The sequence below is a fragment of the Ictalurus furcatus genome, chromosome 13 (genome assembly GCF_023375685.1).
Source record: "Ictalurus furcatus strain D&B chromosome 13, Billie_1.0, whole genome shotgun sequence".
In the NCBI taxonomy this organism is placed as follows: Eukaryota; Metazoa; Chordata; class Actinopteri; order Siluriformes; family Ictaluridae; genus Ictalurus; species Ictalurus furcatus.
In genome coordinates this window covers 21,037,365-21,325,722 of record NC_071267.1, presented here as the reverse complement: position 1 = coordinate 21,325,722, position 288,358 = coordinate 21,037,365, and the positions used below count along the sequence as shown (strand labels likewise).

General features: G+C 38.4%; 7 protein-coding genes across 11 annotated transcripts; 5 read left to right on the top strand and 2 right to left on the bottom strand.

Moving 5' to 3' along the window:
* Positions 1–80,693: 80,693 nt before the first annotated feature.
* Positions 80,694–107,725, top strand: ppp2r2d (protein phosphatase 2, regulatory subunit B, delta). Of its 2 annotated transcripts, none has more exons than XM_053639467.1 (10): positions 80,694–80,896; positions 81,200–81,274; positions 97,496–97,593; positions 97,911–98,076; positions 98,284–98,396; positions 99,030–99,207; positions 99,383–99,547; positions 103,701–103,870; positions 105,210–105,301; positions 105,446–107,725. In XM_053639467.1, exons 1-10 carry the CDS (start codon positions 80,890–80,892, stop codon positions 105,723–105,725), a joined length of 1,344 nt encoding a protein of 447 aa, XP_053495442.1. In that variant the 5' UTR covers positions 80,694–80,889; the 3' UTR covers positions 105,726–107,725. The 2 variants fall into 2 exon arrangements, with proteins under 2 accessions (XP_053495442.1, XP_053495441.1); XM_053639466.1 differs by lacking the exons at positions 80,694–80,896; positions 81,200–81,274 and adding an exon at positions 90,354–90,487 and having other exon boundaries at positions 105,446–105,728; positions 106,152–107,725.
* A 103-nt stretch (positions 107,726–107,828) lies between these two features.
* bnip3 (BCL2 interacting protein 3) lies at positions 107,829–117,720 on the bottom strand. The gene is made up of 6 exons (XM_053639468.1): positions 117,357–117,720; positions 114,808–114,976; positions 114,554–114,632; positions 114,238–114,344; positions 112,898–113,047; positions 107,829–110,245 (listed from the first exon to the last, which is right to left on the bottom strand). The coding sequence occupies exons 1-6, from the start codon at positions 117,397–117,399 to the stop codon at positions 110,200–110,202; spliced, it is 594 nt and encodes a 197-aa protein (XP_053495443.1). The 5' UTR covers positions 117,400–117,720; the 3' UTR covers positions 107,829–110,199.
* A 3,428-nt stretch (positions 117,721–121,148) lies between these two features.
* Positions 121,149–182,084, top strand: jakmip3 (Janus kinase and microtubule interacting protein 3). 3 transcript variants are annotated; one of them, XM_053639650.1, is made up of 24 exons: positions 121,149–122,032; positions 139,314–139,552; positions 145,568–145,810; positions 146,482–146,724; positions 155,750–155,950; positions 159,576–159,695; positions 160,512–160,658; positions 163,091–163,222; positions 163,503–163,538; positions 168,077–168,139; positions 168,623–168,745; positions 168,831–168,959; positions 169,145–169,228; positions 171,715–171,777; positions 172,935–173,033; positions 173,196–173,294; positions 175,128–175,181; positions 175,317–175,382; positions 175,465–175,533; positions 177,561–177,638; positions 178,643–178,849; positions 179,898–179,963; positions 180,154–180,195; positions 181,800–182,084. In XM_053639650.1, the coding sequence occupies exons 2-24, from the start codon at positions 139,418–139,420 to the stop codon at positions 181,833–181,835; spliced, it is 2,535 nt and encodes an 844-aa protein (XP_053495625.1). In that variant the 5' UTR covers positions 121,149–122,032; positions 139,314–139,417; the 3' UTR covers positions 181,836–182,084. The 3 variants fall into 3 exon arrangements, with proteins under 3 accessions (XP_053495625.1, XP_053495627.1, XP_053495626.1); XM_053639652.1 differs by lacking the exon at positions 155,750–155,950 and having other exon boundaries at positions 159,582–159,695; positions 180,123–180,195; XM_053639651.1 differs by lacking the exon at positions 155,750–155,950 and having other exon boundaries at positions 159,582–159,695; positions 175,128–175,187.
* Positions 182,085–188,258: 6,174 nt separating this feature from the next.
* Positions 188,259–200,737, top strand: dpysl4 (dihydropyrimidinase like 4). Its single transcript, XM_053640176.1, has 14 exons — positions 188,259–188,692; positions 189,819–189,907; positions 191,162–191,346; positions 192,194–192,358; positions 193,389–193,450; positions 193,579–193,659; positions 193,764–193,832; positions 194,914–195,034; positions 195,638–195,794; positions 196,816–196,957; positions 197,294–197,464; positions 197,610–197,789; positions 198,028–198,199; positions 199,412–200,737. Exons 1-14 carry the CDS (start codon positions 188,654–188,656, stop codon positions 199,501–199,503), a joined length of 1,725 nt encoding a protein of 574 aa, XP_053496151.1. The 5' UTR covers positions 188,259–188,653; the 3' UTR covers positions 199,504–200,737.
* A 2,043-nt stretch (positions 200,738–202,780) lies between these two features.
* Positions 202,781–209,244, bottom strand: LOC128617151 (zinc-binding protein A33). Its single transcript, XM_053640175.1, has 6 exons — positions 208,259–209,244; positions 208,061–208,156; positions 206,007–206,237; positions 205,555–205,577; positions 205,345–205,469; positions 202,781–204,782 (listed from the first exon to the last, which is right to left on the bottom strand). Exons 1-6 carry the CDS (start codon positions 208,694–208,696, stop codon positions 204,247–204,249), a joined length of 1,449 nt encoding a protein of 482 aa, XP_053496150.1. The 5' UTR covers positions 208,697–209,244; the 3' UTR covers positions 202,781–204,246.
* Positions 209,245–211,345: 2,101 nt separating this feature from the next.
* chmp6b (charged multivesicular body protein 6b) lies at positions 211,346–221,360 on the top strand. The gene is made up of 8 exons (XM_053639269.1): positions 211,346–211,566; positions 213,969–214,078; positions 215,749–215,836; positions 217,007–217,093; positions 217,321–217,386; positions 217,527–217,607; positions 217,703–217,766; positions 219,975–221,360. Exons 1-8 carry the CDS (start codon positions 211,504–211,506, stop codon positions 220,028–220,030), a joined length of 615 nt encoding a protein of 204 aa, XP_053495244.1. The 5' UTR covers positions 211,346–211,503; the 3' UTR covers positions 220,031–221,360.
* A 729-nt stretch (positions 221,361–222,089) lies between these two features.
* baiap2b (BAR/IMD domain containing adaptor protein 2b) lies at positions 222,090–285,827 on the top strand. 2 transcript variants are annotated; one of them, XM_053639268.1, is made up of 15 exons: positions 222,090–224,441; positions 238,686–238,761; positions 241,704–241,790; positions 256,665–256,726; positions 258,753–258,824; positions 261,117–261,257; positions 267,761–267,913; positions 273,415–273,645; positions 275,138–275,336; positions 276,087–276,288; positions 277,036–277,104; positions 277,375–277,537; positions 278,752–278,789; positions 284,875–284,917; positions 285,449–285,827. In XM_053639268.1, exons 1-14 carry the CDS (start codon positions 224,370–224,372, stop codon positions 284,900–284,902), a joined length of 1,593 nt encoding a protein of 530 aa, XP_053495243.1. In that variant the 5' UTR covers positions 222,090–224,369; the 3' UTR covers positions 284,903–284,917; positions 285,449–285,827. The 2 variants fall into 2 exon arrangements, with proteins under 2 accessions (XP_053495243.1, XP_053495242.1); XM_053639267.1 differs by lacking the exons at positions 284,875–284,917; positions 285,449–285,827 and adding an exon at positions 281,157–283,256.
* The last annotated feature ends 2,531 nt before the right edge of the window (positions 285,828–288,358 follow it).

Sequence of the window (288,358 nt, the reverse complement as noted above, 5' to 3'; positions counted from 1 at the left end):
AGGTGGTACATTAATTGTAATTAAGGTGTTGTCATTGCCATAAATGATGCCATGCTAAATAGGAAGTGTGAATAATTCTGTATTGGTTTGAATGATGGGCTTCAAACTTCAAGTGGTTACTTAATAGCAAGTCCTGATTACATCCATTTGACTTTTGTGCTTTTAGTTATAGCACCACCTATACAGAAAAGTAGGTGCACTGCACTAAGATATAGTAGTATGAGGTTAGTTTGATTTACCTGAAATTTGTCTTCATCAATGCGTGGACATTGTGTGTGATTTTCCTGCATGGATGCTCAATAATTTTGCACGGTTCAGTTGGCTTCATACAGAAATGGCATGACATACACATGAAGCCAAATAGAGTTGAAAAGGGAGGTAAGATAGTTGCTTAAAGTGAAAGGGCACAATGGTATAGTTTGTAAAACCACTTGTGGTGAGATATTTTTGTAAAGGTGTGGATGAGGGTAGTAGGCACATTTTCTATGTTACAGGATGTAATGGCAAACTGGAACTAAACTTTCTGTTGTTTTAGAGGAAGAGTCTTACATTAACTTGTTTACTGAATAAACATTGGTTATCATGCTCATTTGGGAAGCATGGAATGTAATAATGGTGGTGTCTATGTTAAAAGAAGTGTAATGCATGCAAACATTGGTCTTTATCAGATTTGTTGAACATTTATTTAACAAAAAGTAGAGAGAATAGTGAATATGTAATTAAAGAGGTAATTGATTTGTAAATCAATGTTGCTATGGTGGTTGCCTAAGGTAATAGCAAACACAAAGCATTGCTTGGTTCTTTGTGTTTGCTGTCAGGAGGATGTGTGATGAGGATTTTGTGCTCTTAGTTATAGCGCCACCTATATGAAAAACTAGGTGCACTGCACTTTGTAGTAACTTGTAGTTACAAAAGTCACTCCTGGTCTAACACAGTCACTTTACTGGAGTATGGATAAAAATTATTGACATTTCATTTAATGTGATATTAATACACCAAACCTTGTTTCGTCACCTACAATAATGTATCTAAAGTATTCCATTTAGTTGGCCCTAAGATCAGCTATTGTGTGACCATGTGTGTGTCAACAAGTGTCTCTGGGTGTTTTTACTGTCATGCACACCAATAAAAAGTCATGTGTATTAATGTGCATTCAGCTTGCTTGTTAGGCTGTATTAGATCAAAATTAGTCACATCAGAACAAATTACTGGCATAGCTCTGATGCCATTAATACATTTCTGTAATGCAGTCTTGCCTGCCAAAATATTTAATTCCTCTAGCTTTACTAATATAATAACAAATCTATGAGCAAAAACCTCAGTGTTAATTCTACAATAGCCATTTAAGTCAAAAGATCACCATGAAACTAAGGCACTACTTTCTTCTTCACTGGGGCCTGATGTCAGTCTTCACCATTACAATTTGTCCCCACACCATTCATATCATGTCTCCACCTCTGCCCGTTGTGTGGTTTAACCCGGTTGAACATGCATGCCAGTGTGAGGACCCTTCGTCCCCCTCTGACAGAGGGACTTCTCGTTAGTATTGTTTTTGTTAGTTTTTTTTATTAGGGGTCATGCCCTGAAGGAGCGAAGATGCCTATTGCTTTCTTTAGTTTTATTAGGGCCTGAGCACCATTGGCACGAGGCCCTATTGGATCTGCTCTGTTTATTATTAATATTGTTATTATTATTAGGGCGCGAGCACCGCTGGTACGAGGCCCTATTGGATCTACTCTGTTTATTATTAGTAGTAGTATTAGTATTAGTCTTAGTATTAGTATTCTTTTCTGAAATTAATAACATTTTAGAGGGCCTAAACATACCCGAAAACTCACGAAACATTGCAGACGCATCAGGACTGGTGAAAATTTACATCTGATAGAGGTTCCAGAATTGAATGCGGCAAAATGGCTCGATAGCGCCACCTACAAAATTTCAACGGTGTGCACCTCGTGCTACTTTTCACCTACATATGAAATTGCTGTGTTTTTTCCATTTCCAGGCCTCGTACTTTAACAAACTCCTCCTAGAGATTTCATCAGATCAGCAACAAATTTGGTCAGTCTCATCTAAATGTCTTGATAAAGGTAAATTGCGAAGCTTTTGAATTTTTGCTGCATGGTGTGGGCGTGGAAGCCTCACAAATTTCACAATGTTTCGCCGTGAAAAAGGAAGTTGTTATAACTCAAACACACAATGTCCAATCTGGTCCAAACGTCACATGTTTCATAAATGTCCGGGCCTGAAGACATATACATGCCAATAATCAATTGTAGTCATAGCACCACCTACTGGCAACAACCATTTCCAGGCCACATACTTTTACAAACTCCTCCCAGAGATTTAAGCAGATCAACATCATATTATGTCAGACTAAACTAAAGGCCTTGGCGATGTGAAATTGCAAAGCTTTTGAGTTTTTGCTGCACAGCGTGGGTGTGGCCGTCTCACAAAATTTGATGCCATGAAACAGGAAGTTGTTATAAGTCAAACATACAATGTCCAAACTGCTCCAAACTTCACAATCTCCACCAAACTTCGTTTGATGCGAATCCTGGCCTGAAAACATTTACATGCCAATATTCAGTTATAGTCATAGCGCCACTTACTTCCAACAGGAAATTACATGTTTTACATCGTGATACACTCCTAACAACATATAAGTGCTAAAAAAAATGCAACAGCGTTCCCCTGGCAGAGCAGCCGTAATGTGCTCCCGGGTGTAAGGGCCCATTTATTGCTGCTTGCAACTTTAATCAGTTTTGTTTCTTGGCAGGTGAGAAAGATCAGAAAAAATATATAAAGTGGGGCCAAGATTTATCTGGTTTAAAGTAAATTCTGATTAGAACCCACTTGCAGCCTTGAGTTTCCTTTGAGAAGTTACTGAAAGCTATGATTGAAACGTTATGCATAACTGAAGAGCTTGGAAATTGAATCACTCCAGATTGCAGCATGTGGATACACCAAAATATTTCAAGAAATTGTTGCAATCTCTAAATTTGTATTGACTGAACTGAATTAACTAAGAGAATGAACAGAAAATGTACATTATGAGGGGAAAATGGGGGAAATAAAAGTACATACATGGCATTAAGTTGGTTCTAATGCTGACAATGCTCCAAACTAAATTACTTATCAAGGCGAAAGGTTTGAACTCAAGAAAATATTTTTTTTCATTGATTGTTATCAGATGAGAGGCTAAATTTCTGAAGAGAACTGTAGCTGATTTACATTTCGACCATCTGAGCTGTGATTATCTTTTCAGGCTACTGTCATCATAGCTACAGTTGAGCTATCAACTTAACATGTCCTAACACTTCTTAGCTAGCTAGCCACTAACTTATCCTGTACTACTGTATTTTAATTAATTTAGTTTAATTTAATTTAAATTTTCAAATCAACAGGTTAAAGCAAGAAAGAGGACAAATTAACAAAATCCAGTTCATTCATTACTTACCAGTGTTTTTGGGTCAATGTGTTATGTCAGTTACCTAATTTAGGCAAAAAGGTTTATTTATCGGATAATTATCAGACTAGTGAGTGTGCTTATTCTTGCATATCTATTTTAAAAATCATGTTAGCCCCTGGTAGACCAGGTTTCTACCACCTTTATATCCGGAAATAGCCCTGACCATGAAGCTTAAGACCTATATGACACACTTTAAAATCCACTAAGATTCCAAGAATACTCTGCATCAAACCCATTATATCAGTGTACAGACCTGAAGAGAAAATTGCTCTTTTCAAGGCTTGTCATCGTCATGAACTTAACCTACTGTGAAACAGGCAGACATTGGCAGGGGAGCAGAAATGCCTGCTTAGACATGCCAACCGCGGTTTGCTTTCCCAGACAAAAGACATAGCATTCATCTACAGAGAGGTTGGCTTCAAGTTTAGAATAGAGGATGATAGAGCAGAAACTTCTCTCAGAACAAAAAGGGTGCACTTTTGGGCCCACATGCGGAGAAAGTAGCATGGAAATATCTTCAGAATACATCAGGTGAGCTACAACAGGGATAATAAATTCATTTTATACAGTTTTTGTTTGTTTTTAGATTGTGTGTATATGTGTATACTTGTCTAAAGATATCCATGAGTGTTTGTCTATCTTTCATGATATCTGTCCATCAAATTGCTGTCTCTCTCTCTCTCTCTCTCTCTCTCTCTCTCTCTCATTCAGCATTTTCATCTTTTCTTTCAAACCTCTTCAATTAAAGTCCCTTACGTCAATCCATTTGGTTACATCATTAATAACTGGATGTAAATTGACCGTATAATTTGTTTGTTATACAAATAGCCAGTGTGCACATTTGTCTCATTTTCCTCAATGAGCTTCACACATGCAGATGTTTGATTAGTTTCCAAATGTAAGCCTTACATAAACACTCTCAAGATATATATACTGAAAGCAATCATTCCAGGAAAAAGTAATGGCTTTCATAAGCATGCAGGTAGCTGTATGCACACATACACAGATTGAGAACATACCATAAATTCCGATCCTTTTTATGCATGACACTAAAGGAACCTGGATTTGTTTATATCTATTTTTATCTACTTATCATTGAGCCAATTTTGATATTCCGGGTGATTATCCATTGACCCCACAAGCTTTTTACATTCCCAGTGATGACGTTAGTAGGCATTTTCCATGTAGCTACACATATTGTCAATGTTATACTTTGTAGGGATACAATTACTGGTGTGCACGATGAGTGGTGTTTTCTGAGATGATACCCTGCACTCCACCGTTAAACTGGATGTGATTTGCATGTTTGTAGCCATTCTGTTTACTTACCCATTTTCCTCTTCTCCTCTCATACCCTCTGATCTATAAGCTGCTTTCATCTACAACATTGGTACTGGTACTGGTAGCATTTTGCATTTCACTCTATTTTCAGTAACTCTTCAAAATGGTTGTGTTTGAAATTCCCTGGATGGGTGTGAAAAGCCTGTGTTCAAAATTACTTATTTTGCCCATTTCAGTGCTTCATTTAGAACTAACCAATGCTGAAAAGGCTTCTTCGCCTCATTTATTGCACACACTGCAGTCATGTGATGTAGGACTTGGCACTTTGGGGTTAGTATGTCTAATAAACATGCAACTCAGAACATACAGTGTACTATATTAAGTGCAACTGATGTGTTTCTACCTCGGTTTCTCACACACGAGGGAATTAATTATGCACACAAAGGAAATACTTATCTCTTTTCTGTACACAATATACACTCACTCACTGTAATAGGTACTATCACTCACTTTAATAGAAACATCTGTACTCCTGCTTATACATACAATTATCCAATTAGCCAATCATGTGCCAGGTGCACAATGCATAAAATCAAGGAGATACAGGTCAAGAGCTTCAGTTGATGTTCACATCCAACATCAGAATGAAGAACATATGTGATCTCAGCGACTGTGGCATGGTTGTTTGAGCCAGATGGTCTGGTTTGAGTATTTCAGAAGCTGCTGATCTCCTGGGATTTTCACACACTAGAGTTTACACAGAATGGTGCAAAAAAAAAAAAAAAAACATCCAGTGAGCAGCAGTTCTACGAATGGAAACACTTTGATGAGAGAGGTCAGAGGAGAATGGCCAGACTGGTTTGAGCTGACAGGAAGTCTACAGTACCTCAATAACCACTCATTACCATGAGGATAAGAAAAATATCTCAATCTTGTTATAATAGTTGGACCGTGAGGGCTGTCAGATAGTTAGGTATGTTTATGGAAAATCCGCAAGTTTGAACTGATATGAAATAAAATTCTTTGACTCGATCTGTCAGAATGACTGACTGAAATGAATGATTTCAAAAGAAGGGAGAAAATACAACATGAGTCTACAATAGAAAGAGGTGGCAGATTAATACGTATGCAGGCTCACAGATGAAAATGCTTTCAAATTGAAAAGAAGTTATAGTTCTGAGGTATATTTCTGTCCCTGTTTGTGTCTAAATTAGTCTGGATTTTATTTATGATTATTCCTTTTTTTATTATTATTAATATACAGAATTATCACAGCTTCCTACTTCTGGTTTTGTGTTTGCATCTTATGCTGTAAAAGACTGTAGTTAGGACACATCTGAAGATTATAAAATTTGTAATGGTTTAATGTAATATATACAATTAACTATACAACCACAATGCACACTACTTCAACAAATGAATTACACCTACAACTAATGCATAATACTTCCATAATAAATATAACACTGAATAGTGATTCATTTCAGAATTTTGCTGGCCAAATTTTATATGCAAATAAAAACTGGAGCTTTTTATATGCAAATAAAAACTGCTGTTTAACATAAACATTTAAAGCCAACAGGCCCTTTTTATTGCTGAATTTAGTACATAAAACTATGTGTAATACTTTTGTATATTTGTGTTTTCAGGTTGCTTGGGAATTTGTATGGGGCTTAAGAAAGTGGACAAAGAAAGACTACATTCATTAACATGAATGAGTCCGATTCATTCATTCTTTCATTCATCTATCCATCCATCCATCCATCCATCCATACATACATACATCCATAGTCAGCGTAATGGTGGTTTAAATTAGCTTTCCATGTTGTTTACATTTAAATTTTGGGAAATACAATCTACTAAATTACTTTGAAAACATTACAGGCTGATATAAACAAAAATAATAATTCCACAAGTGGGGCTAAGAGACAGTCAGGGACACATCACTATTTACAAAATAAAGAGCTAAGCCTTTTCCAACTTCTGGTTTAAATCCAAATACAGATACAAATATGAATATTCGAATCATTATACAGCTACAGATTCAGGTACAAATAAAGATAAACTTTTAAATAGGAATTAGTGAATAAGGGCACACATTCAGACAGTGCTAGAAGACATTTTGATTGGCCTTAAATTGTTACGACCTGGTCTAAGTCGGGCCGCAACATACAATAAAATAAAAAAGAAAAGGGTTGGCGAGACCAAGATTGCGTTTACTTTGTTTTATTCTCCAAACGGAGCACTTTATATATAAATATATATATGTATATAAAAAGTGGTTTCACTCTTCAGAGGCCGGCCAGGCCAAAATAATAAACAAAAATACCCTCTAACCTTACCAAAAGAAAACTAACTAAACTACAAGAAAAGAAAAGAAAAATACACCGTCTTCCCTCACTCCCTAGCTAACCCAAAACCAGGAGCAAAGAAGAATCAACACAAATGGCGCCGACTTCCTACTAACCACTCTTAACCGTGCACTATTTACAAAGGTGACTATTAGTGTGCTAATTAACAAAATAATATATACATATATACACAAGAGTATCACACGAATCGTAACGGGGCAGAGCACAAACAAAGTCAAATCAGGCATGAGGTCATACACAGGCGAAAAACACTTCTCTCTCTATACACAAACACAATGGCAATGATCTACCCTGGGACGGCGACTGACGAGGCTTAAATACACTTCCGGAAACGTGCAGGCAACCAATCCTGTCGCACAAGGCTGGAGCAGGCGTGGACAAGACGTGATCATCCACTAGCAAGCCGGAACGTGACGCATGCAGTAGGTGGGGCCTAGAGAAGGGGGAGGAGACAAAAGAAACCCATCCCTCCACTGACATAGACACACAAATGGCACATAGAGCAAACAGAAAAACATTAAATAACGTGCATTATACAGCTACAGATTCAGGTACAAATAAAGATAAACTTTTAAATAGGAATTAGTGAATAAGGGCACACATTCAGACAGTGCTAGAAGACATTTTGAATGGCCTTAAATGCATTTCAAACACTCTCAAATATATATGAACTAATCAGTTTGAACAAACTAATTCAATATCGCCAGCCTTTTTATTACCAGCTGCACCTGTTTCTCTTTAAAGACTCATTAGCCTGTGTATTTACGCTCCCATTTCCAGTTGTTTTTATATCTTTTTTTTTTCTTGTGGACAAATTTACCATCTGCTCTCTGTACCCCTTGGAAGGATTTTATGATGAACCATGTTCTCGCATGCTTCTCAGAAAGGAGTCATTGATCATTTTGCGGGTAACTGCTGTAGGCCCAATTTCTCAGATGGAACTAAGTATAGATAATAAAGAGTTATAATGATTAATCTTGTCAGTGAATGTATTTAATATAAGATTTGGTGGGAAACAAGATTCAATGGTAATCGGTTTACATCAAAATAAACAAAAAACATTCTTACTTGATAACACTATGCAATTTTGGCCATGCATATATTACTGATATTGAATGGGTTTGTTTTTTTAAATACATATTTATGTCAGTAACACATTACATCATATTATTAGACTATACAATTTACCAGGCACATTCACAGATATTCTCATTAATCCTATTCTAGAAATACACTATATTTTAGATAGATAGATAGATAGATAGATAGATAGATAGACAATGCACTTGCAGCCAATTTGCTTTATTTTATTACATTTTACTTTTTGTTTTGGTTCATTTTCTACTATTTTATACTATTTTAGTCAGTCTGAAAAACCAGATACTGAATTCTCAATATATTTTTTGGTGACAGATTTGGAAATTATCTGACTGAGATTAAGCATCTTGGTGGCCAATAATGCATGCAAATCTAACTATTTTTCTGGGATAAGCCTGGGCCAATAGTGCCAAAATCGATCTTACACAGTGGCTAAGCTACTTCCAAGGCCCATGCCTGTACTTTTTTTCTATTTTACACCAAAAGTCATTTGAACAGTATGTGGGCCTAAGCACAAGGGCTCAAATATCACCCCTGTCTGGACTTTGTCTGTGCAGGTGTCTGCAACTTACCTCTTGAAAATTCTATTTTGCTAAAACAAATGATGAAAATTTAAAACAGGTCTACAGGTACAGCTGAGGCTCTTAAATCCTTTCTCATGCTGTAGTAAAATGAAAATGTAATTTGCTGTATTTAATTGATTACGCTCATGGTGATAACATTCTTAGGTAAGTATAAAATATAATGATCTCATTTTTGCAGAAGATACTTCCTTACAGGCATTGATTGCAAAGTTAATCACTTAATACCAAAATTACACACTCACATTACCCAAACTAAAAGCATGAACGCACTTACTGCTTATTGAGGACTTAATTTGTATCTTAAGGGTACTCTGGAGGTGATGTATAATGAACAACAAATTATTTTTAAGTGTGCTGTACTAACTAAGAAGTATCTAGGTGATCTAGATCTAGGGTATCTGTGGTTCTCAAACCAAGCCTTGCAGACCACTATCAATCTATCTATCTATCGATCTCAGAAAAATCTGAATTATACTGCAATTGAAGAAAACTTCTCATACAGCTTACAGGTCTAAAGAGCATTTGATGCAGCATTATTACAGCAGTGTGTTAAACAGGTTTCAGCAACACTATAGCCCCACTATGTTTTCCTGTACATGTTGCCTGACTCACATCACATTGGCGACAGGGGTGTGAACTGGAAATCTGTAATACTGGCCTGACGTGTTTTCACGCTTCCAGATTTACTGATGGAATGTCTCTCACCTCCTTCCTCTGAGATATAAGACACTTGCGAAGAATGTCACACAAATTTACTGTTCTTTGGAAACACACAACGCAACATTATTCTGTGTGTGATTTGAGGACATGCGCTGTTTTTGATTTCAGCAGGAGTGACAGGCAGGTCCAAGATTTAAAAGGAAACAGTAGGAAGTTGTGTATAATAAGGTTTGCAGCTTTATTTTGATTATATTAAACGGCAAGATAGGATGACTGAAGAATGGTTAATAATCCTGTGATGGATGGATCATCCATTTTCTGGTGTCACCATCATGGCTCTTTCCACTTACTACCTACTAGTCATCATGTTGGCTCATTCCATGATATTCCCCACACCTATTCCCTGCCTCTTATCTGATAAGGACTAAAAATGAATTATATCCACACACCCTGTATTTGAGGTGTGCAGCATTTTTCACTGCCTTACTGGCTTTCTGGGCTTTGTTAACCCTTTTCACGGATGCACTTTCCGGTATAGATTGGTATTTAAACAAAGCAAGTGTACATGCATGTCAGAATAAAAAATTCTTGAAGATTGACTGGGAGAAAACATCATTGAGAAAGAGAACATGTTGACAATTACTCATCCTACTTACATTTTGAGGCTGATGGTTTACCCAGCACAGTTAACAAAATAGCATGCTATTGGAAATGGAATGATTTTGAGATAAAGGAGCTGTTAGTGATTTATGTCAAGGACAAGAGTTTTCATCAAATGAAAAAATTAACAGCAGAGAAGAACATGCTGTCTTTTATAAACAAATCATCAGTAACTCTGAGAAACTGCAGGAATATCGCTTGAGTAGAGCGAAGAGGTGAGACGTAAATGTCATCAAATCCATTGCATGTGGTATGGTATATGTCATGGCCTTTCGTTATGGACTTCTCAGAAAATGTGCACACATCCTTTCTGAAAGCAGTTGAAATAACATGCGAAGCATATTCTCTAATATGTCAAAGATGTTGAATGCTAAAATACTTATCGTTTCCACTGTAGTCTGAATTGTTTAACTCAGCAATGACCTTTGCTGGTTTCTATGGTTTATTTAGTTTAGCTACAAAGCTAAACTAAATATACTACAAAGCTACAAAGCTATAAAACCTATTCGGTTTTATACCAAAGCACTAATATGTAATATGGAAGCACAAGCATAATATGTTATTATTTTTGTAGTAGCAACCTACACAGTGATTTGAATGGTGGAAGCACCACATAAACAGATGACATTAAACGTGTGTAACTTTAGGATTGTTTTAACTAAGGATTAATTTAGGATTGTAGATAACTTTAGGAAAGAGTCTCCAGTGTGAGCATTTGTAACAGGTAAAGCTGTAAAGGATTGTTCACACCAGAACGTTTTTCGCAGTACGTTAAACAGTCCGTTTTTGGTAGAGCGGGTTGTCCGCTAATCGTAGGGTTGGCGGTTCGATTCCCGGCCCACATGACTCCACATGCCGAAGTGTCCTTGGGCAAGACACTGAACCCCAGGTTGCTCCCGATGGCAAGTTAGCGCCTTGCATGGCAGCTCTGCTACCATTGGTGTGTGAGTGTGTGTGTGAATGGATGAATGAGACAGTGTAAAGCGCTTTGGATAAAAGCGCTATATAAGTGCAAATTGAAAGCAAATATACCCTGGTACACAACATGGCACTGCACAACTTTCTGTTTCTGACACCAGCATATCACAGAGAAGAAAAAGAAAGCCAGAATTTACATCTTTGCAAAAAGCCGTTCACACACTTTTTCCGAACTGGTTAACTGAGACTAATACATAATATCTATAAGCAGCAGCACTCACTACAGCAACTGATATAATACTTTTGATCTAACATGTTCTACCAAAATGTAAGGTATTTGGCCACTACAACAGATACTTCTTTAAAGATAAATCCTTAAACTTCTAATTTTAAACAATCTACTCTATTTAAATAAGTAATGATTTGAATTAATTCAAAGTCACAGCAATAAAATTCACATACCTATGGGAAGACCCAGATTTTTTTTGGGGGGGGAGGGGCTTGGGTATAAGGCAGCTATTGTTGTGCCCAAAAATGTTAATGTTCCTGCAAACTGATGAAGTGTTCACTATGAAGTCTTTTTTTTTTTTTTTTTTTTGTGGTCAGTATGATAATACATGTCTCAGTAATGGGACACTTAGCTGTTTGAATAAATAAGCCAAGAATACTTATATGCATATATATGCCAGGTGGAAAATAAATACAATGGATTATCAATCAGCGGATTAATATTTGTATATTTGCAGAGAAGAGACAAAGAAACAAACAATGCTATTTAGTGTAGAAAATGTGGTCAAGTGTAGCATCATATATGCTTGCATTTCAGTGTCATCACAAAAATAGCCACAACATCATAAATGAGTCATGAAGTTCTCATCTGCTACTCATTCATTAAAGTTACATGCAATTATATATATACTGTATGTGTGTGTGTGTGTATATATATATATATATATATATATATATATATATATATATATATATTTGCCACAGCAACTCCCTCTTATCAACATTCTTGTAGTCGCTGTGGTGTTTATCATAAAGCTCTTGGTGTTCAGACACCAAAGACACCAGCAGCTCAACAATCATCTTGCTACTTGCTTGCATCTTCTTCTTTGGCTTCTTTTTTTGGCTTCTTCTTCTTCGTCGGCAAGACAGTTTTGTACTTGAGTGGCATCAAGTCGTACTTTTATGTAACTTCAGCAGCTCTGGGCACATGAACAAAAGCACGAATCTCATTGCTCGGTCAGTTTTTGACGCAACGCTTCAAAAAAAGTGAACCCCTCGACGTTAAAAAAAATTGCTGCTTTGACGCCATGCGTTTTATGCTCGAGTGTGAACACTCTCGTTGACAGCCATTGGGGCGTTAAACGGACCATTTTTCACGCTGAGAAAAACATCCCGGTGTGAACCGGCCTTAACTTTAAGTTTTCAAACACAGTATAGAGAATAATATGACGAGCTGTATTTTTATGCCTGAATGCTGGAGGCATTATGTTTTTGGCTTGTCCAGCCAATATTCTAGTTAGCACAATATCTCAAGAATGAAGAAGTGGTTGAATGTTTGTAGGATTTGTGAACTGATTATATTTTGGTATCGATCCAAACAGAGTCAAGGTTGCAGCAAGGTCAAATCATTGAAATAGTTTTTCTTCATAGCTTATGCAGGTTATCATACAGGTATGGCTATTTAAGATTTTTGCCACTGGTCCATCCATGTGTCCGTCCATACATCTGTCTTATTATGTTTGTAAAATATTTACAATGATATTTATATGGAATGTGTTTGGTGTCAGCTTGTAACAATCTTTATTTTTGTATTAATTAATTTGTGTTTGCTTTGAACTTATGTGCACTCATATATTTCTTGTTCAATTGTGAGCCTGGCAGAATGATTAGGATGGTGATTACTTCAAGGCCTTTAAAACACATGGCTCCTTGTTTTAATAACATCTTCCCAAGGAAACCCAAAGACAGATACGAATGGTTCTGGTTTAAACCACTTCATCATCTCGGTTATCCTCTTGCTCATGTGTAATGGACAGATGATGATTTTATGAGCATTGATAATGTTATTTTAGTCTGTACCAATCATTTAATAATGAATAATATATGATACTTTATCTTAGCCAATGAATTTATTCTATTTAGTATTATATAATTCGAATGGCACCCTGTCCAGGGTGTACCCCTCCTTGTGCCCGATGCTCCCTGGGATAGGCTCCAGGTTCCCCCGTAACCCTGAAAAGGAGTAAGCAGTTGAAGATGGATGGATGGATGGATGCATTATATAATTCCATGTAACTAACAAATGAACTACTGGTCTTTACTGCTCTGCTTTCTTTTCTTTCTCTTATATTCTCTGTAAATACTTCTAACTTGTAACTTCTTCAGAATAAATCTTTTGTGGAATGTTGTTGCAAGCTTTTCTTCTGTCTTTAACCCTTAAATGCATACATTTCCCTAATCATTATTATATATTCGGGTCATTAGTGGCCCGGAGTATATGTTTAATGCGGATGGATCTCTAATCTGCGACAATAGTATAAAACTGTCCTAATATTTTATTAACAATTACAAAATAATCAAACACAGCATATTTCATTATATTCTGACATTTTATTTTCATACATATATACACAATTAAAAGACATACTTATGATTCACGTGGTAAAATTGTGAAAGTATTGTAGCATTTTCATTCCATCGTTTGAGTCACCCTAACAAAATGAAAATCATTACAATATTTAATATTTTCATAATTTAAGTCATTTTATAATGAATAAGTTTCATAGCTAAAAACAATACTATCAAGTAATATTATGATAGGCAAATAGGCACCTTCTGTGCTTCCCCCGGTAAATTCAGCATCTGGCTCATATTTGGGATCTAGATCATTCGATACATTACTCTCAGTAGGCTTCTATTGTGTTTATAATTTTTAAAAAATCAATATTTTTTTGCTAACAGCTTCATCATCAGATCCACCGTCAAAAGGACGCTAATAATTGATTAGAAACTTGTTCTGTAGTAAATTGCCGAGTCATGTCAAGTTCTGTAACGTTTTCTTTTATGTCTGGGGTCATTATGATTGACACATTTCATCATCATTGTTTACCAAACATTCCCACCTTGAGAAATAAAAGTGAATTGCACTTATTGAGCTGTGAGAGATTCAATATTGTTGTACAGAAAAAATATACTTATACTATTACATACCTCGGTTCAATAGCAATCCTATAAACGTTTTACAATAAATGAATTATAAAACAGATATTATTTGATAATTGTATGTTTTTCTTGTTATATTGTTGTTGATAAATAGATTGAGGAATACTAAGAAGGTGGAGGTCTAATGTGAAAAAAATAAAGAGGGGGAGGGTACTGGATTACGTCCTGGGTTGCTAACGTCCCAAGGCATTTTTTAAAGGATTGAATATCTTTGATTTTTATTTGAAGACAGTGTATGCCTCATCAGTTTTTACATCATCATCATACTCGGTAGATGATTTGAGTCGATTTTTGCAATTGATCTAAACAAAGTCACAGCAAGGTCAAATGTTTGAAAGTTTTTCTTCAATAGCTTCCTTCCTGTTTGAAGAATATTTTAAGGGCATACAAATTACTAACAAGAAGGACTTGACTTGTTAGTGGTGGAGGCATCACAACTTGTTTGTCTTATGAATGTCACAAGAGAGAAAAAAGACAGGCTGGTGAGGGAACGACTGTTTATAGCTGCTATAACATTAGTGATAACAGGAACTAACTTGTTTCATGGACGTACCACAACTCAACTCGACTCAACCTTTATTTATACAGCAAATTCATAACAACAGAAGTTAAACCAACATGCTTTACAATACACATTTCAATCACACCATACTATGCATAATATACCCAATACTAATAAATACCTGAGAATGTATATCCAATTAAAATTTATTCAAATGCTAATGAATAAAAATGTGTCTTTAAAGCAGATTTAAAAACACAGAGCATTAAATGTAACTAGAAATGTATTAAAGTATGCCATTCTTTAATTAATTGAAAATAAATTGTAATCACTGGCAAATTACTCTGGTATGAGAGGAATAAAACACAGTGCTATTATTTGAAAATAATCAACTGTGGTGTGGTAAAAAAAAATAAGTCTGATTTCCATGAGGTCACATCACAACACCCTGTCCTTAATTATTTTCCCATAACAGTATGCCACATGTTTTATTCTTTACAGTCTGTTATTTGTTATTTTGTTTGTTTGTTTTTCTATAGAGCATATTGAGGGAAACCTTTGAGCTCTTTCTTTTCGCCTCATGCTCAGAAAAGGAGAGCGAGCCTTGTTGGCTTATTGTGGAAGAACTAGAGTGAGCAGAGCAGGAAATAGAACAAGAACAGCTACCATTTAACAAAAGTCTGTTGTCATCTCATCTCTGTGTGTGCACCCTCTCTCTCTCTCTCTCTCTCTCCCCCCACCTTTTGCTGTAATCCCATTCTACTCAATCCACAGTGTTATTGGCTTTCTGTTTGTGGCTGGCACTTTAAGACACTCAGAAGGAGACAGTAGGATTCTTGTGCAAAGTGGATCTGCTAACAGTAGGTCTAAAGCAGCACAACAAATTCTGTTTCTATTCAGCTGTGAAATAGGATATTGGATGCGTTGGCAAGCAAGAGCATGAGTGATCATGTAAAAGACAAATATTTTAATATTGGTATTATCTTTTATGCCATATGTGTTTATTTAGGAAGGTGTTTTCCATATTAACCCTTCATATGCTTGTGTACAACTACAACTTTTGTGTAATGGATCCTGTATATCTAATATATAATATCTAATATCTAATATAAGTCACACACCAGAATACTGATCATCACCATGCACTCAATTTTCACACACCACTTCAGTCAGCTCCACAATTTTAAGATGTTTGTTCAGTGTTCTCTTGTTTGGCCTTATGCATGGATTATGGTTCTGATTTTTGGTATTTAAACTCTGCAGTCTGTTTTACTTTTATTCCTCCTCCTGTTTTTGACCCTTAGATTGACTACACCATTTGGGACCTGTCAAATGGTAGCTTAAGCCCTCAGGTCCTTCTCCTTTTCTGCACTTTGGGGATGTCATCAGGGTGCAGACATGTGGTGCACCAGTAATGAGAAGTGTGAAGTTGAGCAATCTGAACAGTCCTTAAGAATTCATAAAATTCCAGTTGTGTCCTGTGTAGTGCTTACATGATGGCTCAGCATTCAATGATGCCTGCAATGAGATTTAAAATTGCACCATTATTACTCACTCAAATGCTTGTGCTGATTATAAAAGTTTGATTCCTTTTCAGAGATTAATGAAAAAGTTAATCATCATCATCATAATCATCACTCCCACCAAAAACCAAATTGCATATGGTCACACTGACAAATTTAAAATGATTGTGAAATCAGATGAGTTCCATGTAAAATGATGTGATGATGAAGATGATGTGTAGAATATCAATATTAATCAGGTTACTGATCACACTCAGTTTAATATTTTTTATAAGATTTGTTTCACATAAGCTATAACTGTAAAGCTGCTTGATGACAGCTAACAGATAACACAAGACACTTTACGACTTTAGGATCTTTAGCATGTTGCTGCATCCACCTTGCCTTGCTTTAAAAATTAAATAAATAAATTGAATATGTTGAATAATTTTTATCGCAACTGTATTGCCACAAATGAAACTGAAATGAAAAGAAAAAGAAATGAAAATTAAAATATGTGACTCAGGACTCATCTTGTAATTAAAAATGTACAATGATGGTGACTTGAAGATTAAAGATTAGTTCAGTTAAAATAAAAAGAATGTTGGTTTGGGATTTAATAATAAAAAAAAAGTATTGCTTATTCAAAAGATATTTGATCAGATGGCAACTGAAGTCTGAAATGAAATGGAAAATATGAAAGCAATATTCCAAAAAAACCCAATTCCAAAAAAAGTTGGGACACTGTGTAAAATGTATATATAAACAGAATGCAATGATTTGCAAATCTCATAAACCCATATGTTATTCACAATAAAACATAAACATATCAAATGTTTAAACTGAGTAAATGTACCATTTTAAGAAAAAAAAAAACAAGGTAATTTTGAATTTGATGGTCGCAACACATCTCAAAAAAGTTGGAACGGGGAAACAAAAGGCTGGAAAATGAAGTGTTACTGAAAGGAAACAGCTGGAGGAACATTTTGGAACTAATTAGCTTAATTGGCAGCAGGTCAGTAACATGACTGGGTATAAAAAGAGTATCTTAGAGAGGCAGAGTCTTTCAGAAGTAAATATGGGATGGAATCTGGATGGAAGCATATGTTGCTCTAAAATCTGTATATACCTTTCAGCACTGATGGTGCCTTTCCAGATGTGCAAGCTGCCCATTCCATAGGCACTAATGCACCACCATACCATCAGAGACGTAGGGTTTTGAACTGAGCGCTGAGAAAATGCCAGATGGTTCCTCTCCTCTTTAGTCATCTTTAGTTTAGAGGACGCGGCATCCATGGTTTCCGAAAAGAATTTCAAATATCATTTGAAATTTCGAAGATTATTCTGAAATTGTTCCACAAATTTGAAGAAGTGGTTTTTCGCAGATTGGTGAACCTCTGCCCATCTTTACTTCTGAAAGACTCTGCCTCTCTAAGATTTTTATACCCAATCATGTTACTGACCTGTTGCCAGTTAACCTCAGGCTGTTTCTTTTCAGTAACACTTACTTTTCCAACCTTTAGTTGCCTCAGTCCCAATTTTTTTGAGCCATCAAATTCAAAATTACCTTTTTTTTATCTTAAAGTGGTGCATTTACTCAGTTTAACCATTTGATATGTTTTCTATGTTCTACTGTAAATAACATATGGGTTTATGCGATTAGCAAATCATTCCATTCTATTTTTATTTACATTTCATTTACATTTTACACAGTATCCCAACTTTTTTGGAATTGGGGTTGTAGTTGAAAGCAGTATTAATTTTTCAGCACACACACACACACACACACACACACACATGCACGCAGTCATTCACACATGCACACACACACACACATGCACGCAGGCATTCACACATGCACACACAGCATCTTGTTTGGCTTTCATTCGCTTTGTCTCTGCTGCTCTCACAGCACACAGCTCTAATGAAAATGTCATGCCATTATAAACAAGCGTTTTATTCCACACCAAACATTCACCCTTTCCTGTTGTTTCTGTCACAGCTTCTATACTTCACTATTGCTGCTGTCTCTTCTAGAAACTATCTAGAACATTGGTCCAGCATTTCCATTGTCTGAATTATACCCTCTGTTATATGTAGTGAAATTGTAGGTATCACTGGATGACAGGAATGTTGTCTGAAAAGAAAATTACCACCATTATCCTTGACTGCACTTTAGAAGAAACAAACAACGCAAATCTGTCACCGGAAAAAACACTCTCCCTTTAGAAAGCTTTCTGAATTAAGCCACTTTCACCACAAAGGTCACTGCACTTAAATTCATTATCATATGGATTTATCATGTATGTATGTATGTGTGTGTGGGGGGGTATGGTGGCTTAGTGGTTAGCATGTTTGCCTCGTACCTCCCGGGTTGGGGACTTGATTCCCACCTCTTCCCAGAGTACTCTGGTTTCCTCTCTCAGTCCAAAGCCTTGTAGGCTGACTAGCATCTCTAAAATTGTCTGCAGTGTGTGATCCTCCAGGGTGTCTCCCGCCCTGTGCCCCGAGTCCCCTGGGATAGGCTTCAGTCTCCCTGCAGCCCTGTGTAGGATACAGAAAATGGATGGATGTGTGTATGAAAGCGAGCCAGGGAGAAATAGAGTAATTCTTTATTTGACTTAACTCAGAAGTGTGAAGTCATGGATGCCTCCATTAAAGTGTGTTGTGTTAGCCAGTTAACATTAAAGATCATGAGTGTATGATGTATTTACTTTCCCAAAACATGGAACTGTATTTTCATTTTTCTAGTTCAGAAGATACAAGTTTCAAACTTATTGTGTGTGTGTGTGTGTGTGTGTCAGTGAGAGAGAGAGAGGATAGCTGATTACAACTTTGGAGTGGATAGTGCAGACTGTTTGTTTGTGTGTTAGGAGAGAGAATTACAGAACATCTCTCTGTGTGTGTGTGTATGTGTGTGTGTGTGTGTGTGTGTGTGTGTGTAGAGAGAGAGAGAGAGAACAGAAGTGGATGGAATCTTATCTAAATGGAATCTGATTATTTATATCTTCTGGGCTGTTATGTTCTTGTGCTGGCTGATATAAAACATCTGCACAGAGAAGTGAGATGAAGCACTAAAATGAAGCAGCTGTTCTCTGTTTATGCCCAAGATAAGACTCCTTGTCAAATGAGGGACATAGTACAGTCAAACCTCATCTCATTAAAAAATCATGCAAATTCTACATTTAACCTTCATACAATAAACTTTTCATAGAAACAGAGTGTTTCACGAGATCATGCTGATACAGGATGCAATCAAGTAGAGAAAAGATGTCATAAACCGAAGTGTTTTTAAAGTTCCACCAAGTTCATTATATGCAGAATGTGTTAAAGAATTCATTCAGTATATCGCTCGCTGCTCCACCTTTCTGTTTCTGCATCCCAAATTAAATGTCAGGATTTCTCTCCTCAGCACAGGTTTCCATAGAGCAGGTGAAAATCGCTTGCCTCTCTTGTGTGGTAACCAAGCCAAATGTACAAGTTATTTGTAATCCACTGAAATAACAGTGTTTCCATAGATAATTTAAAACCATGAAGTTCTGCCACCCATTTAATGTATTATTTTGGTGATAGCAAAACGTAAAACATGAATTGAATCAGAATGAAAAATGAGTCACAGCTGGCTAAACATCTATTTTGGGTCTAATGTCAATAAAGGAGCATTTTTCTTAACAACCCATTGTCAATGGTAACCCAGCATTGGCAAGGTGGATTTAAAGGTGGCTGAAAATCGGTCAGTCATGGTGGCCAAACATTTGCCCAACAGACAAAAATCACCCAATGTTGGCCCAATGTCAGCGACTGCCTTGTCATTTTGTCCGCTGGGACAACATTGGACCAAAAGCTCCATCAGACTATCTGAGATAATTATTAGATTTGATAAGGGATATATACATACAGTATATACTGTGTATAGAATCGAGTACACTTACATTAGCTCACGATGTTGAGAAAAATTAGCCACATTTATAGACTCATTTCAATCTAGTAAGCTAGTTCATAACTTAAAAAGTTGATACTTTTTTTTAACTTTGTCTCAAGTACAGTACTGTGGAAAAGTCTTAGGCACCGTATTTTTTGAGTATAAACTTTGTTATAGATTTTTATTTTATGACTTCTACATTATCAAGTCAGTATAACAAACATTTTAGATTCACAAACATTAGTTTTCCAGCACAAAATTAAATGTTAAAGAAAAATGTTTGTATGTCAGTAAAGAAAGCAGTATGTTACATAAGAGACCACTTTTCAGTCAAAAAAAAAAAAAAAAAAACACAATGAAGGCTGCTGTGTTTTCTGCAAAAATAAAAAGCAGTCAAAGTCTCCAGAAGAACTGTGGCGGGTTCAAAATGCTCAGTAAAACTTACAGCTAATTTCCTTATAAAATTGCACAAAGTGTACCTGAGACCACTATCTTATTTTTAAGCAAAGGATTATTTATTGACTTTGTTTAATGTATTACTGTTTACTGCTCTTTATACAATTTTTTAAATGTTGAAATATTTAATGTTTTAAACATTAAACGTTTTAAATCTTTAAGACTTTTTCACAGTACTGTACATGTGCAGTGGATTCTCTGGGTTGAGAGAAAATGAAAGATCCATCATGACAGTGTTTTGAGTTAGCGTTTCTGTAGTATGTGTATGAAAGGAGTTGCTCATCAGAGCACTGCAGTAATAGTGTTAATCCAAAAGTGGAGCTTTGGCATGCAGTAATAAGGTGGAGGAGTTCTTTTCCCTCTGGAGCTCTTTTTCCACTCTTCATCTGCACTCTCCTTACAATGAGCGTTGATTTTTGAGGGTTTTGTGCATTGATTTACATAAAACACTGTTCTCTGCTTTGGCTGAATGTTTTCACACTTATTGAGGTCAGAGTGTGAGTCTGAGGCAGACTGGGGAAAATGGACCTTTGGGAGGAGTAGATAGCGTAAACCTCGCTCTTAAATGCTTTGCGGTAAACAGACTTAATGCAGGACTGTACTGTATAGTGAATGGAGTTGCTGGCTTCTGAATATCTATAATGCAGTCAATTAGAGTCTGTGCAACTGTGCCTTGATTCAGGGTTGCCAGGTCTGTCTGACAAAAACAACCCAGAATTTATTCTGACACCAAAACTCAAAATGTGTCCCTTATAGATATTACCTTATAAAGTGCACTATAGGGTTCAACATCATGACTTTTGTCCCATGTACTGAATTATTTAAAAGTAACATAATACAATAATCTGTTGCACCAAGCACCTTATGAATGGGAATAAGAGTCAGGCTGAACTTCACACAACTTCACATAAATAAGTAATCTAGTGTGTGTACCTCGCTGCTCAAATAGCCCAATTCTGCAGGAAAAATACTGACCTGGCAACATTTTCATGGTCACAGAGTGAAAAACCCTTTCATGAAATAAAACAGTCTGTATTTGTCTTACTATTTATCAGCAATTCTGAGAAATCTCCTTCACCAACCTAATAAGCAACAGTCAAATACTGACATGGTCTCCTTGCAAAGGATGAGAGGCAAAGATAAGTGTTTCCCCTTTTTTAATTGAATAAATCACTTACCATTGTTTGTTTATACGTATTTATGCAAAACCTTATGGTGATCAGGTTCAAGAATAACTATCTGAGAGTGCTGTATGAGCTACGCAAAGCTAATATTTCCCCTAGTAAAGCTCAGACTAATATCAGATGCTAACTACGATGTACCATTGAACGAATCCACTATCAAAAGGCGAGCAAAATCTTCTCCTTTTCATATGGAAATGAGACACACTAAAAAAGAAACAAAAAAATAGGTGCTAGCAGCACATTGACTTGCAAAACACAACAGTGGGATCCCGGACATGGTGTTAGATGATTCTTTTCCTTGCACATTTTCAAGAGGGGTGTGACACACAGCTGCAATCTTCACTTTTTCAGCTGCATGCTTTCAGGTAGCATTAGCATAGAAGCACTTCCTGGAAGCTACTAAGCCCTTGTCAACACAACCCTGAATGTAAGGAATATTAAGAGCCATCCTCTCTGAAAACAGGCATTCACAAGGTTAACAAAATCTATTTAGAATGCATTCAAAGTGAAATATATGACTCCAGGGATGCTCACAGAAACTAAAGGCTTAATAGGATTTATGAGAAAGTTAATTTAATGCAGGAAGACGTGCTACAGTTTACAAGAAGGAAAGTAATTTTTCCGGCTCAGTATAGAAAGACACAGTTAATGTAACCACCAGAAGACCTTAGGGAAATATATCTGGGAAATATGAACTGAACGCTATCATTGTTCCATTTTACATAAGCCCTATCTGACATTACGAGCTGGGAGATTAGTGTCATCAAAACCTGTAGACAGAAAAATAATATCAATGCAGTATCCTTTTTTTTAATTTTCAAGATGAGTAGAATAAGGATGTAAAATTGGACGCTGCCAAAATGGCCACTATTGCTTGAATAAAGGTTTTTAATACGATTTATTTGTATATGTAAAGTGCAGTGCCCTCCACTAATACTGGCACCCTTGGTGAATATGAGCAAAGAAGGCCATCTTTATTGTTTAACTGTTTGATTTTTTGTTTAAAAAAAATCACAAATACTATGCTCTCATGGATATCAATCAACTGAAAACAAAACACAGGTTTATAAAAAAAAAAATCTTTGTGATAGATAGATAGATAGATAGATCATTTTAAATGTCCTCAAAGAGGAAATTTGTTTCTACCATGGGTGCATAGAAAACATAAACATAACAACACCATGCATATTAACCATCAAAACAATCACAGATATAGAGGGGAGAAGGGAACGACACCAAAAAAACAACAACAACAACAACAACAACAAAAAACACATCAGGATCATACAACAAATGCCTGCGCATAAGATGGCATCACAATAGCTGATTACATATGTGTTTAATGCTCGTATAGCCATAGGAACAAAACTCCTAATATAGCTGGCCTTTCTGCACATGGTGCAGATATATATATGTGTGCAGCAATTAATAGTTTGAAGCAATCATGACTAGCTTGATTACTCTCTCTTCAAAGTGCCCTTCAGAGCGTGATTTATCCAATTTGGAATGCAGATTCTGTCACCATGAGAAAGAAAGAATCATGCTGTATATTTTGAGCTATTTGAGTTGCCGTAGTTTGCTGTAGTAATGATGGGTAAGGGTGGGTAAGTTAGTCTTCCAGTGAGCACCAGTGGTAACAAAACCCCATGTATAGATGCAATTTAACTTGGTAAACATGGACATTATATGCATATGGTAGCTAATACTTGGGCGGGGGGGGGGGGGGGGATGGGACATGAAAAGGACATGGAAACATTTGTACTTCTTGAAAATGGACAGCAAGCAAGCCCCTGACAGCTGTGTAACACCGCAGCTTCCCTTTGGATTAATTTATTGCTTTTCAAATTAAATAACACAGAGATTATCACAAGGTAAGACTTGGCTCTGTTGTTATTGTTTGTTGTTTATTTATATAACAGCACTTTTCCAATTAATGATGAACAAGTGCCTTCAGATGCGTCACGTGTGTATGCAATAATGCTGGCTTGGTGTGTTTAGAGATGAATTGTTGTGATATTTGCTGCTGCAGCACATACTGATAGGGAATGAATGAATGATGAATGAACAGAAAAATGTGGTGTTTGATGCTGTCATGTGGGGCAGTAAAGAGAGAACGTAATCGGAACTGCCAAACCAAAATAACATGTTTTTCACGAGTCTCTGTCTTCAAGTCCAAGTCAAGTCTTGTGTCAGTTGTTCACGAGTCCAAGTCAAGTTGCAAGTAAGTTTTTTTGCAACTTAAGTGCGACTCGAGTCCAAGTCGCAGACTCGAGTGTCCATCTCTGAATATAAGAGAATACTCAGAGTTGTTATCTTGGTGTCATGTAATGGAGCTTTATTAAAGAAAGTGGTTACTTTCTTTAATAAAGACAGGCAGACAAATCCAAATTGTGAAACACTAGCCTGGTCAGACAGACAACGGGTCAGGCAATCGGCAAACGGGCATGAAACAGGCAAGGCAAAGCACAAAATGAGAAACAAGATCAAAAACCATGAACCAAAACACGAGAAACAATGTACAAAGGATTGGGATGGTGGTAACACTCAATACTTCGCGCCGAACAAAGACACATGAGGGGTTTAAATACTAAACGAAATCAAGGGTGAAACACAAAACAGCTGAGAACTATGCTGGCACATTAGGGAAATGACCAATAACAATACAGGGGCAGACAGAGGACATAAACCATAACAAAATACAAGTGTCAAAAGTAAACAAAAGTTCCTCAGACAAGAACATAGCTTGGGACGCCGCCTCGTCGACCCTAAACAGGAACATGGCTTGGGAGACCGTCTCATCAGCCTCAGACAGGAACACGGCTTGGGAGGCCGTCTCGTCGACCTCAGACAGGAACTTGACGTGGGAGATAGCCTTGTTGACCTTCGACGGGTGTTATGAAGATGGACCACCTCGTGGGTCTCATGCTGGAGCACTGCACAGTAAAATCACCAGTGTTGATTTAACACCCACAGTGTTGAATTCACACCCTACAGTGTTTATATAAGTCCATTGGACTCATATAAACACTCTGGGTGTTAATTCAACACTGGGGATTTTACTGTGTGGGGAGGAGGCAGCTTCGTTGATCTCTGGCAGGAACTCTGCAGGTGAGACTGCCTCTTGGGTCTCAGGCTGGACCTCTGGTACCAAGGTCACCATGTTGACCTCCGGCTGGAGCTCTGCAGGTGATACCACCTTGTGGTTATCAGGCTGGTGCTCTGGAGAGGAGGTCGCCACATTGACCTCCAGCTGGAGCTCTGCAGGTGAGACCACCTCGTGGATCTCAGGTTGGAGCTCTGGAGATGAGATCACTACGTTGACTTCTGGCTGGAGCTCAGCAGGTGAGACCACCTCGTTGGTCTCAGGCTGAAGCTGTGGAGAGGAGGTCTCTGCGTTGACCTTGGGCAGGAGCTCTGCAGGGGAGACCACCTTGTGGGTCTCAAGCTGGAGCTCTGCTCTTGCTCGCTTGTGGAGCCATTTGTGGGTACACCAGCTGCTTTTGAAACATTCCTGGGATTAGAAATATGATCCTTGGATCCTGAGTTTACTGCACGTTGGACAGTGTAGGTTGGCTTCTTTACTGCAGTTCTTGGACTTACAGGTCAGTGTTACCTCCGTCGCCACCCCTTCAACCTGGGGCTGAGCTGTGGAGGTGACCATCTGAGAGGGTTCATCCATTAGGCTGGGCCTTCCTAACATTTTCTCCAGGTCAGGTCTAAACCCTGGACATCCAAACACTTGAACTAAAAGTTTTACCAACTGGGTTACTTGGCTAAGCTCGCTGGCCCTCCAGTAATCAGGAACTCAGCCCAACTGCAGGCTCAGCCAGTGAGCTGGGACAGCATGAATCCCAGCCACTACTCTTCTGTGGGCTTGGGGTTTTTCAGACTTGTAAAATAAAACTGGCATTGTAGTAGATAACATTCGAGATATACCTCAAAGCCATCGAAGGAAACTGTAACACCCAGGGGGAACCATTGGGAAAACAAACGGAATCAGGCTGGTACACAGATCCCGGCATGATGCTCTCCTCACTCTCCTGCTGCTTCCATGTTGCGCGAAGTATTCTGTCACGTAATGGAGGTTAGGATAGATGCAAGTGCAGATAAGAGCTTTATTAAAAAAAGGCAGGCAGACAAATCCAAAATGTGAAACACTAGCCTGGTCAAACAGGCAAAGGGTCAGGCAATCAGCAAACGGGCATGAAACAGGCAATGTAAAGCACGAAACGAGAAACAAGATCAAAAACCATGAACCGAAACACAAGGAGCAATGTACAAAGGCTTGGTAAGGTGGTAACACACAATACTTCATACCAAACAAAGAGACACAAGGGGTTTAAACACTAAATGAAATCAAGGGTGAAACACTAAACAGCTGAGTACCATGTTGACACATAAGAGAAACAACCAATAACAATACCGAGGTGGAGACAGGACATAAACCATGACAAAACAAGCATGTCCAAAGTAAACAAGGTCAATGTCACTGAAAAACCCGGAAGCATGCACTCACACTTTGATCTCGCGCTTTGGGTTTCAGAGCATGCTGCGTGCTTGGCACTTGGTACACTTACACAAGTGTACACTTGGTACACTTGGCAAAGAGAGGTAGCACAAAGAATTGACTGAAAGGGTGCAAATAATTGTTGCACACCTATATTCAACAAATATTTGTAAAAGAAATAAATCAGTGTTTTGTTTTCATTTGTTTAATATTCATGAGACCACAGTATTTTCGTGAATTATTTTAACAAAAGATCAAAAGGTTAAACAATAACGACAATTTTTCACAGCCTTCTTTGCTCATATTTTCCAAGTGTGCCATTATTAGTGAGAAGCACTGTAGATCCAACTGTGAAATAAGAACTCCCCTAGTAAAAAAATAATAATAAATAAATAAATAAATAAATAAATACATACATAAATAAATAATTTGTTATTCCTGTTGGTTTTGTTCTCTATATATAAATATGAAGACCGGTCTTGCCAGGCTACCGTGAAAGAATGAACTCAGAAGGACAGGAGGACATAGAAAGCATCATTGCGAGAACTGAGATGTGCTGTAAGCTTCCTGTTGTGCAATGGACCATCTCTTTAGTGCTCCATAAGTAATATGTTCCAGTTGGTTAATAGATATACTGTTAACTGGCTGATTAACCAAATGTTATTTAAGCATGATTGAATGTAGTAAGCGCTTGTTTGCAACTGCGATCTCATGTTAACTAAAAACTAAGCTAACGAGTGTACTGTTACCTCAGGATGGAAGCTAGCGTAGGTTAATTAAAATACTTCTGAGGGATAAATTCAACTTTTCACCAACCTTATATATATATAGCAACCCAAATATATCAAAATCATTCTTTTTAGATGCATATTTTGATTAAAATGAGATCATTGTCATTAAAACTACCGGCATGGATCAGGCTTCCGTCATCCGCTGATGCATCCTCGATATCAAGAACACATCCGGGTAATTTCATGTGTCCCTGGTACGTGTGTTCTTGAGGATTAGAATTTAACTTTGGTGGTGGATAATGACTTAGAACGAGTTTACATGGATGCAAGACCGCATAAGAATGCTTATTGAGAAGCGGGCAATATTTATGTTAATAATGTTGCATTATGGGGGGCATGGTGGCTTAGTATTTAGCATGCTTGCCTTGCACCTCCTGGGAATGTGGGTTCATATTCCACCTCCTCCCTATGTCTGTGTAGTTTGCATGTTCTCCCCATGCTTCTGGGGTTTCCTCCAGGTTCCCCCGTTTCCTCCCCCATTCCAAAGACATGCATTATAGGCTATTTTCCAAATTGTCCACTCTGTTAATGTGTGTGTGATTGTGCCCTGCGATGGGTTGGCACCCCATCCAGGGTGTTCCCAGCCTTGTACCTCGAGTTCCCTGGGATAGGCTCCAGGCTCCAGGCTCCAGGCTCCCTTGCGACCCTGTGTAGGATAATAAGTATGGAAAATGAATGGATGAATGTTGCATTATAATGTTAATATGTCGATAATGTATTACAGTAATACTTCTGTAAATGTGATAAAAAGTGATACACTTTTATCCTCAACATAGTGGTTTTATTTATTTCGATTTAAGAGCTTATATTCTTAGTACAGATTTGTGGGTTTTATAAGAGTAAAGCTGTTTTAGCATTGTGTTTGTAAGATTTATCTCTTTCCATTCTCCTCTTCTTTATCTCTTTACCTTAACATAATGAATGGTGAACTTTTATGCTGCTAAATGAGCAAATTCACACACACACACACACACACACACACACACAAGATGCAGTTTCTGTATCTCCATATGCCTCATGACAAGACATTAACTGGTCCATTGCGATGGATGTCCTCTGTGTATATGGGAGATACATAATGTGCATCATGTTTGGAATAGTAATCAACTTCTTTGTGTGAACCGTTTAAATTTTGAGGAGATTTACAGTTTTATGTCCTTGGAGTCAGGTCAGCTTATTCTTACTTTATTCTTAGCTCATTTTGTCAAATAAACAAATATTTACAGAGATGTATGTATATGTCTGTATATATATATATATATATATATATATATATATATATATATATATATATATATATATATATATATATATATTACACATACTTCAGAGAAAGTATTTGTTGTGTGTCAAAACAGTATTTTTTTTTTTCTTAAAATGTTTTATTAAAAGTGAAAGTAGCTACTCAAGTTCTAAATTAGATAGATAGATAGAGTAGTGTCAGGTATTTTCGGGGGGGGGGGGGGGGCGACAATGTAACGTTTTTTGCGTATTTTTTGTTTTTTACTTTGCCATGTGTTTATGTTTCTGTCCTGTCACCACCCCTGTTTTGTGATTGGTTGTCTTTGACATCAGCTCTTCCATGTTACCCCTTCTGATTACTTTATTTATTTATACCCTTGTGTTTCTTTTTTTGTCACGAAGTATTGAGCTTCAGTGTTTGCCGTCTAAGCCGTAACAAACCTTTTTGATCTTTTTTCTTGATTCATGGTTTTTGACCCTGCTTTTGCCCTCGTATTTCGGGTTTTGCGTAGTTTTGCCTGTTTGTTGATAGCTTGACCCAAGCCTTTTCTGGATTTCTCTGCCTGTCTTTCTTGAATAAACATTTAAACTGCACTTGCCATACATGACAAGTAGGTATTAACATGTAAATTAAAAGTCACAATTTATATTGCACTCTTCTTTATTTGTCATGAAAATATATCATGTAGAAAATATAAGCTATAATATATAAATAATGTTCACATACCTACACGTTGGCATAAATATATAGTACAAAGGAAAGTAACGTGCAAAAGCAAAAGCTTAATTAAAGTATGTGATACACCTCAGAAGTGTAGAGAGAGGGTGTTTACTTCTATTTTTCTTCTTTCTGAACAATAATGCATGAAGGATTTTAAGTACCAATTAAATATACCAAGTAAACAGTTTTTCATTGCAGGTTTTTACTGCTAATCAGTCCCTTCAGCATAGATCAAGCTCTTTTCCCTCTCATATGGCCTGCTCATATCAAAGTGCTCTTGTATTGAATGACCTTTACTTCCCCCTCTAATTATCAGTTCAAGCATATTATTTATAGAGCCAGTGAATCACACTGTCTTTTTTTATAAGTAAAAAAAAATAATGAAATCCATGAGAGCAAAAATACTCTGCTCTCATGGATATCAAACAATAGCAAACACAGGTTTATCCAAAAACAAAATAGATCTATTAAACATAGGTGTGCAACAATTAATGGCACTCCTATGAATTCATATGAGAAAAATATTTTAAGTACATTCACATTGATATTTTACAATTTTTTAGTACACCTGGGTGACTAGGAACAGGAAATTGTTCAACCATGACTTCCTGTTTCACAGGGGTATAAATATGAGGTAACATGCCAAATTCCCTTAGTCATTCATAACAATGGGTAAGACCAAGGAATGTAGCTGTGATGTGCGGCAAAAGGTTGTTGAGCCTCACAAAATGGAAAATGGCTATAAGAAAATAGCACAAGCATTGAAAATGCCCATTTCCACCATCAGGGCAATAATTAATTAGTTCCAGTCGACTGGAAATGTTATGAATCAACCTGGAATTGGATGCGCATCTATACTGGGGTCAGAAAGTCTCCAAAACTACAACCCGAAGTCAGCTACAATCACCACAAGTTGTTTGGAATGGTTTCTAGAAAAAAGCCTCTACTCTCATCCAAAAACAAACTCAAGCATCTTCAGTTTGCCAGACTCTACTGGAACTTCAAATGGGATCGTGTTCTATGGTCAGATGAAACCAAAATAGAGCTTTTTGGCAATAAACAACAGAGGTGGTTTTGGTGCACACACAGAGAGGTAGCCATATGGAAAAGTACCTCATGCCCACAGTTAAATATGGTGCTGGCTATTTAATGTTTTGGGGCTGTTTTCCTGCCAGAGGACCTGGTCATTTTGTTAGGATACATGGAATCACTGACTATCAAATATCAACAGATATTAAATGAAAACCTGACTGCCTCTGCCAGAAAACTTAAAATGGGCCATGGGCAGATCTTACAGCAGGACAATGACCTGAAACATACATAAAAATCAAAATGGTTACTGACCACCACAAAATCAAGGTCCTGCCTTGGCCATCCCAGTCTGCTGACTTAGCCCATAGAAAACCTGTAGGGTGAACTGAAGTGGAGACTCCACCAATGAGGACCTCGAAATTTGAATGATCTGGAGAGATTCTGTATGGAGGAATGGTGTCCGATCCCTTGCCATGTATTCTCCAACCTCATCAGGCATTATAGGAGAAGACTCAGAGCTGTTATCTTGGCAAAGGGAGGTAGCACAAACTATTGAAAAAAAGGGGTCCAATAATTGTTGTAAACCTATATTTAACAAAGCTTTTCTTTTGTGTTTTGTTTGCAGTTGTTTGATATCCGTCACGATTTAGTGGCGGAGACAGATGCAGTTTAGATTTTTAATTGAAAATACAAACAAATGCAAAACAGGAACTATAGAACTTGTGGCTAAAAACTAAAGCAAAGAATTAACAATAAACAAACACCATAATCCCAATGACAAAAATGACGGCAGAAAAAGACAATCGCAAGACAAGGAGTGTAGTGCAAACTGTGGCTAATATACACATAAGTGTTCATTAACAGGAATGTGATTCAGGTGCAGGTGGTCATGTGACGATGATGCAGTGAGGTGCAGTATTTTTGTGAATTTATTTAACAAACGAATTCATTTGTGTATATGCATATATATGTGTGTGTGTGTGTATATATATATATATATATATATATATATATATATATATATATATATATATATATATATGTATGTATTAGTGGGGGAAAATAAGTATTTCATGGGTCAACATTTATTGCAGTAAATATGATTCCAATGAGGTTATTCACATGAAAATTTCACCAGACATCTGTATTAACTCAAGAAATTCGCAAATATAAAGAATTCACAACATTAAAGTCCATGAATAAAGTTATGTGGAATAAAGTGGAATGACACAGGAAAAAAGTGAACCAGCTAAACTCCGTAAGTAGTTAGAAAGTAATTATACCTCCTATCTGTGCAAATTAATATCAGCTGGGTTAGTAAATTGATGGTCTATAAAAAAGCTTTTCGTTACCAAGGTGTCACACAAGAAACAGCTCATGATGGGTAAACGTATTTCAAAACTTCTGAATCTTCCAGTAAGCACCATTGGGGCCATTATCTGCAAGTGGAAGCAACATCACTCCGTCATCAACCGGCCACACAGAGGAGCTCCTAGCAAGATTTCTAACCAGCGAGTCAGAAGAAAAGTCAGAAGAGGGACCACTCAGAAAGAGCTCCAGAAACACTTGGAGGCAGCAGGTACCATCATCACGGAGAAAACAATAGGCAAAGCATTCCACTGCCATGACCTCTATGCACGCTCACCCCGCAAGACTTCATTACTAAAGATAAGGCATGCCAAAGCTTGTTTAAAGTTTGATACAACTCATTTGGACAAGCCTATGAAATTCTGGAAGAGTGTAGTCTGGTCAGATGAGAGCAAAATTGACCTTTTTGGCTGTCATACTACACACCATGTTTGGAGAAGAAATGGCGCTGTACATCACCCTAAAAACATCATGTGGAATCATCATGGTGTGGGGCTGTTTTACATCACATGGTTCTGGCAGACTTCATATAATTGAAGGAACGATAAATTTTACCAGAAGATTCTTCAGAGAATCTGCTGCCATCCACCAGTTTGATGAAGATGAGACGTGGGTGGACCTTCCAGCATGACAACACAAAGCATACAACAAAGGAAACTCTCAATTGGTTTCAGAGAAAAAAAATCAAGGTGTTAGAATGGCCCAGTCACCTGACTTGAATCCAATTGAACATTTGCGGAAAGAGCTAAAGATCAAGATTCACAAGAGGGCCCCCCGCAATCTTCAAGATTTAAAGACAATATGTTTAGAAGAATGGGCCAAAATAACACCTGAATACTGCTTAATTTCTTCATACAGGAAGCGTCTTAAAGCTGTCATTACAAACAAAGGCTTCTCCACTAAGTACTAAATACATTTCAGTTACCATCTTCTATACTTTTTTCCTGTGTCATTCCCCTTTATTACACATAACTTAATTTATGGTCTTGATTTTAATGTTTGGATTTCTTTAAATGTGTGAATTTTTTGAGGTAATACCAAAGTCCGCTGAAAATTTCGTGTGAATAACCTCATTGGAAATATATTTACTGAAAAAAAAATGTTGATGCTTTCAATACGTATTTCCCCCACTGTAAATATGTTAGTGCATATACATATATTGTCTAGTCATTGTGTAAGTTATATAGGGTTGCATGACCTCTTTTCTTAACTGAGCCATAGTGTTCCTCTGAGTCAATGCAGCTGTCCAAACATATTACTTATAGAGCATTCCAGCTGCACATATCCCCTAAAAAGAAAGAAGTAGGGAAGGAAAAACACCCATTATTTCCCTTTTCCACGTATATGTATGCAAGAAAACCTTTCCTTTCCAACACTAAAAGCTTAAATGTATTGCTTTGGCTAAGAGGATAATTTCTGTCTGTAATCATTAGTGGCTGCTTGATTCTCTCTGCAAGCTTTTCTTTTAATCTTAAGCATTGTATTTTTTTATGTAGGTCAATTTCAGAACACATCACTTCCACCAATTGTGGAACAACAAAAATTTTGCAGTCCATCACAAAACTCCTATAGCTAATCAAAAACATTATATAGTTTCATTCCATTTCCTGGATGTACAGTGAAATACCCAGGGCAAAATCTCACAGCAGTCAGCACAGCAAAACGCTGGGCCTCTAGCATGTGATTATGCTCAACAGTGAGGTTCTTAAAGCGCAGAAACTTTATATTTTAATGTCTAATTTTCTTAGTAAATCTCCTGCTCTCTTTAGAATAAAAATTTAATTAAAGCTTATCTTGGGGATTATTTGAACAGCAGTGTGCTTTCTTCCATTTGGTTGTAGCTTATGGAGTAAAACAAATGCAAGAGAAAACCGAAGCCATTGCACAAGAAGCGAAACATGTTTAGCTGAATACATTTCTACCTGGGAAGACAGTGACCTACAGGCACAGTTTTAAAATGCATCTTGATACTGCAGATTGAAGCATCAAAACAGCAGCACACACAAACCTAAATAAATTCCAAGAGACATTTTCTGTTTCAAGAAGCAGGATTTGAGACTTCATTGCACACATTTAACGAGCAACAGTCACTCGTATGATGTTCTTTCATATATATCTAAAGCACATACATGTATATAGTATATGATCTTTTTAAAGCACATGCAGTTTGAACAGAATATAAATGCCACTTGCATCCTTCCTGTTCATTAAAACAAAAACATACATTCAGATAGAGTTCAGAATTGTTTTATAACTCCTAGGGGGGAAGTGCTTTACTGTCACAGTTAGAAATAAATAGTTTCTATATAAGGAATAAAACACAACAGGACATGCTGTTATACAAAAATAATCAAAGATTTGGTGGTGTGATGCAGTCCAATGCGAAGCAGAGTTACTGATTCGATTTGGTTTGATTTATTGTCACATCACAGTTTATACAGGATAAAAATTTATAATAGGCGAGTGAAAAGCTTATGTTGCAGAGTTCCAACAACAAAGCAGTTAGCTGAAGTAAGATACAAAATAAAATATAGAGGTACAAGGAATATTGTGCACATAATAAAAAAAGTAAATAAATAGTAGAACTGTATATTGAACTGCACAGTATGTTATAAGAACATGGCACAAAATGAATGAGACACATTCCATGATAAGACACAAACTAATCAAGGATGAAACAGAGAACAGGTGAGTACAATCTGTATAAACACCAATCCCGAGACACAAATCAATACAAAGGAACATGACACTGTAAACAAAGAAACTCATGGAGGGAGAATCAACACAAAACATGAACAGCATACGTCACACTTGGAGGCGAAGGGCATGCAGAAATTTGTGGAATTTGTGACAATAGTAATACATGTATAGTAGCAATTTCACTTTCTGCATCAGAACGTTACAACTACACCCTCTGGCTGTTACAAAGCACTGACACTGGAGACTCCTTCAAACAAAAACATAATGACTGGCATCTCAAATTTAAACTGAGACATATCAGGTGACATTGAGGGGCTCTACATTTGCTCCACACAGACTCTCAACTAGTGTCTGACAAGGCCCATTACCATCCATGATGAGATGTCTGCCAAATATGCTGCCGAACTCAGTACTACTTGAATCCACTTCTGTTTTCCCTCTATACTCGATCTCATGGTGAGGTCATATACTCACATGGGTTTTCATACCACTGCTCAACTCATCCTCTTCTTCCCTCCTTCAGAGACTCTTGTTTCCGCTCAGTTTTCAGCATGTCCGCCGGACATTTCATCATGAATCAGCTCAAACTTAATACCAGCAAAACTGAACTGCTGTTCATCCCAGGTGAGTCATCTCCATATCAGTATCTTGTGATCTTCTTGGACAACTCTCAGATCTTACCTTCAGTCACTGCATGCAGCGTTGGGGTAACCATGAAAAATTAACTGTCCTTTTTCTATCACACTGCTAATCTGACACATTCATGTTGATTTTTCCTTTACAACATAAGAAGGATTCATCCATTTCTATCCACACGAACCACTCAGGTGCTTGTTCAGTCCTGTGTCATTTTGACACTGGACCAATGCAACTCCCTCCTGGCAGGTCTGTGTCTGAGCGCCATTCATCCTCTGAAACTGATCCAGAATTCAGCTGCACAGCTTGTTTTAAAGTTTGCCTACAAAGCTAAAAATTAACCAGCACCCACCTACCTTAAAACGCTTATTACACCCCGCACTGCACCACACTCCCTTCGATCCTCTAGCACTGCTTGACTGGTGCCATCATTTCTCACGGTACAGGGAATGCATACATCAAGACTTATCTCTGTTCTGGCACCTAAGTGGTGAAATAAACTTCTCCTGGATGTCCAAATACCTGATTCACTGGAAGTCTTCAATGACATCTAAAGATCTACCTCTCCCTGAAGGATTTAAATTAGCACTTTAATTTTAAAAAAAAATTGTGTTGTCTGTGTTGTGTAGTGACCAAGTGAACCAGTATCAGGATATATTTATTGATAGAGACGTCAAAGCACTTCTGTAAGTTGCTCTGGATAAGGGTGTCAGCCTAATGCCATGAATGTAAACGCAAATTTCACCACGAAGTACGGTGTGGAGGGTCTACCATACAAGTTCTTTTATAAGATGATTCTATAGAAACAGTAACATATTAAAATAGGAGGTCCATTGCTGTCAGAGCTGCTGTTATAGACATCAATCAGCACCTTCTGAACAATCAGCGCTGTGGTATAAAGTATCTTTTCTCATTAGTGACACAGTAAGTTTACTGATAGCACACTGATATTGAATATACCATCATTTAAACCCATAGATTACTGTATAAAGTGTAAAACATTTTCACCAGAATGTGTAGTGTTGTGGGCTCAGTGGTCAGTTACTGACTACCATAAACTTGAAAAATGCCCCATGGCAACAGAGCTATCCTTCACTTAATTGGCCCCTTTGTAGGACACACACCATCAGTAGCTGATGAACCTGGCTGACAGGAGATGGGGGTCCTGATTGCATCATCAATCACCCAGCCTGCATTTTTTGTGCTGAAACACTCTTTAGGCAGACAATGAAAAGTGTTGCATTAGCAGGAAGGACCATGGTAATGGGATTCATGGAGTGTGATGTACTCTACCAATCTAGTGGCAGGGCTAGTGTGCTAATCTAGTGTGCTTTTCCTACACACACAGCATGGAAATTGGAATACACTGAATGTGAATAGGTATACATTTAATGTAAATAATGTGACAGAAATAAAGAAATGAAATAGAGAGACTTAAAAAGGCCTGTCAAATAGTTATACTATGCAGGTAGGATGAAAGTACACTATATGTGCTTGTTGAAAATCCCATTCCAAACTTGGTCCTTCTTTGTGACTATAACAGCTTTGATTCTATAGGTAAGGCTCTGCATTAGATTTTGAAGTGTGGCTGTGGGGATTTGTGCATCCTGGGTCCTTGAGCGCAGTGGGCATTCCAGTTCATCCCAAAGGTGTTCAGTGGAGTTGAGGTCAGAGATCTGTGCCAGCCACTCAAGTTCTTCAACACCAACCTTGGCAATCCATGAGTGCTTCTCAGTACTCAAATTGATGCTTCTTCATTTCCTCGCTCCTCTGTCCTCCAGTCTGTGACCTGGAAATCGATCGATGTCAACCATCTTGAAGGACGTACCTATTCTCTATTTGCACCGTGAGGAGTTGAGGAATGAGGAGTGAGGAAGCTTCCAGAGGAGTTAGGAGCGAAGGATACACAGGTGTATCTTATGCTGAAGTGTTTCCTGTCGAAAAATCTGACACACGTATAAATTCCCCATCTCCTATACATTTGGCACAATCTCAAACAAAAAGTCCTTTGATGATGTGATGAAATTTTGTGTTAAATATACTTTTAAAAATAATATGCTTATGATGAGAATTGTAATTAATTGATCCTTGCATGTTTGGATATGCAAAGCTGCACAAAAGATGTGATAAATTATGTGTCGTTCATTAATTCATTGTGGAATAACCTAGACATTTCACATATTATCAGTGCATTTTGTTTTATTAAGAATGTTGTTATTAACCGAGCTCCAACAACATAACGGCAGATCCCCGAAGTACGGAGAGGTCGTCCAGCTGAGCACAGTCATCATTAACTGACGTCGCTTTGACGTCGCTTGAGAGAGCAAGGATATTCCACTCGACTTACTTTGATTCCCTTCTCCTCGTATATCATCTTTGCGTCCTAAGGGGGTGGAGCTAAGATGTAAGGAAAGGAAGCGAGGGAAACGAAATGAGGAGCACAAATAAGAAATGAGAAGCACCCCTTGTCTTTATGGAGCTCACTTTGTGTACAGGGGCATTGTCATGCTGGAACATGTTTGAGCTACTGTAGGTCCAGAGAAGGGAACACTTAAAGTTACAGCATACAAAGATATTCTAGATATTTGTGCACTTTCAACATTGTTGCAAAAGTTTGGAAGGCTCAAATACAGCGAGGTCCAAACTTCTGAAACAACAAATGAAAATGCTCCTATTTTGCCTTGTTTTCTAATTTAATACTTCACCTTTCATTGTAAATAATATTTCTGATCACAACTTGAGTGAATCTTTGAAATATTTACATGAATCTCAAAGTTTCTTAGTATTTGGAACGTCCCCTTTTTACTTTATTGACAGTGTGCACACAAACTGGCACAGATTCCACAGATTTGTGCAAAATCTTATGATCCATTTTAGATCAAATCCATCAGCATGTCATCTGAACACATGCTTCAGTAGAAGAGATTTGGCATGAAAATCTGACCTTTTGGACAAAGCAGTTATCATGGTCAATATCACAAATATAATGCATACCTACATTTAAATAGGGACCTAGAAATATGAAATATTCAAGATATTGAACATGTACTTTCTTTATTTTCAAAATTAAAAATTTCAGAAATATACCATCTGTTTATCGCCCAGATTTTCAGTGGATGCCACTGCATGGGTGTGACAGTTTGGAAGCAAAATCACTATCTTTACTAATGGTACCTGTCTTTAAAAAAAGTTACTCTCTGTTCATGCACATATTAAACATTATCAAAGAAATTAGATTTGAGTGTTATTTAAATATATTAAAAAGTACTTTATAAGGCTTAATGTGACCACTAATGGGTTAAATTGTTTGTGCAGACATGGTGACAATATTATGAATAATGTCAGACATCTAAGAGGCAAAACAGATCTTTAGAAATGGCTTCCTCTTTATAAAGTCAGCAAAGAGCACTGAGAGTGTTCTTTGCCTTCCAGCAAGGTCATTTTATAAAAATCATTGAGCTGAGCTCCTGAGTCAGCCTCTGTTATTGAACTCTTGAGCTCTTTTTTTTAAGCATTTAACAGGCCATCACACTGAAAGGAATGTTGTGTCTGGACTAATGCTATCAGTAAGTGGACTTTCACTCCTTGGTTGAACAAGTAAATAAGACCATGTTAATTCATTGTGAGGAGAAATGTAGTGCACAATGAAGTGGCCTTTGAACTTTTTTTCTTCTAATTTCTTTAATATAGGTTATACTGCTTCAGCAGGCAGCAATATTATCTTTTGTTCTGTTTAGTATGCAACAGAACATCATCATATCTTCCTTTCGTGTATTCCAGAGACTGTGGGAGTTATATGGTTAGCAACATGCCTTTTCTTTTTCAATTATAATTTGTACTTGTATATTTTTATTAATATTTGCAACCCAAAATGCCAAAAGACAGTTATTTATCATTTGTGAAAGGAGTCTCCAGTGTCAGCACTTGCAGGAAGAGGTAAAGCTGTGGTTTTTTATTTAATTAACTTCAAGAGAGAGAAAAAAGAGAGTCTGGTGAGGGAATGACTGTTTATAGCTGCTATAATGTCAGTGATATCAGGAACATGTTTCATGAGTATTTCACTATGTTAAAAGTAACTATAAATGGTTAAAATAATTGAAAAATTGCTGTTTTATAAGAGGAATAAAACACTTCTGGACATACCGTTATAAACGATAATTAGCTTTGCAGTGTGACATATCACACCACACTTCTCTCTCCTGCTCACATCATTTAAACAACCTCTAAAACGATAGATGTTAGAAACAAAGTCTCATCTCATAAAACATTCTATCCCCAGATGCTTGTTTTAGCTGTGGAAGAAAGCGCTACAGTTCTCTGCTGGTGTTCTTGCTCAGGACTGAGTGTGAATCAACATATTGTTCTTCTCTGGAGATCAATTTATTCATACAGGCAGTACATTCTTCCACACCTTTTGCAATAATATGGAAAGATCCCACAGTCATAAATATAGTCTGAGTTATACCATCAAATCAACCCGATCTCATGTAAAATGTAAAATCTAAAAAGAATAAAGCATCTTGTTGAAGGTCATAGGACTGAAATCATCAGAAAAGCTACAGCCACCAATCTCTCCTCTCTCTAGCTTTAACCATCTGTATCTTTTTATAAGTTTTTATAAGTTGTTTTTGTGAATTCTTGAAAATTGTTTTTTTATGAAGGCATTATACACTGGAACTGGAATGTTTGATGTTTATGGTGATTCTCAGCTGACTACAGCATCTACAGAAGACAATACTGAAAGTGTGGAATTGTTCTAATCTACCATTAATTGATACAAAGATTTCCAACTAATTGAGAATTATGACCTGAAAATGTTGTAAAGTACATTATGGGTGATCACATCAGACATTTGAAGTTTAGATAAATACTATGCCTGAAGTTTTCTCCATCGATATGAAACTACATTTACCCACTCATCACTACATGTTTTTGACATTTACTCACACCCACTGCCTGTCCATCTCCTCTCAGTTATCTAACCGTCAATCTTCTAGCAACTTAAGACGTTATTTCAGTAAAACTGTTTTGTTTCTTACCTTGTTGCCTTTAACCAGAATTGAGTTTTGCTGCCAGTAATATACCTATTCGACATGAAGATATTTTAACAAAACATCTTTTTTAATGGAAATATTGGAAGTTTTATTTAGGCTCCTTACTAACCTTGCCTTGACTGTCTGTCTGCAAAGATCATGCTTGGTAAGGAGACAGCTTTATATACACGATGGAAAATGCAATCCGTCTGCCTAAAGATGTCTAAAACTTTGCTAATTAAGTGTGAACTTCTCACACATTGATGTTAGGCCTTGATCAGAATTTTTTTATAGTCACATGCCATAGCAAAATGGACCTAAGCCTAATCAGTAAAACAATAGTGCTTACACACTCTGCACAGATGACAGCAGACAAATCTTTAAAATGTTTAAATGAAGTAAAAGAAAAAGACATCAGTAACAAGAAATTTAGCCAGTGGAACAGAACAGAACTGACAGAATTAATTTGTGATTAATTGCTCACCAGTGTACGCATGAACAGTGATCAGTCAAGTGAAAAGATGACGAAGAGGCGTGTTTTCAAATGCCATGAGTGACTTTCTGTTCCAGGGTCTGCTCACCCCTGTGTTACCTCCTTTTAGATATGCTGTCATAGATAGACCTGCGAGAGACTGTACATTGCTTTAAAACCCTATAAAACCACTATATGACAAGGGCATACCTAATCATCTGTTCTCTCACTGATACACATGCCCTCCTGCTGCCTGATGTGATGCTGATGCCTGATCCTGACATACTTCTACTGCTGTGGTTCGTCTCAGCCTCTGAACTTGCCTGATTCATCTTGATGCTCTACTTCTGCTTGGGGCTTTTGCACTTGTGACTCACTTTCTACTGTTGTGGAAGGCCCCACATGGATACAATAAAATCTCACGATTTCTTCAGTGGATAATCTCACCTGGATACTGTACATTTGTAAATAAGTACTGCTGCTGTTATAAAGAATGTCCTGTTTGTCTTTAAAGTAGAAACGTAATGATTTATATTCTCATTATTGGGTGTCACCCAGAAGAGGATGGGTTCCCTTTTGAGCCTGGTACCTCTTAAGGTTTCTATACAGTTAAAGATTGGAAAAAACATTTCCTGGTCTTTTTCTAGTTTTTCTAACTCATCTGCCACAAGAGCGTGGTTGTATTTAAGTTCCCGCTTTAACCAGTCACCATACTCCAAGGCGTTTTTCCATCTGCAGAACTGTTGCGCATGCGATGTTTGTTGTTTTTGCACCATTCTGACTAAACTCTAGAAACTGTTGTGTATGTGAATCTCAGGAGATCAACAGCTTCTGAAATATGCAAACCAGCCTGTCTAGCACAAACATGTTGTCAGGTTAAAATGTTACAGTCACTGAAATCACATTCTTAACTCCTGTGTGTGTGTGTGTGTGTGTGTGTGTGTGTGTGTGTGTGTGTGTGTGTGTAGGGATATTACTTAAAAAAATTTGGAGATCCACCGATACAAAATATCTCAGCCGATACCGATAACCGATTATTCAGAGTAATATCGGCCAATACCGATAACCGATACAGATACTGCTGCCTTTTATGCCTACTTTTAAATTAATAATAATTAATTCCACAATTCTGAAGGAAATGCAAATAAAATCTTTATTCACTCCATTTCAACAAGTTGTTTCACAGTAACTGGTCTCATAAACAGAAAACACATTACTCACATTAACATTAACAAATGAACTAAATTCTGAAGATTAAAGTAAGATTTCTTAACTTATTGAATGTTATTAATTCATATTAACATTGACTGAATTCTAAAAAACCACCTGTTAGGGTCACATTTACGAACCACAAACAAAAGCATTTCTACTTCATCATTAAACATCAAACTGGTAATATATAGGCCAAATATAAACCTTTTTTGATGATATTAACTCATATTAACATATTAACTGCATATGAAATATACTATTCTACAAATATATTTTTCTGTGCAATATATACTACTTTTTTGTCACTCAAATTTAACTAAATCTTTCAACAGTGTACTGGCACTTTAATTCAGCACAAGCAGCACGGTAGCAGTGCACCACTGGTGTGGGGGGTGGGGGGTATTAGACTCGACGCCACTTCACTGCTGCTCACTTCCGGTGTAAAATTTTAGCAGTGCAGAGCTTACAGAGATTACAAACTGCAGTTTTGTCATCATTCCACACAAGACACATCTTTACACACAGCATGAAATCGATGTGTTTTCCTGCCCCCTTTTTATTGACAGGATATAATCGGCCCTGATCATCGGATGTTTTTAAACTATCGGCTGATACCCGAAAGCAGGAAAAATAGCCTTGGTGCATCTCTACATTTTTTCATTAATCAGATGCTTTTATCCAAATGACTTAGAAATTAGGAAATACGAGCAAAGTGATATATCAAGCAGAGAACAATACAAATAGTGCTACCATACAAGAGTTTTAATTGAGTTCAAGATGAGAAAAATGCAGAGGTGTAAAGAATTTAGGGGTTAGTTAAATGTTCATGGGAGAGGTGGGTTTTGATGCGAGCGGCTACATGAAGCCAGTGGAAGGAGATGAGGAGGAGTGTGGCATGGGTCCTTTTTGGATAGTTGAAAACAAGGCATGCTGCTGCATTCTAAATCATCTTGAGGGGTTTGATTGAGCTGGCTGGGAGCCCTGGGAGTCCAGTTGAGATAGCAAGAGCTTGGACTGGTAGCTGTGTGGCCTGATCAGTGAGATAGGGTGTATTAATCTTGATGTTATACAGAATGAACCTACAGGACCGTGCAGTTGTTGAAATGTGGTTTTTAAAGTTCAAGTGGTCATCTAAAATCACCCTTAAGGATTCTGGCTGTCCTGTATATATTGTAAACTTTTTAATTTTTTTAGATAAATCATAAAATATTTAAATAAAGTCTTCAAGCATCACATTTCTTGGATACACAGACTTTAATTTAATAGCACTAAGATAGCTATTACAGCATTAATAGAATAGAATATTCCTCCACTCGACTGTGACTCATTTTCCATTAAACATAATGGACTCGCCTTCTATTACCGACATCCTGCAGTATAGCACCCTGATTGAGTTACACTTATTTTGGGGAACATCTAAACACCTAACCCTGTTAATCTGAATCAGGCCACCAGACAAAGTAATTCTCCCTGAACTCAGCCAGCTTAACCGGGGCTTTCACAGTCTGTTTACCTCTTCGTTAGAGCTATCTGTGCTCAGTGTAGTGGAGACACTGCTGTCAAATACAGATGATACTCAGTATCTGTGCAGTAACATGGAACAAGACAAAACACACACACTGTTTACACACACACGCACTTTTTTCTGTTACTTTAAAGGTTTTTTCTTTCTCTCTCTGAGAGCCCTAAGATAGCTTTATAGTGCAATTAGAATAAGAGGCTAAAAGTCTACCATTAGTGTGTTTTTCTTCCCTACCTGCACTTTTTTTTTAAACAAAAACAAAGATTCCCCAACAGAAAGGTATGCATCCTGCTGTTTCTTCAGGGATACCAGGATGTCTCACTTTGTCTCAGTGCAGTATGGTGTTGTAATTGTTCAATGCTGGAAATATGAAGAGGGACCAAACATAGTTTATACAACAGTCAAAAATGTATTTTCCACACTAAATGAAACATCTGGGTTACGCATGTAACCCTGTTCCCTGAGAAGGGAACGCGACGTTGCGTTTAGCATAACACTATGGGAGCACCTCTCGCACGTGACCGGCATCTGAAGCTTGTGTAAAATCATGCCTATTTATTTATAGGCCTGCCATGATCAGGTGACGTGGCAATTAAGCACGTCGCATGATATAAATATGGCACCTGTGAACCGCGCCATCAGCCTCTATTATCTGAAGCGAAGACGCAATTTACAGGCCTGCCCTGGTATGACAAAGCTACGCAACGTCTCGTTCCCTCCTCAGGGAACAGGGTTACATGCATTACCCAGACGTTCCCTTTCAAAGGGAACTTCGACGTTGCGTTTAGCATAACACTATGGGAATGAGAATACCCACTCCGTCATACCGAGTGTACAGCCTGTTCAAAAAGACCCAAGCCCGAGGGTCACTGCAAAACACTCGAGCCCGGGGTGGAATGAATATCTAGGCTGTAATAATGAATGAATGTGGCGTAAGTGTGGCGTAGACCACCCTGCAGCAGCACACACATCCTGTAAGGATACCCCTTTGGACAAAGCCTTCGCGGAGGCGACCGCCCTAGTGGAATGAGCCCTTATGCCCAGAGGTGTGGCGAGATCACACACCTCATAAGCAATAGATATTGCTTCCACTATCCAATTAGAGAAGCGCTGCTTTGACACAGCATCACCTCTACTATCGCCGCCAAAGCAGACCAGCAGCTGCTCTAACTTACGCCACTGGCCAGAGCAGTGGACATAAGTACAGAGAGCCCTTACTGGACACAGCAGGTGCATTCTCTCTTGTTCCGGTGTGGGTAATGGAGGAGGGCAGAAAGCCTGCAACACCACAGGGTGGGCAGCCGATGTAGGCACCTTAGGAATATAATCCGGCATAGGATACAGGAAGGCCTTGGCTAATCCAGGGGCAAAGTCAAGGCAGGAAGGGGCAACAGAGAGAGCTTGTAGATCTCCTAATCCTACTCCTACTCATACTGAGAGATGTCAAGGCCAGCAGAAGAGCTACCTTTTGAGTCAGAAACTTCTCAGAGGCTGACTCTAAGGGCTTAAATGGGGTCCCTGACAGACCTTCCAGGACCACAGAAAGGTCCCAGGAAGGTATGCGCAGTCTGCAGATGGGCCTCAGCCGCCTGACACCACACATGAACCTTGAAGTTAGAGGATGTTGCCCCACAGAGGCTCCATCAACAGGAGCATGGCTGTCCGAAATGGCAGCCACGTAAACCCTGATTGTAGAAGGAGCCCACCCCACTGGGAAACGTTCTTGTAAGAACTCCAGGACTGTAGCTATTGCACAGTTCACTGGGTCTAGCTGACGTTCCTCACACCACAAGACAAAAAGCTGCCACTTGAGTGCATACAATTTCCTTGTGGATGGTCCTCTAGCATTTAACATGGTCTCTACAGTCTCAGTTGTGAGACCAGAATCTATGAGCTGGTGCCCCTCAGGGGCCAGACCCACAGTTTCCATAGTTCTGGCCGAGGGTGATAAATCAGCCCTCCAGCTTGAGACAGTAAATCCACTCTAAGGGCTCAAATGGGGCACCTGACAAACCTTCCAGGACCACAGAAGGTCCCAGGAAGGTATGTGCGGCCTGCAGATGGGCCTCAGCCACCTGACACCATGCATAAACCTCGAAGTTAGAGGATGTTGCCCCACAGAGGCTCCATCAACAGGGGTGTGGCTGGCCGAAATGGCGACAAACTTTCCTTCTGCCCAGAGAAGAATTAGTTGTGCCTGCCTGAACAGGGGGCTCGGACATAATCCTCCCTGGTGGTCAATATATGAGACCACTCATGTGTTGTCTGTAAACACATGGTGACCTCTCAATTGAGGAAGAAGGAATTTCAGCACTAGAAATATGGCCCACATTTCTAGGCAATTCATATGCCACTCCAGATGAGGGTCACACCAGAGACCGTGAGCTGGACAGCTGTCTAAGACCACACTCCAGCCCGTGAGGGAGGTATCTGTCATTACCGTCTTGCGCTAAGGAGACACCCCTAGAGTGTGACCCAAGGCTAGAAACCAGGGAGACTCAAATTCTCAGAGCACGTAGGCATCGCTGCGTGACACTGATTATTCTCCGAGGTTTCGTCCTTGGACAAAACCCCCAACTTCTCAGCCACCACTGACCGGTCTCCTGTGCAATAGGCCCATAAGCACTAATAGTCTGCCAAGATTCAGCTTTATCTTGCACAGTGTTGATAGGATTGACCCTACGCATGTTGGGGATAGAAACGCCCTCATCGTAGTAGAATCCTTATAACCCCTAGAAAAGTTGTCCACTGCACTGGGGAAAGCATACTTTTCTGATGTTCAACCTGAGCCCCAAGCTCTTCATGAGGGCGAGAACAACATCTCGATGTTGAACCGCCAGTTCCCGGGATCGTGCTAAAATTAACCAGTCATCCAGGTAGTTTAGTACACAGATGCCCTGGAGTCACAATGGAGCCAGAGTGACATCCATGCACTTTGTGAAGGTGCGAGGGGATAAAGCTAGCGATATTTCTATGTGGAAATATGCACCTTTTAGATCTATCGTCACAAACCAGTCCTCAAACTGAATCTGTGGAACGATAAGTTTGGCTGTCAGCATCTTGAACCTGTATGTTCGAAGAGTACAGTTCAGATGACGCAGATCTAAAATTGGCCGCATTCTCCTATTTTTTGTGGACCAGGAAATAACGGCTGTAAAAACCTCCCTCCCTCAGGGAATGGGGTACATGTTCTTTGTCCAAGAGGGATCTTACTTCCTGCACTAACGTCGGGCTCTGGTCTGTGCTGACTACTGTGGTGAGCACACCTCTGAACCGGGGGGTCGAGCTATAAACTGGACCTGGTAACCCTTTTCTACGGTAGACAGAACCCATGGAGACACATTTGGCAGTAGTTTCCATGCTGCCAGATGGTCTTTTAGTGACGTTAACTATTCAACATTCTATTGGAGGGAAAGCATCAGATTTTCGTTGCCCTGTGACAGCTCGCTGACCAGAGAACACTGAAAACTTGGGGACCGCCTTGGCTAGGGGAGGCCCTACAGTAGCACTGGGGGCTAACTGCCCTAACGAACTCATGTCCCCTGACACGTCCCTCCATGGCCCCTCAGGACCGCTCTTCTTTGCCTGCTTGGCCTTTATGACCATTCTCAGATCAGGCCTAGTAGCAGGCCGTGACTGTGGCCACCTGGTTCCCCTGGTTGTCTGTGGGGGTTGGCGGGCTGCCATACTCACCTTCTGGGACTCCTTCGCACTAGTGCTGGCCCAGGCTCCACTCATGGATGCCCGGGTGAGCTCGAGACAACAGGGAAGGAACTGGCTGCCATATGTCGAGCTCACTCAGCAGGTCTGCTTGGTAGGCCTGCAACACTGTCATTGTCTGCAGTGACCCACAAGCAAGACTACTAATGCATAGGCCTTGCCCACCAATGCCACGGTGGCCTTACACGGTGGCTTGGATGGCAAAGCCGGCCCCCCTAATTACCTGCCATCAATGGAGAGAGGTAGCTCGCAAGTGCCTCCTCCACCTTCAGCATAGGTAAATAGCCATGCTGTTCATTCCCCACAATGGCCGAATAATCCAACATCGTGGGGTTATAAATACGGCTTATGCATGGTTTTCCCCAGAAGCCTGGTATTTTGTCATGTACTTCTGGAAGAAAGGGAAGTTTCTGCAGTGTGAGGGATTTACTTTCACTGGCGAGAAAAAGGCTCATCCAGCCTTAGTAATCACTTCAAGCAGCTCTTTATATGCTGCTCTCAGTTTTTAGCACATCCTTCTGGCTCCTCGGAGTCAGAGAGGAATTATTACTATTATTTTTGTTTGTGTGTGTGTGTGTTTTCCCCTTTTGGCTTTCCATACCGGAAGGAGGAGTCGCGACGCGAGCTCCAAAATCCAACGGAGAGCCGAACCCAGAAGACAGAGCAAGAGATAGCGCAGCGCTCGTCTCTGGCTCCTCTTCCGGATCCATAATAGAGCCCCCAAAGCTGAGACGGCTAGCTGCCTCAGCAGCAGCCGGCCCAGATTCGCGAGGCTCTGAAACCCAACTCGCTTCAGCTTCTGAGAAGAGCGCGAGCCGAGCTGTTTAATGTAGGCATTACCATGTGCAGCCTCTCGAGGCTGCCATCGCATGCTACATCCTTAGACACTTCACACAGAAAGTGTGCACTATTCCCCGTGATGAAACGGGAGCAAGCCGTAACACACTTGAATTCTCTCACTCATATTTTTCTCTCTCGCTCATTCCTTTTTTCTTCTCTTTTTTTTTTAAAGGGATAGAAAAGTTCTGAGATTTTAAGAAAAGATAGTGAGGAAATGAAGCATCTTTTTGTTTCTTTACACAAACAACTGACATGCAGTCTTTCGCTGAAGATAATAAAGGCTGATGGCGCGGTTCACAGGTGCCATATTTATATCACGCGACGCGCTTAATTGCCACGTCACCTGATCATGGCAGGCCTATAAATAGGCATGATTTTACACAAACTTCAGATGCTGGTCACGCGCGAGCGGCGCTCCCATAGTGTTATGATAAACACAACGTTGAAGTTCCTTTTGAAAGGGAACACCAATTTCAGTGGATACCATAACATAATCATTACTGGCCTGCAGCTGTGCCAGGTTTCAACAGCAGGTTGATGTTTTCTCTCGTATACTGGTATGGATACCAACATGAAAAGGACATTTGAAATCTAAAGTTAATTATTATGGATTGGCTATACTGACAGGAATGATCATAACTATTAATATACTACATGGTTTTTACAGAAACATTTGTTATTATTTTGGTGTGTTTCAGTCCCCCTAACTAAATCACGTTGTGAGTAATAACACAAGACAACAATGGTGGTTTGATGCTGTAACTATAGTTGATCTTTTATATATATATATATATATATATATATATATATATATATATATATATATATATATATATATAACAGTATGCTTCAAAGTGTTTTATTCCTCCAATCTCAAATACCCACTCTTTGCAATCATGCTAAACAGAAAAGCATCTCTAACCATGAGGCAAATGGGCTAAAACAGCAGAAGCTCATATCAGGTTTCACTCTTGTCAGCCAAGAACAGGAATCTGAGGTTACAGTGGGCACTGGCTCACCAAAACTGGACAGATGAAGACCAGACAAGGGTTGTAAATTGTGGTTATTTGTGTTACTGCTAGCTCGAAGCAGTCTGGCCAATGTCCTCTGACCTGTCTTATCAACAACAGAATCTGTTTTTCATGCCATTCTGTATGAACTATAGAGGCTGTGACTGTGTGTGAATATCACACAAGATCAGAAATACTGAAATACTTAAACCAGCCATTTTAGCACCAACAACTATGCCTTGGTCAAAGTCACTGGGAGTATTTTTCCCCATTCTGATGTTTGATATGAACATTAACTGAAGATCTTGGACAGTATCTGCCTAATTTCACTGCTGCCATGTGATTGGCTGATTGTATAATTAGACACAACTTTCAGTGAAGTTTTGGTTTATGGAGAAAAAACACAGAAAGAGGAAGATAGAAAATGTGTCAGAGAGTGAGAGAGAGTGAGAGAGAAAGAGACAGCACAAAAAACAGAGGGTCTGAATGATTCTGTATTGTATTGTATAGGGAGTTTCAGCATAAGCTCTGTGCTGAAGAGATATCCAGCCTCAATTTTATCCTAACTTTCTCTGTCCAAGTCTCGTCTCCCTAACCAGATTTCTGGTACTTTCCTTCACTAAAAATAGCCCAGAACTGTCCATTTTTACAGGAAGTCTGTCCAAAAGAGTCTGTCTGCATGTGTTTAATTAATAAATAATTAGTCATTTATCTTTCACTTTATAGTACTTTATTTTATTTTTTACCTTTTTTTAATACAGTGACCATTTTCATTTGTGTGTGCCATGTCAGTTTCTTGAAACACCAGATGGTGCAGTTGGACACATCATTAGTGAAGAACCCAGGGTCATAGGGTGTTTCATGTTTTAGATCACCAGACACCCTCACCTGGGCGACCCAGCCAGGGGTGATCAATCCCTGACTTGTGTCCAAGTGACGTGTTACACCATGGATCACCCTTCTTCATTAATGTGTTTTACAGCTTTTCTACAGCTTCATTGATGTACTTGATGGCAACCCTCTGATGCCAAGGGGACTGAGTGTTCGAACCTTTTTTTTTTTTCAGAAAAAAATTATTTTGTGTGCTTGATGTCTGCAGAAAATGAGAAAATATTTAGATTTTGGCAGTAAGTTGATCAATACACAAGGAATCAAGTAGTCAAATAGAAAGAAAACTTTAGATTTCTTTCAATTCATTTGGGACAAGTAGGGAAGTTCTTCATTTCATTTCATGTTCAAGTTGCAAGCAATTTAAATAATTCAACTATTTTCCTAGACAAAGAGTGCAGCATATTAAGAAGCTTTAAATTGCTTGCTTCGATTCAAGACTGTGTACATTAAGAAATAATATACAGTGCTGTGGAAAAGTATTTGCCTGATTTCTTCTATTTTTATGTATATCTCACACTAAATTGTTTCAGAAATTAAAAGAAATTCTAATATAGAACAAAGGCAACCTGAGTAAACACAAAATATAGTTTTTAAATGATAATGTTATTTATTGAAGCAAAAAAGTTGTTCAATACCAACTGGGCCTGTGTGAAAATGCATTTTCCCCTGTAGTTACTAATTCCCCAAATCTATGAAACTGCATTCTTAATGGGGTTCAGCTGGACTAGACAAAACCAGGCCTGATTACTGCAAACCCTGTTCAATCAAATCAACACTTAAATAGAACTTTTTCAACAGCATGAAGTTGGTTAAAAGGTCTTACCCAGTAACACACTATGCCAAAATTGAAAGAAATTACAGAAATGATGAAGAAGGTAATTGAAATACATCAGTCTGAGAAGGGTTACAAAGCTATTACAAAGGCTGTGGGACTCCAAAGGACAACAATGAGAGCCATTATTTCTAAATGGAAAAACTTGGCACAGTAGTGAACCTTCTCAGAAGTGGCAGACCTTCCAAAACTCCTCACATTTAATGTTTAATGTACATTTAATGTTGTGGAATTTCAGCAATACAAATTAACTCCTATTATTGTTTATGTTGTAGTAGCTATAAACACTTGTTCCTTCACCAGTTTCTCATTTTTCTCTCTTTTTGAATATAATAAAACAAACAGAAATGCAGCTTGTCATGTTACCAAGAAACAGGACAGTACAAAGATCTCCTGAGAAAGACTTTACTGTGATGGAACTCTTACTAATTGTTGACACAGGAGTGTTGACACTGGATACTGTAACAGCAATTAGACATTTTTCTTTGTTAAATAATAAGTTTTCAATACATTTATTATTCATTGTAGATTATGTGGAGTATCTGCCATACAAGTCCATATGAATTAGTCTAGAGAAACAATAATGTATTAGAACAAATTTGAACAAGACAAGTGAAGACCCTGTTATATAAGTTTTATAATACAGGGTTCAAGTGGGTTACCAATAGTTCTTGGTACTGGATTCACTAGAACTCTGGTATGAATTTTTCAAAGCACTTGACAATGATGTGTTCAACTAGACAGAGCCATATGCCAGTGAGGGTGAAATAGAGTCTTTGATCTGTGAGGAACGTTACAGAAGAGCAACAGGGCTGACGTTCACATGTCCGTTGCGTACATTTCCTCTGATCCTCCCGTCCTGTCAGACCTCCCTCCCTACATCCGCCCCAAAGAACTGAAACTCTGGAGAGAGGTGAAGTAAGGGAGCAGCTGTTGCTTTTCAGACAGAGCTGATAGACAGGAAGAGGAAATGTGTGACTCTTCCACCTGCAGCTGTAGAACGTCTATGGCCATATGCTGAGGGTTTGAGAGATATAGACAAGGTCGGCTATGAAGGTGGACTTTGATGTTAGAACTAGGGTTGCAATGATCACTTGCTGATAAGTGTTTATTACATAAACAGCCATTTGAACAAGACGCTTTAAGATAGAAAGGGGTAGGAAGTGAGAATGCGAATCTATGAAAGAGAAACAATAATTGGATTCCAAAGTAATTAACCCAAAACATTAGTAACTTTTCATTAAAATTTTTACACACTTGCAAATTATAAGAATATGCTGGGCCCTCATATTCTAAATGATAAATTCTTCAATTATACCTTGCTTTTTATTCCATTATAACCTGGTTTGATTAACCAGCAGACCAAATAGCCAAATGAAAATGAACCTCAGACCAGAACCACACGGATGAAAGGCTAATTTTGAAGAAGGAACATTATTCCACAATTCATTCCACCTCACTGCTCCTGCAGCAATATGAATATTTTAAGATGCTTTATTCAGACCAACAGCAAAGAAGGAGTGTAGCAATTGCTATAAAGGGCTACACCCATTTACTGCTCAACTCCACCAGCTAACAGCATTTATAAACTTGAATCTTTTCATTATTTTTCAGTATTTTTTGTGGATATACAATGTGTGCTTAGGTTAAAAAGTGTTCATCAGATGTATTTTTGATATTTAAGGGTTCCTAACTTCCTAAAAGGTTTCTATTAGGGACCTTTTGCAATAGGAAAACACTTTTTAGGATGTCCTAAGAGAGGGATAACCAAAGAACCTGTAAAAACTGTAGATATCATCTTCTTATAAGAGTTTAGAAAAGGAAATAACAGGATATCTTTTGTTGAATCCAAATACTTTTAGTGGATCAGCTGGAAGAGGAATGGAAAAAAGAACCTTGGTGTATTGAACTTATTAGGCCAATGTTTTTGCTAAGGGTTGCCAAATATATCATATGAGCTCAGTTACTGTACAATTTAATATGAACTTAGTTACTCTGGCATTTAACATGGACCCAGTTGTGGCAGGAGCTTTGTTCCATCTTTGCTTTTCTGACGTTATGGGCTTCAGTGGTGGTGTGATTGAGTGTAATCATAACTCGACTCTTAGTCCAATTCTTATACTTCATATTATTGTCAACAAGGGAGAAACATTAGCCACAAAGAAACTGTTTGAGTGAGACTTTATGTTTCTCTGCAAATTTACCATTTACTTCTGCTGCATTACTTCTTCCTTTTCACACTCCAAATCATGATTCATAAATGCTTTACTGTATTCTTATCTTGTATGAATATTATCATATGAGACATCTGTGACCATTCTAAAGTGTACATCTTAATAACCATTGACTATAAAAGCATACAGGTTAAAAAACTTCCATACAACTTAATAACAAAGGATGATGGGCTCCTAATAGGGTTGTATAGACAGAATGGACTTCAGGCAGCGTTTTAATTAGCAAAGCTTTTTCATGCCCATAGGCAAACACAAGTAGAGCCCTAGAGCTCTATAGCATCTACCTCCGCCTGTGCTGTGGACCTTCTCAAGTATTCACAGACAAAGGAAAGGAAATTAAATCTTAAATTCGATGGAAAAGGCTAGGTCTGGCCTCATCAGGGGATGAACTCTTCTCTACAGAGAGTGTTTTGGGGCACTTAATTGATGAGGGAAAATATTAAGCGTGTTCACACAATCATCTTTTCTCACCTTTTATCAATAGCCCCTCTCTGTGAACAGAGATGCGACGCTCTTGCTGGTTTATCATGTCAGTCCATATATACCCATGTGACAGTAATAACGGTGAATAAAGGAATATGGAGTCATGGTTCCAGAAAGGAATTGGATCATGGTTCCTTCCTCAGAGACATAAGGTTGTGCTATGACACTTTAACAAAAGTAAACTTGAACACAACAACAGTGCAAGGTTAATTCACATTTTCAGCTGGTGGAGAGAGAGAGAAAGAGAGAGAGAGAGAGAGAGAGAGAGAGAGAGAGAGAGAAGCAGCGAAAAAAAGAGATAGGCAGGTATAGCAAACAAAGAAATGCGTCTTAGAGAACAAGCATATCTACATGCCGCAGCTCTGTGCTCTGCATCCGCTTTCATTCAGACTGGGAACAACAGAAATGAGAACAGAAGAAGAGAAGGGTGAACAAGGTGCGGGAACTTTCTCTTAGGACTGGGACCTGTGGGAATGTTTCATTCTTCATTTTTTCAATTTCTTTTCAATCTCTCTCTCTCTCTCTCTCTCTCTCTCTCTCTCTCTCAGACAGAGAGACTCTGTTTCTCTCAACCATGAATTATTTAATAAACTAAAGACAAAACTGAACTGAGTTCACTGAATCACCTTAAGTATTAACCGTTTAAATTCTCATAACTGCATACATGTCTTATTAGTTTCACTGCAGTTACTGAATAATACACTTTAAGTTGAATAACTGAACAACAAGCTGGGATTCTATACACTTTATAAATCTAAAAAAATCTTTCCTTTATTCCTTTCCAATAATATACTTCATGTATATTATAACTCAGATTTACTTTACTAATTTGGTATATCTATTACTTATGAGAAACAGTATTGAAGTAGCAATTGCAATTTTTTTAAAAAAATGCATGGTCACTCATGTTTGGAGACAAACCTCGTGAATATGAATTATGTCATGAAAAATTTGCAGGGGGCATGGTGGCTTAGTGGTTAGCACGTTTGCCTCGCACCTCTGGGGTGGGGGGTTTACATTTTTTCTTCCGCCCTTTGTGTGCGGAGCTTGTATGTTCTCCTCTTCAGGGGTTTCCTCTGGGTCCCCCGAGATGGGTTGGGATGGGGATCCAGTGTGTCCCCGGCCTTGTGCCCCAAGTCCCCTGGGATAGGCTTCAGGCTCCCCGCAACCCTGTGTAGGATAAGCGGATGAGAAAATGGATGGATGGATGGAAAAATTTGCATTTGGAGTGAAAGAAGATAATGTGGTTGGATTTCATTTGATATTTGTTTTTATACAAATTATGATCTACAATAAGAGGTACAAACACCCTAACACTAACTTCAACCTTCATATTTAAATCAGATGAATTGTTATGAATTTTCCAAAGAAACGTGGTCCATATGTATGTTGAGGCATTTTTAAGGATTTCAAATAAAAAGTGGATTTTTATTCCTAATATAGCATGGGAATGGAAATATTCACTCGTTCATGTAATACTGTATATTCACTGCATCTGTTACTGAACACTCATAACACTGTTGTGCATTTTATGGCCATTTCAGAATGCTTGCCAAATTTAAACTTCTCATAGCACTCTTGTAACAAGATATTTCGGTAAAGTTAAGTCAGATAAAGTTAAGTCTAAAGATGCTGTATTGCATACATGCACTCATTTTTAAGGTTTTCATCACTGGTGACTGAGGCCAATGTTTTTATCTAATTGCATGGATTTAATTTTTTTTTGCAATTTATTTTACAATATTTTTTTTATAATAAAAACAAAGCACTAGCGAGACAACCAGTTTTCATTTAAAAACATTGTTAATGAAAAAACAATTCAGCGGGAATACAAATATCTTAGAAGGTCTGGTTCTGTAAAGAAATAGAGTGATGGTTATCTTACCTTATGTGGAGTATAATACAATACTTTCTCAGTTTCACAGTCCCATGATTCTGAAATGTCAGAGCTCATAAAAAAAAAAGCTTGTGACTTAATTATCCCCATCAGGTCTCTGTCTCTAGCTAATTAAAAGTGACTCTAATGTTTGTGTGATAAATATTTAAACACTAAGAAAAGCACAACAGAGAATCTTCGGATGCTTGCAGTATTACTGACATGAACAAGGCTTGCTAAAATGTATTTGATTAATATCCATCTGTTTGGATTCCTTTTCATCAATTAACTGCATTTTCATATCTATTATCCCGATCTGGTTATATGTGGAATATAAGACTTGTGCCATTTTAATTACTCATTCTTATTTAATGATTGCAATCCTTAATACCGCATACTGCAAAGCTCAACTGAATTTCTCAAGGGAATGCTAAGCATATCAAAGCATGCAAACAAACCATATGTCATGTCTTACTCTCATAAATAATCAAGAGATGAATGATGTTCAATAAAGAGGGCAAGACATTGAGAATGATATGGTGCACATGCAGAGATTCTGAAGGTCTAAACAGGAATAAATGAATATTATTGCATTGTATGTATTATAGAAATGAAAATAATTCTAATTAGAATAAGAATAATAATAAAAAATAGAAAAAGAATAATACTTATGGCATAAGCACTGTAATGATATTTTAAAGTTCTACTAGTACTTTGACATTGCCTAAACTGGTGCAAGAATTTTCTAGATTTCTGCATAAATATGATCTAAAACATCATCAGATTTTCACACAAGTCCTAAAAGTAGACAAGGAGAAGCCAATTAAACAAATGAGACAAAAATATTATACTTGGCCACTCATTTACTAAGGAAAATGATCCAATATTACATATCTGTGAGTGGCAAAAGTATGTGAACCTTTGCTTTCAGTATCTGGTGTGACCACCTTGTGCAGCAATAACTGTAACTAAACGTTTCCGGTAACTGGTGATCAGTCCTGCACATCGGCTTGGAGGAATTTTAGCCCATTCCTCAGTACAGAACAGCTTCAACTCTGGGATGTTGGTGGGTTTCCTCACATGAACTGCTTGCTTCAGGTTCTTCCACAATATTTTTATTGGATTAAGGTCAGGACATTGACTTGGCCATTCAAAAACATTAACGTTATTCTTCTTTGACCGTTCTTTGGTAGAATGACTTAGGTGCTTATGGTAATTGTCTTGCTGCTTGTCCCATTTTCTTTTGAGATTCAGTTTACATTTTCTTTTATGTTTTTCATTTTGCATCATCCATTATCTTACATTAAATGAGATGTAAAATCACATTTAATATGATTATAATGCAATAAGATATCTGTATGTTGCACCAGCATGTTTCACAGATGGTTGGACTCATGAACATTTACATTAGTCAATGTGCGAGAGGCCTTTAATTGCTTAGAAGTTACTCTGGGTTCCTTTGTGACCTCTCAGACTATTACACGTCTTGCTCTTGGAGTGATCTTTGTTGGTCGACCACTCCTGGGGAGGGTAACAGTGGTCTTGAATTTCCTCCATTTGTACACAATCTGTCTGACTGTGGATTGGTGGAGTCCAAACTCTTTAGAGATGGTTTTGTAACCTTTTCCAGCCTGATGAGCATCAACAACTCTTTTTCGGAGGTCCTCAGAAATTTCCTTTGTTCGTACGATCATACACTTTCACAGACATGGGTTGTGAAGAACAGACCTTGATAGATCCCTATTCTTTACATAAAACAGGGCGCTCACTCACATCTGATTGTCTTCCCATTGACTGAAAACACCTGACTCTAATTTCACCTTCATATTAACTGCTAACCTTAGGGATTCACATACTACTCAGAGATATGAAATATTGGATCATTTTCCTCAATAAACAAATGACCAAGTATAATATTTTTGTCTCATTTGTTTAATTGTCATTTCTTTGTCTACTTTTATTTTCATTTTGCATCATCCATTATCTTACATTAAATGAGATGTAAAATCACATTTAATATTATTATAATGCAAGATATTTGGACTGGGACTGAGGAGACTCTCTTGGGAAAAGAATCATATAACCTATTAAAGAAATTTATGACCCAAGAACTCACATATAAGACATGAATACATGATTTATGAATGGCTTGTGGATGGTGAAATATTATTCACTGATGATCTGATTGTCCACATGCCATTTAACACATAATAGTAACTGTAACGTTTTCCTTATATGAAAGGAAGAAAAAGTCACTCATATTCATTTGAGAAATTTTTTAAAGAAAATCTCATGAGAAACAGAAATAAAACAGTCTAGCAAGTGTCATGGCCTCACACATTTGCAGAAGCAAGTACTGTATGTATTTTTATTTGAGGCCAAGCCAAGAGAATACTTTTCTTACAATGTCCTAGTCTATTTAAGGATATATTTCTTTCTGCTTGTGTGAACAGATGTATTAAAAATCAAAATGGTGTGACTTGTCAGACATTATCTAAGGAAAGAGGATGTCAGTATGTTTTCATAAATGAATATTCATAAATAGTGTCAGTACTCTCAATTACTCCATGCATTAACATTTTGAAGCCTGTTAAAAGCCTCCTGCATTCATCGTAAATTTGCAATACAGGGTTTTTAAAAAGGTTAAGCAAAGATAAATACATGTACTGAATCAAATTCTGGCAGGTTATGAGAAGTGATGGTGCTCTGTGAACAATCATTCACATTTAAGTCCACATTTAAGTTTTTCACTCAGCTCTACCGCAGGATGCCGAGACATATTAACTGTGCTAATAGAACATGGGCAGAAGGAAGGCCTGCCAAGGCAGCAGACATCATGCAGAAATGTGTTGGATGACAGCTGCTCTGCTGAACTCGTCCTCTCGGGGACTGTCCATGTCTTACACACTGACTCTTAGATTTCCCAGTTCCTCTGTTCATTCCAGCATGTCATTGAAGCATGAACCCAAGATATGAGCAGAATCAGGCAGGAACACAACAAGCTGTCTAAGTTCATTAGTTTAACAGAAGGATAAATGATGTCAGATTTCGTCCCTTCAGCACTAATTAGGGCTTTACAGCTATGAATTTGGACAAAGTAAATCAAGGTACAGATAGGATAAAGGTTTTGAAATTGTTATGAAAGATGACCAATGAACAATCAATATAGTCAGATTAATACATGACTAATTGTACTTATCATTCAGATATGAATCAATATTAATTTTTTCTGGTTATATATATATATATATATATATATATATATATATATATATATATATATATATATATGAGAAATAATAATAATAATGATAAAAATGTCTTGTTTCTAAAACAGTCCCATGTTTCAATTGCCCAGCTACTGGGCTAAAAAAACTTGACATAATTGATCCCAAGAGAATGAGGTGCTAGTTAAGTGTTATGATGAACATTGAGATGAAGGGACCCAAATGCAGAACACAGACACGAGGACTGAAGATAAACAGGTTTTTTTTTTTAAAGAAGCTGGGATGTGTGTGGAAAGGAATGTGATAATGTGTAGTTGGGTTGGGATTCTAACTCTGGTCCATCGCGTGAGAGTTGCGTGCACAGCCAATGCACCATAGGGAAGGGAGAGCAGGCCTGGATGTAGCAGAAAGTGATCCGGGAGTGAACAGCAAGAAGTGTGGGAACACGAGGAGGCAAACACAATGGGCACAGAGAGCTATAAGGTAAGTGATAACAGGAACTCACTTGTTTCTTGGACATTCCACAGCATTAAATGGTTAAAAAGTATGACATGTTGTTGTATGACGTATGACATTCATAAATTAAAAATTGTAATTTCTGGTAAATTGCTGTGGTATAAGAGGAATACAACAATTTCGAACATGCTGTTACTAGAAAACAGTTAACTTTGTGGTGGTAAGAAGCATCACACCACCACATCATTGATTAACTTCCTATAACAGCACAACAGTTGCAAAGTGTTTTATTCCTTACACAATGTCAGTTAGAGCTGCAGATTCATTTTCAACTCAATTCAATGCAATTAAAAAACAAAACAATTACCTAAAAACAAAACAGGAAACAAGTAAGAATGATCTGTTGCTCTTCACTCCTGAACTGCCAACTTAAAATGTTGCAATGTTGAACTTCTATATCTTTTTACTACTTTGTGTTGAATACCAGTGATTTTTCAGTCTTTGAGGTTTGAATCATTACTAGTCTGTGATTCATCACTGTGTAAACATCCGTTTACACAGTGTTCTATCACGGCCTAAACATCAGACAATAAATCATAGCGGGAGTGTGAAAATGAAACTGAAATTGTTACAAGGAGATAGAGATGGTACTGTCATGGATTCTTCCTCAGCAAAAATAAAAACATCTGCTTCTTGAGGTTTTTGATGGCAAAAAGAGATTAGACTTTATTACCATAGTAACAAGAGCTGAGTCGCTTTGCAAAGTGACTAACTTGGCGAAATTATAGCTCGTGTATATAGACCATCTTAAAACAATGACCTCATTGAGTGGGGTTTTTCGCATGTTTTCTTCTAATCACATGTCTGTCAATTTGACACAATTATATTTCTTTCTTCATATCTTATCTATAGCTGTGGTGCAACCTTCGTCACCTTATTATTATTATTATTATTATTATTATTATTATTATTATTATTATTATTTTTAGACAGTATCTTCATACTGATTACACTTCTAATTATAAGGCTTAACAGTACACTCTTAGAATTTACAGACCCCAAGCTGGTGAGAAAGTCCAAGGCTAATAGGTGCAAGCTACAGTAAACGAGCATGCACTGAGAAATAGCTGATAACGAGTACTGGGAAGAAAAAGATACAATTAAGTATGAGAACTGTGTACTCAGTGATTTCACACGTTAGTCACACCAGCTTGACCTACTTTGATTTTAGTTTCTCTGAGTAATATACTGATTATTTTCTAATATCTCATACATTGGTTACACATGATTAGATCTAATTTTGCTTTCTTAACATTTTCCAGTTGATTTCATTCAGGTACCCTTTGCTTTTGAAAATACCATACTAACTGTATTTACTACTGTATTTTTATAACTTCTGCAATTTGAACATTGGACCACTCATAAAGCATGGCAGTAATAGTGGATACACGCTAAGAAATGAGAGATAACAAATTAGCTAGCTAGGAAGGAAAAGATACAAACTGCGAGTGAGAAATGTGTGCTCACTGTTTTCCCACAAGCTGGAATTACATCAATTTGTCCTAGTTTCACCTACATGAATATTCACTAATTATTTCCTGCATATTCCATGTTCTATTACAATATAATCATGTTTAAATGCTGATTTAACATTGTCACTCTCTCTTCATGATTGAAATACATTTCAAAATCATTAGTAGGCCTTTGATGGCTTAAAACATTTCTTATCACTCTGATTATTTTAACTTTTGATTGGACCTGACGGATTACATAATAATCATATTTAAACCAAAGTCTGATCAAATAAATTCTTCTATATTACCATTTGTGCTGTGAAATCCCAATTAATTAATTATTATTATCCAGATTTCACCTCCAAGGTGGTTTGTATCGGCTGAAAGCAATTTCTTTTTCAATCTTTTGAAAATATAATGAATCTTATATTCTTGCCCATGAAAGTTCACTATCATGGAGTGCTACTCAAAAACTTCTAAAGACTTTTCTCAATCTAAAAATGAATCCAATCTCTTTTAGTCCTGCTGAAAAGCATATATGGGGGAGTTTCTTAGATGTGCTATCTGAACTGTACTAACATAGTCTATTGAGCATCTCTGAAAATACAGATACCCTCATGGCAAATGAGGTGGGTTCATTTGGATTGTGTTTTGTTCAAAGCAACTTAAAGTGGTAAGACCGTTAATAATATAAATTATCGTAATTAGTATTTCAAGTCAAAGTTTTAATCAACACAATGAGTTAACAAGATGTTAGCACTTAACTATTGTTATTATTAATGGCTACTCATATATGACTCAGTGGTTGTTAATGTATTATGCTTCATTACTTCCTGATGTGTATGGATTAATGCATGTAAGTATAAATTCATCATTATGTAGTCATTAGTTAAATATTAATAACTTCTTGTTTGTGAACCTTATAATAAAGGTTTAGTTTTATTAATGCGCCAAATATTTCTCACTGAATAGCTTCACAGAAATTTCTCTCTTGCTTGCTTTGGGGATCAGCACACTGGGGTTCTGCTTGAAATTAGAATTCAATACCATGTGCTGGTCAATGTACATACTGTCTGTACATGTAAGATTAATAAGACTCCAGTGTGTTGATATTTACAATGGAATTTGGAGCTCATTTTAGAGCTCTTATTGTGATGCAATGTTCAGTAAGCCACCATGAGAAAGTCCCCCTGATGCTGCATGTGAGACAGGATAATTGCTGAGCTCTGAACACCCATTTATGTCTGAAAATGTGCACAGAATTGAAGTAGAGAAGATAAGAAGAATTTCACTGAATGTCTTGTAGTAAACAAAACAAACAAACAAAAAAAGATGTGAGAATTTCCTTGCCAGTGTGGGCTGGGAAAAAGGATTTGTTGGCCAAAATGTTCCTTTGACAAGGACAGTGAAAAAGTCCTTGTCAGTGCTGGTTTGGGTCTAATGGTGTTCATATTATAATTAAGGAATAAAACTTGACTGGGCATGCTGTTATAAGAAAATAATCAACAGTAGGATGAAGTGATGTGGCAAAAGTGGAAGCAGAGTTATTGTTACCAGCCTGAATTGATTATTTTCAAATAATAGCACACCCTGAAGTGTTTAATTCCTCTTATAGCACAGCAATTTGCCAGTGCTAACATGTTTTAAATTAGTGATGAACATGTCATACTATTTATTCATTTATAGTTACATTTAATGTTGTGGATCTTTCATAAAGTTAGCTTCAGTTATCACTTGTTATAACAGCTATAAACAGTCCTTCCCTCATCAAGTTAATAAGACAGAAAATGCAGCTTGTCATGGTATGTGCAAAGTGGTCTGTCTTTAAGACTATCCCATGTCAGAAAACGTAACGTTATCTTTATGTCTGAGTTTTACAAAGCAATGTCACTGGAGACTGCTTCTATGTATGCTAAATAACTTCTCATAGAAAACCTCACCATATTATCAATTCCAATGTTTTTTTGTTTTTTTTTATCTATGTCCATCAAAAAAGTCCCTGTATAAGTTGTTACTATAGAAATGGGAATATATTAGAATTAGTGTGTTAATATAAACCTGTGATTTACTTTGGTGCTACTGTCCATGCTACTGTTATAGAAAATGAATCAATGCCCGCTGACCAATCAGATTCAAGAATTCAGCAATGCTGTGGTATAAACCAAAATAACACAAATAATACATGGTTTTAGTCAATAAATCTTGAGCCCGTTCAACCTGTCTCTCACTTTTGGTTAATTAACTTCCCATTCTTTTAAAACAAGCAAAGAACTAATTGATTTAGAACTAATATGGAAATAGTATACAATGTACTTTTAGGAAGAGTTCCAAGTTAAAATTTTAGACTCATTTGTTAGATTTTGCATGCTCTTGAAGACATTTTGAGCTTCTCCTTTGTTTTTAATATAACTGAAGTGAAATTGGTGATTATTGATATATGGGGGGGGGGGAGAGCTGAAAAGGATTTTATTGTAAACTCTGAAAACTTGCATGTTGACCGAAACATGGATTATGTGCAGATGCTATTTGTAAATTGAGAGAACAGCAGCCCCACTATGTCAGTCACACTGTGTCTCATTAGGTATGAGTGTTTTTACACAGTACCATGTTTAAAAAGAGAGTTGCAAAAAGATTAGGTTTGTTGGTTGATGTTGAGTCATATCAGAAAAAAAACAATGATGACGTGTAAAATCAGTAGTATCAGAATAGGAATAGGACAAACAGGGCATGTTGGCCTTTGGCATTCTGAGAATGAATATGTCTAAAGACATTTCAGACAAAAGTCTTTCATCAGTTGTGCAAGCAAGCTCTTTGGGACACTTTACTCTATATAAGAATTTGAGTTTCAAACTAAAATGTTTTAGAGTATTAATGACTAAAACCAGATACTAACTCAGTTAGTACTGTAGGTCACCTGTGTGTTGTGTATCATTACAACACCACTGTTCCACCAAAGAGCTGAAATATCAACTATGGAATTACCCTGGACTTTACCTGCAGTCAATTTTGTTTCCATCAATCCTAATGCTTTTAAAAATGATCACATAGTAATTATTCTTATTAAATCAATTAAATATAGTGAAAAGACGACAATGTTTGCAAATTGCACACACACTCACACGCATTTACACACTACAGACAATTTAGAGGTGCCTGTTAGCCTACAACGCATGTCTGTGGACTGCGGGAGGAAACCGGAATACCCGGAGAATACCCCCAATGGGGCTTAGTGGTTAGAACATTTCCCTTGCACCTCTGGGGTTGGGGGTTCGAGTCTCGCCTCTGCATTGCATGCATGGAGTTTGCATGTTCTCCCAATTCTTCAGGGGTTTCCTCCAGGTACTACGGTATCTTCCCCTAGACCAAAGACATGCATCATAGGCTGATTGGCATGATTGGCTGACTGGCATATATATATATATATATATATATATATATATATATATATATATATATATATAATACAAGCCTTTCTCATAAATGGAGTTTTGGAAATAGTACATGAAAAGTGGAGCAACTGTTCTCAGTAAGAGAGCAAGAGCTAATTTGAAAAAAAAAAAAAAAAAAAAAGGTTTATTATGCAGAACAGATTTCTATCACGTCAAAATTGGAAATTTTCAAGGTTTATTCAGTTGTATTGTACTGATATGTTCTCAGAAAACAATCTGTGATCAGCTGCACAGCTTATAGTTCCTCACATTAATCATGAAGCACTTTGGGTGAGTGGTTGTAACATTAACATTCCTATAATCTCAAAACTGTTAAAATTCCGACAGCCCAATGGCAGGACATCGCCATGTTGTGAGCAAAACTATGTTATGTACACAGACTATGTGTGTATGTAGGTACTCATGCAATATACTTTTAGACAGCTAAGATTCTTGTGATTCAATTGATATAAACCGTTTCAAGAGACAATCACAACAGCAGCTACAATCAACGTCTCTGTCAGAACAACGACATACAAACACTTACGAAACGGAGGCAACTCACATACTAGTCCACTGATCCATAACATCCCAACAAAAACAGTCTTGTTATACTGGCAAAGGTTCACACAATCCAATTATGCTAAAAATTTTTGCTGTTGTTGCATCATTTCAAATTACCTGCAGATATGCCTAATTTTTCAAGTTTTCTCCATTATAACTTCAGCTCGTGTGCGAATATCCTTTATCGGTAGATTTCAAAATGGCCACTGGACTCTGCTCTTTCAATTGACACCTCATTTGAACCAATAGGAGTTTCCATGTCCTGTCCATAGACTTCAATAACCAATGAGAGTCTGTGCTGAAGGGAAGTGCCTTCCCCCGTTAATTCGTGAAAAGCTCGAGCCTTTTACAATCGATTGCATTGATGACTGGCCCACCGTATAGCCAATGAAATTCTGAAAAATATGATATGGTGCTTCATGGGTGAGTTTCAACACTTCAATTTAAATGTCCCTGCATAAAAATGCATTGTGAAAAAGCACATAAAAGTGTGCAAAGGTTTCAATTATGAATATAAATATAAATATACATTTTGTAGATTATTGGATAAGTGATATGATAGCTTTTAGTTTCGCCTTTCATTAGTGCCCAAAATTATGAGAAAAATCTAGAGTAGTATCCTTTTTATCCTGGTTACCAAGGGCTCTTTGGAGTCTCCAAAAGGTGATTTTGGTAAAACGCACGGACATGCACTTGAATTAGGCTTCAGAGGCTTCATACTCTGGTCCAATTGTGTTTTCCAGCTAAAAGCTCCCAGCTGTAGTCATCTGCAGGCATCTGTATGCAAAAAAATAAATAAATAAAATCAGACAGAAAAAAAACTCTTCTATTTCAGTGTGCTCAAACTTGTACCAGTAGCATTTATAGTGATTCTGACTTCTGGGGAAAAACCTCTTAGTGTCACCTTTCAAAAGAGGCCAAAACCATGCATGTCCTACAAATGGTTCAAGAACAGCTTTAATTTTACTTTGGGCATGCCTTGGATAGGTGTTTTATAAACAGATGTTACATTTTAAACTTAGCTATATAAAGCATAGTGTCAGTAACAGCAGTGTGAAGCAGCCTGCTATAGATTTTCAAGACATTTTAAGTGGCCTTTGGGCTAAAAAAAAGTTTCCCCTCTGCTGAAATAGATGAAAACAATATATCTAGTCTTGTGAATCACATTACAAAGTTCCTATTTCTCACTAGCAAAGGTACACAGAGATTAAACATAGAAAATACACTAAATGGATAAATCAAGCTTACTTAAATGTGATTTAGCAAAAAAGTTTAAAGTGTTGTTAGGAAGTGTTTAAAGATTAATTTTCTATAACAGCAGCTCTCACAGTAGTCCCAGCTGCAAGGTTTATATTAATGAACCCATTCTAACACATTATTATCTCTACAGTAACAATTTACACTGGAAATCTATGGGGAATGCTCACATAAACAGATTTGTTTTAATGGTTACGTTTTCTGTGAGGAGACATTCATTTAGCATTTTTGGACGGAGTCTCCAGTGTCAGTGCTTTATAACAGTGGTAAAGTGTCCACACAAGAATCTCCACTTCCCTCAATACATGGTGTTTGTTACTGGCAGTGGGTTTTAAATAAAAACACGCCATCTCTGCTACCTGACATGAACCCGTTTATTAAGCTTTTTAAGTGGGCACTGGAAATTCTTTAGGTTTCCGGTTTCTTTGTAACATAAAGTGCATTTTGAAAAACTTTTATATGGCTGTTATAGTGTAATAATTAATTGATTACATGAACTAATTTGCTTCATGTAAGTTCCATGACATTAACTGTAACTATAAGCAGTGACGTGAATTTTTTTAAATAACAGAATGCCCTGATTTTGTTTTATTCTTTACGTAGTCAACATCTTTAATTATCACGTTTCTCCAGATTATGGCAACATGATGGGTGCATATTTGTCAGTAAAAACTCCCCAGTTTTTAATAGTCCCACTGTGTCTGAGCAATGGAGGGTAAATTGAGATTGCTATTGCACTCCCAGGAGTGCAGATCTATTGATTTATTGGACACAGAGAAATCATTAAAGATCTGCCTATTCCTTTGCCCATTCCCTACACGTAATGGACTGTTCACTTAAATGTAAATAAGAGGTCTTAACAATGCAGGTCACAACATTACTCAAACTGAGAGACTCAGAAAAATGTGCTCTCAGATGACACTTTTCCACACAGAGGGTCAACAAAGTGACAATTAAACAACACTGTATGGGGGAAAAGATTTTTTTAGATTTAGTCTGAGATATCAGTTTGTTAGTTCTCTCTCATTACTACAGCCTCTGGACAGGTTGTGATGCCACTAAAGCTCCATGTTAGACTGCAAAGCATCCAGGCAATATAATTGTCTACTGAAATCTGGAGGACTGCAGCATCAATCAGACACTGATGGTTCCTTGGACCAGCTACAGTTTCACCACAACGATGACCAGGATAAAGCAGATGGATGAATGCTTTTTTCCATGTGAAAGATGATGATGATGATGATGATGATGATGATGATGATCACTGCAGCCTGGATCTTAAAAAATGGAGGGATTTCACACCGGGACTATAGGAAGCTGATGCACCATAGTTCTGATACTAAAGTTACAGAGTTATTGGTGAGTTAAAGACATCACTGTACACAGTGCATTAGCAAATCTGTGTATAGATGCCTTTAGAAATGTAGCACAGTAATTGGATGGAAATCTTGAGAATATCAGTAGAGTTAATTTATCATCAAAAGGCATTTTAAAGTGCATAATCCACCTTATTCACATTCATTACACATGCAGTTGTATTTCACAGTCACTGCTGAAGTTATCACTGTGTCAGCAGAGCAGGCTGAAAAATATCGGCTCAAATGATTATTACATTAATAGGCTACATGAATCTACAGTCTAGGCTAGAAAGATATCAGTTCCAGCCTCCATAATATCTAATATAGTTTTGTTTCTGAAAAGGACACAGTTTTATTGTAGCTTTGCATGTACACCAGTAATCTGAAATTGCCTGTGGACCAATTACAAGATTTCTAGTTTCTATTTCTACAAGATTTTCTGGGAGGCCAGCACACCCCTGCATCTCAAAAGTATAATAATCTAACTGAAGCTGTGCCTGGATGTTATTTTCTGAAGAACACCAATTACCTCCTTACAAATCAAGCATGTAATAAACATTCACTGGCTTCTTGTTTACATAATGATGATAATGAAAGGTTATTTAATGGTGTCTAGATTAATCTGTCTCACTGAACATTTTCAGGCTAAATTAACTAATAGTTAAAGATATACAAGTCCCCTGAATGGTGTAATGGTAAATTTGGTGTCTGATATCGAACCTCAACAGACTTTCACTACACTGAAATAGGAGTATCATGTTCTACTCTCCCCACTCAGTCTCATGCTCTGTAATTGTCATCTTGAAAAGCCAGTATTGAGCATTTGTAGCTTTTCCTCTCCCTTTGAGTGTTTTCTTTTGCTTTCGGAGGAAGATCAGTTGTCTCGGGGCACGCTCCGTTAAAAACTCTCATCAGGTCATCAGGTCTCACTGAAGAAATCCACTCAGTTAAAGCAGCCCTGTCACCCACCATTACAAAGTGAAAGCTGCCTGAGTTTTCTCTGCTGATAGCATTCATTTGTGCAGGCTCACTGGGACCTGTAGTCTCGAGACAGCAGCTCAGATGCTCAATCCAATCCTACAGAGCCTGACTCCAGTGCTATTAAAAGCAGACACTTGCATTTATCAAGGCAGACAGGTTAATCAAAGACCATATGTGTTATGTCGCATGTCTGCGGTTTCTGCTGAGGATACATTAAATGGAAAGTCCCATGATGTTATTCATTTCAAAAACTCCCAGGATATTAATTATTTTAAAAGTTTTTTTTTTCTCTCTGACTTAATGATTGTTGGTAATAATGGCAATTGATGTAAGCTCTGAAAATAGACCTTTGTTAGTCATCCAATGGTTTAACAAAAATATATAAATGGGTTTTACATTTAAATTATTCTACACTGAATATTATGATATAGTATTTGCATTTTAGCTAATAATAAGGCTGTATGGTATGATGTATGGTATGAGACATATGAAATATTATATTCCCACTACTGGTGTAATTGATTGGTAATACTAATTAATAATATTAATATAAATAAAAATATTTGTATCTGTATTTGTGTTCAGATTAAAATCTGAAGTGGGTGTGACCTAAGTTGTTGTTTTTTATGTCAGGATTCTTCAAGGCACATTTGCCTCACACCTCCAGGGTTGAGGGTTTGATTCCTGCCTCTGCTCTGTGTGCACAGAGTTTGTTCTCCTTGCTGTAGTTCTCGGCAGCCATGTTAGTAGGCTGCACTGTTTTCTGGGAAATGTAGTTATATGCTGAGTCCGGCATTGCCATAACAACCAGTTTCCAAAAACATGAATTGTAGGCTAATTGGCCTTTCCAAATTGTCTATTGTATATGAATGTGTGCATAATTGTGCCCTGTAATGGGTTGACACCCCGTCCAGGATGTCTCCCGCCTTGTGCGGGGGATGTCCCCTGGGATAGGCTCCAGGCTCCCTATGACCCTGTGTAGGATAAGCGGTACAGAAAATGGATCGACGGATGGACGGATGGATGGATGAATGGATGGATGGATGGATGGACATCAGGATCCTGGTCCCAATGTACACCTCTAGTCCCAACTAGATTCCCTGTGAACTTTCTGTCAAGCTTTAAAGAAAATTAATAGAGGGCCTCCTATTCATATCTGTATTTATATCTGTTCATAACACATAAGCTGTTCAAACCAAATATTGGGTTCATATTCTGTTACATCCTTAAATCACACATGTATTAATGAATGACATCTCATAAAGTTTATAGTAACCACCACCAACATCTTAAATCAAAATGACATGACATATTTCACTGAACCAATTTAGATAGTGTACTCCAAAGGGCATAGAAATAAAATACCAAAGTCTTGTGCTGGAGCCAACTGCCTGAGTTCTAGGTCTATTACCCAAATCATTACACAGCACCATAGCCCTAAGCAATATGGAGAGTTTATGCTTATGAGAACTATACTGTAACAATAAGAGCGATTGCAGTTTGACTCGATTTCAACACCAAGAGTGTTTTTAATCATTTTCAGATTGAATCTGTCCATTTTAGAACACCTTCAGCCGCCAGCTAAAAAACTCGGCCATCTGAAAACACTGTCAGACATGAAGGGCAATGTCCTCAGTATCCGAACTTGCTTTGAGTGTTTCTTTTTTTTTTTTTTTAAAGGTAGCATTCAGGCATTATGTCACCCAAGAGCTCAATATTCTTGTTATAACCTGGCAAGGTAGTTGTAGTTGATACATATATTTTTAGTAGCGTTTTCCTAGTGTAGCCCTAAAGGACCAGATAATTGCAAGATGTGCTAGTTTTTACCCTTAAACCTTTCTGTTTGCTCTAATGAAGTACTTGTTAATGACCCTGTTGTTCTGAAAGCTTTTTGTAAAGATCCTGTTAGCCTCCTCTCTATGCCATCCCTAAGCTCCCTGATCAGTGGACCATGACAGCAAAACCATGTCAACATGAGCACAGCTACAGCTTTCCTGACTCTCCTGACCTTTCCTGACAGTCTTTTGTTTTGGATTTTTGCACTTTTTTTTTTTTTTTTGCTTTTGCCTTTGAACTGTAAAGCAAACTTTTGTAAGAGAAGACTAAATTAAAACACACTTGACTGTGAGAGAGACTAAATAAAAAACAACCTTCAATATGACACATACTAAACAAAAAACAATCATTATTGTCTGCACCTGTGTCTAATTTGCCTCACATGTTATTTTATTCTTGTCAGAGCATAAATTACCCATGTTTTGTCTTCGTGAAGCTTTGTGAAGTCTCTAAATGTATTCTTGGCTTGTGACCCCTGTTTCTCTAGTTTCCTGTCTTGACCTTGCATAATGGATTTACTGTACCTTTGTTACGGTTTTATATAAGCCTCAGTAAAATGCTTACAAAAAATGGCTTTTTACTAATTGTTATGTATGTTTGTAATTGTCCAGTTCTGAAGAGGCAGGGCTTGAGTCTTTATCCATCCATCCATTCATTCATTTTCTGTACCACTTATCCTACACATGGTTGTAGGGGAGCCTGGAGCCTATCCCAGTGGACAATGCAGGGGACATCATGGAAAGAGCATCAACCCATCAACAATCTGGGAATGACAATCAGCCTACAACATGTCTTTGTACAGGAGGAGGAAACCAGAGTACCCGGAGGAATCCCACGAAGCACAGGGAGAATATAAAAACTCAGGGTGGAGGAAGAAATCAAACTCCCAACTCTGGAGGTGCGAGGCAAACATGCTAAACACTAAGCCACCATTAGCAATGCTAATATTGCAGTTTGGTGTTCTTCCTATTGGAAGACTAACCTGATCACATGGGAAATATGTACAAACTTGAAAAAACAATGGCAATGTGGTTGCACTTCATATTAATAATTTTGTAAGAACAAATGCCCATGCCCTTACTCATGCCCCTAACCGCAGCATTAAACTTCTTGTTATGAATTTGCAAATGTGAGATCATGTTGATAGACACGTTCTACTCATAAATCACTTTATAATTGGAATTGACAGCAGTAAGCTCCAGGACTGGTTCTATGCACTCTTGCTTTATAATTGAGTTTATTGACTTAATTAAGCTCCAGGGCCTGTGCTATGCATCTGAGTTTAAAAGCCATATTTACCAGAACGCTTAAGGAGAAAACGCACCCTAGGGTTCTTTCTTTTTCTTCTCTCAAGCAACCTTTAAAGGTTCTACATTGAATCCTACAACAGATGTATCTAGCACCCTAAGGAAAAGCCCCAAGAAGAAACGCTTTAGAAAGGCAGAACTGTTAAGCATCCAAAAAAACATACCTTGGGAAGAAATACTTTTTACACTTTAGAGCACATGGAGTTGTACCATTATATGGAGCTCAGACCCAAACCAAATTGTCCACAAATCTTCTAGAAGACTATGTTATTCTTTGTCTTCTGGAGCTTTTGGTTAGTTGTGGTAGACTTTCATACTGGCAGTAGAGTCTATAAGAAGGCAGATCTCTGCGAGGTAGGTTGGTGTTTGCTGCTTAAAATTGACCCAGAAAAGTGCAACCACAAATATAGTCCAGTGCAAATGAATCTCAGCTGAAAGTTTTTCTTCTTTCTCTGGGTGATATTTACACTTTGCAAAGGATCAGGCTGGAGGTCATTTAATCAGATATGAACTGTTCATGTTACTCTCAAAAAACTGAATGTGCTTAGCTGAAAGACAAACATTTATCTGCAGAAATATGCTTAGTTAAATCTGCTTGCAAAATCCCAGCAATTCTCTAATTAGTTGTTTTGGGGATGCATAGTAATAACTTGTTGGAATTTGCTAGCAAACTCTTACTGCACAGTGAACAGGGCTTTTTTTGTGTTGACTGGGCTGGTTTGGATCTTCTGCAATGGTGTCAAGGGGCTGTCTACAGAGCGCAGGCGTTTTTTATGTCTTGAATAATTTATCAACAGTGTAACGTTTTGTTTTGTTTTTTTTTTGTTTTGGTTTGGTTTTTTTTCCAGCAGTGACTTAGTGTGCAGTTTATTTTGATTGAAATTTTTTATAGTAGTTCCACTTATATAATTATATACTCTTTATGGTGGCTTAAAAATGCATTAGAACAAAACAACATTTGGAGGGCAGAGTATAGGCCATGGTGTTTTATTCGTTTTTATGTGAATCAATACAAGTACAAATACAAAGAGTGATCACACACAAGTTTTAAGCCTGTTGGTAGTGTAGTTATTAGTATGCTGGGTTTTCAGAAGGCACGCTATAGATCAACACATGGTTTTATCCTATTGAAGGAAAAGTCAATTAGATCTCTTTTAGATCTATGTGACTTTTGATTGAAGGTTAATCCAAATCCCACAGAGGCTATTTATCAGTATATTTCTCTAAGCTCTGTAAAGGTCAGTGGAAAAACTGATGGGACTTGGACCCATTTTTTTGTGTCTCTAATCTGGCCTTAAAGCCTAAATTCCAGCAGGGATGTTTTAAAAAATTATTTGGACCGCAAAGGAGCTAGCGACCTGTCATCGAGTGTGTTTGGACTGCTAAGTAGTTGATTGTTCCTGGTTAATAGCATCCAGCAGTGCTGCAAGCTTTGATTCTGAGCTTGTGGCAGCTGTCTATCACAATGCCTCTGATGGGGTGAAAAGATGCCTGACCTCCTCCATTTAGCCTCCATTCCCACTCCACACAGACATGCAAAGTGCTTTCATGCCGTAGACTGAAAATGCTATTTAATTACACTACATCAATCTCTGCCTCCTCTCTCTGCACTCAAGCTCGATGTTTACTTCCTTTTTATCTTTCTGCTAGTCAGACAAACAGAGGAAAAGGGTAAGGTGAGCAAAAAATTATAGAAATGTTCCAGAGCCAAAGATCCATAGTATGAAAATGTTCTGCAGTGTTATACAGTATGACAAAAATAGTAGAATTTCCAGCATCAGCTTCACTTCCAATGTTGAGAAGCACCAGAGAACTGATAGGATGCAAAATTTATTTGAATTGATAAATGTATCAAGCAAGAGTAATTTCCTTTTACTCCATATCAATAATGTTGTAGGAAAACCTGAACATCCAAACCCAGTATCTTGCCAAGCCTTAATTGTTTATTTCCTACAAATTGAATTGATTCAACTGAGACACAATCTTATGAATGTGATGCTGCCTGAAGGGTAACATGGAAAAAAACGTTTGTTTTTCTTATACTGCATAGGAGCAGGTGGGAGGGAAAAAGATAACTGGCTAACATTTACTGTCTATGGGTCATCATTGACAAATTCAGCCACAATTAGCCCAAGCTGTAGGTGGTAATGGACCAAATTAGACTCTGGGCAAATGCAGCCAAACTGAAATCCAGTCACTGCTTTGAAAGTAGAGCCAGCATCACTCAGTTTGCTAGCAGTATTGGCTAGTTTTCTAGCTTAAAGTGCATTATTAATTGCTTAGAAAATATGAATTGCGTAGTAATCCCACAGCAGGTATGCTGTTAAAAAGAGAGCACAATCATGTAGCTAAAACCCATATGACACAACTCATAACGCATATTTTTTTAACTGAATAAAGTTATTGATTTATTGTTACATTTATTCTGTAATAAGCAATGAAACCTGGCATAAAGTCAGTCAATAAATATGAGAATCAATGAATCAATCAGTTAATCAATGATTAACTTGCCTAACCCTAGGCATTTCTTTCTACATCATACATTTTGACTCTCTCTCAATCACTGGTGTTTGTCTTCATTGTTTCTGCATAAAGCAGCCGAAAAACCAACAATATTCAATGATGGAACTATCAGCCACCTGATTGTGAACATAATCAGTTTCATTTTGCCAATTCCAATATATTCACTAATACAAGATTTTAACTACGACATCTGGATGCCTTTCCAGCGTTGCATGTGAATCAAACAGTTATTTTCCTTGACCAAACATCATACTGCCTGAGTGCTCTCAGAACTCTAGCCTACATTTAAGTGGGCATCTATCCTTTTGATTGATTATTCAGCGGCACTTTCTAAGTTATTTTGGCCTATTCTGATTACCCCGAATGACTCAGTACAATCTTGGCATAAATAGTTCACAGAAAAAAGGCCAAATTAATATTTTATGAACATGGTGAACAGGGACTTAGTATCAAAGATGATGGAGATCTTTCAATGTTATTTTTTCTAAGACTTTAGTTATGTGCTAGAAATGTTGTGATAATTAAATTTATAATATATAACCCCAGAGATGTACAAACATAACATTATGGCAGAAATGGTATGGATGGTGAGAGATGTATTAGTTTTGGGGGATTGTACTTATTATTGATGGCTGATAACTTTTAATATGTAATTAGAATTTTCTGTCTTGCAAACATTTGATTAAGACATTAAAGATGAAAAAAAAAGACAAAACATGCTACATACCCAATACATCTTGACAAAAGAAAGCTACTCAATTCTTAGCCCTCAGGCCGTGAGTGAAAAATGGTCAGCATCGGAGGAGGAAATGGAAAATAAACCCATGAGCATTACATTCCTAGACCTAGTATAAAACAAATGTTATATGTCTGTCTAATAAAGTACTTTTTTAAGTTTAAATTTAATGAAGTCATACGTTCATGTTTAAATGTAGAGAGATTGTTAACTAGTTTTGTTGTTCTATTTCAAATCAAAGGCTCATAAGCAAATGCATTATAGATGCAAATTCTTCCAGATATAAAGTAATTTACTAGCTCTAGTTCTAGCTTTTTATCATCGACTCCATAAAAGAATTAAATAAACACTTTAAATCTTAATACAAATAGCATAATTCCTCTTCAAAGTGTAAGCTAACAGGTTTGTATATTTATTCTTATTATGCTCCAGTGTTAAGTGCTGTAATTCATGTTTAGCCCGGAACAACTAAATGAAATGAGGAATGAAATCATGATTATGGCAAGTACCGAAAGGGAGATTTTATTTAAATTACTCCTTAAATGCCAGACATTTTTTTGGTACAATATTCAAACTAATTTGATTTTTCTTATTGCGCTTAAATGCTTACAAGATTCCATGGTGCTGGCAGCTAGAGCTCTCATTTCCACCATTTCTGTTTTATTAGGAGATACGGCACCACATAATGCTGCTGTCTCCTTTTCCAGCTAAGTCCAACTAAGGCTGTCTGAGCCCAGTACTTAATATTTAATATAACACCATGCAGCACTCGTATTTACTCATTTCTCTATTCATATTGTTATTTTAAAAGGCAGAATCTTGTCTTCTGGACCAACCAGAGTCTACACAGCAAAATCACCAGTGTTGATTTAACACCCACCATGTTGAATTCACACCCTACAGTGTTTATATAAGTCCATTGGGCTCATATAAACATTCTAGGTGTTAATTCAACACTACTGATTTTACTGTGTAGGAATAATATAGTTTGAATATTGAATCAACTTAATCAAGTACACAATACTTATTTATTTTAGAAGCTAGGACAGAGATGGATGTGCTGTAGTTGTTGTTGTTGTTGTTTTTCTACTAGTAATAGGGTGTAAAAGAAGTGTAGGCATAGTGATTTCAGCATCGATAATATGCATGAAATGATTTGCACCTTGACTTATATTTCTAATACCATGCATTACTGGTGTACAAATTAAAAAAAAAGCTTAATTTGCCCTTGATATTATGGCAATAAATGTACTAGTTAATTTACGTTCTGTGGACTTACTGTGCCAATAAATGGGGAACATTTTTATTTTTAATTAAACACTGCCATCTGCTGGTTCATTTGCAGTATTCTCATCGGCACTCTGGGCAAGTGACGTTTTAAAAGAAAAACTCCACCCTCAAATACATTAAATGTGTTTTCTGAAATCTTTGTGGTGTCTTTAGCTATTCTGGCGCTAATTTCTTGTTTGGTGCTGTATTTTCATTACTCCCATGGGAAATTAGAGGTTGTCTGCCATGCTGACATCACAGGAGGACATTGTCAATGCCGTTACAATGGCATTTAAACAATATCTAACATAAGAGATAATGGGCAGATTTTTTTCTGTTACCTTCTGTTAGCTTCTTTCTTCATTCACAATTTGTCACAGACATTTTATATTATATTATTAGTAAATCTAATGTAGTAGTAGTGGAGACTGCAATGGTTGGACTCAAAGTTACAGAAAGTAAGAAATATTTTCCATAAAATACTGATGATCAAAGTTGTGTCCTCACTTTGCAACAGCTCCGTCATATTTTTCGTCATATAATCCTGAAAAATCATGCCATGTCACGTTCAGCTATAACTCCGAGGACCCCTTTCCCACTTCCTATTCATGGGGGATGGAACAGTAGGATGCATGGTCTGATAAGTTTTATATATTTTTTTATATTTTAAACAAACAATGTTTAAGTCTCTGTGGTCACAGCTTTAATATGTCAACACCGTCTTCCCATTGTGATCATTTCTGTCTATAATTGTGGGATACATTTTGGCATTTTAGTTATATTTATTGAGGCAGCTTCAGCGGAGGAAAAAAACAAAATTGTTCCACTGTACGACACATGGTTAAGATGGAAAAATATTCAATTTCGTCAACTCCGTCAGGTTTTATGTCTGACGGAGTTGACTTGCAAGCTGACGGAGTTGACAAGTGCTCATAAAAACTCTTTATATAGTGATATAATATTATTTTTGAATATGGGGAATTATTCTAATGTTGTTTGGAGTATAAAAGAAAGAGAAGAGAGAAATTAAACAGAGACTCAAAAGAATGCAGAAGGGAGATTCTAAAGAAGGAAAGACGAAGGTGGAAGAAAAGGGTTCAAGACATAAAAGCAAGACAAATCGTTGAATTGGACTACAGGGAGCAGAGGTATCAGAGAAGTTCAGAAGCAGTCATTCAGCTTGATAATTGATAAACAGGCTACAGATCCCTTGTATTCCTATATAATTAAGAAGATTTCTGTTGCTACTACACATAATAATGCTTACTATTGCACTGAACCTACCATAAGCTTCTTCTGTTTGTCCAGTGAGCCACCAGAGACCCAGAATGAGACATACTGCTACAAAGAGAAAAGCACTGGAAGGCCTCTGGAACCCAATTATAATAAAATTACAAAATTATTTTTCTGTTGTAACCTCAGATGGTTCTTTGTCAACTCCGTCAGTTATTTGTCAGCACCTTCAGATGAAGGTTTTTGTTAATTTTGAAAGAAATATTTTATTATTTGTTTCAATTTATTGAGTTAATAATTAAAACACTAACTGAACTACATGATATCATGTCTTGTTTGCCTAAGAACATTGGTGATATGTGCTTAATATTAAAAAGAAGGATAGAGAATAAAGGATTTTAGGAATTGGATTTTTCATAATGGTGTGAAAACAGAAAAAAAAATGTAGAGAATTCATTTTATCTCCTTTACTGAACACCATTATTAGATAATTGAGGACTTTACATTCTTGTTTGATGGATACAATTAAAATAGCAGGCTTTTCAGTGTCTGATGGAGTTGACAGAAATTTATGAAAGTGAATAAATGTCAATTTTTAGAAAGAAAAAAAGCATTGTCATAAAAACCTGTTCCCTTCATTAGCAGAGACCTTTTTCTACAAATATATCAATTTCTAATTAATGTAGTATTTGAAAATATAAACTAACTTCTAAAACATGTTTTGTCCCTTATCTGAAGAATCAGTGAAACATTACTATGTCATTTTCCTTTAAGCTTCATTTGTGCCACAAGGTTTATGTCACTTTGACATATAGAATAAGTACCGGTGCAATCAGTGTTAGCTGATTAGCTTCATATCAGTAAACACTGAATATGCATTTAGCATGCTCTATAGTCAGACAATAGTCTAAATATAGATAACATTTGCCCCACAGCTCCAGGGTCCCTGGTTTAATCCTGGGCTCAAATCATGCTCTATGTAGAATTTCTGTATGTGCTTCCCTGCATCAACATGGGTTTCTTCCTTCCTTCACCTCCCAAAAAGATGACAGCATATGGAACGTGAGTGCGTGGTGCTCTGTAATGACTTGGCATCCCATATAGGCTGTTTTCCCTATGCACACACAGTGTTGCTGGTATAGGCTCCATCTTTATCACAACCCAGGTTACACACTAACAACTACAGGGTATACAGTGTATATGAGGTATCTATGATGAATATATCAGTGGCTTAAAAGAGTGACTGCATGAAAGTAATTGAGAAGTTAATACCAATAGTGTGAAATAAGTATGCAATGTGTAGGGGGTGGGGGGAGTAAAGGCTGTGATGAGGTCTAACAGCTGGATCTAAACACAGTCAATTTCATGTAATATCTTGTCACAAAGCTGCTTAAGATCTACCATACCTGAAGAGTAAGGTAGATCTAGATACCTTATGAGCAAGCCAGAGGCAACAGTCACAAGAAAAAAATGCCTTAGGTGCCATAAGGAAAAAATATTGAGAGGAAACAGGGTGAAAAGAAACTGCACAGCATACAGCACTGTATCTTTAGGATTTATGAGTATAAGGAGATGAATTCCAAAAGCTTCATGAATCTTTACATTTGACCTGAAATGTAAACAAAAATAAATACTAAAGTGATTTAAATCACAAAAAGGGAAATGTAAAACCTCTGGTCATAAATTTTACATGTTAGCTACAACAAGCTGCCTCTGGATTACTAGTCCTAAAGAATTTGCCAGTTGCCAACAACAAAACTATCCTTTGCACTGGAGTCATATAAAAAATAATATTTTCATGTGTACAAGTCACTGTTTTGGTGTAGAACCCTTAAGTGTTCTCTGGTTATTCCTTTGGAGAAACCGCTAAAAGTTCTACAGTATGTAGATCCTGCAATGGAGTTCTTCCCTTTCAGAAAGTATTCATACTGTAGGACTCTTTAAAGAAGCTAAGAAGTCTTAACAATCCAAAGAACCCTTGAAGAACCCACCACACACCTTTTTTTTTTTTTTTTTTTTTTTTTTTTTTAAAGAATTTACAGTCATTTTAAAATATGACCTACTGTGCCTTATTTATTAAGCCAGATATTAATACATTTATTTGTAAGAAGCATTTACAGAAAAAATGTGGAATTCATGAATATCTTTCTGGAAAACTTTCCCATCCTACATGAGCTCCTGAGTTATGTAAATTTATGCAAACCTTGATTGATCAGCTTTAAAATTTATAACTGGTGATGCATTTTTATTGACTGATTACAATATCAAGCTTATAATGACACAAATGTAATGAAAATTTACAGCATAAGTGTTCAATTGGAATGAAATATGATCATACATGCTAACTATGGGTACATTTAAATGTTGTAAATTATTGGATAAATTAGCTGAGTATAAGATGTGTAAATTATGACGCAATCAAACTTTGAAGCAAAGGCAAGTTTTCATACAGTTAACCCTCATGTGTAATATTGGGGTTCCTGTAAACCTGTTGTAAAACTGGCTTGAACAATTAAGACATACAACATACTGATACAAGAATATTGTGTACTGTAAACAACAGCACTATCTCCCCACTTTAATTAAGTGCATGTAAAAGACACATTTGTTTGTAATTAAAAAGCCAAAAACCTTCTTTCCTGACACTGTAATTATTATATGACACCAGATTTATAACTGATATTTTAAACATTGAGAGCATGCTGTGTTTAGTAGAATAGTCATACTAACATTACTCTAGGATATATACTAAGTATAATTGGTAACACTTGAAGGGTGCCTATAGTGCCTTTATAACACATTTATAAGCATTGCATAAATATTTTATAAAGTGATGCTGGAGCAGGCTTGTCTTAAAACATATTAGATGACATTGGGGGTTTTATGCAACTTTATGTCTTTACATGGAAAAGAGAACAATCACAATCTATTATCATTATGTGTTGATTGATTTCGACAGTTAGATTATCAGCTATTAGTTAATCCATATGTTGCAAGTTATTAGCTTGTTTTCACTAACAGCACATTCATGACACATTGAGAAAGTTCAAATAGTACACCTAGTGCTTCAGTAGAGAGTTATAAATGTATATTAGATTTGTGGACATAAAAAATGTTCATTTGCTGGGGTATTGGCTTCATAAATGAGGCTCCATATTAATTTTAATGCAAATGGACTGAGCATTTAATTCCATGCTATTATAAGGAGTACAGACCATAAAGTATTGGCAAAAGTTTGTTCAGCTGCCATCTTGACTTTTGTGAGTTGTACTTAAGATATTTACTTCTTATAGGCTTCTACTTCTACTTATAATATACTATAAGTACATTAACATCACAATATTTCTGTTGCACATTATTACCATTTCATGTAGTCCAGTATCCACTACAATAAAATGATAAATATATACAGTATAACTCTTTATATCCGTAGTCCCTCTGGTTGGAGTATATCTCACAAGTGCATGCATTTTGGTCTCTTTTCAACCCTCAAATAAATCTTTCAATGGCACATTGATTAGTTCTTAGCCAAAAATTCAACAAACCCAACTACCACTTCTGGTATGCCTATAAAATATGTCAGAATTATTCTTGGCATAATCCCAAATGGCTTCTTAATGACTTCTTCACTCTGTGTAGTTCACTCTGTGTCCCAGATGGAGCCATTTGGAATTCAGTTACCATTTATACACTGAATCGGTGTTAAAACCAGTTATAATTATCCACATAGTGATGTCCTTAACCTGTCATTAACCCTCCCAGTCTTTAAACCTTTACACCCAAATGTATACGCATAGCTACAGTCTTCCATCAGCCAGGGACGTTGTGCGGAAACAAGAAACTGCGCAAAAGAGACGCATGAAGTATGTTCACTGAATAGCACGAATCTCTCGGGTGCGTTTCGTTTACGCACCGCTTCCTTCCTTTCGCATTCCTCATACAAAAAAAGAGCACGCAGTAATTATGCGCTTTGTCTGCGCATAACTCTGCGCCGCTCGGACGCTCTCTAACGCGTTTGAGGAGCGCCTATTAAATGACGTCACAGCATCATGTCGACTGGCGTTGTGCGCCATCTTGACCAGAAATAAAAATCACGGGGGCAATTCTGCTTGCTCCGATTGTCGCGTCGAACCCAGTCTAATTGCGATTGACTCGCGCTGTGTTTCAGCTGCAGTGTAACGTGCTAGGACTCGGAGTAAGCGAGCTCGACGCCGGATTCTCCGTAGAAACGAAGCAATGGCAGGTGAGGCAGGATGGAGAGAGAGGGAAGGGGAGGGGGCGACTCTGTCCAGCACCGCGGCCTTCAGGTTTTTTTAAACCTTGCTATAGCTAACCGGTTAGCCTGAGAGCTAACTGTTTTGATTAAGCGTCAAATTAAACTGTGTAGCCGCGTTACCTTTTAGCCTTACGTGACATTTAAGTCGCCATTTTAGGAAATGAAGTTTTCCTAAGCGCTTGTTTTTCCCTCCGTTGTTCCTCCAAGGCTTTATATGTATGTAGCCAACTGACTGCAATGCTGTGTGTGTGTGTGTGTGTGTTTTTGCAGGGGTCGGCGGAGGGAACGACTTCCAGTGGTGTTTCTCGCAGGTGAAAGGAGCAGTCGATGAAGACGTGGCTGAAGGTAAAGCGCGCTCGACTTTTAGTAAAACATAATGTAGCTTGTTTGCTAACTAAGCTAGCTAGCTAGCTAGCTGTCGCCGCTTTAGCATGGGCTGAGTTAGCGTTAGCGTGTTAGGTTGACCTAGCAAAAGAACATCACTCTTTAACGTTACTCAAACACACACCTTAAACGTCTTCTTACTAATTGTCTAGCCTGTTAGCTAGGGTGTAGAAGTCGTTATTTCATACACGGTGTATGTCGTGCCCTTGGATAGTAAACAGAGAGCCATTTGGGATTTAGCTCTCATATGTTTTTAAGTGCCCCTAAACTCAAAATAGCTGTTTCTGATATTTTTGTACATGTCCTTTAATGTTATGGACACCAAAATTATGGTATATTTACTAAAAAGAACAAAGTCTTAGAGGTATGATTTAAATGTTATAGTTAGGGGCTTTGGGGAAAGCAAAAAAATGAATAAATCGATGACTCATCCTGTACTAGGTTTGTGTTCGTCCAATCAAATGCTCTCTAGAATATGTCCCGCCTTCTGGAGACAGGTCTTGTGCTATCCTAACAGCAAACATGGTTTGTTGGTACGATTTTTTTTGGCTGCGTGTTTTCCTGCACACACTTCCCTTTTCCACACGTCCTTTGGTTAAAACAATGGTTGGAGAGTTTTCGCTTCAAAGATGGTGGAGTTTGTGCAAGCTTTTGGTTAAAGATCTTACCTCTTCATGTTGCTGTTTGTGAATGTAAAAGGTCTGCAAAGTTTCAAAGATCTAAGTGCATGACAAATGGAGTTATCGTCTCCCAAAAGAAATAACCGATTCTGAACTGCCTGAAATGGGTAGTCAGTAATTCCAGCCTTGCTTCCTGCTCGAACCTGTGGTTTGTAACAGACTTGCATAACGCCCACCTATGGTCTTTATTGGCTGCCCGAGAACAGCATCTAATTTTACCCACCCTCAAACACTAGTTGTAGCTGCGGCCTGGAAGAGTTTGGTTCGTGTCGTCACCATGTTGAGGACACTGTTTTCTGCTCTGCGAAAGCAAATCCGATTTGCATGCACTTCCAAAGCATGAGGAAAAATTTAAAAATTCATTTTTATGATACCACAGCAGTTTAACTCCAACCTTTTGTTGTGTTCCTGTAAATTTACTGACACATCACTGTGTATAAAAGTGCTGAGGAAGCCTCCGGAGCTGAAATTCAGATATGGTAATGGGTGTTTCTTTTCCGACACGCACTGTAGACCCATCACAACAGACTGGCCATCTGACCGAGCAGAGTAGGCTCTCGGAAAGGAGGGGTTTAGAGAGACTGGATCCTTGATCGAACCGGTTCAGACACTGTGAGAAAAGAGATGCTACAATTAGGGCTGCAACTAACGATTATTTTCATAATTGATTAATTGGCTGACTATTTATTAAAGAAAGACAAGGCCTGTCCGTATGGGGGGAAAAATAACAGAGGAGCACCTCTGAAATAGGAAATTGTCCCAGGATCCTATGCAAACTTAATCCTGTCTGAATAGGTCTAATAGTTCAAATCAAACTGATCTGCTGTCATGCTCCCTGAATCCAGTTTATCCTTCTTCTATGAGGGTGAGGGGGTAAAATGTAAGCACAGTAGTATTGCTTTTAGCTAGACAGAAATTATTTGGCCTGTCATACCCAAAAAGTATAATGTATAAAAACGGCTGTGTGCTCTTCTTACCACTATACCTCTAGTTCTCTTTGCAGGACAGTCAATCCTCGCTGCCTGCATCTTCTCAACTCGTCTGTCCTTTGTTCTCTTATTTTTCTTTTTTTTTTCTTGTTTGTGTAAAAATAATAGTAAAATCTCACCATCACATGATGGACCGCTGATTTGAGGATGACTGAGGATCTCTCCAGGTGAACGGTTTAATGTAGTGTAGTTTCGTCTTTGAACGCTCATGTAGCATGTTCATCGCAACATCCACCAAACAACTGATCGCAAGTGATGTCATGTAGTGTGAGAAGTTTGGTGTGTCTGAGATTTTGAGTCATGTATTGTGCAGTCACCATAAGGAAGGATGCACAAGCTGTCACTGGAATTTGATTGTAAGGAAGATGTTCAGAGTAAACTGGTTAAACTTGTCCAGCCAGTCCACATAACATAATTCCAAGTTCAAGGCCTGCTAGTTAACACTAATGTTACAATGTGGACCGTTTTTAAAAGGGTGTATTCAATCCCAACCACTAAATATGGAACAGAAATTGATGCAATTTTGCTCTTATTATGCTTACTGGGTGTGCCGAGTACACCGTGCACTGACTCAAGTAGTGACTTGCATCCATAGGGCTGAGTTTAGATTCCAGGTGTCACCCTGCTCCCTCTATTAGTGTACTAACTGGTGTGCAGGTCATGGGTTTAACTTTCCTGGTAGTTGACTCATATTGGAATTAAATTGTCCAAATATTGCCTTAAGCCTGAATGACATAAGGGTGTCCTGTCCTGTTATAAGGGCTCGCTTTATTCTGTGTTTATTCCAACTCCTATAAACTTCAGAGTGCGTTATAGGTTCTCTGCATCCTCCAGGTCACGGGTTCTCAATCCTCTTGCAGTCCAGGACCTTTTTCAATGAAACTCGCTCACAAAGGGGGTTTTGGTGGCTTAGTGGTTAGCATGCTTGCTTCGCGCCTCCAGGGTTGGGGGGCCCGAATCCGCCTCCACTCTGTGTGCGTGCTTTTGGGGATTCCTCTGGGCACTCCGGTTTCTTCCCCCAATCCAAAGACATGCGTTGTAGGCATTGTTGATGTGCATTTCCAAATTGTGCCCAGAGTCCCCTGAGACAGGCTCCAGGCAGCCCGCGACCCTGTGAAGGATAAGAAAATGGATGGATAAGTTGATTTTGTGTTTGTAGTGGTTTTTGTTACCGAGCTTTAGATTCAACAGTTAAATTTAACTGACCAGGTAGGTTTATAAGGTTTAATAACTTTGATAATTGTTGAGCTGTAGCTCCTCTACCGGGAATGTATTATTTAAAAAAAAAAAAAAGAAGCAGATCATGTGACTAGGCTTGATGGACCCCTGGGGGTCTCCATTCCTCGAGACTATTTTCGTTTCGTTACTAACCCATTGCCGTGCCTTCTGGGATTTCGGGTGTGATCTCAGTAGTGTATCGCCCAGGATCATTAAATGGCGGCCTGTGAGTGAGTTTGTCCAGCCCTCACTGAACCTCCAACATTTAAATTATCAATACAGTCTTCAAGGGTTAGGTTTTGAGTTCTGACCTAATGAAAAGTATAACTACATATAGCCCATACTCTTTCATGCTGTAATGTGTGTGCATGCTTGACCTTGCAGAGGGGGGAACAAAACACATTCAGGATTTTGGGTGCTGTGGGGGAAAAAGTGATGCATGAGAACATGCGTTAGGAGGAATTGATACTGAAAATCTTAGGCATGTCTCTGTCGACTCTTTAAACAAGCTCTGTAAGGTTTAGTGTAAAATGTGTTGGGCTGCAGTGGCTTTTTAAAAAAACTAATTTTCCCAGTTTTATTATTGTTATTATTTTTCAAATTGGGATTGTTTTAATATAATTTCAGATGTATTTTTTCTGCATTACATCTGCTTTTTTTTGGCCACATTTATTCTGTGGTTGAATATCAGTTGATGTTCCCTACTCAGTGATATTTGCTCTGTGAGAATTTGACCCCATATTTCAGGTATTGTGACTTCTTTTATTTTAATATATTAGAAAAAGAAAACAATTACAAACTCTCTTTGGAAGCAGCAGCTTTGATGTTAAAACTATAAGATTTAAAAGGAAACCTAATAAGTGCTTTTAATATTAATTTATTAATATACTTATTTTCTCCAATCTGGTTTTAAGTAACTTTTGTAGACCTTAAATAAAACTCAAACATCATAAAATACAGTTGTTGGGGTTTAAAAAAATCAATTATATAGCGCCACAATACTGTTTTGCTAGCCGTTTTGTGATGTGTGTTGTAGAAATGTCTTGATTGTGTGATGGTGTGATATTTTTGTCATGTTGGTCAGCTGTACCCTAGTGTACCACTAGCTTCTGTGTTTGGACATGTGGTGAATGGCGGTCTCATCAACGCAAGTGATAATGATTTCCACGCTACACTAAATATAATAATTACACTACACTAATGTCTGACAGAGAGCTATGTGGATTTCCACCATTGATTTCTCCTTTGATTTGTATGACTGTTGTAAAATTCATTAATCATTTTTAACCTATTTAATAATTATATTAGCATGACCAATATTGTAAAAAAAAAAAAAAAAAAAAAGTGAAGGTAGCATTGATTAAAGCCGAATACTTTTCCTTCACGTTGTCTCCTCTGCTAATAGTCCATTTTCTATGGCGTGATGAGTTGGAGTGGCACCAGTTCACTCTTTGTGCTTTAACAGTGTGTAAAAATGCATTAGAGGCTTTTATAGTCATTTCAGTGGACCTTTGTTTTTGTGTGTGTTGGTATTGAATTTGCAAAGAAAAGCTTGAAGCATGCATTGTGTACAACTGTGAGGTGATTCACAAGAGATGCAGGGACAGTGACGTACTCCTAATGTCACCCAAAGGACTGAGACGAAAGCCAGTAACACCCTCTTACTCACTTTCAATAACTGCTTTATCCTGATCAGGGTCCCAGTGGATCCAGAGTCTATCCTGGTAACACTGGGCACAAGGCAGAACAGTTCACTATGGTGGGATGCCCGTTCATCGCAGGGAACATTCACATCTAGGGGCACTTTAGCATAGCCAATGGTCATACCTGAACGTTTTCGGACAGTGGGTGGAAACCGGAAAACCCGGATGAAGAAAACCCTGGGGGGGGGCAATTATACCCACTGTACCACTGCGCCACCCGAAAGCCAGTAACACCTCAGTTTAATTTTGACTGTTAACCAAAGGAAAACTGATCTGAGTATACAGAGCTCTCATGTTTTATTAGGCATCTGTTTATTCTTTATGTAATTATTATATAGGTTAATGATTTCACGCTGTTCGCGATGGTAGTGTCGGCTCTCTGCGCCTTGGTTTTGTTTTTTTGCAACCGCTGTGTGAAATTTCATCACATAATGTGTTTGCATTTTCATGCAAGTCAGGGGTGAAATGATGCTACATCTCTGTCTTGAAAATGAACAAAGTGGAAAGTAGAAGAGTTCAGGCACAGGAACTACAGCTTGTGTTTTTATACCCAGTAAAATTAGATTTATTTAATGAGGTTTTTTTTTGTAATATGATAACTTTTTAAGTTGTGTTGTCAGGTGTTTTATTTCCCACTTCCCTAGTTAATTAGGTGTAGATTAGGAGTAAAACGTCTGCGTGTGGTTTGTGCTGCTGCAGAATATTTAATTGCTTAAAAATGGAATGAAAGTGATGCTGTAGTGTGATGGATTACACTGTGAAGTAGTGTTATTTAAACAAGGAGTATATGAAAAGTTTTTTAATGACACAGGTTCTTAGAGCTTACTTTTTTTTTTAACCTAATAACTTAATTTTGCGGATTTTTTTCGTGTTATTTTGGAGATAAACTTCCATAGCATATAACCTGTATGTATAAACTTTACCTGTTTTGTACATGGGTAATTCGTGTAGTTGTATTAATTCCCTTTATACACACACAGAGTTGATGTAGGTGTGTTCACTTTCACTCAAATCTTGAACGTATTCAGCCTCACTCCAAAAACACCATGGTATGCACTAACTGTGATGGTTTATGTGCTACGATGGTGATGTACGTTTATTTGCACACAGCAGATATGCTATACAGCCAAATGATTGTCGACACTGCGTCACATCCATATGCGGTTCTTCCCCAAACTGTTACCACTAAGTAGTAAGCACACAGTTATATAGAATGTTTTTGTATGCTGTAGTATTACAGTTTCCCTTCACTGTAAATAAGAGGCCCAAACCTGTTCCAGCATGAATATGCCCCTGTGCCAAAGTGAGTTCAATGAAGACATGGTTTACCAAGTTTGAAGTAGAAGAACTTGAGTATTCCGCTTAGAGCCCTGACCTTAACCCCACTGAACACCTTTAGTCTGAACTGGAACGCCGACTGCACCCCAGGGCCTTACTAGTGCTCTTATGGATGAATTAGGACACATCCCCACAGCCAAGTTCCAAAATCTAGGGGAAAGCCTTCCCGAAAGAGTGGAGGTTATTATAACCGCAAAGGGAGAATAAATCTGGAATAGGTTGATCAAAACACACGCAGTCGTGATTTGTTTGGTGTCCACCTCTTTTTGGCCATATAGTGTGTGTGTTGTAGATTGTTTAACACAAAATCAGTATTTTTTTCTCTCTCTGCTGTGGAACAGTAGCAATCTGAGGTGTGGTGGCTGGATACCATTGCTCTAGGAAACCCACCCTGACAAAGTCGCAATAGGCAAATTTCTGAGAAATCCTACAGAGCAAAAAACAAACTCTTGGCTTGTTTGCCAAGCTGCTGTTGATTGTTTAAAGTCGGTGGGGTGTGTGTGCATCTCGAAACCCTCTTGACTGTTGTGGCTGAAAAAAACAAAAAACAATCGAGTCACAGTTTTCTCAGCGTTTCACGGTCACTTAATGTCACTCTGCTTTTTATACCTGTTTTTTCTTCTCATTCGCGAGATCATTTGCTTCAGACATCGCTATTGTGGTACTTTTTATGATGGCCTAGTGATTCACACGTTTACCTCGCGCCTCCAGGGTTGGCGGTTCGATTCTCACCTCCGCCTTGTGTGCCGGGAGTTTGAGTGTTCTCTTAAAGACATGTGATGGTGGCTGTTTTGGGTCTCTAAATTGTTTGTAGTGTGTGATTGTGCCCTTTGATGTGTTGCAACCCCGTCCAGGCTGTCCCCCGCCTTGTGCCCTGAGTACCTTGGATTAGGCTCCAGGCTCCCCGTGGCCCTGTATAGGATGAGCGGTACAGAAAGTGCATGGATGGATGGATTTTTATGGTGCACGATGTCTTACTATAGCATGATATTTTCTATCCCCAGTGGCAGCTCTAGAATTATAGCTTTGTAGTGTTTATCATGTCACTTAACCTCTGCTCTTTTTTGCTCTTTATCTAGTACTTATTGCACTTATCTTACAACTATTTTGATGATGTGTAGCTTTCGTCTGCATGCTTGTCTCTCATGCTTGGAAAAACAGAGGAACTGAGAGAAGGTTCCGTTGGCTTCCTGCCAGTCTTTCTTCAAGAGGTATTCCCAGCATTTTCCAGTTTCCTCTCTTTCATGTAGGGTTTGTTCTCCTGTATGTTAGATCAATGAAAGTGTGCGCAGCAGCTAGCCTTCATTTACCAAACCAACAGCATGAGGTAAAGCATGAGGTTCAGCAGTGTTTAAATGTTCTCTTGTGTCCTTATGAGATATTGAACCGTTCATATTGCCTTCTGAAGTGTTTGAATGGCTGGAAAATCATTAAAACAACAAACCTCGCTTCAAAATAGTATAGCTTGAATATTCATGGGTTGTTCTTCAAAAGACTGCAGCTTTCATACAAAATGAACCATTTCCCCTGAGGCGAATATTTTTACTCTCGGTTTTCTGCCAAAATGAAGAGCGTATCTAGGCCTGCACCAGCTGGTCCGAGCTGGGAGAAGAGCATACAGATGTACAGAACACTGGAGGAAACCATCTTCTGAGAACCAGCATACTGAATAGGAGGGTGCCAATAATGAAGTACACAGTATATGGTTTTTGTCTTGGGCATAATTTGGGCACATTTGAAGTTAACATTCTTCCTAAGCAAATGCTTTCCAATAGATTTGTTCATTGTAAGAGATAATTACAAGACTTCTTTATTTTTATTTATTTATTTATTTTAAATAAATGTTTTCCAATGTAAATTTACGCTTTGCTTTCTGAAGCTTTGTGTCATTTTATGTAAGGAGTCTCCAGTGTCAGTAAGTTTTCTGCCCAGAGAGAATCTTAATGACATGACAAACTGTCGTCTTAACTTTGTGAGGGACAGACGCAGAGGGAGACGAAGAGGGAGAGAGAGAGACAGCGAGAGATGCAGAGGGACAGAGAGAGACAGAGGGAGACGCAGAGGGAGAGACAGCGGGAGACGCAGCGAGAGGGGGAGAGACAGCGAGAGGGGGAGAGACAGCGGGAGACGCAGAGGGAGTGGGAGAGACCAAGGGAGTGGGAGAGACAGAGGGAGACTCGGCGAGAGACGCAGAGGGAGCGAGAGACGGAGAGGGAGGGACAGCGGGAGAGGGAGAGGGAGGGACAGCGGGAGACGCAGAGGGAGAGACAGCGGGAGACGCAGAGGGAGTGGGAGAGCCCGAGGGAGTGGGAGAGACAGAGGGAGACTCGGCGAGAGACGCAGAGGGAGCGAGAGACGGAGAGGGAGAGACAGCGAGAGGGGGAGAGACAGCGGGAGACGCAGAGGGAGTGGGAGAGCCCGAGGGAGTGGGAGAGACAGAGGGAGACTCGGCGAGAGACGCAGAGGGAGCGAGAGACGGAGAGGGAGGGACAGCGGGAGACGGAGAGGGAGGGACAGCGGCAGAGGGGGAGACGGCGAGAGAGGGAGAGACAGCGGGAGACGCAGAGGGAGTGGGGGAGACGGAGGGAGAGGGAGACTCGGCGAGAGACGCAGAGGGAGAGGGAAAGACAGCGGGAGATGCAGCGAGAGATGCAGAGGGAGAGACAGTGAGAAATGCAGGGAGAGACACAGAGGGAGAGACGGCGAGAGACACAGAGGGAGAGACGGCGAGAGACACAGAGGGAGAGACGGCGAGAGACACAGAGGGAGAGACGGAGAGAGAGACAGCGAGAGAGGGAGACACAGAGAGAGCCGGAGAGCGAGAGACAGCGAGAGACCCAGAGGGAGAGTCAGCGAGAGACCCAGAGGGAGAGACAGCGAGAGACAGAGAGGGAGACACAGAGACAGTGAGAGCCGGAGAGGGAGAGACGGTGAGAGCCGGAGAGAGAGAGACAGTGAGAGACACGGAGGGAGAGAGAGAGACAGTGAGAGACACGGAGGGAGAGAGAGAGACAGTGAGAGACACGGAGGGAGAGGGAGAGACAGCGAGGGAGGGAGAGGGAGAGACAGCGAGAGACGGAGAGGGAGAGACAGAGACAGTGAGAGACACGGAGGTAGAGACAGAGACAGTGAGAGAGACGGAGACAGCGAGAGACACGGAGGGAGAGACAGCGAGAGACGGAGAGGGAGAGACAGCGAGAGACACAGAGGGAGAGAGAGAGACAGCGAGAGACACAGAGGGAGCTGGTGAGGAAACAACTCTTTATTGCTCGTATTGATGTGATGGTGACAGAAGCAATGTTATTTCATGGAAGTTCCAAATCATTAAATGTAACTATAAATGGTTAAAAAGCAAGATTTTGTTCTTTAATAAATAATTGTATAATCGTGGGTAAGCTGCTGTGGTATCAGAGCAAGAAAATGCCTTGGGACATGTGGTTATTGGGAAAATAATGAATATCTGGATGGTAACAGTAACTCCACTTTCAGTCCGCGTCACCCCACCCCATCATTGACAGATTGGTACTGTATGTCTAGCCATGCCCCCTTCTTGTCCCTGCTTATAGCCACATGCGAGACGATCATCAATCAGAGAGTTAGAGGGCATGATCTGAAATGGTGTATTACACTCAAACAGAATCCTACTCTGTACCTGTGCTAGGAAGTCAATAACTTCCCTAAAACCTATGGGAGAGTTGATTTTCTGACATGTCCTTTAAACCGTCACTTATATTTTATTGTTCTGTGTTTTTTAAACTCTACCCGTGCTTTGTTTCAGTTTGGTTTCAGAGGGTGACTATAGACAAGAATGGTTTGTGTAGTGTGTGTGTGTGTGTGTGTGTGTGTGTGTGTATAATGGAATTTTTCTCAAAACATACTTTTATGGAAGATTAAATGCAGCATTATCTTCCCAGTAGATTGTCCATAGATATTACTGACATGGCCGATTCAGATGGGACTAAAGTCCCAGAGATACTCCAGTAATGATTACATTACCCCCACCTCTGCTTGTAAAACTCCTCCAGACCTAATAGGCCTTAAAACAGCAATATGTTAGTTAAGGGCAGTAGTTCTCTGTGAATTAAAGTAAAAACGCAACGTATGCCATGCCAAACATGACTAAAATATTTGAGATCATTTTTAATCACAAGTATGATGATATTCTTGGGAAATAATTACTGATGCTAGCATTTTTGTCTAACACATGACTGAGCCATGACTTGAAAGGCACTGTGTGTAATTGTTAGCTAATTAATAATACTTATTTCATTCTTAGATACAAGAGATGTCTTGAAAGCCAAGCATGTCTTGTGTAAACAAATGTCATGTTCAGCCCACAGGAACTGGTGACGTGTAATGGCATGGAAGTCTCTCCATAATGCACTGATGCCAAAATCTATTTTTGGTTGCCCAACACAAAGACAACATCATAGCAGTATTTCTTTTAATGCAGTACTGTGATATAAAACCTGCTAAGCTCTATGGAGTTAGTGTGATGTTAAAAGATTAAGAAATCTTCATGCGGACCCATCTCTCCATTTCCTTTTCTCCTGCCAAGTGCTTTGCTAACGGACTCGATGATGCTAGTCTGTTTCACTGTACTACACTGCAGATCTCTCTATAAGGATAAAAACACGAGGCTGTTGCTCTCTCATGCGGGGTTTCCTCTCGTCTCCCTCTCCTACCTGTCCAACATGGCTCAGCATCTCTGCTAGAGCTAGTGCTCCAGCTGCTTCTCCCAGGCACGTAAATCTTAAACCTTAATGCTCTGCTGATGTCTGCAGCCTTAAATGCAGCTATCATGGCCACTCGATGTGCTCCATCATGGGTATGTATTGCTTTCTCATCCTACTCTCGCGTCCTCCTAGCAGCATCCGACTCAGCCTGCATTTGAGTAGTGGTGTTTTTGTCTCCTTCTTGTGGGGCGCCAGAGAATGAGCTAATGTTCAACCTCTAATTTTATCTCCATGCAGGGATGAGTGATGCAATGCAACACTCAGTCGAGGTAGAGCTGAAATTAGTCTGCAGTTGTCTTTGCCTCAGCATTTTGGTCACCTTCAGACGATGTTGTTGTTGTTGTTGTTTTGTGTTGCTGTAATGTGAGAGTAATATCTTGAGCTCTGCACTTTTTTTTTTCTTTCCCTCCTCTATTCTGAGAAAAGTGCTGAAGTGGCACAAGAGGCTTGATCTGGGTTAGTTAATGACTACGCCGTGGTGTTAATTCGCTTAGTCATCAGATTAAACATTCTCATTGAGGAGTTACTACAGCGCCACTAGATCATTCCTGGGTCGCTCTCGGGGCTTTCTGGAGCAGTGGCGATGTTAACGGCCGATTTGTGAACCGTCTCGTCACAGTTTTGCAAGACAAGCGACAGCTGCAGGTACAACAGATATTTAATGGCATCTTCTCGCTCTTCAGTATGGGTATGTGTGTGATTCTGCTGCTTCTCGCACAGCCGTAACTCGCACTGTGATAATGCTGAGTCAGTGTTTTGCGAAGATGGATGGCTTGTGTAGAAGGCATAGCTTCACTGATTTTTCATCATCGTTGCTGTATTAGTGTAGAAATGTTATTCCTCAGCATTATTTGCTAATTGTGTATCGTTTAAGCATGAAAACTGATTGGAAAATGGATTAGCATTTTTTTAGTAGGCTGTTAGTTCATTCATTCATCAGTAATTACTTAATCCTGGTCAAGGGTCATGGTGGCTCCAGAGACTATCCCAGGAACACTAGGCACCAGGTTGGAGAATTCACATTGGTTTAGGTCACATTTACACGACAACAGTGTACTAAAAACGGAAGCGTTTTTCCTTTGCGTTTTTGACAAGTTTCGCATACAGACTACAGCGTTTTCAAAACGATCCCCGTTCACACGATTCTGCGAAAACGACTAAAAACACTGTATTATGCATGTCCGGCCAGTAGCTGGCATACGTGCCTGTGCACATAAGCATTCACGCCAACGTGCCCACTGTGTTGATCCGATCAAGACTGCCCTATAAACAAATGCAAGTAAAGCTGTATTTTTACAGCTTTGGTTCTGTATTTGTAAAAGCTGTGGTTTTTCTGGATAAAAAGCACAATAACATTTACATTTCTCAAACGATTTCAATGGTTTATGATCTACGTGGAGAACAAAGATTGTAATCACTCGGAAAAATATTCATTATTATGTGAAAACTCAGAAGCATAGATTTGGCATATTTTTCTTGGTTAATAAATGCTGAGACGTCCCTAATGTAATGTGCATGAAGATAGTGGTTTTTTTTTTTGTTTGTTTGTTTTTTTATTTTGGCTTTGTTTTTTTCATTGTGGAAATGGATTTTTGTCTTCAACCCCATCTTTTAGCTTTTCTTGTGCTCCAGGTCAGAATTCTGTTAAAGCTAGTTAATTTTTAAATACAGAAGAAATTCGAAATGGTACAAATGGACACTGGCAGTCTGCTTTCTATATTTCATTAGCAAGAAAACGATACAGATGTACTCCAAAACAGACAATTACAATGATGATTAAGATTTTGAATAGCCTTCGTCTGCGTAGATGTGGGTTAATAATTTGCCGTCTGTAATAAATGCATCTCCGCTGGTTGTAGTAGTGATGCAGTAAATCTACAATTTGCTGGAGATGCGTCAATAAGCTCAAAATCTTGAGCAGCACAAACAGTCCTGTAGTTCACAATTCTAGTTTTGAATGTCTGCCTGTAGACTGAACACATCGTTTTCACAAATTCCCGTTTTTGTACGTTTTCACGGATACGACAAGCATCGTTTTCAAAAGTTTGCGTTTTCAGGCCCGAAAATGCTGTTTTCATGTAAACAAACAGCCAAATCGCACAAGTTTTCCGTTTTTAGTTGAAAACGTTTTCGTGTAAATGGCCCCTTAAGCCTAAAATCTTAAGATTCCTGTAATCCTAGGCCAAAATCTGTGGTCTTTGATGGTTAGTTTGACGTGTTCCCCGACAGCCAATTAATATCCGTTGCGATCAAATTTGTGTCTGCTAATTGGGGTGCTTCTGTTAATCCCTTATATTTACACAATATATTGTGCAACTTTTAGGTTATGTGTGTATATGTACGTGCTGGGAGTGTGTCGTGAATGTTTTGAATGAATAAATAACAGATTTGACCAGATTGCTGCTTATACCTTATTTCCAATATAAATTAAGATACGCATTCATTAAACAATGTTGTTTTTTGCTTCAACAAATCTTTCTGTACATGACAAATCACTGACTACTCTCAGATGATCCTCACTGTATCGTTCACTTGGCGTTATTTGTTCTGTAAGTATGAATTATGATGGATAGCGTACATGTAGAAACATGTGAGAGTAGGGCTACAGCTAACGATTATTTTCATAATCCATTAGTAGGCTGAATAATTTTAATTAATTTTTTTAAATAATTCCCCCCCGATTAATCGGATTGTGGGGGCACACTTTCAGTACAATTTTTCTTCGTTTATTTAAAATAAAATCCACAAGCTGGGTGTTACAAATATAAACTTAAGACTAAAACTTTACACAACTGTTTGTCCAGTTATATACGACTGAAAAGAACGCAATACACACCAGAATATATATTTTTTTAGGACTGTAGTTTAATATATATAATACACACACACACCTTTTATTTTTTTTATGGATTCACAAACAGCACTGAATTCTACAGTCCTAGCAATCCCTGGTCGATTGGTAGAACATGTCATTCCCCAGGGATTGGTACAAATACCAGGTTCAATTACATTTTATTGTTGGTGTGACATTTAATTTGACTCTCTGAATTATCTTATTTTATCCATCAGTGCGAGACTTGAACTTGTCTACCACTCATAGGTTTTTGCAAATTATCATTTCATTTGTAAATAAATTTTAAATAAATCCATCCGTGAACGATCGTCAGCTCAGTTAACGTGATATTTGTGAATGCACGCGGATAACCAAATTGATCAATTTTAAAACATCTCATTTGAATATATTTTGATACATTTAACAAAAAATATTTAAACATTTAAAAAAAAAAAAAAAAAAAAACTTTCCTACTGACCCCCTGCAATTACACCACTGACTGCTGAACATTTAACATTGTTCTTAGTGTCTGTGGCTGCGTCCATGTTTGTTTTTGGCAGACATAAAAAAAAAAAAAACGTCAGGTCATAACAAAATCTTCACCGAATGTCAGCCCGACATTTGAGCTGTAGCCCATCTTTAGCAGTGTCAGTCTGATGTTGGTTAAAAAAAATACAGATATTGTGAGACTGCCACAAATCAGGAGAGAAAATCTTGTTTGAAGAATGTTTCTGCAGTCAGTGATCTTGCATGTTCCGTCAGTACAGATATCCGTGTTATATTTACTGAGCAGTGATGAGTATAAATTGAGGTGCTTCATGGAGAAGTTGGGATGTGTCTTGAACAGGTGAACATTAGGATTAATGTGCAAACCAGATATACCTGATTTAGTCTCCACTGTAGGTTCAAACGTTTTAAATCTTTTTAGCCTAGCTAATTAAGTTCCACACCATGAGACTGGGCAAGCCCACTCGAGCCACCACATGTTCAGTTTTACACCTGAACATCAGTATCATCGCTGGTGTAAATAATTAGGCTGAACTGTGTACCATATTCTTAGTACACAGCGTTAGTGTTTATTTTCTTTTTTATTCTGCAGTCCGGAAAAGATTTCTAGAAAACGTTGTATTTCCGCAGCCCTGTGCTGAGACTCTCTCAGATCTGACTGTTTTCATCAGCTCAAACAAACCACACACAGGACAAAAACACACCAGGGTTCAGTTAAAAGCATATTCATATGTGTAACACTCCGTACAGGAATTCAGAGGTTTTTTTTTTGCTTGATTTTGCTGCACCTCTTTTTCTTCTTTTTTTTTTTTCTTTCCCTCCTTCAAATTTTGCAGTGCAACTTGCTGTGTTTCTTGTGCTTTTTTGGGGGGGGGAGACTACTTGGAAATTGTAATTGCACAAGTAATCTTTAACAGTGATGTTTGTTGATTATATGAGACCTTTTAGCTGTACTCATGTTGAACGCACGTGAATCAAAGAGACTTTGGCTGAATGCGTGTTGTGATGTCGCATGAAACGCCTTGGCCCAAATCTGCTTTTAATTTGGAAAAATTGCAAGCTCCCCTGAATATTGCAGAGGTTGCTTGACTTTGCGTTAATTTCTGCGATTGTAAAATCCTGGCGGGATTGGTGTAAGCACTGTGTTAAATGTACATGTGAAGGGGAATGTGGATTCCTGGCATGTAGCTGCTTGTCTAAAGTAAGCACTGAGTTTAGGATTGAAACTCTTTCCCCTCCTGCTTTAATTGCAGATACATTTTGTGTGTGCATATATCATTTGAGAAAGAAAATACAGGATGTATTCCAGCACCGGTAGCTAAGGGTGGCAGCACTTGTGTTAATCGTGAGCTAAATTTAGAGAAGGCAGTTTCTCTTGTAATGTTCTTTTTGATGGATTGTTTCTCCAGGAACATTCCCGTTTATCCTACCTCCCTACCTTATTTGCATGTGCTACTTGGTTAGATAAGGATCTCGACACACAATACAGGATATAATTGTAGGTCTTATTGTGTTGCAAAAAAAAAACAGTTATGTTTGCCATATATGGCTGTAACCTTGTTAATTTTGCTAGTCAATCTAAGAGAAATATCATCTGGTGTGTATTAAAGCAGGAGTGACCTTCAGATGAACAAAATGTAACTTGTTTTCTTCTCTTCAGCAAACTGGATGATTTGCCAATGTTTTGTTGAGTTAACATTTGAGAACTGAGAAAGGTATTTTAAGTGCTCAGCTGTCATTGTCTAACCATGGGTACAACTGGGTATAACCGCAGCACTGACGGTAATACCAGCCGGCTTGTATAAATGTTCTTATTTTAAAATGTTATTTCTTTTGTCAATGAACTCAAAGGGAATTGTATGGCAGCTGTGCCACTTCAACAGGTTTTTAAAAAAAAAAAAAAAACGTGCGACGTTAAAGCAGTTGTACAGCATTTAGGAAGATGTCTCTGCGGTAGTTAACGTGTAATACATGACTCATGGCTTACATGTAGAATCTTCTGATGAACGTTTACCAGAAAACAATATTGTCTTTTCTCCTGGGTGACAGAATGGTTTACAGAGCAGTGGAAAGTCTGAGTCAAAGCTTGACTTTAAACTCTAGACTTTATTATTTAAACCTGCTCACTGACTATGTAACTAAAACTGATAGCCCTTGTATTTTGTGTTTGCTTTGCAGCGGACATTATCTCAACAGTTGAATTTAACTACTCGGGGGAATTACTAGCTACTGGGGATAAAGGAGGAAGAGTTGTCATATTTCAGAGGGAACAAGAGGTAAGCTATAGGAGTTAAAATATTCAGCATGGAAGAAAAACAATTTAAACCCCCCACCCCACCATTTTTAGAGTAAACAATGGTGCACTGACTTTCAGTTGCTGTCAAGTTGAGTACATGGGTTTTTTTTTTTTTTAATATATATTTTTTTTAATTGCGTGCTGAAATTGCATTTCTATAATTAGTAGGCAATCCATATTTTTTAGGAAGTGCTAATTGCTGTTGCTTCTCCCCTGCTAGAATTGACTGAGGTTGATCTCTTAACACTTAATTTTAAAAGCTGTTGTCTGCACCCCCCTCTCTTTTCCCATTTTCAGAGTAAAAACCGCACTCTCTCAAGAGGAGAGTACAACGTGTACAGCACTTTCCAGAGTCACGAACCTGAATTTGATTATTTGAAAAGTTTAGAAATTGAGGAGAAAATCAATAAAATCAGATGGCTACCACAACAGAATGCCGCTCACTTCCTGCTCTCCACAAACGGTACGTTTTTTTTTTTTTTTTACTGGTTTAAATGTTTCTTCGTCATTTATTGTTGCGCAAAGTCTATCATGGAAATTATTATTCACCACTTGTGAAGCATGTTGGACATCAGATTATCTTGGCATGAAGTTTGAACTGGTTTTGTTGGGGTTTTTTTGTTTTTAAATAACACTTCCCCCCCCCCCCCCCCCGTCCATCTTCCGAAAGACAAAACCATTAAGCTGTGGAAGATCAGTGAACGGGACAAACGAGCAGAAGGCTACAATCTGAAAGACGAAGACGGGCGTCTCAGAGATCCGTTCAGAATCACGACACTAAGGGCAAGTTCGATCTCCTTCAGTTTCAGCTATCTGTTTCCAGACTCTGTTTGAGAGAGACTTCTTTGTCGGAAGACAATAGGCAGTGCAAACCATTGCTGTTAAAATGTAAATTAGACCCAGACCTTTCATTTTTCTTTCTGTACATAAATCACAGATAATAGATTGCTGAAGAAGGTACAAAGTTTACTGAAAGAAAAAAAAAAAGTTTAAATAAATGTTAGCTTCTCAGATTGTTTCAAGTAGTTTTGGCTAAATATTGAAAAACGAATCAAACTTTGAGAGTCGTCCACTGAAGACCTTCACCATCAGTCACTTCCTGGTCATCTGACCTGGCTTTTTTTTTTCCTTCGCAAAGTTAAAGCCCCATTTTTCCAGTTACATAGGAAAATATTAGTTTTGTATGGTCACATCTATGATTGAACATCTTTGTAGTTTTTCTGACCAGTACGCTGTATTTTCCAGTCCAGTGTGGCATTAACTTGTGCTGCATCTCCACAGGAAAACATGTGCCATCATAAAATAATCAGTAATATATTAATATATCGGAGTAACTTTTGTATCTGCTGTTCTCCTGTGATGGATTTTCTCACTGGAGTTTTGCTCATATTCTTCCCTGCTTTTGTGTCCTGACAGGTACCGGTGTTGATGCCTATGGACCTGATGGTGGAGGCGAGCCCACGCAGAATATTCGCAAATGCACACACCTATCACATCAACTCCATTTCAGTAAATAGTGATCATGAAACATACCTTTCTGCAGATGACTTAAGAATAAACCTATGGCACTTAGAAATCACAGATAGAAGTTTTAGTATCCTTTTCACTTAGCGTGTTTCGCCATGTGATTCTTGAATGTGAATTTATTTTTACAACCAAATGCTCTTAATCAGTTTTGGGAAAAGGTGATCCTGATGTAATGAGTCTCTATTACGTTAGCTGTTTTTTTTTTTTTGCCGTTTTTTTCCTTTACTGCTGCCTTCCTTCAGATATTGTAGATATAAAGCCTGCCAACATGGAGGAGCTGACGGAGGTGATCACGGCTGCCGAGTGCCACCCTCACCAGTGCAACGTGTTCGTCTACAGCAGCAGCAAGGGAACCATTCGCCTGTGTGACATGCGGGCAGCAGCTCTTTGTGATAGACATAGCAAATGTGAGTAGCTCGTTATGTTATTTCTCTAGAGCCATGTAGTGGATTCAAGGATACACGATGGATATGTTGCACCTCATTTCAGATTAACACAGTGCTTTATTCTGCATGTAGCTGGATGCAAGTCATTTCTGCCACATATATTTTAAAATATAAAAAATACTGGCCTTATTTTAAAATGACGTCTGTTATCTTCATTCCAGAAAAAATAAACTTTACCTTCAAAGTCCTTAACCCTCTTACCCCTTAGTTCCTACAGCATTATGTCCCACAACCCTATATTCCCCAGAGAAACAGCACGCCAACCCTGTGTTCCCAGGCCAAAATTGGCCCCAAAATCAACATTTTAATTTGAACATTTTTAGGCCTTGAAACAACTTATAATAATGTATTTGTGTAATCAAATGAAGCAGTTCAGTGTTTTTACTCCACTCCGAGCACAATTCAAAACTAGAGAAATGACGAAAAACGCTCGCTAAAACCCTTATACTCATTTAGAAGTACCATATGAGCATCAGCGTGGTCAATGCATTTGAATAAATTCAAGTAAATAATAAATAAATGCATTTTAGCGCCAAAAGTCAAGTTTCTGGTGATAATCAGACCAGCAGGTAGTGTTTTCACGAATGCACAGAAATGGTCCCGTTATGACTCCAGACCCCTGCAGTGTCGGTCGTACTGGTTGATGCTGAAGATGAAGATGGATCAGGGTCTGAATCAGGAGAGTTTGCGTCTCTATTGGTTTCGGTTTCAACATCGCCTGAACTTTCACTGCTGTCACTATCTAGAATCCTCGCTCTCGCCTGTGTATGTTTTCTTTTTTTTTCACTGTTTTAGATGTACCTGTGTTCACTGTAGGTGTAATGTTAGCTGGAACACGATTAGCTTTTCGCTTTGGCATTTTTAGTTCACTTCTACTATTACACCAATATTCACGCTTGGATCGTCATTGTAATGCCGGCGTAATAACGTAATCACGTCGTGACGTCATCAACCTTCCGGGTTTAAAAAATAATTAAATAAGTAAGGAATCATAGCAGAGTAATGCCGGTATACCGGCCTTACGAGGATAACGTTTACACTGTAAAGCCGCTATATCGGCCTTACGGGTATTTGGCATAGACAACCAAGCCAGTATATCGTCCATACGGGAATAGATCAAAGACGGGCAAGCCGGTTTTTTGGCCATACGGGATAAGAGGGTTAAGGACAATGTGTCCTCTGGTACTGTCTACCCCTTTTTGGGTTGGAGTCCTCAGAGGGACTTTAAAGGCCATGGCCCAGTTAGTGTAGTTTTGAAGTGATATATTTTTTTTCTCCTCTGTTTAATGTCAGCAAGTCTGTTGCATAATCACTAGCTCACATAACTTCATCTGTTATGTTTACTGTGGGTTAGTGAAACACACGCTTATTTCTGTAGCCTTAGATTCAGTATATAGCCATTCCAAAAGTTGGTGTATTGATTTTCACCTGTGTTTTTATATATATATATTTTGAAGCATCAATGCGTTAAAATTAATTTTAAAACATAAACTATTGGACAATATTCTGTCCTTAAAGTAAGAGAACTTTTCTGGATTTTATCTGAATACTTGTGGACATGTAAGGCTACAAAAAGTAGCTGCCAGACTCTGCTGTCAATTACTGAAGGCCTGAGCTAATGCTACACCTTGGCAAACAATTCTCAACAGGTCAAGAATAAATGTATGTAAACATGTATGTAAACACCTTTTATTGTAGACGTACAACTAGACTCCGTGTGCAGTGATGTTGCATATTAATACACTAAAACAAAAGATAAAGCTGGCCAACTGTGTCTGATTTCGTCACTGGAAACGTACAACCCTTTGGCATGTTTTTGAGGAACAGGGAGTCACCTGCTTTGTCCTAGTTTTAGCCGGAATATATGCTGCCTTGTTGTTCAAACATGACTAATGTTGTCTTGCAAAACACAGACAAAAGCTCTCAACTTGGTGGGGGGAATAAAGGGACCGTCATTCTCACTACAGACTTCTCATGTTTGCAGATTGTGACTGAGAAGGCACATACAGTTGATTTAAAATTTTGAGAGGAATTATTGTGTTACAGACTGCTAGAATTGGATGCAGTTACAAAAGGGACAAGGTTTATACAAGCCAACACATGACACACAATGACAGAAACTGATAATAATTCGAGGGAAAATGACTAATTATTGATTCATGATAAATGTGTCAATGCCAGTCAAGCCTACAGTGCTGTGAAAAAGTATTTGCAATGTTATGATTTCCTTCCGTTTGTGTGTGTATCATACTAAATAGCTTATTTTTTTCTTTCTCTCCCTTTTAATATATACATTTACAGCATTTGACAAACTCCCTTATCTAGAGAGACTTGCATTTCTCATTTATATATCTGAGCAGTTGAAGGTTAAGGGCCTTGCTGAAGGGCCCAACAGTGGCAGCTTGGCGGTGCTGGGGTTTGACCTTGCGATGACCTTCTGATCAGTAGCCTAACGTCTTAACCGCTTAGCTACCACTGCTCTACCACTGCTTTAGATCTTTTAGCTCACTGTTTTAAATACAACGTAAAACAAAGGCAACCCGAGTATGTATTTATTTATTTATTTTATTGAAGCAAAAATTTATCCAACACCTATCACCAATGTGAGAAACTAATTGCCCCCTTAATATATCTAAATTGTATATTAGATGATGATTGGGAGATTGATGGATTGATACTTATGTATATAGTAAATATGTATATATGTAAATAAAATTGTACATACAAATGTATTTATAATATAGTCTGGCTAACATCTTTACTTTCTCTCAGAATGTTTAAAACAAGATGACGTTCTAAATGGTGGCTTTGCTCGAGACTTCACTTCGCTCTGCTTCATTAGTATGTCCACATACCCGTGTTCCTCCTAATTCAGAAATTATCGTCTGTAATCTGTGCAGATCAGTTATTCCACTCCATAAGCCAGGATTCAGAACAAGTAGCTGGAATAGTTACAGCTTTCATCACCATGAAGTGCATTTAGTTTAAACACTAGTCAATAAGGCAACTATTTAAATAAATAAATAAATAAATAAATAGTCCGGACACCAAAATCTTGTCTAAGGTGCCTGGCTAATGATTTGTCCACACATGCTATGATAAATGGTCATGTTTTCCACTGATAAGTGTTAAATAAGTAGCTCTTTATAACCTGGTATTTATATACAGTGGGCCACCTCTGTAAACAGGAAACCATATAGCAACCAACCTGGCTGCTAAGTGTCACATTACTCTGCAAGAGATATAACCTTAAACTAACATTTAATGACCTTTTAGTGAACTATTTGCAGTGGGGTGCCATAGTTTATTGGTGAGAATTGTAACAGCGTTCAACAATGCTGATATTGGTAGTAACTGGTTTGGGAGCTAGTCAGCTAATTAACAGTCCTTCCTGAGAGGCGAGTGTTGGAGCTGGGAAAACACTCAAAATGTGCAGGACAGTGGGTGCTCCAGCACCAGAGTTTGCAACCTGTCCTATAACACACTAAAAGCTAGGGTAGATCTTTTTCATGTATACGAGTCCCAGTTATTTTCTACAAAAAAAATAATGCAATATCAACCAGACTGAAAGCTAAACGGTTTCCTTTGCACGATTGTGTAAAATGTGAGGCATACAGCTTTGCAAGTGGTGCCAAGACATGTATTGTACTCCTCATGAGAACTGCTCTGACTATAGTTTTCTACTACCGGATTTTGTAAGGTCTTTTAACGTTTTCATTTCCCACACTGCAGTGTGGCTACAGACATGCACATACATGTTCGCTGTTCATTTCCTAACCAGTAAGTTTCACATGCAGTAAACTCTGACCGAGAAAATGCAAAGAGAGCCAAAAGTGGCTTGGTGTCTGTGTATATGGAACCAAAACCTTGTTCGATCATTTATTTCCAGGTTGAAAGTAAGCGTAGCTTTGACGTGTCTGCTAACACTAGTTGCTGATCTACAACAGCAAGCAGAAGTACACATGTTAAAATTAAAACCGGTAGTAGACAGAACTTGAGTCAATGTGTCCACATAGACATAAATAAACACTCCAAACATTTCCAAACTATTAAGTTTCCCCCTTTTTTTTTATTTACAGTTCAGCTTTATCTTCTTTTTTTTTTTCCACCACAGTTTTTGAAGAACCAGAAGATCCGAGCAGCCGGTCGTTTTTTTCAGAAATCATCTCATCTATATCTGACGTCAAGTTCAGCCACAGCGGTCGATACATGATGACTCGAGACTATCTCTCTGTGAAGGTGTGGGACCTAAACATGGAAAACCGGCCAGTAGAGACCTACCAGGTACTGCCCTGAGTCAACTTAATGCTTAGGAGAGCTAGTCTGCCTCCGTGTTTGCTTCACAAACTCGTTTTTTTGGTTTTGTGAGTTAAAATGAAAGAGTACTTTTGATGACTTTGGTTGTACTCACTCCTCCTTTCAGTAGTCACCGACTCATTAGCACAGAAGTCCGCAATCAAACTAACGAGATATAGGCATATATAGCGATATATAGGCAATATCAGACTTCTAGCACTCACCAAGACAGTTTGTTCTGACTTGGACTCAACAGACTAAACAAAACAGTTGTAAGCATTTGTATTAATCATTTCTCATTTAATCACCATCTAGGCATGTTATGGGCATCTGTCATTTTGTTGGATGCTAATTAAAGTAAAGACTGAGCAGTTTGACGTGCACGTCTGTGTATTTACAGACTTTCACAGACTGTTTGAATGTTCTTGGCACTGGAAGTGTGAGTATCACACTTTTTACATATGCAGTGGTGCTTGAAAGTTTGTGAACTCCTTAGATTTTTCTGTATATCTGCACAAATATGACCTTAACACATCAGATTTTTTCCCACAAGTCCTAAAAGTGGACAAACAGAACCCAATTAAGGAAAATGATCCAACTGGGGTCTTTTTGTCTACTTTTAGGACGTTTGTGACAATCTGATGGTGTTAGGTCATATTTGTGCAGATATACAGAAAAATCTAAAGGGTTCATAAACTTTCAAGCACCACTGCATATGTAAAAAGTGTGATACTCGCACACGTGCACTTCAACAAACTGCTCAGTCTTTACATTAAAAAAAAAAGTTATTGCATTCATTTCATATATTTCTAGGCATTTTCTCTGGCATTTTTAGTGGTATGTATGTATTCTAAAGAGTTCACAAACCTTCAAGCACCACTGTTTGTAGCTGGAGCATGCTATCCAAAGTCCTAGTTCCTTTTGTTTTCTTTCTGTTTAATCTTTTGTTTTTGACGATTGATCGTCTTCAGGGATGACGTTGTTAGAGCTGTGGCCTTCCTTTTGAAGGCGAAGGAATATAAGGGTATCAGCTGAGACATTTCTTTGCAAACCTTACATATTCTGAAAATATTTGTGTCCCTTTAGCCATGTAGTCCACCACTAATTCGTTCATTCGTTTTTAAACGTCAAGGGAACAAAATTTTTGTTAATATTTGCCTGAAGTATTCTACCGAATAATGGGACGTATTTTGGCCTTTAAACCAGCGTCGCGAAACTCATAATGCTGTAGTACTGCTTGCTTTGACTTGCTACTAGACATGCGTATCAGTGTTACGAGACATGACGTGACCATCCTCCTGTGAAATTTGTGCCATTATATTTACAGGTACATGAATACCTACGTAGCAAGCTGTGCTCATTGTATGAGAACGACTGCATTTTTGACAAGTTCGAGTGCTGCTGGAATGGATCTGACAGGTACGGAAACTGTTATGCTATATTCCAAATGTTGTCACTTAATGTCTGCTGATGATTTAGAGTACCTAACCTATAGGTGTCATATATTAAATGATGCATAATATTAATGTAAACGAGTCCTGCGTCTCTTTTCTCTTTTCACAGTGCCATCATGACAGGCTCGTACAACAACTTCTTCAGAATGTTCGACAGAAACACGCGGCGTGACCTCACACTGGAGGCGTCGCGTGAGAACAGCAAACCACGGGCCATGCTCAAACCGCGCCGAGTGTGCACTGGTGGCAAGAGGAAGAAGGACGAAATCAGCGTGGACAGCCTGGACTTCAACAAGAAGATCCTGCACACGGCTTGGCATCCTAAAGAGAATGTCATAGCCGTGGCCGCCACCAACAATCTGTATATATTCCAGGACAAAATAAACTAATGAGTGAGTATGGGGGATGGGAAACGTGAGCGAGAGAATCTAAATAAATATTCCCTACATTATTTCCCCCGGCACAGAACGGAGGACGCGCAAAAAAATCTTGAACTTTCCATAGTCTAGTTCTTAAAGTCAGTAAGAGAAGCTACAGCCTTGTTGCTCCTCCCAGTGCAAGATTGACCCACTCATTGAATTTACACAGGGAAATTTTACCGAACACCCTCCAAAACCCTACCCATCTAAAAACCAGGAGAAGGCCAACACTCATCCTCAGCACCACCGAGCAGAAATAACAAAACGCAGAGGCCAAATCGACTTTTCAGCAGTCACAAGCGTGTTTTTTTTTTTTTTCGTTTTTTTTCTTCTTTCTTTTTTTTTTCTTCCTCTCATTCTAGTCTGAGCCTTCATTTGTTCTATTTTTCAACCCAGATTGTGGAGCACACCGAGAGGACAGTGCAAATCCATCACAGTCAGAACCGCACATATGTCTCTGTCGCCTGGAAATCTCCAGAAACATGACATTTTTGCTTGTTGATGTCCGTCATCATTCCTCCCCCTGGCCTTAATCACAGGCCTAGGTGTTTTTATCTTTTAAGCACTTAATACAGGTCTCCCTATTGGTCAGTGGACAAATTTTTTTTTTTTTTTTTTTGGTTATCTCCATAGTAACATCTACTCACTGACTGTCTATATATAAATGCACCAACTGGTGTCAAACCACTTAATAAAAGTAACAAAACTACAAAGAGAAAGCGTTTTTTACATTATGAGCAGGTATGTATGGGGTTTTTATGTTCTGTGTTTGCATGTTATGTGGATTCGGAGCACCAGTGATGAAATGTGAAGTCATCCTGCTGATCTCTAGCCAGCTGCTAAAAGGTGAAGTTCACCTGCACATCAGTTTTTCTGCAGCGTTGTTAGTCATTCCTTTTTAAATTAGTTGTTCACTGTTTCAGTATAACTTTTTGTTGGAAATTACAACAACTTTCTTTGCAGTCAGGATGTAGGGGGGGAACCTACTTAACTTGATTGACAAAATCCCGATCTCCAGGTGGAAACGCATCAGTAAGCAGCTGGTTAGAAAGCGATATTCAGTATAGGACTACTTGAAGCTGCAGTTGCACTGTACAACGAAGGACATTCGGCCATTTTAACTGTCAGTATTGCTGTTTGCTCTCCGAACGTCCGGCTTTGTCAAATATGACTCTAAAGTTGTGGGTTGTTTGTTTTTGGGTCGTTTTTTTTTTTTTTTTTTTTTATATATATATATACATAAAAGGGACACTGCAGCCTTAAATCTCTGTATGATTATAGAGGGGAATCCCATAATGATTCTCCATAGTAACCATAAATATTAAATGGTCTCATTAATACCACTCCCCACCTTTACCCAGGATATTTTCCCCATTCAAATACACCTACCCCACCTCAACGCATTGTCACTCCATCCTCCTGTATGTTTGCTGCTACAGTACATGTGGCTTCGTGTCTGGACACTAGTGACAACAACTTATGAGAAATAAAGTATACTTTCTGGAATCTGGTCCATCGAAGCAGAATCTAGTGCCTGGGAAGAAGGAAAAAAAAAAAACCCTAGCTTTTCCTCCAGTCAGTAAAACATTTAGTGGCCCATGTGCTGATCTTGGTATTCATGCACAAATGTGACGTAAACAGAAAAATGTAATATTTGTGCATTTAATCTTTTAGCCAGCTCATGTCAGGACATGGGATTATAACCGAGACGAGCTTCACGGTTTGCACGCTGCTCGATTTCCCCAGGCGGCGTTTAAAACATGTGATCAGACGTCACAAAAACAACTTGACGATTCAAGGACAAAGTTGTACAGTTGATTTGTTCCCAAATTTATAGTCACAGACAGGTCAAAGGGCATCTTCTCTCTGGCCTTGTTCCTTGTTAAATAATGATGCTAACATTGTGGAAGTGTACACTTGTTTGATTATTTTTGACCAAAGTTAAATAAATTTTAATTGTGTTTACCTGAGTATGGGACACTGCTCGACACTTATTTCACCTGTCTTAAAGGCTAACTTTTATTTATTTATTTATTTATTTTTATTATAATAATAAAGATGAGACAACTTAGACTGATTTAACATAGATTTATTGGTTTTCACTTAAAATACAAAACCATGGAACTTGCACATAGACTTAATGTTTCTACACATTACACAACACTCACTAAATTACGTATAGATTTCCCTTTTTCTCCTTGCCTTATTCCAATGAAAAGTCATCATAGCAGCTACGGTGATCTTATAACTTTGAATCTTAACGTTCAAATCTTCACATTTCTACATTTCACTTGGAGTAAATTAAGGAAACGATTGTTTCTTTTGAACAGTACATGCATAATGGATAATTGTGTGTTTGAGTGTCATATGAATTGTTGTACATTGAGCTACCCGTTTATTGGGTACACCTAATAATGTGTTGTGGCTCTTTTGCCCTTTAGAAATGTCCTGATTGCTGGGTACATCTCTCAGGCTACCATAGCACTCCTATGTTCCTGGAACACTGGAATGATACTTGTCTCATGGTGCAGTTTCCATCCAAGTGTAGCTACACAGCAGAAAAGCAATGAGCCTGGCCAGTATGCCATACTGTTCCCACACCATTCACTTGATCCTGTTGTCAGTGTGGATACCTGATCTGATAAATGTGTATATAACGGAATATAAACAGTCACACTGTTTATTGTGGATAAACACAGGTTTTCTGTTTATCCACAATAAATAAAGTTTCTGTTTTGGTACCTGTGTAATTTTGCCCAGAATACATTTGGGGCTGTCCAGTGAATGAGGCATCTTTTTTTTTTTTTTTTTTTTTTTTTTTTTGTCTTGCAAGATGCTGACCTGAGATAAATTTCACAGCAAAAAAAAGTCTTATAACATTAACAATCATGTGTCAAGAGAATTTGATATAGACTGAAATCTGACTCGTACGGTACTATTTTTTTTATTATTATTTAGATACAGAACTACAGCTCTTGTAACGAGTCTTCATGCAATTTCAGACTTATTTTAAAGTGAGCTTGATTCATTCCAGCCTCTCCTCAGTGAGAGTGCAGATGATGGACCAGCTCTTCTCCTTTTCCATGTGGATCACTAAAATCCTTTAATACACACAGTGCTAATTACCATAAATAATCATATGATCTCGCAATAAATATTATCACTTTACACTTTTCAAAGAGCATCAACTTGAGGGTTTGGGTGCTTCTAAAGTATGTAGTCCGTTTGAATTGAACCCTGGTGCATCTTTACACAATAATTATACGCAGGGTGTGGACCAAAACAAGTCAGCTGAGAATGTCTGAGTTATGTGGTTTCTGTGATTCCTGTGTGATTCCACACAAAATCGAGTGCAGTTCGATTGCAGGAGGTGAATCAAACGTCTTGCATTTTGGGTGCTGGGCAGCATTTCTTTGTCCCCCCCCCTTCTCCCCCTTCATGCAAGCTGCTAAACTGAGCTGAAGACCAGAGCTGTAGCCTTGCAGAATTGTGATGTTCTGGATATTTGGACCGACAAATGAAAAGAGGAAAAACACTGATTTGCTATTAGATAATTATCTAATTAATATTTAATTTGCACCTTCTCTCTACTTAAATGATGTCTTTGTGATTTCTATGTTCAGTTGGTTTGATTACCTTGTTCTTTTGTGTATTTCAATTTTACAAGTATGTTTTCAGCCGTACACATCCATCAAACGTTTTTTTTGTTTGTTTTTTTTAATGCTTTTTAGTGTTTACTTGAGTGCAGCGTGGAACCAAATCAAACAATAAATGAACCAAACGTATATAATTTCACTCCAATTTGGACTCTGCAAATGGACCAATTCCCTTCATCTCAGAAATGAGCATGTATATTAGAATATATTTTTGCAATTTTTCATTTTTCCCTTCCTTTAATATGATAAAAGCTGTACTGTTTCCTTGTATCAAAACCTCATCAAAACACACGGTGGTATGATTGTTGTTGTTTTTTTTGTTTTGTTTTTTTTAAACTATTTTGTCAACCCCATCATAAAGTATTTCTATTTACAAGTCCTAAGCCAGACTCTTACCCTATCTGTAGTATTTTTAAATTCCAGCATTGGTCTGTTTTTTACTTCCTTACATCTACATTTCACATGACTGATATTTCTTTTAAACAGATTCTCTGTATATCTGCACAAGAAATTATAAGATGAAGGTGGAGCACAGATAACGCTATTCAGCTACTGGCTGCAAATCTAAAATGGCTTCCCAGTGCAGGCTAGATTGTAAAAGCAGAGAGCGAGCCAGAGGAATACACGAGGAGGGAAGGAAGGCAGTGTAGCACAGCACGCAGCCTGCTAGTGGAAGCGGCTCTAGCGTTCCTGACCTAGTTGGATCTACTGAAACATCAATTCAAGATGAGACAAAGCAATGTAGACGGTGAGGGTGCAGCTGTGAGATCAGAGACCTGGGTTCTCCCTCAGAACGTGCTGGAGGCAGTAGTGATGCGCCTTCCGATGTAAACACTGAAAGAAATAGGGAGAAGACCAAAAAAAATCAATCAGTTAGGCATGAATATGTACAGCTCTAGATTCTATGGCTTCATACGTGTTTTATAGTTCTACCTATAGGGGCTTTTAAGTATTCATCTTTATCATTTCACACCTGACGGGTGACTAGCTCCGAGTTACTGTGATGTCAGGATGTTGGGGGGAAATGTTTCAGCTTAGATTTCTACTAATTAATAATGAATCTCACCTAGATATTGCAATAATTTTTGGCTAGAATTCAAAAGATGTCTGCTACCTTGGTTTAAGAATTCAATCTGGCATTAACCATGTAAAATATCTTAATATTTTGTTGGCCACCGAGGTGGGTTTGGCACAAACATTCTAAGTTCACCTTCCATATTTTTTATTAACTATTTGGAGACATTTTACTCATCCCTAATTTCCTACTTATTCCAAACATGGATAAATTCTTTAATGAGCAGCACCAGGGAAGTGAAAGCTCAAGTGTGCTGCTATCCAGTCCTATCTTTTCCTTGTCCAATTAACTAGGTTAAAAAGGCTAGGCTTATAATTAACTCAACTCAATTAGATTGTCATACTCAAGTTAAATAAATTCTGTTCATTACTACTGTGGAAAATAAGTGAGTACTTTGAATCTTTGGTCTTTAAAGGTATCTTGTTTTATACTCTCAACAAAAAGCAGAAACTATCAATTCAGCTATGAGCTGTGGTGTCATTTGGACAAATAACCATTACCTAAAGTCATTATTTGAGCTATTGTTGTCTTCTTTTAAGTCTCCACCTCCCATGTGGTAGAGTCATTATGTTTGCGGGTTGTCTGCCTGAGATTCTTATTAGAGCGCTGTCTCAAGAACAAGTGGTTGAATGTTTGTAGGACGTATATGGAATGATCATTGTAAGCAGCAGATGAGCGGATTAGGTGTTGAAGGCCAGCCGGCAGAGGCAGTGTGACGCTCTGGACACTGTTCTTCTGGGAAACCTTGAGTCCTGGCATTCATGTGAATGTTACTTTGACACGTACCACCTACCTAAACATTGTTGCAGACCGAGTACACTCCTTCCTGGCAACAGTATTACCTCATTTCTTTCTCTTGTTGGTAGAGGAGTGAAGTGATGGTCAGGATATGTAATATATTTTTCCTGGGCGAACAAGCAAGTGATTTGTCCTCCTCGCTAATCCAATATTTGTATATCTTTCTAAAAGTTAAACCGTGATTTAGCTTGTATTACCAACACCAAGGAGAGATGTAGATTTAGCAGCACTAAGTGGCATGTGAGCAGAGGATTCAGACTGAATGCTTGCAAGTGAATCACCAGAGAACCACTGTGGCTTACGTATCTGGATGTCCTAGAGGCCCACTGAATAAACCGGCATGCCTGTTAATACTGTACTGCTGTCTCATGCTAAAAGCAAGCCAGTGTCGCATTCCAAAATGACCACGGTTGACCGTATTGAAGACAGTGTCAAAATAGCTCACACTCACCGGACATCGGGTACAAGTTAATATTATAGTGCAATGACGAACACAACGCAGTGGATATTACATAGTTCAAAGGGGGCTGAGACTGCTTGGATCTGGGCAGTAGGAAAAAAGAGAGGGCACAACACGGTAGTCACAGTTTTTACAGCTTGGGAGATATAAATGTGAAATTAGGTTATGAACGAATATTTCAACTGGATAGTATTAGCAATGAATTATGTCAAGACACATATTGGAGCCCTAAGTACCCTATATTATATACCCTATAAGTACCCATTCTCTATACTGTGTGTGTGTGTGTGTGTGTGTGTGTATGTACTCTATACTGTGTGTGTGTGTGTATATCGTGACATGGTATGACTGGTATCCTCTCTGTACTGTAAATATCTACAGATGTAAACATATTCCCAAAAATGCATTTGTATCAAAAACCCAAAAGCCAATGCAGAACATTTTTCTGAAAACAAACAAAAAATAAACCTCATGACATGGGAATCTAAAACTAGGAATCCATCTGAAATTTCTGATAGCATAGGTATGATATTTATAGAAGAACCATATTATTCAGACTCCTTGGAGATAGTTAAGCTATAGAGAATACAGGAAGTTATAAGGATGTTAGGAAAACTAGAGAACGCTATATTCTGCTAATTTTCTGTTACCTTTTAAACGTGGACATGCAGACAGGGGACAAATTAATGGAAAAACTAGTGATGTTATGCTGTAGGGAGCATTTATTTTTTTCTGTCCAATTGGCGACATAGATGGATGGGTCATTGCAAAGCAATATGAAGTTCTGTCTGATCACCTTTATCCTGTGATAAAACTTTGCTATCCTGATGGAAGTGGTCTCTTCCAGGATGACTCTGCCCCCATCCACAGGGCACGAGGGCCTACTGAATGGTTTAATGAAGATGAAAATGATGCAAGTCATATGCTCTGGCCTTCACACTCGCCAGATCACAACCGAACTGAATATCGAAGGGAGATTTTGGACCAATATCTTAGACGGCGCTCGCCATCACCATCATCAAAATTGAGGGAATATGTTTAGGAAGAATTGTGTACATTCCTCCAGTACTCGAAGCATTGCTAGGCTGTACTGAAGATCTTGTGGTGTCTTGTGTCAGAAAAAATTACAACTGTGTTTGTGTGCGTCACTTACCCGAGCCCCACGGCGAGGATGTGAGAGACGATGAGAGATGGGAGGAAGACTTTGAGGAACTCGGCAGAGAAGATTCCTCCCTTCTTCATCACGCTAGTGTTCCTGATACTTAAGGTGCTGGAGCGTTTCGGTTGCTTCAGCAAGAACTCCCTGAAAACATCAAAGCCATTTCTTTCACTCATGTTCTATAGTCAGGCCCTAAACACAGTACATGCTGGAGCAAAAAATAGCAAGCAAAAAGATGTTTTTAAAAATTTGCTTTTAATTTAGCAATAAATAAAAAGTAAAAACACTGAAGTGTTTGGGGTAAACGTCCATCCATCCTTTTTCCATACTGTTTATCCTACACGGGGTCGCAGGTTCGAACTCTGGGCACAAGGCAGGGGACACCAACCCATCGCAGGGCACAATCATTCACACACTACAGACAATCTGGAAATGCCAATCAGCCTACACCGCATTTCTTTGGATTGGAAGAGGAAACCAGAGTACCCAGAGCAAACCCCCCAAGCACAGGGAGAACATGCAAACTCCACACACACAGGGCAGAAGTGGGAGGCAAACGTGCTAACCACTAAGCCTCCATGCCCTCCTGGGCTAAAATTGCTGACAACCCACAGACATGTCTACATTGTTCCATTCAGTTTTAATGGCCTCCCACAAGAAGCTGTGTTGGCTGTCTTAACATGAAGTAGCTCAAAGTTTTTTGGCCAATCAGATAAAAAAATCTGATTTTTTTTTTGCTCCAGAGTATACTGTACATGTTATTATGCAGCATAGAACTGTCAAAAAGAAGTTGTAGAGTTTTGATGTTAGATCATTTTGCCTTTAAATATGATCTGCTCCCTATCTCTGAGACAGTCAGAGAGAAGTAAAGCTTTAGCAAAGTGTAACAAAGTCTACAGGACGGGAGTTTGAAGTTTCATTTGTGTTATTCACACAAAAAAATGTATCTTGGGGGGATGACTGGCTGTAACTGCTGTAACATCTGACTATGTTATATATTACTATACAGGGACTAGCTTGATCCGTGGATGCTCCACATCATTACATAATCATAAACAGATCAAATATATATTCTTTAATAAAGAAAAAAATCTGTTCATGTTGCTGTGGAATAATGCCGTCACTGAATATTTTCCTATAACTGCACACTGTAACAATTGTGTGCTGTTTGTTGATAATGTTTGTGTTTGTATAGTATTAAACAGTATCAGTCAGACCATTTTTATATATATTATATATATATATATATATATATATATATAATGTTATCATTAGTGTTTATTTACAACATTAGTGTTGTAATAATGAAAGTGTGTAATGAGTATGTGATTTACTTGGGTGGGATGTTTTCTGGACGACTCGACCAGTCCCATATCCAATCAGCGTTTTTCTTCATCAGGTTGTCAACCTCTTTCCTCCTTTCCAGAAAGTCTTCATCAGACTGAAAACAGTTACCGGAAGCACATTTTTCATCCTGACACAATGATAATTATGGTCATATAGTAACCCAGTATCATCATATCTACAGCAGGTTTGTAAGTAAGGCCTATCGATATCAAAATCTGTACTTTAACTTTGACTGATTCATTCAGCTAATAAGATTCAGTAATTCATTACAGGGTTTGGCAGACAACCGCCACTAAAATATACCTGTGAGCTGTTTTTCTCTCCTGAGCTGTGGACCTCTGAGCCTCTGCTTAAGTGCAAAGGAGTCTGGGACCTTGGAGGACTAAACAAGTAAAAGAAGACGACGTTCAAATGCAAGTCCAGTCTCTTTCTTTGAGACTACATAATATGTGATAATACGATATTTTCAGCAATAGCAATAGTTTTGTAAATCTACTTTGTAATCCTTGGGTTTCAGCATGGTTAATGAATGAACCATCAAATAAATGAATGTTGACCTGTCACAGGGCAAACTTCCTCTGGAGCTACTCCTGCCAGACTCGTGCTGAGCGTCCAGCAGCATCTTCTCCATGTCTCCGGACGGAGCTGAACTCTGAGCATGATCCTCCACTGCTGCTTTGGGAGCTCCTCCACCTCCGTTATTGAAGTGCAGCTCGACCCAAGAGCCTGCCATCATAAAAACAAATGTCTTCACACCTTGTTAGGTCAGTCTGGTGATGTTGAAGGTATGCCTTAGCTAATATTTATCCCATTCAATGATGTTTTTTTTTTAAATAAAATTTTTTTAAAAAAAACACTGAAGTGTAATCCCTGACCAAGGTTATCATGGATACAAGATATGGCCCAAAGTAATAGACTTTGAAGGAAAAAGTGCCTCAATCTTTACATTGTTAGATGCCCTTTTAGGTGGTAACTACATTACAATTAACTTAACGTTACTGTATCTACATTTTTTTCCCAGATAGCCTTTAAGAATGACTGACAAAAAAAGAACACCACATTGAAATCATTCTCACATGACACTGATGCCAAACTTATTAACAAAATCAAAACACTGGAAATGTTACAGACCAACCAAGAACATCGACTGATGAAGGCATAACCACGTCGTGCTGGCGTACATAGTCCCCTTTTTTATAGAGATTTTTGGGACACCATGGGACAAAGGGTTTTTTTGTGTCATGGATCATTTATGCTATGCACTGTATGTTGTATTATACTAATATTACTATGAATCAGTGATGGGTGGTCATGATATTGAATGGGATGGGTAAAAAAAAAAAAAAATACTGCCACCCATCAGTAACATGCCATTATTATTATGAAACCATTAGAGTTGATCCTTACAGCACTGTATAGTCTCATCCAAATATGCATGTCTCACTATATGTCTCTTCCAAATAACAAGCATGAAAATCTGTGCTTGCGATTAGCTTTATCTTTCCATCAAACCAAGGTACACAAAAATTATGTTTCCACGGTTCCGTCATCCCTTTATTTAGTTTTTTATGTTGATTGGGCATTGTATGCTCAAGCTCTTTACTCTTTCTCCTCCAATGATCAAGAAAGTAATCTAGCTTATGTTTAATACACCAACTGTTGATGTATGTACCTTTTCCATCACTACTGATCACGTGTCATGGACGTGTCAAACACAAAAGCAGGGTTAAATAAATTATCCCCAAAGGACACCAAATCTAGAGGGTATTTCACTGTGTAATCACTTAACATGACGATCAACAACCCAGTCTGCTTGTAGCTGTTTATGATGCTATTATTCTTAGTTCCACAAAAGTAAACCCATCCAGAAAGTCATTTGTAGTGTCTGGGATTGGTCAACAATGATCACAGCAGTTAAACATGTATACACTGGACAGACGGCTCATTTGCTTATAGCAGCTTTCTGAAATGTGTTTATTGAGAAGATGAGTTTTTAACCTTGTCACAATTATTACACAATCCTCTAATCACAATTACATGACCTGGTCAAAATTTGAATTGATCACAATTAATCAATTTATTGAAGAATCACGTTTCCATGTAAATATACATGTAGTAAGTAAACATGACATTCATTCCAAGTTAGTTTGTCATTATATATTTTTTCATCTTTAGATCTGTGAAGTAATTCTCACTCTAGTTTGTCATATAACAGAGGACGTTGGGTAGTCATGGCTTGATGGGCTTGAAATGCGGTGTTGGTAGACAAAGAAAAAAAAAGTATAGCCAGTGACAAGGTTATAGACACTCGGTTTTTCATCCTAAATATCAGTAGTAGGGCTGCTCTTACTAGATCAGAATTGATCCGATTTTTCTTCTGCCATGGGCATGTGTAAAGATCATCCACATGAATAGAGGACATACAACTCCACATCTGGAAAGGCAACACAGGCTCACAGAGACCGAGTTCATTTACTCTGATCCAGTACTGTGAGGTCAACATTAGAGGAAGCTTGATATCGTATCAAGAATGGAAAAAATGGTATTGAGACACCATTTAAGAAGAGGTATAACAGTATGGCTCAGGGATGAAGGGCACCAGATCAACAAAGGACAGGTGTGTCTGAGCTGGTGTAAATACAGGCTGGAAATAGCTCTTCTCGGTCATCGTGTGCTCATCAGCCAATCAGATCACAGCACAGACCCCGCCTCTCTAGCGTCATACTCTGAATGGAGGAATGTGCTTCTCCCTCCATGCTGTTATTGTTGTTGTCGGTGTTAACACAAAGCATGTCACAAATGACAGATTTCAGATGACAAATTACAAAATAGAAATAATAAATATACCAGTAACTTCAACGGCTTCAAGTGACATTTAATTGACAGTGGTGACGTCAGCGCGTCATTCATGTGTGTTTACAGCAAATGCTTATTTACAAATATTACAATGTTTCGAAGCAAGAAAAAAAAAGCACTACAATACAACAGTTATGGTTAAATCCCTCCTTTCATGTCGGCGTGATGAAATATTTATTCATGTTATAATATTGTATTGTATGACATTAGGATTATTAGGATTAAAAATTAGGATTATTTTTGTTTTTACCTTGCAGATTCTCCTCGGGAAGACTTTGTTTTTCTGTTGACATGATGGCAGAAAGGCCCCAGTCACACCTCAGACAATACAGTCTCCTTCAAACTGCTATTTATCTGGATTGAAGTAAAAAGATCAGACGGCGCCTGGTCGTGTTCAGACAAGACAGATTTACAGAGAAGCAGCATTAGTTGCTTCACTTTTACTCTTTAATGCCGCATAGACAGCACACGTGTGTTCATGTGACTCAGTACGGAATCGGTGCCACTTCAATACAAAACCTGAGCAAACACCGTGACGTCACCCTCAGCTGTTCTGCTGGTGCATGCTGATTGGTGAAAATAGCCGCCCGTCAGGCTGAGAACTGCTAAGCACCGCCCACGAGGCCTGTGAACTCCAAACGAGGTTGCGCAAAACACCAAGAGCTGGAATAACCAGGGTTGCCAGATTGCAGGTAAACGAATCAAAACATTCAATAGGTAAGCTGCATTACGAATGGGTTTTAGAAGTGTTGTTAAATCGTGCTGGTCAGACACGATTTTAAAGATCGCTTGCTTTATTTTTCATTTCTATTAATTAACTAATTACGTCAATTATTTAATTATTTACTTATTTAATGACCTATATTTAGATGAATTAGACGATTAAGATGAATGACCTGTAAAAAAAATAAACCCTTTGTAGTTGTTCATCCTCTTTCAGCTTAATTATACTCATTGAATTAACTAATGAATTAAATACATTTACATGGATTCATTTAGCGCATGCTTTTATCCAAAGCGACTTACAAATGAGGAAAACTCAAGCAAAGCGATATATCAAGCGGAGAACAATACAAGTAATACAAGATTTATAATTGAGTTCTAGGGAAGCAAAGTGCACAGAGTAGAGGTCTAAGAGCCATTGTAAGGTTTAAAAAAAAAAAAACATAAGGGATGGGGCAAGTTAGGGGTTAAAATAATCAATTAATTAATCATCAAATAAAATAATTGAATGTTTTTATTCATCTTTAAAGATGAATGATCTAAAAAACGGTTTTTGATCCGCATATTTCTTGGATTTAGCACAGGTTTTACGCCGGATGTCCTTCCTGACACAACCCTCCATTTTATCTGGCTTGGGATTGGCACTGAGAGGGCACTAGCTTGTGCAACCCCAGTGGCTGGGTTTGGTTCCCAGGGTGGAGCTCAAACCCATGATCCTGAGATTAAGAGTATCACGCTGTACCGATTGAGAAAGCCACTCACCTAAAACCGTTTATAATTAATGTTTATAATATCAGTGGGCTGTGAATGACCGTCAGTTAACCTAAATAAAATGCTTTGGTAGTGATGGACATTAAAATTCTTGGTCCTTCTTTCTGTTGTGTCTCTAATATGCATGAATTTGCTTTTACAAATAGATAACAGTAATGCATCTTATGTCAATACTTGTGTATCAGTTATATACAGATGTGAGGAGTAGAAGTACAAATAATTTGTTACTACAGCCTACTAAAGTTTTTTTTTAAATTATCCATACTTCATCTGTTTCTTCTTTCACCTAATACATTTGATTTGAGTCATTACATTTTAAAAGAAAACTCTGTATTTAATGCTACATCCCTACATTTCCCAATAGCCATTTATTTGTAATGTGACATTTTAAAGGATTTTTTACTTTCTTATTTTAAGTCTAAATCTAAACAAATATTTAACAGCAGGACCTAACAGACCTAATACAGATCACTGTAATTCATCTGCTCTTATGAACACTTTTTATTTAACAAGGCTGTTTATATTGTGACAGCTAGCAATTAGCATTCAGCTAGTTTGTATAGTCAGAGTTATCATGCTGGCTAAAACTTGAGATATAAGGAAAAAAGCTGTCGTTAGCCTTCATTAATGTTTTCCCACTTAGTTACTAGGCGAAAGGGGCATTAATTTACCATCAGTAACTAAAATCAGTGCACAGTTTGAGGTAGATGTATTTTTCATTTGTGAGTCTTTGTTGTATGTTTACATTCATCCATCCATCTTCTATACCGCTTATCCTTTTCAGGGTCATGGGGAAACCTGGAGCCTATCCCAGGGAGCATCGGGCACAAGGTGGGGTACACCCTGTACAGGGTGCCAGTCCATCGCAGGGCACAATCACATACACACTCACACACCCATTCATACACTACGGACACTTTGGACATGCCAATCAACCTACCATGCATGTCTTTGGACTGGGGGAGGAAACCGGAGTACCCGGAGGAAACCCATGCAGCACGGGGAGAACATGCAAACTCCGCACGCACATGGCCCTGGCAGGACCCATGTTTACATTCATTATTTAAATAAATGCAATTTATTATTGAATTTGAAGTTGGACTTCAACTTTTACCAGACTATTTATTTTGATGAGTAATTGCACTTTACTAACTATTTCCTGGTTTTGTAAGCACATATGTGTTTTTTGACTATTGTAACTGTATGTAAATACTTTTACAATGTGTATGTAGGCAGTAAGGTCATTTCTTAAATCTGTAAACTGACAGTAAACTTACTACACAGTAATTATTGAGTAATTTTAAAGTGTAAATTTTATGGAATTGCTTACAATATTTGCTACAATGTGATAACTAACAGGAAAACCAAAATGGCATTTCACAATATCTCCTTGCAATGGCACTGGAACTAAACTCTTCCTCTATTTTTCCTGTGTAAGTACTGTCATATTACCAATCAATCGTTTGGAAAGATATTACATAAGCAATACAAGCTAGTTAAATGTTGGGTAAGTTGTCATTTCATGACTGGTTGCAGTACAAGTAACTACGCACATCTGCAATGAGAAATTGTATAAACCTGCAGTTTACACAAATGTAATTACTCATCTTGTTACACAACTTTACTTTGTGTTTAAGGACATAATGTTGTGCTACAGTGCTCAAGATACATTTGTGTAGTTACATGAATTGAAAAGTGATACACGTGTATTTACATAATATACTGTAAGTATGACTAATTCATATGCAACAGTGCCTATATCCTGAGTAATTACACTGTAATTACATTGTAATTACAGTGTATGTAAAACTGCATGGGTATTAGATAGACGTAATACAGTGTGACCCAGAAAATGTACAATTGCACACAATTTTAGAACATTCCCAAATTAACTTATATGTTGCTACGTGTGGTGCTTTGTACTGAATAAATTAACAGAATGTCTGGAACAAGTGGGAATATGTTGAGCAAAAGCCATGAAAACATGATACACTGGCTGAGAATATGTGTAGAGCGTAAGGGTCAACATGCAGAGCATATGCTGTAAATAATAAACACAAAATCAAGTAGTTTTACATTATTGGTTACATTTATACTTTTTGGATACCCTGTAAGTGTAACATGCTCATTAAAAATGTAATGATGGTAACAATCAATGGCAATTGGACGAGTAACCAAATGTTAGGAAATAAATGAGACGCACAACTAATGTTTTGTCTAGAGAACTTATTCCTTTAAAAAGGTTTGTGCGTGTGTGTGTGTGTGTGTGTGTGTGTGTGTGCTACAGGAGACTCTTTCGGTACTCTAGTTAGATCTGTTCAAAGAACTAACAGATTTATCCTCATTCTTGATTCTTATAGGAAACATACTATCATGTAAAATGATGTGAAATGTAAATCTTCTTTCACCATCCTATAATGTGTGTCACCAGAATGGCACCAAGTCTCTTTAGCACCACCTACAGGAGTGGAAGGCTGTTTGTGTGTGTTGTGTTTATTTCTGTTATACAATTTAGGTTCACACAATCAGTTCTAGGTGATGTCCTGTTTTTACTCCAGTGTAACAGAGATTAATGAGCTGGACATGATGGACATGTGTCATCTATGCTAGATTTGTTCTAGTTTTTATTTTTATATTATTATTATTATTTTAATCATGGTTGGTGAATATGTGTTGTATGTATTTCTTCCCCGTCATGCAGTGTCGTGGCCAGCAGGTGGTGAAAAGAGCCATGAGTTCTCTCTATAATACTAACACACACACACACACACACACACACACACACAGAGCACTCCCAGGAGATGACAGGATCTGAGCTCACAGCGTCGTGCATCTCAACAGTGTGTTTTGCAACACACTGCTGAGTTCCTCTGTGTATATGTGTGCGCTTGTTTGTGTATGTGCGCGTGCTTCAAACACCTCCTCCATCACCTCCTCCTCTCTTCCTCTCCTCCACTCTGCTGCCAGCTTCATCCCTCACTCCATCAGGGTTGGGGGTGTGTTTATGGTAAGTGCCCATCCCTGCTCTCTCTCTCTCTCTCCCTCTCTCTCTCTCTCTCTCCTTTAGGAATCATCCACTCTAAAACTCATCCTTTGGCAATTCTGATTTCTTTTCTATTCTCCTGTTTCCTCCTGACTGTTGCTCTTTCTGATGAATCATTGTACCCTGGCTCAGTTGTGAAGCCGGCTGTCCTTGGCGTTGCATCCATCCTCTGTGCCTTTGCAGAACCGGGCAGATACAATGAGATGAAATGATATAAGAGGAGATGAGAGGAGAACAGGGGGATGCTGAAACGTCCGTATGAAGCTCTGGGCATGACAGCACATCCGTTCTCATTTCAGAGCGTGTGCTACAAGTCACTGAGGATGACGGAGGATCCGGCTGCAGCACGCAGATTGAAAACGCAGCACGATCAGGATCAGGATCTGCAGGTTGGTGTTCTTGCTGTTCTCTGCATGCATTCAAGCACAACTGTGTGGTTTTTTTATTTCTGTGATGATAGCAGGGATCATATGTGTTTCGTATGTCATGGAGATATAGCTTACCTGTTAACGATCTCGATCATGGCCTGCTGGACCGCAAGCTGCCACTGCACACGGGAAATTCACATTCTGTAACAGATTCTGTTTAGCTGCAACAGCTTAGTAAATACATTTCACAGCAATAAAGCTCCAACTCTTGGGTTATTTTTAGACTTCTATGAGCTTGGATTTGTGTTCTAGTTCTCCTCAGTTGACCTGTCTGTTTTTTAAATTCCTGTTTCTGATAGAATTTCATGGTCCAGGATTGCATCCAGTTTTTTTGTTTGTTTGTTTGTTTGTTTTTTCATGCATGTGTCATATTGATTTAATATGATGCTGATGTTGGCACGCTGTAAAAGACTTTGAATTATCTGATCAGATTGCAGATATATTTTTGCCATTATGGCTGTATATTTGGCTGTAATGAAGACATTTAACTTTTAAATATCATTGGTGGCTTAGTGGTTAGTATGTTTGCCTTGCATCTCCAGGGTTTGGGGTCCACCTCCACCCTGTGTGCACGGAGCTTGCATGTTCTCCCTAAGCTTCAGAGGTTTCCTCCTGGTACTCCAGTTTCCTCCCCCAGTCCAAAGACATGCGTTGTAGGCTGATTGGCATTTCTAAATTGTACGTAGTGTGTGAATGTGTGTGAGATTGTGCCCTGCAATGTATTGGCACCCCATCCAGGGTGTCCCCTGCCTTGTGCCCAGAGTTCCTTGGGATAGGCTCCAGGCTCCCCGTGACCCTGTGTAGGGTAAGCGGTATGGAAAATGGATGAATGTCATTTGGGTATTGATTAGTGTTAACAGAGGTCACCTGTTCAAGTGGGTTGTGAGTTTGGCTCTAAAATGTTAAAGGCAGAAAAATGGCTCTCAGCTTCAGATTTAGTTTGTATGTTCATGAATGTTTGCTGTGGTGGTTTTATCGCACTAGAAAGTCATTTTAAATACAAAACCAGACATTCTGATTCTATCTGAGGTAATGTGATATTCTTAGATCAACTATAGACACTTTTCCCCCCACTTTAAAAAAAAAAAAAAAATTTTGAATAACTACTTAATAAAAAACATTAACTATTTAATGTAATATTTATTCTAGACCACAGCAGAGACATTGTATTTATTTATTTATTCATTTGTTTGTTTACATATTCATTCATTAATTCATTCATTTTTTTAAATTTTCTTCTGTTATTTTATTTTTGCAGAAGGTTTATATTCTTGCTTGTAATTACTACCAACGCTGCACATGTAATCTGATTTAAAAGACGTCTGCACCTGAAGAACTACAATATATGACATCATAAAGAAATCCCATATCTAACATAAAGTAACCACTAATGCACATGTTCCCTCATCATAATGAATGAATTGGAATGGTGAGCTCAATCACATGATTGTTGACCTGCCCCAGGCTCTGGGGGGGTATAAATCACCACCCTCTCAATTACTGATGCGCTTTCACAAATGCTGCTCATAGTGCTGTATGTTTGAAAATAAATTATGAATGAAAACTACACCATGAATGCCCTTACTAATGCAAAATATGCTGAGTCATAGTGCTTAGAGGTGATTAAAGGGTTAAATTACCCTTGTGTCCCAATAGTCTCATGCAGACTAGCACTAATCCTACAATCCGTGCCACTCTGGGAAATTCTCTTGCTGTTTATCATGAGGTTTTTTTTGAAGCAGTGTTGTTCTCCGCTAATCTCAAGCCTTTGAATAATTTGAATGATGAGACCTTTTTTTGTGTGTAATTCAGCCTGCAACTAGCTGCAAATCAGTTTGTTTAGCATATTTCACAGTCATGCTCTGTTTTTTGCCTCGTAGAAATATTTAAATATTTTTAAACATTCAGTATACTGAGCTGTTTTAAACCTGCTGTGATTAAAATCCTGAGATTTGCTTTAAGCATCATTTTTAAAGTTATACTCCATCATTTTCCCAACTAATCTTTATCTACTGTATCTGTAGTGTATGAGTGATTACCACAGACAATCATTTCAACACAGTCTTTTCTGTAGTAAGAAAAAAAACACACACACCACAAAACAGAAAACATGTTGCCACTACCCTACCATATAGTAGGCGAAAAACAGTACGCCAAAGGAGTAGTATGTCCGAATTCTCAATATTCATTAAACAGCAAGCGAGAAATACCCAGATGACATACTTCTTCTGCCAAGATTTTGCAGTATGGAACCACTGGACACTGTGTATACTGTGCTATAAGGTAACGGGACTGGCGAGGAAGAGCTTTCAGAATCACAAATGGCAGAAGGCAGCACGTCAGCTCTTTTGAAGTTGTAAGTCACATGACGCACCCACAGACTCAATAACTGCCCTTATGACTTCCATTATAACTGGGTGTTGAGAAAAACATGCAATTCTTGCCTGCTGTAATCACACACACACACACACACACACACACACACACACATATCTATGGTAGATAAATATTAGGGTGAACAAGGTTGAAGTATTCCTTTAATAACTAAATTAACATCCTATCTAAACAATGCCTAACTCACAATGTCTGGTGTTTGCTTGTCTTTGGTACTTGGTAGTTATTGAGCTGTGACTCCAGCCTCTTGTATGTAATAGAGCTGCACGATAAGCCTTTCTAAACAGACTGATGCCAGGAGGAATTTCCCTTTCACCTTAGGCAATGATCCATAAAATGTATCCAGCTCAACTGAGCAGAGCCGATCACAACGTTCATCACACTTCCAGTGAAACTGAGGACAGAGAGAGAGCATTATTGCAGCCATTTTGCCTCTGGTATCATACGTTATATTCTCTACCAAGGAACTTAAATGTTCTCTTGCCCAAGTGCTCTGGACAAATTCAGATAATCTGACATATATTATTAATTAATTATTATAAAAGCTTTTTACCATTTACCTAAAATAATTTTACACATTTCCCTGTATTATTTTGCTCTTTCATGCCCAAGTCTCTGTAGATTTGTACCTATAAACTGCTGCTATAATCATAAAAACCGTCCTGTGCTCATGCCAGGCCTCTTATCTACAATATACTTGTTCTGAACAGTCTTTCAACTCCCTTAGTACTATTTGCATTTATCCCTCTACAGCTGAATACTGTAATGATTTATAATCTCACCATCTGGTGTCTGCCAGAAGAGAATGGGATTACTTTTTGATCCTGGTTCCTTTCAAGATTTTTTCCTCTTGTGCTTTCAAGGAGCTGGATTTCTTTGTGAAAATGTCTTCTGTAAAAAAGAAAGAAGAAAAAAAAGGAACCATACATATCAAAGTTACGTGATTTGTACTGAGACAAGAACAGAAAATCAATTTATTTAAAACTCACTTAGAATGGAATTAGGCCAGGGCATCAATAAACACAAATGTATGTGTTATTTGGCCTCAGTTTCTGCCAAATAATGCATGCCTCAATATCTTTTGGAAGTGATAATTAAGTAAAATTGCCTTGTATCAGTGTTGGAATTTTGGAAGACCTTTACTGTTAGCAAGTTTGTTATTAAAAGTTTAATGCAAGTGTTTTGACTTGAATATTTGGGTTTATTCAGTGTTTGTCAATTGAATTCAACAACTGCCCAACAACAAATTTCTATTATAGAGTTAAGGTCATAAGTTTACATACACCTTACAGAATCTGCAAAATGTTAATAATAATAAAAATAAATAAATAAATAAATGAGTGATCATATAAATTGCCTTTTGTTTTTTATTTAGTGCTGCCCTGAATAAGCTATTTAATTTAACAGATGTTAACATATAGTCCACAAGACACAATAATAACTGAATTTACACAAATGAACCAGTTCAAAAGTTTACACACGCTTAATTCTTAATACTGTGTGTTGTTACCTGGAAGATCAGCAACTGTTTCTATGTTTTGTGATGGCTGTTCATGACAGATCAACTGCCCACTGTTCTACAGAACAGTCCTCCACTTCCTGCACATTCTTTGGTTTCCAGCATCTTCTCCATATTTGACCCCTTTCCAACAGTGGCTATATGATGTTGAGGTCATACACAACTATTTCAAAAGGTGAAAACATTCACCGATGCTCAAGAAGGTAACACACTACATTAAGAGCCAGGGTGTAAACTTTTTAACAGGATGATCAGTGTAAATTGTTATAATTTTGTTTGAAGATCTTGAGGTTTTTTTCATTTAGTACTGCCCTTCAGAAGCTACATAAGATATTTACATGTTTCTTTATGAATATGACATAAAACATAATCAGATTTTCACCCAAGTCCTAAAAGTAGACAAAAAAGAACCCAATTAAACAATTGAGACAAAAATATTATACTTGCTCATTTATTTATTGAGGATAATTATCCAATATTGCATATCTGTGAGTGGCAAAAGTATGTGAACCTTTGCTTTCAGTATCTGGTGTGACCCCCTTGTGCAGCATTAATTGCAACTAAACATTTCCGGTAACTGTTAATGTCCTGCACATCAGCTTGGAGGGAATTTTAGCCCATTCCTCAGTACAGAACAGCTTCAACTCTGGGATGTTGGTGGGTTTCCTCAATGAACTGCTTGCTTCAGTTTCTTCCACAACATTTCTATTGGATTAAGGTCAGGACTTTGAATTGGCCATTCCAAAACATTAACCGTTCTTTGGTAGAATGACTCGTGTGCTTAGGATTGTTCTCTTGCTGCATTTCCCTTGAGATTCAGTTTACAGACAGATTTCCTGACATTTTCCTTCAGAATTCGTTTGTATAGTGTAATTCAGAATTCATTGTTCCATCAATGATGGCAAGCCATCGTGGCCCAGTGCAACAAAACAGGCCCAAACCATGACACTACCACCACCATATTTCACAGATGGGATAACGTTCTTATGCTGGAATGCAGTGTTTTCCTTTTTCCAAACATAACACTTCTCATTTAAACCAAAAAATTCTATTTTGGTCTCATTTATCCACAAAACATTTTTACAATAGCCTTCTGGCATGTCCATGTGATCTTTAGCAAATGCAGACAGGCAGTAATGTTCTTTTTGGAGAGCTGCAGTTTTCTCCTTGCAACCCTGACATGTACACTATTGAAGTTCAGTGTTCTCCTGATGGTGGACTCATAAACATTAAAATTAGCCAACGTGAGAGAGGCCTTTAGTTGCTTAGAAGTTACCCTGGATTCCTTTGTGACCTCACAAACCATTACACGTCTTGCTCTTGGAGTGATCTTTGTTGGTGGACCACTCCTGGGGAAGGTAACAATGGTTTGAATTTCCTCCATTTGTACACAATCTGTCTGACTGTGGATTGGTGGAGTCCAAACTCTTTAGAGATGAGTTTGTAACCTTTTCCGGCCTGGTGAGCATCAACAACTCTTTTTCTGAAATCCTCAGAAATCTCATTTGTTCATGTCATGATACACGTCCACAAATATGTGGTGTGAAGATCAGACCCTGATAGATCCCTGTTCTTTAAATAAAACAGGGCACTCACTCACACCTGATTGTCATCCCATTGATTGAAAAAACCTGACTCTAATTTCACCTTCAAATTAACTGCTAATCCTAGAGGTTCACATACTTTTTCCACTCACAGATATGTAATATTGGATCATTTCCTTCAATAAATAAATGACCAAGTATAATAGTTTTGTCTCATTTCTATAATTGGGTTCTCTTTGTCTACTTTTAGGACTATGTTTTAGGTCATTAATGCAGAAAAATAGAAATTTCTAGGGTATTCCCAAACTTTCAAGCACCACTGTAACAGGATAATTTCCATCAAGAACCTGAGACCTGATCAATAGTAATCAATATTAGGCAGCACTAAAACATCGTTTCCTTTCACACAATCTTCAGACATCATTGAACTATGCTTTTTTAAAGCATCGATAAGTTCCAAATTACCTGCACTGCAGTCTTGGTCTGAAAATATGTAATTGAAGTTGTGGTTTCAATTACATATTTTAAAGTGGCTTCCTGTTTTCTGAGATTGCACAAGACACCAATTAGAACAATTTCACTAGAGCTTCATAGTGAAATGTCAGGAATAATTTGCATCAAGAATGTAAGAGCTCATGAATGCAGATGACAGAAATGGGGAAGAATGAGAGCATTTAGCTGCAATATGATTGGGCTTTAAGTCATGATTTTATGCTGTTGTTCATGCTTTTGGGGAATGAATTTAAAATCAACTCACTGACGCATGGACACACCCACCCACCCCCACACACACACACACAGACACACACACACACACACACTCATGTTGTGTAAGAGTGCTAATTTTCATAGCATTTTTTTTTACTTAGTCTTAGTCCCATGTAAAATGTCCTTGATCATTTTTATCATATTTAGTCAACCTTATCCTGTTTTTAAGTCAAGTTTTAGTTGACTAAAAGTCTCAGCATTTTAGTATCTTGTCAAAGAAAACCATATGTATTTTAGTCTAGTTTTAGTCAACGAACACTGCTGACATTTTAGTCACTGAAAACAGTAGACAATTTTAGGTATAAGATTATTATTGATTAACATTTCAGTCAATCTAGTCTAGATGGGGTGGGTTTGGGGGGCATGGTTGCTTAGTGGTTAACATGTTTGCCTTGCACCTCCGGGGTTGGGGTTTTGATTCCCGACTCCGCCCTGCGTGCATGGATCTTTCATGTGCTTCCTGTGATTTGGGGGTTTCCTCCGGGTTCTCTGGTTTCCTCCCCCAGTCCAAAGACATGTGCTGTAGGCTGATTGGCATTTCCAAATTGTCCGTAGTGTGTGAATGGGTATGCGAATGTGTGTGCGATTGTGCCCTGCGATAGGCTGGTCCCCATCCTGGGCGTCCGCCTGCCTCGTGCCCTGAGTTCCCTGGGATAGGTTCCAGGCCCACGACCCTGTGTAGGATAAGTGGTACAGAAAATGGATGGATGGTCTAGCCAGTGGTGGAAATGGCCGAGACTGGGGGGATTCTAGTTGGGGAATTTATTTCTTTTGGTGTCAATATGTGTAAGAATAATATAAATATATAAATATAAATACCTCTATAATACATAAGAATATTACACTTATTTCATATCTCTCCAAACAATATGCTTTCTTGAGTATCAAGACAGGAACATTCATGAATTATGTGTGGCACAAAACAAACACTGTTCATTCCTCCTTATCTTCCATATCACAACCCTCTGCCGTCTCACTCCTAGCTTTTTACCAGGTGGTCTAAATTAATTTAATATAGTTTTTTTTTTCATCCTGTCCAATCTATTCAAAATAGATTAAACCTGGAGGTACATGCATGCAGCTTTATCCATATCAGAGTTTCTACTATCGCATCTGTTACAGTAACTGTTTCTGTTAAGATTTTCGGCTCTGTTAAGACCTGTTATTTTCCCTGAGGTGGTCTGATTGGTGCTGTAAGGTCGACACTGATAGAGAAGTGTTCCTATTGGCTGCAGCCTGCAGGTATTATGGCCAACCAGGAAAGTCAACATTGTACAACCACAAGCTGAATACACTTATGTGCACAACTTGCTTTTATGCATGGAAAAAAAAAAACAATTTGAAAAAAAAAGTCTATTTTGTGTATGAATATTAAGAGACATTTTGGTAAAGTTATTATTTTTTTTTAATTATATTTTTATCTTTTTTCATCAACAATATTGAATGTTGATATAATCAAAGTTAGTGATTAATGATGTTGGTGTCATCTCATCTTAGTCATGGAAAAAAAAAAAAAAAAGGTCATCAACGAACATTTTTCTTCATAGTTTTCATTACAAAATTAACACTAGTGTGGAGTATACTTCTTTTTCCCGTCCTACATGTTAACTCATTTTATTGTTTTAAAAAAAAAACACCTTGCATTTACATTAAAAGGAATTATCCTAGTAAAGTAAGTAAATGCAAGGGGAGAACACAGAGTGGAGGTGCATACAAATACTTGATAAAATAAAATAAGGTCATATTAAAAAAAATTCTAGTTACAAATCTAATTGGATGTGTAACATTATTTGAACAACTTAGAACTTCTAATTCACCTCCAAATTAGTCTGCCTATAAAATGTCATGTTGAATTGAGTTCAAGTTGAACCATCATCTTAAAACCACCCTTCCTGCTTGAAGGAAATTATTCTGGGTACTACTATTTTTAGCTTTGAAATCTAACTTTGTTCATCTTTATAGATAACAATGAGTCATTCAGCATGAACCCCATAAGCAAGTCTACCTGACATTACTGAATAAATTGACATGGATTAAGTCATGGTTTCCTCCAGGTTCTCTAGTTTCCTCCCTCCTACCAAAAACATGCCAAAAGGTGGTTTGACTGCTATAAATTGCCCAAAGAGGTGAATGAATGTGTGAAAATTTGTGTGCAAGATGCGATACTGTGCATGGTTTATTCCCGCCTCACAAGCACTGTTCTCGGGATAGACTTCAGATCCACCATGACTCTGACCAGGATTTAAGTAGTTACAGAAAATAAACGAATGAATGAATGAATACAATGTCTTATGTTAAAGTTATAACAATCTCTAATATGATGGCACAACATGGATATTTGCAAGATAATACCCTGGAGGCTACAGGCTTCTCTTAAATATTAGCTCCAAGGCAAAACTGAAGCAGGATACATCAGACACAGAACATGTCTTGGATATTGAACTGCATTTGGGGGAAAAAAAGGAAAAACTGCAGAATTTTTTCCCCTCCACACAATCACTATAGGTGAATCTTACTGAGAGTGACATTTATTGCATTTTACATTTTTTTATTACTTTCCTTTTCTATTACAGACAGCATAATTCACTTTATTTGGTTATTTTTTCCATCCATTTTCCATACCGCTTATCCTACACAGGGTTGTGGAGGAGCCTGGAGCCTATCCTAGGGAACTCGGGGCACAAGGTGGGGCACAAGCGGGTGTCAATCCATCACAGTGCACAATTGCACACACATTTACATACTATGGACAATTTGTACATGTCAATCAATCTACAACACATGTGTTTGGACTGGGGGAGGAAACCAGAGTATCCGGAGGAAATCCCCGAAGCATGGGGAGAACATGCAAACTAAGCGCACATGATGCAGGATTTGAACCCCCAACCCTGGAGGTGTGAGGCACCCTATTTAATTATTATGTGTTTTTTTTTGTTTTTGTCACGTTCAGTTACATATTTATGATCTACAACATCATCCTCTAATTCAATCTCAAAGCAGGGAAACTGTCTGGGTTTGTGCTTGACTAGAGAGTTCACAGCTGTGGTTTTTAGAATCTCTCAGCACTACTGCTTAGGGAACTGTCACATGTAGATTAGATTATTTATTAGACTTTAAGTCTTTCAGTTTTAAATATGGGTTGTGCTTCAGGGAAGACAGAAACTCATACGGATGAGTTGGGTGACCAAGAAACTTTAATTCTGAAATACATTCAGTCTGCAATGAAGGTTTCGGTCTGATACAAAATACGATGCAAAAAGCATGGCATACTGGATTTTATTATATATGGCAAATATAGTTTAAATATGTATTCTCACCAGATACTGTAAGTTCTAAAGAAAATAAATATTACATTTGCTTTAAGATCATGTAGAAGTGCTTTCTCATGCTGTACCAACTCAGACGCTCAAATTCACAAAGAGATGCAGAGGAATTGATATTTTAGACACAAACAGCATTCTCAATGCAAAGTAAGGAAAGAATTCAATAGCAACCCCCCAGTGGCTGTGTTTAATCCATTACCAGGGTTAATGTGTCTGCAAAAAATGACCTTCAGTACATTATCTGTTGTTGACATGGGGCATTGATTTTGTGCATAGACGCAATTTCAGAAATGAGAACAATTTTCTTTAATTAAACAATGGTTGCTATGCTTTTTGTTGGGATTAAGTTTTTTAAACAGTATGAACATTACTGAGGTGGCTCGAGCGGTCTAGCAGGGTACTCATGGCTCGTTAAAATGTAGCTCATGTTTTTGTTTTCAAAAGCAGTCCTTATGGGCTGTCACGGTTTCTGGGTTGAAAGAAAAGAAGTCACGTGTATTTAAGCAAGACTGAGTCAGACCAATCTGAGCAGATTGTGTTACAAGGCTATTTTTATGCAGCATTGTTTGTTTTGACTTTTCCCCCCACTGAGCTGTTAGAGGGATTACCTTTATTCTGACCAAAATATGATCCTCTAAATACTGTTCCTTATTTTCCCCTTATAGACAAAATATGCAACAGGCCTGTTATTCTGAACATTTTTGTTCACATAGGAAGATCAATTCATCCTTTTTTTTTTGAGAATTAAAAAATCCTATGTGCTTATAGTTCAGTGTCCATATGAACATAATGGAGTATGCTGTTTTAGGAAACTAATCAACGTCAAGGTGGTTTGATACGGCCAGTCCTGCAGTGTTTTATTTTCCATATCGTGATACTTGCACGATGGCTTAGTGGTTAGCACGTTTGCCTCACACCTCCAGGGTCGGGGTTTCGATTCCCGCCAGGGCCATGTGTGTGCGGAGTTTGCATGTTCTCCCCGTGCTGCGGGGGTTTCCTCCGGGTACTCCGGTTTCCTTCCCCAGTCCAAAGACATGCATGGTAGGCTGATTGGCGTGTCTAAAGTGTCCGTAGAGTATGAATGGGTGTGTGAGTGTGTATGTGTTTGTGCCCTGCGATGGACTGGCACCCTGTCCAGGGTGTACCCCGCCTTGTGCCTGATGCTCCTTGGGATAGGCTCCAGGTTCCCTGTGACCCTGAAAAGGAGTAAGCGGTAGAAGATGGATGGATGGATACTTCCACAAAACAAGTTCCTTTCATCATGTACAGTATGTAAAACTGCTTCACCAGCCTCTCTTTTTTTTCTTCTCTTTCTTGATATTAATGAGACAAAGCAATGCACAGTAGCTTGTAGTCCTCTGTCCTGAAGACTCTCCTGTGTCCGAAACCTTAAAGTTACAGCTTTACCTCTCACATTTACAAAGCACTAACACTGGAGACTCCTTCCAAAAATGCTAAATAAAAGTCTCCTCACATAAAACTTCACCATCTGAACAATTACACATGTTTTTTTTTATCTGTGTATGTGGGGAGTCTGGCATTCAAGACCCTGTTTAGGTTATTACTATAGAAGTGATGACGTATTAAGGAGAGCATTATAGTTAATGAATTGTGCTATTATACTAAGATAATATACACATCGATGTGTGCTGTGCTACGATTAAAACCACATGGTATAACAGTGTGGTCCAAAGAGTGTTATTCCCCTCATACCACAGTGATTTGCCAACAATTTCAGTGTTTAATTTATTTATGCTTATCTGTTTTTTAACTGTTTATAGTTACATTTAATGAAGTGGAATGTCTGAGAGACAAGTTAGTTCCTGTTATTGCTTACATTATAGCTGTTATAAACAGTCATTCTCTCTTTTTTTTAAGCTAATACGACAAAAATTGCAGTTTGTCTTGTTACTGAGAAACTTGAAAGAATAAACTCCTCTCTCATAAAGATCCCCATGTCGGGAATCCAACTTTTACAAAAGTGCTTAAACCTGAGACTCCTCCATAAATGTTACCTAAACATCTCCTGTTACATTTCTCCTGTTACATGTTACATAAACAAAAACCTCTTCATATCTACAACTATATGTTTGTTAAATATTTTCCCCCCATCTGTTTATTATTAGCCACACAATGCCCTATGAGTGAGCTGAGAAATTATACAACAGCACCGGGGTATAGTAATTATTAACTATGGTTCGCATTGTTCAGTACTAACCAATACATTTCAACCAAACACACACTGTTAAAACATATAATTAATCATACTGTGGATTCATGCAGAAATGCTGAAACTACAAGAAGACCCTGGTGAAGGGTGGCCAGGCCAAGAAATGGTGAATTCTGAATTAAAGTGGTGTCATTGAAGTATTGTACTAAATTCACTTACTGCTGTGAGTTTGTCACAGAGCAAAGTAGATCCTGCTCAAACATAAAAGCACACATGCTGGCATACACACGCATTTAGCATTTGGATTATTAAGCCCATGTATCAACATCCATTTGCCAACAAGTGAGATAAATTTAATGTCTCAGATTTCCTGCATATGTTTTAAAAGCATGCCACTTTCAGTAACTCAGCACATGGGCTTTAAAGCCTTTCCAAAGAGCATACATGGGTTGTATTTCATACATAGAAAATGTATAATATCCCAATTTACACAGAAATTGTTTACATTTTTATGTGTGAATCTGTTGAACAGACAAAGAGCTGACATTTATTTTCTGAATGAAAAGAGTAATTAATTCTGTTATTAATTATTTGGATTTATTTATTATTGGGCTTATTTGGATTTAGTTTAAATCTTAGTAGTTTGTCATGGGGGCATGGTGGCTTAGGGGAATGTGGGTTCGAATCCCATCACCGCCTTATGCGCGCAGAGCTTGCATGTTCTCCCCGTGCTTTGGGGGTTTACTCCAGGTACTGCAGTTTCTCCCCCTGTCCAAAGACATGCACTGTAGGTTGATTGGCTTTTCAAAATTTGTTAGTGGTGTGTGAATGTGTCTGCGACTGGGCCCTGTAATGGGTTGGCACCCTGTCCAGGGTGTCCCCGCCTTGTCTCCCCTGTGATTCTGTGTAGAATAAGTGGTATGGAATACGGATTGATGGTTTGATTGATGATTTAGCCATATTTACATAATTTGTTTATTGTTTGGTTTAGTCTGTATTTGTTTAGCTTGTAAGTGTATTTGTCTGTATTTGTAATATTGACTATGTTAACTGCTTTGTACAAAAGATCAGATTTTCCTTATGCCTAATTTCATCTACTGAAACATGTGTTCTTTGTGAATTTGATCTAAAAAGGGATCATAAGTGTTTGCGCAAATTTGTGGAGTCCATGCCAGCTCGAGCACACACTGACGTATCCTCTGTGTGCCATGTATTCTCCAACCTCATCAGGCATTATAGGAGAAGACTCAGAGCTGTTATCTTGGCAAAGTGAGGTAGCATAAAGTATTGACTAAAAGGGTGCCAATAAACATTAAAGCAAAAAGGGGACATACCAAATGCTATAAAACTGAAATTAATGTCAATAATATAATTTGTAATTAAAATTTTTGCGTTTTCACTAGTTATATTTCTGACATGAACTAAAAAACAATTTTCCACCATGACCCATGCAGGCTGTCCCAAAGGTTTATGGAGCTGGTTGAACTCTTCTCTCTCTCATTCCAACTTCCTCCAGATCAGATCAGTTGGGTCTAAGTTGTGTGATCAGGGGCCTTTCTATTACAGACTGTACTGCATCTTTTCTTTGCAGATATCATTTGCACAGCATTGTGGTGCTGTGGTCCAACTGTGCTCACTTGAGTGACTTTGGTGGGATTCTTCAGATATAATGGTTTCAGCTAACATTATATTAGTCCATCATGAAACTAGAAAAAGTAGTAGACAGAGATTACTAATCTTAACAAAAGTTTTATGATAGCATGATTCTGCAACCTTGAAACCTTAACATTAGCACATCTTTGCAGATTAGAAAGCGAGACAGGTCTGGATTGTATCAGGTGTATCCAGCAGGGAGCACTCCATGTACCAGCATTATGAAAGCTAGCACTATAACGGTGAAAATTGAATCAGATATAGCTGTCTACTACCTATATAGTGCACTGTATAACTAGTATTTACTGTAGCTTTAAAAGATTATGTCCACTGACATGTATATACATACATCTCAAATCCTGCACTGTTACAGCCAAGGTAAAGATTATATCTGAATAATTTTGACATTTTAGTTTAACTGGTATTACATTATATGGCCAAAAGTATACGGACACCACCATATGTGGTTCTTCCCCAAACTACTGCTACAAAGTTGGTGTCACACGATTATTTAGAATGTTTCGTATGCTGTTGCATTGCAGTTTCCCTTCGTGGAAGTACGAGGCCTCAACCTGTTCCAGAAGGACAATGTCCCTGTGAACAAAGCAAGATCTATGAGGACATGGTTTACCAAAGTTGGAGTGGAAGTACTCGCGTGGCCTGCACAGAACCCTGATCTCAACCCCACTGAACATCTTTGGGATGAATTAGAACGCCGACCAGGCCTTCTCACTAGATAGTGCCTGAACGTACTAATGGTCTCTCGGATGAATGAGCACAAATCCCCATAGCCATGCTTTAAACTCTTGAAAGCCTTCTCAAAGAGTAGAGCTTATTATGACAACAAGAGAAGACCAACTGTGTGTTAATAACAATGGTGTTGGAATGGGCACATACTTTTGGGCATATAGTGTACATTTCATATACATTTTGAGTGAATGGGTGAATTTTTATTTAGTTATTGTTGTTTGTATCTTAATTCTCAACAACATTAACATGGTAAAGTGATAAATTAATTTCAAAAACACCCAAAAAGCCTCCTCCTGAACACATCATGGCACACTCTTCTATTCTTACACTTATACCTCTCTCTGCTATGTCTCTAAAAAAAAAAAAAAAAAAAAAAAGAATTTGGTTCGCCATGTGCCTTACTTCTACATTATTCAAAATTTTACTGGACGAGTAAAGGGTAATTACTGAACTGGCGAGAGCTGCAGCTCTGTAAATGTGACATATCCTTGATATCCTTTCCAGCTCTCAACCACAGAGAGAGCATATGTCTCAGTCTCTCTCACCTTCTAGTACAGCAAAGGAGTGGCAATTTTATGGTGTTGGATGCTGACAGTGAAAACCCACTCATGACACAGACTGGATTGAAATGCTTTAAAGTTACACCCACTGACATGTTCACTAGATTTGCTTGTAATGAGGCTCTTCCGTTAAGCCGCTTAGGCAATTAGTGAGCAGTTTTAGTTTCAATAATATTTTTTCCAAGCTAATGTTTGTAATGGTTCTAATGGGGTCACTGACATTAAAGTGTTTTATTAATGCATGCATCAGGATAAAAAAAATAATAGTGCAATGAAATCTGAGGCCTTTGAGTAGTTTCTCATGTGCAGTAACCCTCCGTGTTATATTGCACTTGTTCTATAAAAAGTCATGAGCGCTATAATAATGAGTGGGCATGTGCTAATGTGTAATGTTAGTAAATTTTTTAGTTTTATGGAGCATATAATACTAGAACACCAAATGTTATATTCATGTCAAATGCTTAGGCGTTTTGTATCTTTTCAAAATGTCTTTATAAATAAGCGTTTTTTGTTTTGTTTGCAATAATTAATCATATTTTTGGCTAAAAATGTCTATTCAGATCTAAAGTGGGGTCCAAAAGTCTGAGACCACAATGAAGATCTGGGATCTGGGATTTTTTTTTTTTTTCATTTAAAATAAACAGAATTCTGAAATATTTCAAACAAAGAAATCAAATGTTCAGTATCTTGAATATCTAATATTCAAGATTCTTCACTATTTCTAGGCCCCTATTTAAATGTAAGCATACAGTATTTGTTATACTGACCATGTTAAATGCTTTGTACAAATGTCAGATTTTCATTACGCCTAATCTCTTCTATTGAAGCATGTGTTCAGATGACACGCAGATGGATTTGATCTGAAATGGATCATACGTTTTTGCACAAATTTGCGGAGGCCATGCCAGCTCGAGTGCACACTGTTATTAAAGCAAAACGGAGACGTGCCAAATGCTATGAAACTGAAATTCATGTAAATATTTCCAAGATTCTACTTTTCACTCAAGTTACTTTACTGTCAATTATATAATTTGTAATTAAAATTGTTGCATTAAATTAGAAAAGATTGCAAATTAGCATTTTCACTAGAGCTCTCTGACTTTTGGACCCCACTGTATATGGCATGTTAATATTTCTGATGTGAACTAAAAAACAATTAAACAATGCATTTATTTAAAAAACCTACCTAGCTATAACACACTTTCTTTATAAAGTCAGTTTTCCAGATATTTCTCAAAGATTCTCCACAATGACTCTTGCAGACTGTCCTTAAGGTTTATGGAGCTGGTTGAACTCTTCTCTCTCTCATTCCAAGGTTTTGATCCAATTTCCCCCAGAGCAGCTCGGTTGGGTCCAGGTTGTCTTATCAGGGGCCTTTCTATTACAGACTGTACTGCATCTTTTCTCTGCAAATATCATTTGCACAGCATTGTGGTGCTGTGCCAGAAAATCAGTCACCCCTGGGGGTAAAACCACAATACATGGAAGGTATTGATTTTCAATTTACTACAGGAGGACACCGAAAAGCAAAAGCTTCATTGCATTGCACTCATGTCGCTTGATCTCTTTCATGAAAAAGAATCTGTAAAAGATTTAACTTGTTTAAGAATTAAATGATGACTTTGTGTCAGAAGAGAACGTAAATGTATTGCATAGTTGTATTGCATTTCACTTTCATCAGTGTGGTGCAGTAGTGACACACTGAAATGCAAGGACTGTCCAATCACAGCCGTAACCATACTCTGTGGCACGGCTATAATTATAATCACAATAATCAAGCCTTTCTGAATTTTACGTAACTCACTGCAAGACCTATTATTTTTTTCAGTGTGGCACGTTGTCCCCATATCATACTGCCAGTATATTTTATTTCATGTTTTTCCCCAGGCATGATTGCTTTTCTCTCTGTAGTTATTGAAAATCACTGAAAAAGCATTACAGAGAAAAAGTCTAACGTCCCCAAACTATTAAAGGGTGTAATTATAAACAACAGTAATTCAAAGCTTTTATGATCTTTCTTTATTAAACTATATGTAAATGAATTTGCTAGTGTGCAGGAGAGAAATCCCAGTCTAAGCTAGTTCTAAGCCCAGCTTTATCCCCTGGTGAATATTAATGCATGACTGAGAGCCATGTAATAAAAAAGGAGGATGTGTGTAGAGAGGTTTAGCAGCCAAGTGAGGAAGGATTCAATGCTGTTTCGCAAAACCATATGAATCGAATAGTGTGAGAAGAGTTGTTCGATTTAAACTTCTCTGGTCTGCTTCCAAAGCTATTCTGCAAAGGTTGCCTCTCTCACCACTCTGAGCCTCTCTTGCTGAAGTGAATTTAAATTCTTTGGAAAAGAAAAGTAGAGCTTAGCGCCCCAAGTGCAAGGGCTACTTCAAAGAAACTGAAGTGGAAAATCTGTTTTATTTTTGTTTTTTTTTTCAAGCATCCTGAATAATAAAAGACAGTTTTTGGAAAGTTTGTAAGATCACATGTAAGACCTACATGATCTAATTTCTCTTCGAGCTTGCCTTCCAAGTTGAGTGTGTCATGTCTTTATCTGTGATCTGCAGGTGGGTGGGAAGATGTAGCTGAACACTGAACAAAATCATACCGGGATCCTTCACAACCTCAGGGCATCCCTGGGAAGGGTGTGGCCTGTGGAGAGCCACCCACCATGGCTAAGAAGTCACCCAGTGGGCGGGGAAAAGGGGAGCGGTCGGACGCCATGGCAGCCCTGCAGGCAGCCAATGAGGAGCTGAGGGCCAAACTTACAGACATCCAGATTGAACTGCAGCAGGAGAAGAACAAGGTGGGCAGAACTTTGTATAAATGTTCTTTCATCTTCATCATGGAATTGAACTGTGCCTTGTTTATGATACCAATGATTTAATAAGTCACTGATCTATATGCTGAATACACACATTTCATTATTTGGTTCAGATGGGGTTTAAAAAAAAACAAGTGAAAAAAAAAAGACTGCTGAAAAAAGAAAAGTTAAGGAAACCATTGCAGCTTTCTGCTAGTAATTGATTGTTGATTATAGTTCTTTTGTGTTTTTCATATGGATCTATCTGTATTTGATGGTTATTTAATGGAATTTCAGGATGTCCTACAGGAGGCTGATGGTCTTTTATGGTGAAGGTCCCTTATGTTTATAGGCCAAACAGATCTAGTATCTCTTAGTCTAATGGACCTAATAGATCTAATATCTAGTGAATTGACCAAATAGATAGAACCAGTACATATTCTATTAAAATACAGCAGTTATATACATACCATATATAGTTTGCATATAGTTTACATTACTAAATGAAGAATATTAATACCCATAAATCATTTTTTGGAAAATTGCAATTGTAACCAGTATGCATATTTTCACTAGGAAGTAAAACAATATTTCTTAAAACTTTACAATAGTTAGAAAAAATATTTCTTAATGGCTTAGCAAAGTATTAATCCAGAAACTTAGAAAGACTGAGACCAATGAGATGATGAGCTGGGGAAATTACTGCTAAAAAAAATTATTTCAGTGGATGGCATGGTGGTGTAGTGGTTAGCGTTGCTGCTTCACATCATATGGTTCCCTAGTTAGAGCTCATGTTCTTCATGGTTTTTTCTTCGAGTTCTCCAGTTTCTTCCACTTTTCCCAGAAACATTGCAGGGCGTGGATTTTCTATGCTAAATTGCTCCTAGGTGTAAATGACAGACTGTGCATGGTGTCCTGCAATGGACTTGTGTTCAGCCACGTTGTGATCAGTGGTCAATCCCTAAAGTTACATGATTATTAATCAACAGAAAGTTTGAGAAAGAGCGAATATAAATGTTGTATAATACATCACCTGATCTTTGGAGTGGTGATATTTTCAATGCTGAAATGCCAGTGCACCATTTAAAATATTGGATGTCATGGTGAACAGCTCTGAGCAACTGATTCATATGCAAACAACTCATTTGCATTCACTGTTTTTTTATTATTATAAATATTTAAATACGTAATACATTCATGAATATTCATGTAAGTGTTGATAGGGAGTAATATTGGAAAGGCTACAGTCATGCATGTATCTGTGCATCGTCTTTGAAGCTTCCTTAATCGGATTCCTGTAGAAAATCTGGCAACAAGTCAGGATCAGCTTAGTTTCCCCTGCTGTGCCAGCTGAGAGCTTTCCAATATCAGTATACTGTGTTTATTATTATGGGGGAAAAAGGCACAGTATTGTCACAGGAATTCTTGTTCTTTTTGTGTGTGTGTCTGTGTATGATGTAAGGCAGTAAGAATGTCTATGGAGCCTTCCTTTTACCCCATGCTCTCTCATGCATACGTTTATTTTATGCTCTGTGTACATGTGCACGGTGTGTTTACATGTGTTGTGTGTACATGAACACATGGCTACACAATATGGACAGTGCTGGATTATACAGTATGCTACTCCTGAGGAAATACAGGCCCCTCCAAAAGTATTGGAACAGCAAGGCCGATTCTATTTTTTTTGCTATACATTGACGACATTTGTGTTTGAGATCTAAAGACGAATATGAGACAACAGGATCAGAATTTCAGCTTTCATTTCCTCTTATTTACATCTAGTATATGGACTGTATACGGTTCAGTTTAAAATCTAAATTTGGATCCCACTGTGTGTAAGTGTGTGTGTGAGAGAGAGAGAGCGACAGAGAATATGTTTAATGCAGCAGATTGTGCATTATTTCCAATAACTATCTGGCAAACAAATTGAAAACAAGTGAACACAAGGAAAAGTGTTTATCAGTAAGAGCCTGGATACACCACCATCACTCTAGCCTCATGATAGCTTGATATAAAGCCTAATAAAAACGCAATGGAAAGACAATCATTATTTCATTGCAAGATAAAACAATTTAGAGATTAAAAAAGGTTTAAGGCACAATTAACGTTAATTATTACACACTCTGATTTTATAGCAATGATTAAGATGCATTATACCACTGCTAATAACAGTAATAATAAACAGACTGGGGGGGGGGGGTAAGCATGCGGTTATTAAACATATTGATATTGTAAAGTTTTCTGTAAGGAGACAAGTACTTAACATTTATGGAAGGAGTCTCCAAGGTCAACGCCTCAGGATAGAGGTGCTGATTTTCACCAAAAAGCAAAACCTTCTTTTGCATTGATCTTAAATCACTTAATCTCATCAGTGAAAGACTCATTCAAATGGAGTTGAATGGGAGCTAAACTGAGTGGGGAACTAATGTTGGTGTGTTTCCAGGGGACGGGACATGGGATTTATGCAAAGAATTCAGTGGAGCCAATCATTTGGAATTATTGCTTATATACCTAAATTGCACAGAATTGACAAAATCTCAGTCCAGTTATTTCAGTGTTGCTTGCAGTGTCACCTTTATCACAGCTCTGTTTCATACAATCATATAGAAAATGACTGTCACTTGGTTGTTTGCTAGTGTGAACTACAGAGTATAGTAAGATTTTCACCCACCTGATTATGTACAATTACATTTTTGCATAAGATATTCAGAATGTTTGCTTTGTTTGGCAGAAATGGAACTGTTGGCATATCTAGACTCCTAGAAAATGATCAACACTCTTCATACCTTCATGTAGGTAACTGTTATAGGGTTTTACATAGATCCTCTGTGTTCTACCAATAGGACAAACTGAAGATCATGCAAGGATTATAGATCTTTAGTTTCTGGGCGTGTATAAAATGAGGACATGATCAATACACCTTCTTCTTTTTTTTTTTTTTTTTTGTTAACAACGATGCAGTCATTGTATCCTCAACACACTTAGAAAAGTGGGATCCATTTACTAAGCTTATAAGTTCATTCTGGGGAAACCCTTAAAGAGGCTATGTAGCATGCCCCCCCCCCCCCCCCCCCCCCCCCAAAAAAAAAAAAAAAAAGGTTCTGAGTAAACCCCTGTTAGAAAGGTGGAACAGATAACCATTCAGAAAATGCAAATGACACCCTTGCAATATTTCTGCAACTGGAAAAGTCTCTCCAGAATATTCACACAACTGCAATTGATGAAAGCGCAAAACCATTCTTTTCTCAGCCTTTTGAAGATTTGCTTCCTGTTTGTAAAATATTTCTCTGGAAACATGCTGTTTGTTATACTGTAACAGAGAATCCTACAGCGAGTCTCAGGATAAATATTTACTTTAGCAGCAGTGACTTTAGCTTGAATCCAGAGATCCCACACTGAGTATGTTACACTTCAGCCTGCCTATGTCAGTGTGAAATAATGAGCTGCAGCAGAAAAACAGTCCAACTGCACAGTAATGAATGCACAAAGCTCACAGTTTTAAGGATGTGCTGCTGTCAAACCAGACAGTCAGACTGAGCAGAGCTATTGTGTTCTCACTGACAGGAGCTGGAGATGGTGGAGATGCCTCTGCTGTTTCAGGCCTGAATAAACAATGCTCAACATGTATGGTAGTGATAAATGAGGCGCATGTCACCCTCAGCATGACTCCAGTTATAGCTTGTGGAGTGGAGGCAATGTTTCATTGGAAAGGAAAGTTGATTACATAGTGCACTTTGACTGGAATCTAGTTTTGGCACTTGCAGGACAGAGGAACCTTTTGGTCTGGTAAGAGTATTTCAGTATTAGTTTTTATAATGTTCTATAGCTTCCATTTTTATTATTATCCTCACTGTCTTCACATGTCACTAGCCAGTTACCAGTTATATGACTCACCATGAACCCTTTTCAAGATTCCATGATTGGGGTGCCATTTGTGTCCTACTGATATTACACTTACAAATATGGAATGATTAAAAGTCATTTTAAACACAGGTAAAGTGTCCTTCACAACAATATGTGCATATTTCTCATAAATAAAACATTAATAAATAATAATAATAATAAATACTACATATAGCACATAGAAAATGGCATGGGAGGAAGAAAATTAAGGGAAAATTTAAAACAATAATAATTTAATCTCATAAAAATAAAAATCTATGATATTTTTATATTGACTGATGAGGTCACATTGAAAATACAACCCCATTAAATAAGTCCCATTACTTTTAACACTGTCACTGTTCACTATTACTGTTTTGGAGCAAAATGCAGCCTTGTCAAATGAAAAAAGTAAATATTTTTGGAATAGTAATGTGCATGTTTTATTAGATGTTTAAGAGTTATAAAAGTTAAACGGCACCATAATCATGTAATCCTGCACCCAGAGTTTTGCCCTAAATACAAGAGTGCACAGTATACACTCACTGTATACATTACATTTGCTTAACTGCTCTATTGTAAACACAGTTATTGTCTTCACATTGACTATGTTTTTTCCTTCTGACCTTAATTAATCTGATGGATGACTCGGTCCCCTCTAAAGGCTTAGACTGAGGATAGCTCGGCCTGGGGTTCTGCTCTCTCTATGGAGAGTTCCATTTTCTTACTCAGCTACAAATCATGCAAACCCCAATTACTCTGTATAGCTGCTTTAAAAACACACACAGTAGTTCTGCAGATTTTGTGGGATTTATGTGTCCCATGTGGACAAGAGCTAGGTGTTGGATGACTGATAGGTCTTGTCATATGTCACACTGTGGTTTAGATCAGGGGTTCACAAACTTTTCTAGGGCAAGGCCCCCCAAATGGCATTAACATTTGACCGAGGCCCCCACTTTTGCAAGGTGTCTTTAAAACACATTAAAAAAACAGACTTCTGAATATATCCTCCTTTTTTTATTAATAATTACATCTTACATCTTTACATTACATTACATTAGGAATTGATTGTGTGTGTGTGTGTGTGTGTGGTTGTCTGAGAGTGAGAATTTTTTTTTTCACACCAAATTGTTGAGGCCCCCCGGCTCTCCCTGCTGGCCCCCACTTTGAAAACCACTGGTTTAGATGAGCGATTTTATTCTTAGAGGAAGAAGAAGAAGAAACCTTTATTTGGCACATATATGTTACAGCACAGTAAAATTCTTTTTTCACATATCCCAATTTATTGGGAAGTTGGGTTCAGAGTGCAGGGTCAGCCATGATATGGTGCACCTGAAGCAGAGAGGCTCAAGGGCACAACAGGGGCAGCTTGGCGGTGCTGGGCTTGAACCCCTGACCTTCTGATCAACAACACAGAGCCTTAACTGTTGGACCACCACTGCAATGTTGTTCTCATTTCCTAATATTATTTGCATTATTAGTTAGAACTAACTCAATTTCAGGATTATTCACCATTTTTAATGGATATTATGAAAATAATGATCACTTACTAGCTTAAACAATCATTTATATTAATTAACACCTTGCTCCTAATTGCATCCATGACTAACAGTGAGTCCACATTGACCAACAAGAAACCTAAATAATATGATCTTGCAGATTTGAGAATAAATTTAAGATGTTGATAATGAACTGGAAACATCAATTGCTGTAATGTGCGTATACTATACACATATATTTACTTTGTTATCCTTACTTGGTGTATTCAAGCTACAGATTCTAAACATAACAAACATTTGTGCCACTGTACCTGTACTGTATTTTTTATTATTATTATTTTGCCATTCAAAGTTAAGGATTTTCTTATGTGATTTTACATCCACCGGCATTTATAACAGTCATTGCCACAATATTAATTTCAATTGAACAATACACAGTGGTGCACAAAAACTTTGATTCTGCTGTACTCAGCTACTAATGAATTAAATCAGTTTCTCCTTTCAGGATGTATTTACTTTTAATGTGTTTACTTTACTTATTTACTTATTGGATTGTAGAATACCTGAAACAAAAGTGCCCAAGTTTAACACTTACTGTACATGTTTAACCCTCTTTCTCCTCTTTCCGCTATCACAGGTGAGTAAGCTGGAGAGGGAGAAGATGCAGGAGGTGCGTCATGAGCAGCACAAGTCTGCGGCTGTGGTGAGCGAGCTGCGGGCCAAGCTACACGAGGAGAAGTTGCGCGAGCTGCACTCCGTTCGGGAGACACTGCTGCGCCAGCACGAGTCCGAGCTGCTACGGGTGATTAAAATCAAAGACGGAGAGATTCAGAGACTGCAGGCCCTCGTGAATGCACTCCGAGATGGCTCTACTGACAAGGTGAAGAACTGGAGGAGATCTTAGAGAAAACATTTGCAGATCTGCATCATGACTCATACACTGACTTTTAAGTGGGTTCTAGATTTAGCACACCAAAGTCAACTAATTATGGACTTAATAATTAATGCTTAATGTGATGGGGAACTGAACAGTGCTGACGAGTTAAGCTTTGATTACAGTGGAATCCAAAAGTTTGTGCACCCTAGCTTCTCACTTCTCAGAGTTTTGAAAAGAAAAAGAAAAAAAAAACTACTACAGTTTGTCATTTTTATTTTTCAAACACTCCATCTTTCTTCAGTAAAAAAAACTCAAAGACTGATTGAACGCATTAGGTATGATGATGTATAACACGTAGAGGATTGTACTATTTGAGTCAATATTAATCGTGTTAATCATTAACGTGAAAAGAATTTCACTTTGTATTAGGATCATAATTGCATTTGTTAAACAATAAAAATGTTGGAATAAAGCAGTTCTTGTGATATTTACATGTACTTAAACAAATATTTAAAATTTCAGGCTAAACCCAGAATCGAAAGATTGCTGAAAATGGACATGATTAAAATTAAAATTGTTATCAGTAGAGCCACAATATACAAGCACATTCTCATAACACCGCTTCGATGTAAATGGAAGTAAAAATAACATCAGTGACTACTCACTATGTGCAGGTGAAGTCGGCTCTGATGGTGGAGGTGAAGGAAGAGGCACGTCGGGGCTTCGAGGCCGAGCGCTCACGCCTGCAGCTGGAGATCACTGAGCTGAAGGGGGTGAAGCGGCAGATGGAGGAGGCGCTGAATGTAGCCCTGCAGGCCGACAAGATCAAAGCCGCCGAGATCCGCAGTGTGTACCATCTCCACCAAGAGGAGATCAACCGCATCAAGAAGGAGTGTGAGAGGGAGATCCGTAGACTGGTGCGTGCTGCTGTTCTTTTCATCATTTGGAATCAACAATCTGATTTACAAGACCAAAATTAGCATAGGGGTCCACACTTAAACTCTGTCTTAGTGTGGTATTTATCAAATCTCTACACCATGTTTATAGGTTTCTTCAAGGAAATTTTCAGTGTACTTTTCTTAATAAATTTTATAATAATGTGCTTTAGGGCCCGGTTTTCAACTGGTGGTTTCAAGTGCATTGAGTATCAGGAGAGGTTTACTGATTTAATTGGATCCCTGTCACATATGCCTAAAGGAAATAATATTCTTAATGGGCTTCATGTGAGTATAAAAACACTTTAAGCGTATAGTAATGCATTACAAATTACAGTATGTTAAAACAACTTATTGTAGTTACAATAAGTATAATATAAATGTTGATGATGGTGTAAACACACCCAAAGCCCATTTAAACCCTTAATGTCCCAGCTTACTACTCAGTTAACTATTTAGTAAGTACAATAATATGAAAGGTATTTAGTTACAAAGGTGAGGAATGGAAGTCTGGACCTGCTGACTAGTCATGGACACTTAAGGGGTTAAACAGTTTTAATTCCAACCACTAAAAAAATTCAAATCAGAAAATGCTTCTGAGATTTATTTTAGCTAGATGTTATGCAGGCATAAATGCATTTGTTTTTCTAAGCCACATTCGACAACTGAGAAATGTTGCATTATGCGTTATGCAAAAGTGCGCCATAATCACTGTCTTCCTCACTTTAAGGAAATAACATATGCATTTGATGCAGCAACATCGTAGAACACCTAGAAAAGTGAAACATCACAGGAAGTTAGTTGTCATGAATAATACACTGATCAGCCATAACATTAAAACCAATGACTGGTGAAGTGAATGACATTGATTATCTCGTTACTATGGCACCTGTCAAGGGGTGAAATATATTAGGCAGTAAGGGGCATAATGGAAGAAGGTGGCCTGGTCTGATGAATCGCATTTTCTTTTACATCATGTGGATGGCCGGGTGCCTGTGCATTGCTTACCTTGGGAAGAAATAGCACCAGGATGCACTATGGGAAGAAAGCCAGCTGGCGGATGCAGACCGATGCTCTGGGCAATGTTCTGCTGGGAAACCTTGCATTCATGTGGATGTTTTTTTGGCACGTACCACCTACCTAAACATTGTTGCAGACCAAGTACACCTCTTCACGGTAACAGTGTTCCCTAATGGCAATGACCTTTATAATGAGATAATGTGCCCTGTGACACTGCAAATATTTTTCAGGAATGGTTTGAGGAACATGCAAAAGAGTTCAAGGTGTTGATTCAGCCTCCAAATTCCACAGATGTCAGTCTGATCAAGCATCTTTGGGATGTGCTGGACAAATCAGTCTGATCCATAGAGGCCCCACCTCGCAACTTATAGGACTTAAAGGATCTGCTGCTAATATCTTGGTGTCAGATACCACAGCACACCTTCAGAGGTCTTGTTGAGTCCATGCCTCGCCAGGTCAAAACTGTTTTAGTGGCACAAGGGGGACCTTTAGTGTAAATGCTTGTTGTTTAGATCCTGATACAATCTAGGCACAAGGTGCACAAAATGACCAGGTCTCAATAGGATCTATTGTATATCAGTCCACAGTGGTGTGGCTGGAAAGGTACTACAAAAAGTTGGCTCTCCCAGAGAAGGTTTGAGACTTATTGTTGCTTAGGGTATCTACATGCTCTTTAACTTTTCTGGGGCAGTGAACTGCTTCTTGCTCTTCTAAGCCCTTTCTCTTTATTCCCATTCCAATTTCTGACAGATTCAAAATCTGTCCAGAATTTTTAACAATAAACAAAACAGCTTTAGAAATCTGGATATAAATTTCGATCTCTAATGAGCAAGCCAGAGGTGATAGTGGTAAAGAAACACTGCCTGAGACGATATGAGGAAGAAACCTTGAGAGGAACCAGACTCAAAAGGGAACCCTTTTATAAATCATTACAGTATACAAAAGTTTACAGTACTAAGTGTGTAAAAGGTAAGAGTATACAGTATTGTGAATAAGAGTCTGAGATGAGCACAGTGCATTTTACATCAGCAGTTCTTAGGAAAAAGATCTACAGTATCCAAGTGCCAATCATTAGGGTATCTCTGTAACAGTGTTAGAAGCTCATCCAATGAGACGTGAGCTTCCAGATGTAATGTCTAGACCTGACAGCCTAAAAGCATGACAACGACAAACATTCCCATGAGAAGCTGATTGATTGAAGCATGGATCATGTGATATTGTCAATGTGCTGCGCTGTGTGCTGGGTCAGCAGAAAGTTTGGATGAGCTGAGAGGTCTTGTGCTGCTGCAGCTGATGTGTTCGTGTTATCGATCCTCAGAACTCTGTCCTGTGGGTCTCTTTATTTAGCCCAGCAGACGAGCACTGCTCTTAATCGCATTACCACAGTCAGTGCAGGATGACATGCAGTGGTGAAGTAGCGGGGACAGTGTTGACGTGCTGATGTTTACTGGTCATTCTGTACCTATTACAGATAAGACACAAGACTGAGGAAGCTATTATCAGTCAGTAAGAGGAGGGAATGAGGGAAGACAATCTAAGAGAATACAGTGGCATAAGTATAAGGTGAATAAGGAAAGAAAGAAAAGAACATGCAGAGAATGCTGCAGTGGTCTTGGCAGATTTCAGATGACATCACCCTCCTTGACATCAGCACCACCCAGAACTTGGAGAGAAAGATAAATAGAGACAACAATTCCTGATTTTTGCTTCCACATTATATATAACGAAGTTATTGCTTTCTTATGGCTGGAGGGGTTCACTCTATCCTATAACCTTTATGTTTTCTTAAATGAATGACATGGCGACATCTCACTCGGCTACAATCATTTTGTTTTGTTTTTTTCGTAGTCTAAGATGAATGTCAGTCAGCCAGTTTAATTATTACTCTTGGAACATATAAATGGAACGTGGCTACATTAACTGCTTTCTTATTCCTGATGAACGAACATACTCAGAGAAGAAGCAGAAAGACAGGAATGTTAAGACAGCTGCAACCTTGTGTAGGATAAGTGGTATGAAAGAGCATGACGGTTGGGCTGCAACTGCTGCAATTGTCAAGAGAAGCTATAAAAGTGAAAGTGAGTGAGGGCATGTTTTTGAGAAAATGCTGACTCTAGCTCAAGTATCACATTTGCATGTGGTGTGTTTCTGCATTCATTTTAAACCCGACGAGTTCCTTAGGTCTTTGTTCAAGAAGTTTTTATTGTGCTGAGCCATGTGTTTTGGAAATGTAGTCTCCTCAGGGTAGTTGAGCAGAAACATGACCCCAATCCACAGCTGGCTAATACAGTTTTTCACATTTACACTGTGTCCTCAATTCATTCTTATTAGCTGTGGAAAGAAATGATTTTTTTGCATGAGCATATCATTGGTCACATGACATTATAGAAATTGATACCATATACAAAGCCTTCAGTAAAGTAGTAAAGTTTGCTAAATCTATTTCTATCCTGGTAGGATAAACCCATTGAGTCCTTTTGTTAAAAATTAAATATGAAATACTATATTTTGAGCCACTGAACCATGAATGTCAATCAAGCATGTGTGATTGTGAATAAGCTGCTCTTAACGTGAGATGAAATGACACTGTGGAGTGATAGGCATGACCGTATTAGTCTCTGAGACGGATGATGCACTATGACGCCTGAAAAAGAAACTCCACCTTCTCACATACTGAGCTGTCGGTTTCAGAGGGGCTTCTGATCGAGTTGAATGTGGATTACAGAAGTGCGTCCTTCCCTCTCTGTCACAGCTTAGTTTGCATAGAGAAATCGGATTATTACCATGGTGTTATTATTCATAGATGAAATAAGTGTAGTTACTATAGTCACATTTAAAGAGCTCTCTGCTTTATGTGGGTTAAACGGATGAAGAGCAAATGTGAGCAGGTTACATTTTACCTTCACCTTTATCTTCATATCTTCTAAATTATGAATAGCACGTAAACCTCTATAAAATGCATTTTTAAGGTATCCCTTCCCTTAAATGAAGTACACTTCGATCTTCAGCATCACTACACTAATACACAGTGTTCTGCAGGATGTAAACTGCATTAAAGCAGTGTGTTGTTCGGAGAGAGAGCCACTGAGCCCTGTTGTTTCTTGGCTTGGCTGTGCGTGACCCCGCCTTTCATGGTTGGATGAAGGCCAGGCCACAGTCCTCCACTGATCCCTACAGCTAAAACTAGTGTACAACAAGATGCAGGATGGAGCGGTGCAGTTTTATGTTGCTAGGCAGTGCTGGCATTCAGCTGCAGTTTGTGAAGTCAGCAGGTAATCGGTCCATTAGGAATGTTGTATCAGAGATCACACTGAGCAAGAAGAGAGGCATCAATCTGCTTGTCCAAATGAAAAGTACATACTAAATACTTAATTAATAGTGCTAATAGAGCTAGATGGCCAGTCCGTACAGGATTTCGAGGGTTTTTTTCGTGGATTGAGTTTTTTGTGATTGCCAAAAATGCTTGATTTTACTGCATTTTTTTTTTCCCTTCAAAATTTGTGATGCAATTTGTGGAGTTTTTTTGTGCTTTTTTTTGTTGTTGTTGCAGGAGACCTACTTGTATTGCCAAAATTGCAATTGCACGAAATTGTTTTCGCAGTGATGTTTGTTGGTAAATGAGACGGTTTAGCTGTACTCGTGTTCGACGCACGTGAATCGAAGCTGGCTTTGGCTGAATGTGTGTTGTGATGACGTCACATGATGCATCTTGACCAATATCTGTGGAAAATCTGTGGTAATTAAAAACATTTGTAAGCTGCTGAGAATATTGCGGAGTTCCATTGATTTTGTGTTCATTTCTGCAATCGCAAAAGCACAAAATCCTAGAGGGACAGTAGAGGTTAGAGTATTAAAGTAGCAGTTTGTCATATTTTACAGTCTTCTGGTGCCTTCTCCCCAACTGACCTCATTCTCTTCCTTTTAATAAAACTAGTCAGCTCTGTTCCAACTTGGGGTGACACAAAATGAAGAAAATAGTACACCAATTTCATTCTAATACTAGACATCACACTTTAATGACATATCTTTTAAATTTCACAGTTATGACGAAGGTGCATGTAGTGTCCCTTTAATTAGGTTTTAGAATAAAGCTTTGAAGGGACATCATCCATGCATCCATCCATCCATCTTCTATACCGCTTAATCCTTTTCAGGGTCGTGGGGAACCTGGAGCCTATCCTAGGAAGCATCGAGCACAAGGCAGGGTACACCCTGGACGGGATGCCAATCCATCGCAGGGCACAATCACATACACATTCACACACCCATTCATACACTATGGACACTTTGGACATGCCAGTCAGCCTACCATGCATGACTTTGGACTGGGGGAGGAAACCGGAGTACCCGGAGGAAACCCCCACAGCACGGGGAGAACATGCAAACTGAAGGGACATCAGTGGACCTTAAATTATTTTTGAAGGTATACTATATTCACTTTTCCAGGTGAAAGACACATACTAGAGGTACAAATGATGTACCGTTGATGGTACTACCCCATCAACAAGAAAGAGTACAGTTTGGTACCTTTATATCTGAGAGTATATTGGTTATTTGGCACAGCACCAGAAGGACTTATGGTTTCCTGTCTAGGTCTGTGCCATGAAGCTGCGATTGCACTAACAGCAACAAGCCACATTAGAATTTTTTCTATTTTATTTATATAAATTTTGACATGGTAAAAAGAAATGTTCACTGGATCAATCCTGTCTGCCAGTTTGTCTAAGATTCCCCCAAATTTGTATTATTGCAACTTTAATTCCAATCTGTGTTTAGTTCTTATTCAACAGAGGTTAGAGCACGGGCTCATTAACTACAATATAAAAATGTATTTTAAGCAAAGTCGGTGGGCATAGATTATGTAGTAGTTACTACCATGTCGTATCCATACTTAACCTGTGCTGGGACAGTTCACGCTCACATGCAATTATAATGCCTGTTGCTATACACATAATAGGCAATCTCTGAGAAACATCAGCATCTTGTCAGTTCAAGGGTTATAGGTGTAATAATATCTAAAATGTTAACTCCAAAATTTTTCATATGTGAGCACTGAATTGATTCCCCTGTTTCCCTATATTATAATTCTTTATAGTCTCTCTCTCTCTCTCTCTCTCTCTCTCTCTCTCTCTCTCTCTCTCTCTCTCTCTGATGTGAAAACTAACTATTGCTCCCCACTTGGCAGGTGACTCATGGCAACACACCCAGGGTAGGTGTTACCATGGTGATCAGTGTGTGCGCACATGTGTGTGTGTAAGAGAGAGAACAACAGAGAGTTGGAAATCATTTTTTAGTCAACATGCCCCCCCCCCCAACCCCCTACCTTTTTTTTTTCTTTCTTTTAAACACAGCCATAAACTGTGATTTATACTACAGCAGCAGCAGTTACTACCAATCTGCTAGCAGTCTGAATACATTTCATCAACATTTTAAAAACATTTTAACACACAGATGTGGGCTGTCTGGCTAAAGGCAGCATTAGTTTCCCTATTGAAAGTCATTCAGTATGCAGTTATGATTCATTATAAGATAGAGATTTTGTCAATATTTGCTATGCTAAATTGCCCCTGTGTGTGTGTGTGTGTGTGTGTGTGTGTGTGTGTGTGTGTGCGTGTGTGCGTGGTGCTTTGCAATGGATCTCACCCAGAGTGTATTCCCCTCTCACGCCCAGTGTTTCCAGGATAGGCTCCAGATCCAGTGCAACTCTGACCAGGATAAAGCTGTTACTGACGATAAATGAATGTATAGTCTACATGTGTACCACTTATAATATCATTTTATTCTATTTTAAACTTGGTTGCCAAATATGGGGACATAAAGGCTGTGAAAAGACCAGGTCAGATAGTGACAAAACAGACAGGAATTTTATTTAAGTGTAGAGCCATAAATGAGCGGTAAAAGATTCAGCAAAAGGGGCAGGAATATAAATGATTCAGGTATGATGACCAAGCTCCCAAGCAGTTTTGTCCATGTTGTGGAAAATGTAAGGGGGGAAAAGAAAAAGAAAAAAAACATTATAAAACAGCTTCTAAAATCTGATTGGCTGAGCTGTGTTCAGAGTTTTTTGTAAAATCCTTGATATACACTGACATGACCAAATCACATTAATTGAATGGTATATTAATGCTTGAGGTTTTAAACCGATTACACTGTTTTACTTAAGCCATTTGTCCTGTTGATAGAATACACTAATCTTTGCCTGCCGTGTTGCTTAGCAACTGAAACTTAATGTTAACAGATTACAATTCCCAGTGGAAGAATTGTATATTGTAAATACTATTTTATAAAAGTAATAATAGTGTGTGTTACACTGATTATAACACAATCCCTCTAATGGCTTTAGTTTGTAGTTGCTGGCTGTTGTCTTTTTTTAGTACGATTTACAATGTTGTGTCCTTCCCGTAATGATTAAACTGATTAAATAAATCATTATGAGTAATTGAATTGATTCAGTAATTTTTTAAATAAATTGTTTTCAAAAATTTGGAAAACAACAAGACATGGTATCTAATGAGCTACAAAGTTCATTTAAAGCCCTGGACACCAGGGTTGTGTCTTTAAGGCCTTCTGTGAATAATCCATCTTCTTACAGCTGAAATATGTGAAAGGTCATAGTAAAGATGGCCTTTGCATGTGCAAATGTGATAAGAATGTTATGATTATGACTGATCACTTGTGCTCCAGGCCTGCTGAATACCATTATCCACCAAAATCTAATGTGTGTGTTTGTGTGTGTGGGTGGGTGAGAGAGAGAGAGAGAGAGAGTGAGAGACAGACAGGGAGAGAGAGAAAGAGAGAGAGAAAGAAAGATGATTTGTGCCTTGTGAGCATGTGTTACCTGTGACATCACTTCTTAAAAGTGCTTACTTTTAACTTTTAGCCTTTCTTCCGCTTCTTGTTCTTCTTCTAGGGTCAAAGACTAAAATAATGTTCAAAACAGCAAAAAAAAAATTATTTTCATGTCTAGTTATACAAATATTAGTAGTTATACTATAAGTTAAAGTACAATGCAATGAACACAAATATAGTCCTTTGATATATTATTCAATACAACAGATAATTGGCAAAAGTCATAAAGCATACATTTAATTGTACAAATTGGTTAACTGAACATATTTTATTTTATTAAATATACATATACATATATTGCTGTTATCATTGCAACCCTGTTCAACTCGAACAATATTGCTGTTGTAGTTACTATTTTGTTCTGTAAAAAAAAAGGAACTTTTAAAATACTGTAACGTCTTTCCCTACAGTGACATGGAAGAGAGTTTCTCGCATAAATGGTTTATTGAACCAGGCTACTGTCGGCCACAGACACGCCAGCTTAGAACAGTAACACAACACCATGAGGGTAATCTTTTCTCCCCACCCCCAGCACTCTCTCACCAACCTGCAATCCTAACTTTTTACATCCTCCTCCTCCAGGTCCCTACTCAATACTATTTAAACTTTTCTGCATTTATCTTTTTTTTTTTTTTTAAAGTTTCTGAAAATATATGTGCATTTTAGTTCTTTTTCATTGGGATTGACAACAACAATCAAGGACTGCAGTCAATCATTGGGCCTGCATTGTAATTTTACAAATGTGAATATCATAATTGAGGTGCTACTCCACACACACCACTCGATCTTTTTACTGCTGCTCATTAACATGGGTGGAGTCCATTACAGGCTAATGTCGGTGTTGCCATGGTGACCGCATTATTTGGGCAGGCAGTGAGTGGGGACATTTGGTTGGTCACCATGATGAAATGTATGCCAGTGTAAGATCCTCACATGGATAGCAAGATGTATGTGTATGAGAGAAAGAGAGAGAGTGAGAGAGAGAAAGAGGGAGAGTATATAGCGCAAGAGAGCATATACTGTGTTCTGGCCAGAAGATACAAATCTTAAGGAAAAGACTGTTCCATGTGCAGGTCTAGAGTATTATCGGAGTGTGTATCTGTGTGTGTGCATGACTATACTGTGTTCTGTCCTGTAGATGGATGAGATTAAGGTTAAAGAGCGCACTGTGCTCAGTCTGGAGAGGCACTTGGGTATGCAGGCGGCTCACAATCGGAAGCTGCAGCAGCAGAACCAGGCTGTAAGCGATCAGTTGGCTGTGATCAGAGACCTCAGCCCAAAGAAAGAGGTTCCGTATTCACCCGGTGCAGGAGACACAGCAGACAACACAGCTAACCCTGTAAGCAAATTTCACTCCCCACCTAATAATGTGCTCCTAGTGAATGTTGCACCTACCTGCTGTTCAGAAGTCAATATGGCCTCCAGTCAGGAAATAGCTCTGATACTCAAGCTTCTTCAGAGCATCATGATGATCGTCATCAGAACAACAAAGGTCATCATGATCTGATGAAGGTTTAGTGCTTGGCATTGAACATGTTTTGGTTTTCAGATTTTTTTCTACATGTTGGTGTGTGTACTGTATATATATATATAGTGTTCGTGGCATTTTACTGAAACTTAGTGGCAAACTGTGCATTTTAGATCTAAGACGTAGATTTTATACTTATAAGGAAACAATTTTAAATCAAACCAATCATGTATGTTCCTAAATATGGTGAATAAATGTTTAAAAATCACAGCGATCACATTTTTCCCCATTCTGATATTTGAAGTGCTTGACCTGTATCTGCATAATTGTGCTGCTTCCACATGATTGGCTGATTGGATAACTGCATACATTAGCAGATGTACAGGTGTTCCTATTAAAGTGGACAGTGAGTGTAAAATGAAAGTTTTATTCCACTATTTGCAGGCGATTCTATGTAATAATAATGAACTAAAATTACAGCCAAGAATTGTTTCCATTTTTATTCCAACAAAGTGCTTAAACCTTCTCCAAAGGCCCTAAGGATACTCTGCTGAAACTAGAACAGGCACTGGACCATGACATAGCAGTAAAGCCATACCAAACAATATGAAACACTATGCACATTTTCTGCGATTGGTGGTTACTCAGAGCTACTGGTGGCACAGAAATTAAGCTTGTAACTGACTTTCCTGATTGGTGCGTTAAGGCTCAAACCTCACCAACCCAACATTCCCCCCAAAAAACTGTTTAAAATATGAGCCTGGCTTTGGATTGCTTAAAATGTCAAACTAAATGTGAAGTTTGGGAATTTCGTCAATTTTCCACTTGTCATTTGAAGCTTACATAGAAAAAGTGAATTCAAACCTAAACCATATCTGACAGTGTAATCTCACCTATTTATGGTTCAGGATCTCAGTAAACTGTTTGGAGTTTGTCGGAGACTGTTGGGTTGGTGATGCATCAGATTGGATTTTGTTACTTCAGCACCCACGGCAACATTCACCACAACCTGCTTCAGAAGAACACTAATAACCACTTCCCTGTCTATACTCACTGTAAACACTTTCCTGATTCATTGCTGGCTTCAGCTCTGATTACTAACCTGGCAGGTTGCGCCGTGCCAAACTGGGGTTTTGTATTTGTGAAAGCTTTCTGTTTTTCTTTTGCTAAATATATATTTTATTTAAACCCTTTAAGATGTGTTTCTAAACTATTTCTTTTCAATACCGGTGTTGCATAATCCTAGCATGTGAATGGCCCTCTTAATCTTTGTCCTTAATGCCTTAAGAGCAAAACAGTTGATACACCCACTAAAACACAATCAATACACAGCATACTAACTTTAGCACTGAAAAAAAAAATTAGCTCATTGTTTTACTTAGTGAAGAAAAAATAATATATAGTATTAGAGAAACAACAATAGTCATGACACTACAGTAAGGATTCAACAGTGCTGAAATGATTAGTCTGTTTTTGAGGCACTGTTATTTTATTATAATTAAATAATTAATATTTTTATATACAGTTTAACATTTATTTAGCAGTTGTATGTATATGTAGAAATTACTGTATTACTGCTGTAGAAATATATATATATATATATATATATATATATATATATATATATATATATATATATATATATAGTGGTGTTTTAGCGGTTAAGGCTCTGGGTTACTGATCGGAAGGTCGGGGGTTCAAGCCCCAGCACTGCCAAGCTGCCACTGTTGGGCCCTTGAGCAAGGCCTTTAACCCTCTCTGCTCCAGGGGCGCTGTATCATGACTGACTCTGCGCTCTGACCCCAGCTTCCTGTCATGCTGGGGTATGCGAAGAAAAGAATTTCACTGTGCATATGTTTATTATAAGACTATAATAATAATAATAATAATTAGTATATATAATATATATATCCAAAGGAGCAAAGTTGGCTGTGCTGTCTGGGAAGGAGGGATACTATACTCCCTTCCCTGTCCATCACAGGGACATTAGCCAATTGTGGGCATCTGTGAGCTCATGTATGGAGAAGAGAGTGGATAGCGCTTTCCTCTCAGCGTCTTAAACTGCCCTGTGATGCAGCATCACCAGCAGTTCAATAAAGAATGTGGTTGCCTGGGCTCGGAGGAAGCATGTGATAGCCTTCTCCTGCCCTGGTTGGTAGCAGCTGTATGATAGGGGAGAGCTGGCTGGTGGGTGGGAATAAAAAAGAAATGAATAACAAAAAATGAATGAAAATAAAATCACCATAAATGATTTTGGGTTTTTCACCCAGGATTAGTTGTCATCTAGACCATAGTTTTTCCAGTCTAACAGTCCATTATATCAAATAATAATAATAATAATAATAACATACAAATTAATTTGTGTTGGTGGAACCTGTTGCATTTGCATATTGGCTGCTTCCTTAGCCTGATGAAGCTCAGTGCATTTTGTCCTTGTTTTTTTTTTTTTTTTTTTTTTTTTTTTTTAATAAACCAATTTTCCCCAGTAGTTATCCCCTACACATGCTGTCTAAATGATATACACATTAATTATTAATAGATTGTCTCCTGCACTGGGTATGCGCCTCTCAAGGTGTACATTTTGTATAATTGAGTTCTTTCTAATTCTGGATATTTAACTTTTTCTCATTATCTCATTTATCAAGCCCAATATAGTCTTATAAAGATATCTTATATTGTTAGCTTCTTGCACTTCTAGACAGTTTTCTCTAAGCTAAGCCAGTGGTGAGTCCCAAGGCAGATGTAGAACAGTCTTATTTCACACTTGCTGTAGAGTGATAACTGCATGGAATATCACCTGTGTAGGTGCTGTGAGAATATAAGATGAGTAAACACACATCTTATACATCCCAAACTGTAAGATTCACACATTTTTCCACCTACACACTGACTTCACACCTTTACCTTTACCGTAGCTTTTTTCTTTTCTGTATTGAATTTGTACTGTTGGCTGATTTTAGTTATTTGTTTGATTTTTTTTTCTCTGTTTTTTGTTCAGCAGCAGCTGCCAGTGGATTTGCTCTCTGTGGCCTTTCAGTGCTTCGTATTTCAGATGTACCGTACACATTATTCTCAGTGTTTACAGTGATAAGCTTTAGAGTACATTTTCATGTTTGAGTAATAGTACAACATTCCTGGGATTAAAAAGAGTAAGCTACAACTATAAACTCACTATACTGTAATTTTAACTTAAATATGGTGCTTGTGTCCTCTTTTGTGATACTAGATTTGAAAAAAAAAGGAAGTGATCACAACAACCTCCATAAAACCCTGTGGAAGTGCATCTTATTTATGTCTTCTTGGCATTATAGTCCTATCCAAACACAAACCAGTTTATTGTTAAACATTTGTAAACACTTAAAAATTAAACTATAGCCTTTCCTGAACAGCTGAGGGATGTTTGAGGCCTGACAGCAGGCATTCAGTGTGTTATTATGCTGTACATGCTGTACTCCAGCGGTTAGTTCCAGTTCTCTGCAGTCGGTTTGTGTTTCAGGTACAGCAGTTGGATGAGAAGGACGCTCGTCGTTTCCAGCTGAAAATAGCGGAACTGAGTGCCATCATTCGCAAGTTGGAGGACCGCAACGCTCTTCTCTCAGAGGAACGTAACGAGTTGGTGGGTCACGGATTCTTATTCTAGGAAATGTAAGGTTGAATTAATGCTTTAGAACATGTTGATGTGGAATTAATGAGTTGAAAATTATACTGAGATGGAAAAATGTAATGGGCCAAAACTTGCTAGTCAATTTTTATCAATTGGGCAAATAGCTAACAGGAACATGAGTTTTCGTATTAACATGTTGAACAAATTGAGGACATTTATCAATGAGGGTGTGAGATTTCCAACTGTGGCAGTCTGGAGGCATCCTGCTTTTAATTTAAACCCACAATCTTCCAAACACAAGCTCAAAAACCTAACCTCTGAGCCACCACCGCCCTTAATTCTTAACAATACTGAACAGCAACCATTTTTAACAGTCCTTGTTGTATTTTCTGAGATACAACACTTATATATAATCATGTTTGGCAGTCTTGGCTCAATGGTTAAGGCTCTGGGTTACTGATCAGAAAGTCGGGGGGTCAAGCCCTAGCACCGCCAAGCTGCTACTGTTGGGCCCTTGAGTAAGGCCCTTAACCCTCTCTGCTCCAGGGGCGCCATATCATGGCTGTCTCTGACCCCAACGTCCTAATAAGCTAGGATATGCGAACAAAATAATTTAATTGTACTGTAATGTATATGCAACGAATAAAGGCTTCTTCTTCTCGATCAAGACACGATTAGAGATCAGTATATTAGATGGAATCCAGGTCTTTATTCACAAAATGTACCATTGCTCAATTATATAGACCATTTATGTAAAGGTTGCTATTATAATGCATGTAAATGTGTCTACTCACATTTATGTCTACGTGTGTGTTTTTTAATCCACAGCTGAAGCGTCTCCGTGAGGCTGAAAGCCAGTATAAACCACTTCTGGATAAGAATAAGCGTCTGAGTCGTAAGAACGAAGAGCTGGTTCATGCTTTCAGACGCATGGAGAACAAACTACGCTTTGTCACGCAGGAGAATATAGAAATGGTGCTACACACATTCAACCTGCTTCATCTAATAGCATTTACATTATAAACCAAAAGCTCTGAAACTTTGAACTTTGCGTTTAAAACATTAACATAAAATGCACATCGAGATACTTCAGTCGTGTTTGACTCCTCAATCAGCTGCTTGCATTTTATATTTAACCGAGACAGGATCACTTTATTTTCATGCTCAGCACCAGAGAACCTGCTGTACACTGTGTTTTTCTCTGTCAAGTGCATTAGTGTTGTTGGGTTTCAGATCTAATTGTCCATATTCAACCACAGTGCACCACCAACATTATAAGAACAACGATTGATTCTTTCTGCCGCATTAATGAAGCTCACAGAAAGATCAATTTTACTGTGTACTGTAAATAACCCTGGAGGCTCTTACAGGAATATGGCTGTTGTCAATTGTTTTCAGTATGAATGTTTATTTATCATTGCTATAATGGCATGTAAACCAAATATGATTTTTGCAAAGTGTGGCTGGGAATGATTCAAGGCTGGTGGTGTTCAAATATCAGTCAAGTCATTAGAATTAATCATCTACTGTATATGCACAAGATATAAATCAGTAGCTTGGTTTCAGTACTCATAAATACCCACTTTCTTTCCACTTGACCTTTACAGTAGCAGTAAATTAATTAGCTCTGATCTGATCTGTCAGATCTGTCAGCACCACTGAAACTGATCTGGCTCTTTTAGAAATCAAAATTAGCATTATGCTTGCTATGGTACATTGAAGAATTCTCCTTACCAGTCCTAAAACAAAAAACTTAAAAAACTAAAATGCCCCTATTTGTCTCGTTAAAATTCACCAGATAAACTCTTCACCTTATGCTCCTGTATGTTTGAGCAGAAACAAGAGAAAATGTGTCATGCTGATGTGATGACCATGGTCTATCATATGCCTGTCTTATGTCCCAGATTAAAACACATTTAAAAGATGTATTAATCTTACAAAAAAAAGGGGGAAATAGCTATCTAACTAGCATTAAGTGACTATTAAACAAGCTAGCGTGGAAACAAGGGGCAAGCTAGCATGGAAACAAGGGTTTATTAGCCAGCTAACAAGAATTACCTCTCTATTAAACAAGCTAGCATGGAAACAAGGGGCAACCTAGCATGGAAAAAAGGGTTTAATAGCCAGCTAACAAGCATTACCTGGCTGTTAAACAAGCTAGCATGGAAACACTCTAACTAATACTACTGTAACGTATTAAATAAAACTAGATGGCTAATGCCATCACTGTAGTAGCTAGACACAAATAGCTATATAGTAAGCATAATTAATTATCCATCACTCTATAAGTGTAAGTATGAAATAAAATAAGGTACTGATTAAGATGCTGTAACACCAAGACACTATTAACGTAATAGCTAGATGGCCTGTGAGTGTCCGAGCACTAAACCAAAACATACCTCTGATTAATTAGTAAAACATGCTAATTACACAACATGATCCTGCTGGAAAACCAAACAAAACAAAAAAAAAACAATAGAAACCATCACAGAAATTATAATGGTTTCCACTACAAATGCTATTACAAACCATCAGCTATCCATTAAAATCATTACCATTATTGGTCCTTAACGGTATCCACTAGACATAACATGCCATCAATAGAAGGCAAGAAATTACCAGTACAGACCCACAGGGACCCTTAAAGTTTCCATTAAAACCAATCCAATTCCCATTATAACCATTAAAACCTTAGAAATTACAAATTCTATGAGGATGTCTGTTTTTTTTTCAGCAGGGTACAAAAAAAGGTTCAATTAGACTTATTAACCTGTGTATACTATCTTTAAAACTGTGACAACATTTGGTTCCATGATGTTCATCACCATATTATACAGTTGTAATGTAATGTGCTCAGGGAACATTAGGCTGGGGCTAAGCAAACAGTGTCATGTGGTAGAAGGCTAAAAAAGTATATGGCTTAATAATATGACCTTCTATAATTCTATTAACTGAGAATTAAATAGTATAAAATATTAAATAGGCTACTTTATATTGATACGCTATCAGTGCAGTAGCTAAACATTACCTCAGAAACCTGCATGCAGCTAGCTAGCTAAACCAGAAAACCTGGAACTAAGATATACTTTAGGTGACATATCCAGTAAACCTATATGACTGATTAACACAGTAGTATTAAATGTTACAAAGGTTTAAACTACCTCTTATTGTATATTTTCTTTAATATCTGTAGTGATTTTACGTTGATAATGATGCAGAGGGAAGATTAGCCTGCCTGGAGTGTGGCATACACTAAGATTAATGACCAGTCCTAAACTAACAGTGAGGTAGAAGTGCTAATGCTAATCTAATAATATGTGTATGTAGAGACTAGTGGATAATGTTAAGCTAACAGTGGTGCATGTGGTGTGTATTAGTTGCTTACTGCAGTGTTTTGTGTCTGTCAGCGGGAGAAGGTGGGGACTCTGCGCAGGCCGAGCTCTCTGAATGACCTGGACCAGAGCCATGAGGAAAGGGAGATGGAGTTCTTGCGTCTGCAGGTCCTTGAGCAGCAAAACATCATTGATGATTTGTCTAAGGTCCAGCCTTGTGTTATTTCTCCTGCTTACTCCCACTCTCACACCACCCCCCTATTGTATGTGCAATTATTTGCTTTCAGCCAGGATAAAAATGTTACAGGTTAGCAATTACAGCTAATGAAATGTATTAGCAAAAAGCATAAACATCATGGTGGCAATAAGCATCATGTAGATGACATTTATTCCAAAAATAAACAGAGAATAATATCATTTTTATAGAGTTGTATGTTGTACTTTACTTGTCCTGGATAATTATTTGTTGGTTGTTTTTATTTTTCAGGCACTTGAAACTGCTGGATATGTGAAGAGTGTAATAGTAAGTGCTGTCTTGGAAACCGAAACATATTCATTACTTTATTGATGCACTTGTGCTTGAGTAAGAGTTAATTGTGTGTAAATACATTCTATGTATTGGCAAAAGTTTGTGTACCACTGACTATCACAGCCATATGCGATTCTTCCCCAAAGTCTTGCCACAAAGTTGGAAGGACACAGTTGTATGCTTAGCATTATAATTTCCCTTTACTGGAACTAAGGGGCCCAAACCTGTTCCAGCGGGACAATGCACCGGTACAAAGCAAGCTCCATGAAGACATGGTCAAGGTTGAAGTGGCGGAACTTGAATGTCCTGCACAGAGTCCTGACCTCAACCCCACTGAACACCTTTGAGATGAAGTGGAACGCCGACTGCACCCCAAGCCTCCTCGCCGAACAGCAGTATCTGTCCTCAGTAACACTCTTGTGGCTGAACGGACACAAATCCCCACAGCCACGCTCCAAAGTCTAGTAGAAAGCCTTTCCAGAAGAATGGAGTTATTATAACAGCAGAAAGCTGGACTAAATCTGGAATGGGATATTCAAATAGCACATATGGGTGTGATGGTCAGATTTTCACATGCTTTTAGCCACATGTGTAGCTGAGCTTAATTATTTTAAATGGTTACAGCATTGATATACAGCTTACAGACCTTGTTCACAGGCAATTAGTGCCTCTTTCCAAATAAACATAGGAAAACATTAGCTAGGGCAGACTAACAATGTCTCAGATATTAGCTAGCATGATAACTTTGAACTAGCTGAATACAAATAGCTCTCACATACAAACTCTCACAATAATAATAAAAAAAAACCTTGATAAATCCAAAGTGTGAGCAGTATCAGATAGTTAGTCAGTATCATACTGTCAGATCTGTTAAAAGTTTGTCACAATTCGAGGTCGAGCCAGAAGCAGGTGCAGATAATGACTTTTATTGACGCAAACGTACTAAGAAACAAAGACACTAAGACAACTTGAAACAACACTGTGGCATGAAACAAAACACTGAGACATAAACAACATGAGTCTAAGACAACTTAACATAATACTGTGGCAAAACTAAACATAAACTAACAAGATCAAGAAACATGGAACACAGCGGTCTAAAACAACGAAAGACAAGCACATAGTGCAGACCAGGACTATATATACACGAGTGCTCATTAACCAAAACGTGAATCAGGTGCAGGTGGTCATGTGACAACTAGAGCAGTGCAGTGGCTGATGGGAAGTGGAGTCCAGAGTTTCTTGATACGTGACAGAACCCTCCCCCAAGGGCGCTACTCCCGGAGCGCCCAAAATTATACGTCCTCCATCGGGTGGTCCTGGCCCCCTGGAAAACATGTCCCCAGCAAAACCAGGAGGCCGGGCGGCTTCCACAACGGCACAGGGAGGCTGAGATACTTCCTCAGCTGAACATGAAAGCGGGGCGACGTCCTCGGCAGAGCATGAAAACGGGGCGACGTCCTCGGCAGAGCATGAAAGCAGGGCGACGTCCTCCACGGGACAGGAGAGGGGAGCGATGTTCTCCATGAGACTCAAGGGGGGAGCGAGGTTCTCCGCGAGGCCAGGAAGAGGAGCGAGGTTCTCCGCGAGGCCAGGAAGAGGAGCGAGGTTCTCCGCGAGGCCAGGAAGAGGAGCGAGGTTCTCCGCGAGGCCAGGAAGAGGAGCGAGGTTCTCCGCGAGGCCAGGAAGAGGAGCGAGGTTCTCCGCGAGGCCAGGAAGAGGAGCGAGGTTCTCCGCGAGGCCCGAGGGAGGAACGATGCTCTCCGCGGAGCATGAGGGGGGAACGATGTCCTCCGTGGAGCAGGAAGGGGGAGCGACATACTGAGAGAAGCAAAGAAAAGGAGCGACGTCTTTAGCGGAACATGGAGGCAGAGTGACATCCTCAGTGAAGCAGGATGGCAGAGAGACGACCTCAGCCGAGCAGGAAGGCCGAGCGACGACCTCAGCCGAGCAGGAAGGCCGAGCGACGACCTCAGCCGAGCAGGAAGGCCGAGCGACGACCTCGGCCGAGCAGGAAGGCCGAGCGACGACCTCGGCCGAGCAGGAAGGCCGAGCGACGACCTCGGCCGAGCAGGAAGGCCGAGCGACGTCCTCGGCGGGGCATGAAAGCGGAGCGACGTCCTCGGCGGGGCATGAAAGCGGAGCGACGTCCTCGGCGGGGCATGAAAGCGGAGCGACGTCCTCGGCGGGGCATGAAAGCGGAGCGACGTCCTCGGCGGGGCATGAAAGCGGAGCGACGTCCTCGGCGGGGCATGAAAGCGGAGCGACGTCCTCGGCGGGGCATGATGGCTGAGCGAGATCCATAATAGGGGAGGGAGGGTGGGAGTTGGTCTCAGCCCCGACCAAAAATTCCCCCTCCCGTCGGCGTGTCCTGGCGTAATCCATTACGAATGCCGGGTGTGGCCTGGTGCATGGTCTGTCCAGCTGCGGCAGGCCTAGCATGCGGTTATTCTGCGCGAGCAGTTCATCTGTCCTTCTTCCCTGCTCCAGCAGTCCTAAATACCACTCCGCATATGCTTCAAACCAGGCGTCCATTGTGGGGATCTGCTGCTTTTGATAGTTGGTCTTTCGTTCTGTCACAATTCGAGGTCGAGCCAAAAGCAGGTGCAGATAATGACTTTTATTGAAGCAAACGTACTAAGAAACAAAGACACTAAGACAACTTGAAACAACACTGTGGCATGAAACAAAACACTGAGACATAAACAACATGAGTCTAAGACAACTTAACATAATACTGTGGCAAAACTAAACATAAACTAACAAGATCAAGAAACATGGAACACAGCAGTCTAAGACAACGAAAGACAAGCACATAGTGCAGACCAGGACTATATATACACATGAGTGCTCATTAACCAAAACGTGAATCAGGTGCAGGTGGTCATGTGACAACTAGAGCAGTGCAGTGGCTGATGGGAAGTGGAGTCCAGAGTTTCTTGATACGTGACAAAGTTTAGGTTTGTTAGAAATATAGACTCCTTTTGAAGCTGTCTGATGCTAAAAAAAAAAAAAAAATCACTTTATGACTTTATAAATATATTATTATAAAGAAATGTAGTGTTATAAGATGTAATGAGTAGAAAATAGTGATTTTTCTGTAATGTAGTGAATCAGGTGTATTAATCAGCCCGTATAGGATTTTGCGTTTTTTTTTTTTGTGATTGTTCTGGGCAAAAATGCTTGGTTTTATTGTAGCTTTTTTGTGCTTTTTTTTTTTTTTTTTTGCAGAAAACTACTTGAATTGGTGAAATTGCACAAAATTGTCTTTCATAGTGATGTTTGTTGGTAAATGAGACCTTTTAGCTGTACTCATGTTCAACACACATGAATCAAAGATGTCTTTGGTTGAATGTGCGTTGTGATGACGTCACGTGGCGCGTCTTGGCCCAAATCTACAGAAAATCTGCGGTAATTTTGAAAAATTGCAAGCTCCTCAGATTATTGCGGAGTTTCCTTGATTTTGTGTTCATTTCTGCAATCCTGGAGGGACCGATTAATGGAAGAAAACTTCAAGTAATATACAGATGCTTAAGAACCATTTTTAAGTACAGAAACAGTAAGTAATTGTTAGTCGGACTAAAGGTCTGATGCGAATCAGCTCATAAAAGTCAGTCACCATATCCTATAAGGATTCTGTGTGACTTTCTTTTTAAAAGTGTTTTAAACTTTCAGAGGAACCAACTTTACCAGTTACTGTAGGTTCCACGTGTTATTATGTCAGTTTTGGTTGTCTAAAGTTGCATGGAGAGATGGATGTATTTACACGTGTGTAACATTTGGCTAAAATGTGTCTCAGGACCTGTAAAGGGGTTTGTGCGATCTGGCTCAAATCTATTTTAATTACATATTTGGTGTATTTATACCTGCTTTGTTATGTGGATATAATCCTGGTGGTTAGTAAGAATGAAATGACTGATTGTAAATGGACTCATAGTTACAGTAGTTATGGTTGGCTTAGTAGTTTAAACTGCATCACTCCAGGTGGAAATTTTGAATTAGATCATTTGCACATAGTGTAAAATAGCCACATTCACACAGTAATGCAGCATATGACAGTAACAAAACCTGGTTTTTATCTTCAAATATCCAAGTTAGTGGTGCACTACACTTCAATATTTATTCTTCTCTATTTACATGAACAATAACATTTACATTTTCAAACCAAAAATATCTTCAGTAATGAATTCACTATGGAAGGTGTGTTAAAATTTTACACCTCCTTTCTTTTTCTCAAAGGATGAATAACATTTGCATTAGAAATATACACGTTAGCCTATGTAAGTGAGGTGGAGAAAACAGAATGCTTCTTTTTTTTTTTTTTTTTTTTTTTTTTTTACGTATAAATCATGCAATACATCCCTTGTGTTCTGAAGCATTGGGTCAGCTTTGTTATGATTGTTTTGTTTTGCAGGTCCACCAGGGCTTAGGTTGTTTATTAGTGGTCTATCTAGTGATGTTTAGTTCATGAATAAGAATGAATTCTTTATATAAATGATTGGGCTATAATTCCTGGTTTTCTGACCTTTTAGGAGAGGGACATGCTGCTCAGGTACAGGAGGCAGGACCCGACACGCAGGAGGAGGAGTCTCAAGGTTTGTAAGGTACCCTGTGCCTGAGTTAGCAGCTTAGTGGGCAGACACTACTATTGACCTGATTTTGGAACAGTCTTTTCATACTCTTGCTAATGAGTAGAGACTGTGAATTAAACAGGAGGTCAGCTCAACAGACGAAACAGATAAAACAGGATATATACAGACAGTTTGCATGTTCTTCCTGAGATTTGGGGGTTTCCTCCAGGTACTCCACTTTCCTTTGTGTTGTAGGCTGAATGGCATTTCCAAATTGTCCATAGTGTGTGAACGTGTGTCTGTGTGTTTGTGTGATTGTGCTCTGGAATGGGTTGGCACCCCAGCCAAGGTGTCCCCTGCCTTGTGCCCCAAGATCCCTGGGATAGGCTCAGGCTCCCCTGCGACCCTGTGTAGGATAAGCTGTATGGACAATGAATGGATGGAATATCTTTAGTGTGTATGTTTTGTCCTCTGTTTTTCTCTCTGTTGTCAATTTCTTTCCTGTAGCCAGTGATTGAGACATTTTTTGGCTATGATGAAGAAGGCTCCATAGACTCTGACGGCTCATCCATGTCCTACCATACAGACCGAACGCCCTGTACACCTGATGATGATCTGATGGATGAGGAGGTGGGTGCACCATTGTGCACATTTCTTTGTGATAGAGTTGCTCTGTGTGTTTGTGTTTATCTTTTCAATTGTGTAATATTTGTAGGGAATGCTTAAAGAGGAGACAGAGCTCAGGTTCCGTCAGCTGACGATGGAGTACCAGGCTCTGCAGCGTGCCTATGCCTTGCTTCAGGAACAGGTCGGAGGAACTTTTGATGCTGAAAAAGAAGTCAAGGTATATTACAACTACAATGTACATAGTAAATTAGTTTCCGGCTTACTTTTGGACCCTAGTGTGTATCAGAATTTATCAGGCCTTTTTGCAGCTGGAATGTAAAGCGGTTTGTTATTTTCAGTAAAAAGTTTTAGGCTTTTATTTTTAACACAACCATCAGTGATGTCACTATTTGTCTTGTGCAGATACGAGAACAGTTGCAGGCAGATCTAAACCGCTACAAGAGCAGAATAACAGACCTGGAGTGTGTGTTGAGTCAGCAGGGCCAGGTAATCCTGCATTATGCTTCTTGTTATTGACCACATGGCCATCATGGTTGCATGAAAAGATTTCCTCACTACTGAGAACTGTTCTTTTGAGACTCGTTTTCAACTTCTCCCCCTCACCCACACACACACACTCTACTGGACACTCTTTGGGCTCATCTCTGAGGGGGATGAGATGGTGGTAGACTTCAGGAAGAACCCAGCCGCACCCACTCCCATCATCCTGTGTGTCTCACCAGTCGATACTGTGGACTCCTTCCGCTTCCTGAGAACCATTATTACCCAGGACCTCAAGTGGGAGCTGAACATCAGCTCTCTGATTAAAAACGTGCACAAGAGGATGTACTTCTTGTGGCAGCTGAAGAAGTTCAACCTACAAAAGACAATGATGTTGCACTTTTACACCTCCATCATTGAGTCAATACTCACCTCCTCCATCACTATCTGGTACGCTGCTCACACTGCCATGGACAAGGGCACAATGCAGAGTGTCATTCATTCTGCTGAGAAGGTGATTGGCTGCAATCTGCCACCCCTTTATGACCTGTACAGTTCCAGGACCCTGAAGCAGGCAGTTAAGATTGTGGCTGAACCCTCTCACCCTGGACACAAACTTTTCGAGGCACTCCCCTCCGGCAGGAGGCTGCGGTCCATCAAGACCAAAACCTCACGCCACGAAAACAGTTTCTTTCCTTCTGCAACTGGCCTTGTTAATAATACCCACGACCCACCATGGTCTCTTATCCACCGCCATGGACATTACACATATTAATGAAAAACCCCATATTGTTCTTTCATATGCGTTACATTAACGCACACAACTCAGACTGCTATACTGCACCTTCTTACTTCAAACTGTGAGCATTTTATAACGTTCTCTCTTTTACTTTCTTATTTTACCTTGCAAATGTTTATTTTATTAATATTTTTATTTCTTGCATTTTACTATAATTGTTAAGCACCAGTACACCAAGACAAATTCCTTATACGTGTAAACCCATGGTACTTAGCAATAAAGGTAATTCTGATTCGGATTCACTTTCATAAATTTCACTGGAAACAGCCTCATAGATTGCTCTTATGAAGAAAAGCTCTGAATGTCAGTTAGGAGAGCATGGCTGTAGTTTTTCACTCTGGGCTCTTAGAGATAACCAGCTGGTAGGCACAGTGCTCTTGCTTTCCAATGAGAGTGTGAGTGGACTATGAGTGTGTCTCTCAGACAGTGCATACAGAACAAAGATGTCATTTCCCTTCAGTCATTTGACTGGGAAGAGATAGACCAAGTGGAAACAGTGAAGCTTAATGAGGTCTGCTGACGTACGGCACATTAACCAGTACACTAAATCCAGTCTAGATCTCACCAAACAAATGTTTTAAAGGAATTTCAAATTAAAGCTCAATTACATTTGAGGTGCAGCAGTTCATTTTAAAACTTCACCCTTGTCAAAGGCCATTCTGATATTAGGAGAACAGGCAGCATGCATACTGTTGATATTTGTGTGCCAGACTCAGAAGATGCTTCACCTGGGCTGCATTAAAAATCGTGTATTGTGACAGTACCTTCTGAATTCGCTTAAGTACCTACTGCTCGGCCATTACAGTACAGTACACACTGATTAGTATGTGTGCGTAACATGAATACAATCCAGACATACTACATCCAGCATGTTGGCATTGTCACGTGACCAACAACTTAAAAAGAACTGAGACGTTACCTTCCGCCATGTTTTATTCTGACAGCTCTTCCACACCAGTCCCGTTGCCTTATGGTATAGTGCAGTGTCCACTGACTCCATGCTGCAGAATTTCAGTAGGCCATCTGGGTATTTCTCACCTACTGTTTTATGAATACTGAGAATTCGGACATACTACTCATTTGGTATACTGATTTTTGCCTAATGTATAGTAGGGTTATTCGGATGCAGTACTGGACTTTCCTGAGCCATAATGCTTCTCGTTTGCATGTATCTCAGCTGAACATTCTAACATTTTATAGTCTGGTTACCCCCAAAAAAGTGAAAAGTAAGACAACTGTATTTAAAAATTTTCAATGTTGTGCAAGAGCATTGTGGAGATTTTGACAGACGATACCTTTTTACAAGCTGAGCTGATTAGGCTTATGGCCATTTTGTTATCCAAAATCCAATGATATTTACTGTGTGAGGAAATAACACTTGGCCACCGTGGCTTTTCATATCTTTAGGCAGCCTAACCTATTTCAACAAAGCGTTTGTTCAGTTGGCTCCTCATCCACCAAGATCTTTGCAGAAAGAGTCTAGGCATGATTAAAATGTAAACAAAACCATTTCCACATTGTTCTGGTCAAGTAAATACATTTATGAGGTGTATCATATAGGTGAGTTTTTTGCCTATTTGCCAGAGTTCAGCCACAGTGACTTCTGATGGCTTTTCCGGACATTTTCTGTTACTTCATTGCTATCATTCTGCATGGTAATTAAAGCTACCTGTTAATTTATTCTGTCTTTTAGGATACAAAGTGGATCGAGGAGAAGCAGGCATTATATCAGAGAAACCAAGAACTTGTTGAGAAGGTGAATTGTGTAAAACCTGTGTGTGTGTGTGTGTGTGTGTATATATATATATATATATATATATATATATATATATATATATATATATATATATATATATATATATATACACACACACACACATGAAATCATGGTGGTATTAATTGCTCAAATTTGATCAAAATCTGGTTCACATTTGCATTACAGTCTGCACAGTTGACAAAATATCCGTTTGTACTCATTCTGATCACATCCTCTCTTTATGCCAGGAGCATGCACAGTGACTGTATTTAGTAATACACAGCCCTACTGAAGAAGAAGCTCTTAATGTGATGCATGCAGTGTGCTATTTTTAGAAGTAAATACCTTAACAGAAGTTAATTGTTTCTCAAATACACAGGTCAAGCAAGCTACAGGCAAAAGAAAAACAGTCCACTGAAAGCCATTTAGCAGAAATATAAATAAATGCTGAAAAAACCATAATAAGAGCAGTGACTAGGGACACAAAATTATTACTGCAATACCCCGTAATTCAAGTTGAAGTCACTGTTAACCCTACAAATTTACATGTACATTGTATTTTTATATATATTATTTTTAATTGCTTAAGGCACTTAAATGCAAGTGCTTATGTGTAAAAGCAGTGGTCTAGTGCTATTAAAAAATTATGTTGATTTTCGTCAACCTTGATTTCTTGATATATCTTGATTTGGGTTTTTCTACTCAAGAAAAATCAAGCTCAAATGTATGAACTAAATACAAGCGATTTGCATAGCCCAGAAGATTGACTTATCAGCTGTGTAAACCGACTCTGCATATGAGGAATTTTCACCAATTTTTTATGAAACCTTTGAACTTAAGTTGCCAAATCTGAATATGGCAGAACGCCCTGCTAAACATCTTCCAATAATACCTATAAAAAATATTTATTGCGATGGTCAATTGATTAGACATGTAATTTGAAATGTTATTTTGCCCCTTGCTCCATTCATTAATATGGGTTTGAACAGGGTTAATATTTCTACTGCAGACTGCTACAGGAGAATCTTAGACAACCGTTTTGGCTTCACTATTCAATAACTGTCCTGTACTGTAAAGTATACGTGTAAAACTCCATTTCCACAACCATTAAGTCAGCAGAATTTTGACATGTTCACGTCTTTTATATTTCCCCTCAGATGAAACATATGGAGACAGAAGAGATGCGATTCAAAAACGAAATTCAGGACGCAAAAGACCAAAATGAACTCCTGGAGTTCCGTATTCTTGAACTTGAAGTAAGTCTGACCAGGGCTGAGGCTGATTAATCTCAAGTGTTACATGTGGACTTTGATCACATCATTATATAGCTAGTCTCTTAACTGTATGATAGCACAGAAATTCATAACTGTGTCCATAATTGGACTTCCCTGAGTGATGTCATTGATTGTGTTCTCTAGGAGAGGGAAAGGAGATCCCCAGCCATAAACTTCCAGAATGTCCACTTCACAGAGGGTATGAGTCCACTGCAGGTGTACCTTCAGGCTGAGGGTGTCACTGTGAGTTCCCATTAATACCCCTGAGTTAAGAACAGCTTGTTATTAGATTTTAAATATAGTGTAGGTGTGTTAACTATTGAGGTACATAAGTATATAAATGATACATTCAGTTAGACATTCAATCATTTCAAGGTGCATTAACGAGCATTAAAGGTGAAATAGTCGATTTCTTCTTATTCCTAACTTGTACCAAAAAACTGGAAGATATGTAGAACATGATTTTTTTTAAAAATGGTTAAGCCATGGTCTTAGCAATTTATTAAGTCCCTGGGAAAACCTGTTTTGGAAAACAGACTTCTGGTCCAGAGTGCTTGTTTGTGTTTGGATGCACCTCCTGTTAGTCATTTTATAGATATTATATACCCACCTAAGATTCTGGGGCGGAGCTTCATGAACATTGGCGGGAATCATTCACATGTTAACAGTAAGGTGGGTTTTACACCGAGACCTAATCTTAAATAAATAAATAAATAAATAATACCTAATGCACCTTTAAGGGTCTTCAGTAGCACTTTCTATGAAGGTTGTATATATAATGACCTACAGTATGGATTCATTCATACCATTTTGTAATGCATAATTATCATATGCCATTGTACAAACTGTTTGAATTACTTATGAAAATGTAATTGCCATTAATCGTATGGTTTATAATGTATTTAGAAATTGTTAACAGGATGCCATATAAGTAGGGTTTTTAACACTATATACAGTATATAACAAATACCAAAGAAATTTCAGAAGTGGTAAAGTTATAGAGTTTCATTTCCTGATAATCTCTCTGCTACAGTTAAAAAAAAAAGTAAAAGCCAGGTATAATGTGCTATACAAAGTGGGCCTGTTTTGTTTTTTTTATAGTGATGATATAACATGTTATGAACACTACTTATAATGTACCATGTTAACAATACTTAAGGCTAAAACTAAAACTAGCTGTAACTCATGTAACGCTGTAATTCATTATAAATATGACCTTCATAGAAAGTGTTACTGGCTCAACAGCGGCTCTATCACAGTCCTAGCATTTGTACTTGCAATCTTCTGGTCACTGATCTTAATTATTGAGCTCTCAATGTATTACATGAGGTTATCTCTTATTAACAGCAACAGCTGATACATTTAAAACAAGTATGTAAAATAGCACAAGACATTACATAATAGGGTTTTTTTTTTTAGCTCCAATCTTGAGCAGTGATATCCATTTTCCTAGGAAGTCTTATTGATCCAAGCCTTCACGCTAGATATCACATTTATGTTGGTACTGGACTTGTATAATAAATCACACTGAAAAAACCATGAAACACAAATCACAATACATTTTTTTTCTGGAATGTGATGGATTGATGGGGGAAACAAGATATTTGGACATGAAATAATAAATGGCTGTGTGTTAGTTTAAAATGTTATTCAGTTGACATCATTTTCTCCCCTCATGCATACGTGTTGATATGGTCAAACATCAAATGTTTAAAGAGGTGGGGTCATTTCGAGAAAAAGTATGGAAAAACAGGATTTTTTTCTCTTTGAAGTAAAACTGATGAACTGTGTATAAACACTGACATGAGCTAACCAGGTGAAAATAAATTTGGTTTGTTTTCAGTAATCATTTTCAAACTATACAAAAAGTCACATTATAGTAACAAACATTTGAGAAAGCAGTGCTTCAGCTGGGTTTCACTGACGTAATCTCAACTGCATATTACTTTTTTGTACTGAACTAATAAAGTGCTTATCGAATGTGGTGGGTATTTTTATTTTCTCATTACCTGATTAGATCTGATTCTTAGAAATTCTGCTCATAACTGTCCTGTAATGCTTTCTCCCATTCATCAGGACATCGTTATCATAGACCTGATGAAGAAACTGGACATTCTGGGGGATAACGCCGTAAGTGTATGTTCATTTCATACATAACTGTGTGTGTGTCTAAAGATGCTTAGGTGCTAAAATGTCCAACTGTTTGTTGTACAAATGGATTTTAGTGTTTTAAATGACTCTTTACATCTGATCACTGTCACACAGAATCTGAGCAATGAGGAGCAAGTGGCCGTCATCCACGCCAGGACAGTATTAACATTAGCAGAAAAGGTACTGTTTGTACTCTCAGTCTATTCATATTTCTTTCATTTACTCGTTTGCATTTTTTTATGTTGTGTCTTTTTCTTTTCAGTGGCTAGAGCACATTGAGGTGACAAAATCAGCATTACAGCAGAAAATGCAGGACATTGAGAGTGAGAAGGTAAATGCATAAATTCCCCCAACCCCCTCCCCCCCCCCCATATTTAATTTAAATAATTAAATGAAAAATTATTTCATTTAAAGATATTAAACAATGGATCTACAATCAATTCAAGAAGTATTGGCATTCTCCAGGATCATGAGCAAAGATTAATTTATCAAATAAACTCCACAATTAAGGTCTTTGGGGTTGAAAGCATTTGATTTTCACTGTAGTTATGGATGGCAGATAGATTTTACATGTGCACAACCATACACACTTACCGTCCACTTTAGTAGGAAGATCTGTACACCTGCTCATTTGTGCAGTTATCCAATCAGCCAATCAAGTTGCAGCAGTGCAATGCATAAAATTATGCAGATACAGGTTAATTAGTTAGCTTTGGTTAATGTTCACAACAAACATCAAAATGGGGGAAAATGTGATGTCTGGGACTAAACGTGGCAGAGTTGTTGTTGCCAGATGTGCTTGTTGAGTATTTCATAAACTGCTGAACTCCTGGGATTTTCACACACAACAGTCTCTAGAGTTTACACAGGTGTGAAAAAAAACCTGGCACCCTTTGTAAATATCTATTGTTTAATCTTTTGATCTTTTGTTAAAAGAAAATTGACAAAAAATACTCTCATAGATATAAAACAATTGCAAACACATGTTTATCAAAAAATATCTTCGTTAAATATGTGTGCAACAATTATTGGCACGCCTAGGAATTCATATGAGAAAAATATATTTGAAGTATATTCCCGTTGATATTTTAAATTTGTTAGTACACCTGGGTGACTAGGAACAGGAAATTGTTCAACCATGACTTCCTGTTTCACAGGGGTATAAATATGAGGTAACACATAGGCCAAATTCCCTTAGTCATTCATTACAATGGGTAAGACAAAGGAATATAGCTGTGATGTGCGGCAAAAGGTTGTTGAGCTTCACAAAATGGGAAGCGGCTATAAGAAAATAGCACAAGCATTGGAAATGCCCATTTCCACCATCAGGGCAATAATTAAGAAGTTCCAGTCAACTGGAAATGTTATGAATCAACCTGGAATTAGACGTGTGTCTATATTGTCTCAGCGCACTGTGAAGAGGATGGTTTGAGTGGCCAAAAAATCTCTAAGGACCACAGCTGGAGAATTGCAGAAGTTAGCTGCATCTTGGGGTCAGAGAGTCTCCAAAACTACAATCTGAATTCACCTACATCACCACAAGTTGTTTGGAAGGGTTTCAAGAAAAAAGCCTCTACTCTCATCCAAAAACAAATTCAAGCATCTTCAGTTTGCCAAACACTACTGGAACTTCAAATGGGATCGGGTTCTATGGTCAGATGAAACCAAAATAGAGCTTTTTGACAATAAACACCAGAGGTGGTTTTGGCGCACACAGAGAGGTAGCCATATGGAAAAGTACCTCACGTCCACGGTTAAATATGGAGGTGGCTCTTTAATGTTTTGGGGCTGTTTTTCTGCCAGATGACCTGGACATTTTGTTAGGATACATGGCATCATGGAGTCTATCAAATATCAACAGATATTAAATGAAAACCTGACTGTCTCTGCCAAAAAGCTTAAAATGGACCGTGGTTGGATCTTCCAGCAGGACAATGATCCAAAACATACATCAAAAGCAACACAAAAATGGTTTACTGACCACAAAATCAAGGTCCTGCCATGGTCATCCCAGTCCCCTGACTTGAAACCCATAGAAAACCCGTAGGGTAAACTGAAGAGGAAAGTCCACCAGCAGGACCAAATAAATTTCTAAAGACACATTTCTTTATATAAAATTTGAATCTTTGTGTGTAATGTTTATTATATACAGTCATTTTTGACCATTCTCTTGAAGGGTGCTAATAACTCTGAAGTTGATAACACAACCTGTTTTTGAATTATTAATTAAATGTAAAAGTGTATAGCTCAACAGGTTGTATAATATTTACTGATATGGCTGGTCATAAGTTTAAATGCTCTGTTTTCTTGTGTTAAATTGTGGTGATGTCATTTCCCCTTGTATCTCTTCCTACACAGGAGCTGTTCAGTAAACAGAAAGGATATTTAGATGAAGAACTGGACTACAGGAAACAGTCGATGGATCAGGCTAATAAGGTGAGCAGGATTGCAGTCCAAAAGTACGTCATGTGTTAAAAATAGACAAGTGAATCATTTGTAAATAATGTTAAATGAATACAGCTGTCCATATTGTCTCTTTATGCCCTCTGCTGGTGCTGATTGGTCATCACGGTTCCGCACCCCACCCTCTCTCTCACTCTCTCTCTCTCTCTCTCTCTCTCTCTCTCTCTCTCTCTCTCTCTCTCTCTCTCTCATCTATTTTTCCATTTCTCTTTTTCTCTATTCTCCTTCTGTTTTTCACTCTCAACACTCTCCATCTATCATTTGTCTGTTCATCTCCTCTCATCCCTCCTACCTGTTTCTCTTCTCTCTCTCTCTTCACCTCTCGTTTCCCTCTCCTGATCTCTATTTATGTCTCTCCTCTCTTTGTCTCTTGATCCCTCCTTTTTTCATGTCTCTCTCTCTCTTTCCTCTCCTCATGTCTCTCTTCCTTTGTCTTCATGTCTCTCTCTTTTTAATCTCTCCCTGCATCTCTCTCTTTCCCTATCTTCATGTCTGTCTCTCTTCTTATGTCACTCTCGCTCTCTCTTTGTATGTCTCTCTCTCCCCTCTCTTCCTACCTCTCCCCTCCCTTGTCCTAATGTATCTCTCTCTCGCTCTCTCTCTTTCTCCTCTCCTCATGTCTCTATCTTTACCTATCACTATGTCTCTCTTTCTCCTCTCTTCTCTTCATCTCTCTCTCTTTCTTTCTCTCTCCATGCTCCTTGCATCTCCGTCTCTTTCTCTCCTCATGTCTCTCTCTCTCTCTCTCTCGTCATGTTTCCTCTCCTCTCCTCATGTCTGTCTCTTTACCTATCATTTTCTCTCTTTCTCCTCTCTACTCTTCATGTCTAATTCTTTCTTTCTGTCTCTCTGTCTTTCACTATATTCCCGTCTCTCTCTCCTCTCTCCTTATGTCTCTCTTTCCTTCTACTCATCTCTCTCTCTCTCTCTCTCTCTTTCTCTCTCTCCTCATGTCTCTCCTCTCTGTCCTCTCTCAGCGGATATTGGAGCTGGAGGCCATGCTGTTCGATGCGCTCCAGCAGGAAGAGGCGGGCGCTAAAGTGTCCGAGTTGCTGACAGAAGAGGAACGTGATTCGCTGAGGAGAGCTGTCAATCAGTGGAAGAGGCAGGTGCTTAGTGAATTACGAGAGAAGGATTCTCAGATACTCAGAGAGAGAATGGAGCTACTGCAACATGCTCAACAGGTAATCACTGCAAGATATGCTGCATTTGAAGGCAAGGAGCGGTGAGAAGAACTGAGGCAGATAGGATTAATATTTGATCTCGCTCTGTAATAGCACATTTGGCATGTCTTTCCTGTCCTGGGCTGCTTGGGGGATTCATCACCCTTCACCCAGAACTCACCTTGCCATGGGTGCATGTTCGCTTGTTATTGTTTTCATTGCCGAACGTGGTGGTGTTGGTAGTGTTCTACCCAGTGCAACAAAAATAGCCAACACTGTCATAAGGTTGGCCAGTTTGCCAGCTAGGGATAATTGTGGTCACATCAGATTTTTTGTAAATTACATTTATACGATGCACTTTTGTCTCGCACCTCCAGGGTTGACGGTTTGATTCCTGCCTCCACCCTGTGTGCGGGAAGTTTGGGAGGGGGGGTTTCCTCCGGGTACTCCGGTTTCCTCCCCCAGTCCAAAGACATGCGTTGTAGGCTGATTGGCATTTCCAAATTTTCCGTAGTGTGTGATTGGATGTGCGATTGTGTGTGCGATTGGAACCCTGTCCTGGGATAGGCTCCAGGCTCCCCCACGACCCTGTGAAGGATAAGTGGTACAGAAAATGGATGGATGGATGACCACTTGTATTTAATTACATTTTCTGAAAGTTAGCAGTGTGGAAGAAGGCTTAGCTCTGCCATAATTAGCACAATCACGTCATGTCATATAGCCCTGAAAAGCTGCCTCCTGCAGAATCAAGCTAGCGTTTCCATATATTCCCATTTTCTTTAAAATTCTTATATTTACGAATAAGAAAGCACATGAAAATGCATTGTATATTTTCAAAGCTTTTATTTCAAATCTATTTTTTTTTATACATACAGAACCTTACTAAATTTAGATTACATCCCCATCCAGAAGGGTATCACTGAGGAATGTTAATAATTGTTGAAAAACATTTTTATAAGTGCATGTTGTTTCCTTGATTAAACAAACCAACAGCAACAACAAAAACATAGTGTGATATGGAGGTTCACTCATTGCATGTATCTACCTGTGTGTTTTAATCCATACACAGAGAATAAAAGAGCTGGAAGAATGGATTGAGGGTCAGAAACGACAGATTAAGGAACTGGAAGAAAAGGTACGACATACAGTACTGTGTGTATGTGTGTGTACGAGTGCACGTGTATGCGACTCGGTAATGTCAAATCTATGTGATTCTTTCTTTCCTGAATGACTTCTCCAATTTCTTTTTCTTGTCTGTTCTGTTATTTCATTTTTTCCCCATTTCCATGTTCAGTTTTTATTTTTATTTTTGTTCTTTTCTTTAGCCTTCATTCTTTGGTCATAATTCTTCCAACAGACCAGAAATGGTGAGTACCAACAGAACTAAAACATAGAACACAAAGATTGTTTCCTTCTTCATTGAAGAAAAGTTTATTTGTGTGTAAAGCTTAGATGCTTACAATGGTCTTTCAGTGTCATTTTAAAATGCCGGTTGGTTCTCTTTTTTTATTTGATCAGTAGAAAAAAAAAAACCACCATGAAAGACTTGCATATTAATCATTATTATTAACATGTGATCTTCGATGGCAGCCAAGATTTACTTTGTAATGATGTTCTTAATGTACTTTTTGGTTTAAAACTCTATTTTCACTTTGGTGAACAATTTCTTACATTACCCACAATGCCGTTCAACTACATGCTGATAGTGATGTCAGTGGGAATTAGCCCTTTGCGTCATCTCTACCTAAAGACAGTGATGCAGCAGCACTTTAATCTGTCCTTTAGTCCTTTAATCTGTCCCGCTCTCTCACCTCCTCATCACCAGATCAGCTTCCAAAGCTTCAACTTTAATGCTAATACTGCCAGTAACACCTTCGCACTCATCATCTGTTAGACTGATAACAAGCCAAGTCAAGTCTCTGCCGGATAGTGGAAGCTCAGTGGTTAAGACCTTGGATTACTGATTGGAAGGTTATGGGTTCAAATCCCAGCACTGCCAAGCTACCATTGTCAGGTTCTTAACCCTCAATTGTTCGGTTGTATAAATAAGATAAAAATGTAAGGTGCTCTGGATAAGGGCGTCTGCCAAATGTAAATGTAACTCAGTGTGACTGTGTTGTAGTGCTGCATTGCATTCTGGATCTTTGACTCCAGTATTTGCTGTTATCCACTATATCTACTGTATATCGACATTTGATTGATTACACATCTCTGGGGAAAAAAACTACGTGAGAAAAGAAGCTCTTGTTCTTTTATTTTTAGACGCTAACAGTGAAACAGGAAATGAAGTGAAATGAACCAACAGTTTAGCACCAGAATCTCAGCACATCACAAATGAAGACACCAATGATAAAACGATCAGAGTCACACTGTGCTTGAATTCCTGAATTTGAATTTAAAAGTTCAGAACCTTCTTATGTCATAATAGTTGAGAACAGAGAAAATCTTGACGATATATTTACTAGACCCATTCGTAGTTTTTATGAAGACACCAAAAGTTATCAGCCATTATTGTTTACATTGTGTTATTTGAAGCATGAAAAAATGCTTGCGCGGACTCTGATCTTTCTTTCGTGCGTATTTACAGTAATACAGTGATGAACTTATACTAATTTATTCAACTGAGCATCATCAACATCACTCAAATACTGAAAACTCACAGAATATACATTATACAGCAATCTCAACTTGAATATTATTAATGATTAATATTAATCAATATTATTATTAACATTAATTAATTAATACATTTCAATATTAATTCATTATTAATATTGTATTATTATATTAATATTAGAGCAATTACTAATGAGATATGTTGAAGAAATTTGACAGTAAGTTAACAATGAAATTCACTCAGCAGGGTGTCCACCATTACTCAAAGCCTATAGGCTGATTTCAGTCATGTGACTGGACTGTGATCAGTTTTTCCATAGCATGGCTATAGTGAGATGTTATTTTTGTTATTTAGTTCACAGGTTTCCAGACTGCTTTCTGCCTTCTGTAATCGAGATCAACTGACAGATCCATAAGCAGCTTTGATCGGGAAGGCCAGTGATCATCTAAGACTAAAGCTGATCTCACAGCTTCGACTCAAGCGTCTCATTTGGGACCTACAACTAGAGGAATATGGTGCTCTCTGTCTCTCTCTGTCTCTCTTTGTCTCTCTCCAGTGGAGTTTTTAATCCTGCTGATCTTTGGACTCTGCTCTGTGTGACTTCTTGCATGTGGAATTCAAGGAGTCTTAAACTGAAGCGTGCTCTCCTTTCCCTGCTAAGCAGGTGGTGCTGGAAGCTGCTTCCCTTTGGAAGCCTGGTGGAATGGAGGTGTTACATTCAAATCCTTCCCCCTCACTGTTTACACTCACTCTTATTTGGTTCCCTATGGCACAAATACCAGTGCCTGCTCTCTCTCTCTCTCTCTCTCTCTCCCTCTCTCTCTCTCTTTCTCTTTCTCTCCCTCTCTCGCTCTCTCACACACACACACACACATATACACACACATACACACACCCTACGTAATGGAACTGAAAGCCAAAACCCTTGGGTTATGTTTGATTTTTTTTTTTTTTTTATGTAAAAGAGCTGTGTTTCAAATAAATTTCTCAAAAGAGAACTGCAAACGTGAAAGGATGTGCATTCTTTAATCTTGACTGAAAACTTTTAAGAATCCTGTTAAGGCGTTCGATACACTTACACGAGTCATTTCAGTTGGAATAACAGATTATGGTTTATTGTTGTTGAAAGGTGGCTTTGCTTTGCTATAGAGGGAAGTGAAAAATTTTGTGGTGTTATAACAGCTCCAGGAAAATTTCAGCACTTGCATACAAAGGGATTAAAGAGAAAAGTTAAATGAGAGGATACTGCAAAGTTAATTTTGGTGCACAGCATTAACAATGGGGCTAAATGCCTCTGGAATAATTCATTTATTCATTCATCTTCAGTAACTGCTTTATCCTGATCAGGGTTGTAGTGGATCCAGAGCTTATCCCAGGAAAACTGGGCATGGTGGTGGGAATATACCCTGGACACCCTGTGCAGGGCATCGTGCACACAAACATTCACAAACTCGTTCACTTCTAGGGGCAATTCCGTCTTGCCATTCCATCTCCTGACATGTTTTTGGAAGGTGGGAGAAACCAGAGAACATGGAGGAAAGCTAAAAATATAAAGCTCCACACAGACTGTAACTTAGGTTCAGGATCAAACCAGGGACCCTGGAACTGTGTGTATTTTATAATTACAGCCTTTAAATGCCTAACAACACTTTACTTTAACACTACAATATTTTATTAAACATAGATTTGTCTGCAATGAATAACCTTATATGGAACGCTTAACATTGAATTCTTGATTTAAATCCATATGTAAGATCTCTAATTCATGTTTCCAAAAGAGTTTGTTATAGTCCTGTCCTTTTCTTTTAGGAAGTACTTTCTCAATACCAAAACAACACAGTGTTTCTATAAAATGTACAGCAACTGGATTCCTGAAATCAGAATTTCTAATAGCACTATGTTTAGCAAATCCTTTTTTATAAGCTTTCCTTGTCTTCCCTGCATACAATAAACCCATTCATCCTAAAAAGAAAACTGAAGGGATATTTAATAGAATTACATCTATAAGTGTATTTAGAAAGTATATAGAGGTTGATACTGTTTATGTTTTGGTTTGATTGATGGTGCAGTTTAGTCCTAAACTTTTCTTTTTCCTCATTGCAGAAATTATTATTGTCAAAAGGGGGCAGCACATCTCTTTCTTAGCATATTCATTGGATTTAATATTTACATTGACTCAACTGTGTCTGACCTCCAGAGGGGAAAAATCATCATCTTTAATTCAGTGCCTTACTATATATTTAGTTATAGCTTTTTATTTTAAATATCCACGTATGGAAATGCTAGAATACGTTAATATATTTGGTTTTGCTAAATTAAAAAATACTGTACATTAAGAAGCTAAGACTCATAACAAACTCAAATGAGCTGAATTGGATATTGTGGACTTATCTGCTTTTTCCATTATCTTAATTAGCGAACAAAAAATACATTCAGTTATATTTATTTTGCATTCTGTGGAATGAAGACCCCACACCCTTTTGTGTCAGCTAAGATGAAGAATAGAAAAGATGACAGGACAAGAGAAGCAGGGAGTAGAAGTAGTCTGGTGAAATGTAGGGCTTTGTGTCTGGCCTTCAGGCCCTCAAAACTGTGTCAGTGGCTTCAAACTGAGTGAGTTCACTCAGGCGGACTGACTGCGATTGAAATAAAAGATTAAAACAGACAGGAAATCAACCAAGATTCAATTTGTGTCTTTACTCTGTGACTGGAAATGAAATGAAACATGCACTGAGGATATTGGCAGACTTAAACAGAGTGCGGAAATCTGATAGTAATTGAATATTAATATGTTCTCATTATTAAGAGTTTGGATTTTGGGTGTTTTAATCTATAATTAGTGAATGAACTTGCAGTGTTCATGTGACATGTGACTTCCTCTGCTTTGAGTCACACAGACACACTAACTCAGGTAAAAGTACTGCTAATAAAGTAGCAATAATTCACTCGAGTAAAAGTAGTGATGAAGAAAATTACTCAAGTAAGAGTAAGTTGTCTGATTTAAAACTACTTGAGTAATTACTTTACAGATTCCTCTTTACACTGTTCTACATGTGAGGAACACCATTTTGTACTATTATGATAGCTAACCAAGTAAGCAATGCTGAAGTGAACCCTGCCTCCATGATCAGCATTATAAAAAGAAAGGTAATATTAGTCAAACTTTGTTGGTTGCTTGCTAGGTTTGTTTGCTAGCTAGCTAGCTCATGTTTCTAGCTACGCTGTTAGCTATCTAGTAAAGATGCTCCTTACACATTTTCCCGAGTGTTATTATCTACAGGGTAGGGAGGGTTACAAATGGCTTCATAATAAATTTCACAATATGAAAGTAATGTAAACTGATTACATTTGGATTACTTCAAGGCCATTTATGTAAATAAAGTCAAGAGAAAAGCAATATGATCTAAAATACTTTTGTTTAGCGTTTATTTTAAGCTTAAAACATGTTAAATGTTTGGATTTGTTTTAATAAAATAAATAAAAGATCACTGTCCCTGATGCAGGTAACATTACCTCACAAAAGCTAGGGTGACCATATTCTGGTTTTCCAAAAAGTGGACATATTTTTTTTTTTTTTTTTATAGGGGGTGGGGTTATAATCAACCATTGGTGTGCAAGAAGGCAGGAATTACAGAGAAGGGTTAAAACGATGCAAACATGCACACACGTTGCAGTATTAGACCATAAGCACATCATAAGGAAACTAAAGCCGAATCCTGGACATTCTCTCAAATTTATAAATCCCAGCAGGACGCTTTTTTCAGGCCTGAAAAAGAGGACATGTCCAGGAAAAACAGGAAGTATGGTCACCTTAACGAAAGCATTTCAGAGAACAATTTGTGTTCATTTCTACCAAATGTGCATTGCGACTGGCAAGAGAGAACCAGAGCTATAATCAAGCAGCTGTCTATATTGTGTTATGTCAAAAGATTGATTTTTTTGGTTTGAAATGAAAAAAATTGCTATCCTGATAGTATTCCCATTTTGTTTTTTTTACAAAATGTACCTGTAATCTGATTACTTTTGTTTTTTGACGTAACTGTGATGGATTACAGTTAGCGTTTTTTGTATCCTGATTACGTAACGCCGTTACACGTATTCCATTACTCCCCAACCCTGATTATCTATAAGCTGTAGCAGTACATTCATAGATACAGTTTATCTCAATAAGCAATCACCACTGAACTACTAAATTTTAAGTATAATACAAAGTTTTTTATTCTGTAAAATATCAAAAGATCTGGCCAGCTAGTTAGCTCACTCAGCTACCTAATGTACATGTTACTTGTGCATGTTTCTGCAGGTTTGATGTTGAGCTATGAAATACAATTATCTTTTGAATGACATAATTTGTACATCATTATCACATTATTGTTGTTTTGTAAGCATAAAACAAATCAAACTTTGTAATGATGATCAAAAATAAATGTAAAAAAAATTACTATGATTTAATTATTCTCAAAAAAGTACCATTACAGTAAGCCACATTCTCAAGTACTGTAATGAGAATACAGTACATGTGGTTGGTTACTTTCCGCCCCTGCCCATGACACCTCTGTAGTGTTTATTATTATGTAGAGAACTATTAGGTGAGAGCTGTTTTTTTATTACATTTTGTGTGTGTGTGTGTGTGTGTGTGTGTGTGTGTTTTTGGTGTCTGCCTACTACATGTGATTGTTACACTTCTGTAGTTTACTAAGTGCTGGTGCTCCAGGGGACACATGGATAAAAACGTGCTGATATACAGTCAGCATTTTGCCAAATAGCTATGTCAAAATAGATTAAGGTAACTCTTTGGGCTCTGTGTGTGTGAGTGTGTTTGCGTGTGTGTGTGTTTGTCTGTCTGCATGCATGCGTGTCTTCATTCCTCAGGGGATGTGCTCATTTCAGAAGAGCAGTTTCCTCAGCGCCCGTACTACAGAGTGACCCAGCTTTTTTTCTGAGACGGCCTTTCCTTTACTAGATTCCATTCCACTATCTTGGAAGTTAATCTTGTGTTAATCCTGAGTGCGATGGCTGAGAAGAAACTGTCTGATGAGGATACTGAGCGGGGGTCTCTGCTCTCTGGGCTGGGCTCGAGCAGTCCCAAACCGCGGGTCATGTTAGGTGGCATGTTCTGCTGTGTGGAGGGTGCGTTTGAAAATAAAACTCTCAATTTCGAGTCGTTCAGCCCGAGCTCTGCCAGAAGACAGATTGGGAACAGACATTACTCACACATTCTCAGCGAAAGCAGCACCCACACACCAACATCCAGATCTGAGGCAACAGAGTCTCCTGGTTTATACGATCAAACCATCACACACACAACAGAGGACCAGCAGGTGTGTGGAGGGACACAGGAGGTAAGACCGAGATTTTTTGTACTTGTTTTGTTTCTTTGTTGGTTTTTGATGCAGCTCCTGTATATAGGTATGTGGGCTATTAGTATTTGTGTGAGTCATTTACACAGATAGTACTCTACTACAGATATTTACACAGATAGTAGTCTACTACACATAGTCTATCTGTATTCCTATGGATAGTTATGGGTTCTTTGCTTTCTAAATGGATTCTATTTTGAACCCTCTCTGAAATCCTTCTGTCTGTTGTACAGTTTTACATAGCATCTTTAAGCATTTCCCCAGAAGAGGACATCTTTATGGTGCTAGATGCAACCTTTTATTCTGTGTGTATTCGTAGCTCCAGAGCAACTATGAAGCCAATACAGTAATATCATTCAGTGAACAAATCAAAATCTGAAAATGCAACATAGCGTTATATGCAGCACACAAAAACTGGCAAGATTGCATTGCCTTTATGTGCAGTGTATTAGCCTACATGTAGTGTAATATAATAATAAGAAGAAGAAGAAGAAGAAGAAGAAGTATTATTATTATTATTATTATTATTATTGTGAACTTATGTGTAAAGGTGAAGCACAAGAAAATAATAAAGAAGATAAATATTTCTATATGGTAAAACTTCTAAGGTAATTATATTATTGTTATTATTTAATTGAATATGCACTACTACAACAACAACAACAACTACTACTACTACTACTAATAATAATAATAATAATAATTATTATTATTATTATTATTATTATTATTATTATTATTATTTAATTGAATATTATACTACTACTAATGTATACTACTACCCCGTTAAGGGTGCCCCCCCACCTTTGGTCCTGGGATAGGGTCCAGGCTCCCCCTCAACTTGACCCTGTGTATTATAAGTGGTAGGCCTATAGAAGCTGGATGGATGGATGGATAATAATAATAATAATAATAATAATAATAATAATAATAATAATTTATGTAAAAGTAAAGCACTATCAAGAAAATAAATAAGAATGTATTTGAATATTATGCATTACTGTATTCTACTGATGATAATAATAATAATAATAATAGTAATAATTATTATTATTATTATTATTATTATTATTATTATTATTACTATTTAATTTAATATTATACTACTACTAATGTATACTACTACCCCGTTAAGGGTGCCCCCCCCAACTTTGGTCCTGGGATAGGGTCCAGGATCCCCCTCAACTTGACCCTGTGTATTATAAGTGGTAGGCCTATAGAAGCTGGATGGATGGATGCATGGATGGATGGATGGATGGATAATAATAATAATAATAATAATAATAATAATAATAATAATAATAATAATAATAATAATAATTTATGTAAAAGTAAAGCACTATCAAGAAAATAAATAAGAATGTATTTGAATATTATGCATTACTGTATTCTAGTAATAATAATAATAATAATAACAACAACAACAACAACCATAATAATAATAGCCAGCTAATATGAAATGCATACAAGACAAGAAAATAAGAAATAGTATAACTCTCTAGGGACCACCAGGTGGTCTCACGGAGGTCCGGTAGCAGGGTGCGGTGCTCAGTAAGCAGATGGTGTTCGGCTGGAGGAGGATGTTTGAAGGGAGGAGGGGTAGAATAGGAGGTGTGGTGTGTGAGAGAGAGGAGGTGTGTGTGTGTGTGTGTGTGTGTGTGTGTGTGTGTGTGAGGGGGGTAGGAGGAGAGGGAGGACTCTGGTCGCATTGTTCAGCTCCATCCCACATTACACCGCGCTACACCCGGTACTGAAAGTGACAGCTCCGCTCCCCGGCTCCATCGCTGCTGCTTTACTGTGCTGTGCTCACACACACATCTCATCTCCAGGACCTCTCCATTCCCGGCTATGTCTTTCCAAGGCAAAAAGAACATTTCCCGTGCTACGGTAAGCGGTGTGGAGAGATTTACCGGAAACGGCGAGACGAGATGCGGCGGCTTTTTATTATCCGTGTGCAGTGATGGCGCCGGTTACAGTCTCGCGTCTAACCGCGTGTCTAGACAACCTTTACAAGCTGACAGCTCAAGAAGATAATGAGTGGTGTCTTGTCGGTTGATATAAATCGTCAGAAAATGATTTCTACATGATATTTAATGGGTGAATCTCTGCGCCATGCCGATTTTACTCGTATTTATTAATTCTAGGGGTTCATTGTGTCATACATCCGCTCTAAATCCGCCTTTCAGTCCTTTGTTATTATTATTAAAATGATTTAAAATAAACATTTAACCTGGCCTGTAATGTAAATGACGCGCCCACGTCCTAATTCCTGTCCCAGTAAATGTAAAGACTCCAGTGTGTGGCCTAGAAGTCTGGCTGTCCAGGTTTTCCAGACTTAGGAATGAGGTTTTCTTTATTAGGGTCGGAAACAGACATGCATATTTTTTGGTGTCTATAGCATATCCAGATATCAACTCAACCATGACAGAGTGGCCTTATTGGAGCTCATTTGTCAGTGGTGTGTGAATATCTGTCTTGTCTGTTGTCTCTTGTGAGCTTGAAGCATGATCAGGGCCTGTGTATTACATGCTCACAGCTGCAGGCGGGTGATGGAGATGTGCTCATGGTTGTGTTACAGTTGTGCTACACTGCTTTACCAGCATGAACTGGTATTTCCGAAGCACCCATTACCACCATTAACAAATATTTAAGATATGTGTTCAAAACACAGGCAGTAAAGATGTACTTAATAATAGAATGAGTTGAAATGCAAGCAGTGAAGCCTGGTGGAAATAACTTGTGTTGAGTTCAGGAAGTCGGCTAATTGGCTTAATGTGCTCATTTGAAGAGAGGAGTGCAGTGAAAAATCAGGGGCGTGTGGCGATGGATGTCATGATGTACAGGAAAGAGATTTGTTGGAGTAAGAGTGGAATGGTGAGACAGCTTTGTAGATGTCTTTATGTGATAAGAAGACCAAAGCTAATCATTAGAGAGCCAGTCTAATATGACTAATAGCCTATGTACAATGCTAAAATTGTGAAAATGGCTTTTTGATGTGTTTCTCAATCTGCAGAGTGACAAGATCATTATCAAAGGAGGGAAAATTGTGAATGATGACCAGTCGTTCTACGCTGACATCTTTATCGAGGACGGGACCATCAAGTACGTCTTTCTGATATACTTGTACAAGATATCCTTACATGCAAAAATCTCATGCGACATTTTATAATTGTTTTGATGTGCCGCTTCTATACAATATTTCATTATACGACAGAAACGGGTACAAAGGTGCATACATTTCCACCCTCATTAAAAATCCAGATCCTATGAATATGCAAATTAAAAATGCTCCTAACCCAACACACCCCACCCTCATACCCGTTTTTCCCAGTGTGTCTGTCATGTGTTGATCCTTTATGAATGTGGTAAAACTGCTGCAGTGACAGTTCGAGCACTTTCAGTGGAGAAATAGGGGAACCCTGACAGAATTTAATCATAAAATATTGAGGGTGGCTTTAATAATATCATTTAGGACCCTTTATGAAAAGCATTACATTGGAGTGCTCCAATGCAATTACTCTATGTGCATGTCCTTCTGTTAGTCCATCGATCTTTTCGCCCATAAATAATAGTATTATTTTTATTATTTATCTGGAAGACCTTTTTGTTTCAGCATCTATTTATATTCAGCAAATGTAACCACAATATTTACAATAATATGACCATTTTTTTTTAAATAACCTAATTGCTGTCTAGTTTTAATAATTTTGTTTCTTAAAAAAAGTTGAAAACATTCTATCCAGAAGTCTTAAAGTGAGTGTATCAAAAGTTACCTGTCATTTTCAAGTTGTAATTTCTCTGTGCGAATTTGTGAAGTTATAAAAATATCACCTTTGTCCTTTGTGAAACTGGAAATGAAAAACTAACAATGGAACAAATACATAACCATGTTAATTGTCCTGAAAGTTGTAGTTTACAGCAAATGAAGTAAATACTCTTCCCTTCATTTCATGTTCTTAAAATGTCGAAAATAACAATTCACTTTTTCTAAAATTTTATTTTACCGCACCTCAATAATCAATGGAACCATATAATTTATAGAGTTATATTTACTTTAATTATTGTTTATTGCAGTAGAATAATTAGACTGTTATGCATGTATTCATGTGTATCTTCAGTCTTTTTCAGCTTGTATAGTTAATATGTCAACCAGCTAAGAGAATTTGGCTCATTGTCTAGAATACGTCATGGTCTAGAAATACTAATACTCTAAGTATTAGTATTTCTAGACCATGCCGTATGTGTACTGCCATTTTTTGATCAACACTACAGAGCCACTCTGGAAGTCACTCTGGATAAGGATGTTGTTCAAATGCTGTAACTGTAAATGTAAATCTTCTTTCCGGTGTCATTTAGGCAGATTGGGGAGAACCTTATTGTGCCCAGCGGGGTGAAGACTGTGGATGCTTATGGGCACATTGTCATCCCAGGGGGCGTCGATGTGAACACCAGCTTCCTGACACCCCACCTGGGAATGATGCCTGCTGATGACTTTTACCACGGCACATGCGCTGCCCTGGCAGGAGGCACCACCATGATCAGTAGGTTAAAGCTGTATGAATAACATAGTAATGTGTATAGAAGAATATTAGCTAAGAATTAAATGCTCTATTATTTAAATAAGGTGTAGACAAGAAAAAGCACTAAACTGCAATGCATGGTTTTCCAATGACTTAAATGAATGTCAAGATGATTAGAGAGAAGAAGAGAGACAGGAGATTATAGGAGGCAAAATAGTCATGCAGAAATGGATGATGAAAATGCAGTATAAAAGAAAGAGAAGGGAATCATGGGGAAATAAGTGATGGATTTAAAGGGGAGATAAGATTTGATGGCACATTTTAGGCAGGTTAAAATTATTTACTGAACAATATGAATAAGGAGGATGTGACTGGTTACTGGAACAGGAGCTGTGTGTATGGGTGTGTGTGTGTGTGTGTGTGTGTGTGTGTCAATGTGAGAGCTTGCCCTTTCTCATTAAAATCATGAGATCAGGATCACAGTGCTGTCACAAAGTGTAATCCTTTTCCACTCATCTCCTGCCACAAACACTCAAATCACCCCCAGTCTGTAGTTTGATTTTGGGAACACCATAATGTGTCTTTGCAAGAAGAGAGACACTGAAAGAGTCTTAATGGTCTATAATACAAACTAACTTAACTTTAACTGCTCTCATATAGTCCAGATTATATTACAATACTCCATTTTTGCATAGTTTCTTGTCAGTCAGGATATTTGTATACCTTACTTAAGGCAAAGGCAGTAATAGCCATTAAATAATGTGTCACCACATTGTATAGGATGAAAGTAAAGCATTTCATCTCAGTAATGGTCTACGACAAATAATATCAGTGCAGTCAAATATATTTTCTGTCTTTCTCTCTGTAGTCGACCATGTTGTTCCTGAGCCTGGCATCAGTTTGCTGACTGCTTATGACCAGTGGAGGGATACAGCAGATAAGCGATCATGCTGTGATTACTCGCTGCACATGGACATCACCCGCTGGCATGAGGGAATGTTTGAGGAACTTGAAACTCTAGTCAAAGATAAAGGTAACTGTTTTCATATTTACTATCACAATACATATCAAAATCAGGACTTTGCACCATCCTGAGTGAGAATATTGAGTTAGAATACTGTAACATTGCTACGCTCTATCACATAACAGATGTTTACGTATTGTCCACAAGACACAATAATAACTGAATTTACTCGCATGAACCAGTTCAAAAGTTTACACACGCTTGATTCTTAATACTGTGTGTTGTTACCTGGAGGATCAACGACTGTTTTTATGTTTTGTGATAGTTGTTCATGAGTCCCTTGTTTGTCCTGAGCCGTTAAACTGCCCACTGTTCTTTAGAAAAATCCTCCACTTCCTACATATTCTTTGCTGGTCCAGCATCTTCTGCATATTTGACCTCTTTCCAGCAATGGCTATATGATGTTGAGATCCATCTTTTCACACTTAGGACAACTGAGGGACTCATACACAGCTAATACAAAAGGCGCAAACATTCACTGATGCTCAAGAAGGCAACACACTAGGGGGCCAGGGGGGTGTAAACTTTTGAACAGGATGATCAGTGTAAATTGTTATTATTTTTTTAAAGATCTTATTTTTTCATTTACTACTGCTCTTCAGAAGCTACATAAGATATTTACATTTTTCCCAGAAGACAAAATAATAATTTACACTGATAATCTTGTTTAAAATTATACACCCCCCTGGGTCTTAATGTATTGCCTTGTTGAGAATCGGTGAATGTTTGCACCTTTTGTAATAGTTGTGTACGAGCCCCTCAATTGTCCTCGGTGTAAAAAGATGGATCTCAACATCATTTAGCCGCTGTTGGAAAAGAGTCAAATATGTAGAAGATGCTGGAAAACCAAATAATGTGCAGGACCTGGAGGATTGACCTTAACTTTATATTTCCTCACTGTATTATAAGGCTTTGTTTTGACAAGTTGTCTAATAGGAATTACCTCAAAGCCTGTACATATTAAATCTGATCTTAAGTACAGTATGTAACATTATCACAACATTAACACACAATTAACACAATTATCTGTGTGTTTTAGGTGTTAACTCCTTCCTGGTTTTCATGGCTTATAAGGACAGGTATCAAAGCTCAGATTCACAGGTAAGTTTGATAGTCAACACTAATGTGATATGTCATGAGTCATTCAGCCAGGTATTATATACACCCTGACTGTTAGAATGAATGTGATATACAGTAACTATTTAAAGTGAGTTCTGTCTTTACTGTAGATGTATGAGATATTCTCCATTCTGAGAGATTTGGGAGCAATCGCTCAAGTACATGCTGAGAACGGGGACATTATTGAAGAGGTAATGACCAGACCATGTGGAAAATTTTATAGCTTGGGTGTAAAGTAAGGCCTCCTTACATACTGTATATTTTCTAAAAGAGATGGTGTATTTTGTGATCTCAGGAGCAGAAGAGATTGTTGGATCTGGGGATCACAGGCCCTGAGGGACATGTGCTAAGCCATCCCGAGGAGGTACACGCATTTCAAGTTACACCACTTAATATGAATAGCAATACAGACAGTGTTTAAGGATGTGGATGTCATATAAATTGCCATTTTATTCATATTTACAAAGACCAGCCTTTTCAACATTTTTATTTCACCTTGTCATAATAAGGGTGAACTGAAACAAACATAATCCCTGCAATACATTTCTCTCATTTTCAGTAGGCAAATTGAACTCATCAAAAAAAATCATCAGAATTTAAAATGGGTCAGGAAACATAATTACTAAATAGTAGAGATGCAACGATGTATCGGCCGATAAAGGCTATTTTTCATGTTTAAAAACATCCAATGATTAGGGCTAATTATATCCTGTCAATCAAAAGAGGACGGGAAAACATCAATTTCATACTGTGTGTAAAGATGATGTCTCTTGTGTGGAATAATGGCAAAACTGCAGTTTGTAAGTTCTGTAATCTCTGCACTGCTACAATTTTACACTGGGAGTGAGTGGCAGTGAAGCGGGAGTTTCAGTGTCGAGTCTAATTTTTATTTTTTTTATTCTTTGTCGTGCTGCTCGCGCTGAATTAAAGGGCCAGTACACCGTTGAAAGATTTAAATGAAGATGAGTTGACAAAAAAGTATATATTGCACAGAAAAATATATTTGTAGAGTAGTGTATTTCAAATCCAGTTAAAAAAAGTTGATAATATATATTACCAGTTTGAGGTTTAATGATGAAGTAGGAATTAATAACATTTAATAAGTTAAGAAATCTTACTTTAATCTTCAGAATTTAGTTCAAGTGTTAATGTTAAGTAGAGTAATGTGTTTTCTGTTTATGAGACCAGTTACTGTGAAACAACTTGCTGAAATGGAGAGAATAAAGTTTTTATTTGCATTTCCTTCAGAATTGTGGAATTAATTATTATTAATTTAAAAGAAGGCATAAAAGGCACAACTATCTGTAGCGGTATCGGCCGATATGACTCTGAATAATCGGTTATCGATATCGACTGAGAAATTTAGTATTGGTGAATCTCTACTAAATAGTTCATTTCTGCAACACATGCTGAATTGCTCATTGTGAGTGTTTTCTATTCACAAGGTGGAGACGGAGGCCGTGTATCGAGCCATCACCATCGCTAAACAGGCCAACTGCCCTCTCTACATCACCAAAGTGATGAGTAAAGCCGCTGCTGATGTCATCGCCAAGGCCAGGAAAAAGGGTACAAAACCCCATAGTAATTAGACGTATGGGAAAGAGTGAAGCCTCATGAAGAATCATGCAGGAACAAGAGTGGGGCAGTCATGGCTCAGTGGTTAAAGGCTCTGGCTTACTGATCAGAAAGTCAGGAGTTCAAGCCCCAGCATTGCCAAGCTACCACTGTTGGGCCCTTGGGCAAGGCCCTTAACCCTCAATTGCTCAGTTGTATAAATTAGATAAATGTAATTTGCTCTGGATAAGGGCATCTGCCAAATGCTGTAAATGTAAGAGTTGTGTCCCAAATGATGCGCTAAACACTTAACCATGTAGTCTATGAATTTTATAAGGTTATTTTTTCATTCAGCATCGGAGTCTGATAGTCCTTCCCCCTCTGCTAAGTAATTAAAGCTGCGACAGTTGAGTGCATGAAGTGTCCCACATTCCACACTTTTTTTAGTTTTTTTAAGTGCATCATCCGGGTATTTAAAGTGTACTTTTTCTATTTGGAATTTTCAGTGTGAACACACTAATCGCTCTATTTATAATACAAAATGCCATAGAATAGTGTACAAGTATGCGAATTGGGACGCACCTACTGATTAAATCACTTGCTTTTGAATACTAGGCATGGTTGTTTATGGAGAGTCAATTGCAGCTAGTCTTGGAACGGATGGGTCACACTATTGGAGCAAAAACTGGGCCAAAGCTGCTGCCTTTGTCATGTCTCCACCTCTCAATCCGGATGTGGGAACCCCAGACTACCTCAATTCCATGTTGTCATGGTAAGTCTCTCAACAGGGCTTCTGAGTGAAACAACTAAAAAATGTTCATGTGTGAGTTCGAATTCTGACAATGCCATAGCCATCCATGGCTGGGGGTCCAAGAGAGCAAAATTGTCTGTGTTCTCTGGGTGGTAGGGATTGCATTACTTTCTCTACTGTCAGTCAGAGCAACACGAGTCAATCATAGGTATGTGTGAGTTCAGTTTTTTGGATGAGCATAGACAGCACTGTCCTCTGAGTGTTCAGCTGTCCTGTGATGTACAGTTTATGACCAAAAGTATCTAACCAATCACACCAATATGTGTTTGTTGAACACTGCATTCCAGATTTAGTCCTCCCTTTGTCCTTATAATAACCTCCATTTTTCTGGGAAGGATTTCCACTAGATTTTGGAGCATGGCTATATGGGATTTGTGTCCATTCAGCCACAAGAGCGTTAGTAATTTGGGTACTGATGTCAGGCAAGAAGGCCTGGCACACAATCAGCATTCCAGTTCATCCCAAAGATGTTCAGTGAGGTTGAGGTAAGTGCTCTGTGCAGGCCAATCGAGGTATTCCACACCAACCTTGGCAAACCATGTCTTTATGAACCTCGCTTTGTGCAGAGGGGCATTGTCATGCTGAAACAGCTTTTCCGGTGAAGTGAAATCTTAATGCTACAGAATACAAAGACATTCTATACGATTCTGTGCTTCCAAATTTGTGGTAACAGTTTGAGGAAAAACCACATATGGGTGTAATGGTCAGGTGTCCACATACTTTTGGCCATCAAATGTAGCATAAGTATGTGCTAACCTTCACCCTCCCCAGTTGGTAGCTGTCGTGTGATAGGGGAGAGTTAGGTAGTAGTATATCTCAGTAACTTGAGAGATACAGGGGTAAAAATTCCACAACATTAAAGAATGTGTCGACTTCAGCAGCAAAGTATTGATCATGTCTCCAGCAATGTAACCACAGTTACTGCTTTATGTGCATGAAATGCAATTATCTATTTAATATTAATAATAATACTGTGTTGCAGTGGGGATCTTCAGGTGACAGCCAGCGCTCACTGCACATTCTCCACAGCCCAGAAAGCTGTAGGGAAAGACAACTTTACACTCATTCCTGAAGGGACCAACGGCGTCGAGGAACGCATGAGCATCATCTGGGACAAAGCTGTGGTACGTCACCTTCTCTCTTTATCGTTCTTTCTTTTTCTGGTAATCTCTATTATTATTACCCACATATTAGTGTGAATAGCATTTAACAATGCTGTTTTATGGCAGTTATCAGTTATAATTTTTATGGGAGAAATGTTTTGATGTAGATTTGTGCTTGGTCTCGCTTTGTGGTTTGTTATTCTCAATGGATGTGATACCGTTGATGTACATTGTATATATGTGTTTATGTATTGTGCTCTTTCACAATAGAAATCATACTTTGTGTTTTTATTATACATGTAAAAACAGTTTTAGTGCTATATTTTCACAAATAATATGATGTTTTCTTATCTCCAGGCAACTGGTAAAATGGACGAGAATGACTTTGTGGCAGTGACAAGCACAAATGCAGCCAAGATTTTCAACTTGTACCCTCGCAAGGGCAGAATCGCAGTGGGCTCTGATGCTGATCTTGTCATCTGGAACACCAAAGAGACCAAAACCTTTTCGGCCAAAACTCACAATCTGGTAAAGCTCACACATGGAGATGTTTTGGACTGATAATGGCCCTTGGACAACTGATGAATCCAAATCCAGTCCCCTTATTGTATTAAAAGTAAATAGGCCTGTAGTTTTATCATTTCCTTTATTTACCATGTATTTTTTTCTGCAGACTGTAGAGATGAATATCTTTGAGGGCATGGAGTGCAAGGGCTTTCCCATGGTTGTCATCAGCCAAGGCAGTATTGTTTTGGAGGATGGCAAGTTGGATGTGTTGGAGGGTTCAGGTCGCTTTGTCCCCAGGAAAGCCTTTCCAGACTACGTGTACAAGAGGATCAAAGCCCGGAGCAGGGTACGAGACTCTGAGACTTCAAGTTTCTGCACTTAAACAAGATATAAATGAGCAGAGGTGCTTTGCATTGAGTAAGGGTCGTGTTGGCACCAGCTGTCTTTTTCAAAAGTAAAACCAAATATTGCCCTCTCATGGACCTTGCCTCTTGGAGAAAATGCCTAGAAAAAACAATGACAAATTGTTACCTGGTTTTTAAATATGTGAAATGTGTGTTGTAATGATTTAAAATGTGTTGCAGATGGCAGAGGCCCGTGGTGTTCCTCGAGGTAATTACGATGGTCCAGTCCATGATGTAATCAGCATGACCAAGTCTGTACCACCGACTCCTACCACCAGAGGGTCCTCCTGTCCAGGGAAGAGTGTGGTGGGGCCAGCTAGAAACCTGCACCAATCAGGATTCAGCCTGTCTGGTAATCACTGGCCAATATTATTTGTCTTTTGTAATTACTCTGTAGTGGTATTTTTATCTGTTTACCTGATTTTGCACATAAACATACAACAATCTTAACATTACAAAAAAAATTTTTGGGTTGAGCTGGAAAAGTGATTTTTTTTTTTTTTAAGGTCACAATGCAGTTATAAATCAAGACCTTGCGATTATCAGATACTAGTTGACTGAGTGGTGGCTCAGTAGTTAAGCCGTTGAATTGCTGATTGGAAGATTGTGAGTTCTAAATCCCATCATGGCCAAGCTGCCACTGCTGGGCCCTTGAGCAAGGCTCATATCATGTTCACATAACTTGGAACTCATATAGACATTTACACATCTTGTTTTCCTCACTTAGCATGGGAGGATGTTAGTGATTCCGTTTCAACCCCTTTTCTTAAAAAAATTAATAATAATCAGCATATATCCATTTTCCCCTCACACTAACTAACTGTGTGAGCTAGCATTTGGCAAATTGAGAGCTGTCAGCCATTAAGACACGAGTATTTCCATATATTTTCCTGTAAGCCCTGTCTGATTCGTCTTGCCTCCATTCATTGACGATAAATACAACACTCCATTCATTGAAGATAGAAAATTATAACACTGCAGTCTTCTTTTACTGATGTAGTGACAAACCACTCCAAGTGGAGAATTATTTTGGGCTAAAGAAAAAATCTTCAAGTCTACAGCGCCGAATGCCCAAGCCAGGTCACGACCCTGACATCTGCCAAATGCCGTAAATGTAGTAGACTTTTTTCTTCAAAATTAGTTAAATGCCATAAATTCCGTTAAAGGTTTTACACCAAAACATTGCTTAATTGCTTTAAAGGCCTAACATGGCAACACTCATCCTATCTTTTAAAGATAAAAAGACATCAATATAAGGTTGGTAGCCACTTTAGATTATATGTTGTTAAACAAATGTCATAAAGCAGATTCGGTTGGACTTTTGTGGAACCAATCAAGCACAACACCAAAATACAGAGAATGGTATGAAGGAGTGATGCTGGGGCTGATAGTCCTAACCCAGACTGTAGATTCATGCAGCCTACCAGTGAAAGTCATGTCAGGTGATCACTGTGAACACTGAGCATTAAAAAATATAAATTGGAAAGTTCTGTGTGGTTAGAATTTAGATTAAGTATTAAATAGACAATCTATAGTGTTTTATCTAACTGTCTGTCTAATAAAGGAACTCAGATGGATGACCACATCCCCAGGCGTACAGCACAGCGGATTGTAGCACCCCCTGGAGGGAAATCCAACATCACATCCCTTTCTTGAGGTGCTTCCACCAAAGGAAAACATGCAAATATCCACGATTGGCTTCCAGTTTATTATATAACAATAATATCATGCAAGCAACATTTTATTCACAACCTTTCTACAACTTCTCTGCAAACTGCAAAGCCCATAGTGCAGCATGAAACATTTTCCAGAATGTGCAGAGTCCACATCCTATTCTGTCCTATTCTGCTTTCACATACAAGTAGCACTCATAATGTGATGGAGATGAATAGTCAATGATTGTAATGTCTGTATTATGCTGGAGGGATGACATCCTATGTTGCCTTTGAACCAGTGCTTTTCCTGTCAGATGTGTTTTGGTTTGAGACTGGATTTTTCAAGAGAGGCTCTGTGTCCATGTCTGTATTTTGAGCAAGCTACTTATAGATGGTCTTAGCTTTGTAATAAAAATAGAGTTGGTGTAGTTAAGTGTGTAGGTTAGTAGAGTAATAAAGAGCCAACAGGCCAGTGGTTGAGTGTTAAATATCCAAGGCCTTATCTTTCAAAGAAAGGAATATGTAAGAAACAGTGGACTATAATGTATTACAGGTGAAAAGTCATTGCCTTCCTTCCATTGGCATCAATTCTGTCATTTTAGTGTTTCTAATGTGAAACATTTGGTGCTCTTTAACATGCTACTGTGAAGAACAGAACACTTTCTAGCCCTTACTGTCTAGCCTCCTTTAATGTAAACCTCTCATTTTTACTTTTCAAAGGGCCTCAATTATAAACGGCCATTTTTATAGCCAAACTACACAGACCTTATTAGCCAGAAACGTTCGTATTTTTTTATTTGTGTTAAAAATTAGCTGATTTGCAAATCAGTGATGCTCCGATGAAAGGAAGCCAGTCAATAAATTATTGTTTTCTACTTTTTTCTGTGTTCAGTCTGTAAATATGTTCTATGTTCTTAACTGTGCATGTTTGACATGTTCAACCTTCAATAAACAGGTTTTTAGGGGAAATTCATTTCTTATTATTTAACGGGTAATAAATACAGACGCTGAAGTGTTTTGATGTTTGAACCTCTGCTGAATATAAGCCATGATATCAGTGTAGTGGGTTTGTTACATTTAATTGAAATATGCGAGACAGAATATATTCCAAGCACAGATCTGTTAAAGGAGCCGACAGTGATGGAAGTGTCAAGACTGAATTTTCATTAGTTGACAAGAAACAAGTGCAAGAGAGCCAAGTGCTTAAGTGCTCTTGAAAGAACTGAGTCCTCAGATTACTGGCAAAAAAAAAAAAAAAAAGAGTGAGAACACAACATGGTATCACAGCTGAAAATGGCTAACAATATACTTATTTTGTATGAAAAGCTATGAAGCAAATTGATGAGAGTTGGAGCTGGGTCAACATTTGCAACTGTGACTACAACTTCATTCATGTGCACAAAATCCACACTTTGTTTTTTTTTTTTTTTAAGTGCTCTGAAAACATTCCTTCAAATGCAACAATCTGTAGCATCAATAACAGTACCGATGAAAATCTCCAGTGTTCAGTTAAATCCAGAAGACTCAGATGAACACATTAAGTGTTAAGTCAACACCAAAGCATTTACTGTCTATTGTTACTAATATGCAGTTTTTCCTGTCTGCAAACGATTCTTGGCTTTTTCTCAGATCACTTAAAACACTACAGACAATTATTTGCAGACTTCAATCTTTACATGCTTACAGTGTTAGACAGCTCTATCAGCTCTGTCTGGGCTATCTGCTTTTTATTCATAATTGCTCAGCTTAGTGAGCTATTTTTTAATTCTCATGTTCAACAACCAGAAATAAATAACACTACTTGCTATTAATAAACACTACATAATGTCATTTTACAAAACAAAAGTTTTTATTTGGTTATAGTATTGCAATACACCAACACAACGCAATGTGAAGGGAGAAAACTACAGCGTATAGCAAACACCGGCCATTTCAGACTATAAACAGACTATAAAGCTAAGAAATTATATACTCAGTTGTGTCTGTGTCAATGCATTGAATTAGGTAGCTAGCTCTCCATACTTTATTACGTTACATTAGCTACCACTTTTTTGCCTTGTTAATTAGGCTTATAGTAAAAAAAAATACATGGTACCTGCAATTTGTCTTTATTGTTTAACCTTTAGATCTTCTGTTATGTTGATATCCGTGTTATGTTGATATCCATGAGAGCAGAGTATTTTTGTGAATTTTTGTGAATTTTTTTAACAAAAGATCAAAAGGTTAAACAAAAAAGACATATTTTCACAGACTTCTTTGATCATATTTATCTAGGGTGCCAATATTAGTGGAGAGCACTGTAGCTGACATATTCCTGCCCTCATTCCCCAGCTCGGCTATGTCTGATATGAACACTTAAAAACACATCTGTGTGCCAAATGTCCTTGGAAATGGTGAGACAGATTACAGAAGGGTTAGTGCTGATGAGAAGAGACAGGTGCATATGAGAGGACACGCTTGTCTCGAGAGTCTCTTCAGTCCGGTGTAAACACAGGCCATTTCATCACTGTTTATGTATGTTATAGTTAATCAGTGTTAGATTTGTCCAGTGAATTTTGGTTAAGCAAAGAGCATTAATTTTTATATACACTTATTAGTCATCATTAGGGATTGTAAAATGATTGCACAAATAATACTATAAGAATGGAAGATATATATTGCTTTGCCATTTAATACTATTATGTCATAATACAATATAACAGGCAGATGTATCTGTAAAATCCTCATAGTTAGTTTATATATGTCCATGCATGCAATGCCACATGACATATACACAGTTGTTTATCACTGTTCTTTGTGATTATGAAGCGAAATTAATATTCTGCATGCAGTTCCTGCCTCCATGCCCAAACATAATACTGTTTTGCACTAATGTACATTTACAGTATTTGCCTGTTTCATGCATAACTGACATCGCAAATGCAAGTGCAAATAGTTCAAAGCCATTATTATTACTTGAGCAGAGTCAGCTACAGTATAACACATAATAGATTACTGTTTCCCCACATTAACATTTCAGATTAGCATCAATGGCGTTTGATGAAATTATGCATTAGAATAAGAATTAGATGAGTGGGTTAAAGGTGAAAAAGCTTACATTTGTGAAGACACTCCTATAGCTGTACATTACAATTCCATTCATATTTTTGTATGTATGGCACATACTGTATATAAATTGGTTTAAAGGCCTAAACGTATAGCTCATTATTGTATTGCTTAATCTCTAATAATAATAATAATAATAATAATAATAATAAATATCATATTTTCAGGAAACCTTTTCAGAATATTCCAAAGTCGATATCTTTTTATTTCAATTTAGGTGAGCATTAGCATACACTTAATTGCATCATTTTCTTACAAATAATAAGAACCTACAACAAAACACTTCTAATGATAGTCTCTGAAAAGTGTATCATGATTATGAAAAGTGTATGTATCATGATAACCTTAGCTCATTATAATATTGCTCACTCCTAGTACAGGATTAAAAGTAGTGATACCCAGCATCAGTGCCAGATTGTCTTGAAATCCCATTATCATGTTTTCTTTCTTTTTTCTTTATTTTTTCTAAAGTAAAGGCCATGTTTTTTCATAATTTAAAGAGGGGGGTCACTAAATAATATGCCGTTGCATTGGCAGTGAAAGTACTGAATTATTTTAATAGGAAAATAGTGTTTTTAGGAGGATTATTAGTCCTTTAATATATCATTTAAAGCAATGTAGAAATACAGTTTTACCTTGCTGTGACTATATAACACTAAACCATAACATTACCTTGTGAACGCTTATTTCAGATGTCCTTGTAGGACGTACCATTACATTCCTATTTCAGATCATTTCTGGCTTCGTTCATATCTGTCTTCTTATTTTACAGTGCTGTGGAAAAGTATTTGCTGATTTCTTCTGTTTTTGTGTATATGTCATACTAAATTGTTTCAGAGATTAAAACTAAATCTAAGATAAAACAAAGGCACCCTGATTAAACACAAATTATTATGTTATTTATTGAAGCAAAAAAGTTATCCAATAGCAGCTGGGCCTGTGTGAAAATGTATTTGCCCCGTACTGAGTCGAAAGTGAAACTGTTTGGAAGGGTTCCCGTTACATCTGGTATAAACCAAAAACCAAATTCCACAAAAAGAACATCATATCTACAGTCAAGCATGGTGGTGGGAGTGTGATGGTGTGGGGATGCTTTGCTGCTTCAGGCCCTGTGCAACTTGCAATAATTGAGGGAAACATGAATTCTGATCTCTACCAGAAAATCCTAAAGAGAATATCCGGTCTTCAGTCAGTAAGTTGAAACTCAAGCGCAACTGATTTATGCAGCAAGACAATGGTCCAAAGCATAGGAGTAAGTCCTAGTCCTAAAAGTAAGTGAAAGACTGATCTCCAGTTATCGGAAGCATTTGGTTGTAGTTATTGCTGCTAAAGGTGGCACAACCAGATTTTAAGTTTAAGGGTGCAATTAATTTTTTACATTGGTGATAGGTGTTGAATAACGTTTTTTCTTCCATATAAATAAATAAATAAATAAAAACTGTACTGTGTGTTTACTCAGGTTGACTTTGTTTTATGTTGTATTTCATCTGAAGATCTAAAACTATATAGTATGAGATATACACAAAAACAGAAGAAATCAACTTCTTTTTCACAGCACTGTATGCATACATCAACAGTATGACGTGACATTATTCTGCTACTTTATTCTTCCAACTCTTTCAGTGTGATCTTTCCTGAGCTATTCTGTGTACACAGACACTTTCTCAGCAAGGATGCGTAGCGGATGCCTTTTACATGAGTTAGAGAAATATGGATAGAGTTTCTCAGTGAACTTGGCTTTAAACCTGTAGATCAGTGTGTTATCTGCAGCATCTGAGAACGTGACCCTCCCCACATCCCAGTCCAGCTGAACTCGCACTCTTTGTGGTTTCTTCTTAACTGGAATCGGCTCGTTGGTAGAGTTCGGTGCCCGATAGTGACCTCCATGCAGGCACATGGTCCAAATGCCATGCTCAGGACTGAGTGAAAACCACTCCTTCCGTTGCACACTATCATATGCCACCCCGAGTGCCCACTCAGTGCTGTCACCTACTTCCACGTCCCAGCTGTGGCGGCCTGTCCCCAAGGCCTCAGACCCGAGCACACACTTGTAGTAGCAGAAGCGCTCGGGGTTATCAGGTACCTGCTGCTCTTCATCTGTGTAGCGCAGGACAGTGAGGTCATCAGATAGAGAGAGGTACGCATCTGCTGTATTGGGGTCAAGGGTCACTGGAGCTGTTGGGGAAGAGGTGTGAGTTGCACATGATTATACAGTGTCGTATAGGTTTGAAAAAGGATTTGGATAGGTTGTTGTTCCAGTATTCACACGAAACAGGAGCCTACATTTTGTGGTAGAATATTTTTTGCAAGTGCATTGTTGCTTGAACAAGTTGTCTGCATGTGTTATAAATTTTGTACATTTTCTCAAGAAAAAAATAAGGGTGCTGTACACATAGTAGCTGTACAACAATATATAAATAGTAGAGTTCTTTGCACAAAATTAATAAAATATACCTCATTTGCATAGCAGTATAGTATAAGGGTGGGTGATATTACAAAAACATAATCATATAATATGTAATATACATCATAATATTTTGTTTGCTTTTATTTACTAACAAACTGGAAGAGACATGATATAACGGCAAACAGTACAAAACTGATGAAAATGTATAATATATGTATGTATGTATGGGATAACTCTCAGTAATAACTCAAATCCAAAATCCAATGCCATACAGAAACAAAACACCAAGCCACAAAAAGCTTCATGTTATTCTTTCTGTCTGGTACTTACTGTAAGTGACGACAGTTTGCATTTTCTCCCAGACTCTGAATTTGAGGCAGCTCAGATATTTGGCCACATCAAGCAGAGCTCCGTTCATCTCTTTAAGGTCCTGCGGTGTGCACTCCACTCTGTAACTGAAAACAAAGCACTCATTAAATTCAGGGTTTTATGTAATATCTGTAAAGAATGAAAATGTCACGGGAAATCTAGTTTACTTACCATTCAGACGCCTTCTTATAGTTCTGCAATACAACAAGGAATGATTCATTGGCCTGCTTTCAAACTCATACGCTCTTGTTATAATCCAGTTATCTTCCCACACTGTAAAACCGGATAGTTCATTTAACTCAAAAAATTTGAGGAAACTAATTACCTCAAAATGTTTAAGTTAAGTTTAAAGTTAAGTTTTTAAAAATAACAAAAATTTAACTCAAACTTTGTCATTTAAAATTAATCTCTGTTATATTTAAGTGTATTTGGCTTAAAGAAATTAATTTATCAACTGAAAAATTTTGAGGTAATTAGTTTCCTCAATTTTTTTTAAATTAAATGAACTTATCCGGATTTACAGTGCATAAAAGAAACTTTAGCTATAAGTATTTGGAAGAAAGTTATTGATATACATTTTGAATGGAATAGTGAAAAATGATATCAAGTCTTGTCATCTTTACCTTTAGAAATTCAAAGTCTTCAGAAGAAATGGCCTCCTCAGTGGACTTAATGGTTTCAGTCAGAGACATAATCTCCTCTGTTAGCCTGTCAATCTTCTCCTTTATTTTGCCACTCTTCTGCTCCTCTTCCTCCATCAGAGCTGCGAGCATGGACGCCTCCTCATCCCGGAGGAACTGCTGTAGCTTCTCAAAGTCAGCCTTTATCAGCTGCACTGTATGTTGGGTCTGCCGCTGCTCACAGGGATATCTTAGTATTAACTTATTATTATTATTATTATTATTATTATTATTATTATTATTATTATTATGGTCTATTATATTTACAGTAATATTTATTTTGGTCCATCTGGACTTATACTACGTGTTAATTCAACACTGATTTTGTTGTGTATTCATACAAAAGGTACAGTACTAAATGTACAAATCATATGTTACAGTATTATTCTACTATGTGTTATTGTTAATAGACAGATACACTATATAGCCAACAGTATGTGGACACTTGACCAATCCCACCCATATGTGCTTTTTGAGCATCCCATTCCACATTTAGTCTCCCTTATTGTTGTTATAATAACCTCCACACTTCTGGGAAGGCTTTTCACTAGATTTTGGAAGGTGGCTGTAGAGATTTGTGCTCATTTAGCAACAAGAGCATTATTGAGTTCAGACACTGATGTCTGGAGAGGAGGTCTGGGGTGCAGTCGGCATTCCAGTTCATCTCAAAGTTGTTTAGTGGGGTTGAGATCAGGGCTCTGTGCAGGACACTGAAGTTCTTCCACTCCATCCTTAGCAAACCATGTCTTCATGAGCCTCGCTTTGTGGGCCGGAGCGTTGTCATGCTGAAATATTAGCTTTGGGCCTCTTAGTTCCAATGAAGGGAAATTGTAATGCTACAGCATACAAAGACATCCTATACAATTATGTGCTTCAACTTTGTGGCAACAGTTTGGGGACGAATCAAATACGGGTGTGATGGTCAGGTGTCCACAAACTTTTGCATAGAGAGATAGATAGATAGATAGATGTAAGACAGTGCAACATTGACTGGACCATTCATATTCAGTGTGTGTGGGATGTGAGGTAATGGGTTTTGTGTGAAGGAACATTCATGTCTGTGCAAAACATTAATGTGTGCAAAATTATGCAAAACCATTGGGTGGTGTTTTGCATGTGGGTAATTACTGTATCATGAGGTTCAATCTGGCTGGTGTTATACTTATTATACTTATTCTATCTAGAAGTAGTAAATGCTTGAAATCTGCCACTAGAGTAAGATACACACACATGATTTATTCACTTATATTCAAGATCTTTTTTTATACTTGCTATGATATCATTTTTGGCACTGTATATAATTTAATATAGTCAAATTGATCTAGTATTTCCTATTATAAGGTTACATTAAACAAAATGTAAGATTATGAAGCCAATTTCCAGCCATTCTTACTCATTTGAAGCTTGAAATAGAATTGTTCTACTTGCAGATAATTTAGCTAATTTTTAGTATTTATTTCAAGAAAGAAGCAAGAATGTCTGCCAATAGAATAAGCACATTTAAAGCTTAAAATTAGTAAACATGTCTGGAAATAGATTTAATACTATATAGGAATACTAGGAAATACTAGAAAATTATGCCTATATTCAAGATATTTACAAGTCCTGGAAGCCCAGGAACAGAAATTGTTGTTGTTGTTGCTTTTTACTTTAAACATGCATGATTAAAATCATGCAATTTTTAACTGATCAGTTGTTATTGTTATTTGGCCTTAGAGTAGGGAAAACTTCAGACTGCAGAGCAGGAAGTCCCTAGGACCAGAGTTTGTACTGAATATCTTCAGTAAGTTTTCAAAACACAGAACCCCAGTGCACACTAGCCTTAAAATAAAAAGAGGAATATTAGCTTTCAATTGCTTTGCTCATGAAGAACCACTAATGAAAACAATATCAGTATGACTTTTAACCTGTGGACCAGAGGTCTGAACCTGTAACGCTGTAAGACTATGTAGGGACGAACGTCAATAAAATAGTGTCGATAGTAGTGATGCAGTTACCCTGATGTGATCTGCTGTCTCTTGGCAGATTTGTTTGGTTGTGTTTAGGGTCTCCAGCTTCTCCTGTAAGGGTATCAATGCAAACCGCAGCTCTCTCTAAAGGCAGTTGGGAGAGAGAATACATATATTAGCATCCATATTTGTCTGAGAATCTTTTCAACAGTCACACAGGAATCTTTCTCTCTGTCTGTCTCTCACCTTGCACTCCAGAGCTGCTTCCTCTGTAGTATTACAGTCGTGACCCTCATGATCTTCTCCCTGGCACTGAATACAGATCAGCTCCTCGTCCTCCATGCAGAACAGAGTCAGTCTGTCACCATGCCTAGCACACGCCTTATCACCTTCTGCCCTGTTATTGTCTTCCCGGATGAAGCCTAGCCCCAGCTCGGCTCGGGTCCTGTCTCGTTGAGGTTGACCTAGAAATATGGAGTCAATCAGGCCTTTGAGGACATTGTCAAGCAGCTCCCGTCCATAGCACTCAGTGCATCTTTGCTGCTCATGTCCTAACTCGAGCTGGCACAACTGTAAGCAAGACTGGCATAAGCTGTGTCCACAGGGGAGCAGGAGTGACCCCTCGGCCTGACACGCTGGGCAAACAGGGTCACCTGGAGGTAATGAAGGCTGATCAGATGCCATAATTATGTGCTGGGTTTGCTGTTATGGTTCTTCAGCGCTCACAAATGTTGACTTCTACAAGTTGTTCTATAGTCCTTTCTCTCTCCTGCTTGGGGTATGCTGCACTCTCTTCGCTTGTGGAAATCCCCTGTTGGTTAGTTGATGGGCTATTTATAAAGTTGTTATTTTGGATAGTGCCTTCTGACGTACGTGTGTGTGTGTGTATGTGTGTGTGTGTGTGTGTGTGTGTGTGTGTGTGTGTTTGTGTGTGTTTTGAAGTAGGCCAGGTCACACAGAGGAAAGTTTATTTAGGTGCAATTCTGTGGTATCTTTACTGAAAGCACTATGCACAGGGGGCTAGGATGTCATATATGTTATGTTGCTACCTTATGTGGTGCTTCTGAGTGAGTGCTTAACAGTGTGAACATGTCTCCGCAGTTCGAGGATTAAAAAGCCATGTTATTGGATATATGATTCATGTTTTTAATCTGCACAACACTGCAACCCCCAATTCCGAAAGTTGGGACAGTATGGAAAATGCAAAAAAAAAAAAAAATTCACCCTGTGCTATACCGAAAACACATTATTTGATGTTTTACTTTGTGAATTTAATTTATTTTTTGAAAATATTCACTCATTTCAAATCTGATGACTATAACACACACACTCAGGTTGTGTGTGGGTCCCTGCTGACAAAAAACAACAGAAACTATCACAGAAATTTTAATGGTTCTATGGTCCAAATCCTAATTCTGCTACAAATACCATTACATACCATCAGCTAACCATTAAATCCATTACCACTGTTGGTCCTTAATGGTATCCACTAGACATAACATGCCTCCAATAGAAGCAACAGATTACCAGTAGAGATCCACAGGGACCATTACAGTTTTTATTAAAACCAATACCCAATTCTCATTATAACCATTCAAACCATTACAAATTCTATGAGGGTTTCTATTGTTTTTCTTTTGTTTTCAGCAGGGGTGTATCACAGTACACACATATATTAGTATGTATTCTCCTTCTTCACTTGACTTTAGTGATTGAAGCATCTAATAACATCGTCTTTAATGGTCCTATGAAGAATGGGTTGGTAGCAGGCTCAAAAAAATAAAATGAAAATGTCCAGTATTATTATTTATTACAGCACAGACCTACTGCAACAATACATATATTTTTTTGTAATTTACCATCCAAGAATCATTGAATAAATACAGTAAAAGATTTGTTTTGAAGACCATTCTCATTTGTCAGTGGACTTGCTGATACCATGTAGATTTTGAAACTGGACCATGCCCATATCGATGTCGTAAGGCACATTAAAACATTGGAGCAATGACAAAAAAAAAAAAAAAAAGACAAAATTTTTTAATTTTCCATACCATCTACACTGTTAAATATTTCATTTCAAGATACTCTGATATTGATAATGTATGCTCTTTTTTTTTTTTTTTGTAAAAATGAGAAAGAGTGGGTGACGCATTTGCTTTTTGAATGTAAAATTCAAATGTATTTGAATTGGCAGAATTTATCTTTAATTTAGTAAACATGAAATACTATTTTACATTAAAGGGATATCATTGTCCATTATGAAAACAATGTTAACAAAGGTTTGAATACATTGTTAATTTATTTATACTAATGGCAAACTTTTGTGTACGTAAGCAAAAGTATGTTAATTCATCCCCAATCTTTAGGGTTGTTTATACTGGAATTTGATTGTTTTATATCTTCTCTGAACTTGTTTAAAAAAAAAAGAAAAAAGTCATTAACATGTTAAAAAAATTTAAATTATATATAATTTTTGAATAGGGCACACAGTGGCTTAGTTGTTAGCACGTTCGTCTCACACCTCCAGGGTCGGGGGTTTGATTCCCACCATGGCCCTGTGTGTGCGGAGTTTGCATGTTCTCCCCGTGCTGTGGGGGTTTCCTCCAGGTAGTCCGGTTTCCTCCCCCAGTCCAAGGACATGCATGGTAGGCTGATTGGCGTGTCCAAATTGTCCGTAGTGTATGAATGTGTGTATGAATGTGTGTGTGAATGTGTGTGAGTGTGCCCTGCGATGGATTGGCAGGGTGTCCAGGGTGTACCCCGCCTTGTGCCCAATGCTCCCTGGGATAGGCTCCAGGTTTCCCTGTGACCCTGAAGAGGATAAGCAGTAGAAGATGGATGGATGGATAATTTTTGAATATAATTTTCAGACCCCTTGTTACCAATTAATGCCACACTTTGTTTTGTACTATTGTATGCTATGCTATGTTTGTTACATGCTGTTTTCAATTAAAAAAAAAAAGAAAGAAAGGAAGAAAGAAAAGAAAAGAAAAATATGACAAAGACCCTTGGGGTAATTATTCATGACTCTAAAAATGTATTAGCTCTTGATATGTAAAGTAAAGGGTTAGCTAGCATGAAATGTATTCCTCTTTATCCCTTTACCTGATGTCCCACTTCTGCTGAGCTTACCGCTTTTCCTTTCCTAAGATATGAAGGAAACATTTAAACATTACTTTTAGGAGACGAGGCTGGATCTAGATTCCAGAACTTTATTTCTAAACGTTCTTTGCCTTGTTTCTTGAATCTAAATCTAAAATCTAATCAGAATAAAATAGACATATTTCCCATACGTGTCTGAGACTTTCCATTTGAAATGTATGCTCAGGCAGCACTCTGCTTATTTCAAACGTTGATGGCCGCCGCCTTCACATTGCTAATGCTTTTGTAATACGTTACAGCTAGCTTTAAACGGAGTAAAAATGGGATTTTGAGCATTTAACGATTGAGAAAGTCTTGTTTGGGGAGACAGTGCGGGATGCTGCATCGCAATGGGAAATATTTTTGGCAAAAAGAAACGAAGTCGAGTCACAGAACAGGACAAAGCTGTTTTGGTGAGGAACGACAGCTCCCATGCTAGTCAGTTAGCTAACCACAGAACAGGAAAGGCTTTTAGAGAAATATTTTTGTTTTGCAAGATAATATTTTAGTTGTTTTTATTTTTATTGTAGTGCTAGGGGTCTTTATATCATTTTGACTGACATCATAATCATAACTGTTTATCTAAAATATGCTTTAGCTTTTTTGGGGGGTAGCTGATATTGCTAGTAAACAGGGAGTGGTTTGTCTAAGAGGAAACTTACTTTGAGTAAAAGTTAATGATAATGTGATAATGATAACAGATTAGTTATTGATTCATGGTAGCTGTGGTGGTGTAGATTTTTTTTACAAATACCCACGTTATCATCTGGGGTGTTGTTTCTTAGAGTTTTAAATTAGGTTTTTTTTTGTATTTATTTCATTATCTTTCTTAAGCTAGCTAAGCAGGTGTAGCTACCTACTTAACTTTCAGTTTTGTTTCGCTTAGCTTCAAGCTAATATGATTGTTTTAACTGAGAGATTTGGTCCAAGAGATAGCTAAAGGTCTTTATTATTATTATTATTATTATTAAAGATAATAATAATAATAATAATAATAATAATAATAATTCTTATTATTATTGTTGTTAATGGTAGAATTATTAAATATTAGACCACATAGCTGTTGAATTCTCGAGTCTGATCAGTCAGCATCTCTGACTGTAGTTCCATCTTCAAGACAAATCAGAAATTTATATTAATATGCACTCTTTCTAATACATAATTGTTTCTACGGTAACAGCTCATTCACAGGGACTTGTGTGACGGACATACCACATAATCTAAACCTAACTATAAACTGGTTAAAAATATAATTCAGCAGGGTAAAAACCATATAATTATTGATATGGTGAAGCTTTCTGTAAGGAGACATTTATAGAACGAGTCTTGGGGCGTTTTCAGACCTGTAGATGTGTGCTTTGTTCCGAAATGGGAAATTAAATTGTTACAATGTTGTACTTTTCTCCTTGGCTCGGCTCGCTTTCACAAGGGTACCAAAATGTGTTGTCACGTGAGTAAACTGTCCTCTCATTGGTCAGAGTACGTCTGTTTATGTTCCGGGGTTTTGCTCTTGCAGTCGTCCTTCAAGATGGAGAGACCGCAGCTCCACAAGCTTATTTTTAGCTGTAGTTATTGTAATTTCCATCCATCCATCCATTTTCTATACCACTTATCCTTCAGGGTCGAGTGGAGCCTGGAGCCTATCCCAGGGAGCATTGGGTACAAGGCTGGGGACACCCTGGATGCGGTGCCAATCCATCGCAGGGCACAATCACACACACATTCATACACTATGGACACTTTGAACATGCCAAACAGCCTATCATGCATGTCTTTGGATTGGGGGAGGAAACTGGAGTACTCGGAGGAAACCCCCGCAGCACAGGGAGAACATACAAACTCCACACACACAGGGCAGCAGTGGGAATCGAACCCCCAACCCTGGAGGTGTGATGTGAACATGCTAACCACTAAGCCACTGTGTGCCTGTTTGTAATTGATCTCATTTATATGCTTCCTGGAGTGATTAAGCCCATCTCCTTGAGACACTCACTAAACACCTTCTAATCCTTGGATTTTCAGAAATATGTTCCAGACCAAATTTTACTGAGCTGTTTCCCTCGTCTTTGGTCCAAGTTAAACCGCGACTTATGTTGCGAGCCATTAGCAAAACAAGCACACTTTTTACCTAACGCGGTTCCTGTCATGCGATGCTCGATGGGTTGGTCCGTTGGGTCGGATTGCTTGCTCACCAGACACAAACCGCTCCAGAGTTTGTTTGCAATCGTGCTCAGACCGCCTCGGGTGGTCTCGGACCGATTGTTTTGGTGCGTATCCAAGCACGATTGCAGTGTTCATACGTGTTGAAACGTATCAGGTTCTAAAACAAATGCTCCAAATGAGCCAAGTGCGAAAATACTCTCAGTAGGTTTTCCACCATGAGAAAGTCTTCATTGTTGTATTATTAACTTATTTAAAAAAAAAAAAAGATGCTGGTGAGGGAATTACTGTTTATGGCTGCTATAACATAAGGGATCAAATGCAACTAACGAGTCACATAGACCTTCCACAACACAAAGTTGTTATAAACAGTTCAAATGTATGAGTGACGGGCCACATCACACCACCCTGTCACCGATTATTTTCCTGTAACCGTAATTCCTGGCATGTTTTATGTCATACTTGTAAAATATTATGCCTAGATATCGACCATTCTCTGCAGTAGGACCATTCTTCTTGCCATAGTAGTAGTGTGAATTGGACGAAGGGTTAGAGAATGATTTAAAAAGAAAAAAGCTAACCACCCAAATAATATCACATCAGACATGGTCATGGTCAAATGACATTTCTGTCATTTTCTTCATGTTGAGTGCAGCAACTGAAGCAGCAGAGAGATAAACTGAAGCAGTATCAGAAGAAGATCACTCTACAGCTGGGGAAGGAGAGACAGTTGGCCAAGCAGCTGCTGCATGATGGCAAGAAGGAGTGAGTAGAAGTGCAAATACATGTGGTTTTATTTTTGTCCCTACTGGGAAAAAAAAAAAAAAACAATAGAAACCATCACAGAAATTCCAGTTGTTTCCATTACAAATACCATTACAAAACATTACCATTATTGGTCTGTAATGGTATCTAGACATAACATGCCACCAATATAAGGCAACAAATTACCAGTATTCCATTAAATTACAGTTTCCATTAAAACCATTACAAATTCTGAGGGTTTCTATTGTTTGTTTTGTTTTTCAGCAGGGGTGTGTTGTGTCTCGGTACTTATTTCATATATGTATTATTATGTATTCCCCTTCTTTACTTGACTTTAGTTATTGAAGCATCTAATAACACTAAGTCTTTTATGGTCCTATGAAGAAGGGGTTGGTGGTGGGTGTAAAAAAAATCAAATGAAAACGTCCAATATTATTATTTATTACAGTGCAGACCTACTGTCATATGTAAATATTTCTCATTACATGAGAAAAAATATTGGGTGTAAAATATCTGATATGTTGAATATTGAGTGAGTAGAAACATGTATTTGTCATTTCAATGCTTTGACAATATTGTAAGTGCACAACAGAAAAGCATTCGCTCTATCATCTGGAGATCGCGAGTTCTAATCCCCATGATGCCACAGCACAAAACTGCAAAATTGGCCATGATCTTAAGGAGAGAGTGGTGGCATACTCTTTCTCCACCTATCAACACTAACCAATCACAGGCGACTGTGAGCTCACGCATGTGGAAGTGGGAGGATCATGCTTTTCTCTGAGTATGTTACGCCACATCTGACGTTGCATGAGCAGCAGTTTGAAAAGTTGAATTCGGGTAGCTTCATGTGCCTCGGAGGAAGTACGTGATCACCTTCGCCCTCCCTGGTTGGTGGGTGTCGTATGATAGGAGAGAGATGCCTGATGGATGGGAATTGGACATGACCAAATTGGCTTTGGACCTCAGTTCAAATGAACAGTTATACTATGATGGCTTAGGACTACAATTGCTATGATAGTTTTAGGACTGCAATTGCCACAAACAGTTTTGCACTCAAATCTCTATCAGTGAACAGTGGATAAGTTCAACAAAACTGACTTCATGTGAAAACCGTAATGAATTTCCTGGTTACACAACTGCCCTATTTGATTGTGTAGTACACAGTTATAGAAGGGATTTATTTATAATCGCATTATCTGTTGTTACCCGGATTAGTATGTGTTCCCTTTCGAGTCTGGTTCCTCTCAAGGTTTCTTCCTCATGTTGTCTCGGGGGGTTTTTCCTTACCATTGTCGCCTCATTAGGGATAAATTTATACATTTAAAATCTATATCCTGAATTTATATATTTCTCTAAAGCTGCTTTGGGACAACGACCATTGTTAAAAGCACTGTACAAATAAAACTAAATTGAATTGAAATGTGTGTGCATTTCTCTCCTGTCAGAATTTGTGTTTATCATGTTTATCATATCAGTCTTAATTGTGCTGAAATCCAGAAATCCAGGAAAAACAACATATGACAACTGTATTTCAACTAGAACCAAATATGTCTTTTGAATGATAGCCACCAGTGGTATGTCGTTGGTGCCTTCAGTTCTGGTTGTACCATAGCTCAGGCACTAAGGTTTCCCATGTTAAAGAAATACAACATCTTGTGTTTTTGCAGGAAAGCTCTCCTGTTGCTTAAGAAAAAACGCTACCAGGAACAACTTCTGGACAAGACGGAGAACCAGATAAGCAACCTAGAGCGCATGGTAAATAAACTTAATAACTGCATGAAGGTGGATAAAAAGACTCCGGCTAATACGGACATGCCATGTAAACATAAATTTTCCTCTTGGTCTATTTTGTGTTTGGCCAAAATATTATATAGAAATAATGAACATAATTCACAGCCAGTGCATATGTTGAATGTCTACACAACTATGTGCTTTTAGAGGTGTTCTAGCCCATAGTGAGGTTTTTAAAAGAGGATTTAATTTTCTGTTTAAACACTGCTCTCGAGTGGCTCAACGGAAAAGCATTCGCTCTGTACTCAGGAGATCGCAAGTTCAGCCATCTGTGGCCGGTAACCTTGAGAGCAAAATTGGCCAGTCTGGGTGGGAGGGATGGCATATAACTAACACTAGCTAATTTTTGGCTGTGTGTGGCTGTGCGTGCTTTTCCGTGTGACGCAGCATGAGTAGCAGTTCGAAATGATTCAGCTGGCTGGCCTCATGTGTCTCGGAGGAAACACGTGTTAGCCTTCACCCCCTTTCATTGGTAGGTGTCGTGTGTTAGTGACGAGCTGGCTGGTGGGTGGGAATTTGCTGGCGAACAAATTGGAGAGTAAATGTGAGGAAAAAACAGCTCGACAGTTCTCTAAAGCTGAGGCAGAGAGTCCATATATTTTCCTGCATATTTCCATGAACTGAATTCCATTTTTAAGCTGCTGTGGTGTATGCTGTTCTGCTGATGGATCAAGAGATGTGCAGGATGCTTGTGTGATTCAGGATTCAGACGGTTGCACTGCTCTAAGTAAGCAAGTTTAGTGATGCCATGTTTTCCACAACCTCTTGTGATTCAGCATAATATCCAAATAGCAATTTCAATATTTAAGCACTCGGACAGGGAATTGGCAACACAGTGTTCGATCGATGTTCAAGCACACCCCTAAAATATTGCCTCGTTACAAATGGGCATTTTGTGGAACACGATATCTCAACTACAATCTGTTCATTTTAGTTGGAATATTAAATCATTCAGTGGTTAACAGTTGTAGTGCATAGTTTGGGAACTACCAGAGTATAGATGCAAAGCATTTATTTTACAGACCTACATGTCCATCCTGCCATTAATCAATGTATTATTGATCTGAGTAATTATAGCCTTTTTGTATATTATGGTACAGGAGATTATAGGACCCCTTCTGCTTCTTCCCACAGGTTCAAGACATTGAGTTTGCACAGATCGAGATGAAGGTGATTGAAGGACTGAAGGTTGGCAATGACTGCTTAAAGAAAATGCATGAGGTATGTGTACTTATTTTAATGTGCCAATGAGGTTTGGGACTTAACCTACACATTTTACTCCTATTGTATTTACCTGTAATGTGGTCCATATTTTCTTTCTTTCTTTGGAGTATTTGTCGGCAGACTGGTACAGAAGTATCGTATAGCCTGGACTTTAAGAATGCACTTCAGTTGGAAAGCGGCGAGTCGTATTCCCTGTTTTAATCCTCTTTGTCTTGTTAATGCAGGTGATGTCCATAGAAGACGTGGAGAGGATCATGGATGAGACCCAGGAATGCATTGAGTACCAGAAGGTGAGTGTCTAAATTCCGCAGTCAGTTTATACAGTACGTCCGAGTTTTAGTAAACGTGTAAGTCGCGTATTAGTTTTTTCACAGCTAAAGAGCACTGATTGTGTTTTTTGTGTAACTGCTGGATTTATTCCTGTGTGCAGCAAATTGATGACATTCTGGCAGGCTCTCTGACGCAAGAGGACGAGGATGCTGTATTAGCAGAGCTGGAGGCTATCACTCAGGTGTGTGTTTGTGTTGTCTATTCACGTAACTGAAGTGCTTTCTTGGTGTCTTTTGCATCGTCTGATTATCTGTGTGTGTGTGCGCGCACGCGCAGGGAGATGTTGAGCTTCCTGAGGTGCCTGATGAGCAATTACCAGAGATTCCAGATCAAGAGCCAGGTGTGTATTCTCACTCTGTAGCACACACACACATGCCTTATGTAAGGAAATACACAAAAAAGGAGTGTTATTATTGTAAAATTATCAATATCACATGATGCGTCCTAATTTGTATTCATTTCTAGTTGCGTTTAATGTTGCGGAATATCCATGAAACAAGTTCTTGTTGTCATTAATGTTATAACAGTGAGGCTACTGTGATGTTACGTGTTACTGATGAGCTACAAAGCCTCGTCCTCTGCCCTCATAACTATTCCATAGCAGAAAACTTACAGTATAGGTTCGGCTTTCACTCAAAGCCATGATGTGGCATCTTACATTGGAAATATATCACAGAACACGTCACGATAGCAACAGTTATACGTTTTTGTTGAATATATAGGTTTTCACTGGTATTGCTAGCATTTGGGATACATACAACGGGTTTTTACAAACAGGCTGTATTCAGATATGAAAACATACAAAAACTGGCATTATTGGCTGTTAAACTGGCATTTATTTTTACAGCCTTTTCATTAAACTGTTCAGAGGAATGTAAAGGAATTACCCCTTTAAACTAGGGTTATGGACGTAGTAAATTATTTAGAGGGTAGTGTTTTAATTGGCTTATAACTGGAGTATTAATTTGAACAGACCTTCTTAATTAGCAGACTGTACCCCAGTGTAACAGTGGCTTTGTAGTTGGTGAACATCTAAAGGAAACCAATTATTGGATGATGTGCTGTGTGGAGAGGGCATTTACATTTGACTCGCAGATAACTGGGATATTTCCAGTTCTTCTGCACTGCATTTTACCTAGCAGAGAGATTAATTAGTTAATCTCTAGTGCTATCGTGTTGCTTCTTTTAGTAGGTGAGGTGACATGATGGACTAACACCGTACAAGCTCAATCAGTATTTTTTTTTCACCTCATAATGTTTTTAGAGCATTACTGCTTCTCATTTCTTATGATTGAGGGAGATGCTGTTCATTATCTCTGAATTAACTGTATTGGGTAACCGTCAACATGAACTATTTTCTGTAGTTGTTAAACTACTGTGTAAATTTGTAGGGGGAAAGAGAGAGTTTGTCCTGTTTCTTGGTGCACTGCTCACTCTTGTTTTGTGTATAGATGGGTTTTAAACCACCATGTTACTTAGCTGTGTTTAGATTGATTAGACTGTTTTGGAGTTTGTTTGGGGTTTTTTTTTTTTTGGTCTTTTTGTCTCTGGTACATCACATCACAGCTAAATCAGAGCTTTAAAAGCCAGATCTCCGGACTGGTATGTAAAAAGCTTATAGAGTCTTTTCAAAATAGTCTTAGTGTCCACTCAAGACCGAAAAAAAAAATCTTATTTAAAAGCTTTACAACTTCTGCCTATTCACTCTATGAGGTTTGTTCAGGATTCAGCCTGTTTAACTGATGACATCTCGTAGCTCAGATTGGTCTGCACTTAAATGCTCTGCACTTATATAGCGCTTTTATCCACGGCGCTTTACACTGTGTCTCATTCACTCATTCAGACACACACTCACACACCAATGGTAGCAGAACTGATATGCAAGGTGCTAACTTGTCATCGGGAGCAACTTGGGGTTCAGTGCCTTGCCCAAGGAGACTTCGGTATGTGGAGTCACGTGGGCCGGGAATCGGACCTCCCAACCCTACGATTAGTGGACTACCCACTCTACCACCTGAACCACAGCCACCCCAAAAGCCATCTGGACCTAAATACAATCCCTGTAGCTGGGTTAGAAGAAAGAAACGACAGCATAAGGGGTAACTTTGGGTTGAACCTGACTGGTGCAGGCCAAGAAAATGGTTCGCCAGGCGATGGTAAAGCAGATCAGTGCTTCAGATCCATCCATTTTATGCACTACTGAAGAGAGTGAGAAGAGACACTATGCGCTATCAAAATTCTGGATGTAGAGTGCAGAATTTTTAAAATGACAAGAAGCCACAGAAGAGTAAAACAGTCTACTATTTCCTAGTGACAGTGAAGTGCTCTGAACTACACACAAGTTTCTGTATATTTAGAGGCTGCTTTTAGTGTTTAAAAGCTTTCTTGAGACCTTGAATGTGTTTATTTGAAAGTTTTCAGACTAGAGTTTCTGTCTGAAGTGACCTTCAAGGAATACAATGTTATCATACCTTACATTTATTTGTACATTTCTTTGTACTGTATATATTATAATAATATTAACATTGACCCTTTGGAATTGTTTCAGAGCGGAAGAAGGAAATTGTGAAGAAGAAGCCGGAGAGAGAGCTGTTGGCTTTGTAGAGCCTCACCAATGCACTTTTATATTGTTCCTGTAACTCCTGGGCGTAGATGACAACTCTCTCCTCTCTAGAAAAGAAACTTTCTAGAAACATTCAAGAGGACTCCCTTAAACATGGGAGCTTTGTTTACGGCCCATCATAGTTCTCTCAGATCTACAGTCCATCTAATGGGGCTTTTCTGCTGGACAGTGCCGTACAGTTTACACTTACTACACCTTATCTTTTATTTTCCCATACAACGACAGCAGAGTTTGCAGGTCTGACTTTTTACTTGTTTTGTTTTCTATGAATTGACAAACAGCATTGCACTTGGTGGAAATTTTGAGAGACCCTATTATGCTCTGCTGTATTGTCAATTGAGTTTTATTTTTTCCAAATAGGAATCTGTCTCAAGAGACAGTTCTATGACTATTATGATTGACCAATCACTAGTTTTGCTTGGTAACTGATTGTTTAACTGCAGTACAGGTCAATTGATAAAGTAAACAACACAAAACAGGATCGCTGGCTTCTTGCCATACTGCACTGTCCAATGAAAAAGTGCTTGATTCTTCCCTGTGTATTTGTCAGTGCCTGGTCTAATGAAGAAAAGGTTTGTTTTTTTATTTGTTTTCCTACCATTACTATTTTTTTTTTAAACTAAATACATCATCATTAACTTGTGACTCTTCAGACCAGTGATATTTTTAATCTTACCTTCCAGGTCTTTCATGATTTAACCATATATATATATGTATGTGTGTATGTGTGTGTGTGTATGTATGTAAGTAAACCTTCTGGCCAGGTATAAGGGATTTTGTCATCGTCATCCCATCCCCCTCCCCACCCCGACTTGTAATAAACTGCATGTGAGGCTTATACCAGTATCTTGTCAGAATTATAGGCTAATAAATGCTGTGTAAAAGCTCCTTCACTTTATTACCTCTCTACACGGGTGCTTACAACACTCCTGTCTGATTTAGGAGGATTACGTCTGTTGGATTAGAAGGTTGTATACCCCATTTTAACGTTCTTCACATTGCCAACGAATGCAGTCATACTTTAATTTTTTTTATCTCAGTGATTTACTTGAGCCTTTTTTCCCCGACTCAAGGTTTATTTTTTAAGATGTGGAAACATTTCTTAAACCCAAAGTTAGTTCTTCTCTAGAATACACAATACACAAGCCAATAAATATACTTTTTTCTCTCTATTATGATTTATCACTATCATGTTGGACTGCACTCAGCTGCTCTGTACTCATAGCTGTCCAGCACTTCTTCATAGTCTTAAGTCTGATTATACAAATTTAATTTTGTTATTTTGCAACAATAAAATTATTTTGAATCATTTTTTATTTTGCTGTGGGTTTCATTAAAGATGGATGTTATGGACCACTAGAGGGCAGAGCAGCCTTTTATGCTTTGGAGACTTTTTTCCATTATGAGTAAATGTTTGAGGGTGCTAATATTTCTTTTCTTTTTTTCTTTTTACATACAAGTGTCTAGAGTGCTGTGTTGGTGAATAATTCTGGATATGAGTAAGTCTTCTCAGTCAGTGGCTCATGTGGAGGCAGGTTAGTGGCTAGGGTGGTCCTGAATGGTTCCTCCATGAAAGTTTGAGAATGTACTCAGTGTTCATTCAGGTACCGAAGCTTTCTAGCTGCAGATAATGGTGAAGAGGAACCGCTCCGTAGGCATTTAATGGTGTTGATCAAACCTCTGTAGCAGGTGTCTGTAGCACCTTTTTGATCCATTCATTTTCTCTATTTGTTTGAAATATTATTGTTAACAAGGTATAAGCCTGCACTTGATCCTGGACCTGCACCATTGTCTGTTTACGTGGCACAGTTTCTGTCTCTTTACAAGGTATTAGTATCTTCCACAGCAGTTCAGCTTCAACACTGCCTCGGACTTAATCCGATTTCACTGCTGTGTAATGACGCTGAACAACCTTTAATCCTGGCTACTGATCCCTCATCATTTTGCAGCTCGGTTATTTACACTGCGCCTTTGTGTTAACAGACTCCAGATAAGACATTCACAATGATGTAGAATCAATTCTGTGTGTGTGTGTGTGTGTGTGTGTGTGTGTGGCTGGATAGTAACAAAAGCAGGATGGTCCATTAGCTACAGTAGCTGAGTTTCCTTGACCTTTAAAATGTTTGCCTAATGTCCTGACAAGGATGGGACTGTCTGAGTGGGCACATTTGGCTGGTCCCCACAGGATTCTGTTTGTTTTTTTTAAATGTACAAAAACTACAGCTTATTATTTAAGAACCTAAAAGAGCCCAAAGGTTTCCTTTAGGTTACTCAGGTTAAGGTTAGGTTTGGGTTGTAGGCATACCATTAAGCAGATGGATTAATAATGGTCAATGGAAGGAAGGTCTTCACATGGATAGGAATACAAACCTGTGTGTGTGTGTGTAGCCGGATAGTAACAAAAGCAGGATGGTCCATTACAGTAGGTGACTTTCCTTGACCTTTAAAATGTGCGTCCTCCTTTTAAATTTGGAAAGACTGGAACATTCTTAAAGGCCAGTGTGTGTGTGTGTGAGTGAGTGAGTGAGTGAGTGAGTGAGAGAGAGAGAGAGAGAGAGAGAGAGAGGAGGAACGCCTGTTCGTGCAACCCACAATTAAACCCCGCTAAAGTGTTCTGCGTGGGTTTCATCCGTCATGATGTGAAAAAGTACGGAGGGATCCCTCGCCTACATCACACACACACACACACACACACACACACACACACACACTCCTCCACCTCCGCCAGGAATCCGCAGTGCTGTAAGTGTTGCGTGTTCAGCACCGCTCCTCGCCCCCGCACGCGCGCGCGCGCACACACACACACACACACATACACACATCTAGCGTACACAGCTCAGGTTTAGAGTTAGACTTTATTGTGCCATTCAGACATCATCCCCACATCCAAAACTGCATATTACTTCACTAACCATACTACACTCTTAAAACAATAGTCTACACCACCACTGAAATCTATTCTTGGCGTATATTTTTTTATATAATACTGTAGAATGCGGTTTTGAACGCAGCCCACGTGTCTAAATTGGTACACAGAAGGGTGGGATGGATCATGTGCACGATATACTATTGTACAATAGCCTACAGTGGCTGTGTCATCATCCCAAAATAAGTCAAATTATTTGGCAAATACATATTCGCTTGACATGAAATATCGGTGTGAATTTTATTCGTTTACAAAGTGATGCTGAGAAATGTGTTCATCCTACAAATCATCTGTTATGGATAAAAACCTGCACAGTTTGCACACCCATGAATGGAAAGGGATCACCTTATAGGACATCCACTGACTCATCCAAATCACCCATCACCATTGCCTCACACCTCTGAGGTTGAGGGTTCGATTCCTGCCTCTGCCTTATGTGCGTGGAGTTTGTATGTTCTCCCCGTGCTTCAGGGTTTCCTCCAGGTATTCTGGTTTCCTTCCCCAGTCCAAAGACATGCATTGTAGGTTGATTGGCATTTCCAAATTTAAATGTGTGTGTGTGTGTGACTGTACCCTGTGATGGGTTGGCATCCCATCCAGGGCCTTGTGGCACTCCGTCCTAGTCCCCTGGGATATAGGCTCCAGGTTCCCTGCAACCCTGTGTAGGATAAGTGGTACAGAAAATGGATGAATCTCAGCACTGACACTGACATGGTAATCTGTGGTGCTGGTACGAATGTAGCCTATTAGGTTCAACAGTGTTCACTGGGTCCTGAAATTGGTGGTGCATCTCTATTATCAGAGTAGAGTGTCAACTCCAGTACACTACAGTGTTCCTAGTACAGAGTCTGGATCACAACTACAGTGTTGTAGGGGATAGACTCCAAGATCACTGAGCTCAGGATGAAGCACTGACTGAAGATGAATGTGTCTATATGTGTTTTATTTTATATATCAGATTTAATCTCAGGTACGCTAGGCTTAGATGATAAAGAATAAGTTCTTATATTTAAAAAAAATAATAATAATAATTAGCCCATCCATCCATCTATCTATCAATCCATCCATCCATCCATCCGCCGGAGCCTTAGAGCGATTCCGCATGAATGGTTTTCTTCCCGGTGGTGGGCGGAGCTTTGGGCGGAGCTTCGGACGAATAGAGAGCATCCCTCAGTGACGACATCAGCAGTCTCGCGCCGGCTCTCCTCCGCGCGTGGGCACACAGTGAGAGAGAGAGAGAGAGAGAGAGAGAATTCCGTATAAAACAGAGCGGCCGGTACTCTCTCTGGCTCAGCGTCTCTGTGTCACACTGCAGTGCTGATCTGCTCTCTCACAGCTGAAGTTTTCTCTGTCACGCTGTCGTTTGTCTCGTAGTGGGAAATAAATTCCTGTCCATGGTTGTGACTGGAACCTCTAAAATGTCCCGAGCCGACGAGGTGCACCGCATAACGGAGAATGTCTACAAGGTGAGTGTGTGTGTGTGTGTGTGTGTGTGTGTGTGTGTGTGTGTGAGTGAGTGAGTGGGTGTGTCTGTGAGTGAGAGTGAGTGTGTGAGTGAGTCTGAGTGTGTGTGTGAGTGTGTGTGTGTGTGAGTGAGAGAGAGTGTGAGTGAGTGTGTGAGTGAGAGAGTGTGTGAGTGTATGTGTGTGATTGAATGTGTGTGTGAGTGAGAGAGAGTGTGAGTGAGTGTGTGAGTGAGAGAGAGTGAGTGTGTGTGTATGTGTGTGTGTGTGTGAGTGAGTGAGTGTGTGTGAGAGTGTGTGAGTGAGTGAGCGAGTGAGTGTGAGTGAGTGTGTGAGTGATTGAGTGTGTGAGCGAGTGAGTGTGTGTGGGTGTGAGTGAATGAGTGTGTGAGTGAGTGTGTGTGTGAGTGATTGTGAGTGTGAGTGTGTGTGTGTGTGTGTGTGTGTATATGAGTGAGAGTCACAACCATATGCTTCCCATATGGTGAGCTTATTGTTAGTAGTTTGGTCTGTTTTGTGAAAACAGAACCTGCGACCTTTGGTGTAAGTTTTGTGTTGTGTTTTGTTTGTTGTGTTTATAACGCACCTATGTAAATGCAAAATGAAGTGTGCACTTGCAAGGTCTTTTTTTATTAATGTTCCGTGACACTTGATCACTACGCTGAACACATAACTGTCGGGTTGTTAACGGCACATCTCCGTTACTCCAGCTGGGTGTTTCTGTGGTGGTCCAAACAACATCTTAGATCTTGGTTGATTCAGTGTACAATATGAGTGTAATATACAGTAGTGTAGTGCTACTGTGCGTAAGCTATACACACACACACACACTTCTACACAAACTTGTCTGTTTTGTTGGAGCTTTCTTTAGAACGTATGGAGACGAGACTGTGTAAAACAGCTGGACAGAGCATGTCTGAATCCAACCATGATAGTGACCAGCAACCCGGAGCAGGACAGACTCTCGTCTTCAGATTTTTCTTACACGACTCTTGTCTGCTGTCTTGTGGCCGTTTTATAGAAACCTACTTGCCCAGTGCTTCCAAAATCCTGCGTCTGACCTAATGAGGCATGTTAGTACAATCCTCCGGACATCTGGGTAGGGGCTTAAGTATCAGGACTGTTAAACCCTGTACACGAGGCTTATTTCATCTGAGGGGGGAAGGAAGTGTGCTGATCCGATAAGGTTCACGGTTGTGGTGGTCAGCGGGGAACGGAGTATTGAGGAGTTTGCTCTGGACTCAGTTCTGTAACAATTAACTGCGTTGGAGCTGTGCTGTTCTGCTTAAGATGCAATTGGCTAATATGCTGAATTGTGCTTACTCACAGTTATTCAAATAGACCAGAATATTAAAGGTGCAGTTTGTAATTAAAAAAAAATGTTTCTAAGTCTGTTATAATTCTGTCATTTTGAAGATACCTTTACAAAACTGATTCGCGTCACTGCAATGCAGTAGATTTTGCTCACCTTCCTTTGTTTTCCTTTCAGTCTTTTGTTTGCATTTTTCTGGTATTGAAATGATCTCTTCCTACACGTGAGACAGGGATGGTCAGCTCTGTTCTTCTTCCTTAACATGCAGTTCATATGGAATACATACAGTAGCTTTAACAGAGGGCATGGGGATTGGGTGGTAGGAAAGAGATGGCTTGTCAATGGTTGTTTTTTTTCTTCTTTTTTTCTTGCAATTGCAACTTGCCTCACGAGCAACTTGGCTCGAAAAATTCCAAACTGCTTCTTTAAGATACTTGGAGTGATAAGTTGCATTGGCACGTTCAGTGTCAAGTGTGGTTTTAAAGTTCAGTCACTTGAGCAGGTTTTGTAGCTGTGAAGTTAAAGTGCGACCCAACACAACCCCCCCCCCCCCCCCCGGCCCCCACCTGTACACAATGACAAATTTTTGTACAGTCTCGAAAGAAATCATTTAGATACTGCTGAAACTGAGATGTGTATTTTTGCTACTACTGCCAAGAAAGCCTGGTGTAATAAATCAAAGTGAAGCAACCATAACTAACCAGGAGGGATGCCAGTGCATCTGAAGCTTTTTTTCCCTGTCAGATTTAATTAAGTGCCTTTCACAAACAGGAAATCATCACAGATCTTTAGAAATCTGCGTAAACACCATGCTCCCTGTAGACGTTGCTGACTGACACCTACAGCGTGCTAGTGTAATGACTGATCAGTGGCAGTGGGGGAACAATCGAGCTGTGCAGGATGTAACTCGGTATCGTTATTTCGGCAGCCTGCGGTGAACTCTAGAGATTATCGGAAAGAAGCAGTGCCAGCTGAGCTAATGAGTCCGTACTGAAGGAAAGACTGTCCCTGCGTCCCACTTGGAATACTATCCGTACTAAATAGTATCCGAGATGAGAATTAGTGTCTCCCAAATGGTAGTATGTTGGTATCCCGGAGTTACCCGTATGGTCTTTTATTTCAGTAGATTTTCGAAGTGTGGATCCGTGGACACTTTTTCAGCGATATATTTCCCACAACTCCTTGCATGAGGGAATTCAAGGATGCATTTTAGAGAGGCGTAAATGAAATGTGGAAAAATAAATCAAGGGAACGATAAATTAATTGATATAGTATAAATTATATAAGGAATAACGGAAGAAAAAAGGCAGCGAGGAGTTTGTTTACAGTTAAGGTATTCTGTTCCGGGCAACAACGTTCTCTCTCGTTACACGTGTTAGTATGTCCCAATATTTGCATAATCTTTTAATACACACTCAAAAATATGTACTTGTTCTTAACAAAAAGAGTACATACTTTTAGTACATAGTGTAAGCATGCCAGTTGGGGATGCAGGGTGTGTCATGTGGACTGGAGGTGGCTGGGGGATTGTTTTCTTTCTGTTTATTGCCTGTCACTCTCAGCCCCGTAGCATGGACATAGTACAGATCTGCTTGGAAGTGAAGGGTTGCCGCTTTGACCCTTGTTTGGGCACCGGATTTGGAAGAGACAGACTCCGGCAGTGCCAGTTGGAGACGATGAGGATGCAGCAACGAGATAATTGATGCCACATGACCTGCAGAGGCGGAATGCTTCATTTGCTTGCTTCAGGCTGCCAGTCGGGATGAGCTGGCACAAAGGGCTCTGGGTTCTCAGCTCTCACGGTCTCACTTCTGCAGACTAATGAAGTGAATTTGGTGTATTTTGTATTTGTATATTCCAGCACCATTTGTATGCAATCTGTTGTTGAACCAAATACAGACTAAACAATATCAATGTGGTCATTATGCCTAGTGTGGCACATTTTCAGGTCCTGGATAGGAGAATTAAACAGAGATTTGTGTAAAGTGTGTGTGTGTGTGGGAGAGGTTAGGCCTGGCAGCTGCTTAGTAATCTCACAGTTCCCCCTGAGTGTTAAGCCTCTTGTCGGTGGTCACGAGTGACTCAGTCTGCATCTGCCAGCATGAGTTGGTGGCATCTTGTGGTCTGTGTGTGTTCGAATCCATCTTAGCTGATGTCCCACAGTATGTAGGCAGTATATCAAACTCTTGTAGTTGTGAGTGGGGGTGTATAATCGAATATGGTCTCATTGGTATCAAATTTTGTACTGGAGACAACTAAATAAAAATCTTTTCCTTTATACTGTGTTGTCAATCCTTGCAAATCGTATCTCGTTAAGAAGGATTTCCCACTTGTCTGTCACATTCGAGGACTTAATTGAGGTCTTTGATGTCCTATTCAACAGTTCTTTCCTGCTGTATATAGTAGCAGAGGCACTGCTCTTGACATGATTGATGAAGTGCAGTACAAATGCCAAGCATCACGTTCAAAGACAGTAAGCATGAATAAGTGTGTCTTAAGGTATGTAAGGTACATGTGAACCTGGCAAGTCACACACATCAAATGATGTAACTTAAGCTCAGGAGGTTTGTACATGTACCAGTTCTAAAGTAAACATCATCTGCACGTGACATGCCTTCAAGTTTGTTCTCTCTTCCTGATACCTGTGAACGTGTACACGATGTTTGGTATCGGTAGAGCTGGTTTTGGAAATGTTTGAACATAAATGTCGACGCTAATGAAGGATTTCTGCGTTTCTCACAGTTTTATATATATATATATATATATATATATATATATATATATATATATATATATATATATATATATATATAATGCTTGATCATTCTGAGGTTTATTTATACCCTTATTTAATCTCTGCATGTGAAAAAGGACAGTGACAGTTCTAACTGCAGATCATTTCTGGGAAAAGTAATTGAGTTTAGACAAATAAGGGCTGGTCTGACGATGAGGAGGGACGATGAGGAGGAACGCGTGGGACAAAAGTGACCCAACTGTAATCAATGACAATAAAATTTTCACAGATTTAGAAATGTGGCTTGACTGGAATTTATGGTCCTTATTACACTTTAGATATGATATCATCAAGATTGAGTTGTGGTTGTGTTTTGGCATAAGATAGATTAGATCATCATTGTTGTTCCAAAGGAATGTGGTATGTGTTGGACGTCACTCATTTGCGGTCTGGGAATAGAACCATGACAGACAAAAATCACTCAGAAATAAGTATCATGAGGCATTTTATAAATCAGTATTTGTATGTTCACTGTCCGTTTGTTGGCTAGGAAGAACAGGGTCACAGAGTGGATTTTCAAACCTTCCTTAGAGAAAAGAGCTAAATCAGGCACCATGCTAACCTACTTTACTGCAAACCCTGCTTCTAACAGATGGTAGCGTTGTGACTTTGGCACTGGTAATGTGTGTTGTTTATTTGCTCGGGCTCTTACAGGCTTAGTCATCATACTACATACACTATATGTCCAGTCTGTCCCAGTATCGATTAATATGTGGGTTAGAGCGTATACTCTAGTTGTATTCTAGCTGTGTACTCCATGGCAAACCTTCTACTCAAACATGCTCAGTCTGTGAGCTTATTGATTTACATGAGTTTATATAGTGGTTAGCTTATTAAACAAAACTCCTCTAGTGTCTGCAGGTTTAAATGGCACCATGCCTAGAGATGCGTCACTCTATAACCAGATACACCACATTTTTCTCATCTTTTGCATGTTTGAAATCCTTCACACTTATCAATTCTTATATTTGTGTTTATACAGAGCCTTAATGCACATAAAGATTTCCATCAGCCTGTGTACATAGATCTGATTAAAAATTTTGTGTGAATTATATGTTAATATATAAACTTGCTAAATATATGCATTTCCATCCACGGTGTATGCAGTCTGAACCATATTTATGCACTTGTGTTTAATGAGCAGTGTTGAATAGTGCCAATTGTGGTTTTTAATCAACTTAAAGCTTAATATATTTCAACAGACCATCTTAGAAGATATTTATTTTAGGAACATGATCCAATTTTTCAAACATCAGGCACATTATTTAAATGTTTACAATTCTATATTTTTTTCCCCTATATTTTTGGAGCCATAGAGCATTTTATTTCTGAAAGTTCCACTGACAGAATACATTTTTAGTAAAACTGTTATTAGATTGACGTATGATGATAATAATGGTGGGTTGTGGTTTTATTTGGTAATTGTAAGAGTAAAAAAATCATGAAGTCTTGGCTATGCTTTGTGGAACTTTGATGATCCCTGGACCCAATATTGAGAACAATGGTTTTAATTGATGTTAGTCTCAGCAGAGTGCTCATAAAATGTCCTAACTTAACAGATATCAAGAAGCATTAGTTGAATTTCCATCCCTCGGTCTATCTAGCCCGTGCATTGTGATGTAATTAAACAGAATATACACATTGTTCAATCAGATGGCAGTTTCACTTAAATCATTTTTTTCCAAATGAGCAGTCACATTATTCCTGGATTATTAAAATGCCTGCAAAACATCACTATTAAAAGCTCAACACAAAAGTGGCATTTGTGCAAATGATGCAGTTTTTTGTGTTTTCATCTTCTTCTTATATTATGTTGGTTTTTAATGAGACCAGCAACATTTGTGAAGACTTACAAATCTGTGTCAGTGTGTATGTACATCATTGTCATAGTACACGCTGTGTAGATGACAAGTGAACCAGCTGTTCTGATGTGGGGGGGAGGAAATGTGACATCCGTTTAAAAAAAAAAAAAAAAACCTGCTTCTTGCACTAGTATTCAGGTGTCCTGTTCTGTGTTTTGGGGGTGTGGCTTTGGAGGAAACATTAAAAAGAGGATCTGTATTTGTTCGAATTATGTGTCGACCCATCTACCACTAAAATAACAGTGTTTACTCTCTTCAGTAGCTTGTTTTGCACCAGCCAAATACAAATATGTCTCTAGGATCACATTCAGAGCTGTACAGCCTTCATCTTAAGCCAAAGCCTGTAAATTGTCGTTGCGGTGACACTTTGGCTGAAATGTTTCTAGACAGTGAACTAATGTGCTCCTTTGGCAGCCATGTTGGAACTAATTTGGTGCAAAGAGGGAATAGTGATGGGATTAATCTCTCTACTGCTGTGCTGTTTAAAATTGCAGATTGGTAGGACAACCTGCCAGGGCAATCAAGGTCAAAGAGGAGGGGTGTGAGAGATGAGACTGGCAGAGGATGAGGAAAAAGTTATTGTGACTGGTCTCAGATTGAGGGTTGAACTAAAGGAATTAGAGGGATGGAAGGGGAAATATCCATCTTCCCTGTGCATCCTTTTTCCAGAATTGAGAAAATGAGAGCACGAGAATAGTGCGTGGTTGTAATAGGATTCTTACTGATGGAGAGAGTATGAAGATGGATTTGGTGTCTGATAGAATTGCAAATGCATACAGTCTACAGGAGGCTATGCAAAGGCATTTCATCTCTGATCTTGCTGCAGGATAACAGCACGCACTTCTCAATTTGTCCCAGATCACGTGTGCACACACATGAGCACTTGAAAAAGCTTTACTCTTTCATTGTTATCATGCAAATTAGGCTGTGTGTGTGTTTGTGTGTTTGTGTGTTTGTGTGTTTGTGTGTGTGCCTTCTCACTCGTCAAACTGATTCACACAAGCCACTGTTGCCTTTCTCTGAATGGATCGCCGTGTTCCTCTGGATGGGGTTCCTCTGCTGCCGTGCATTCCGATAATGAACAGTCGCTCCTAATGGCTTCATCTGAACTCCCCCTCTGGCTGGGCTGTGATGGTATAGCCTGAACGTGCCGAGAATGCGAATAAACTGCAGCAGAGAAAGAAAGGACTGCGGGGGAATTCCGACACGACCAAATATGGGCACGGAAGTCTTCTCCTTCACCTCAGTGAGGTGGGATTCATGCTGGCGCAGTTGTGCGGAGGCGGCACACACTCCCACAGCAGATAAGAACTCATCTGAAATGTAAATGGCAGTATGCGCATGTGATGTGTGTTCACATCACTAAGTCTCCCAGGGCCTGATGGAGCAACGATGCTTTAGCCATGAGATTTGTGCTTGCTGTGGACACTAATGGATTCAGTGATCAGTGAACTGTGATGGGATACGATGATATAAGGAACGCATCATTAGTTTTATTTATTTATTTATTTTAAAAAGGCTATCGAGTCAACGATTTATTATAATGTGAAAGTATGCAGAAGAAATGTTACCATTACAAGTGCCATATAGTGTAAAAAAAAAACAAAAAAAACAAGAATGCAAATGATTGTCACTGGGTTCATACCACCAGTTTTGTTCCATCAGTTAAAGGAACTAGAAGATAGTGTACATTTAAATCTAATTTATATATAAGATTTGACCTTAAGTACCACTGTTATGTTCCTTTATATCATTTGTGCCGTATGGAACAAAAATGTATCGGTACAAAGGTTAAAGTAGTACACTGTAAAAAAAAAAAAAAAAAAGGTTCTTCAGTGATTCTTTACGTATTTGTAGCGCCCAAAAAAGGGCATAGTGGTTAGCACAGTTACCTCTAGGGTTGGGGGTTTGAATCCTGTCTCCACTCTGTGTGCGCGGCACTTGTATGTTCTCCCCGTGCTTCAGGATTTCCTCCAGGTACTCCGGTTTCCTCCCCCAGTCCAAAGACATGCGTTGTAGGCTGACTGGCATTTTCAAATTGTCTGTAGTGTGTGAATGTGTGTGTGTGACTGTGCCCTGCGATGGGTTGGCACCCCATCCATGCTGTCCCCCGCCTTGTGCCTCGAGTTCCGTAGGATACGGAAAACGGTACGGTACGGAAAATGGATGTAGTATCAACATTTTCAACATTTAGGCCACATGCCAGGATTAATTTACATCATATAGCTGTTACTCTACCTTTGGTCAATCTGTGTGTGTGCCATTGTTCTTATCTAGTCCAAGCTTTTCATCCATGAAGGTGAAAGGGAAAAGTTTAAGGGGAAAGTTTAAAAAGTACGGACGCACCAAACGGCCCCAATTATACAGCTCTGATACCTGATACTGATCCAATTTCGACTTCCTCTCAGTGGCCAAACCGATTGTCTGATGTTTGACATAAATTGGCGGCAGAAGCTTACAGAGATTAAATAACAACCTGCTTTAACACAAGCTACAGTAAGTTCTCTGTTTGCGTACAAGGTCTGTGTTGTGTCAATCAATATCATACATATTCATGAGATAAAATATAAGCAGATTCAGAAAATATGTCAAATTAGACTTGCTTCCAGGCTCTTGAGCGTTGGAACAGAAATCATTTGCTCTATCATCAGGAGGTCAAATTGTGCAGCCATTTATGGCCAGGAGCCAAGGAAGAAAAATTGCTTGTGCTCTGTGGGTGGGAGGGATGATATTACTGTCTCTCCCCTGTCAATCACAGTGACACTAGCCAATCATCAATCTCTGTGAGATCGTATTGTAAAAGGGCAGATAGCTCTTGTTTTACGCATGTGATTAATCATGACCAGAGGTGCAGTTGACTGGCTTCACACGTCTCTGAGGAAGCATGTGTTAGCCTTAACCCTTCCTGTTTGGTAGCTGTTATGTGATAGGGGAGAGCAAGATGGTGGGTTGGAATTGGCAGGTTACCAAATTGGGGAGAAAAAAGATCTAATTCCAATGCAGCTGAGGGTTAAGGATCCTCGTTCAAGGGCTCAGAAATTCAGCTCAGTACCTTGGACACTTGACCTTTAAAGCACCACTGAGTTAATTGTAATTTTGTATTGAAGTAGTTGATAGATTTATAGTGGAAGCTTATTTCATTTTACTTATTGTATTATTGATTAGTTTCATTTTTCCTGAATGGCTGTCATTTAATCTTATCGCACACTGATATACAAAAGGCTAGGGATACACCGAATGTTCGGCAAGCAAAATTAATAAAGTGAAAATAAGTGAAAGGAATAAGTGAAAAGGCTGAATAAATTTGACCGAACAATGACGTGTTTGATGACGCGACAAAATAGCCTAGCAACCAGAGTGAGACGCACGAATGTCACGACCTTGATGAGGGGGCGTGTGCATGCACGAGCTACGTGCACGAGCTACGTGCTCTTTGGATGTTTACCGTGGACACGTGCGTTTGTTTTGTTTCTGTTCCGGAGCATGTTTCTGTCACGTCGCGAGACGTAAGGGAGTAGAGTACGGAAGCAGGTAAAGACGTATTTATTTAAGGGCAGGCAGACAAATCCAAATCCAAAAAATTTAGTCAAGACAGGCAAAGGGTTATCGGGCGAGTGGCAAACAGGCATAAATAGGGCAAAGCAGGAATCAAAGTCGCGGTCACAGAAAACAGGGTCAAAACACAAAACAAGAAACATGAACTAGTTCTAACAAGAAACATGAACTAGTTCTAACAAGAAACATGAACTAGTACTATGGACTGGGAGCGGAAAAACCAGCGGGGACTAAATGAACTAATCTATAGTTTAAACTAACTAAATCTATCAAGGAACATAACATTACCAACGTATCTAACTATACTATATCTACTATAATACTCCGCAAGGTGTACAGGGACGCGAGCGGTATATATCCCCAATATAATCAGCCGTATAGAACCCAGTAGAACCATTTTTTGCACTCTTGTCAATGCACTTTTTAATGCACTTTTTGTTGTAGGCTACAGAGTGTTCCATTCTTTCAGCAGTCAGTTATAGGCCTAACATAGGCTATTCAAGGGGGGCTCAAACATGACCACATACGAATATTTTTATTTTAGTAATTTATTTATTTAAAGTTATATTGTGCCTTGTTGGTAGCCTATGCCTGCTGGAATGAAAAAAAAAAATGTTCAGTGTTAAATAAATATTTTGAAATTGTAGTTTTTGTAATTAATTTTTTTCTTTGACAAGCAAGACAAAATAGTAAAAAGCACATTTTGACTATTTAATTTATGAAATGTTGAAAAAAATGGCAAAATAAATGGAAAAAACACGAAAAAACGTGTTCGGTATTCGGCCTTCGGCTTTCGGCCAAGTTTTTCATTATATTCGGCTTCGGCCAAGAATTTTCACTTCGGTGCATCCCTACAAAAGGCAACTGTTGTAACCCTGATCTGACCTCTGAGAGTGTCTGTTAGTGTGCATTCCTTTCTGTACGAATCTTTAGATCTTTTTTCTTGTCAGTCATGCAAGGATGTAACACGGGACATGCTGCTTGAATCAAAGTTCTCTCTGGAGTCTGATTTGTGATCAGCTGTGCGTCTGTCGAGCCAAATCCTGAATTTCTTGCACTCTAGCTCTTCATGCTTCTGTGTGCCTCACAGATTACATTTTGGCTTCCTCCTTTTTTTAGGTGTTTGGCTCTGTGAGTCGGCTGACAGCAGCCAGTGCTGTCAGGCTAATTATCACAGCTGGAAAAAAGGCTCAGCTGAGCTTCTTTTGTGGAATGGCCGATAGATTGCATTACTGATGAGAAGCTGAGATGAGAGCGGCGCTGTGGCACAGCGGGTAGTGTCGCTGCCTCAGGCTCAGGTTTGCCTGAATGGAGTTTCTCTTGGTGTGATGGGGTTCCTCTCACCTCTGGCTACTTTAGTTTCCTCCTATGTGTATGTGTGTGAGCGAGTGCATCCATGAGCTAGGCTCTATGATGGATTGCTGCCCTGTTTTCCTGCCTTGTTATATTTCTTATCTTTTGTTAATTATAGCTGTGGATTTTAACAGTGTATTGTTGATATACTATTGGCCCATGTATAGCTGTTTCGGATTTCTGCTCTCAGCGGAACGTGATGTTCTTCAGGATCTTCTTGAAACATGAACGTTTTATCTGATTGTTTTTTGGTGTGTTTTTGAGGTTAGATGTCTCTGCTGTTAATTAATTATAAAACAAAAACAAATCCAATTTTGTGGAATGATATTCCTCAAAATAGCACCATTTGTACTAATGCATTTGAAAAGCCAAATCATTTTAAAGTTATTACAGAAATGGGGTGCAAACAGGATATTAAGCTATTTAGATTAAATTTCCTTCTCTCTGTTTGGATGGATTTTATAATACTAATCTTCAGCTGAGTAGAAGCATGTATTACAAAATAAAACAAACAAACAAAAAAACAGGACAAAAGAGTTATTGCTAATCAACTATAATTGTAATAGTATTTAAAAAAAAAAAAAAAACATAACATAATGCTAAATCCACTGCTGCATAGTCTACACATCACACACTTTCGCCCTCTTTTGTTCTTTTTTGTTTTGTTTTGTTTTGTTTTTTTATAAACCTGAATCTTGTTTTCTAAGAAGTGGAACAGTAGGAGGCATTGAACTAGTTTAGTTCACCAACAGCTTCACTTCACAAAACATCTCAAGTGGAGCGTTTGATGTTCACACACTCATGCTCTCATTAACCTTTTCTTACAGTTGGTACATTCTGCTGCTTTATTGGAATTGTTTCCTTCTCTTTTCCTTTAGTTCTGAATTCCTCTGATAGAAAGTGCTTTTCATGATTCACACTTCACACTTCTTTGCCATGCCAAAGAAAAGCCTGTGAAATAAAGACAAGACCACTTGTAAAGGGAAAAGGTCATACTTTATTCTGTGTGCAGCAGATGTTCTGATCAGGACGCTCAAATGGAATGCGGAGAGGTTTTCTATCACAAGGGGTTTTAGAAGGAACAAATGGACTCGAAAGGGCAGCTGTGAACGTGGGATCGGGTGAGTCAGCGTAGGAGCGTGGTTCACCACGCAACCTGGTGCCTCCTCACTCCATACTCAGCAGCCCCTCTGTGTGTGACTGCCCACTTCTGAATGTGTGTGTGTACAATATGTGAATCATCAGAGGAAACTTCAGTGGCCTCAATCAGAAACTGCAGTGATTTCTGGGTACAAACTGTGCTGGAGACATGTGCATGAGACACTTCTTAGTTTTAGGTACTGGGAATGAGTGAAGATGTTAAGTGAAGCAGATGTGTGTTGGTGTTGAGATCCAATTGCATATTATTCTCAACTGAAGCATATAAAACCCTAAGAAAAATTGTAGTACTGATAAAACAAGATATTTCTCCTATTCCTGATTCATATCACCACCTTAAGTTTAACATAACTTTAATGAATTAGGACCTAATGTAAATAGACTTTAGTATTTAGTACACTTACAGTTGCAATCAAAATTATTCAACCCCCTTTGCAAATCAGGTTTATTGTTAAAATTTACAGACTTTCAGCTGTTTGCAATGAACAAATCGAACAAAAGCAATTGAAACAGTTCAACACAACGAATGCGTCAAGTGGTTCCACCAAATTCAACTGAAAATGCAACTTATAATGACTTCTCCAGTTTCAAAATTATTGAACCCCTTCATGGCAAGCATCTTTACTACTTAGTAGAGCACCTTTTTGCTGTTATGACCTGCTGCAAATGACATGCAGAGCTTCTGGCAGCGTTCCTGAGGAATCTTAGTCCATTCCTCATGAGCAATGGCCTCCAGGTCAGTAATATTCTTGGGTTTGTGTGCTGCAACTTCCTTCTTCAAATCCCACCAGAGATTTTCTATGCTGTTCAAGTCAGGTGACTGTGATGGCCCTGTAGAATCTTCCAGGACTTCTTCTGCAACCAAGCCTTGGGGGAATTTGTAGGTATGCTTGGGATCATTGTCCTGTTGGAAGGTCCAATTTCCTGGTACTTCAATGAATACATCTTGCCTTCCACACGCTGCAGTTTTCCATTGCCAGAGGATGCAAAGCAGCCCCAGAGCATCACCGAGCTACCACCATGCTTGACTGTGGACAGAGTATTCTTTCTTCAATCTCCTTCCTCCAGACATAAAGCTGATTCATCGTGCTGAAAAGTTCCAGTTTTGTTTCATCGCTCCACAGAACTGAATCCCAAAACTTCTGTGGCTTATTGATATGATTTTGATCCGACTTTTCTTGTGCTTTTGGGTCAGTAGTGGTGTACGTCTTGGAGTTCTGGCATGAAAACCTTCTGTGTTTAGTACGCATCTTACTGTACTCACTGAAACCTCAGTGCCTGTTGCCACCAAGTCTTGCTACAGGTCTTTTGCAGTCAATCGAGGATTTTTCACAATCTGCCTTCTCAGATCTCTGGTTGTAGCTATTGATAGCTTCCTTTTTCTGCCCCATCCAGGTATTTCATGAATTTTCTGCCCCTAGTCAGTTCAGGTTTTTCATGTGTTCCAGCTCAAGCACACCTGGTAACTAATGAAGCCCTTGATTAGTTGCATCAGGTGTGCTTGAGACAACACCTGTTTCGAATATTTGTGCTGTTGTGAGGGATTATGTTCAGGGGGTGGGAAACCCTAACCCTAACCCTTGGAAACTGGAGAAGTCATTATAAGTTGCATTTTCAGTTGAATTTGGGGAAACCACTTGACGCATTCGTTGTGTTGAAATATTTCAATTGCTTTTGTTTGATTTGTTCATTACAAACAGCTGAAAGTCTGTCAATTTTGACAATAAACTCGATTTGCAAAGGGGGTTGAATAATTTTGATTGCAACTGTAGATATAAGTGCATGTATCTAAAAGTAAGGTAAAAGTCACTTGACAAGTATACTTGGACATGCCAGTATATCAACACAAATTCTTATTTACAGTGGCAGCCTGGCAAGCAGCAAAGCCACTTGAGGGGATTGAACGAGAAACAGTTGAAGAAAATACTCAAGGTGAAAAGGGAAGATGAAAAATGATACATCATCACTGTACAGTAGTTATTTCTGTTTGGTTAAAGTTAAAGAATTCTTGCAGTGTTTCTATATTGAACAACCACCACAATACCAGAAAACGGTTGATAGCTTGGATTTGTTAGTATGTCTAGGGATCCCATTATATTCTCTGTTTCAGTGACTGTATACTTGTGAGGTTGGCTTTTCCTCTGTGTTGATAGTTCTATGTGTGTAAGTGTTGACTGCCTATGTGCTTACCAAAGCCTCTGTTTCTCTTTCAGTCCATCATGGAGCAGTTTAACCCCTGCTTGAGGAACTTTGTAGCTATGGGAAAGACGTACGAGAAGGCTCTTTCTAGTGAGTACATCGTCACCAATTTTCTATTATCCAATCACATGTTTTCTCTCTCAGGTATTCGTCCAGCTCACTTGCTTGGTCAGTTGCATGCGTACAAGCTGAAACCGTAAAGGGACTGGTGAGCATACAGTATACAGTACACACTCTTTGGCTTGCTGAATTCTTGGTAAGCTTCAAGAATTCAAAGCTTATTTTTGGATATAAGGACGCAATGTTGTTTATATGTTGTAAATGTACTGTATGTTAAAATATGTCTTATTGTCTGTGGGGACTTCGGCTTCCTCTGTTGTACTGATTACGTCATGAAATGTTCCACGTCAAAATCCATCTGCACCCCCTGGCATCCCTCTCACCCATGCATGGCTTCATTAACCATCGCGTCAGTTTGTCTGATGGACTCCATATTTTTGTTTTGGTTTGTATAAGTGGACGTCAGGTTGCACATGGACAAGACACAGTCATAGTGATGCAGGCTTCGCAATGTTGTGTCCTGGGAAACAGGGAAGGCAAAGTGGAACATGGAGCAGGCAGAAATAGGCCAGGCTGGTATGTGAGCGTTAGCACAGTCTCATAGAAGGAAGAAAATGGAACAGTGCACTTGAGTATCCAGGACAAGCTTGGCTGAAACCTGCAAGAAGTACAAGGACAAGCAGTTTTTTTTTTTTTTTTATATCAGGTCATTCCAGATGTATTTCTTGTTAGTGTATACCACAGGGGGTGTATCACGTAAATCATAGCATAATCACAGCATAAATCTGCCATAGCATAATTGTCTACAATAATAATCCTTAATAATTAAAAAGTCAAGCTCAGCTTGTAAAGTATTTACTGTTAGAAATAACTGCAAACCCAGTGGACTCAGTAGTTATGATATGAATTTAAATGAAAAGTTTTGATTTACAGTACTGTGCAAAAGATATAGGCACGCATTTTTTTTAGTACAAACTTTGTTATAGATTTGTTATTTCATGACTTCTACATTATCAATACAAAAAAAAACATTTTAGATTCCCAAACATTAGTTTTCTATCACAAAATAAATGTTGTAGTAAAATCTTTGTATGTCAGTAAAGAAAGCAGCATATTAAGTGGTAAGAGACACTTTTCAGACAAAAAAAAAAACACAATGAAGGCTGCTGGGTTTTGCTGCAAAAATAAGAAGCAAGTGCGACAGTCAAAGTCTCCAGAAGAACCGTGTCTGGTTCCGCAAGATGCTCAATAAAACTTACATCTCATTTCCTTATAAAACTGCACTAATTGTACCGGAGACTACTATTTTATTTTATTTTTTGTCACACCAAATATTTACTTTGTTTCATTTACTGTTTACTGCTCTGTATGGAATTTATTTTTTAATGAAGAAACATTTAATTTCATTATTTTTGAAGGCATCTTTGCATCTACAGCATTTCTTTGCATGTGCCTAAAACTTTTGCACAGTACTGTAATTTATAATGAACACTATGTACCCAATTTAGTTAAAATCTAGTTTGTGGAAATGCACTACACTTCACCTAGCAGCTGTAGAAAATAACTGTGTGTGTGTGTGTGTGTATGTGTGTGTATACTCAAGCAGCCTGATGAGTTAAAAATAGTCCTGAAGCCCAGAGTGGGAATTGCTTTCCATCATGCCAGCCCTGCCTGGGCCAGTGCCACTGTGGGTTGAAGGATCTCTTCACTGGAATAGTAAATATAGCAAATCTCCCAGACTGAGAACAGAAATCCTGTACCAATTCACCAGTGCAGATGGGCTTTCTGAATATTTTTAAAAGACTGAAAAGAATGTCATGTAAATCAGTGTCTCCATGGGTCCAAATGGGATAATTGGGAATTTAATGAGGTTTTCCAGATGTTTTTATACCCGTTCCATCTCATCTGCTAATTTTCTGAGTTTTCTTTTATTAATCAGGCTGATCTGTGAAGGGCAGTGGGTTTTCAGCCCCAGGACTGAAGCAGATTCATTATGAATCACTGTTTTAGATTTTATCTGAGCCACTTTGCACAATAGATCTGAGCATAGTATAGTTGCTGGTTGCTTTGATTTGAGCAGCTACCATTAACCCTTTGTGCTTTTGCATCTGGCATTGTGACTAAGGGATATGGTACAAATGTTGTAAATCATTGGACGTAGTGTGGTTAAAATGATATGGGAGACTGAAGTGGTCCTGGTGGTCGCATTGTTTAACCCCTTTTAAACCAGTTCATTTGCTTTTGGCAAAAGTCACGCCACTGTGAGCTCTGTTCATATTTCTTTTTTCTTTTCCCCAGAGCCCCCTCCCTAGCACGCTCTTCACCACATAGGCTTTCCATTTGGAGTAATGGAGCAACAAAGCCCCCCAGTTTTCAGCCCCTAATCTCCCCTTAAACAGGAAATGCTTGTCATGGCCTTCCATCAGTGCTGGATGATGAGTCTGTAGTCTGTACCTGACTGAATCAGGAGCTTGCGTGCACTACATCCACCTCTTCCACTCGCCATTTCATGTTGCGCTGTAGATTATGCTGCGCTGCAGAAGCTTTCATTAGTGTCCGAGACACTGTGAGGTCTGAGTTGGAGATATTTTTTCATGATTTTCTGAACTATTATTGCCAATTAGGTCAGAGTGTATCTTCTTCTGCCCTAGCTAAAATAAACTCCTTCTTATGAGTTCAGACTGTATGTCTGCTAAGCTGCTGTGTTCTTCTGGCTGCTTACTACAGGTGAGACTCGGTGCTCATTTGTGGCAGGACTGCACAGATTGGCATTTCATATTCCTGCATTTTGTGCATCGCAGCCCAATCCCAAGCCGCGCCTATCCATCATGGAATATACCGTAGATCTTTAGGTTTTCCCCACACCTGTCCCAATAGGTTAAGGAAGCCATTAAGGATGTAGGGATGCCCGAGGGTCATAGAGATCTAGAACATTCCCGTTTCTGATGTCCCAAATGCTTCCATGTTTTCAGGTGTGACATTTGCAGCAAAAGGCTACTTCGACGCCCTGGTCCGGATGGGTGAACTGGCCAGCGAGAGTCACGGCTCTAAGGACCTTGGTGAGTTATAGACCATAGCTGCAGTGCCCCATGCAGTGCCCAGGACTTTGCAAAAGACTCCAACAGCGTTCATTTTGGGGATTGTCTGAAAATGTCTGATGCATAATTCATAGTGTGGCCATCTTAAAACTCAAGTACAAACACGGTAAACTAAGTAAGCACAAAAACCTTGCATCCTTTTTCGCGCTGCCTGCTATTCTGTTTTATCCAGAAGGCATGTTTGTAAGTGATTACCACAAAAGTCATGCCTTTCATGCATATAGGTTTACTTTACATCAGATGAGTGAGAACATTATTTTTCCTTGATTGAAATCTCAACATAGAAAATATTGATTGTTTTGAAATGACATGTATTTTATATGATTGCAATATTTTGATGTCCATAGCCCTGTACTTCACACAATAACTAATGACGGGCAAGCCGAAGACCTACAGTATACAAGATTTACTGTATGAGAATTTGAGAACGCATAATGCAATGTTTATGCTTTAAAGTTGTCTTGAATATCTTATAATGATATAGTTGAAATGCAGAATCCTGTCAGCAGTCATACATTATGTCCTGTATCTCAATAACAGTGTGCTTACTGAAGAAAAAATAAGTCATTTTTAGAGACCTCTACTGCCTGTCAAAGGCATTTACAATATTGCAACCTTTCTCACAACTACCCCAGGAGTGGGGCTGGGGTTGAGTTCTGTTCTAGGTGAGGGTGGGGCTAATTTTTCAGTCAGGAAGTGTAAATAGATGGCAATATTGCAAATCACAGTTTCACAGTGTTTTTGAAATTATACATGTATATTATCAGTCTAGGCACACTCTCAGATATTGCTAACTGCACCTTTAAAGCAATAACAATCATGGCATCCTTTATTGTACGACTCTCGTACGCTGGTCCATAACAGTGCAGTATTTGTAATTTGTATAATTCTTAAGTCTCCAGTACAATTTATAGGGAAGGAACATGGATTGTATAGTGATGTACTGGATGCTATAACTTTGAGGTTTATAAATGAACAGAGATGAAACTTGCATTAGGTTGCTTCAAGGTCCAGTAGCTTTTGGTCACTGAGTAAATTGGCTTTCGGCAGCTTTCAGCACTGTATCTGTTGATATCAGGGCAAAGATTCACACGGTGTGATGGAGTTGTGTGGAAGCGCTGCAGTGCCAGCTCTCTTCATCCTGCTTCTTAAAGCAAATCTAATTCTGATACTAAATCTCATTGGAAAAAGAAAGGGGAGTGGGAGCTCCTTTCTGACTGTATTATTCATTGCAGAGGCTTTGTCAGACCTCTTATAGGTCACAGTAGCGTCAGCTTTCATTTTGTGTCAGGTTGTATTTCTGTTAATGTTTATTTAGTACACTTTACCATTATTGGAAATTTTGTCTTTACCTCTAGTGATGACATCAGCTGAGATTTTTTATTAATGGAGTCAGGCAGGTGTTTGTTTTTTTTCTTTTTAAAGAAAACCTCCAGCAAAAATTGTTTTTCAGTAGTATAGATTCAGTATAGGTTATAAATGTGTGTTGTTCGGTAGTATAGATTCAGTACAGGTTCACAAGTGTGTGTTGTTCAGTAGTATAGATTTAGTATAGGTTCAGAAATGTGTGTTATTCAGTATTATGGATTCAGTATAGATTTCAAAATGTGTGTTATTCAGTAGTATGGATTCAGTATAGATTTAGAAATGTGTGTTATTCAGTAGTATGGATTCGGTATAGATTCAGAAATATGTTATTCAGTAGTATGGATTCAGTATACATTCAGAAATGTGTGTTATTCAGTAGTATGGATTCAGTATAGATTCAGAAATATGTTATTCAGTAGTATGGATTCAGTATAGATGTAGAAATTTGTGTTATTCAGTAGTATGGATTCTGTTTAGATTCAGAAATGTGTGTTATTCAGTAGTATGGATTCAGCATAGATGCAGAAATGTAATATTCAGTAGTATGGATTCAGTATAGGTTCACAAGTGTGTGTTGTTCAGTAGTATAGGTTCAGTGTAGACTCACAAGTGGCTGCTAAAGGTTTAGTAGGTTCTCGACAGTTTGATATTCAGTGGTATAGTTTCAGTATAGGTTCACAAAACTGTTTTGTTCAGTAACATACATTCAATATACTTATCTCCCCAAAATTTAATTATTCAGTAGTATAGGTTCACAGAAGTGTTTTTCAGTAGTATAAGATTCAATATAGGTTTACAAAAGTGTGTTGTTCAGTTGTATAGATGGATATATAGATGAACTATATGTTCACAAGTTATCCTGTAGTATTTGTTCAGTATAGGTTCCCAGATTGTGTTTTCAGTAGTATTTGTTCAGTATGCATTCATAAAACTTGTGTTTTTCAGTAGTAAAGGTTTATTATAGGTTCAAAAAGTATGTTTCAGTAGTGTAGGCAGGAATCAGTCTCAGCGCGCGTATGTGTGTGTCTGTGTGTGTGTGCGTGTGCGTGTGTGTGGACAGAATGTTTCACATCTCCTAAATGCAGCTGCTCTTTCTCACACTCTCTAAGAAAATGTGTCTACTGGCCACACCCTTCTCTTTCTGTTCTTCACGCATCACTTCTCTTGTTTGCTGTTTTGCCCTACGGTAGATATCTTTGGATGCTACCTGTATTAATGTCTTGCAAAAAACATTTTCTATTCTTCTTTTACCTTCAAGTAAGATGAAGAAATTGAAGAAGTATAAGGTGGGACACAATCCCAGAGTATAATCAGCAAATAATGCACTTAAGCGTGTTATTAGAGCTTATGCACAGAAATTCTCTGATCCAGAAGGGTGGGTGATTTTGAGAGGCTGTTAAAAACCAGAGTGTGTATGTAGCAAATGTCTGAGTTGGTGTCAAGGACTGCGAAAAAGCCTGAATAATCGTGCAACCAGGCTGTGTGTGTGTGTGTGCGTATACAGTATGTGTGTGTCTTAATGTGTGTACAAACTGCATTGACCGGAGAATTAATTACAATTATGGAAAATGAATTACAAAGCGCTCTACATGTCACATTATTGATGAATCTTGTCAACCTCTAAAGCCATAAGCTGTGAATTTCAGTTATCGACTCCTCCGTCCTCACATTCTGAAACGTGTGATGCCACTCCCCTCACACACACCTTCTCTTTTTATCTTTGCTGCTATATAAAACCAACTATATCTCCTGGTATAAGATGGGGATGTTGATTAATTCTCTATAACAGAAGCTCTGACAATAGTACCAGGTGCAAGGCAAATCACAGTTTTATATTAATGTGCTCATTCGAATATGTTATCGTTTCTATAATCGCAATTAATTCAACAGGAAAATGGATGGATGGATGAATGGATGGATGGAAAGACATGCGTAATTGTTGATATGCTGAAGGGGTCTGTTTTGGAGGACTTTGCACTTTTGGGTACCTGTCAAGCTGTGACTAGTGTTTTTAAAAAAAATTTTTAATTATTAATGTCAACAGAGAAAAAGAGACGTTGATGAGGGAAGCTGCTTTGTGACAATGTCTACTGTTAAAAGTGCTGCATAAATAAATCGAATTGAATTGAAGTTCTACCCTCAGATCGGCCACTGCTGACTCGTGAGGAAACGAGCATCAGCTCTGTGTAATTAAAATATCTACATGTGAGTCAGAAAGTGTCACATAGGGAACTGGTTTCTAGGGAGAGAAGGTGAAACTGTGGTGAGAGGTATTGCAGATTGAGCAGTACTTGAGAATGATGTGAAAGTAGGACCAAAAAAAAAAAAGCATAATGGTGTAGACTGCGCTTGCAAAATGGCATGAAAAATGTGGTGCCCTAGCCATCCTAAGCGACTCTGGCAAGGTGTCAAGTTCCTGCATTATGCAGACGAATCCATTACTCTTGTTAATGTGTACTGCATCAGCTGTACGGATCAAGAGGTCGCTATAAACGACTGTTGTGAATAATACTTCGGACTCTGCAAGATAACCAATACATCTTTTATCTGTAAAACAAAAAACAAAACCCACCAGTGTATGTGTCAGGATTCCCTTACATAAGTAGTTATGGAGAAACCTTGACGGGTAAAACTGACAGTCTCATTAGTTGGTGTCATCTCCCTGTCCCTTGTGTAACCTCGCTGTGTGAAAGGAGTTGCGTGGAGCTCCGGCGCTCAACACCCGTGCACGCATGCAAGAACGTAGCCTTCCCGAGGATAACGCTGCTCTAAAAATAGAGCACACACGCCTTAGTACACTCTGTTCTGCTGCAGAGAAAGGCAAACTGTGGAAAGAGAGTGTAAGAGCGAGCAATAGCGCTGTCCTAAAATGGCTTTTTGGTGATGTCAGTGTTGCCAGAACCAGCCTCCACTGTCTGCCTCCTGCTCACCGCATGAGTGTGTGGGATACTAAGCAGCTTCCGGTTTCTTCCTGCCCAAATATGGTCAACATCCTGGGTACTGACTGTGCTTTATAGAGGTTGAGCTGTGAATGCTGCACTAGCACAGCCTCCTCTGAATTATAGATGATATGGTGATATTTTCTGTGCAAACATTTCAACAAGCTGATATTAATTCCATCTCAAAATAGACTCCGCGCTTTTGCTGTCAGGAAGCAACTTGAGAGCCTTGAGCTAATGAATGGCTGCAAAACAAAGGTGTAATTAAAAACCTTAATCAGCGGTTTACATACAATAACAAGATAAAGGGAATGGAAGTTAGTCCAAATTTAGACCTTCAGCAACCATTTAGCCTTTTTTTACACAGACGCATTAACATGTCCTAGTAGTTATTGTATTTGTCATTGTCAACATTTCTTCAAGCCATTAATTGCTGAGACGTCCACCAGTATGGAGGCTGTGCATTAAACGCTCCAAAAATCTCTACTTCTCACCTGGTCGCTGTTTAATTAGAAGTTTTATGTTTTGTTTGTGAGTAACCTGGATTTCATTTCACTTCTTCTGCTCTGGCTGAGTTTCATGCCTCGCAGGTGGCCATGTTTTGAAGCACCAGCTTCCTCGTTAGAAATATTTCACATGAAGTAGGCTTAGCCTAATGGATCGGTCTTTTGAGTCATACAGAGAGTTTGAAATGATTCAAGTTTCTAGATCAGGAAGAAAGTACTGTATACACACAAACATATGATTTATTTTTGTGACGAATTGATCTATTTATCCTGAGCTCGGTTTATTGTCTGTGTGTCGTTTCTGTGCGTGTTCTTCCTGTATTTGTGGGTCTCGCACCCTTAAATTGACCCTAGGTGTGAATGAGTGTGTGAATGTGCGTGCGCATGATGTCTTGGGATGGACTGGCATCCCATCCAGGGCGTACTCCTGCCTCACACTCAGTGTTCCCAGGTTTGGATCTGGATCAGCTGCAACTCTGACCAGGATAAAGCACTTAAATGTACACTACATGCACCTTTTTAGGTAAAAGATACGTTAGATGCTAAAGGTTTCGAAATGTGTACCCTTGAGGATAGCACACCAGTGGCAAGGAAACGTACAGTTTAGTACCCATTTTTCTGAGTGCTTATGTTAAATAATAATAAATAACACTATACCCAACACTAACTCTTACCCTACCATCAGTAAGCAAAAAGGAACACTCCTGGCTCTTCTAATGTTTTGGGGGAAAAAAATAAGAAAATAACTTCACAGGTTCCAATTATCATGTATTTTTGTCATCAGCATAATCAACATGATCCCCTCTCCACTAAAAGATGCATTTAAGATTTTTCCTCACAGCGTAATGCAGTAAGTTAATGCTAATTTCTTTACTAGCATGCAATGAAACTGTAACAAAGACTTTTACCACTACACTACAAAATAGTGTTGTATGTACATCAGCCATTCTGTTTTCCTATCACTATTTACAGTACATGCATCTATAGTGTCCTATGTGTACAACCCAGTGGTATCATGTTTTTCTAAAAAGACACGTGCTTGATAACTTGGAACCTATGAAGGTATTTTGCAGATGCCACCTTTAATTGTCTCTATGATAAAATATTGTATGTGCTTGTAAATTGCTAAACAGGAAAATGTTATCTTATTCTTCCCTTGCCTCTCTGGATAAAGAGTATAGGATAAAAACAAGAAAGTAGACCTCAAGACACAATCCATAATGTTCTCCCTTTGCACACATATAAATGAAGTCGTTTAGAGATGCAGGTCTCCAGCCAGCATTCGGTTGGTTATTTTTAAGGAGCAGGTGAGTGTGTGTTGGGGGAATTTTCCAGATAAGAATGAGATGTTAAAATCACAACTTTTCGAATAGAGGTGCTGCTGAACATCTTTTCACCTCGAAAGGAATCGAGTGGATATGCAGAACAGTGTGTTAACACCAGACTGACACTTCTCTTAGCTGACAGCTTGATGCTTACCTTCCTTTTTAGCAGAGATACAGATGTGGAAAGACAGTCTATAGTTTTCTTCTCACTGTAAGGGAGTGGGAAGCTCGGACAACTGCTTAGTGTTTTCTTACACTCATTTTGTCTTACCCCCTTAGAGTAATAGTGTCTTAGCTTTCAGGCCCTTCACGCTTGTATACGGCAAACAGTTCAGACCTAAAAGGATGTTGATGCACCGTATCAACGTTAACTTTCAAGAAAAGAACAGGATAACTTTAATATAGTGGAATCGTCAGTTTTTTTTATAAGATGCTTTATTAGTTTCTAGAATATTTGCCCAAGAGGCTTTAGAGAAATCCAGATTCAGGACCTGTAATAAGGTAGCTGAGTGTAAGAGTGAGAAATAAACTTTTCCTGAGATAATAAAAGAGAGATATTTTGAAAGAAAGTCAAATGCTCTAGGTAGTAATAATAGAAATAAGAATAATTGTAATATTGATCATTCTAGACAGGTAAAAAAAAAATAACATTCCAAAAAAGTCACTAAAGTTTATGGTGGAAAAATGAGTAAAGAGCAAATGAGAGGTCCCATTAACTACAGAACAGCTTTCATGGTGCCCAAAATTAATTACATGCCTAACTATCCATCAGTTTTCATTGTCATACCCCCTTACCAGTTAGTGCGAGTGCTACCGCAGTCATCAATCTCTATTGTGGCTCTAACAGCTGCTCATTAATGATAAAACCCCTTTCTGTCATCCATTCTCTTTAATCAACGTATACCACAGCACTGCTGAATTCCCAAATCTGACTGGCTGCAAAGCAATCCCAGGTTTATATTAATGCACTCATTCTTTTAAAGTATATGATTGTTTCTATAATTATCTATATAACAGATAAATCAAAGGGATGAACACTATGATGGACACTCCACATAATCGAAGACTAATAATAAAAAGATATAAAAATGTGCTATTATTGAAGAAAGAATACAATAAAGTGATAACAGGAACTAAATTCTCTCACACACTAAATGTAATTGTTCCACAACATTAAATGTCATTATAACCTGATAAAAGGTATAATGTGCCATTCTTTAATAAAATTTAATAATCGTTGGCAAATTGTTGTGATATAAGAGGAATAAAACCTATTTAAACAGTTTGAAAATAGCTCATTCCGCAGGTGTTACATTTCAAACGTATGTAGCCTCGTGATTGTGCAAACTATTTGTAATTTATTCTATTATGCATCACATCATCTTCGGTTGTGTAATTCTAAAAGAAAGCATCAAAAATTGCTCCATGTGACATCATGGATTGGACACAACTTTCTCCCTATAAAGAAAAAAAGAAAAAGTAATTAGACCTGCACAATTGTATTGCTTTGTAAAAATAATAATAATAATAATAATAATAATAATAATAATAATAATAGTAATAAAGCTTTAAGAGATCAAGCAGACAGACCTGTTTTGCATCAAGAGCCTTAAAATGAGATGCCAGCTTACAGCTAGCACAGGTACACCTGTCCCACTATAAAAAAAAAAATAAAATAAATAAAAAAAAAGTATGAGTATGAATGCGATTATGGCTTCGGTTTGGTAATAAGGTGCTTATGCTTATCACTAGCATCTGTGTGCGGCATCATTCTTATACTGTCGACTTTTATTACCTCCAGCAAGGTCACAGCAGTTGAGGAAGGATGTAAAGTAGTGAAATTCAGAGGGATAAGTAGAAAAAAGGTGGGGGAAATCAAGATTGAGCCAAAGTATGAGCAAGTGCATAGAATGATAACAGGAAAACAAGAGTGAGGTGCAAAATATAGAAGAAAGGGCAGGAAATAGTTGCATTATACAGCAGTGAAACCCTAAATACCTGTGCGAGAGGGTGAGAAAGATTAAAGCAGACACGTTCATTCATTTTCAGCTGATGAAAAACTCACTCTCTGTCAGTAATGAGGCTCTCAATTTCTTTTTCCAACTCAGCAGGATCATTATAGGAGGTCATAGGTCAGGTCAACCCCCTGTAGTTACGCCTCTACTATCCACCTTTTCTTATATTAATGATGCTATACTAAAGGTTAGATTACATTACATGCTAATCAACACTAGTTATTTTTAGTAGTAAGATTTTTATCAGGGCTTTTGAGCATTAGTGTCTCTGTAGCTGCCGACAGTCAGCGTCTGGGCTGTTTAAGGGCCGCAACTGTCTGAGAGTTTGTTCTATTTTAAGGATGTTTAAATCTTAGACTTTGAGAATGGTGTCTCTTTGTATGAAAGCCATACCAGCCCATCACATGAGTGTCTGTTAGCATAGAACACTAGCATTAGCCTTCATTCTCTTGGGTTAGTAGCTGTTGTGTGATGGGGAAAAGTGGATGTATTGGATTTTTCAGTGGCTACGTTGGGGGGGGGGGGGATGGTGTACATAATAATAATAATAATAATAATAATAATAATAATAATAATAAAAAAACATTCCAGTTACTTGTAATCTTACCGGTTAGACGTTGCTCCATGGATTCATTTCTGTTCATAGATTTTATCAGACCAATGGAGAAACTTTTGAACACTGATTATCTTATGTGACTTAATGAGTCCTTAAACTATAGAGTTTGGTTTTTGCCAGTTTGCTGGATCTTTAGCCATGTTTAGCAAGTGAACAAAAATAAATGAATCTTTGGAAGACAGCTGAACTACAGTGGCGTCCATGAAGCATAGACAAGGGCTCGATCATTTTTCAGTTTATAACTGTAGTGGAACTTACCACTATTCTCAAAGTTATTATAATTGTATTATATATGTGGTCCATGGAATGTTTTCACAGTTAAAGAGGTCCCTGGCTGAAAAAATGTTTGAGAACTCCAGAACTGGACCACTCTTGTTATTTCTGGTTAAGCCTGGTTCACGTCCCTTTTATTGGGTCTTTTTCTTTCTTCACAAATACTTACAAGCTCTGTACAAGGGACAGGCATTTTGAATAGCGGAATTCTTTTCGACGGCCTCTTGCAGGCCTCCAAAGAAGTACAGTCCACATTCCTTCGCTGCAGAACAAAGGACCTGCAGCCATTTATCCCTGGCTCAAAGCCTGGCCACCGCTATTGGCTTTAATTGCTCAGATTTTAATTGCTCCAACCCTTTAAGCCCAAATAACAATATGCTGAAGGCCCCATAAGCCTCTGCTGTGTGATCAGTGCTGATTATCAGTAAGCGGATTAGAGCGCAAGTGGATGGAGGGAAGGAGGAGCAGGTGGAGTGGAATTAGATCAAGCATGGTGCTGACTAAAAACAGGATATTGGAGTGTGCTGCTTTGGAGATGAAGGCAGCCAGGGCAAGGTCAATGGACAAAGGTACACAAGGTTGCATATCTTCTGTCCCTCTGATTTTGGTGTGTGCGCGTGTGTGTGTGGTTAACCGGGGGCGGAGAGGTTGAAATAGAGAATTAAACTTGAAAGCCTTTAATCTCCTCTCCACCAGCACAAACTCTAGGAATGATGGTACTCATGAGCACAGTAAGTCACAAACACACATGATGATAAAGTCTCTTCCAGCTTCAGCCAATTTGGTGATTTGTATTAGCCTTAATCCAATTGGTTAGCTTGAGTCTCAGAGGTCCACGAGGTGATCGATACCCTTTGGGGAACAATATAATGCTCAATTGAATTGGCGTACCTCATTTGTTAACTGATCTAAATTCGGCTTTGTTGTTATTGTGATCAGAGTTAGGAGACAGATAAAAAAAACTTGCTCCTAATGGCATGCCATTTTAGGCACCACCTGATTGTGTATAGGACAAAGATGGATTTGAAGAATGGTCACATAATGACATTACTGTATCACTTGTATTTGCTTTGTAGTTCTTAATACACAACAGTCAAAATGTCTACAACTCTACAATAATAATTCATGACTCAGACATATGAATCCCAGTTTTAGGGTCATCCTGAGTTCAGCTTCCTGTCTATGTGTTGTGTCACATGTTTTCCTGTCCATGTGGGTTGCCTCTACATAATCTAATTTCCTCCAACTTCCTAAAAACATACCTGTAGTTGCTCTAATTTGCCCCTATGTTTGAAAGCAGGGTGTATTCCTACCTTAGTGTTAGCAGGATCGGCTCTGGATCCAGTGCGGCCCTGATAAAACGTTTACTGCAGAAAGAGCTAGATATAATTGAAAGAGCTCTCAAAACTTGTACATTCTCACTTCCATAAGTTCAGAAATACATAAGTGGCTTTTCGTCCAGTGCTTTTGCCCTACCAGTGGCAACAGAGCAACACTCTGCTTTGTTTATGTTTTGTTTTTGTTTTTTAAACAAACAAAAAAAATAAATTCCCATATATATAACAATGTCAGTAAATAAACAGCATATGTTGGTTTAATCAGTATTATTACCATACTTTATTAATAAATACGTTAATAGACATAAGTTGCATGCCTTACAGGAATTTAAATGTATCCATTCTATAATATGTGTGTGAGGCAGATGACTAAAAAAACCTTTAAAATTTTTTGTTGTGAATTGAATACATAAGCTGTTTTTCATAGCCAGTGATGAACACTAAGCTCCGCTGTACTTCATCTGCGAATAACACACACACACACACACACACACACACACACACACACACACACACACACACACACGCACACACTGCCTAAGATTTATTCTGAGCTTTAGAGCTGATTAGATGAGAGCTGATAGTACAATGAGGCTGAGAACAGGATTTGACCTGGTGTAAATAATGAAAGGACACATAGGGTCATCCTTTATGAAACCCACTGTGTACACAATATTCAGAAAGATCTAGACCTTAGTCCAAACCTCCTATTATTGTGTCTGTTAGGAGACCTGAGCAAATAGATAGAGGATGGCCGATAGAAAGGTGTGTGAGTGTACAACTCTGAGCATCTCAACCTACTCTTATTTTTTACATTAGTCAGTAGCACGGCTGTCTCATTGATCTGTTTGACAAAGCGGTTTGGAAATGGACCAAACAGATGGCAGTAGGTAGAAGTGCATTGATCTACATTGCTGTGTGACGTATCCACTGCATTAGGACTCAGACAACACACATACACATACACCTACACCCACACCCACACCCATACACCCCCCTCTCCGCCCCACAAACACACAGGCAAGTAACACCGAACACTGTGACTCAATCTGGAACTGGAGGTAGAGAGATATGAAGCCAATGTTCATGTTGTGCATTAGTGTGAATGGGTGTGTATGTGTGTGTAAGTGTGTTTGTGCATGTAAACCATCAGTGGCCATGTATGTGAGCACCTTGTCGTGTAAGGAACATGGTGTGCGTACTAATGGCTGTTTCTTAACAAAATAGTGTTGGACTGGCCAAAACCTGGTTAATACAGACTCAGACAGGGATCAGAATATCACCTCGGGAAGATAGCTCAACGCTGCTTAATGCCATTTCTCTAACATGATGACATGATCACGATCCTATACATTCTCCCCAGTGATATTCAACGTAGTTAGTCACGGGTGCTGAATCAAATATGTTACAACTGGATTAGTGCAACTTCAACTGATTTTATTAATATTCATATGTATGTTAATTTAATATGTATTACTGTATTTTTAAAGGTTCTCAATCTCTCAAGATTTAGGCATACACGCTTAGAAAAAAGGTCCTCAGATGTCCCTTTGGTAGAACTCTTAATGGTTCTATGTAGAACCATATAACAGAGGAGATTCCTTTTCAGGAAGTAGAACTAATTTAGAAAACTGGATTTGTTAACCATCCAAAGTAACACGTATATCCAAAGAGTGTATATGTGTGGTGGACTGGGAAAACCCGTCACACGGTGACATTGACATTTTCCTTTATATATACAGTAGTTCTGAAAACTACAGGCCATGAGCCGAAATATTTTTCTCTTTTGCATGTTTTTCAACCACAAGTGAAGTTCTAGCATTTTAAAAATCTGGGTGCATTTAAATATTGCGTTCTGACTTTGGTACAGGAGCATCACAGGCATTTTAATAGCCGATATTTAATTCCACACTGAATTGATTAATGTCTATGTCATGTAGCCATCCAACAACTTGATCAAAGCCTGACATTCACACTTAGCTAGCAAGACATCTTCAGGCTGAGCAAATATGTTATACTGATTCCTTACACAATATGATCTTTGCAGGAAAACAGCCTTAATGACAAGATTACAGTGAACGTTCATTGAATAAAACCATTTCCATGTTGTTTTGGTGACATATATTTACTGTTTCATAAAGCCAAGGTGTTAAAGTTTGTTCTAGGTTAATATATATATATATATATATATATATATATATATATATATATATATATATATATATATATATATATATTTATATATATATACACAGTACTGTGAAAAAGTCTTATGCACCCTGGTTTTTTTGTGTACAAACTTTGTTATATATTTCTAAACTTTGTTTGATGACTTCCACATTATCAAGCCAGTATAAAACCTTTTAAAATTTCCGAGCATTAGTTTTCTAGAACAAAATTAAATGTTACAGATTAAATGTTGCAAAATAAAATATTTATATATCTGTAAAGAAAATAACATATTATGTAAGAGACCACTTTTCAGACAAAAAACATAATGAAGGCTGCTGGGTTTTGCTGGAAAAATAAGAAGCAAGCGCGACAATTAAAGAAGGCTGTGAAAAATTGTGTTTATTGTTTAAACTTTTGATCTTTTGTTCAAAATAATTCACAAAAATAATCTGCTCTCATGGATATCAAACAATTGCAAACAAACCACAGGTTTATACAAAAAATCGTCTTTGTTAAATATAGGTGTGCAACAATTATTGGCACCCTTTTAGTCAATACTTTGTGCTACCTCCCTTTGCCAAGATAACAGCTCTGAGTCTTCTCCTATAATGCCTGATGAAGTTGGACAATACATGGAAAGGGATCTGAGACCATTCCTCCATACAGAATCTCTCCAGATCCTTCACATTTCAAGGTCCACACTGGTGGGCTCTCCTCTTCAGTTCACCCCACAAGTTTTCCATGGGTTTTGTATGTCTGGAAAACTGAAGACACTTGAATTTGTTTTTGGATGAGAGTAGAGGTTTTTTTCTTGAAACCCTTCCAAACAACTTGTGGTGATGTAGGTGACTTCGGATTGTAGTTTTGGAGACTTTCTGACCCCAAGACACAACTTCTGCAGCTCTCCAGCTGTGATCCCTGGAAATTTTTTGGCCACTCGAACCATCCTCTTCACAGTGTGTTGAGACAATATAAACACACGTCCAATTCCAGGTTGATTCATGACATTTCCAGTTGACTGGAACTTCTTAATTATTACCCTGATGGTGGAAATGGACGTTTTCAATGTTTGTAGTATTTTCTTATAGCCGCTTCCCATTTTGTGAAGCTCAACAACCTTTTGCTGCACATCACAGCTATATTCCTTGGTCTATCCCATTGTTATGAATGACTCAGGGAATTTGGCCTATGTGTTACCTCATATTTATACTTTTTTTTTGACAGACAATTATTTTTTTCCCTCTTTGGAAGTTTGCATGAATTCAGCCACTTTGGCACGTGATGATGGGTTTTCCCTGACCACCTCGCATATATGTTTTTTTGATCATGTCATTAATCTGATATGAAATTTGATTATATATTAATAAAGTTGTCAGAAACGGTATGCCTGCAAATCATAACCAAATCACAATCGCTAACCTCGAGATCTTGCACATGTATTTCCAAATTTGAAATCAGTCACATCAGCTTTATTGTGATTTTCCTGGATGTGTAATGGTTTGAAAAGAGCAGTTGTAGAAGGAGACAATATCTGTGTTGGATCCCTCTCTGGTCCATATTAATGCAGGTTTGGCTGTATTTATGAGGGAAACAGGCTGGGGAGATGCGTGTCGGTATTCAGTGTGTCTGTTGTATTCTCCCTGGGAAATATTTTATCTCCTTCATAGTGTCCCCAGGTGTACTGCTGTACTGTTCTTCTGTTTTTTTTTCCTCAAACCAGCTCTTTTGTTCTTTCTGTTTTACAATGCGCTGGATAATCAGAAGAAGCTGCGTGTAGGTACCCTGCATACCTCACACACCGAGACCACACACCTCCTGGCTGCATGAATTGTTGTCATATAGCTGTGTTGCTTTATGACTAATGATCACATTATGCAATGTGCTGGTGATTATTAATGTGCTGCACCTGCTTTGTTTATTTATTCCAGCTACTGCAATAAGCTTTTGTTGCTGTGATTTTCATATATGTTCTGATTTCATTATCTGGTATGTGCTTAATGAAAGACCTGTTCACTGCTGTCTGTCTTTTATTTTTCATCTATATTTTCTTCATCAATCAGTCTCTCTCTACCTCCTTTTCTCGTCTCTCTTTTTATATTTGTGTCACACAGCTTATATTGTTTATGTGGACCCACATGATTTTACTGCATGTAGATAGTACAGGATGTGTAACATATTTAGGGCTTTAACATATTCTCTCTCTCTCTCTCTCTCTCTCTCTCTCTCTCTCTCTCTCTCTCTCTCTCTCCCTCTCTCCCTCTCCCTCTCTTTCTCTCTCTCATAGGGGATGTACTCTTTCAGATGGCTGAAGTCCACAGACAGATTCAGATGCAGTTGGAAGACATGGTGTGTATCATTGTGAAAAGTAATTTCTTTTGACATGAGCGGTGTATGGAATAAAAGCATATTATTATTATTATTAGTAGTAGTAGTAGTAGTAGTAGTAGTAGTAGTATTTGCCTAAGAAATAAAACATTATTGGGCATGCTGTTATGGGAAAATAATCAACAAAAGGGTAGTATGTGACCCCAAAGTTGACTAATTTCCAATAACAGTATGCCACAAAGTGTTTTACTCCTTATATGCCACAGAAATTTGCAGACATGAACATTTTGTTGTTGTTTATTGATGAACACATTGCACTTTTTATCCATTTATCATTACATTTAATGTCATGGAAAGTCAGTGAAACAAGTTCCTGTTATGACTTCCATAGTAGTTATAGTAGCAAGAAATGATTTTTAAGTGACAAAATAATTTTACAGAGAAATCTGAAGAAATTTTCGAGATGGAAAACTTGCATTAGAGACTCCTTACAAAAATGCTAAATAAGCATGTCTTCACTGAGAACATGGTTATATCAAGTTGTTAATATTATTAATAGAAATGTGTACTGTAATTTGCCTTGCATCCAGAACTACAACTTCTGACGTCTGATCAGATTCAAGCATTCAACTGCACTGTGAAGTAAACACCATTAAATACCCCAAATAGTTCTAATTCCTATTCTTTTATTTTGACCTTATCTGGAGGCTTTCATTTGGCTCAGCAGTGGCGAAAGAAAGGGTGTGCCGACTCAAAATGTCACCTGAACAATGGTGCCTGTCTATAGCATTATCCACCCTGAGGCTAAAAGATATTGGGGGCTTTCCTGCTCAGTGTCACGTGCTGACACAGGGTAAACAAACACCATACTCTGTTTCATCCTTAACTAAAAGGATAACATTGAGAAAGAGGAGATCCTGCAGGACTCTGACATACCTTTTACTCAGGTTAAACCTTCTCAAAGTGTGTGCTTTTACCAGCTGTGTTATATCTGCATTCTCATAGAGCTGGCCTTATCGCTGTAAAGTAGCTGCTGATGTAGCTAAGCCCAGCTGATATGGTTGGAGTTTAGTATTGAAGCTTAGATTGAGTGGTGCTTGAGTGGCTGTCTGCATAAACAAGCATTTTAAGCTTGAGTATAGATGCCTAGGTGAGAAGATCATGAGTGTGAATTCTGATGATGCTCTCCAAGTCTGGCAAGAAGGATGTCTGTTCATTTTTCCTAGAATGATGCTAACCAATTGTAGGTGTTTAAACTGTATTTCCAGCACTAGACTCAGTTCCATGACTGTGTCACTGCTGTGCTGGGAATGAGCCAATACCCAAAATATATTGGGTCAGTTTTAGTCCTTTTCTCATTGATGGACAGGATAAACAAGGACTTAGAAATTGTGAAAAGCAGCACATGGGCTATAGTAGCTCTAACTACAAAGTCTATGGAAGGTTAAAAATATGGAAGGTTTACCTGCTAAAATAGTCCGTGAGTCTAGATGTACACAGACAGGTGAGGAATTAAAGGAAAACCAGTGGCTCTGTTAGGCTTTGGGGGCTATTTATTTATCTAGCCAGTATGGGTGGATTCACTTATCCCCTTAGAGTGAAGAGTCACTACAAATCAATACAAAGTTCTCTGTATCACAGTTATCCTTTGATGAAACATTTCTGTCCTTATGGGAGTGGTCTCTTCCAGAGTGACTCTGCCCCATCCACAGGGCTCACTGAATGGTTTGATGAGGATGAAAATGATGTAAATTATATGCTAAGATAATTAGCACATGTTAGACTTGTAGCTCTCTTCACCATCATGATCAAAATACCAACGGAGTGAATATCTTTTGGAAGAATGATGTTCATCCTTCCAGTACAGTTCCAGAGATGTGTAGAATCTCTGCCAAGGAGCACTGAAGCTGTTGTAGCAGCTTTGTAGACTTAATGTTGAAATTCCCTTATTTTTTTTTGGTTATCCATTTGTGTGTCAGACAAGAGAGAGAGAGAGAGGTAGCAATGCCATTACCTCATATATGTACTGCATGCTTTTGTCTCTTAGCTGAAATCCTTCCACAATGAGCTCCTGACAGAACTGGAGAAGAAGGTCGAGCTGGATGCACGCTACTTAAATGTAGGTAACGAATCCACACTCAGAGATGCTGTTGAATTAATATTCTTCTTAAATTTGTTCAAACTAATTCCAAAGTTGCAGTGAACTTTCTCACACTTCAGTTATTTATATAGCTTTTAGAAACAAAACATATTTTCCACACTTCTTTTTTATTTTTTATTTTTTTTACCACTTGCTTATAATTATATATCCTAGTATGTTGGATTTAATGATGTTCTCTTACTTCTGAATTCACCCTGAATTATTTCATATCTGGTGTGTGCTTTCACAATGTAACACAAACTTTATTTTCAGCAAACTGATTAATAAGGCTGTGTATTATATGAGTATTATAATGTGCAGCGCACTTAATGGCAGTCTGCGTGTTAGTGTAACAGCCCTCTTGAGCATTTCTCAGCAAGGAGACTGCATTCAGGGATTCTGTTGATAGTTAAAGAGAGACTAATGCATTTACAGTTTATTCTCCATTGCTCAGGATTAGTTTTCCGTGGTATTCTCCTGGATCTCCTAAATTACAAGTATTTAATCAAATATTCACAGTCCAAATTTAAAGCCCAATTTACACCACACAGGGAAAAAAAACTGCTCATAAATAAACACTATAAGAGCTTATTAAGCAGTGCATAAACATCTTCATAAAGCATATCTCAAAGGAAAACTGCTCTACACTTTTCCCATCAACGTTTGTCTAACATTCAGTAATGGAGGCAGAATTATGATTTCTTGTATTGCATCGAATCGAAAAGGGTACTTCTGGGAATTTGAACAAGTCTGCAGAGATTTACATTTCTGATTCTTTCCCCTTATTAAAACCCTTATGTTTTGTGTGATAATCTCTTAGTATAGCAGAGTCTAAATGAACGTAAAACGGTGCCTGAGGCATCTTTACTGAAGTCTTAAGGACTTATAGTATTACAGCAAAATTCTGACCCCAGTTCTTGTGCACATCTGACCCTAAACCTTGGCAACGAATCACTGATCAATACATAATGGTGTATAATGAAAATATTTAACCTTGCTTTAATACATTTTCATGGCACTGACACTAAATAAAGAAAATAAAGAGAATGTCAGGATTCAGTGAGAAGTGGCAGAAAGCTCTGCAGGTGGAGAGCAAAGGAGACAAAGAGCCACATCTAAAACACAAATGCTGTCTGAAGCAAGGAGTTTTTGGGTGATAGAAAGTGGGCAAAGGTGAGCAAGTAAGCTTTCCATAAAGCGCATAAAACCATAAATGCACTTTCACATTCTGAACATTTGGTTAAAACTAGCACTAGACTAAACTATGTTAGTCACTGTGACATTTAAACACATTTCTTTTTCTTTTGATTTGAGTACTAGGCTTTAAAGTCTTCATGAAATCAAAATTTGAAAAAAAAAAAAAGTTTTGTGACTTTTAGTATGAATATATTAGTCTTAAGGTCATCTATAAGCTAGTGTGCTCCAAAACAATGACCAAATTCTCATTTAGAAGATTCATGCATTCAAAATGTACAGTCTCTCTGTACCACCAATATGGATTAACAATTTTGATGACATCATTCTGCACTTCAGCTTTTCATCAGATTTTCTGTCCAATCAAATGCTCTCTAGAATCAAAAGTGTCCTGCCCCCGACAGTTGTAAGTTTCCTGGCTGTGAGGTAAGCTACAGTAAACAGTATTTTCTACAGTATTTAAAAAGAGGGAGGAGCCAATTGATATGTCCATCCCTGACTTCCTGCTTCAGTGGAAATTACGTCAAAACGTCAAATAATGCTACGCATTTCAAGGCACTTCAGAGGGACTTTAAGCACTTCCTAAAAAAAATCACATCAGAGAAAACCCTATGCTGTTTGCACTAAAATTATTTTAAAAAGTTACTCAATTTAGTGTCAGAAATAATCTTACCAGCCAAGTAACACTTCACTTAGAAAGAATTTGACTTCAAAGTTTCTCCTTTAACAAAGACTAAATAGAATAAAGTAGAATTAAACTGGTACAAGGAAAGGGTGAATACTAGAATAAAATAAAATATATATTTCCGCAGTGCACTGATTTGTGTAAATGATGTTTGTCCAATACGTTATTGAGCAGGGCTACAGCTCAGGGGAAGAAACTGCGTCTATGTCTGGAGGTTTTTATTATCGTGGTTTGCAATCAGTATCTCACCCTTGTCGGAAGTGTTTGAAAAAGTGTGAGAGCAGGATGAGAGGGGTCAGAGACATAGCTGTTATTTTTTATTGTGCATACACAAAAGGTTTGTTAGGACCTTAACCTTTTATCAAAAAGGTCGTTGTGGTTTTGTCCCTCAGGCCGCTTTGAAAAAATACCAGATGGAGCACCGGAGCAAAGGAGAAAGTCTGGAGAAGTGCCAGGCGGAGCTGAAGAAACTGCGACGGAAAAGCCAGCAAGGCAGCAAGAGCGCATCCAAGTATAGAGATAATGAGATGCAGGTAAGAATGAAAATAGTCAATCCAGCTTTAAAGGGCTTTTCCAAAAAAGCTGAATGAGCGAGGTTTGAACGCATTGGCCTCTTTGGGCCTCTCAGCTGGATTTGTACTTGTGGCATGGCTGTGTTTATTCTCTTAAGGCCACTTTATAGCATATGTCAGTATTGCTTTGAATAGATTTCTCAGTTGATCTTGGGCTATGCTGGTGCAAAACATTTGTTACGGTTGAAAGACACCCCACCTACTTAATCTACTTCGGGAACAAAATGTTCTTGCAGATTTACAATGGAAACTGAGTTATCACTTTGGTTATCAGCATCATCCACATCAATCGCTGTCTCATCATCTGAGGTAAAAATCATTCACAGCATTTAGACATGCCTCATTATCATCATCTCTTCACTCACGTGTTAACTGTTCATGCTAACATTGGTGTGGAAATAATCCCTGATTAATTAATTACCATCTGTACAGTGGTGTGAGCATGTTTCTACAAAGTGACTTGATTAGACTTATGTCTGTTTTGCTATGGCGTGTAGCCATCCAGAAAGTTGTTCAAAGCCTGATATTGTCTGTGTGAGGAATTCACTAGTGGGATTTCTAATTTTGACAAATTAATTTGGTCAAACCCTGATTTTTTTTTCTTCATCATTTTTGGCTGTTGTCCCGGAAATACATCTACAGCGACCTTTGACCGTATAACACACAAGCAAGAGTGCTGTTATACTAAATATAAGCACTCTTGGAACGCCTCTTGTCCAGTCAAATTAGTGGACTAGAGCTAACTGTTGTATAACTACTGTATATATTCCAGCCCACTCCCCTAGCTGTTTTATTGAAGAGCAGGGCCCACTCTGCTTATGTAGGTTTGTGGCTTTGTCTAACTACAACTTGTTTGGCATGAACGCCTCTCACCAGAGAGGAGTAATTGTGTTGAGCTGTGGGTTACACTTACCTGGGGTCTGTTCTGCCCTAACAGTAGGTGGGCTACTAATGATACCGTGGAGGCGCACTGCTTTTTAAATGTCTGAGTGTGACGTGTAAATGGTGTGGGTTGTTTGGGCTTGTTGAAGCACTCCACAGGTGTCATGTTATAAAAGAATGGAGGTGAAAGGAGGAGGTGGTTTAATGTGGTTTGCCAAGTAGCCCTCAGGTTTATATGTAGTGCGATTTCAGGGGAATGAAATCTGAGCTTTTTTGCAACCTCAGTTGAGACTGAGTGAATACAGGAAGAGAGAAGGTGTACATATAGGTGTATGTAGTCAGAGAGCACAGCCAGATCTGCTCTCTTGACTCCCAGACATGGACGGCATGGACGATTAGTTGGCACCCTGTCCCGGGTGTCCCCTGCCTTGTGCCCCAAGTTCCCTGGGAGAGGCTCCAGGCTCCCCGTGACCCTCTGTAGGATAAGCAGGATGGAAGATAGATGGAATTTGTGGCATACGACATGGTATTCATGGTACTCTGCTAGGCTCATGGCTTAGATCAAAACACAACTTTTATTTTTTGTTTTGTTTTATTTTGTATATTGCGATCGGTCTGCTTTTTAAAAAAAATAAATTGTAAATAGCTTTCTACAGACTGCTAAGTGATGGTACCCAGCAGCTTACCTAAATGACCTGACTGATTGTGTTATGTGATCTAACTAGATTTAAGCACAGAATTGACTTTTGGCACAATCTATTCCTGTTAGCTAAAAGATGATGTTTATTTACATCTGTAATGGGATAGCCTTTAACTCAGGGCCTAAAATGTCTGCATAATGATACACAGGTGTATTAAGAGCATGTGGAAGTATTCACACTAAGAATATTGTAGCTTGGTTCTACTTCATAACAAGCTTAGCTGTGACTACAGGTTTGGATCGCCGCTGAAGGCCAAAGTTGCGACTCTGGTATCAGGAGTTTGTGCAGTGTGTATAAAGTAATTACTAAGTGATCTTTGGACTTGAGTCCAACAGCAGTACAGCTATGTGCGATGCAGAGCTTTAGCAAATCAATATCTGGAGCTGCCAGGTCTCTGCAACGGCTCCTTGGTTTTCAGAAAACTCAGCTATTTTTAGCTGAGTAGCAGGTGAGAACCTCTAGGTATTTCCTCTGGTAGAACCCGTGTGTGTGTGTCTGTGTGTGTGTGTGTGACCCTTATGGACTTGCACAGACATTTTCTGTAGTTCATGTCTCCCTGGTTCATGTTTTCTTTCAGCTTGCTGTATGTCGCTTGCAGATGAGTGCTTACATCTGCACTGAATAATTCAAGTGTGTATGTGTGTGTGTGTGTGTGTGTGTGTGTGTGTGTGTGTGTGTGTGTGTATGTTCTGGTCACTGCTCTGTGTGAAATCAGTGTATGAATTTTACATGGCAGTGCTGCTAGTCCCTGCTGTGCGTCATGCTGCAGATGAGATCAGCTGGCCATATTAAAGCCTGTGCTACATTAAAGCCTGTGTGAACCTGACACACACACACACACACACACACACACACACACACACACACACACACAATTTTGTCTTATTATACTTGTGAGGACCATATATTGACATAATTATTAATTCTGTGCTACACCTAAATCTAACCCCCAACCACCCACCCCCAACCAAAAAACACACAAACAAAAGCTCATTTTTTGCTTAAAAATGTCCCCACAAGGTCAAAACTGTGCGAAATTCCTATACTTGTTGGGACATTTGGTCCAGACAAAGATTTCAGACAAAAAAGATTTTAGGCAACTACATCCTTACATCTACCCCATCCTCTTCCTGTGCAGACCATCATAACAGTAGAATAAATCTGCATCTCATTGCAGGTTATTAGAGTTTATGGCAAGTGTTCAATATTCATGGAGATTTGTTTAATCTAATAATCTAATGAGATTAATTTAACAAAAAATGAATAAATAAGAATAGCATTATTGTTTCATTATATAATTATACTAACGACATTTGCAGTCAGATTAGAATTTTATCATGTGACTAGCCTTGGAGTGTGATAGTGAGAGAGAGAGAGAGCGAGAGCACGAGAGGGAGCGCGAGAGCGCACATTACTCTTGTGTAATAACTGAAAGACACTGATATGAGCCCCAGAGACTCTCATCCCAACTCGGTTATCTGTAAGAAATGAGCTTGAGGCACATTAATCAAAATGTTTTCAGTATAAGTGCATGTATATTATCATCGCAGGATAAAAAGCAGACCTAGATTCAGAGCCTAAGGATCAGATTTTACAGAGGATTTAAGTCCTTTATAGTTGCTGTGTGCTTACTTAAAAAAAAAAATCACATCTGAACACTCAAATTGATCATGTATGTCAGAGGTCTTGGATCATCATCCACATAACTGTCTATATTAAAAGGTAACTATTTTTCAAGAGCTAAAATGCTACATCAGCATTCCTTATCTTGTAAAGTATTTGCTGAGTTTCACTTTATCATCCAACACACTAACTTCCTTTCACACTTCTCTGAAAATGTGTCTGTCAGAGCCCTGTATACTGTGATGTTTATTATTAAATGGTACAAACAAACATTTTTAATTAATCAGTTATCAACACCTCAAAATTGTAAAAATAAATAAATAAATACATTTTTTAACTCATTTCCAAGAATACATTATTAAATACCATTATACTGAAATCATTCATTCGTTTTCACTAAGCACTGGATCACACTCCACTGGCAATCAATTATTGTGATGCCATAGATTTGACTCAGATTATAACACAGGTTCTATCTATCCATCCATCCATTTTCAGAGTGGCTGGCAGGCCAACAGAGGCAGTTAGCTAGTCTAATTCAAATTAATCTGTAGTTACAGATCTGAAATCAGAGGTTTTTTTGTTGTTGTTGTTTTTTTTTTTTACTGAACTTTGGGAACATGCTTGTTTTGTGTGATAACTGGTAGGTTCATCACCTGCTTCTTGAAAACTTATGGATGCCTGGTGCATTCCTGAATCACACTGAGGTTACATCTACATGGGGGTTACAGTGAGTTCTTTTCAGGGCTCAAAAGCCTCTTTACAAAGCAACAGTAAAGTTAATATTATAGCTCATGGTGAGGTGTACCCACTGTGTACATCCCAAGCCCCACCACTCCAATCACCACACCTCTCACTGGAAAAAGAACAAAGAGAAGAAACAATGACAATAACATTAGTGACAACAACTGCAACAGGGTTTAAAAACTGGATAAAACCTTCTAAAATCAATCTCAGTTGCTTAAGACCAGTTTTAATAACTGCCAGTAATCAAACATATTTCTTTCTGTGCAACTAATGATAAAGTTGGCCACCAATATTAGCTTTTAATGGTCTGCTCTATTTTGGACCAGAGCTTTGAAAAACTCTGTTGCAGTCAGTTAGTGGAAAGGATGTGGACCCAGCATAAAACTTAATAAAACTAAATCCTTTACTGCCTTCTCGACTCCTCCTCTATATTATTTTTGGCCATCTCGTCCTAGTTCTGCTTCTTCGCTATGTTTTTTGCGCTGTACTAGTTAGCCTCTCGCTGTTATTTTGAGTTGGTGTTCTGCAGTAATGGAGATGTGTGTGTGTGTGTGTGTGTGTGTGTGTGTGTGTGTATATATTTATATATACAATAAACAGTTGCAAGCAAAATTATTCAACCCCCATTGCAAATCAGGTTCGAGTCACTCACTGTGATTGGCAGCTCCCTAGTGGTGTCTGAAAGTCAGGCAGTTTGACCTGAGTTCTTCTGTCTAGACTTGCATACTCATACAGCAGTACTGACAAGGTGTGAAAGGCTTATATTAATGTACCTTAATATAACTGCATGTTAACTTGAAACAGGTACTCATTTTCTTTTGTCATGTATTTCTTATGTTAATCAGATCCAGGCTTACTGACTTGACAGCACTCCATGACCTCACTTTAACAGCCACATTGGATTATCCTAACCAAGTGTTAGATGCAGGATACAGTGGATGTGAACATCACCCACAGTACAGTACTGCATTGGAGGCAAATGATTTGCAGTGTAGGGAGGAACATCAGTGTTTGGTTATAAATTGCTAGTCATAAAGTAGAGCTGCCCTTAGTGCTTTTGCTGACTTCTCTGTCTGTGTCTACTTATTACTGACTTAAGAAAATGGGCTTGGTTTATTTTAAACTGTACAAAATGTCAGGATGAAACAGTATCCCGACTGGCATGTGCCTGCTCTATTGTGTAAATAAGTACCATGACGTCTTCTGCATTGTGGCACAGCCATGTGTGGAAATTCCTTGAAGTGCTATGACATCAATATCTTATCCCAGAGCAGTACTCCTTAACACAAATGAGAACCCAAGGTTTTATTCGAGTTCACCCCAAACTTTTTGCTGTGTTTTACCATTACATACCTACATTCTGAATGTATAGCCTATGTTGAATATGGGAGTGAATATAAATGATTAAATTTACGATCTCCTAGCACTTAGGGAGTCTAATGGTGATGACCATGATCTTGGACTATTTTTAATAACCTTGATGAGCTCAGCTATATTCATTAACACTTGGCAGGTGGGAATCACAATATTCCACACACTAGTACCTGTACTCGGTGTAAGTGTCATCCTGGCTCAGGATGAGTCTTACACCTGGCTGAGGTCAGGTTTGTGTATGTGTGTGTGTCTGTGTCGATGTGGGTATGTGTTGCTGGAATACACCGACCTCTGTGGCGCTGTGTCCTTGTTGTTGAAGGACATAGAAGCTATGGCCAACAGAGTAGCAGGGCGTTTGGCATTACATCAGACAGCCATTTTCTGTTGACTAAAAACACAAGACAAAATGGCACTACACTGTATCTTCATTGTGAGTTTGCATACATGTACATATTTAGTAATAAAGATCAACTGGCAAATGTTTTCAACATACAGAAGAGTCCAAAAGTCTGAATTCATGTCCATAACCTGCTTTATTTACTCAATTATGAAGACCAAGGCCCAATTATTCATAGCTAGTACAGTTCAAATAATGTTGGTTCTTAATGTCCGTTGTAGACATCATAATCCTCATACAGCATCAAACTCACTGACTCATAAACATTTAAAAACATATTAAATGTTTTTTAACCATTAAAATGAAATATAGGGCATAATGTACTTTACCGTACCTATACTACCAGTAACAGTCTTTTACTGGGGGGGGGAGACCCAGTATACCCAAAATAGACTAGATAAAATAGTCCCCAGTAGTGATGTTAAACTTTTGGACCCTACTGTACATTTGACCTTTATGTCCAGTGAACATATCAGTGCAACTTAATCTCTTCCTTTTTTTTTTTGGGGGGGGGGGGGTCATCTGATACTCAGCCAAGCTCACTGAATGCATCCATTGCCAGCTTTGCAGCTCATTCAGCTTCAGAATGCTTTATTTGGCGCACTCACATTGCCAGGTAGCATCAAGCTTACATGAGTGTTGTTCAAAGTGTGAGCTTTCTCTCAGCCTGTCTTGAGAGAAGGCTTCAGGCCAGGCTTGGCTGTCTCACACCGCCTCACACCGCCTTCCCTGTCATTCAGTATGTGGAGACCATCAGTAGCAGGCAGAGTGAGCTGGACAGCCACATCGCAGAGGGCTACATAAATGCCCTGACAGAGGAGAGGAGAAGGTACTGCTTCCTGGTGGACCGCCAATGTGCCATAGCCAAGAGCACCAGCACTTACCACACAAAGGTGAGGATCGTTCAGTCAATCCATCTGCTTTCATCACATCATGCTTCTGCTTTATGAATCAGAGAGGGGGCGAACCAGCAGTCATTGAGCCTTAAAATTTAGGTTGCTTGAAAAAATACAATAGGGTCCACTACCAAGTCTGATATGAACAATTTCTTCATTCTTTACTATTGTAAAGCATTTCTATCAAAGTAGTTTAGTAAACAGTAGTAGATAATAGTAGATACTTTTGACTGAAAGCAGAGTTGATGACAATGAATTGATTAATGATGGAATAAAATAGTTCTTGGTAGTAGACACTATTGCACGTGGTAAAAGCCCATGAATATACTTTACATTATTCCTCACCATGTTTAAAGCTTATTAATGAATGTGTGGAGGTCTGAGAAATCCCACTAGATGTTGCTATGGCTGAATTCTGTAAAATAGCTAAAGGTTTAGGTCAAACTTAGACTTGGACTAAGAAATCATATATATATATATATATATATATATATATATATATATATATATATATATATGTATGTTTGTAGTTTTCAGAACTATATTTTGTAGAAAATATTGAAATTTTACCATGTGAAGGGTATTCCCAGGCCACCACACTTGTAAGTTAAATATCCTCCTATGTCATACAGTAATCTCCTACCAATACTACTAATCTATTTTGCTTACTAACATTATCATACTATGGTAAACTACACTTAATAAAGAAGTACACTCATTGATTAGCTGTTTCAGCCCTAAGAATTCCCTCTCTTTACCATCTTATAAAGCAGCATGCTGCTAATTATGTGAAAATGTCTGCTTTACAATGGTCTGCATATGTGAAGTTTTCTTTGTACATGAAATTTTGACAGATGGCTACATTATCACAATGAAACTAGTTTCCCTGAGCACTTCAATAGCTTCTGAGTTCCATTCCTGGACTTGCCTACCTTGCGCGTGAGATTTAATTAAACACTCGGTAGAGCAGATGAATAGACATGGGCCAGTGCCAATGTGCTATGAGCCGCATGCATTGTGTTATACAGACTGTGTGTGAATAGAGGTGAGCTATAGAATAGAGGGGACTCCGGTCTTGTATGGATGAATGAATTTCTATCCTCTGTTCTGTATGTGGCCCACGCTGCTGTATCACTGATAGACAGGGTGGTGGGAAGGAAAGCATATGTAGGGGGAAAATCGAGGAGACGGAGAGGAAGTGAGGCCTACTTCTGCAAGAACATAACAGCCAACAGTAAACCCTATAGATGAGAGAGTGAAAGAGTGCAGATGAATGCGTAGGAAGGCTCAAACTGGTTTGATGAAGACTTTACTGTGTTTGACTGAGATGAAGTTGAACATAATTGTTGTGTAGGAGGATGAAAAGTTGGGTAGAAAATGGGGACACATCCCAACCTCTTTATTCCCTTCCTAGACAGGGAGAAATTAAGAAAGGGAAAATGGGAGAGAATACTAATGACTATGAGTCTGTTGATGAAAATGGATTAATACACACACACACACACATACACATACACACACATACACACACCTACCTTTGGTCTCTGTGTACAAGTCCCATTAGAAAAAAGTTCAGGAAAATCTCAGGAACAGAGTAGTGCTAAAGGAACAGACCTTCTTCCCACAGAGACACCATCATCTCTGGATCTCCACACCGTCGCCCACGGCTAGCACACTCAGACTACTGGGTTGTTAATCATCGTCTGCCACCAAGGCCAACCAAGCAAATAAAGGGTACAGCACGAAGGCTTTCTCCTGATGAGACATGACTTAGAAGTGTGTTTGAGACACAACTCTTTTTTTCATAATACAAACTTTAAAATGTATAATTAGGAAAGAGCTAATTCATATGTATCGAACAATATGGATTAATAAACTAAGTAACAAATACCCATATTTAAAGCTCTTATTTACATCTATATTTATGTCTATAAAGCTGTGTGTGTCTTTATACCACAGCACTGGTGAATTCTTGAATCTGATTTGTCAGAAGATGTTGATTCATTTTCTAAAACAGCAGCTCTGAAAATGACAACAGGAACTAACTTGTGGATGTTTCACAACATTATACACCGATCAGCCATAACTTTAAAGCCACTGACAGGTGAAGTGAATAATACCGATTATCTTGTTACAAAAGGCACCTGTTAAAAGGTGGGATATATTCGAACAGTCAGTTCTCAAAGTTGATGTGTTGGAAGCAGGAAAAATGGGCAAGCGTAAGGATCAGAGTGACTTTGAAAAGGGACAAATTGTGATGGCTAGACGACTGGATCAGAAAATCTCCAAAACAGCAGGTTTTGTGGGGGTGTTCCCGGTATGCAGTGGTTAGTACCTACCAAAAGTGGTCCAAGGAATGACAACCAGTGAACTGGTGACAGGGTCATGGGCACCCAAGGCTCGTTGATGTGCATGGGGAGTGAAGAGTAGCCCGTCTAGTCAGATCCCATATGGAGCTGCTGTAGCACAAATTGCTGAAAAATTTAATGCTGGCTATGATAGAAAAGTGTCAGAACACACAGTGCATCCCAGCCGGAGGAGACAGCGCAATGCTCTAGGCAATGTTCTGCTGGGAAACCTTGGGTTCTGGCATTCATGTGGATGTTACTTTGACACATACAACCTACTTAAACATTGTTGCAGACCAAGAACACCCCTTCATGGCAACGGTATTCCCTAATTGCCCAAGACATTCTTATGAAAAAGACATAGCCAAAAAGATATAATACATGAAGGCATTTTCATGCTACACAATGCATTATCACAGTGTTCATGTTTGCTAGCAAAACAGTAGTACTGCATTTTAAAAATATACATTTATATCTTCTAAAATAAATTATTTAACATGAAATCGGAAAGAAAGTAAAGCACTCCATACAAACATATGTTTTAATGTTAATTCAGCTACCTTATTGTAATTAACAATTTATCTGTAAATTATTCATCATTGCAAACAAAATTGTAACATTTATGTTGAAATTTAAGGGGTTGATCAATTACTTCTTAATGGGCCGTATTTATGACGACAGGCTTAAGCATTATTCAGAAGTTACGTGAGCATTTGAGTAAAACAGAGGCATGTCTCAGGTACATGTGATTCATTTTATCATCCACAAAAAAAGTTTTAATCAGAGACTTTTTTTTTTTAATAGATGCAATTCTGAACTACACTTACTTGATGTGAGATGAATGCTCAGTCAGCTTATCCTTCAAACTGTCAGCATGTTTTCTTTACAGGACAGGACATCACATCACAGTAACCAAACCACTGGCATTATTTTATTACTTCATCAACTCAAAATAGCGAATTAAATGCATGATATAATCACCTACATCCCTATATGATTTTGATTTAGTATCTTGTGGCCACATTAAGTTGTGTGCACAATTAACTGTCAGCCACTATGTTGAAAAAGATAATAAATAAATCAACAAATAAAATGCAAAAAGGATAGATCGGGCTCAATCCAGTGCTATTTTATTAACTGCTGTATAATGAGGGTGGAAGACATATTGTTAAATTAAACCAAATGTACATGTGATATTACACTTAGCACTGTTCATACCTCAATCTACTGACAATATGTTTGTTTAAATCTGGCAGTCCTGAGGTGTAAATGATGGCAATTTGCATAATCTGAATGGCGAGCCCAAAAAATTGACCTGTCTAGCCCATCTCCAAATATGCATAACTTTCCCCATGTAAATATTGGGCATAAGTCACCAGCTGTGCGTATGACCGTTAATGAAAACAGTGAAGTCCATCAGTGCTGGAAAAGATTTATATCTATGATATCTGTATTGTGATCAAACTTTATGACAGACTTTCTCCCCAAATAGGCTTTTAGACTGATGGTACTCTATGTCCCTGACCTAGTGAACTAGTATAAGGATGTGTTTTGATAGAGACTACAAAACACTTCTGTACGTTGCTCTGGATAAAGATGTCAGCTAAATGTCATAAATGTAACTGTAAACATTAGCATCGCCAACTCGTACTTCTCCCTCCTTGTCCTTGCACATTTGTTCTCAAAACACACACAAATGGCCATTAGTGCCCTAGTCAGGTTGGTCACGATGCCCTCTGCAGGTGCCCATGTGGGTGCCAGGCTGGCAGCGTGGGTGATAATTGCCTCAGCAGGGGAACCTTTCGAGTGTGACTCAGAGAAAGGAGTATGTAGGTGGTCTCTCTCTGTTTCTCTGTCTGTTTATCTGTCTGCCTGTCAATATTTCTTTCACCTTCTCTCTCTATAGGTCTTGATAATTTATTCTCTGCTCTCTACCTTTTTAATTTCTCAACCAGAACTGAATATACTATAAATGAATAAATGGAGGAATATATAAATCAGCAGTTAAAAAAAAAGACCATGCAAGGATCGATAAGGATTAATGTATATTTTGACAAATGCCCTGGAAAATTTGGCCACTTCCTGTTCATATCTGTATTTGTATCCATTGGATCCAATGAACACAATTTATTCATTCCAAATAATGTATTGTTATTCAGGTTTCATCCCTAATGTGTAGCAGTGTAAATTGAGGGGGTGGGATTGGTTTGTGCGTAGGAAAAGGTTTGTCAGTGATTCCACTGCAATTTTGACTCACTTTACAGGCGGTAGAGGACGCCAAACATTACAAACTGCTTTTTTAAAGGGGCGGCAGCTGCAAAATGTTGGCAGTGCGCTTAGATACTGTACCATCTGACTGGACAGGCATTGTCATTCCCGTCCATGCACTGTACACAAAGATGGCATTAATTAAATGTCCTTGCTCTATGGGTAACCTGTAAAAATCCAGTTTTCTTTCCTTTCTGCAGCGTAGGCAAGTTTGTGCTCCTGAGCTCTGAGTTTCTTGTCTCAATGCCCAGTTGGGACCTAGAGCCAAGAATAGTGTGGGGTAATGCGGTGATATCTGGCCCTGTGTGTGTGTGTGTGTGTGTGTGTGTGTGTGTGTGTGTGTGTGTGTGTGTGTGTGTGTGTGTGTGTGTGTGTGTGTGTGTGTGTGTGTGTGTGTGTGTGTGTGTGTGTGTGTGTGTGTGTGTGTGTGTGTGTGTGTGTGTGTGTGTGTGTGTCTGTGTATGGGAGGGAAGGTGGAGTGGGAACAGACAAAGCAGGTCTTAAGGTGTAAGATTGATGTTTCATTGCTTTAAAGTAGCACAGCAAAGAGCAAAGCCTCCGTGTTTTAGAGGAGTATAATAGAGTGGTGAAGAGGGATCACTCTATCACTCTCTCTGTATCACAGACTCTAATCAATGTGGATTTAAGTGCGCTTGCACTTTACTTGAGGTGTGTGTGTGTGTGTGTGTGTGTGTGTAGAAAGACCTTTTGGTCTTTGGTAAAGTTTCCTTTACTGAAGCTATACTTTCTATAATATTGGCTATATATTTTGTGATTGTACCCAGCCATCTGTATGTATCTTTACACAATTCATTTAGACTCATGTCTTCCACTAGTTGATAGCTCTGTTAAAATTGAAAATATTTGTGTGTGTGTGCTCAGGGTAAAGACCTGCTGATGCAGAAGATCCCGATGTGGCAGCAGGCATGTTCTGACCCCCATAAACTCCCAGACCGAGCTGTTCACCTTGCACAGCAGATGAGCTCAGGGGGAACACTGGGTACAGGACAACAGCATGCCTCTAAATCTAATTTGGTGATCTCAGATCCCATACCAGGAGCCAAACCTTTACCTGTTTCACCTGAACTGGCTGCTCTCATGGGCAACCAACAGGTGAGTGAAGGATATGGCTCAAATTGGTTAAGGCCAGCTTAGCTCCATTTCACATGGTTTTTAGAGCTTTCAAGTTTTTTGGGTTTTTTTTTTTTTTTTCTTTTAAGGAAAAAAAAAGAGACATATCGCGCTAACCAGTGATCCTCAGTTTGTCAATGCGGAGAATGTCTTTACATCATTAAACCAGTGAATACATTTTTAGAAAGTACACTTAATAACTCCTGCTGCCTGGTGCGATGGTCACTTTATGGTTTTGTATACTAAAAGGTTTTCATCCATCTTTGTTGTTGATATTGGAGGGACAGTTTTCGTTTATGTTTACTCTGGTATGTTGCACAATAGCCGAATCATAATCATCATCTTACTTAAAGATGTGAAAACTGCATACGTTTTATCATTTATAATGTACTATAGCCTCGTACCTAAGAACTGCTGCTGTGATCATAAGAATATTCATAATGAATATCCGTGCAACATAAATATTGAGAATTCAGTCTGTCTGAACTCAGGTTGATTGGGTTCTGTGATGATATAGTATATGTGCAACTTCATTTATTCATATATTCATGTATTATATTCATGTATTCATTTGTTTGTTTGTTCGTTTGTTCATTCATCTACAGTAAGTGCTTTATTCTGGTCAGGGTTGCGGTGGATTCAGAGCCTATCCCTGGAACACTGGGTGTGAGGCTAGAATACATTTTGAATAGGATACCAGTCCTCACATCTAGAGGCAATTTAGTGTACCCAATCCACCTGCCAACACGTTTTTGGGAGGTGAGAGGAGGCCAGAGAACCCAAGGGAAATGCTATCCACTGCGCCTACGCAAAACTTTCAAGGCCTTAATGTGTAGCTCAAGTGGTTTAGAGGCAACTTAATTAAATATTGAAATCATAACTTTTACCCAGTTTAACTGAAACAGCCATGGGGATCCATTCTGTTTCTTTCCTTCTTTTTTTCCTTCAATAGTAGTGATATTAAAAGACTAACCCTGGAGCTTCATTCATAGTGGGTTATTACAAAAGAGAAAATGTACTCCCTTTTCAGTGTATATGCACCATGCTTAAATCTGACAGTTTCAGCCTACAGCAGTTTTCCTGCATAAATTAGGAATACTGTTCTATGTTGTAGTGTAATGATTTTATGGACAAGTCGTTAATACAAGATACGGTACGCTTAGGTTCGTTTGGAGGGATTGAGAAAAGGCTATACAGCTACTAATCAGTGGTACATGAATTAGTGCATTTTCTTGAGAAGGCTATATAGAACTTACGGGTAACTTCACAGCAGGGTATTTTGAGCAGAAAGAACAGAAACACTGGGTTGTTTGAAAAGACTAACAGTTCTGGAGAAGTGTACTATTTCAGAGGAAATCTGTTTATTTGCTGATGTCAGCGAACCTGAAACCAGGAGGAAGCTATTGAATAAGAGTAATTCTGATTGTAATAAAGGGCTCCGTAATGACCTGGCACATTTCTGCTGCCTCCCCAGAGGATGATGGGAATGGAAAGTGTTCCAATGTTGAATGGAACATCTGGGGCACATGGAGAGGACTACCAGCACTGGATGGATAGCCAAGCTGCACAGGCCAAATCGGCTTCAACACAGGTCCACCGGCAAAGCGGTGAGATCTACTCTAACACACTGCCTGTCCGCAAAGTGGCACCAACCAAGAGCAAGAGCACTGTGGGTAAGCACATGTAGCCTTTAGAGAAACAGTGACTTTTTTTTTTTTGGGGAAAATTATTATCCTTGTTATACACACACTAAAGGGAGGGGCTTTAGCTTACTTCAGCCATTAGATATACCTTAAACTGGATGGAATATGGACAAGGACAGATGTTGTTTCCTGGTAAAAGTAGGTGACTTGCTGGAGCAATCCTTCCTTTTCTCCCTCTCTCTATATTAGAAGACAGTGTCTCTTGCACTCTGGCGATATGAGTCCAAACATGCTTAATGAAAACAGGCCAGAACTGGAGGGAATAGAAAGGACAGGCTTTAAAAAGCCAGGAAAATGGGTGAAGGACACAGCTGGTGTCTGGTGGTATTTTCAAGTGCTTTAAAAGCAAAGTTCTGGAGGAAAACAGTTGACATGCAATGTATAGTCAAGTGAAAAAATAAGTACACCTCTATTATCCTATATCCTAAGAACTGTTTCAAAGAGGATCAAATCTTTAGTTGTCCAAATATGTCAAAAAAGCCAACAATTTCCATGGGGTGTATTATATGACTATATAGAAATTCTGTGGCCCAGTTTGTTCCTACAAATGTATGAAATATAGAACACCTCTATATCATAGTTAAATACTATAGTGAACATTTGCTTTATCATCCTGTTTTGATTAGTTTTGCCCACTTCAGCCATCCCCTTTGCCTTTGTTTTGATCATTCATGCCTCTGACTGTTACTAGACCACCAACTCTTTAACCTTTGAACACAGCAGAGACACAGACACTGCCTAGGTCGAGCTCAGTTGCGGCTGGCCTGGAGAGGAATGGGCGGACCCGTGTCCAGGCAATCTTTTCACACTCAGCCGGAGACAACAATACACTGCTCAGCTTCATTGAAGGCGACATTATCACACTGCTGGTGCCCGAGGCCCGGGACGGGTGGCACTATGGAGAGAGTGAGAAGACGAGGATGTGAGTGGCACATGTCTAAAATAATTTAGACACATTGCTCTGAAAACATGTTTACATATTTACATGAACAGAAAACCTGTTTAAGTACACAGTACAAAAAACTGTGTACTCAAACACAAAATCATGTTTAATCAAACTAAATACTATTTGCTTGAGCAATTATTTACTAAAATTGAAAACTGTTTATTCAAACAAATACCCTGTTAACTCAAACAGAAAACCTGTTCCATCACAATTACTGGGGGTAGTTGATAAAATCTATTAGTAAATGGGGCAGTGGTGGTTTGGCGGTTAAGGCGCTGGGTTACTGGTGGGGAGGTCGGGGGTTCAAGCCCCAGCACTGCCAAGCTGCCACTGTTGGGCCCTTGAGCAAGGCCCTTAATCCTCTCTGCTCCAGGGGTGCTGTATCATGGCTGACCCTGTGCTCTGACCCCAGCTTCATGACATGCTGGGGTATGCAAAGAAAAGAATTTCACTGTGCATATATATATATATATATATGTGACCAATAAAGACTCATTATCATTAAATGCTTTACATAATTATGCCAGTCTTCGGTGTAAATCCAACACTACAAGCATTACATTCTATCAAAAACATCTTCTAAAATGGACATGAGAGAAAGTGATTAGGTAGTTTTATTCTACTAGTTCACATTGCACTCATTAGATTGAAAAATAAAAAGATGACATGTGTATTACTTACACGAATCGTGCTTGATGTTGAATTTGTATTTCTATACACCAGGCGAGGATGGTTCCCCTTCTCCTACACCAGAGTGATCCCCGAGACAGACGGCAGCCGACTCGGCGTCAGGTAATACAAAACAGTCACAATTAACACCTTTTTCGCAAGTGGGAGGTTAGACCCGCCTCCTCATCGCCTAGCCTTTTTTTACAGTCCATTGATTTGACATAAGGACAGTGGTTTTTAAGAAGAGAATACAGTATATTTGTGGGAATATGATAAATTCACCAGGGCTAAATTAACTATGCATTAATTTAGCATCACTGATTTTACCGTTAAAACAGTTTACTGTGTGCATGCTTAATTGATAGTTGACTAATATGAAGTTTGTGGGTGTAGTTTTCAGCATGGTAGGAGCTGCAGCACAGGGAATCTTCTTGAGAGAGAACCGATGGTTCTGCCGTCTCCAGATTACGGCCCTACCACTAGGCTAATGGCACAGAACGCCTCACTGGGCAGACATCAGAGAACATACAGCGTTGCAACGCCAGGATTCTCGCAGGTGTGCGCACACACACACACACACACACACACACACACACTCACTCACTGTATATATGAGCAGTCTCCCAATGTACTGTATTATGTGTACTCCATACGTCAGTTGATTCAGGCACGTCGGTGAATATAAATATATATGTATATGTTAAATCATCAGTGTATTAGTAAAATGACCTAGTAACTCAAACAATTTGCAGCCAGGACCAATCTAATTTCACTGTACATACAGGTTGTGCAGGTATGTACATGTTTATAGCATATGAGGAATGAAACAGAAAATAAATGTAGTGAGATGCAGCTGGTCTGCACATGCTCAACAGCCCAGTGGGGATGAGCTCCATTAGAGCCGCCAGCATAAAGGACGTTTCAGAACATTACCCCCAGCAATTTGTGTGTGTGTGTGCGCATGTGAGAAGAACCTGGACTCAGCTGAGAGAGAGAGAGAGAGAGAGAGAGACATAGAGAGAGAGAGATAGATATAGAGAGACATAGACAGAGAGAGAGAGAGAGAGAGAGAGGTGTCGAGAGGTGTCACTAGATGATTGGATTAATGGTGTATAGGCCTTCATGTGGAAAAAAACATTAAAATTCATGGAACAATGGTTTGACTGAATAGATAAAAAATCTTTTCTAAACTTGTAACCGGTTTTTGCTTAAGCACCACATTCTTCAAAATCTTCCTGTTTACCTTTAAGCACAAGAACATTTCATTATATGGGTTGAATCAAATGAGTTAATATAGTTTGCAAATAATCACAAAATGGTTAGTTTAAGTGACAGGCTGGGAGGTCCCAACACAGTGCATTAGAATAAGAGTAATGTTAAACTAATTGAAAATTGTTAAACTTTATTAAACACTGCTTGCTTCCATACTTTTGACATATACAGTAGTGTATGTTCTGGCTGTTATCTTAACTGACAGAGGAGTGATGCTTAAATGTAATACACCCTGTACGCTTACATCAGGCTGCCACCATGTGCCCTGTACACTATTTATGAGCTTATTCGGTCTGCCCTGACTTCATCTGTAGTGCACTGTAACACACTTTGTAGTGCCAATTTAACGCACTACTACTCCCACCTAGTGGCCATTCAGCTCTCACACACTTGAACCTCATATTTAATGGAGGTTGAGGATTTGAGATTCACATTAGCTGTGCTAATATGCAGCATGATTAAGCACATTAATTACACGTTGTTTTTCTTTTCCCACAGCAAGGGCTTGACGGCTACGAGGCCCGTTTCCCAACAAGGTAAGACTTTCAGATTTTACAGAGTTTAGTCACAGAACTCTTACAGTTACTGTAGAATTGTTCGGTCAATAAATAATGCCATGCATTAGGGAGGTTTTAAATTCTGTTTAAGTCTTTTCTATTTTTCATTGTCCCATTTTCTATTATGTATTGACCTTTTTTTAGTTTTATTCAACTAAATTATCACATAGTTAATCCAAACCATTATGAATGTGGCAAGCAACAGTTTCTGTCTGCTTGACCTGCAGCTGAAGCTGGCATCTCTAATAGAAGCTTGTGGAGCTCTTGGCTAAAACTTGATCAGGTGGGCAGGTGACCAATCGGTGCACCCAAACCCATGATGGACAGATGGAGGTTAAACCTCCTGTTGTTTAAATGGGTTTGAAAATCCTTAGAAGTACCCCATAGTGATTTCCAAAAAAAAAAAAAAAAACTCCTCTCCCATAGATGATAAGCATTGTATCAACAGGTTTATTCATTTATGATGATGGTGCCACACAACTTTGTTTGAAAAAGTAAAGAACATATTCGTGCAAAACATTTATTCTGTCTGCTGAAAAGAAAGTAAACCGCTTGGCACAGCAGAGCTGGTCACCAGCATTATCAATATAATGCGTACTGGTTACACATAAGCAACCAGCAAGACCTGCTTTAGCTGTAGTGTTCTGCTAGTCAACCAGCACCAGACCAACTAATTAGCACATGCTGCATTCATGACTAAGTGGAAACTGGAGTGTTTCTGACTCTCTTTGTTTCTGACTCTAAAAAGGAAAAATCTGTTTGAATCGACGCAGAGTTCATAATTCCCACCCGCAAAGTTAGAGCTTCATAGCTCTGACTTCTCCACATTTCAGATCCATGATGTCAATTTGTAGTGAAAAGTAAGAACAAGATATAACAGCAAGAGTTTAAAACTTTCTAGAATACATCAGCCTTCCTCGGTTTTCTCTTGCTCCCTTTGAAAGTTAATAAGTGTAAGAGTCCTAAAATGTTGAAAAGCACTGACGCTGGAGGCTCCTTCCATAAATTTGAAATAAAAGTCTCCTCACAGAAAACCTCACCATATTGACTTTTTTTTTTTTTTTTTTTTTTTAATCCTCGTATGTGGAGCATACATAATACAAGTCCCCATGTAAGTTGTTACTATAGAAATGATAACATTGTAGTCTGCAAGCGCTGTATCAACGCACTTGTTCTAATGACAGAGCTGTAGTTATAGAAAATGAATCCTTCTGACTAATTAGATTAATCACACTAATAATAAATAAATAAATAACAGTAAGTGCTGCAAAACAGTACAAAGTAAACACTGACTTCATGCGCCTGTGCTCTTCTGGGGTGCTTGTGCATATAGTTTCAAATTTGTTTCACATAAAAAGTGCTAACTTTTTCCTTTTTAGTGAAGGTCTTGTGAACTCTGAGTCAATGGGGAAACAGTTATCATGAATGCAGCATAAGTCAAAGGTGTTTGTTTTTTTTCCAGCAGGGTAGAAATGTATTTGTTCATCTATGGAGAAAATTCCCCGTCCTTTTTAGTAACATACCAAACTGCAGGATTTAAATTCATATCCTATTCTATGGATTCTATATTTCTTTGCTTTATTGTTTGTTTTGTTATCCCATCCCATTTTGTGTTTGTTTTTGACCCTTGCTTTTGCTTATTCCATGTTGGTCTTTGTATTTTATTCCTTACGTATGTATTAGCTTTTGAGTTCTGTGGTGGGACGAGAATTAAGCAAAAGCCAGGAAAATAGTCTAAACCTACTGTAACCCCCACTTCCTGCCAGATATCACAAGGAGCTGTATAATCCCTCTATTCGGATTTACTGGGGCTTTTTGCAGTACAGTTACAGTAATAGTCCCAGCTTAAATGAACATGCATGGATAGCTGTAAGGGCTTTTGTTTGGTTATTTCATGAGAATTTATAAAACATTCCTCATCAAGGAGCACAGCACTTCCTATTGTTACATCTAGGATTTAAATCACACAACAGCTGTACTGCAAAAAATACCACCTCAGACAGGATCCCATTCCACTACCATTAGCTTGAGGATAAAAACATTAAACAGAATGCTAATGATGAGTAAAAGCCATTGGCCACCAATTAGCATTATGCAAATGATGCCATGCTAAATGGCGGCTAGCTGCTTTTATTCATTGCCTGCAGCATTAGCATTGTTGGTTTAATTATGCCTTTAATTATATCACTATTTAGCACTGATGACTGAACTTAGCGTAATTAACCGTAGCTTTGTGTCATTCACTGAGCTCCTTGTGCTCATCCTGCAGTGTTGCATTGTTGTTGTTGTTGTGTGGGTGTGTGTCTGAACCCAACCTGGCAGCCTCTCCCTCTTCTTGTTCCACAGTTCGGAGATCAAATTGATTTCGACAGTGTGAAAGGACAGACACACAGACACCAACCGTCCTTCTCCCCTCACTCCCTCACTCGGTTGTTTCCCTCACTCGTCCATCCGCCTTTTCACCCACCAAAGAAGAGGAGAAACGCCCACCTTCCCTTTCCCTCTTATTACACCACTCGTTAGCTCTTATAAATCTCCACGGAACAGTTCTCACAACGCTTCAGTTTTGAGGACTACGGGTCTGTTGTTAATGAGCTCACTGAAATGGACTCAGAAAAACAGTGAATATGTAACTCTTGCTTTTCTTTCATGCATATTGAAAGTGCATATTCTTTGGGTTGCAGAAATGGGTCTAAAATCTGTGGCTGCAGATGAGGCTGCAGTAGTGAATGGCTGCTTGATGCTTTACATTTTTACATTTTAAGTGAAGGAAAAGCTCTTTTACTTTGTCAGACAAATGAGCTTTCTTACACAAGTGATGTAATCCTCACAGTCAGCCAAAGTCTGTTCTTTTTTCTTTTTTTTTATTGCACTTAACATTTAAGATGTTCTGTAGAAGACAGCTCGTTCTTCATTTGTGCTCCTTGAAATCCCTGAAGAATAAATGACCGAAATTGTCTTTACAGCTATGTCTGTATCCATATGGCTGTTTCTCAAACAACAAGTAGAATGTCCGAGAGTCTGAATCTGACAGCATCTAAATGATATCAGTCCCAAAATCCCATTACAAACACATCACAGAAATAAAAGTACAGATCTATCTGTGTAGCTGTCTAGCTTCAAACATCCAACCAAGATTAAACAGCTCCATCACTATCCAGGCCTGAATGAAAACACGGATGTTTTTGTTAAAAGCTACATGCCACCATGTTGATTTTCCAAATCAGAACCATAATTTCTTGGGAAGCTGTGTCTCTTGTACATATTTAAATTACATTTGTAGATACAATAAGATGGCAGGTTGGTGGCACATAGGTAGTGTTGCTTCCTCATAGCTCCAAGGTCCCTGGTTTGATCCTGAGCTTGGGTTATTGTCTTTCCACTCTATGTGAGTTCTCCAGTTTCCTCAAATGTCCCAAAAGCATGCTAGCAGGTGGACTTGCAACTCTAAATTGCACAGAGATATGACTGGGTGTGTATATGGTGCCCTGCAATGGACTGGTGAGAGAGAGGCTCTGGATCCACCATGGTTACACCAAGTGGTATCTGAAGATGAATAAGCGATCCGATTTTTGTGCTCAAGGTGCTCACTGGTGCTCACGGTCTGTTAAGTTTGTTTTCTGTTAATGCCAAGATGTATTTGTCCTTCTGTGCTGAAAATAATCTGTACTGAATACAAATAATCGCATTTACTGAGCTAATTAAAAGTAAGTCAAATGATAGGTAGAACGTGATGTTCTTCTGTTCATTTGATGCTGTGACAAGAATCCAGTCAAATTTAGCTTTCTAATAGGTGCTCTAGCCTTCTCTCAGCTCACGTGAGGTTGTGTTGTAATGAAAAACATTCTTCTTTCCCACCACTCACTGTCTGAATAATGGATGAAAAATTATGTGACGTGTTTTGTTTTCTGTTCTACTGAGTAGCCAAGTAATGAGCTATGCATCTCAAAGCACTGTTCTGATCATTAGCACTGTGTGCATCTTCAAAGTCCTGCCCTCGTTCCCTCGTCACTCGCAGCTGTTTCCCAGATCCCCCACACACACTTACTGCATTTGCTGTTTGAAGGCGTAATTTAATGCTTGAAACATCTCATGATTATACATGCCTCCCAGTGGAAAATGATGTAAAGTGTTGCACATTAGAAAAGTATGTAGCTGGCTGCATCTGTCTCTCTCCTCTCATTGTCCTCTCATGTCTCAATTTGTCTTTCAGTGTGTGTGTGACAAATCTGAACTCTTCATTTCCTTTTTTGCCAACCCTGTCCATCTCTTTTTTGATAAATTTAGACACAAAAGCAGTAAGGGGTCAACGACTGGAAGCTGCCAGTGCTTCTTCTTTCTGCATTAGAATAAAGCCGAGGCATGACTGCCACGTTCTTCTCAGTCCTGGTGCCCAAATGGAAACACTCGATCTACTCAGTCTGTCTTTGTGCTTTGGAATGCTAACACGTGGATGTAAAGATCTAAATATATATATATATATATATATATATATATATATATATATATATATATATATATATATATATATATTAATAAACAGATAAATAGACCCTCAATATTATACAGAGGGAATATACTGTATATAAACATGCATGCATTTTGGGGGAACTCCAAAAACAGTGTAATGTTGCAGCATAACCTCAAATGTATGGTGACTTTCTACTTCGAAAACCTGAATAAAACTGTGTATTGAGATGAGAGCATGGAGTCATTCCTCAAGCTGTCTTTGATTAACTCTTGTCTGAACTCACGTCTTCATAAATGTGCTTGTTTGTTGCTATAGAAATTGTTTAACACTTATGTAATAAAGTTTAGCAATAATTTGTTATACAAGTAACCTTTTTTCACAACTCTACTCTATGACTGTCAGTCTGGGATTATGTCACACTTTGATCAAGTTATTGAATAGCTACATGCCGTAGTAAAATGGACAGTCAGTATAGAATCTATATCTTTAATATTCTCCTATTTCACTTTTGGTGGTAACCTGACTTTAAAAAGTTTACTTCTAGTTGAGATGCATGCAAAAGAGAAGCAGATTTGCAGTTCAGGCATGTAGTTTTTAGAAATCTATAAAGTAGAAATATGTCAATTTCACCAGGTGAAGCGTTTTCTCGGGCTGCCAAACATATTGGATTTATTTTTGGAACGTGACCCAATGATCACTACAGATTTTAAAGCCAGTTAAGTGTAACGCTGTGATTTTTCCATTACTCTATCCATGGCACACTTTTCAAGCCTTTAGTCTACCAACATACTGTTTCTTAATTTTTTTTTTAAAAATCCACATTTTGGTCTATTTTTAGACAAATGCTATATTCCATTACCTGAGAAAAGCAGCATTTCTAGCTTCCCCAGCTGTTTTTCTTACCTACACATTTGAAGTCATAAGTGTTGTGAATATGTCTGGGGGGTGAGAGAGACAGAGAGAATCTGTGGTGAGTGACGTATGTTTTTGAGCTTTAATATGCTCTCTTCACATCACTGTCATTTGTACTTCACCCTTACACAGGAGACTCTCTGGGACGTACTGTGTCTTGTGTATTTGTTTGTTTGTTTATCTCTTTGCTAGTTTGCCCATTAAGAACCTTAATTTACAGAGGTGCTGTATTTTTTGGCTCATTAACACACATATTAGTAATTCTGTTTGTAACTATTGATAAGATCATTGACCCTTTACTCCAGGAGCTTTCGGCAGGTCCAGGCTTGGATTCCTTTTTCTACAAACCTTTCCCATTTGTTTCACTATACAAATAATATGCTTTAAAATGAATAATTAAATAATTAGCTGAGAGTTTATAAGCGAGTAATGTTGCTTTTTATCACAATGGCAGCAAGAGAAAGAGAACTTTAATAATCCTACAGAGACGTAATATGTAGTACTTTTACATAGTCCATGGACGGTAAGATGTAAACTTTAACCAAATATGAACCATGTAAGTCTGCTGATCGTAACCAGTTTTAGAAGTCATGTTGTCAAATTACTTAGATCCAAAGTTCTAACATTTTGTTAATTATTAAGACAAGCTTTCAAACACAAGGTTTCTTTTTATTCTTTCAGCATGGGCCCCGAATTTGCCCGCTTTTGAATGAGCAATAATGACGTAAGTGACTTATTGCCTTTTGCATTCAGCTATGAAAAGTTAAGATTTGATTTTCTTCATGGACCATTACCCATGGCATTAATTGGCTTTTTATTCACGCTCCACTTAACTCACCTGAAGATTTTATTAAATTGTTGGAATTTCTTAGTATCCTTCATCTTAGGAATAAACTTGTGCAACTTGAATAATCTAACATTTAACCAAAAGTTCGATTCAGTGGAAGAATAAGAGATTGTTGCACAATTGTATTCCTTGAAAAGCTAATAATTCTCATCGCAACTGCTTGCAAACCAAGTATTTCACTGCCAAAATATTATGCATATAGGATTTTATATTTATAAGTGAAATTCAAGCTTTATCAATGTTTGGAAAACCTTCTTTTTAATTTCTTTACATGTCAAATGACTGGCTCGATTTTGGCACAGTGGATCTGCTTTTAGCATGTACTATATACAGACAGCAAGCTTTTGAACATCTCGACATATGTTCCTCTGTCAAGTGAATAGTCAGTGTTGTGGTTTGTGTTTGTAGACGTCCAGATCCTTTCAGTACCTTCATGTCTTGACAGTGCCACAACAGCTCCATCCACGAGCAGAGATGTCAGCTGGTCGCTGCTGAGGACCTCACATCTACAGTTCTCCTTTCTAAACATTACAGCTTTAATAAAGAGACCTCCAGTAAAGCTGCTATACTTTTATGCACATGCCAAGGTTACACAGGCTGAACTGGGACTGTATTTCCAACAGTGAAACATGACACAGATGCTGTTTCTAACTTTTATGTGCAAATACATTTTGTTGTACATTATTATTATTATTTATTTATTATTATTATTATTATTATTATTATTATTATTATTATTATTATTATTATTACCAGTAGTAGTAGTAGTAGTAGTAGCAGTAGTAATAATAATAATAATAATAATAATAATAATAATAATAATAATAATAAACACTAGGATTGCATGACAGCATAATCATGCAATGAGTGAAAAAGCCTCTGTAATTTCATTAAGCATATATCTTTTCATTTCTTCTGGTGATCAAATTTCATTAAAGAGTTTAGGCAGACTACAGTCTAACAGGCTCTACTGATTTTTTTTTTTTTTTTTAATCGTAACTCTTATCCTTTAAATAGTATTTGCAATAATAATCTAATGCAAGCATGTATTCAAAACGGGCATAAAGTAACAACCATGGTGCTCTTAGATTTTAAAATGGGCTTTAGCAACTTTAACAACAGAATGCAATAAATTATATTAGATTAGCTATATATATATATATATATATATATATATATATATATATATATATATATATATAATGTATGTATATATATATGTATATGTATATATACATATATATGTATATATATGTATGTGTATATATGTATGTGTATATATATATATATATATATATATATATATATATATATATATATATATATATATATATGTATGCTTTTTCAAATCCAGCTGTGCTTAATATTACAAATATTGTTAAGATGTACAGATGACTGTTATTACTTATTACTATAAATAAAACATGTGTGAGCAATATGTTTATCACATTTTCATAGCACAATTCAGAATTGTACAGTTAAATATACACTGCTAGTCAAAAGTTTTTGAACACCTGGAGTTTCTCATGTTTTTTACAGGTTAAGCACAGTTATTGTCACAGACCAAACAAAATTCCAAATAAATAAGAAAATACTGTTTAAATCTTTTTAGATCTTAACTGGTCACTCTTAGATCCCAATGAGGCTCTAAATTATTGCTTTTAAAAAAAAAAAAAAAAAAAAAAAAAAAAGCAGACTCACCTGCAGGGTATAACTGTAAAATATGGTGTAATCGGAAATGTGGTGTGCTGCAAGTGCCTATTTCAGTGATAAAGATTTTGGTCTTTTCTCATAAACAGACATTTCTAACATTTCTCAATTCACTTATTCCTATTCCTTGGTTAGATTTTTTAATTTTATTAAACGAAACTGCTAAAATATAAGGTGTTGAAAAACTTTAGATTAGCAATGTATGTGTGCATCTTTGTAAGTGACTACCAGGACAAAAGGGAACTAAAGGACAATGGATTGCTGTATTATCATAGTTGTGCCTGCCAGTCTTTTTCCTTCTTGTTCTTTCTTTTTGAATGTATTTTATGTTCTCACTACCTGTGCTGTTTGTGTTTAGAAGTTTATTTAATCATGTTTTTCTTTTCCAAATTAAAACAGATAGATAGAATAGAATTTCAGTGTTCTACAATTTCTTGCACCTTGTAAAATTCTCATTTGTCACACAAATGCCATAGTTCAAAACCTTAATGTAATAAGTTATATAAATAAACAAATTATACTAAATTCCTACGTGTGTATTTAATGGGTTAAGCTTAATTAAATAATTGTATTTGCAGTTGATTAGGCATTTCTACTCCCCTGACAACCCAGACAGAGTGTTTCCTTTGGAACCAACAGAGCCTTTCTATGCGCCTTGCCAAGTATAAATAACAAAGTTCTCACCTCTTGACCATATGCGTCTATAAAAGTAGGCCACTTTTGTCCTCATTCAAATTTATGTCTTGGTTGGAATCCAAGTGGATTCAAACATGCTAAAACATAGTGCCCTACTTCTTGTTTTCTTGCTAAAAAAAAACAAAAAAAACAATTTTATATAATTAAGTCCACACTGTCAAATAACAGTGTGCTGACTGTGTGCCGATACTTTGGGTGACGGTAATTCTGGTGCAAAGAGAAAAATTTCATATTTTCATTGCTTATTAATTAATTGTTTAACCTTTTTCAATGTTCTCAGCCTCTTGAATTTCAGGGCAACCTGTTTATTGTTTAGGTCCTGATTGAAGTGGCCCATTGTTTGAGACTTGAGCATTTATCAAACCATTCCTTAACTGAATTTAATGCTAATTTAATGATAGTGATGTGTTAAGTATGTGTTAAGTAAGTAACCTCTCTGGATATGAGAATGCTGCTGACTACTAATTTCCTATCAGAATGCATTGTCGCAGTAAGTATATCACCGAAAAGCAAACACACTTACTGTTCTGAACCCTCTAAAAAGAAAAAGGTAATCTCCTTTCCTGCATTTTTGCAGCAGAAACATTAACAGGCAGGAGACTCAGCTGCTCAGCCCCATAATATGAAAAAAGTGAACAACTTTGCTAGTGTTCACAGATAAGAACGCAAGTTTGGCTGGTACAGATGCCAGTGCTCAAGCTGGTTCAAACGCTCTGTGACACTTGCTGTTAATACCTGGACAGGTCTTTGACAGACAGGCCCAGACAGCACTAAATAATTGCCTCATTCTGTCCAAAACACAAATGAGACATTTGGAGGAGCAGGCTAGCTATAGGTATGCTAATCTCCCAGTACACTACTCCCACAAATGTGGGTTTCAAAAAATGCATGCATGTATGACTGGCATTGCAC

What these genes read in the sequence shown, in the direction of transcription:
- ppp2r2d (XM_053639467.1), top strand. An exon ending in TATTTCAGAGGGAACAAGAG is followed by an intron (nt 97,594 to 97,910) that starts GTAAGCTATAGG and finishes TCCCATTTTCAG; the next exon opens with AGTAAAAACCGCACTCTCTC. An exon ending in GGCCAGTAGAGACCTACCAG is followed by an intron (nt 103,871 to 105,209) that starts GTACTGCCCTGA and finishes TTATATTTACAG; the next exon opens with GTACATGAATACCTACGTAG.
- bnip3 (XM_053639468.1), bottom strand. Translation starts at nt 117,399, where the DNA reads ATGTCAACAGAAAAACAAAGTCTTCCCGAGGAGAATCTGCAAG. An exon ending in GAGAGAAAAACAGCTCACAG is followed by an intron (nt 114,345 to 114,553) that starts GTATATTTTAGT and finishes AACTGTTTTCAG; the next exon opens with TCTGATGAAGACTTTCTGGA. An exon ending in ATCCTCGCCGTGGGGCTCGG is followed by an intron (nt 110,246 to 112,897) that starts GTAAGTGACGCA and finishes TATTTCTTTCAG; the next exon opens with TGTTTACATCGGAAGGCGCA.
- jakmip3 (XM_053639650.1), top strand. Translation starts at nt 139,418, where the DNA reads ATGGCTAAGAAGTCACCCAGTGGGCGGGGAAAAGGGGAGCGGTCGGAC. An exon ending in CAGAGGAACGTAACGAGTTG is followed by an intron (nt 159,696 to 160,511) that starts GTGGGTCACGGA and finishes TTTAATCCACAG; the next exon opens with CTGAAGCGTCTCCGTGAGGC. An exon ending in TCCGTATTCTTGAACTTGAA is followed by an intron (nt 173,034 to 173,195) that starts GTAAGTCTGACC and finishes TGTGTTCTCTAG; the next exon opens with GAGAGGGAAAGGAGATCCCC.
- dpysl4 (XM_053640176.1), top strand. Translation starts at nt 188,654, where the DNA reads ATGTCTTTCCAAGGCAAAAAGAACATTTCCCGTGCTACG. An exon ending in ATCAAAGCTCAGATTCACAG is followed by an intron (nt 193,451 to 193,578) that starts GTAAGTTTGATA and finishes TCTTTACTGTAG; the next exon opens with ATGTATGAGATATTCTCCAT. An exon ending in GGATCAAAGCCCGGAGCAGG is followed by an intron (nt 197,790 to 198,027) that starts GTACGAGACTCT and finishes AATGTGTTGCAG; the next exon opens with ATGGCAGAGGCCCGTGGTGT.
- LOC128617151 (XM_053640175.1), bottom strand. Translation starts at nt 208,696, where the DNA reads ATGGCATCTGATCAGCCTTCATTACCTCCAGGTGACCCTGTTTGCCCA. An exon ending in AAGCAGCTCTGGAGTGCAAG is followed by an intron (nt 208,157 to 208,258) that starts GTGAGAGACAGA and finishes AACTGCCTTTAG; the next exon opens with AGAGAGCTGCGGTTTGCATT. An exon ending in AAGACTTTGAATTTCTAAAG is followed by an intron (nt 205,578 to 206,006) that starts GTAAAGATGACA and finishes GTTGTATTGCAG; the next exon opens with AACTATAAGAAGGCGTCTGA.
- chmp6b (XM_053639269.1), top strand. Translation starts at nt 211,504, where the DNA reads ATGGGAAATATTTTTGGCAAAAAGAAACGAAGTCGAGTCACAGAACAG. An exon ending in TAAGCAACCTAGAGCGCATG is followed by an intron (nt 215,837 to 217,006) that starts GTAAATAAACTT and finishes TTCTTCCCACAG; the next exon opens with GTTCAAGACATTGAGTTTGC. An exon ending in GCTTAAAGAAAATGCATGAG is followed by an intron (nt 217,094 to 217,320) that starts GTATGTGTACTT and finishes TTGTTAATGCAG; the next exon opens with GTGATGTCCATAGAAGACGT.
- baiap2b (XM_053639267.1), top strand. Translation starts at nt 224,370, where the DNA reads ATGGTTGTGACTGGAACCTCTAAAATGTCCCGAGCCGACGAGGTGCAC. An exon ending in TAACGGAGAATGTCTACAAG is followed by an intron (nt 224,442 to 238,685) that starts GTGAGTGTGTGT and finishes TTTCTCTTTCAG; the next exon opens with TCCATCATGGAGCAGTTTAA. An exon ending in GGCAGCCGACTCGGCGTCAG is followed by an intron (nt 277,105 to 277,374) that starts GTAATACAAAAC and finishes TTGTGGGTGTAG; the next exon opens with TTTTCAGCATGGTAGGAGCT.